The sequence below is a fragment of the Prionailurus viverrinus genome, chromosome B3 (assembly GCF_022837055.1).
Source record: "Prionailurus viverrinus isolate Anna chromosome B3, UM_Priviv_1.0, whole genome shotgun sequence".
In the NCBI taxonomy this organism is placed as follows: domain Eukaryota; kingdom Metazoa; phylum Chordata; class Mammalia; order Carnivora; family Felidae; genus Prionailurus; species Prionailurus viverrinus.
This window is the reverse complement of record NC_062566.1, coordinates 139,390,932-139,639,602: the sequence shown is the minus strand read 5'-3', so window position 1 is coordinate 139,639,602 and position 248,671 is coordinate 139,390,932. Positions and strand designations below refer to the sequence as shown.

Sequence of the window (248,671 nt, the reverse complement as noted above, 5' to 3'; positions counted from 1 at the left end):
AGCCTGAGACGCTCCATAAATATTGAGTAAATGGTGTTAATGACGAGAGCTAACTTTTTTTTTTTGAGCAGTTAGCCGGTGATCGACATTGCTCTAAGCATTTAGCCTATGTCCTCGCGTTGAACGGATGAATGACTACAATGTGTTAAATGCTAAAATACTGTCATGACATATGTGGTGTTAGATCTGCACGGAGAGAGGGAGAACGTTTTCAGAGGGGCACGAGACGAGGGGCGTGCTACATTGCTAGGCTGGAAAGGGGCGGTTGGGAAGGGGATATTCCCCGCAGAGGAACTAGCCTCTACAAAGACAGAGGAGCCTGAATGAAGGTTGCGGCTGGAGCCCTGGCTGCAGAGGCAATGTAAGGTAAAGCCAGGAGATGACATCTGAACGATGGGATAAAGCCAAGCTGGTATGGGTCCTGGCTGCTAATAACAAAATAATTCCCCCCGGGATGCTGTGATGACCTATGTGACAGCATCTATGTAGAACAGAGCTGCTCTGCTAGCAGCGGGGCGGCACTGTCATTCCATGGGCCTCAGCATCTGGGTCCTCATAAGACAGGGGCTGAGATGCCTGCCGGCTAAAGCTCCCCTCCAACTCGCATCCACCTGGATCTCCTCCCTTACACGGAGATGACAAGGGCCAGAGTCCAGGCTGCCCACTCTCTTGGTTTAGAGATGACAGTTTCTTTTAAGGAGCATTAATTGGCCTTTGAAAGTTCAAACTCGTAACTTGCTTCTTAAATTGGGTGGAGGAAGGGAAGCCAAAGGTGTTATTTTTATATCCGAGTGCACAGTCACAGAGCTGAATCCTGATTGGTAGGATGATGATAGGATGATTTGATTCCCCCAAATCATCTTTGGAAAACTGGGAAACATACAATATGCTTATCCTTGCTCAATTACCCAATGCCAAGCCCCAGAGGCTGCTGGAACATGGAAACTAATCAGATGATTCTTGTCTCTAAGGAGCTCATGGAAGAGGGGACAGAGCAGTACCCCATCCTCCTGCCCTCCATCAGTCTACCCTTGTGTGATATGCCCACACAGATATAGATAACTTTCCAAGAAAAATACAAAACAACTGCAACGAGTTTGTTCTGTGATCATAATGGTAACGAATAATAATAATGTCACCAACAGCTAACACTGAATGCGAGCACCCGCACCCCCACCCCTATGTCCTTTGGGGTAGGAACAGGAATGAAGAGGGAAATCTGTTAGGTGCAGGTTAGCGAACTCTGAATTGACCACACACCACCTGAGACCCAGAAATCCAGCAGCGACCTGGCAGACGGAGCGAGGCTGCTTGCAGTGTGCATGGTGAGTCAGCACCATTGAAAAGACCCCAGGAGACGCAGCCACTTGGGCATCCGAGACACTCAAACATCTGCAACCTGGCCCCGATCCAGGGCAACGGAGCAGCGGGCTTCGGATTTGCAGATAGGTTCAAAATTAAAAGTGTTTGTTATTTCCAAGAGGATGGAAATTGAAAGACTCTGAGCAAAGATTCATACATTGACCCAAAGTGCTGGCATTTCTGTTTTATAAAGATGTTTGCTGTGTTTAATATGTAATAAGAATGGTCAGTGTTGATTGAGTGCTTACTGTACCCAGGGGGCTAAGCACTCTAAATTCCTTAACCCCTGGGCCGCCCCCAGGGCTGCAAGGGGAGGAGATTTCTTGTAACCATGCCCTTTTGGCCTGCTGGCACAGACTCTGCCCCACCCCCACCGCCCCCACCAAATTCCAAGCTGCCCTTGGATTGGCGGCGGGGGTCCTCCCCCCAAGCCTGGCTTCTCCCACCGCTTGCTCCGTTAGGCGGCTCAGTTTCCCCCTGTCCTACTGCAGCAGAAGCTGCTTTCAATGGGCAGTGGGCACAGAAGGGCGGGGGAGCTGTTGGAAAGAGAATTCGTTCCAAGTTGATGGGGGATGACTGTGGCTGCTAGGCGACTTGTATTTTCTCAGAAATCGGGGATGAACTGTCTACACGGAGGAGATCGCGTCCATTCCCCATCCCTCTCTTTAACGTACTGCACTGGGTGGCTCCTAGAGTCCCAGCTGGGGGCTCAGTACCATCCCTACCCTGCCTCTCTCCTCTCTCCTTCTCCCGACCCTGGGGTGGCACCGAGCCCCTCAGCGGAAGCCCCGCTGGCTCAGTACCTGCAGGCCCTGCGCCTGGGATCGCCCCTCCTCTCCCTAAATACCATATAGGGCTTGCCCATTCATTCATTCGTTCGTTCGTTCCATGTGCTCGGAATGCAGCAGGGCCCGGCCCAACGTGGGTGCTTGGTTAATGGCTGTGGGACCAACGCTTACCCCCGGGAACCGGGTGCTGGCGATGGCAGCAGCCGCCGGTCCACAGGGCACATTTTGGATTTTGACCTTCCAGCTGCTTTAACCCAGGCGGGCCCCGCCGTTCCGCGGCCAGCGCAGACTGCACCGCCCTTCGCTCACCGGGGAGGGGGAGGCTACAGGGCGCTTTTGGATGAGCTGGCCCCAGCACCCGCCCCCTTTCCGCCCGGGTTCGGTCCAGGGGGCCTCAAGGTGAAGCCGGGACCCTGCTGAGTCGCGGTCCCGGGACGTGGGGGGGGGGGGGGGGGGGTAGGTAGGCAGCGCCTAGACCCAGCAAACGGTCTCTTGGTGCCCCCTAGTGGCGCGGAGGCGGACACACGCGCGCGCGCAAGGAGGCCCCTCCCCAGTCCCCGCGCCCGGGTCCTGGGGGCGCCACCGGGTTCACATTCCCAAGGTCACCCGGGTCACTTGCCCTTTGCTACAGAATGAGTAATGGCAGTGACCAGAGGCGAATGCCAGCCTGTGGCCTGGCCTGCATCCCGCCGCCCACTGGGAAGGTTAGAGAACTTTGTGTCTAAGGGCAGATTAGGGGTCACTTCTGCCTAGAGGTCGTCTGAGACCCCTGATGCTCCCCTGGGTGCTCTTCTCCAGAGGTACCCCACCCCTTTCCTCACCTAAGACCTGTGTCCCCAGACCAAGGCCATGGCTCCCTGCGCGCCCTGGACCCCATCCCTTCTCACGGATATCACTTCTGAATTCTCTGGCTCCCAAACGCTCGCCCTCTCCCGCCTTGATCCTTCCCAGTGGTGCCCAACCTCCTCGAATGCATCCCTGCCTTAAAAAGAAAGACAATCCTGCCACGTTGCCTGCCCGCACCTCTCCATCTTTTGGCTCCAGCAAAATGCCTTGAAAATAAGCGTGGGTGGGGCTGCGGCTCACCCTGCCTTGACATAATGATCAAGAGCTCCCCGACATCCCTGGGCAAGTGCTGCTGTCCAAGTCACCAAAGGCCTCCGCGTGGCCAAATCCAGTGATCAGTCCTCGGTTCTCATCTTGCCGGACTGCTGGGCAGCTTTGATACAGCAGGGCCCTCTCCCCTCTAAATGTTTCCTTTACCTGGCCCTCCTCCAACACTAGGCTCCTTCTCAGTCTCCTTTGCTGGACCCCTCTCCTCTTCTGCATCCCTAAAGGTTGGAGTGGCCCAATGCTGTCTTCAGACTGCTTTTGTGTCCTAACAAAGCTCCCCAAGTGACCTCCCTTAACCCCATGACATTCAACACGTCTATACACTGATAACTCCCAACCTTAGAAGCTCCATTTTGCTCCTGTTGGCGTGTTCTAGGAAATACCAATTAGGCCAGGTTGGTTGAAAGTGTTGTTCGGGTCTTCTACATCTTTACTGATTTTTTCTTTTTAAAATTTTTATTTAAAAAATTTTTTTTACATTTATTTATTTTTGAGAAACAGAGGGAGACAAAGCATGAGTCAGGGAGGGGCAGAGAGAGAAGGAGACACAGAATCTGAAGCAGGCTCCAGGCTCTGAGCAAGTGGTCAGCACAGAGCCTGATGTGGGGCTTGAACCCACAAACTGTGACATCATGACCTGAGCTGAAGTCGGACGCTCAACCGACTGAGCCACCCAGGTGCCCCTCTTTTTAACATTTTTAAATGATTATTTATTTTTGATAGAGAGAGGGAGAGAGCGAGTGGGGAAGGGTAGAGAGAGGGGGAGACCCAGAATCCGAAGCAGGCTCCAGCTCCGAGCTGTCAGCACAGAGCCCGACGCGGGGCTTGAACCCACGGACCGTGAGATCACGACCTGAGCCAAAGTCGGGCGCTCAACCGACGGAGCCACCCAGGCGCTCCCTTACTGATTTTCTATGTAGTTGTTCTGCCCATTCCTAAGAGAGGTGCTGAAATGTCGGATTACAATTGTGCTTTTGTCTTTCTTCTTGCCGCTCAATCTGTTTTCTGCTTCATGAATTTGAAGCTCTGTTATTACGTGCATGAACATCTAGCATTGTTGGGTCCCTTTCATGAACTGACCCCTTTGTCATTTTGAAACGTCCCTCTAATCCTAGAAGTGTTACTTACCCTGTAATTTACTGACTTTAGCATAGCCACTTTGGCTTTCCTTTGGTCAGTGTTGACATCACCTGTTTTTTCCCATCCCTTACTTTTAACCGATTGGGGCCTTTGCATTTAAAGTGGGTTTCTTGGGGCACCTCGGTGGCTCAATCCGTTGAACGTCTGATTTGGGCTCAGGTCATGATCTCACAGTTTGCGGCTCCTCAGTGATCTCATGGTTCAAGCCACCATATCGGGCTCACTCTTCCACCAAAGAGCCCACTTCGGATTCTCTGTCCCCCTCTCTCTCTGCCCCTCTCCCACTCACGCTGTCTCTCTCTCTGTCTCTCAAAAATAAACATTAAAAATAAAGTGGGTTTCTCATAGGAAGCACATAGCTGTTTAATTTTTTATGTTTTTGTTTTACTTTTAAGAGAGACACAGTAAGACCAGGGGAGGGGCAGAGAGAGACAGAGACAGAATCTGAAGCAGGCTCCAGGTTCTGAGCTGTCAGCACAGAGCCCCATGCAGGGCTCAAACTCATAGACTGCAAGATCATGACCTGAGCCAAAGTCAGACACCCAACCGACTGAGCCACCCAGGCGCCCCTGGTTTTTGCTTTTTAAAAACCCTATTGGCTAATTTCTGTTCTTCCTTTGGGGTGATTATCGACATGGCTGGATTAAGTCACTATCTTGCTATGTGTTTCTATTTTCCTACCTGTTCTTTGTCCAGAACGGAATTCTTCCTTCCCCAAAGCCCCTTATCTCAGCAAACACCGCTCCCTCACCCCTCTGCCCAGAGTGTCCCTTGGTGCCTCTCATATTCCCGCATGTCTCCATCTGGCCCGACAGCCAACTCTGCCATTCTCCCCAAATTATCTCCCAAATCTGACCTCTTCCTTCCTGCTGCACTGTGGCGCTATGGGCTCTCGGTCAAACCCCTCTGGCCCTCCCCTGGGCGGCTGAAGAGCTGCCTGCAGGCCCTTGGGGAACATCTTTATAAACATAGGTCAGAGTGGCCGGTTCTCTGTGGCTTCACATCCCGCTTAGAGGGAGAACTGTCCTTGGCTTGCTCACTTAGGCTCTGAGTGATCTGGTCCTTGGCCTGCCCTTCAGACTCATCCCTCTGGCCGCCTTGGTGTGCTGACCTTCTGTTGTCCCTGACGACACCAGGCATGCCTCGGCCTGAGGGTCTTTCCCTTGTTCTAGAATGCTCTTCCTCCAGAGTCTTAAAGGGCTCATTCCTTCTCTTCATCAGCCTTCTGCTCAAGCATGACCCTTCAGAAGGGCCCTCTTTGACCACCTTCCCCACCACTCGCCCCTTTGTTTTCTTCAGGGCATGCTTCTCTGCACAGTACTATCTGTGCTCCTCACTCACGGTCTGTGCCCCTAATTAGAATGTGATTCCATGAGGTCAAGGGTTTTCTCTTGGTAATGGCAAATCTTAGTGCGTCTGTGCTTGGAACTGTGTCTTGCTTGCTGTGGGTGTGGAATAAACATCTGGGGCATAAGTAAGTAAACAGAGTACTTCTATTCACTCCAGATGAATTACCAGGTGATTCTAAAAGGGCAGAAATTAAAAAAAAAAGAAACAAAAAGTATCACTCAGCAACTAAGTTACATGCACATCAAAGCCTAATTGTAAAGAAACTGTCACAGCTGATTTCTGTGATATTACAAATGTACACTAAATGCCCACGTGTCACACCCACACGTCAATCCCCAGTCTAATTCAGGCCTTTGCAGTTTGTCTCATGATCGAAATGGAGCCGTGATGCATCCCTTCGTTTCCTCAAGACTTTGAGAAGAGGGGGCACAAATGCAAAGTTCTAGATGCATCCTCACGAAGAGTCACTTGATGGGCTATCTGGGGATTTGGGAGGCCACCTGTTGTGGGTTGAAGTGTTTCCCAAAAGACGTGTTGAAGTCCTAATGCCTGGTGCTTGTGAATGTGACCTTGCTTGGATATTGGGGTCTTTGCAAATGTCATCAAGTTGAGATGAGGTCATTCTGGATGAGAGTGGGCCCTAAATCCAGGGACTGGTGTCCTTACAAGAAGAGGGAAACGTGGACCCAGACACATGACCCACACAGGGAGAGCGCCATGTGAGGACGGAGGTGGAGATTGGAGTGATGGCTCTACAAGCAAGGACGCAAAAGGTTGCCAACAGCCACCAGGAGCCGGGAGGGAGGCATGGGGCAGTAAAGGTGATTCTGCAAGCGGAAATCCTGCAATCTTGACAATTGTAGGGTATTGTGAATCCACTAGGAACCACCGAATTTTGGTGAATTGATGTTATGTGAATTTTATCTCAATAAAAACTGCTTTTATTTTATTTCTTTAAAAGTTTATTTATTTATTTGGGGGGGGGGGGTGGTGCAGAGAGAGAGAGAGAGAGGATCCTAAGCAGGCTGTGTGCTGTCAGCACAGAGCCTGACCAGGGCTCAATCTCATGAACCGTGAGATCATGACCTGAGTGGAAATCAAGAGTCCGACACTGAACCAACTGAGCCACCTAGGCATCCCAATAACATTTTCAAAAAAATTTTTTTTAACGTTTATTCATTTTTGAGAGACAGAGAGAGAGTGTGAGCAGGAAAGGGGCAGAGAGACAGACAGACCTATCCGAAGCAGGCTCCAGGCTCTAGGCTGTCAGCACAGAGCCCGACGTGGGGCTCGAACTCACAAACCGTGAGACCATGACCTGAGCCGAAGTTGGGCACTTAACTGACCGAGCCCCTTAGGCGCCCCTCAATAACACTGTTTAAGTGGACATGGGGAGAGGAACAAAAATCAGTGGGAAAAGTGTGACTTCCATGATCTCCCAAACATGAGAAACTTTCCCATTGGTTAGAACTATGCAGGCAAATAGAAACGGTAAAGCTAATCTTTGCTGGGGACCCTCTAACTTTCAGAAGCATCGAGAATGAACGAGCTTCTTTCTTTGTTCGAAAGCAGCACAGATACTCAAATCAGAACGGCCTCGAGGAGATGAGCATCTCTGCGACGGTGTCCACACACAAGTTCGCGGAGCCGTCCCTGCTTGTACGGCACCTGATGCCACAGAACCATGCACTTGGAAGTGGTCAAGGTCGTAGATTTTAAACTATGTGTATTTGGGGCGCCTGGGTGGCTCTGACTTCGGCTCAGGTCATGACCCTGCGTTTGGGGCCTCGAGCCCCGCGTCGGGCTCTGCGCTGACAGCCGGGAGCCTGGAGCCTGCTTCGGATTCTGTGTCTCCTTCTCTCTCTGCCCCTCCCCTGCTCGCACTCTCATTCTGCCTCTCAAAAAATAAAATAAAACATTAAAAAAATAGAAAGTAAATAAATAAACTATGTGTATTTAGCCACGACTTAAAGGAGATACTTACCAGGAGCAGTATGAACAGCGCTCGCCTCTTCCGCTGTGACTTAGGACGTGCCGCGAGCATCCTTTCTGGACCTCTGTCGGTTGTCGCTGTCTGTTCCGCGTCGCGATCAGCTTCCAGCGCGGCCTTCGCACTCGCACTCGGGGCGACGCGAAACGTGTCGAGGGCTCCGTCGGCGTGGGGGCGTGGCCGGCGTCACTCCCGGGGGACATCGTCCTTCTCATCAAGTCGGCCTCACCAGGCCCCTCTGGCCGCAGCTCTTTCTTCCGGCCCCGTCGCTGCTGCACCTGGATTTGCCTCCAGTGTCCCCGCTTCCCGTCCTTGCCACTTTCTCACCTCTGTCGGTCGACTCCCGGCTTCGGTGACGCGTTTCCGCAGAGTAGCCAGTGTGTCCATCAGGGAAGGTGGCACGGCTCCCGACCTGGCTGGTGTCCGGGCGCTGAGTAACACGCGGTGACCGGTCACCCACGGGGCTTGGGAAGAAGCGCCAGATGGTCACTGATCAGGAGGCGCGGCTGTTGTTTATGTAGTGATTTGCAGGCTGGCGAGCTCAGGCAGTCTCCACCTGGTGCGGCGACTCAGTTAATACACAGGGTCACTGACACTTGAACTGTGTTGTTGAGGGACTGATGGTGTTTTCCTAGACTGTGGTAACTAAAGTTTCTGCATGTTGGAACCACGCGGAACAGGGGCTGCCTACAATGACATTTCCAACCCCCCTTCCCACCTTGCCGTTCCTTGTCTCCATTCAAGGAGGAGCTGACCCCGGACCTGTAGTCCCAGGATGGAAGCAGAAGGTGCCTGTGGGTCTTTTGGACTTTGTTTCCCCCTCACCCCCCAAAGCCCAAGCCCTTCGGACAACAAAGGGGGGTGGAGGAGGAAGGCAGAACTGATGTGTCCCTTCTGGGCCAGTGTCCTGGAGAAGCCGGGTTGATGAAGCATCTTGGACCACAGGGAGACCACCCTGGTCTGGGGTGAGCAGAGGCAGGTGAGGGGGTCCCGGGCCTGCTGCCTCCAGTCACCAGAGAGCAATGCAGGAGGGGTCTGGCACCCAAGTGACAGGATGCCAGGCAGGCTGGCCCAAGAGGGCCACATGCCCAGTGAGGCTGGGGACAGCGCCGAGGCGTGGGACCGGGGGGCTGCAATAGCCGTTATGGGCAGATAACCAGTGGCAGCAGGCTCCCCCACAGGGCCCTAACCCTGCAGGAGTCCTGACGTAGGAAGGGGGCAAGATCTGAAACTGATGGCCGTGATAGTGCCCATGGAATCGTGGAATGGGCGCTTGGGGCAGAAATCAGGCTGTCACGGAAAATGGAGGCAGTGGCACTGCCCACACACCTGAGTCCGTGGCTGGAGAGTCATGCCTGTGATGACTGGGGCTGTGCCACCACCATGACGAGCTGGCCTGTTCTAATGGCCACACTCACAGCACTGACGGGATAGGTTATTACTACTGGTCTGAAGATGTGAAGATAGCAGGCTGAGGCAGAGGTAACTTGCTTAAGATCTCATAGGTACCAAGATGTGAAGCAGGGGTTCAAACTCGGATACTGCTTGTGCCTAGAGACTTTTTTTTAAATTATTTATTTTGAGAGAGAGCCAGCATGGGGCCCGACTTGGGGCCCGAACTCACGAACCGAACCGTGAGATCATGACCTGAGCTGAAATCAAGAGTCAGATGCTGAACCGACTGAGCCACCCAGGTGCTCCTGTGCCTAGAGATTTATAACCACCATGAGTGCGTGGGCTGGGTCCTGTTCTGTCATTTCTCCTGTCCCCAGTGTAGCACCAAGCACGGGGGAGCTGTTGACCAGTGCCTGCTCTGAGCTTCAATTTTCCATCTATAAATGTTGATCTTGGTGCAAACGGCGATCTCAGAGGGTGCTCAGGGATCTCTGAGCATCCGCCCAGAAACGGGACACAGTCAGCCTGCCTGCCAGAGGGAGCACAAACCAGGGGCGTCCTGACACCTAGCGGCTGCTCAGCGTAATTGCAGGTCCCAGCCCCAGATGCTCCCAAAACTCGAGGGCTCCTGGTCCTGGTCCTCTCCATGTCCGGTTCAGCAGCTGCCTGCTGCCCTAGACAACTTTCCCTCCTTGCCAGGCAGGGCAGTGCTAAGCCAGAAACTGAAGAGGCTCAGGTGCCTATTTATTCAGTTTCATTTATTTCCATAAGATCTTTCATTCTAGGATTGCGGGATGGGCAGAGGCTGAATCTCCTTCCTTCCTGCTGAGAGAAGCCTATTGCTGGTCGAACACAACCACACACGTCCATCCAAAAACCTGCTCAGGTCAAGCATGTAAGTGTTCACTTTGTTTTTTTTTTTTTTTTATTTTGAGAGAGTGTGCACATGAGCAGGGCGAGGGGCAGAGTGAGAGAGACAGAGAATCCCAAGCAGGCTCCGTGCTGTCAGCACAGAGCCCGATGTGGGACTCGATCCCATCAGAGCAAGACCATGACCTGAGCTGAAATCAAGAGTCAGATGCTTAACTGACTGAGCCACGCAGGTGCCCCACTAGTGTTCACTTTTAAGAAAGAACCTCCTACGTTACTCCAAAGAATAAATGTAAACATTTTACAGAGACCACCCGAAATTTCCAGCAGAATGCGCTGGGTCTGGTGAGATGTAAAGCACAGGACACCTAGTGTCCTGTTAGGTTAGGACTTTGCTTAACTTCAGTGCAATGCTCACTTTCGCCATGGGTGGAGGGGAACACGTCAACATTTTTATGGACAAGACAAAACCCTTCTGCACCCTGAAAGTGACAGGACCTAAAATGGTTTATCAGAAAATGTTATTTTATCACAGTAGATGCTGGCATTTCCTGGCATTGCCAGTCAGGCTTTAAGTTTGACATCAATTGCTGTTTCTCTATATTGAACACTCTAGTATGTATGTATGTATGTATGTATGTATGTATGTATGTATGAAGGTTTTAAGTAATCTCTACACCCAGTGTGAGGCTCAAACTCACAACCCTGAGACCAAGAGTCACATGCTCTCCCAACTGAGCCAGCTAGGAGTCCCTAGTATTTATCTTCTTTTTTTTTTTTCTTAATGTTTATTTATGTTAGAGAGAGAGAGACAGAGTATGAGGGGGGGGGGGGGAGACACAGAATCTGAAACAGGCTCCAGGCTCTGAGCCGTCAGCACAGAGCCTGATGCGGGGCTTGAACTCAAGAACCGTGAGATCATGACCTGAGCCGAAGTCGGACGCTTAACTGACTGAGCCACCCAGGCACACCCCTAGTATTTATCTCTAAATTGAGTACGTAGAGGACCCTGCACTTCCGTTCCTCACCTAGAGTGAAGACAAAAGCAAGACCCTGTACTGAGAGGCACATCACCCATCAAGGCACAGGGAGCTGTCTGTGCATAGCGGCTTGGAGGCTGTCAATGTTTGTTTTTTAAGTAGGTGCCACACCCAATGTGGGGCTTGAACTCACCACCCTGAGACCAAGAGTTGCATGCTCTACGCTCTACAGACTGAGCCAGCCAGGCACCCCTGTCAATGGGTCTCATATCAAAATGGGTGGCGGGGGTCAACTAAGTTCAGGAATCGCTGGGCTTAGACAAAGCTTAACCTGTTTCTTCATGACAGGACTTTTCAGAGCCTCTAGGAAGTCCTTTGAATCTCTGGGGACAGGGGCAGGTGCAACATTTCCCAAGCTACTTGGCTATGGGATTCTTTTGGTGGAACATCAATACCCAGCCCCCATGGGGCTAGAGATCTACGGGGATACTTGGAGAGCACTATCTAGAACGGGAGCCACGTGTTTGATAAACATGGCCGTTATCGCAGGGTTTTTAAAAATGTTTGTTTATTTTTGAGAGAGCCAGCGCAATGGGGGAGGGGCAGAGAGAGGGAGTCACACAATCGAAGCAGGCTCCAGGCTCTGGGCCAAACCTTGAGATCACGACCTGAGCCGACGTCGGAAGCTCAATTGACTGAGCCACCCAGGCACCGCGTCGTTTGTTTTGCTTTTAGGGAAGGCGGCCAGTCCCTCTTGCCAGTCCTTGTTTTGACCAGAGGGGGTATTCGGCGGCCACACACCAGCCTCACTCCGTCCCCCTCCCCCATGCCCCCGGCCTGTCGAAGGACACGTCTGCTAGGAGGATGGCTTTGCAGTCTGGGCTGCCTCGCTGGCCCCGCAGTGGGTGGTGAGAAAGGCCCGGCTCGCGCAGCATCCTGGCACTGCTGCCACCAGCTGTGTGACCGCAGGTGGGTCCCTTAACCTCTGTGCTGACGTGGCCTTCCGTAAATGAGGCCCGTGAGCAGAACCGCCCCCGGGGCTGTGTGAGGTCAAGTGGCAAGGCTGCCGGCACAGGGAGTGATCAATCACAGGCTGTCCTACTGCCGCCATTAGCGGTTAACAGTAAAGGAGACGGTGCCCGAGCCCCATCCGCACCGATGTCAGGTCCCAGGTCTGCGGAGGAAGCCGACTTGGGGAACAGAAGGCCTTCAAGGGACAGCTTCATTCTGTGGTGAAACACACAGGCTTCCTTTACCGAAAAGCAAGGAGAAGTCTTGTTTAAATTGCATCTTCGTTTTTTCAGCTTTAAAACAAATCGTGGGGGCGCCTGGGTGGCTCGGTGGCTTAAGCGTCCGCCTCTTGATACTGGCTCAGGTCGTGATCTTGAGGTCGTGGGATCAAGCCCCACACTGGGCTCTTCACGGACAGCCCAGAACCTGCTTGGGATTCTCACTCTTCCTCTTTCTCTGCCCCTCCCCTGTGCATGCACACACGCTCTCTCAAATAAACGTTAAAAAGACATAAAACCAATTGTGGTGAAAATACATAAAACTTACCATGTGAACCATTTTTAAGTGTGCAATCAGGGGCACTAAGGAAATCTGTAATTTGTGCAGCCCTCACTCACCACCATCCATGTCCAGAATGTCTCCATCATCCCAAACAGAAATCTGCAACCCATTAAACCATAACTCCCCATCACCTCCAGCCCGAGGGGCAGTTCTGAGAGGGGACAGTCTGGGGTGTGGGGCTTCTCCTCAGTGCCCTTCCTTTTGCAAAGGACCCAAGAGCCCCACTCAGCTGACACCTGTCAGGCAGAACACCAAAACCCAAATGCAGCCCCAGCCCTAGCGTTTACTCAGACTTAAAGCCAAGGAAAAGGTCGGCAGTTTTGTGCTGCTTTAGCCTCCTCTCAATACTGCACCTTCAGAAGAAAGTGAGGTGCACAACTTCATGTGATGCGGTGCCCTTGATGGGATCCTGGCACCAAAAAAGGACACCAAGAAAAACTAAGAAAATCCGAATTATGGGCTTTAGTAAATAATAACGTATCGGGGCACCTGGCTGGCTAGGTCAGTACAGCATCCGACTCTTGATCTCAGGGTCATGAGCTCAAGCCCCATGTTGGGTGTGGAGCCTTACTTTAAAAAGTAAATAAATAAAATAAAAATGCTCCCACTGTGTTTCCCAGATACTCTTGTTAAAGCACCTGACTTGAAAATAAAAGAGACAGTCAGGCAAGAGATACTGTGATGACCGAATCCGCCAGTGAGCCCCTCCTCTTGGGGACCAGACATCCTGATGCTGCTGGTGGGTGGCTGTGGGAGTCGGGGAAAGGCTGCGAGAAGTGGCCACACAGTCTGCACAGCTGCAGGCCCTCCCTGTGCTGTGAACACTGTACCTCTGGGCCCATGGTTCCAGCGCCTTAATTATGCTCCCAGACCACAAGCTTTGTTTTCTTTTTTAAGGTTCGTTGACTTATTCTGAGAGGCAGAGGCAGCATGAGCAGGGGAAGGGGCAGAAAGAAAGAGAGGGAGAGAGAGAGAATTCCAAACACGGTCTGCACTGTCAGTGCAGAGCCTGATGCGGGACTTGAACTCATGAAACCATGAGATCATGACCTGAGCCGAAACCGAGAGTCGGGATGCTTCACTGACTGAGCCACCCAGGTGCTCCATCCCAGACCACAAGCTTTTTGAGACCTGGGAACGCCCAATTTTCTAGACACTGGGGCTAATGATGGAAATATAGTCCCACTTCAAGGCTGGGGACACAAGTGACAGGTGGGGTCCCGAGGACGAAAGCCGACCCCCTTCTGGAGGTGCTGCATAGGCCTCCCACATCATTGTTGACCCTCTGAGAGCCCAGCTCTGGGTGTTAGGACACACCGTGTGGCGCTTTCGCTCCCACCGGCTACCTTAGCGTGCGCACACCCTGTGTGGCAGCCTCGGAGCTCAGATACCTGGGCAATGAACGATGCAGAGGGAGACAGACTGGTCAGGGCCAGGTTTTCCCCATGAAGATTCCACAGCCTAGAGTGGGGGTCAGGGACAGGAGAATCAAGTGGAAGAACAGGGTTGCTGCCCGTCCTGGGCAAAGATGACAGAGATGCCAATGTGGTTTTGGGAACAGAAGGCATAATGCCTTCCTGCCTCTGGAGGGAAGCTGGCAAGAACAGCAAAGAAGCTCATGTGGGGAGCGCAGCCTGTCTTAAAACGCTTCCACGGCCTTATCTCAGTTAAAATTCCAAGCCCTTTTTGTGGCCACCTGTTACCTGCCTACTCCTCAAAGCCACACTCCGCTGCAGGTTCCCTCCCACCGTGGGTCCCTTGCACGCACTGCGCCGTCTGCCTGGATGCTCTTCCCTCACTTCCTTCCAAGTCACCTGCTCAGTAAGGCCTACCCTGCCCTTGTGTAAAGTTGTCCCCACCTCTTAGACCCTTTCTCAGTTCTGGTTTTTCCCAGTAGCCTGCATCACTTCGAACACGGTGTGAACGTTTACTCTGTTTATGGTCTCTCTCCTGCACTGGAAGGGAAGTTCGAGGAGGGCGAGGATGTCCACCTCTTCTGTTTAATGCTAGATCCTCAGCGCCTGGAGCGAGCGGGTGTTTGACGGATTCTTGTTGAACCGAATGGATCAAGCCGCGGGTGGTTCTCCTGGGGTCCTGGCACATTTCTCCGGCCTTCCTTCCAGTTCCAGGCCCCTCCCTCCCACTGCTTCTCTTCTTCCCGGCTCTGCCTGAGGCCCTCCTGTCCCTCGTGTAACAGGCTCGAGTCGCCAGCCAGTTCTGCCCCAGTCAGGAGGGGAGACTGGGAAGCACCCGGCCCCGCCCTCCAGGGTCACCAGTATCTTGAGAGAACAGCAGTGACAAAAGGGAGCGTCCTCAAGGTTTGGGTGACTCCCAAGGGCATGGAGAGAGGGTGGTCCCGTTGGCTCATTTCTCAGGGTGCAAAAGCCACCTGGTTGAGGGTCTGCAGGTTGGTCGGGCTGATGTCTAGGTTCAGCCTTGGCTCCTCCACTTCCAGGCCGTGAGGCCTCAGCAGTCTGTCCCCGACTACAGGCCTCAAGTACACTACGGACACTGCTGTTGTAAAGTTTCAGCAACGTTAAAAAAGGAACAAAAGGCCCCAAATGGGAGTCACTTGTGCTAAACCTTTGTCAGCGATCCAAGGCTTCATACCTAACCTAACTGCGGTTTCAGCCCCTCCCGGGAACGGGACCTAATTTAACTAGTCATCTAGAACTACCTGGTTAGCACTAGTGAGGTTATCTGGCTGACAGACGCCTGTCTCTCGCTAGAGGAAGGTGACCTCGCTTGGAAAGAAGCCACCCTTTGCTAGAAACTTCCTTTTTCTGGCCCACTTCGGTCTACGAGAGCCTCCCGTTTTCTACAGCGCCTCAGAGCTCCTTGCCACTGGCGGGATGGGACGCTGTCCCGCTCGGGAATTGCCGAATAAGGCCAATCAGATCTGCAAACTCACCCGGCCGTATCTTGCTCAATCGTCTGCAACGAAAGCCAACGGGCCCGTCACACAACCCTTGGCGGAAGTCAGCCGAGGTCAGGGGCTCTGCTCTGCTCAACAACCTCACCCACGGTCAGCTTTTCGGGACTCCCGGTTGGTTCTTCAGGCCATCGCCCTGCTTTACACGGCCGTGCACGTCCCCGCTGCCGCCCATAGGCCTCCGGCAACGCTGTTCCCTGGACAACCCTGGGACCATCTCACAGGCGAGGGCACCGAGGCCGCCCAGCTCACTCCCAAGGCCCAGCAGGCAGATGGCCAGCCCGTCTGCACAGGACGAGGGCGGAGGCCGGCACCGGCGGGAAGCCTCGGAGCTCCGCCGTCCCCAATTCCGGTCCCCGGTCTAGGTCCCCAGCTCTCTCCCGCCACAGACGAACCAAGAAGGCCGCCGCGGCGGTCACGTGTCCGAGAGGCCGCTGGGTCACGTGCCCCCAGCCCGCTCTGTCACGTGAGCCTCAGGACCAATCCCTGAGGCCAGAACAGGGAGGCCTTGGGATTGGCCCATCCCGGCCAGGGGGCGGGACTTTGCTCGAGGACGGAAGCCTTGGCCGCCCCTCCCCGCCCAATCTCTGTGATCCGCGTGAATCTCGCCCTCCCGCGAGACCTGGCGTCGGGCTGCGGCCCCTGACGCCCACAGTGCGCCGGGCCGGAGTGGCGCTGTAGCGTTTCACGGTGGCCTCGCGTGGCGCTTGCGTCATTTTCCCGAGCCGGCCGTGAGATTAGGGCGCTCCTCGCCCTGAAACCTTTGCTCGCCTCCGCACCTCTGTCCCGTTTCGGGAGCCTGGGACAGATTTCTTAACGTGGCCCCAGGGGCCAACCACCGTTGTCACTTCCCTGCCTCTGACACCTTGTCCCTCCGGCTTCCGTTCCTTCCTCAGGGTCGTCATGGCCTGACTTGTGCTCCCGGCACTCGTTTGATTTTTGTCGTTCCAGCCAGACTAGGGATACGTCAGCCGTGGTCCTTGGCTGGGCTCCTGGGGGCCGTGACCCCTTCGAATTATATGCACATTAGGCGGTGTCGGTGCTCGTGTTGTCGGGGGTGGCGGTGAGGACGTCCATCAGACTCAGATGTGGAGAAACCCCAGAGTGGCGGTTCCGCACAGGACCATCAGGGCCCAGCAGCGCCCGCCTGTGTGCTCTGTGGGCACAGGGCCTGCCATGGCGTTCAGGGGTGCTTATTACACGGAAGAGAATCTCCTAACCTCATTTTCCCCAAGTATCCTCTGCTCGCACCTCAGTCTAGTCCCACGGGCCTGCTTCCTATACCTGCCTGCAACTTTTTTAAAAAATATAATTTATAGTCAAGTTGGCTAACATACGGTGTATACGGCGTGCTCTTGACTTTAGGAGTAGATGCCCATCGTTCATCACTTGCAACACCCAGTGCTCATCCCAATAAGTGCCCTCCTCAATGTCCATCACCCATTTTCCCCTCGCTCCTGACCCCCCCCCATCAACCCTGTTTGTTCTCTGTATTTTTTTTTTAATTTTTTTTTAACGTTTATTTATTTTTGAGACAGAGAGAGACAGAGCATGAACGGGGGAGGGGCAGAGAGAGAGGGAGACACAGAATCTGAAACAGGCTCCAGGCTCTGAGCCATCAGCCCAGAGCCTGACGCGGGGCTCGAACCCACGGACCGCGAGATCATGACCTGAGCTGAAGTCGGCCGCACAACTGACTGAGCCACCCAGGCGCCCCTGTTCTCTGTATTTAAGAGTCGCTTATGGTTTGCCTCCCTCCCTCTCTCTGTTTCCCTCCTCCACCCCATGGTCTTCTGTTAAGTTTCTCAAGATCCACATATGAGTGAAAACATATGACATCTGTCTTCTCTGCCTGACTTATTTCACTCAGCATAATACCCTCCAGTTCCATCCGTGTTGCTGCAAATGGGCAGATTTCATTCTTTCTCATTGCCAAGTAGTACTCCATGGTATATATAAACCACATCTTTATTCATCAGTGGATGGACATTTAGGCTCTCAGTGATTTGGCTATTGTTGAGAGCACTGCTATAAACATTGGGGTACATGACCTGCACACAACTTCTGACGGCACTTCTCCCTGCTGGGATCATCTCCTTTCTTCTGCTGGGACACTTTTTTTTTCACCTTGCCGTTAAACTTCGGGCCGTGAACTGGCTCGGGGGGGCGTGCAGCACAGCGCCAGAGACTGGAGGCACAGTGGTGAACAGGACAGGTCCAGGCTCGTGGTCTACTCAGGCAGACAGTGAAGTTGGAGACGAGGGAGACTCTGTGAGTGCCTCAGGATTGGGCCCCAGGGAGATCTGAGATTGAAGGATAAATAGCTAATAATCAAGCCAGGGAGAGAGCAGGGAGTGGCAAGTTGGAAGGCTCATCGTGGGTAAGATTTAGCTTGTCATAGGAGGAGAGTAGAGAAGGTAGCAAGGCCAGCGTTTTGATCCTTGGAGGGTTGTTAGGTAGAGTGTAGACTGATCAAGTGAGTGATTTGGGAAGCCCCCTCTGGCTGCAGGCAAGAGCCAGATGGCTGTTCATGGGAGGTGGGCAAGGGCAGGAGGGAGGTGGGCAGGCAGGAAAGGAAACAGCTGAGCAAAGGCTGGAGTTGAAATCTGAACACGTGGGGGAGACTTTCTGGGTTTCAGTTTGTCCATCTGTAAAGTGTGGGGGTTGTATTCCCATCTTTAAGGTCCTCCCACCTCTGTCTCAAATTCAGCAACATTTCAGGTGGATGAGAATTTGTAAGTGGTTATAGTGAGGACAGAGAAAGATGAAGGGAAGGAAGGGAGGCAGGAGAGAGAGAGAGAGAGAGAGAGAGAGAGAGAGAGAGAGAGAGAGAGAGAGACAAGGGGACACGGAGGACGGAGGAGCAGGGTTTCAAGGGGATAGCAGGACCCAGAGGCCTGCCCAGGCCGGAGAGCCGTCCCTAGATTCAGGCCCTCGATGGTACTGCTGTGTGACCTTGGCCGGCTCACCCAGTTCCCTAGGTCTCAGGTTCTGCCTCTCTGATGGAGATACCAGGCATAGATTGATGCTAGGTGACACTGCACTGGTCATGGCTGGGCACATACCAGACTTGAAGGCTGAGGGAGCATTAACTAGGGCATGTTCTGGACACCTGCTCACCTGCACACCGGAGTTCTGAGGGTCCGCCACCAATGCCCAGGGGTTTTAGTTGCTTCATCCATAAATCTGGGGACAAGTGAGGGTGTCATAGAGGGCAAAGCAAGATCTTAGGACCCCACTGACCTGCATTTGGATTCTGACTCTACCTTTGACTAGCTAGTGAGTTCGCGTAAATCACATAATCTCTCAGAACCTCAGTGTTCTCATCTGAAAAATGGGGACTCGCAACACCAACCTGTGAGAGTTCGATCAGACGCTGTGTGCCAAGGGGCAGTCCAGCTTGTCGTAGGCGCTCAGTACGTGTCGTTTCTGTTGCTTCCCCTCTTCCAGCTTTGAGGAGCCCGTGGCTGTCAGGCTGGAGAAATGTAACCGACTACATAATGTTTGTTCCTCTCATCCCACAGAGTTTAATTTCATTAAAAGTCCTTTAGAATGCGTGACGCTGGGAGGGCAAGTCGAGGAGCACAGAGTGTTCAGTTTACAGGGCAGTCAGACAGGGGGTAACATAAAAAGAGCTGAGCAGGCCGAGGCTCAAAGCAGACATTCCGGATGGTGGTGAGGTGGCCTGGCTCCCGTGCTCTGGTGGTGAGAAGGGAGATTGTAAGCCAGCTCACAGGCTGCAGGCAAGCTGGACCTGGCTGATTTCCGATGCTGCACTCAGGCGTTAGACACAATTTTTAAAAAAGGGAATGTATGGCGCGCCTGGGTGGCTCGGTCGGTTAAGCCTCCGACTTCGGCTCAGGTCATGACCTTGCTGTTTGTGAGGTCGAGCCCCGCATCGGGCTCTGCTGACAGCACGGAGCCTGGAGCCTGCTTCCGATCCTGTGTCTCCCTCTCTCTCTGCCCCTCCCCTGCTCACGCTCTGTCTGTCTGTCTGTCTCTCTCTCTCTCTCAAAAATAAATAAACATTAAAAAAATACAAAAGGAAATGTAAAGGATTTGTAAACTCAGTGCAAATGTTTCAGAATTCTCCAGACATACCTAAGTCCTTGGGATACTTATCTAGTTTTCTCACATACTAACATTATATATAGTATATGATATGTAGTATATATTAGATTTTAGGATACTATATATATGTTTATGTGTGGATTGCACATAATAGGAATTCTGTGCAGACTGTTTTGGAACTCCCTTGTTTCACCCAAATATGTATCTTGGATAGTTGTTACGTGACAGCATTTCATGCTCAAATTATTCTAGATTTGAATCGTGAGGGTTCCTGCAAATTGGCTCCTGTGTACTTTTAACATTCTTTTTTAACATCCGTTCTTTGAGCACATCCTAGTTTCTGGTAGGGTGTTTGCAGGAGAGTTGTATCGTGCGGTGGAATTATGACCTTGTTTTTGTTCCTCGTTTGGAGATTAAGTATGGGTTAAGGAGAAGCATGTGGGTGCCAAGTTGACACGGGGTGGACTTGTGATGGTTAATTTTCTGTGTCAACTTGTCTGGGCCATGGTGCCCAGATATATGGTCAAGACTTATTCGGGATGTTTCAGTAAGGGTGTTTTGGGATGAGAGTAACATTTAAATTGGTAGACTTTGAGTAAAAGCAGATTGCCCTCCCGAATATGGGTGGGCCTTATCCAATCAGTCGAAGGCCAGAATAGGTCAAAAGTCTGACCTCCCCCAAACAAGAGGGAATTCTGTCAGCAGATGGCCTTCAGACTTGGACTGCAACACGAGCTATTCTCTGGATCTGTAGCATGCCAGCCTACCCTGTAGATTTTGGCTTTGCCAGCCTCTGTAATCACATGAGCCAATTCCTTAATATCTATCTATCTATCTATCTACCTACCTACCTACCATCTATCTATTTATCTATCTATCCATCTAATCTATCATCTATCTATCTATCTATCCTCTATCTACTTATCTATCCTCTATCTCTATCTATCTATCTATCTATCTATCCTCTATCTATCCCCTAGCTATGTATGTATGTATGTATGTATCTATCTATCTATCTATCTATCTATCATTTATCTACCTATCTATCCTCTATCTATCTATCTATCTATCCATCCATTCATCCTATTGGTTCTGTATTTCTGGAAAACCCTGATTAACACAGCATGGTTCTCTTATTAAGGAAAGGTTCTTCAAAAACTTTTTTTCACTAACTCCTGATTTAGAGTTTCTATCTTGTCTGGAGTCAGTTTGGGTTATATTTTCCTAGAAAATTATCCATTTCAAATTTATTTTCCTATTGTTATGCAAATTAGTCCCATGGTTTTAAAAAATGTCTTCTGAATTGATGGTTACTTTTCTTCTCTCATTATTTCTTTTGGATGTTTAGGGGTTCACCCATGCCATTAAAAAACCCCAAGTTGAGGGTTACATCTCTTAGAATTTGTCTAGCAGGTTTTTCAGTGCTTACCGGAAGACCCCTGCTCCCTGCCCATCCCCCCAGAATAAAAAAAAAAAAAACAACAAAAAACAAATTGGCTAGTGACTTATTTACCTTTTGATGTTTTAAAAAGGTAATTTATTGGGGGCACCTGGGCGACACAGTTGGCTAAGCACCCGACTCTTGATCTCAGCTCAGGGCATGATCTCACAGTTCGTGGGTTCAAGCCCCACCTCAGCTCTGTGCTTGGTGATTGGGATTCTTGCCTGCTTGGGATTCTGTCTCTCCTTCTCTCTGCCCCTCCCCCACTTGTGCCCCTCCCCCTCAAAATAAATAAATAAACGTAAAAAAGAAAGTAATTTATCAATTTTTCGTTTTTCTGGTTTCAAACTTAATTCACTAAATTCCTACTTTTTTTCTTTCTTAATTGCTACTTTTGAAAAAATTCTATTCAAAAATTTTTCTTAATGAATTATTGCTTTTGGAATGATTGGAATTTTGTTGTTGTTGTTACACTCTGCTTTCTTTTCAGACCAACCCTTGGTGTACCATCGGGTCCTTGGACCTAATATTAGTTTTTTATTATTAAAAAAAATTTTTTTTTTGCTGATTTATTTAAGGCAGGCTTATTGGGATATAGTTTAAATATGGCAAGATCCTATTCTTTAAAATATACTGTTCTAGGAGTTATGACAAATGCATACAGTTGTGTAGTGACCACTTCAATTCAGATACTGAGTTTCCCTGTCACCCCCAAAAAGCTGCCTTGTGCCCTTCTGTGGTGGCGCTTTCTCTTACCCCAGCTCCTGGCAACCGCAGATTTCTAGAGCTCCCCTGCCCCGAAACATCACGTAAAACGGAATCAAACATCATGTAGCCTTTTGTATCGGTATCTTTTCACTTAGAATAACATTTTTGAGCTTCATCCACATCGAATGTATCAGTGGTTCATTCATTTCTTTTTTTTAATTGCTGAGGAGTATTCCATTGTATGGATGTATCCAACTGGTTCATCCATTCACAGTTGACGGATATTTTGTTTCAATTTTTGACCACTGCAAAGCTGCTATAAACATTCTGAGGTAAGGCTTCATGAGACCTCCTGTTGTTCCACACTTGATATTGTCAGGATTTTAATTATAGTCATTCACTGTGCATGCTATTGCTATATAGCAACAGATTATAGTGGTTTTAACTGATACTTCCCTGATAACTGATGATGTTGGACATCCTTTTACTTTCTGCTTTTAAAAATACTACCTTGGGGGCGCCTGGGTGGCGCAGTCGGTTAAGCGTCCGACTTCAGCCAGGTCACGATCTCGCGGTCCGTGAGTTCGAGCCCCGCGTCGGGCTCTGGGCTGATGGCTCAGAGCCTGGAGCCTGTTTCCGATTCTGTGTCTCCCTCTCTCTCTGCCCCTCCCCCGTTCATGCTCTGGCTCTCTCTGTCCCAAAAATAAATAAACGTTGAAAAAAAAAAATTTAATAAAAAAAAAAACAAACCTTTGGGTGTTTGTTTTTTGTCTTTTTTTTTTTTTTTTTTTTTAGTGTAGTGGGTATTATTTGATACGTTCTTTTATTTTTTTTTAATTTTTTTTTCAACGTTTTTTAATTTATTTTTGGAACAGAGAGAGACAGAGCATGAACGGGGGAGGGGCAGAGAGAGAGGGAGACGCAGAATCGGAAACAGGCTCCAGGCTCCGAGCGGTCAGCCCAGAGCCTGACGCGGGGCTCGAACTCACGGACCGTGAGATCGTGACCTGGCTGAAGTCGGACGCTTAACCGACTGCGCCACCCAGGCGCCCCAGAAATTTCAGATTTTTGTGGCTCAGTATGTGATCAGTTTTCTTTTCTTTTTTTGCGGTCAGTTTTCAAAAATGTTGCAGGTGAAGTTGAAAAGATGTGTTCTCTGATTTAAAGACTAGAATTTAATGTCCATCTGTGGGATCCACCTTTTCATTTTATTTAGATCTACTTTATTTCTAACTTTATTTTATTTTTTAACTTTTTATTTGATGTTTGAATCTGACAGAGAGATTGAAGTCTCCTGTTACCAGTGTGCACCTATGAGTTTCTGCTTTCACTTCCGTATGAAACGTTGGGGCACAGATATTGATCAGTGCTCTTTCTTCATCGTGAATATTATAAAATGTCCTCTTGTGTCTTGTATAATATTTTAGACCTGAAGTATACCTTAATATCAAAATCGCGACCTTTGTTTTCTTTTTTTTTTATTTTCACATTTAAAAATTTTTTAATTTAATTTTTTTAAAATTTACATCCCAATTAGTTAGCATCTAGTGCAACAATGATTTCAGGAGTAGATTCCTTAGTGCCCCTGACCCATTTAGCCCATCCCACCTCCCACAACCCCTCCAGCAACCCTCAGTTTGTTCTCCATATTTATGAGTCTCTGATGTTTTGTCCCCCTCCCTGTTTTTATATTATTTTTGTTTCCCTTCCTTTATGTTCTTCTGTTTTGTCTCTTAAAGTCCTCATATGAGTGAAGTCATATGATTTTTGTCTTTCTCTGACTAATTTCACTTAGCATAATACCTTCCAGTTCCATCCACGTAGTTGCAAATCGCAAGATTTCATTCTTTTTCATCGCCGAGTAATACTCCCTTGTATATATATACCACGTCTTCCTTATCCATTCATCCATCGATGGACATTTGGGCCCTTTCCAGACTTTGGCTCTTGTCGATAGTGCTGCTATAAACGTGGGGGTGCCTGTATCCCTTCGAAACGGCACACCTGGATCCCTCGGATAAATGCCTAGTAGTGCCATTGCTGGGTCTTAGGGTAGTTCTATTTTTAGTTTTTTGAGGAACCTCCATGCTGTTTTCCAGAGTGGCTTCACCGGCTTGCATTCCCAGCGACCTTTGTTTTCCTTTAATTTGTCTTACTTGACATATCTTTGCCCACCCTTCCATTGGATCACGTCGTTTTAGGGGTGGTGCTGTGCCCAGAATAGAATTCGATTATCAAACAAGCCTCAGATAAACACAAAACGTAGACTATAGCACAGAATGGCCTTTTTTTTTTTTTTTAGCCAATCTGAACAATACATATTTTTCCGTTTCAACAGAGGAGTTAACCTTAGACTTTTTCGCTAGCAGTGACACGTTTTCAGGTGTCATGATGCTTTATGTTCTATTTGCTGTTTCGTGTGTGAGAGACGTCTTCCCCTCTGTGAACTGCTTCCATGCATCGTTTGGTATTTAGGAAGGCTTGTGTCCTTGTTTCGGTGGTCTTTATAGCAATATATTCACGCGATAACCCTGTCCCCTCCTTCCTTAGGCGCTGGCTGTGGATTCTCGGAAACTAGCCAGTAGCCACTTTCCCCTCCCCCTCATTGTCACCAACCTAACCATTTATCCCAGCTGACACCCGCAAGGGAGCCGCTGAGCTCACACTCCCGTCCACTCACTCTCCCTTTGTTCCATTTTCTGCCAGGTGCAGGATGCCAGAGTGCGACGCTGACTTAGTGTTCGGTCCCCCAGAGCTCTGTCCTTGGTCTGAGTTCCACACCTGAGTACATCCGAGGCCCCCCCCTCACCGACCAAAGCGGAAAGTCCTCTGACGATTTTGTGGTTTTCTGAAGCTTGTTCTGCACGACACTCGTCAGGAAGGGCTCATGGGAAGGAGCTGTTGCGTACCCATAATTAAATTAATTTTTTCTGTGCCCTTTGGAGCCGATGAGCAGTTTCACTGGCTAAAGACAAAAACAGAAACAGAAAGCGAACAACCATTCTTGCCTCACGTTTTCTTGGGAATCTTGAACGTGTCTCTCCGTCGTGTGTAACACGAGACGTCCGCTGAAGTCAGCTGGGCCCGTTTCCGTGGTCTTCGGCCTTGACCCCGTGGCCAGCAGGGCGGGCTACTGTCAAGGTCTGTGACCGCTCAGCGAACACATGAGAAAGCGTCCCACCCCTTCCCAGGACTCTCTTTGGGCAGCCAGGCACGGGGTCTGGTTGTCTCCACTGTTACCGAAACGCCCTGGACTTACATCTGTCTCCACCGCCGGGACGCCCTCCACCCCTGCCCCCAGGCTCTCGAGATCCGTGCTGTTCCGGTCCCCCCTTAGACACCCCACCCCCAGGGAGGCCGCCCGACCCCCATCAGAGGAGGGTGGCCCCGCTCTGGGACTGTACGACTCTTCTGCTCTCCGATAGTCTCTTCTCGTCTGCCTTTCCCCGCCAGGAAATACGTTCCAGGAGCACATAGCAGGTGCACAGTAAACAGTCTGCTGTAGATGGCTGGGCCTCGGCCGTGCTTCCGGCCAGGTGACCACAGGGTGACGGCCCTGCTCTCGCTCCCCGCCCCTTGGCTCTGCCCTGCCCGGAACTTCACACCCGGCACGCGTGGTGGACGGGCCCCTGGGCACAGATGCCGTGCCAGCCCAGGGGGTCCCGTGCCCCCTTTCCTCTGCCCCCCCACTTTCCAGCCGCGAAGGGGCCTCTCCCCTGGCCCTGGTGCTACTTGTTGGATCGGGTCAGGAGATGCATCCCTCTGGGAACATCTGGCTCCAGGTGGGCTGGCTGGGTGCCTCCCACCCCCACATGTGCTCGGTACCGCATTCGGTGAGCTCTTCAATCCCGGTCTCTTCTGCGAGGTGGCAGGGCGCGGAGGATGGCCTACCTTGCTCGAGAAAAGAAACGTCTGTCGAGTGACTGAGCCCGATGCATTATGTTGAAGGGACCACCGGCTTCTAGCTGCCTGCCGCCCACGTTAGAAATTGCTTCTCTTTCCTGGATTCTTACCCGCGTCCCAGGAAGAACCAGGTCGCGGGCGGTGGGCGACAGGCGACAGCCGTGTTCGGACTCCTACAGCTCGGGGTTAGGCTTCCGTAGCTTTGCCACTCGCTGACGACAGGTGCACGCACGAGCCCGGAGAGCCACCTGTGCCTCCGAGTTTCCAGCCGCCGGCTGCCTCCCAGCCTCGGTGGAAGATCCACGGAGGCGATAACACGCGTCAGTGCCGCGCACGGTGCCCGGCAGGCCACGTCTTCAGGACCAGGAACCCTCGGTGTTCTTGCCTGGCCACCGCGTCTCTCCCGTTGCTGCTGCGGCCCAGCCCCCTAGCCCCTCGGCGCGTACGGCGCTCGGGGCCTCGCCGGGTCTTGGCAACGCTCCGCGCGCGTGTCCAGACGCCCGGGTCCCGGAGGCGGTGGGGGGTTCCGCGCCTCGGAGCCGCTGGTCGTTCCGCGCGTGACCCCCCGCCCCCAGCTCACATCCCACCTGGGGGACTCAAGTGTCACATGCCACCTCTGATCTTATCAACCCCCTGAAGTGAATTCTTTTCTTCTTTTTAGTGTTTATTTATTATTGACAGAGAGAGAGCGAGAGAGAGCGAGCAGGGGAGGGGTGGAGAGAGAGGGAGACACAGAATCCCAAGCAGACTCCAGGCTCTGAGCCGTGGGCCCAGAGCCCGACGCGGGGCTCGAACTCACAGACCGCGAGATCATGACCTGAGCCGAAGTCGGCCGCTTAACCGGCTGAGCCACGCAGGCGCCCCAAAACAGGAAAAATTTTCTAATCAGGAAGTACCTAAACTTTTGCTTCACAAAGTAAAAACGATTCCCAAAGAGGCTCACCACCTATCTCAAACAAGTCTTTTGAATATACGTTTCCTAGAGACATTGGAAAAAAAATCCACAGGCTGGAAACGATGCAGTGATAGGCAGCATAACGGACTGCATAAACACACAACTCAGAAACCCTTAACTACGTCCCGCCCGCTGCGTTCCAGCACTCTCCAGTCAAAGGCTTTCCTTTCTCCGAGTCCACTTTATTTCCTGTGAAACAAGGGCTTTGACGTAGACCAGGATTCCTAGAATTCTGGATTTCATAGGTCAGGAGGCCGATCATCAGTATTGTCATATTACTAAAACTACCTGGGGGGGGGGGGGGCACAGTATTGCCAACTGTTTTCGAGTGCGGAATTATAAAAGGAACCGCTATCCCCATTTGCCATTTCACGAAGCTGTATTTTAGTGCCAAAAGCGGAGGGAGGGCATGTCGGATGAAGGACAGGGCGTGAATGCAATCCATTTCCCAAGGAACCGGCTCCCTTGGCCGTTTCTCATACCTCGGTGAGGATGCAGAAGCGCCTTCTCACACCCGGGACTAGTGTGCAGGCCGGTGGTGGGGACCCGTGCCTGTCAACAGAGATGACACTGGGCCCAGGGTCACTTAGGCGGAGATTTAGGGTCTCACCCTGGTACCACGTGGGCACGAGCCCGGGGCCGGGAGTTGGGCGATGTGGGCCCTGGACAGACTCTGCTCTACGCTCGCCCGAGTGTCTGACGTCCTGGGTCTCCCCATGGATGACGCTCTGGCTCTGAGACGGAGCCATGCCGATCTCCAGGCTGGAGAAAACGCTGGTGAGAGCGGACATGAGTTACCGTTTTGACGACTTTTTAGTTTGGACAGGGGGCCTACAGCGTTCATTATGCAGTGAATGAATTAATGAATGAGTGAATGAGGTTTCTCTTGCCTGAGATTCCTGCACTCTGGGGACTTTGCCGGGGCCCTCACGTCGCTAGGTACAGTGGAGAGATGCGTGTGTGTTGGGAGGTATGTTTCCCACGTTTACTTAACGTTGACACTGAAATCAGGCCACCTCTTAGCCATTCCACGGTATTGAGCGCCGCCCTCCCAGAGTCGTTGGGAGCGGCCCAGACGTTTTGGGGTCTGTTTCCTTCTGTGGTCAGGCTGGCGGTCTGCTCGCTGGAGTCCTCTGCCTTCTCAAACGGGTTAACTGGACGGCAGGTCTCCTGACGGAGCCAGCGGGGCCCTTCCCCGTCTGCACGCAGCTGTGCCGTGGGAAGGGCTGAGTCAGGGGCCCTGCAGGTCGGGCTCCCGCCGGTGCCCTTGTGAGCCGTGGCCTCGGCCGGCGAGTGAACCCGCCTGCCCTCGTCTGCAAGGACCTCCGTGCGGTGAGGGGCTCACGGTGCCCAAGGAGAGGTTTGGCCTCTGCTCCCTAAGCCCCGCCTGAGGAGTGTCTGTCGCCCTGGGGGCCTTGGGCCATGCTGGCTGGTCCACGCTAACAGTGCGATGGGGGCGTGGCTTGCGGGCTGCACCTCTGGGGGCGCTGGGCACAAAGGTCAGCCACGTCAATGTGAGTCACCCCCATGCAACAGCGGGGCGCCTAGGTGAGCTCAGGTCACGATCTCACGGTTCGTGGGTTCAAGCCCCGCGTCGGGCTCTGGGCCGAAGGCTCGGAGCCCGGAGCCTGCTTCGGATTCTGTGCCTCCCTCTCTCTCTGCCCCTCCCCCACTCATGGTCTCTCTCTTCTCTCTAAACGCGTAGACCTAAGGAAAAAAAAAAAACCCAACAGTCTGGATATCGAGGCTCCTTGGTTCGCACCACGTAGGCAGTGCCGCTGCGGGGAGCGACCTCGGGGGAAGGACGCCCGAGCTCTGAGCCTGGCCTCTCCCACTACGGCCCCGCCCTACGCAGCTTTGCCTGTTGCTGATTTTAACCTGTGTCCCCCACTGTCCCCAGTGTGACCGCGGCCCTTCCCCCCAAAGTTCCTCAGCCCGCCGGGCAGGTCGACACCCACCCGCTCCCATGCTCTTCTCGTGGCGTCAGGCCACGTGGCGGGCTTCTGGCCCTGGTCTTCTTGAAACTCACGAGGATACAGCCCCGGAAGCAGCAGCCTCCGGCGTTCCTGGAGGAAACTGCCACCACACGGTCCTCTGCATTCTGGCAACATCGAACGAAAGAAAACGACTCAGCGAGCAGTAAGGCTTATTATCCACATCGCTCCCTTTTCAGCTCAAGAGCAGCCAGCGAACGTGGCCTTGGGGGTCGGCCTGGATCGTGAGGGCTCAGCGCTGCCCCACACTCTGGTTTTTCAGGAGATGGCCCCGCTCTGGTCTCCAGCCTCAGGCAGTGCGCTCACTCTGGGCTGCCTTACCCATCAGGGAACCCATTTTCAGCAAGGTCGCAACACGGCCTCATTACGTGGGTGCTGAACAGCTTCCTCAATGCTCTGCTCATCTACCTGGTGTTAGGAGTGGAACCTGGGGCTCCAGGAGGAAACCCCAAGGAAAGGGGCAGGGGACTAACCCCTTGCCGTCACCGGTTACAAGGGGCCCTGAAATTTACAACGAGTTTGAGGCAGATTTCTAGAAGATGCGTTTTGGAGGCAGAGACGAAGAGTCTGCCAAGGTGACGGCACCTGCCGGAGACGGACAGGTAACCTTAGGCTGACCTCTCAGTGTTACCGTGTATTCCCAACGCCCGCTCGAATTCATATCCTGATTCTGCACAGAGCTGGCGGGAGCACGCTGGGGTGTGCGTGTGCGTGAGACAGGCAGAGCCCGAGTGCCTCTACTAGACGCCGCTGGGACACAGACCCACTGGGGAAAAGCGATTCCCTGTACGTGTCTGATTCCGGGGCCGGTGGGGGGCTTCCCGCAGCTGAGACGCCCACTACCCCGCGGCTGTTCCTCCTCCCGCACCGCTGAGTGTTCACAAAGTGTTTCTTACTGGCTGTTCTTAGTTCAGGAATCCAGATTTTCTTTGGGGTAACTAAACGAGGAGGCCGGCATTCACGAGAAACTTCATTTCGCAGCACCGTATGTAAGTCAGGTCGTTGGTGCACCTGGAACTGACACTGGGCTGCATGTCAATTACATGTCAATAAAACTGGAGAAAGACAGATGGGTCAGAAACCTGCTGTGATCGATTAGTCATCAGTTATATACGTCGTCCTATAAAATAAACCACAAAGCTGAGTTCGGCTCCAGCTTGTATTTATGGAACTGTCTCTAAAAGCCCCACAGGGGTAAACTAAGACACGTGTACCCCGAACTGGGGGTGATCAGAAGACGGGCGCCTGGGTGGCTCAGTTGGTTAAGCGTCCGACCCCTGATTTCGGCTCAGATCATGATCTCACTCACGGTCATGAGATCAAGCCCAGCGTTGGGCTCCATGCTGAGCGTAGGACTCTTTCTCTTCCTCTCTCTGCCCCTCCCCTGCTTACACACACTCTCAAAAAAAAAAAAAAAAATTCTTTCCTCCACTACCGAAAAGTGCTGTGGAATTTACAGAAAACTTCTGTAAAAAGCAGAAAGACGCAAGAGTGAGCCAGAGTGGGGAAACGCTCAGCTATGAACAGTCTGGAGAGCAACTCTCCCCCTTCGATTTCCTTCCCTAAAAGAGTTAATCTTAGTGGATTTCAAACTTTTTGATGGTGGAATCCATTCTCCACCGCTCCCCCCCCCAATGAAATCTTACGTAAAACCACAAATATTAAAGAGCTGATGTTTTGATAGATTTACGGGTTCATATAGTAACATCATACAGTTGATGAGGACAGAAGCTAATGAGTTGGGGGGAGGGACCCCGAAGGGCTGACAGTTGGTATGACACGTTTGAGTTTTAAGTAGTTCAAATATTGCAAACTTTAGATCTATGTAAAAACAGTGGCCTCTGGAGTGTGTATGTGAAGGGGCCACCGGGCTGGATGGTTTCCGGGTCCCTCCAGTTCCAGAAGGTGAAGTCACAGTCAGGCAGTGGCCCTCTTGTGTTCACCTGTAGGACTCAGGCGTTCCTCAGGGGAGGCGATGGACCCTGGGGCCACACTGCGTGGGCTGGAACCTAGCTCCACTGAGTACTCATGTGACCTTGGGCAGGTGACCTGACCTCTGCGAGCCCGTGTCCTCACCAGTCAGCGAGGATGAACACGGGCAGATACTTTGCCGGGTCATGAGAAGTAAGTAAAGGAACACAGCGTCGGGCAGCCCCCGAGAGCACGAAGGTTCCGGTTCTCAGGGAAGGAGACACAGCCGGGGCCCCTGCTGGCGTGCGAGAAGGGCGGCACGAAGCTGGACTCAGACCAGGGCAAGCATCCATTTACCGGGTTCTCCCAGGGGCTCCTGCGCCCCGGGGTGCTACCCTTGGCTTCCCCCGGTCCACCACCTGGTCCCAGGGCCCAGCGAGCTCCTTGCTGCGCCACGTTTAAGGTGTCCTCTGACCAGCGGTACGTACCTGCCCGGGGTGAAGTGGGGTACGCGCGGTTCCCCAAACTTCCCCATGGAGTTACCATGTGCAAGGACCATGCGCCGCGGGGGGCTGGGCCCCTCCAATACACCCCCGGGCCCAGGGCGACACCTCCTGTGCTTTTACTGGTGAGGGTGTCACAAGACTTGGGACAGAGAGAGGGAACTAGTGAGCCCCACCCGCCGGCTGGAATGTCACCAAGCACAGCCAAGGGCATGGGTGGTTCGTGGCAACGACTTGAGGAAGTGACTCGACTCTGCGTCTTTGGTTGACTTTTCATCAACAGCATTGGTGGGATCGGTGAAGATCCCCGTGAAGAAGGGGGGGGGGACCCCAAATTCAGATTCTCAGCGATTCTGTTTGCAAGACATTAATTTCTTTTTTCCAGAATCCTTTTAAACATCACGATTCGGGCTCAAATGATTCCATTTCTAGAAACCGTGTTCTGACTCACACGTGCCTACTCAGGAGAGGAGAGGAGAGCTGGTGGAGAAAGGCACCGTTGCTTTCTCCCCTAGGGAAGTGAAGGATGAGCCCACGGGACGAGCCCAGGAGGGCCCAGCACACGCCCGGCTGGAGTGAGGGACTCTGTCCACACTGCCCATCCCCCGGCCGGTGTCCCAGGCACGGCTGCCTAGGCCGGAGGGAAACTCGATAGTGACCAGGACCGGCTGGCCCGACACCGTGGCTAAATTTAGTTTCATGATGAGCAGTAAAATTCACATGTTCTTTATTTAGTCCATATAATACACCATTTTTAGAGTTTTTTAAAATTAGATAAAAGAGCATATTAAATGGCGAGTGTATGAAGTTTCCTCTTCATAAACAATGTCGAAACAAAAAGTTCTGAATTACAAAATGTTAAAAAATATGTAGGTACTTAACATTTCACTAAAGCGTAAAGTTACAGATATCTTCTAAAGAAAAATAATTGTGCCACTTACCTATTTTTGCTGTTTCTATGAACTTTTTTTTATTCTGTACATAGGACATTTTGTACAAAATATGAAGTCTACATTTTTATTACTTATTACCATAAAACAAAGATACAATGTATGTACAATATTAAAAGGAAGCCATACTAAAGCCACACTAAAAAGACACTCGGAATAGTGACATTTCTGATGTACAGATACAGTCTGGAAACAGTGAAGATGCCGAATGCAGGACTTTATGAAGAAAAACAGTCACCGGTTTGTTCTCAATGTCGTACTTTTGAAATCAGTTTGGTGCAGGAGAAACGGTGTATCTATATAATATAATAAATGGTGTATCTTATATAAGTCGAACAATTAGCACAGGGAATCTGAGTACTAACTAGGAAAACTTTAATAGGCCAAAATATGAAATAATACTCTCGTCAAAGAAAATTAGTTTCTCTCAAAACTTTTTTTCCCCCCCTTTTTGGTGAATGTTTGTCTTCAATAAAGAGCAGAGATAGAAGCTCGACAGAAAAGGTGTTTTTACAGGCTGAGCTCTATACAGTCACCCAGACAAGGATATTTCGCTTTTTACCGAGGGCAGAGGGGGGGGGGGGCCTTCCCAGGACCCTCTCTCTCGACACATACCGAACATCCAAAATCAAGGGTATCTGAGGATCTATCAGCTAAAGACGGAAGTTCAAACAATGGTATATCAAAATACATAAGACGCTGCTTTATACAATAAAAAGCACCCTTTTTCCCTCAAAAGGAGAAGGCATCTAAACTTTTTGTTTTTAAAGGATACATTTCATAATGGTACAATTGATAGGTACTTGTCAAGTTTCTCAGGAAGCATTTCTTCTCCCAAGGTGGCCCTTCCTGCTTCCAGCTGGGGCAGTTTTTTTCAGTGAGCCCTTGCTCCGAACACGGGGCCCACCCCGCCACCCCCCTCTGCAACCTTCCTCCGGGACACGGGGACACAGACGTTGCGGACGGAGGGACGGAGGCGACCCCGGGAGCAGCAGGCGTCACAGCTGCCCGGGGCCCAGGTCCGCTTCCCACAACGTGTCAGCGGACACCCACGACCTCGAGTCAGAACGGACAGCCTGAGAGAAACCACGTCTTATCTTCTGTGCATCAGCGACATTTAACACGGACTTGTATCATCTTATGCCACAGACCAAGGAAACTGAATCACTTGCTCGGGATAGCAGTACACATCTCAAATAGCTTTCAAGCAGGATAAGGAAGTCAAAACACTGGCCACCCTGAGAGAAATACGGAGCAGACGCACCCCGGGTGAAGGGTTTTTCTCCTCGTGCGGTTCCATTCAAACAGAAAGCTCAGAACATGCAGGGAAATCTGTGGCTCTATAGCAGCATTTGAAGACCCATGGAAACTCAGACAGTGTCTTTTCCTGATGAGGTGTTTATACCGCGTGCTCTGGTCGGCCGGGAGGGACTCACCGCAGCCCTGGCGGCTGCCCGTCCGAGCCCTCGGGCCTGCGTCCGGCACCCAGCGGATGTCAGGGCAGCGCCCGGCACGGACGGTGGCGTTTGGTGGCATTTTTGTTACTTTATGCCCAGAGGCGGGGGCCGGACTGGCCGAGCTCGAGAGGGTCTCGCTCTAACTTTCTACAAAATGTATCAAATCAATTCTTAGAGATGAGAATTTTATTCATTCGAGAGCCTCGTTAAAGGGCAACCGTGTGTCAGTAGAGACAAAAAAATGCGAAGAAAAAAAAAAAGGGGGGACACATCGTTTTAAAATTCCAATTCCGGTCAAGGTGGACGGAGAAAGGCGCTTTCTAAAAACACGTTTCTCCCACGAGCTCGCTCGTGGAGTCCCTGGTGCTGGGCCGCGGGCTTGGAAGTATGGCTTTAGCTGTGCACGAGAGTAACACGGCACACGGGTCATCAGGCAAAGTAAAGAAACACCTCAGGAAAACACAGTGGCCGAGGATTGTCATGTCACTTTTCCCAGTAAGCTGTGTTAGAATGATGACAGCAAAGGACCACGTCAACGGGATGAAAAGGGAAAAAAAAGAGCGAGCGAGCAAGGAGAGAAAACGACTGACTACTGGCGCAACAGTCACGTGGAAACAATCGAGGAGGTTGTAGAGTCTTCAAGAATACGCGATGCGTTTCTGTTTCAAGGGTTCCTCTGATCTGAAGCACATCCACACGATCACAGAACCACTTATGGTAAACGATCGCGGATTCCGTCTGGGCCGAACGTGAAGATGTCTAGGGTGCTCTCCTTAGCTCTGATTTGGGGAAGCCGTCTCACGGGGGCCGTGCGGGGGCCGAGACGACGCGCCGGGGACGCGGCCGGTGGCCCTCGGGCTCCACGGACACATCGGGGAAGCCACCATTGTTTGAACTCCTAATCTCGAGCTGAGGCAGAGTGTGTCGCTGCCTACAGAACGGGGTGGAAGAAAAGCTCAGACTCTGAGTGTAACCGACTTGTATGGCACACAAGGGATGTATTTTCTACAGACTCCAGGAGAGAGCAGGTGTCCCCAGCCCGACGCGGTCCTCCGGGGGACTAGCGCCCGTCCTGGGAGACCAGCTGGTCAGCTCTGCAGTGAGCCTCCAAGGCGTTCTTGGTGTGGAGGTCCTGAGGCAGCTCAGACTTGCGGCGCACGAGGGGCCGGTCCTTCTTCAGATCTTTCTGGGCCTGGAATCAAAAATGCAGGGACGTTGGCGACCAACGAGGCCACGCAGGGGTCAGAGGGCAGCCGTGGGCCGGGAGCCCAGCACGCACGCTCCAGGGCTGCCCTGAGAACTCTGCGGCGCGGGCCTCACCCCCCACGGCCAGGGCCGTTGGAGACGACCTAACCACCAGGGTGATGGGCTGGCAATCCGGTCTAAAAAGTGTGGCTCTGCACCCAGCACTCCACACCCCTCTGTCTTGCAAATCCACTGGTTTCAGCAAATCTCATCGCTATCAAAACCCTCCTACTTCATCAAAGAGGACGAAAGGCATTTTTATGCCGATGCCCGCTACCGAAGCCGTTCAGAAAGTGGAAACTTCCTTTGGAGGTGGATAAAACGAATGGAAGGGAAACACATTAACGCTGGATTTGGAGTCGAGCAAAGGTCTCAAACTGCTGTCAAATTTGGAAAAAGGTCTTCAAGGGAAGAGGTGCTAAATGGGTCGCTTGTGGGGACAAGCCCTCTAGGACTTAGAAAAACAGTATTTTAATCATTCACGTGAAATTTCCCAATATTAAGAACCAGAAATAAAAGACCCCCTTCTCCACCTCGTCCTCTTCCTCAAGTTCAGTTTTTAGGTTTTACTTAATCGTATTTATTTATTTCTCTTAACGCTTATTTATTTTTGAGAGAGAGACAGAGCATGAGTGGGGAAGGGGCAGAGAGAGAGGGAGACACAGAATCCGAAGCAGGCTCCCGGCTCCGAGCCGTCAGCCCAGAGCCCTAAGCGGGGCTCGAACCCATGCACCACGAGATTATGACCTGAGCCAAAGTCGGAGGCTTAACTGACTGAGCCCCCCAGGCGCCCCTTCACTTAAACATTTTTAAAAAAAGGTTCCTGTTTTTCCACGAGGCTTTAGAGCATCGTGAATCTGCAAAGAAAGCGGGGTGGGGGGCCTGATCTGGGCAGTTTGCACCAAAAGCGCCCACATTTCCATGGATAGCAATTGCACAAATCACTCAGTTTTGAGGCAGAGCTACCGCATTAATGCCAGTACTTCTGAAACGAAACGAGCCATCGAAGTCATCTCAACGCCATATATCCACCGGAAGACTGCCAATTAGTTGCACACTTTAACCAGAACCAAGCCTTTCTGCTTCGCGTCTCCATCAAAAAGAAGACAGAGTTTAAAGAGAACACATTCTTTTTGCGGTAGAGAACTAATGCCTTATCGGAGAAAATTCGAGGGAAGTCAGTCGTCTGACAGGAAGGACATAACCACAGCCTCTCACAGTTCCTGGATGTCTACCCTCAGCAGACAGAAAGTAGACTTTTCCTGGCTTTAGGAACAATTCCAGAGCGTGCGGAAAAGTCATACGTGAAAAGTTCCCATCTTTTGCAGAGCTAACATTTCCTGGGGAGATTTTCTGCAAATTTACCTACGGAAACGGCAACGTCAGGGTTCGGAAGGAACGTTGTGCGACATGTTAGGAATATTTCTAGAAATGTTACTTGGAAATTAACACTCGGTGATGGTAAAGGTGGGGATTTTGAGTTCTCCCCCTGAAAGCTAGCCAGAGATGGTTTCTGGAGAGCCGCCCGCGTCAGGAGGCCGTGAGGGCACGCGCCCCGAGGACTGTCAGCCACGGTGCCGACGCACGTTTGCTTTTGGCCCACAAGACACTCAAGAGGGAAAATTCTACCCTGGATTTTGTGTCCCTTCCACGTGCAGCTGTAAAATAAAGCCTAAGCGAGGCCAAACGAAACCAACACTTTGACGTCCTGGAAATATTTGATCACTGCCGACACAGGCCTTCATTCCAGAGAAGCAACTTTTCGACAGAAAAAGCCAACAGTGAAAACCTCGGAACTGGAACCAGTGCAGGCAAGCGGAGAGAACAAACATGAGCCCCGAGCACCCGAAGGGTTGGCAAGGGCGCCGGGCCCGTCTGGGCCTTTCTGCGTGGGCATCTTAGCCTGGCGGGTAGGGCAGAGCGTGATTTTCACGAACCACGAGAGGGAAAAGACCAGAAGCACGGCAGGCAGGGAAGGAGGAGGGAGCACGAGCAGAGGGGATGGCGGGGTGGGGGTGGGGGGAGAGCAAGGAAGGGCTGGAGGCCGGGCCTCTGTCGGCTGCGCGTCCCCAGGTCTGAAAGGCCAAGTTCACACAGGTAAGTGGTAACAGAAGAGGACGCCTCGCGGACAATGGCGGTGCGCGTTTTTACTACGCCACTGAGGACACAACCAGTCAGGGCTTCTCGAGGGACCCCCTCGGTCCTTCCCACCACAAGCTGGAACGACAGGGGGAAGCGGGAAAATACTTCATGTCCAACGTTAGTTTGTCAGGGCTTCGCCCGAGGACACGAGCCTTAAACACACTCTACGCGTTAAGTGGTACCTTCGCTTCCCACCTTTCGTCTGTCTACACCTTCTTTATTTGCATGGTTGACACTGCTTTTCTCCCAACTGACTGTTAACAATGAGAATTGTAAACATTTTAAACATCTCTGGTAGAAATGTCATAAACACGCGATTTACTATTTTTCTTCGGATGTTCTATGTAGGGTTATACAAGTTTCTCAAAAATGAAACAAATCATGGTTCTCACAGGTCAACATATAATTTGAATTTCTCTAGAAAATTCCAACCAACCACCGCCCCCCCTCCCGGAGGACTTCCTCCCCTCCCCTGGTACAGTTCTGCCATCCACCTCCTATGCCTCCCGTTCTGGCTGACGTTCAAATCGTTTTAAATAAGGGTGGACTTATTTTGCAAAAAATAAAATTAGCCAAAAACAAAATGAGAAGCGCACTGAAAATATTCAAATTTTAATTTTTAGCTGTTATTCGCTCTCCAAATTGTGCACATAACTTTCCTGCATCTAGGTATCTTCTCCTTGCTTTAACAGCAGAGTTTTTGAGAGTTTCAGGAACATGACTCCAACATTTTTCAAATTCGTAAGAGTCTATCGTATCAAATATTATACCTAAGAGCCTGCACTATAAACATATTCATCTAGATAGTTTGAGATTGGGGGAGGGGTGGATTCCACTGAACTGTTGAAATCGATAAGAAGTCTTCAAATTGGGTGGTATTAATCTTCCAGTTTTATTCTTTTTCAAAGTTGTTTTGGCTATTCTGGGTCCTCTGTGTTTCCATATGAATTTTGGAATCCGCATGTCATTAAAAAAAACAAAAAGTGTGCTGGGAGTCTGACTGAGATAACGTTAATTTGGGGAGAAGTGGCATTTCAATGGCATCCGGTCTTCTGACCCAGGAACGTGATCATAGAAATCTAAGAGGCAGGAGCGGGCAAATAATTTTTGTAGGACTGTCGAATACATAGAAAAACTTATTTCATCTCATTTCAAGAGTCATGATACAAGAGTTCTCTAGGAAACTCAGCACTAAGTGGGTAGGTGATTTGACAGCGATCCCTTCACGTTACGTGGAAGGTGCTCCCCTGGGAAGGAGCTGTGCCCTGTGCTAAGGAAACGGGGGTGCGTCCACCATGTGGAAGGTGTTCTCGGGACTGGCGGGCCCACAAATACTAGGGTCAACTCTAAGAGGCAGTTTTTCACTCAACATTAGAATGCTCTTTTGGTTTGCGTTCTTGAACAAATACTTGATCCCTTAGAGTCACCTTAAATCATAAATAGGACCATAACGTACACCTCCATTACATTCTGGACACAGGTCATTCTCTCCCTGGACCAAAGGGTGTACCAAAAAACAAAACAAAAAAAACACCTCCAAAACAGAAAACTGAACAAACCCCAAAGCCTCCAAAGCCAAACTATTTAATGCACAGTTTCCTTTCGGCCAATTTCCTTTCCAACTCCGCATGGTCTATGCGACTTAAAAACGAATGTGGTCACAAATTCTTGGGCAACGTCCTGGTAGGAGGGACACTGATCTGATTTTCTCTGAGTCTGCAAGTGATGGGCAAGCTCTCACGGCTTTAGCATACTGTGAGCCGTAAAACCAAAACGGTAGTTTAAAAAATGACCCTGTCCCGGTTAAAAAAAAAAAAAAAAAAAAAAGAAGCAGGAAAATTAACACCCCCAGAGCCAGTACAGAGAAAAATATAATTTTTTTCTTCACTTTGCTCATTGCTAAGAATATTAATGGTAAGGAAATTATGGAATCTATCTGGATTACATTTACTAGGAGTGTTCTGCGTTTCTCCTCTGTATTTTCAAGGTTTGCTGGCTGGGCAGGAAGCGGCATGGACTTGGTCAGTGGGGTCGCCCTCTTTGGGCAGCTCTATGAAAAAAGGAGTGTGGACCAGTGCTGCCCAATGGAAAAATAACGTGTTCCAAGTATGGAACTCCAAGTTTTCTAGTAGCCACATTAAAAAAGTAAAGGGCAATAGATGAAATTAATTTTAAAAGTATTTTTTATTCGGCCCGATATACCCCAAATGCTAGTATCATCGCGACAACGGAAAATTACGAATGAGCGGTTTTTGCATTCTTTTCTTCATACCGAGCCTGGGAGCTCCCGTGCTGTCGGCTGACAGCACAACAGCTCGGCGCAGGTGGCCACGCTTCGAGGGCTCGGCAGCCCCGTGCAGCCTGGTCGGCGGAGGTCCCGTGCTCTTGCTAACGCCTGACCCCATCCGAGCAGGTGGGGAGTGGAGTCTTACTAGCGCCCTCTCTGCTTCAGTGGGTTCCAAGCACTGACGCCGCCGCATCCACCTCTATCTGGTGCACAACACGGTCTGGCCCGCGTGACCTTTCAGGCTTCGGCATCGTAGTGCTGGGTGTCACCAGGACTTGTGGAGCTGGCCCCCCGGGGATTCAAGTTGCAGAGTCAGCGAGGCCCCCGCGCCCCCCGCGCCCCGATCCAGGCAGGACTGTGCTGGGTCCCAGGAAGTGAAGACAGGTAGGCACGTTCAGAGAAACTCAGCAGGCGACAGGCTCCTCACGCAGGCAGGGACTTGGCACATGACCCTCTGCGGAGCCCACACGGTACATCTTCCCGGTTTAGTAAGAAACGTCTGTCTCTGGATCGGTGGTGATCTGAACACGTATTTCTGCCACCGTGGAAACAAACCAGCTGAGCACAGGCGTGGCGTGAGGTGGTCCCTGCAGGCGTCCCTGGCTCCTGAGCGGCCCCGGGAGGCAGTGCGAAGGGGAGGAGAATGAGGCTCTCTGCCCAGTGTCCTGGGGCCGGGGGGGGGGGGGGGCGGCAAGGCAGGGGACGCCCCGGCGGCGCCACAGCACGTGGGACGGTGCAGAGGGAAGAGCGTGGAGAGGCACCACTGCCAAAGGTCTGATTTTCGCCCAGGTTGACATCTGAAGGACAGTTAAGGGCTGAGATCATTGCTGTTAACATAAACGAGGCAAATAATCAAAACTCTCAAAGATTCCGCCCAGTACTTTGGTCGTTAGGACGTATGGAGCAGCGACTGTCTCTGAGCTTCCCGACACGGAGTCTCTCGCTGGGCTCACACTGAAGGCGCTGGCCTGGATCCCGTCACCTCCTACAAGTGTTTCTTAAACAAACTAGCGCGGGCGCGCCCCAGCTCAGCTCTGCGCGCTGTTACCTGGCGGGCCTGTCCGCTCACTGTCTCTCTCAGGGTCTGCACATCTTCAGACAGAGGCCTGTCCCTCCCCATTGCCACCGGGAGGCTCACGGTGTTCGCTCCACCACACACCCACCGCATGCTGCAACGCAAAGCTGGGAGCCCCTCTCTGTTCGCGCTCAGGCTCCGGACGCCAAGGGCCTCATCCTGGCGGGGGGCACGTCTCCCCGCTGGCCCCCCTCCGGCCCGCACCCGCGGGGCCTCACAAACCAGAGCCCTTTCATTCTCCTCGGCCCGCGGGGCGCCGGGCAAGGAGCGCGATGCAGGCTGCAGCCTCCCTTCCAGAGCCTTCCCCGGTCCCCGGGCCGGAGTCCACGTGCCCGCTCCATGCCGACAGCTCCGCTCACCACCCCGGCCGCACGCACCTGCCGGCCTCACCCCTTCACCCCACGCTCTAACTCACTGGAACCGCCTTATCAGCCCCACCCCTGTGTCCACACCCTCGGCATCTCCGCTCTCTAGCCGAAACTCCGCGAGCCGGCTGGGAGGCTGGGACGGCTGGGTTGCACGCTGCGACCCTGGGGCCCGGGCACGGAGGGAAGGGCTGGTGTGCCTTCGGGTCCCGGCGGCCCTGGGACCCACCGTCCTTGGGCTCTGGGAGCCGCAGACGCGTTTCTGGCCTCGGGCGTCTCTGTCTCTGAGTAGAACGCGGGGTAAGGTCACGGCAGAGGGCTACAGTGATGGTGACAGTGAGCTACGTGTCCCCTTTGTCTGTGAGGGGGAGGGCAGGGGAGGAAGACACGGGGGTGGGGGAGCCGCGAGCAGGTGCCTCGCGGGAGCCCCTCACGCTTGGCAACAAACAAGTCACTGGGCTGATGGGAGGGACTGAGGGAGCTGCCCGCGCCCCCACTCCCTCCCCACGGCCCCTCCAATGGTACCACAGACGCTGGGGTGGGGGAACTCTTGGCTGCTAAGCCAGTCATCGGGTTTTACCCTCCCGGCCTCTCCGGACACGATGGGCCCAACGGATGGAACACAACCGCCCCGAGACTGCTCCGGTTCCCCTCCTGCCTCCCTGCCCCTCCCGATGGCTCCCCGCTCCCCGGGGGTCTCCCTGCCTGGCCTCTGTTCACAGCGCTGTTGGGCCCTCAGACACGGCCCTCCACCCCACCATTCCTGTCAACCCAGCCGCGGCCACATACTTCTAGAGAGCCCCCAGGGCGGGCACCTCCCAGTACACCAGCCTCCTGGCTGCCACAAAGAACTTTCTGGAATGCAAGTCTGACGACACCACTTCACTCCTTAAGACACTAACACCTGCATCCATTTTGGGGATACAATTGACATTTGTTCCGTCTCCAGCTTCGTCCCTCGTCCAGACCAACCCAGCCCCTCCTCCATAGCCAACAGTCCACCTGTGCCGAACAACTCGGATTCCTGACTCTGCTCTCTCTGCCTCGAGGACCTTCCCCCAAATTCAGACTGGGGAGGTCCCCTTTGAGACTTCCCCTCCAAGGAGCTCAGCCCTCCTGCTGGGGACACCTCGGCCTGGCCGTGCCACCGCCACAGGGTGTCTTTACGCGTCCCCGTCAGAGGCAGGAAGCAGACCTCCTGGCTTCCTCTCCAGCATCTCATGGGTTATAATCTGACCATCTGAAATGAATTCTCTTTGCTTCCATCTGGCTCCCCTCACAGATCCTAAGCTCCTTGAAGCTGTGTCCTGTTCTCGTCTTGGTATCTGGGGAATGTCCCGTGACTCAGGACACCCGGCTGGTGCCCATCTGCCAAGTGCAGTGGCTGCCTGGGCACAGCACCTCAGGGGCTCAGAGCAGCACGAGGAACCACGACTCTCACGAGGAGGCACAGGGGTTGCTTTTTAACCAGCATTTCAGCTTCTGGCTGCCCTGAGGGAAAAGTGGGGCGCACTCCATGCGGGAGTGGGAGAGCCGTGTGGGGCCCCTAGTCCTCTCTGGAGCTCAGGGCAAAGAGAGGTGGGAACAAGAATGCTACAGACTGGTCTCAGCAACAGAAGTGCCACACAGCGGCCACCGCAGGAGAGGCTTCTTACGAGGAGTAAAAACCTCTGCTGAGGCCGGGGTCACGGCAGGGTGAAGGAACACACACGTCGCCCCGAGGGGCCCGTCTCTCAGAGGGAAGCAGGTGGCACCCGATTTCACACGAGTGCCTGTCTTCCTTGCACACGAATCCCGCCAAAGTCAGGCAGAAATAAGCAGTCACCTGTGACTTGGCCTCTTTGGCGGAGTCGGAAAACACATTTACGTTAGAAATCCTCAGTATTTTGTGACTTAAAAAAAACCTAAATGATGCGGGACATTAAGACCCCCCCCCCCCCCTCCAAGGAGCCGCCGTAGACCCCCCCAGCCCAGGACAGACGGGGAGACCTCCAGATACAGGTCAGTGAGCAGACAGTGCCCTGCTGGGGATGCGCCCTAAAAATAAGCTATTAAATCGGTTCCTCAAAAAGGCAGATTTGAGATGCAGAGCCAAAGCCTGAAAGACCCGACTGCTTTCATGGCGGAAACGGGAAGCAGGATGTTTCGTCCACTGGGTTATTACCTTTTGTCGTTGCTGTTGCAGACAGCGAGCAGAGACTAGGATTTAGACAAGACGCCCTCTCTCTCAAGTGACAATCAAGTCCCGAGGCCCCGCTTTTCAGCTCTGAGACATTAGCTCGTGAGGCATTTTCCTTCTGGAGACGCTGCATCATCGGGGACTGCTGCATGCAGACAGGACTCACGGGGCTCGGGTCACACATGGTTTCAACGGGGAGATGGTCCACACAGCGCCCAGAACGCCACCTTCCCCGCAGGTGCAGCCCAGGGCGCTTACAGTGCCGCCTGCCTGGGACACAGCAGAGCGCGGCCCAGAGGAGGAAACGTGTCACGTAAGAAAACTCAGGAGCAGCTCAGGAAAAGGGAAGCGAGAGCAATTTCTGTTTCGGAAGGCACACCTGTGACAGCGCAGCAGCGAAACGAGGCCGCGTTTGTCGTACAGCCAACCCGCTCTTTTTCGTTTGTAACGTGAAAGCTTGATGCGGTTTCCCACGAGGTTACTTCTATGTTCCAGGCGACACAGCTAAAAATCAGCCTTTCTGACTGGTTTCAGGTGTGGGTTTTGGGTGCGTGTGTGGTGGGGTGTCTGGCGATCCTGACCGGGACGCCCGGCTGGCTGCCCTTTGCACGGGGCCGTCAGGCAGGGCCCCTCCACCTCCACCTCCACCTGCCCCGGATCCGGGCTTTCACGGGGTTGTGGAACAAACGTCAGTATTCCAGCCTCACGTTCAACGTCCCTTCTGTTCCAGCAGGTGGACAGAGCAGTTCTGTGGCAGAGCACAGAATCGGTCGTGTTAGGGAAGGGCCGTGGGGGTAGTTCCAGGGCGGAAGGAAGGCCTCGCTTAACATCATTCCGCTTTCCTGAGGTGTAAGTCTCTCGAATGCGGTTTTATCAAAGAGAACACGATCGATACATCACATCAACACACGCTTTTAGCTTCGTGATCACGTGCTGTTTTTTATGAGATGTCACAGAGCCACGAACCCCGCACAACCGACTTAGTAAACGATTTACGCCCGCCTCTGGCCCAAGGAAACAGATGGCTTGGAACCTAGCTTCACCTCAACGAGCCTTTTGGGATTTTGAGGGTACCGAGGGGTTCTTGTCAGGTACAAGCTTTTCTGGGAGCCTGAGGACCGCCAGCGGGCTGTTACTGTGGTGGAGAGGCGCACAGACGGTCTTCAGGAAAGCGGCCCCGTGGTGACCAGGAGGCCCGCCCGTGAGGCAGTGCTCCAGTCACCCAGACCAGCGTGCGTAACACCAAAGACCACACAACCCAGAACCCCCAGCCGCCCTCAGAGCCCCAGGGCGGGCGCCGTGCGGGCCACCGCATCGCCTGCTCCGGGAGACACGCCGCGTGCGCGCACCTGCCAGAGCGCGCTGGAACCTTCTAGCGAGGACGGGAGAGAGGGTTAGTTGCTAACACGCAGACGTCAGGCAATTTTTAACGATTAAAAGGCTCAGCGTACAGGAACCTAGTTTTAGGAAAAGAGAACACGGACATCGTACTTCATCGATTTCAAATCTGTGTTCCTTTCTTTTGGACTGACTTCGATATTAAAAAGAAAGGGACGTATTGTTTGAGCTACAGCATCTATGACGTTGGTGAGGAAAAAGCAAATCCTAATCTTGGCCCAAAATAGACGCTGTATCCTGGTTTTCTTTTTACCACAGTACATTGGTTAAGATTTAGATCTTATTGAGAAAGCAGAGGAAAAAAAGGTCAATTCTGTGGTAAAAACTTGGTGGGGCAAAATAAGTTACTTGTACGAAAGTTGAGAAGTATTTTTATTGCAGACATTTCCACATACAAGGTTAGTGAAGCCGACCCCCTCCCTGCCCGTGATGCAGCCACATTCCTAGCTCATAAAAACATTCAAGAGATACCCTAGACGTTTTCACGTTACTCTTTTTAGTACCTGGGGGTTTGCTTTGGCTAGATTTTCTATTTTAACCCACGCTTCTTCTCGTTCTTTCATTTTTAGCTTCTCTCTGAAAAATAGTAAAACGTCATTGGCGTTAGAGAGAGGGATCACATTCAAGAGAGGAAACAATGACAAGGCCAGCAACACAATCACCTGCTTCCCTCTGTCACTTTCTGGTTTCTACTCCACATTCTTCACGGTGGTGATCACCATATAGGTTAACACGGAAAACGAAATGCAGAACACAAGCCAGACTTAGGGGAGAAGATTTAACAACTAGATGTGCTAGAATTTTAACACGTTGAGGCATGTGGGTTCTTAGGAAGACTTATACGAGTACATCTCAGGTCTCTGTCCTTCCTGGTTTTGCTGCTTCTCCAGAAGACCTATGTAATTTTGAAGAAAAGCTCACAGAGCCATGAAAGGTGAGACCATTCCATAGCGTAAAGGCACCAAGGTTAAGAGCCGATGTCCCAACAAGGGGGGCTTTAAAAAGGGACGGTCTTCAGACCTGGTTCCTGTCAGAGTCCCCCACCAGTGAGCCACATGACCTTTGGTGAATCACTTAACCACCTGGACCCACCTTTTTTTTTTTTTTAAATCTGGAAAATGGGCTGCAAGATCCTTTTCAGAAAGCTAAGATACTTGCCCTCTGAAGAGCCGGTGGCGCGTCTGAACACGGCGCTCAGCCGGGGCGGGGGGGGGGGGGGGGGTTGGGGGGGGGGCCCGGAAGATGGCCTGTGCACGTGTGCCCGTGCGCCTTCCCTGCTCTGCGGACCCTCACCTCACACCCTGCACACACCGTCCTCCTGTGTGTTTTGCTGTCTTCCCTCTCCACACTACCCACGAGGGCACGGATTTTTGTTTCATGCCCTGTTGTGTTGCCAGAGCCTAAAACAGGGCCTGGCGTGCAGGTAACCATGTACATACTGTCTACAGAATGAATGCGACGGCTGTTCATAAATGTCCTGTAATTTGAACTACACTCGTTCAACGTTTCTCTGTCTTAGCCAGCTTCTAGTGGCAGAGAAGCAAAGAATAAAATCTGCCCAGAGCCCACGCTGGACTCTGACACCCTTCAAGCGTGAGAGTGGGGCCCTGGCTCTGTGAAGGACACAGGCCAGGCTCCAGAAGGGGCCCAATAAAGCTCTGTTGACATAGGCACTTGCTCTCTCGCAGAAATCTGATGGGACAGAATCCAAATTCCTGCCTTGTGAACCTAAAAAAATCACTATACCTCACAGCCTTTACGTGTTCCCCGAGAAAAGCAAAAATTCTGAAAGTTAGGTCCGCACACACATTTTGCAGAGACAACTGAACTGGCAGCATGGGGCGGGGGTGGGTGGGGGGGAGGGGAACGGGGGACAGAGAAGTTCTCTGCAGATGAGCTAACACGACACGTTTTCATTTGTTTTCCAAGTATGAGAGACTTGACTTTGCTTTAGAGACTTGATGAGCTTTTTCTGGACAAACAACGGAAGAGGTCTATTCAGGACTGAGGAAAAAGTCCTCGAGGGAGCAGCTTTGGAAGGGGGCAACTTACTTCAGCTTCTCTGCTTTGAACTGCTGGGTACAGTCGTCAAACAGTTTCTGGTTCATCTCCATGAAGAGCTTCAGTGCGTTGTAGATCAGGCCGTGTATCGTCCTGTAAGCAGAACTTCCTGTTCAGGCTTCGAACATGCCACCTGTCCCTCCACCCCTCCCCGCCTCGCCCTGCGCGGCCACAGCCCTCCTCCTCCCCGCTCGGCCCGACGCCTCCCAGGCCTCCCAGCCCGTGCGGCGGCCACTCGGCCCCTCACGGAGCAGCCGGCCCCGAGGCCTCTCGGTGCGGTGTCCTGGCTGACGGCGGCCAAAAACCACCTTCCTTGGAAACAGAATAAAAAAATGTTGAAACTTGAAAAAATACAGTTCAGGAGCGTCTAGGTGGCTCCGTCGGTTAAGCGTCCGGCTCTTCATCTCGGCTCAGGTCCTGATCTCACCGTGTATGAGTTTGAGCCCCGTGTCGGGCTCTGTGCTGGCAGCAGGGGCCTGCTTGGATTTTCTCTCTCTGTCCCTCCCCCACTCACGCCCTTTCTCTCTTAGAAACAAACATTTGAGAATGCATACGTAATTAAAACCCACTGGGATGTGTCGGGGACAATAACGGAAACCCTTTATTTCCCATAAACGTCAGTTTCCTTTTAATCTTATTAATTAAGAACAGAAAAGTTTTTAATCATGCCAAAACAGAGCTCTGGAAGACAGAATATAAAATTACCATAGGATAGCTTAATGGCACTTAACTTCCCGGCTCTGACACCCATGAGAGGGGGGAGGCCCCGCTGCTCTGAGACCCAGTGGGGTCCGGAGAGGATGCCAGTCCCCCTCGCCATCAGACGACAGCCACAAGGGGACCGCGGTGAGGTCAGCAGAACTGCCCTGGGGCACCTGGGTGGCTGTTAGTTAAGCGTCCGACTTCCTTCGGCTCAGGTCATGATCTCACAGTTTGTGGGTTCGAGCCCCACATCGGGCCCTGTGCTGGCAGCTCAGAGCCTGGAGCCTGTTTCAGAGTCTGTGTCTCCCTCTCTCTCTGGCCCTCCCCTGCTTGTGCTTTCTCTCTCTCTCAAAAATAATTAAAAAAAAGAAAAATTAAGACCAAAAAACCTCCCCAAACCAAGAACTGCCCAGCAGAGCCTGGTCAACCCACAGCGTCGTGAGCAACGGCAGAAAAACTGAAGCCTCGAACCGTGACTGCTGCTGCTGCTGCTTTTGTGGTTGTGGCAGGATTCACAGCTACTTCTTAACTCACTTCATGATACCCAACTCGCATTTGGAAACACCTGAAATAACCCTTCTTTCTTTGCAACCGGCAGGGCTTTGCAGCCGGTCAGCGGTCACTGCTGACTCTCTTGTCACACTAAATGACACACAGGGACGAGGGCTACGCTCCGTCACATGCTGAGCGCAACGAGAAATGCACGTTACATAGAAAAGGTTGCTGAAAGTCGATATACTGAGGCGGGGTCTGCTGGGCCGTACACACCCAGGACCCGGCGGCTGGGGCTGCGACCCCTACAGCCGCGTGCCCGCGGCGAACGTTCGCCGGATACCTGTTAGGTGCCTGGGACCCTACATCTATCAGCCTCACCTCCATGAACTTCACAAGGAGGTGACGGTGGCTGCAAGTGCTTTCTGCACGTGAGCACCGATTTTCTTGATGAATCAACACAAACCACCGAGGTGGATGCCAACATTCTCTGTTTCTCAGATGAGGAAACTGTGGCCGAGCGAGAGGGGGCGAGGACGTGAGCCGGGACGGTGGGAGGGTGTGCGCGAGACCCTGCGAGCCGGACCGCCAGCTCGCGAGTGTGACCCGGCCGCCACCGGCCACCGCCCCGAGTCCCGCTCTCCTCACCTGTAAACAAGGGGGCGGCACTGGGTATGGAGGCTCTGCCCCCTGCTTTCGGATCTGACTGAACGACTATCGTATAGAAAAAGGGCCGAAAGGAAAGAAGGAGGCGACAGCAAAGCCCTGGGGCCCGTAGTCACGTAAATGGTAAGTGACGTGAGCACCAGTCGGGAACCTGCACTGACTGTTCCCTTCAAGGTGTCAGAAGACCGCTGCCCAGTGTCTCTATCCTTGCTAAAGGGGCAGGACGAGGGAGAGAGAAGCAAATCCGAGACTCCCGAGGTTGTGTTTCTAGTCCCTGCTCGGCCCTTGCACAGGCGGGTGGCTCGTGCTCTCTTGGAGGGGTCCCCAGAGAGTGTGGCCGGGGCTCGGGGTGGCCCCCGTGCTCCCGCGGGGACTGCGCCCCGTGAGGCTTCGCGGCCGCCTTCAGCTCCTTGGGAGGGGTCCCTACGGCGAGGCCAGGAAGGCGCTGCCCCAACAAACCTGCCTCCGTGTTGGCGCGAAACGGGGGCGAGGAGGCGAAGACAAGGCCACAGATACAGTCCCGCTCCTACTTCACTGTGAGCCCGGCAGACAGACAAACAAACAAATCTACGTTTTGGTTTTTAACTGCTATCTCAGACTTAATTGGGCTGAGGCATCAGCAAGATTTGCAAAGTTTTCCAGGGCCCCGCGGGCGGCAGCCGGCTCGCTCACTTGTTCCAGTGGGTCTTGGAGTTGCGGTACAAGGACGGAAACATGATGGGGAGGATCTTGGCCGCGTTGTCGCTGATTAGACTCATGATGTACTCATTGTTCCAGTAATACAGCGCCCGCTCCGCCACCTGGAAGACGGAGGGCACAGCTGTTGTGACCATGGCGACAAACATCCAGCAATGCCCTCCCCACGACCCTGTGAACAGGCAACGGATTACACTGGGTTAGAGAATCATCTCCACAAACCCCAAACGCTCCAGACCGTAACCCTGAAGAGCCCTCAACCAAAGGGAGAGGACTTCTTGTACAGCAGGAAGACGGTCACTCTTTCCTCCACTCACTCAACACACACTTACGCCGGACCCTGGGCTACCGCTGAGGACACGGGTCAACCGCCTTCCTTCCTCACGCCTTCCACCCACCCCTACCCAGCGCGGGGCTCTGAGGTGCCAGCAGTGAGCAGGGGGAGTGGAGCTTCCGTTCCGGGGGGGAAGACCAATGAGGGGAGGACGAATTTACCAGAAGGGGTACGTCGGGGGGCACGCAGCAGCTAGGAAGGGGACACGTGTGGGGCAGAATGCATCCCCAGGAGGGCCCTGATGGAGGAAGGGCAGGCGTCAGGTGGTGCGGGGAGGGGCGTGCGGTGGCTGGAGGAGGGCCAGGAGGAGCCCAGTGGGGACAGCCGGTGAGCAAGGGCACGCGAACGGGGGCGGGCATGCGGGTGGGGCCGCCTTGCTCACGGTGAGCTGGTGATACAGGCCAGTATGTCCAATGGAGGCAGACAGGCTAAGCACGGGCCCCGAGGACGACCTCAGAATGAGGCCCGGAAGGCTGCACAAGGGGCCGAGGAAAGCAGGATGTGACTGGGGTGCCCCTCAAACAGGACTGGGTGGGGGACAAAAGTCAGAACGTGTGTGTGTTGGAAACAAAGTGCTTGTGGGGGCCGAGTTTTATGTCACCTACAAGTGCCCACCCCTCAGCTGTGGACGGCAAAGTTTTACGCATTTGGGGCACACTGAACATAAAGACAGGTTCACAGAGGGGCCAGGACTAATCACTCTTGGCGAGAAACATGTTTTCAGGGAGGGGGTCGAGATGCTGGGGTGCGTTTGACAGAATTAAGGTCCTAGCATCTTATTCTGAAGTACAGCTAGGCTGGGAGTTTACCTCCCAATTACACGAGAAGCCAAGTATGACCTGCGATACCCTGAAGCCTGTCACCTCCGACGTGGACGCGGGCATGAGGCCCTTCCCCCCGCCCTGCGTACCTGGAAGTGTGGGCTGGACACACACTTGGCCAGCTGCCGGAAGAGAGGTTCCATGACCTTCACAAATTCCGATGGTTCGATTACGTCTAAGATCTCTTCTAACTCATTTAAGAACATGACTTCTTTCGGACTGTGCGTCTTTGGCCAGTATTTGAGAAGGGCCATCACCACCTACCGAAGAGACAACACACGGCGTGACGTCCGTGATGCCCGGCATCTGTGAGTTAAGAGTTCTGTTTTTCATGAGGGTGTCCCCCCCCCCCCGCAAGCAGAGCATCACAAGAAGGTGCTGCTCTGTTCCTTACAGAAGGAACAGCAATTCAGTAAAGTAGCACTTTTTTTTTTTTTATATAATTAGAGAAACAGGTCAAACTTATGTGCTTAAGAAACGCAACTTTAATTTCTGTGACCCCCTCTCTTTGACTGCCACGGGAGTAGGTCCTTTTAGGAATAAATAGGTTAAAAAACAAGCAGTTAGGAGGGGTGAGAGAGAAAGAACGATGGAGAAACAGGGAGCACATGAGCTCGTGTATTCGTTCGGTGCACAAGCGGCCAGTTCTGAGAGTGTTGGCGACACACGTGCGTATGCACAATCTGTTTATCTCCAATCGATCTTTTACGCGTATTTATACGTAAACGTATGTACTACGTGTGTACACGTGGTGTTTCGACTGTGCTAACTAAACTGTGCTAAAATGTATCAAAGGAGAGAGACATGGAGTAAGCTGACGCTGTTACCAGCTCACGCCACGCAGGGCTGCGGAGGGACCCGGGTAGGGCCCTGCTGTCCCCTGTGTGCGTGACCAGTGACCTCGGGCCGGTGACTGCCGCCAGGGGCCGCGAGGACCTTGCATCTGAGCGCTGGCCCGCGGACGGCATGGCAGCGCAGCCTCAGATGGGACCCCGCCAGGGAGCATCTGTGCGGCCCGCCCTCTCGAGGCACGTTGAGCCGGATGGTGGCAGCTTCCTCGTTTGTGGGGACTGGACCTTGTGTTCCTTGCCCAAGTCAGACGGGTAGAAGGAGTTTCTGTGGGGCAACCTTTCTTCACCTCCCTCCTTTAGTTTCCAAATTTCCTCCTGCAACCACACCAGTAAAGATCGTCCACCCAAAATATCAGATTTGGCTTGGTGAGGATTAAGAATACGTATTTCTAGAGGCGAGCCACCTTAATTCTAAAATAGTACAAGGACCCACAACATTTGCACACAAGTACACGTGCACGCTTGCCCATGTACGACAGCAACCAGTCCCTCTCAAGCAGCCCTTTGCCGGTCACGGCCGTTTCGGGAACCGCTGGCCCAGCCCCTAGCATCAGGACGGCCGTGACAATCACTGCGAACATCAGCCCGTCCGGGGAGGCTGGTGGCTTCCACCAGCTATGCAGACACCCCTGCAGAGCTCGGCAGGCCAGCTGCTCGCTACCGTGGCTAAAAACACGGCGGGCCTTCGAACAACGTCCGGCTAGGACAGCTCTGTTAATGCTTTTGGCATTCAGGGTCCTGGGTAATCTTTTATGGTATTACATTTTATAAAACCCCAAAATTTATAAGAAAATCCTCCTAGTTCTGAAGTCTGATCTAAACATTTATAGCATGATGATCTCTAAAATTAATTTCTTAAAAAAAAAATCGATGATTTAATGATTTTTTTCTCCTACTTGTTGCTCAAAATCACTCAGTGAACATTTACTGAGCACCTGCTATCTACCAGCAGTCAGGGAGCCACTGTTAAGAACACAGCAGGTGTCACTCACTTCGCAAAGCCACTCTTCCTTGACGTTTGTCAAATGGAGCTTTATTAGGAAAAATACAGTGATACGCGGGACACAGAACACACCTGGTTTAGCTACTCAACGTCTCTGGAAAAGGTGCTGTTTCTGGTATCAGAGCCCCACGCTGGACCTACTTTTCACACTACTGGGAACAACCTATGGCTGGTACCCACGGCTTTGGAGCCTGGCAGCGCTTTGGCGAAGAGGGGCCTGCCTGGGAAGCTGATCTAGGCAAAAGCGGCTCTCTGCACGTCACGCGCCGAACTTTCCTTCAGAACCTCAACAGGCTGCCGCTCTCCGGACAGGGCTGGGGAGGGCAGGCGAGCCCGGGCGTGCATGCTAGTGGCTCTGGCCTGGTGCCTGGGGAGCCCCCTCCCCTGAATACCAGGGAAAAAGAGTTCCCGCCAGACCCTGTAGTAAAGTCGAGTAGCCTAAAGCAACAGGTGCGTGAAAACATGATTTTACTTCTGTCCACGATCTGCCGAGCTCCCGTTCTTACAACAGTGTATGTGTTCAACGTGCCCAGAAAGCTTTTCAGCACCATACACAGTTTACAAGTAGAAAGATTAATTACAGACCTTAAACGGGAGCAACACAGGTCTTTTAAACGTATCATACTTTAAACATTCCTGACCTTGGCCGCACTAGCTTCAGGAGCGCCTTGGGTCCAGGACCCTGAGACCCATGTGTGTGCCGTGTCCTCCTTAGTGCTGCTGAGTGGACACGCTCCTTCACAAGAGTTTACCTGTTCTTTTTATTACCAACAAACTTTCAGTGCTGAAGTAAGACAGATCAGCCTTTGTATTTTCATAATATGTGAATTTCAAAGGAAGGCGCTCACTAAGGTGAGGGTCTGAATGTTTTCAACGTGAAGAAAACTAAACCTGCTTTCTGTGGCCGAGAGGCAGCATTATGTTGTCTGCGCTGTAGGGAATCCAGGAACGAAGTGATGCTGGGTGGCAATCCTGGGGCATGTGGGGGCCTGAAGCTCCTCTGTGCCCGAGATGTCAGGGCCCAATCGCAGCCAGCCCGCCGCCCATCAGCTGCAGTCGAGGGCTCTCACTCCTGCGAGGTTCTACCAGCTCGACCAGTGGGAACTAAACACGAGCCCTGTCAGCCTTCACACTGCTCTCGGGCGCAGGAGAACGGAGGCCTGCTGAAGCAGGACTGGGACCTGGGCTGCGACGGACCCGGCCGGGGTCCGGGGTGCCACACCAAAGGCCTGGTGTGGGGTAAACGCAGCCAACACCGGGTGGATTCTTTAGCCTCCAAAGAGTACGAGAAACATACACAGTGAAGAGTCAGAAAAGGAAAAGGCAGGTGTTAGAATCTGTTCCCATATTACTTTTTCCAGCAACGGTTCTCATCCTTCATTTTTTTTAATGTTTATTCTTTTTTGACAGAGAAAGAGAGGGAGCACAAACAGGGGAAGGGGCAGAGAAAGAAGGAGACACCGAATCTGAAGCAGGCTCCATGTTGTCAGCACAGAGCCCGACACGGGGCCTGAACTCACCAACTGTGAGACCATGATCTGAGCTGAAGTCGGACGCTCAACTGACTAAGCCACCCAGGCACCCCTGGTTCTCACCCTTTAGTTTGGAGATGTCCTTCAAACTCAGAGGAACTGAGCACAGGGCACCACTGGAGAAGAGGCTTTATCCCTGGTGCTTCCCAAGTTTTCTCTCAAGGCGGATACCCTAGTCTAAGTGGGGGAAACACTCCTGGTTTGACACTGAAGTCTGGTAAGTTTGGTGCCTTTCCTTGGGGGCTTCCAGAATCTCAGAGCTGGGGCGGAGGCGTGCGGAAGCCCCGGGAAGGGGAGCTGGGCAGGCGTTGGGGGGTGATGTCAAGGGCTTTTCCTGAGTTGGTGGGTGACACACGGTGTCCACGTTTGGAGTTTAGAAGCTCAGAAAAAGCAGAGATCAGGAGCCCGTGTAACTTGCAAACAGAGCATTACGGATTCCTCATGCATTTCCACTATAAAACACAGCCTCATGGGACCACTGTGAAAGACGGCCAAGGGGACAGAGAAGATGCCGGAATGATGACATTTGCCTTTCTTATTCCACCAGTAACTTTGAAAAGAATATTCAAACACTGAAACTGGCACTCAGTACTTCTTACTTTTGTTACTCAACGATAAAAAACAGCCAGTTAATAAAAAATGGGCGGTGGATCTAAAGACGTTTGTCCGAGACCCACGGGTGGCCAGCAGGCGCAGGAAGAGATGCCCAACGTCTCCAGTCAAGAGGGGAATGCAAGTCAAAAAGCCACCGAGAGACACCACCATGCACTCACTAGGTGCTAGAATAAAAGAAGGGACAACAGGTGACGACGGAGAAAGTGGGACCCTGAAACCCCACGTGGTCGCTGCGGAGGACAGTCTGGTGGCCCCTCACAAGGCTAAACACGGGATTCCCGCCTGATCCGGCAATTCCACTCTGAATTGCACGCCCAGCGGGACTGAGAGCAGGGACTTGCACAGACACCTGCACAGCCACGTTCACAGCCACACGGCTCGCATTATCACAAGGGATGGAAGCAAGCCCAGCGTCCACGGACAGAGGAGCAGATGAACACCACACAAGGGAGAAAGGGAGAGTGCACGGCCTTAGAGTTCCGGGGATGGAGTTCCGACACAGGCACGGCCTGCACGAGCCCTGAGGACGTCCTACGCGATGCCACCCATCTGAGGTGCCCCGAGGAGGCAAACTTGTAGAGACAGAGGCAGGTGAGAGGTCACCAGGGGGCGGGCAGGGGGGAAGCGGGAGTCGGTGTGGGGGGGGGGAGGGGGAGGGACAGAGTTTCTGTCTGGGGCAATGTGATGACAAAGTTCTGGGAACAGTGGTGACAGCTATGTGGCCCTGGGATGTAACTCATGCCCCTCGTGCACTGAAAATGGCAAATTTCATGTTGTATATGCTTCACCACGATTACAATAATCCATAGCGTAATATACCAAAAAGCCCCTGAATGGTACACTTTAAGTGGGTGAATTGTATGGCATGTGAATTATATCTCGATAAAACTATTAAAAAAAGCACATTCAAATGCTTAGCCTGGCACCCAACACACTCAACTTTGTTAATCTGGGCCACAACCGCTTTTCATTTCTAAGAAAGATCACACGCCAAGAAATTGGGAGATCTGAACGCTCAGTGGCAGCAACCTGTCACGGTCGACTCAGCGAACACGGAGTCGCTACCCTCGAAGGCAGAAGGAACTTCTCAGGCCGTAAGGCTCTTTGGCACAAGCGTTTCGAGAACTCACTGCGGGTGGTCTGACCGAAGCCGGTTACGAGCGTGGTTAAACCAAGAGCTCACACAGTCCGGCACGCGACCCAGCGACCACGACCGCTCAAGTGTGTCACGTTCCAAGGAGTCAAGCCCCGCACAGAGAGGATGGCAATCCGATCGCGTACAATAATCGCCGCAGTAACGGAACTTGTAAGTAAAATCACGACAGTCTGAAAGCACACAGCACGTGCAGGAAATCGGTGCGTCTGTCGGCAGTGTGACTTGCGCTGAGAAGCGGTCTGGACGGCTCGGTGGCCCGCGGACCTACCTCTCGGTACCTACACTCAGGGAAGCCCGCACGTGACGCCACCGCCCACACGTGACGTCACCGCCCGGCCGGGGAAGGTACTCACCGGTTCGGTGAGGGTGCTGTCCTTCTCTAAGAACTGCACGACACAGTACGCCAGCTGGAAAGGAGGAGAGGAAGCGTCAACCCCGTGCTGTGACCCGGCAACGCCGCGTCTCCCGCTGCCACGTGCTGCCCCCGTCCCTCCAGGTGGCGCCCGCCGGGCGGGCTCTGCCGGGGCTCTGCCGGGGACTGTCGGGGACCAGGTGCAGCAGAAAGCTAAAAAAATCAGGAGATAGGGGCGCCTGGGTGGCGCAGTAAGTTAAGCGTCCGACTTCAGCCAGGTCACGATCTCGCGGTCCGTGAGTTCGAGCCCCGCGTCGGGCTCTGGGCTGATGGCTCAGAGCCTGGAGCCTGTTTCCGATTCTGTGTCTCCCTCTCTCTCTGCCCCTCCCCCGTTCACGCTCTGTCTCTCTCTGTCCCAAAAATAAATAAACGTTGAAAAAAAAATTTTTTTTTTAATTAAAAAAAAAATCAGGAGACAGCCTTCTGGACTAACACCAACAGGTAAGCCCGGGGTTGATGGGGATTTTTCTTGTGGTCTTTTTGGAGTCTGTAATGAACAAGTGACCTAAGAGCGGGGAAAAACCAAATTAAAATCTGCTTCCATCTTCAACCTCTGAACTATTAATCCCTCTTCTATAGAACAGTTAACAGGGGGCGCCCGGGAGGCTCAGTGGGCTGTCTGATTCTTGGTTTAGGCTCCCGTCATGATCTCACGGTTCATGAGTTCGAGCCCCGTGTCCGGCTCTGCACTGACAGTGTGGGGCCTGCTGGGGATTCTCTCTCTCTCTTTCTCTCTGCCCCTCCTTCACTGTCCCTTGCTCTCTCTCAAAAATAAGTAAACTTAATTAAAAAAACAATCAACAGGACCACGATCTGGTTGGATATAAAGATACTATCACCAGTTAACAGCAAAGAGAAGAAAAAAAAAAGCCTCAAAGTAAAATACTTCCCAGGAAGCCGACGTCATTAGAATCAAGTCAAGAATAGGCTTTCTGTGATTCATCCCAAGCCGCTCCCAGCGTGAGGGACAGAGGTGCCCACTGGCTGCCAGAGCCACTCAGAGCTGCTGGTGAACGGGCACGTGGCCTGTCCCCGACCCTCGGTACTTGTCTATGCAGGATTCACAGGGGCAAAAGTGAAGGAAAAACCTCCTCTTCTGGCAAAGTGCAGCCAGCTAACTGGGTATCAACCACTTACCGAATTTTCAATGAAACTGTAAGCAGATTTCTGCAAACTGTAAAAAGCCCACAGCTTAGTTAAAAAACTCACAATTTAGGCCATTTCACTGGCTGCAGAGAGATTTTTCCTTGAAGGAGCCAAATTTGATTGATTTATTTTTTAATGTTTATTTTTGAGACAGAGAGAGAGACAGAGCATGAGCTGGGGACGGACAGAGAGACTGAGACACAGAACCCGAAGCAGGCTCCAGGCTCCGAGCTGTTGGCACAGAGCCCGATGTGGGACTCGAACGCATGAACTGTGAGATCGTGACCTGAGCTGAAGTCGGATGCCCAACCGACTGAGCCACCCAGGCGCCCCCCTGTATCCTTTCAATTATCACCAGAAACGACATCTGCAAGGCGACGTGAGCGCACCCCCAGGGAACGGCTGGGGTTCTGTGTCCGAGCTCACTGCCGCTCACATGGAGACACCCAGCTAGTGCACGCCCCCACCGACATAATGCTGCGGAGCACCCCTTACCTGTGGATGGTAGACGCTCAGAGATTTCACTTTGTGCAAAGGTAGCAACACCTTCAATAAGAAAATCTTGTGCTCTTCTTTTAGTGGTAAGGCAAATCCATTAATTATGCTGCGAAAACAGAATGTATTCCAAGTCTGAATACTCACAAATTCCAGGTTAAAAAAAAAGCCTTGACTTTCAGCACAACTATCAGTAAGCGTAATGTAGGTTTCACAAAAGAGGCGGACATTAGCAGAAATTAGAAAGAAAATGAAATACCTTCCAAGAAGCATAGTCATTTTTGTCTTTGTTAGTAACTAGAAGATAATTCTAAAATTCTGGTTTGTGGGGCGTTACCCACAACAGGAGTCCCTGGGGGCGACACTGGCTTCTTTTGACAGGCCTGGAGGCCGGGCAGCTCAGGTGGGACTCCAGCTCCACAGCTGGCACCTTCCCTTGGCCTTCACCCACTTTTAGGAAGTCACGCTTCCCCCGAGAAATTCGGGTTCATTACCCTAACGCTGGCAGAAGTGAGTCTGTGTGCGCAGAACGGGAGCTGGTTAAGAATCAGCCAGAAAGCTGCTCCCTCCTGCAGAGAAAGGGGGTCTTGATCCTAGTCTTTAAACTGAAGTTTTGGGGGCGCCTGGGTGGCTCAGTAGGTTAAGCGTCCGACTTCAGCTCAGGTCACGATCTCACGGTCCATGAGTTCGAGCCCCGCGTCGGGCTCTGGGCTGATGGCTCAGAGCCTGGAGCCTGCTTCCGATTCTGTGTCTCCCTCTCTTTCTGACCCTCCCCCGTTCGTGCTCTGTCTCTCTCTGTCTCAAAAATAAATAAACTTAAAAAAAGAAATAAAAAAAAAATAAACTGAAGTTTTGGTCTCTGATGTCAAGTAGCTTATCTACTGGTGCCCAGTTGGGCAAGCAGGCTTCGTTATTTACTATTTATCTGGTTTTATTAGGGAAGCACAGACACGTGGTAGGGCCACAGAGCAGTCGAGCGAGTTCTAGACTGTTCCGTGCCATCCAGGAGGCAGGGTCTGTCTGAAGAGGGCATTAGTGACTACCTGCTCCTTCACATGGGGGAGGCCCACAAGACCAAACAGCTCTTCCAGGGGGATAAAACCAGCGATCCCAGCTGCTGGGAGCGTGGAGGCCTGTGCGCACGCCGTGCCCGGCCGCACTGGACATCTCACACAGCGCGCCGTCCTCGCGACAGCCCTGTGAGGGGATCATCCCCCACCTTGCTAAGGAAACGGCAGCCGAGAGTGGTTAAGGGAGGTCGTACAACTAGGAAGGGCCCCTGGACCGCTCGCTACGCTCTCCTGAGCGAGAGAAACCCTCCCAGTGTGCTGACGCAGGTCAAAGCAGAATTCTCCACAAGGACTGGCGTTTTTTCAAGTTAGATCTAAAATAGCGAGCACCGTCTTCTCAGTGCGACTGGAGCACAGATCGACTGGAAGCCGACAGTGTTCCCCGAGACAGGTTTCTTGTGTTCCGAAGGCTTTGGGGATCATCAGATTAAACACCAGCGCAGAGGACCCCTCCCCACAGGACCTTCAGCTGCTAATGCAGCTGAGTCCCCAGGGAAGGTGCCGGGAGAGCACTTCCAAGTTTATTTGGCTGTGGAACCCCAAGGCACTCTCTTTGGGAAACAGCGGGTTGGAGGTCTGATATAAAATCTATAGGTCACTGATGAAAAAAAAAAAGGTAGCAAGCGAGAACTCTACTTGGGTGAAGACGGTGAAATTTCTGAAACGTTAATGTTACAAGTATACATATGAAAAATTTATAAAATGAAAGCAATTAGAAATGTTAGCATTTACTCAATACCCCCAAGGTATAATAAATGATCCGTTCTAAATGTCAAAACATAAACCCTCTTAGCCATCTTCAAGGAGGTATGTGGAACAGAATCTGTGCATGGAGCCGTGTACACAAGAAGGCTTCTTGTCTGGGGGGCTCTAACCCAAGACCTCACCCACCCCTTCCATCAAGTGAGGTCTTGGTTCCTTTGGAAATGGTTTCAATTGCCTCGCTCTGGAGACGGCTGCTCGACTCCGTGAACTGGATCATTCTGGAATAAATTCCACGTCACTGCCAGGAGCACAGCACTCACCTCCCCAGGATTTCCAGTAATTCTGCTATGCCGTTGTGATGCTCTGTTTCATAAATAAACCTAGAAAAAGCAGTTTGCCATTTAGAATGAGACACTGAGGTAATAGCTGGAAAGACCACAATCCTCTGGACGAGGAAATGATGCACTTGGGGGGAGTGTCACACAGATGCCTGGTGGCAGGCACGCCTCCTGGAAAACTGTCCTGGGGGCGGCTCACCCTTCCCGACGCGACTGTGCAATTTCCGCCCCCAACATTTTATTTTGGGAGTTTTCAATCACAGAGAAAGGTCGAAAGGTCTGTGCTGTGAGCACTCGCCTTCCAGCCACCCCTGTGTGACAATGAGCCACTGCTGTCCTCCTGACCATGCGTACATCCCTCTCCGTCCCTTAGCCTGATTTCTTTGCTTCGTGCCAGTCTGACTTGACACCTTGCTCAATTTTAAAGCCTCTGAGAGTTAGGCCAGTCTGTGCAAGGGCAGAAGCTCCTTCCTTCCCACTGGGCCCTCTCACCTATGTCCTCACAGACACCCTGCTCGGCCCCCACGCTGCTCCAAGCGCCACCTTCTGGAACCCCGATGTGGGCAGCTGATCTGCGTCCTCTGAGAAGCCTCTCCTGCTGTGCCCACGTCAGCCTGAGGACAGGCGAGGACTTTCTGTCACCATGTCCCCGGTGCTAGAGCATCTGTCCCATGCCTGAACACGTGCGGTAAAAGGCTGGGGACACCAAGGAGGGCAACGTGTCCCCACCACCAGAGGGTTTCCCCAGAAGGCAGGAGCTCACTCCTGCCCACGCCTCGCCGTGCGCCTGTGTGGTAGCAGTGGTGTCTGAGAAAGGTTTCTGCCTCTCGCTCGACAATGAAGTTTAGAGGCGGCTCCAAGCCTAAAATAAGAGTTTGTGATGATTACAGAAACCTGACTCTGAAATCTCGTCCTTGTTGGAAACAAGCGGAACGGGGCTGTCAAGGTAAAGAACAGGTCAGATGCCCACAAGATGGGAGAGATTTCCAGGGGGTGGGCCTGAAGATTTCTACGTTTTCAAGCGACCAGGATTCTTCAAGGCTGTGGGGCCTGACCGGGGCCCTGCGGGAGGTTAAACGGCGTGGAAGGGAAGGCAGGGCGAGCGCGGGGGTCTGGGAACTGGAGCGGGGTGGGCCGCAGGTGGGCAAGGGGTTCACGTGGCGGTGGGGGTGAGCGCCTCACGCAGGCTGGCGGCGGCGCCTGAGCAGAGAACCATGGTGCCACGGACACGAGTGTGGCCACAGCACCGAGGTGAGGTGGGGATTCACCCAGACGGCCCGGGGCGACCTGGGCGGCAGGAAACGGGCACTGCGGTCATATTGCAGGTGACGCGTTCGAGCCGCTGCTGGACACGTCTCTCATGTCCCCTCCCTCCCCCCACCTGCCTAGAGACTGGAGGATGTCCCCAGGGAGTCCTGCCCTCCGTGGTGCATGCCCACGGACAAGCACTTTAATTTACAGAACTTGACCGGACGCTCCCTTGTGTTTTGCTTGTTTTCTGGGTTTACGGGTGCCACGTCGTAGCTTTGCAGGAAGTGCAGCCATGTCATCTGAGCGCCCTCGTTGGCGAGCTGGGGGCTGGGGGAGCAGTGGGCTGCACGAGGTGCCCAGAGATCCCGGAGCTGGGCTCTGGGCCTTGGAAAGAGGGGCGGGACCCTCAGAGTCGCGCGGGATCCAGCCACACTGGCCGACACGCAGGAACAAGGACGGCCTTCAGCTACAATCCGTTTTGTTCTCCTGAGTCAACATTACTATATTCTTACTGATAAAGCCTTCGTTGCTAATTATTTTAACCTGAACTGAAGGAGGTATAAAAACGAGAAAATCAGTACGATTCTCCTTCTTATTCTTCCAGACAGGAAAGAGAGGAAGTTGCAGATGGGAAGAGAGCCATAAAGACGCATGCGGAACAGGCCAGCGTTTCTCACTTGTCCAACTAAAAAGGAATCAGGACTCTCTAGAAGCTGAGCCAGAACCTGCTTATCAGAGACCGTCTCTGAAACGGACCTTCCCCCCTGCAGGACGTGCTCTGAGCCGCACATGAACAGGTGGCACCTGTCTCCCTCTCTGTGCATCTGTTGTCCTGTGAGTTGGTCAGATCGACACAGAAGGCAGGGTGAATGTGCTTCACTTCCTGGCCGAGCCTCGCAGAGGCTTCTTCCCTCCTGGAGGCCGGCTGCAGCCCTGCCCCGAGCCACCCGGACTGGCCAGCCCACTGCAGGCCATGTGCAGCACCAGACCTGCCCACGGGGCCCAGTTCCGATTACAGAACTGTGAGAAGTAATAAATAAATTAAAAAAAAAAAATGATAGTTACAGAGAAGACAGCTGAAACACAAAAGTGCCACACTCTAGCACAGAGCACTCAGAATTGAATTATGTGCAATAACTTTGGAATAGTAATCTATTTAAATATTTTATTTATTATATTGAGGTTCTTTAAGGTATGAGACCTTTTTAAAAAATTTTTTTTTTTTTACATTTATTTATTTTTGACAGAGAGAGAGAGAGAGAGAGAGAGAGAGACAGAGCACAAGTGGGGGAGGGGCAGAGGGAGAAGGAGATGCAGAATCTGAAGCACACTCCAGGCTCCGAGCTGTCAGCACAGACCTCGACGTAGGGCCTGAACCCACAAACAGTGAGATTGTGACCTGAGCCGAAGTCGGATGCCCAACCGATCGAGCCACCCAGGTGCCCCGTGGTATGAGACCTTTTAACACAAGTGTTGATTTGTGATTCTGCTATCTGAACAAAACCTATGTTTTAAAGAAAAAACCTCACTTTAGGTGGACCTTTAATTTTAGGCCTAAAAGATCAGAATTTAAACTGTCCCTGTTCTTCGTTGTTTAAACGATGTACATAACATCTTGATAGATAAGTATATCAGCCACATAACGATCCTGTTCAAGAGGAAGCATGATGCCAAGAAACGTGAGCTGGGAACGTGACATTTAGGAATCGCGATGGCATTCTCTGACCGCAGTCGGTGCCGGTCCTGGGATGTAGGGACCTTGGAAGGAGCTCAAAGGAAGACCACACACACCGGGAGCTCTGACACCGGACTGTTGTATCAAGTGTGAAGAGACAGCCGCAGACCCCGGTGACCACTGGAGGGTGGGGTGGGGGCACACCAGGGCCGGGCTGGGCACGGGACAGGGACGGGCCCTGGAATCCCCAGAGGCTGCTGGTCTCCACGGTGGGATCTCACTTCCCACATCCAGTGTCTCCATGTGTCTCAGGGCCCCTCTCCTTCTCCCTTGCTGGGTCATGGTGTCTAAAAAGGGACCCGCCGTCCTCTGTGGCGCTCCGGGCAAGGGTCTGTACGTCACCTTCACTCTGGCACTGTGGCCAGACTGTGTGAAACCTGCCTGCTTTCTTACCTCACAGAGGAGCCTGCCCACGGAGCCTGTCACCGCTAGGATTTGTCACCACTGGGACCCGTCCTGGAGTCAGGGACGCCCAAAGTCTTAGAATACACCACTCATTCGGTAAGCTTTCCAGGGATGGGTAAGAAACCACATTAACTCTCTCATCCATCAACATTCATCTGATGCCACCACGGGCTGGGCGTGAAGCTGGCCCTGAAAGCGTGCGGTGTTTGGCCCACACACCCCCTGCCTATGGGGAGGCCTGTCGGCCAAGCCAGGGGCTGCGGTGCGTCCTGGTGGGGGGCTGTGTCCGGAGGCCTTGGGAGGCTGTGGAGAAGGGCAGGTGGAAAGAATGTTCCAGGAGGGTCAACAAAGGCCGCCGAGGCGCTAGTGTGGAAGGAGCCGGAGGTGAGCAGAGACACAAATGAGGAGGATGGAAGGGCGGCCTGGACGCGCACATGGGCCTCGCCCGGGGCTCATGCCCAATCACCAGTGGCCCGTGTGACTCAGGCAGCAGCAGAAACACGGGGATGTCGGCAGGCAGGTGGAGGGATGTTCAGACGGTAAGAACCAACGAGAGGCGGGGGCCAGGGTGGGGGTGGGACTTGCAATGTCATGGAACATTCTTTCAAGAGCCGCAGGGCTGTGCCCTCCCCCAGGTAAACCCAGGCAGGGCAGCCTCTGTGGTCGTGCAGGCCTAGGGACGGCCGGGCCCACCTGCACCTGCCGTGGCCAGCAGGGCCTCTCCTGTCCCGGGTACACGCGGGTCCCCAGGCCTCTGGTACAATTCTCCATCTTATGAGTTTCTAAGGATCCCTGCTTTACTCCTCACTCCTGCCTCTCCGAGATGCACGGGGAGGGTGGAGTAACACACAGGCAGAAGGACGGACCGTTGGCTCTGGACAGGTTCCGGACGGACCCGCACCCAGGTAAGTGGAAACAGAAACACAGGAAGGCCGAGTGGGGAGGTGCTGGGGGTGGGTGAGGGAGGGGAGCAGGCAGAGAAGGAGGGGTGGGGGAGCAAGGGAGGCCACCCCCACTCCCCAGTCACCTGCCAAACGGAAGGATGGGGTGAGGGGAGCATTAGGTGTGGATGCGAGCATCATCATGCAAAAAGAGAGCTGTTACCCACACGTCGACTTACCTATAAAATATATTATTTATCTGTTTTCTGATGTAAGCTCTTAAGCCTAAGAATTTTCCATAGATTCTGTGAAGGGTAGTTTTAAGAAAATCTCTCTCTCGAGGATCTTCACTGTCAAAGAGCTCTAAAAGCTTCAAGAAGAAAAAAGACACTTAGTGGCTCAGGATTCCCGCTCGGTAGATTACGGCTTTTGTAGTTTCAGCTAATTTGTACCTACCTGCAATACAAATTTCTGATCAATATATTTCTTCGCTATATTAGGTTGGAAATCTGGAGACTCTAAAAATCTTAAGAAAAATTCATAAACAAGCTAGAAGGAAAAAAACAACAACAATGAATCAAATAACATGGTATTTTATGAGATGGAGATCAAAGACACCCATGAGTTGAATATCTGCCTGAAAATATTAGCCTTAAAAAATAAAGCCACGTTATTTACAGAATTAATGCCAAATTACATGGCTTAATCAAGTTATAACTGACGACAGTAATTATTTTATTTAGCTAAGAACCACAGACTATACCCTTAAGTGGCATTTAAGCAAAATGGTACCCTTGGCCGATGTCACCAATGCTTAACTGACGCTGGTCAGAGACCACAGCGCGTAGGGATCTACATCCTGCCACCCACACGTGTCCTGGGCAGAGCCGGACGGACTGGAAGCTGGGATGTCTTGGCGAGCGGGTCCCAGACGCAGTCACCCACGGCTGGGAGGTCCCTCCCCTCCATCAGAGGGTTGCCTGCTGTTGTGGTTACACAGCAATCCCACCTGCCTTGGCGGGATGTTCTGCCACCGAGACAGCCCCCCTTTGTGATCTGTTCCCCATCTAGCTCGTTCCCAGCTTCCACCTTTCCGTCTCCCTCCCTGCGGGCGACCCAGACCCTGACCTGGCACACGGCCTGCACACACTCTGCTCGTGCTGGGCTCCGTGCCTTCTCAGGCGTCCAGCCTCATCAACGACCAACTTTTTGCTTTACAAATGTGTTAGAAAAAGGTGTCAGTCAGCGGGTGAGCTCTGGGGTGCGCTGAATCTAGGTACCGTAAACAGGAAGTGTCTGCAAAGGGCTTCAATTCCATGGCTATTAACCAAGCAGTCATTTCCACTGCAGACATACAGACAACTCTGTATCTTTGTAGTTGGGGTAAAGTGTTCAAACAAACAAAAACGCCATTTGATGTTCTCACTTCTGCTGAAATGCCTTCCTTGTATGCACAGGTTTACAAATCAGAGGTGCACCTGCCACCAGCTGGGGCTTGAGGCCTTAGGGCCAGTGCACTTGCTTTAGAGGAAAACCTCACAGACACACACATTCAACTCCTGCCTCGGTTTCGGGGGCGCTCCCAGAGTTCAGTACCTGTAGATGAGGCCAGGCCGCCTCTAACGTTGGCTCGTCTTCCTCGGGGTCAAATTCTGCTCCCGTAGGATTGGAGGAAGGTGGTAACGTTCGAAACATGTTAACTGCAAACTGAAATCCACATATTCTAGAATTATAACCAGGGCATTAAAAATATTTACAGATAACAGTTGAAAGAACATTTACAGAAAACATTAAAAAAACATTTACAGAAAAATATTTAATTCTAACAATTGCTGCTTCCGGTGGTGGTTGGGCTCGTCCTTATTCTCAAGATCGAGAAGCAGTGTGGATCCCCAAGGAGATTTTGGGTCAAAACTGCGGCAGGAAACGCGGCCGTGGACAGGTGGCCACCCCGAGACTCCTGCCTCACTCTGAGCCGCCAAACTCACGGGCGGCTACCACCAACCGGTGCCGGTGGGCAGTGGGGAGGTCAAGGTCTCCACCGTGGGTGCAAAGCGAGGAAGCAGGCATCGTGCTGGGAAGGAAGGGTGAGATTATGAAGGGAACAGTGGAGACTGAACGGCCGGGACTGAACGACCGGCAATGGAGCGCCAGCCCCTCGTGTGAGCCTGCCCCAGGGGGCCCCTGCGAGCCACAGAGGACAGCCAGCAGAGGGCCCAGGGCTACACGGTCATGATCTTACTCTGCGTGGACTCACCAAGAAATGACTTGAGAAGAGATTTCTCTGGACTTTGAATGAACCCCTCATGCAACTCGCTGCCTGGTTTTCTTTATATTGTCCTTTACCACGGACTCCCACCCCCGCTCCGTTTATTTCCAGCTTCATAAAAGTCAGTGTTTTACGACAGACGTTTCTACATGAAGTCTAGAATTCTCTGGAGCGCAGGTACACTTTAGTGCCCACATGGTTAATCTCTAAATTAAGCACAACATACACGGACAAATCGGTGATATAAAACGTTTGGTTCTTCTGTATCATCGATTTATAACCCACTCTTTCTTTATAGTAATTTAGATACGATTAGTTACCTTACGGAATCTCTGAACCCGCCATATGCTGGTTACAGAACTGGGCTCTGGTGACTGGCTCTCACAGACGAGCAGAGCAAGACCTCTGCCCCTCCCCACCCCTCAAAGCACAAAATCCAAACACCTGCCACACAAGGTTAAGACCCAGCTCCATGACGGCGTGCAGGACGTCCTTGTGGACAGTCCAGGGCAAGCTTGCCGTCCAGGCATCCAGTCTCAGAGAGACGGAGCTAAAACCCCAGGTCATCCGCTGTGCTTCCTCCCGTCTTTACTGTACTGACCCTGAACTCTGAGCCTTAACATCATGTTTCGTGAAGGAAAACACCCCCTCTTCAAGCCATCAGCTACAAAAGCCCCGAGCATGAAACGTTTGTTGTCTCTGTTGTCTGAGACGAGGAGTAGGTGCAAAGAATCAGAGCAATGGGGCTGAGACGGTGCAGGAGTGGAAGGAACAAAAAAATGGTTGGAAATCCAGGAACAAGTAAAAAAAAAAAAAACCCTTAGTAAAAAAAGAGAAAATACTCCTAAAATGTAAGTAGAAAGTAAACCTGGGAACCTGGGGACAGGGTCCTGAAGAGACCTCCCAAACAACAGGGGACTAAGGAACAGAGGCCGTGACAGGTGCCGCCAGGTGGACGGGGCATGTCCCCCATCACCGGCCCCCAGGGGACGGGGCAGTGAGGGACTCTTCCAGCATGCTGACCCCGAAGCCCACAGAAGCGAGCAGGCAGACTCGAGGGACTCCCACACCAAGGGAAGGCCACACCCTGGTGGGTCCCGCTCCCCTGGGGCTTGCAGAGGGCAGCAGACCGGCCCTGGGACCCCCAGCCTTTTGCCCCTTCCTTCCAGGGCTAGGGAAGCATGGAGAGTAGAGTCAGTTGGGATCTGGGGCCCGTAAGGGAGTGTGGCATTCATGAGCTGGGTTTTCTACGCTCTCCCTCAAAGCCAAATGGCTGGGGGCTCCCACAGTCACCCAGAGTCTGGGGATGCTTGAAGAGAGTGAGGTGGGGGAGAGCCGCAGGCTGAGCACAGGAGGGCAGAGGCCACGTGGTGTCCCCGGGCGGCCAAGAAGTCGGGGGACACGCGATGTGCCTGCCTCCCTTGGAGACTCGCCGGAGAAGCCTGAGTCCCACACGGGACGGGACTGCCATGCGGGTACAGGGGAGCCGCTCGGGCCCAGCCAGGCCCCCCTCACGTTCCTCAGCGGCCAGCCCCCAGAGAGACTAACCAGGGCCAGGAGAGCAGGGCCTGACGGACCACAGCTAGTGTGGGAGCCCCCCCCCACTCCCTCCATCATCGAACACTAATCTGGGCGTCAACGGGAAGGTAACTGTGGCCAACATCTACAGTCTCAGACTGAGCACAGATCACCCTCGAGGACACGGGGGGCCTCATCCACTCGGCCGGCAAGCCTGAGGAGCAGAGCTTTGGGTTTTCCTGGGGAAGAAGAAACCCCCTGGGGGACAGCATCAGCTCCTGCCCGAGGGAGGTCCTGGAAATCCGTCTCTCAGGTTCTCTATCCTACTGGTAGTTTCTCTGATCGACCTCCGACGGACACACCTGGCTAGTTAGATTCTTAGTCAACTGGCTCTATTCTACCGGAAGTGAAGCTAAGGACTGCGTTCCCGGGTGAAGCCAGGCGCACCGTGTCACCAAATCCCAGACGTGGAGTCAGGAGTCTGCGGGGCTGCTGGACCAACTTGCTTGTAACGCAGAAGTCCTCATTTCAGTATCCCTGAAGCACAACCATCCCCAATCCGGGAAGTTTTATTAGTGGCCAACTCTAATTGGCGTAAGCTCTTTCTTTCACAAGACAAAAAACAATCTCACGCCGTAACTTCCACTCACCTTTCCTACCACATGACGCTCCATTAATTCAACGCTCGTCTCTAGAAAAGGCTAAATGTACTAAAACAGACATCTGGAAAAGAGCAGAAGGCAAGCGGCAGGCCACCTCACATTATTCTTGGGTTTCAAAACTTCTTTGCACAACAGCTGCAGGGTCAAGGGAGCGGAGCGCCGTGTGCTGACGTCTGCGTGTCTGGACGGGGTTCGGTCTGAGCACCACGCGAGGCGGTCTTCATCGTCCTCGTGCCACAAAAACCCACGGGGAGATGTGGACCAGACGCATTCTCACGCACCGAGTGAGTGTGCGCCCCGAGGTGCGGACCCAGCCAGGATCAGACTACGCAGACAGGCTGGCAAGGCTGCCTTCTGACTCAGAAGCAGGCCCTGCACAGGGAAAAACCTGCCCACGCCTCGGTTTTCTCACGTGTTGAAAGTGAGTGAATCTTCTCTCGGCACCGGGCCCGTGTGAAATGGGACAGCAACGCGCACGCGCGGTTTCCGCGCACGTGGGCGCACACCACGCGGGGTGGGACTGACCCTGTAATACGAGGAAGCACCTGCTCTCTCGACACTCCCGCTTTCGGTGTTTAAAATCGCCCCTGTGGGTGCTCCCCTCCAGAGGGCTGCATTTATGGAATTAGATGCAAACCGAACTGGCGTGGGAAGTAACCGTATGGGAAACGGCTGAGATTCCACAGCATCCTGACGCCTTTCTGGATCTGTAGTACTCACGACCAATGGGTGAACTAATAGAATGTTCATGCCCTGACGTAACTGAGGTGCAGCAGAACATACTAAGGCTGACAACAGGCAGGGACACTCCTACGAACAGCACCGAGAGTCTGATTTCAGAGACAATGAGGAAAGAAAGGTTGATTATTCAGTCCTTCCTTCTCGACCACAAAGGCCGTTCCACTATGTTGTTTATTGTTCTATTCACGTGCACAGGATTTATAAAGGTTGAGTCCACCCAAGGCCAAATCTCCGTTTGTCTAGATGCTCTTCCTCCCACAACAGAAACAGATGCATTCTGGGGCTGGCGGGGTGAGGGGAAAAGCGGGAAGTTTTTTCCCCAACGTTTATTTTATTTCCTGAGAGAGAGAGAGAGAGAGAGAGAGAAAGACAGAGAGAGAGATAGGGAGGAAGGGAGGGAGGGAGGGTGGGAGAACAAACAGGGGAAGGGCAGAGAGGGAGACACAGAATCTGAAGAGGCTCCAGGCTCCGAGCTGTCAGCATGGAGCCCGACGTGGGGCTCGAACCCATAAACCGTGAGATCATGACCTGAGCCAAACTTGGATGTTCAACTGACTGAGCCACCCAGGCAGCTGTCAGCATTTTTTTTTTTTTTAACATTTATTCATTTTTGAAAGACAGAGACAGAGCGCAAATGGGGGAAGGGGCAGAGAGAGAGGAGTCACAGAATTTGAAGCAGGCTCCAGGCTCCAAGCTGTCAGCACGGAGCCCGATGCGGGGCTCGAACTCACAAACCAAGAGATCATGACCTGAGCTGCAGTCAGCCGCCCAACCGACTGAGCCACCCAGGCGCCCCAGCATTTTTAAAAAATGGAACATTGTGTTTGGAAATGTTACATCAAATCTGAAAAAGCCAACAGGCAACAGAATAGACCACTGCAGCTGGGTATGATACAAAAACCAAAAATACAAATGGGAAACTAACGTGAACACCTTCTCCACTAACAGTGACATAATTAGGGAATGTAATTAACAGGAGGAGTCCAGGAACACAGTCCCAGAAGTGACCCCTTGGTCACTAGGAACTCACTGCCCAGTCACAAGGCCCCAATGGAGAGAGCATAAACCCTAATAAAGGGCACAGAAGAATATTCAAACAAATGAAGGAATCTTCCCTTCCCTGGTGTGGGGTGACGTCCTATTACAAAGATAACCTCTCCACAAGGCAACCTGCACACTGAATGCAATCTTAAACATAATTCTAACTGGATTTTTGGTGAGCCCAAATAAGGTTAGGTGAATGATAAAAATCCTAGTGGCAATCTTAAGAGAAAACCTGTGCATTTCCTAATTAGGGAGGTTAGCTCAAGCCTGCTCTCATGGTAGGGTCCAGGTGTTACCCCAGGAATGTGCACATTCCGCAGGAGACTGAAACCCAACAACATCAATACTCACACTGAAAGCAAGTCGCTTGCATACCCTCATCAATCAAAAGGCGCAGACCTCTGACTGAATAAAGTAACCCTCAGCTCCTTACTGTCAGCAACAAGCCTGCTTTGAATATAAAGACACAAATTGGTCACAAGTAAAAGTAAGGAAAAAGACATTCCAGGTTCACATGAGTCAAGAGAGAGAGCAGAAGTGGCTATATTAACATCAAAGTGGTTTTCGGAGCAATTAAGATGACCAGGGATAAAGAGGATCACTCCATAACGATAAAGGAGTCAACCAATAAGTAATACTAATATCTATGCGCTGAATGACACGGTATAAAACTTGACAGAACTGTAAGAAAAAGACAATAAGCAATTAGAAAATGAACAGCCCTGATTACAACAGCACCAAAAGATGAAATATTTATGAGCCTAAAAAAACACATGTAGGATCTGTATGCTGAAAGCCACAAAACGATGCCAAGATGGAGACATACCGTGTTCACGGACTATGGGTAAGGTATCTGCTCTCCCCGAATCTGCAGAGTAGTGCGATTCCAATCGAAACCCCTGAAGGATAGTCTGTAGATAAAACCAAACTGATTCTAAAATTTATATGGCAAAGTAAAATAACTAGATAGGCAAACAGCTTTGAGAAAGAAAAACAGGATCGAAGCATTCACACTACCTGATGTCAAAATTTACTATGAAGTGACATGACAATAATGAAGACAGTGTGGTATCGGCGAGAAGATCCCTAATCAATGCAACAGAACAGGGTCCAGAAACAGACTCACAAATATGGTCAACTGACTTACGACAAGGGTGCAAAAGAAATTAACCATTTCAAAGAATGGTTAGTCCTTTCAGTAAGTGGAATAGTTGGACAGCCATATGCTACAAAATGAACCTCAGCCAAAATGAATCACAGACCTAAATATAAAATATACAGCTATAAAACCACAGGGGTGCCTGGGTGACTCGGTCGGTTAAGCATCCGACTCTTGATTTCGGCTCAGGTCACGATCTCACACGCTGACAGCACGGAGCCTGCTTGGGTTTCTCTCTCTCCCTCTCTCTACCCCTCCCCTCCCCAAGTAAACAAACATTAAAAAAACCCTATAAAACCATAAACATTTTAAGAGAAATATCTTTGTGAGCTTGGGTTAGGCAAAGACTTCTCAGATATGATACTGAAAGAAACAAATCATAAGTCAGACTTCATCGAAATTAAAACTCTGTAAAAGACACTGGGTTAAAATAAAAACATAAGCCATAGACTGAAAGAAGGTAGACTGGCAAAGGTTTGGATGTAGAATACGTAAAGAAGCCTCCAGCTCAATAATAAGAAAACAAACAACCCAATTAAAACACGGGCAAATGATCTGAATAGACACTTCAGCAAGGAAGATCTACAAATGATGAAAAAGCACAGGAAAAAATGTTCAGCATCATCAGTCACTAGGTAAATGCAAATCAAAGCCAAAATGAGAGGGGCACCTGGCTGGCTCAGTCAGTAAAACAGGTGACTCTTGATCTCAGCATCGTGGGTTCAAGCCCCACGTCGGGTGGAGAGATTACTTGAAAATTAAAAAAAAAAAAAAGCCAAAATGAGGTTAAAGGACTGAGGACCCCGGTGTTGACAAGGACTCAGAGCAACCTCAATCCTTACACCCTGCTGGCACGGAAAGTGATTTAGGAAGTTAAACATAGGACATGACCCAGGAGTCCTGCCTGTTTACCCGAGTTAAGTGAAAACCTATGTCCAAAACTTGCACGTGAATACTTACAGCAGTTCTATTGCCCCACATGCCCCTCAACTGGGGAATGGATAAACCATGGTACGTCTATGTAGTGAGATACCACTGAGCAGCTAACGGGAACAAACCGCTGGGGTGGACCTCGAACACATTATGCAGAATGAAGGAAGCTGGATTCAAAAGGCTACAGACCGTATGAGCCCACCTCCGTGACATTCTGGAAAAGACGATATGGGAGAGCTGCGGACTGATCAGTGGTGGCTAGGGACAACAGGGGAGAAGTCTTGACTATACAAAGGAGTGGCAAAATAATTTTTTGGGAGGGTAATGAAACTGCTCTCGATTTTGATCGTGGTGGTGATTACATGGTTATATGTATGTGTCTGTTCACTAAAAAGACTGAACTTTGCTGTATGTAAATTAAGAATTAATTTTAAAACATGCTATGAAAGGATACTTCTTGCCCATAAGTTCCCAAACCTCGGTTCACAACGTCCTTAGCATCTCAGGAGTTTCTCCACTGTGCCCCTAGATCAAAAGAAATACTCTTCCACTTAGGAGCTTTAAAAACGCCCAGCTTTACTGGGGTATAATTGAGATACAATTAACGGTATGTGTTTAAAGTGTACAATCTGATATTTAAAAAAATGTTTTTATTTTTGGGGGTGGGGTGGGGGGGAGCAGAGAATCCGAAGCAAGCTCTGCGCTGACAGCCAAGAGCCTGATGCGGGGCTTGAACCCACGAACTGTGAGATCAAGACCTGAGGTGAAGTTGGACGCTTAACTGACTGAACCACCCAGGTGCCCCTCTAATCTGACATGTTCATCATATGCATACATCTGGGAAACCATCATACAATCAGGATAATAAACACATTTGTCATCCCCCAGGGTTCTCAGAAGCCTTCTGAAGAAATGATAAACATACACCGGTTGGCTAGAAATGGGTATGGGTAGAACTGGGGAGGTGTGGAGTAAGAAGAAATATTAACTGGTGCGTATTTCGATTAGAAAACAAACGTGCATTTCTTTGATGGTTTGAAAACATTAAGCCAAGGAGGACTCTCCAAAAATAGTAAGAACAAATCTCAAAGCAGATATTGATATTACTGACACTGAAAGTAGAGAAGTCCCTCTCTGGATTTCAGAAAGCACCACACGTTTTAATATGTTGAAAGTTCCCTGCTGATGTTTGCTTCTCTAACCCATGCTCCTGTGACTGGCTAAACAAAAACAACGAAGCCGAAAGGGGAATGCATGATTTAAATCCTCACTTGAAAGAAATCTGTAGACTATTTGAAGCTTTCCTGCTTAATATACTATCTTCTTTAACCAAAACGTGCATTCCTCTCCCATTTCCAAAGCATCTTCACCCTCACAACACGTAGTACTTTCCAGAACACACTGTAAGCATCAGATGTGAAAATAGAGAAGAACGTCAACTCTCATGTGAGTACAGGACAATCACCCTGGGTCTCTGGGCAGTAAACCCCTCATAGGGACCCAAGAAGAATTGCTTTGCTCTTAATGGAAAATGCTGACTTGAACCCTAAGCATCAAAGAAATGACTTGTAAAGCACTATCTGGCCATTTACAAGCAGTAGAGAGGACAATGACATGATGGGCTCATTTTCCCTGGAAACCTAGCCAATGTCTTGGTAAGAAGAGCATCACCATCACACCACGTATACAAAGTTTCTTACTGTTGTTTTATTTATTTTGGGATGCCTGGGTGGCTCCGTCAGTTAAGCGTCTGACTTCGGCTCAGGTCACGATTTCATGGTTTGTGAGTTCAAGCCCTGCATTGGGCTCTGTGCTGATGGCTCAGAGCCCGGAGCCTGCTTCAGATTCTGGGTCTCCTCTCTCTGCCCATCCCTCTCTTGTGATCTGCTCTGTCTCTAAATAAATAAATTAATTAATTAAAAAAAAAAAAAGGAGGGGCGCCTGGGTGGCGCAGTCGGTTAAGCGTCCGACTTCAGCCAGGTCACGATCTCGCGGTCCGTGAGTTCGAGCCCCGCGTCAGGCTATGGGCTGATGGCTCGGAGCCTGGAGCCTGTTTCCGATTCTGTGTCTCCCTCTCTCTCTGCCCCTCCCCCGTTCATGCTCTGTCTCTCTCTGTCCCAAAAATAAATAAATGTTGAAAAAAAAAATTAAAAAAAAAAAAAAAAGGATCTTGGGCGCCTGGGTGGCTCCATCAGTTAAGCGTCTGACTTCGGCTCAGGTCACGATCTTACAGTCTGAGTTCGAGCCCTGTGTTGGGCTCTGTGCTGACAGCTCAGAGCCTGGAGCCTGCTTTGGATTCTATGTCTCCCTCTCTCTCTGTCGCTCCCCTGCTTGTGCTCTGTCTCTCAAAAAATGAACGTCAAAATTTTTTTTTAAAAATTTGAGAGAGACAGAGAACAAGTGGGGGAGGGGTGGGGGGGGGAGAGAGAGAGAGAGACAGGATTTGAAGTGGTCTCTGTAATGACAGCACAGAGCCCCACGTGGGCCTCAAACTCATGAACCATGAGATCATGACCTGAGCCGAAGTCAGAGCCACTCAGGTGGCCCAGAAGCGACATCTCTAACAAGCACCCAGGTGGTGCTGCTGCTGCTGCCTTGGAGCAGTGTGCTTCTGGAAGAGTGGTTCTCACCCTCTGGTTTTCAGACCCCCTTAAATTCCTAAACGTTACCAAGGACCCCAAAGAGCTTTGGCTTATGAGTCATTTCTGATGTCAACTGCGTTAGAAATTAAACCAGAAAAATTAAAAAAAACATGAATCCATTAAAAAATACTAAGCCCAGGGGTGTGTGGATGGCTCACTCGGTTAAAGCGTCTGCCTCTCGGTTTCGGCTCAGGTCATGATCTCATGGTTCGTGGGTTCAAACCCTTCATCGGGCTCCATGCTGACAGTATGGAACCTGCGTGGGATTCTCTATCTCCCTCCCTCTTTGCCCCTCCCTCACTCAAGCTGTCTCTGTTTCTCTCAAAATAAAGAAACTTAAAAGAAGGAAAAAAAATCAGGCCACCGTGTCAATACAAATGCTATTTGAATATTTAAATAATTTTCCGTAACAGTGTTAGTTATTTCATTAAATCTCATGTTACAGAAAATACAGGTGACCCTTGAACAACGCAGGGGCTACAGGGACCAATCCACCGCGCAGTCGAAAATCTGCGTATAACTTCCGACTCCCCCCAGAACTTAACTACTCATTGCTTACTGTTGACTGGAAGCCCTACTGATGACATAAACACCAATTAACACACATTTCGTGTTTTATATGTAGCATATATATTCTTACAATACAGTGAGCTAGAGAAAAGAAAATGCTAAAAAAAAGCATAAGGAAGAGAAAATACACTTATGGTACTGTACTGTATTTATATTAAAAAAAAAAATCCGGGTATAACTGGACCTTCCCAGTTCAAACCTGTGTTGTTCGGGGTCAAACTGTATTTTGCAAAACAAACACAAATGTAGCGAGAAGAGTGGTGTTTTTTTACATTTTTGCTACTCTCTTTACTGTCCGGCTTAATAGAAAACGGATGGGTTCTCATGTCTGCTTCTACGCTCTGAATGTTGGTTTGGCTGAAATACAGGAAGTAAATGTCTCTTACGTGGTGCAGCTTGGAAAAGGGAGCAATAATTAATAGGTCCTTTTCAGAGAACCGTGGACTTCTTTGAAGCTACACCCAACTGACAAATGGTAGTTTCTCTTAGCGGTGAGGTGGTCTCTACGTTAAAACCCAATGGTGCCTCTTGCACCTTGAATGGCTCTCTGGCCCACCCACGATTACGGAACATCGTTTATCGGTCATGGGGAAAATACCGGTTCAGCGGGTCATGTAGATCTTCCAGTGGGGACTCATTTCGCCACATGTACTAAAAATCCCATCTGTTCACAGCGTCGCTGATCTAAGCAGGAGAGCCCGGGGCCCCGGGTGGCTGATGCTTGCACTGAGTGGATACAAATTTTTCAAAATGCAAACTTTTGCCCCAAAGCTCAAACTTTGCATTGACAACAAACGCTCTCACTTATTTTCCTTTAAGCGACATTCTCATTCTGTTTATTTTTTGAGAAATGCTTGCTAATGTTCATTTGAATCACCAGTTTGTCTCTGAGTCACTTAAGTAAAAACGGGTGTCTGTGAAAACGGTGGTTTTTCTATCAGTGTACTGACTATAAGAACAAAATGCCAATGCCTGAAAAACAGATTAACTAGAGAATTTAATGGAAAGAACAAACAAACAGATGGTTGCTTAGATTTCAAATAAGACTGAAATGAAGAGACAATGAGCTTTAGGCCTGAGACTCTAGACGCCAGGAGCCCCCCTGTGGGCCCGGTTCCCTTTCACCCTCATTCTCAGGAGTTTTTTCAATCTGAAAACAAACGGGCTGGATGACCCGTAACACTCTGTTTCACGCTAGGACTGAAGTCCACGATGTATAAAAGCAGACAGCACACATGAAAAGATGCTCACTGGGGAAATGCAAATCAAAGCCACAGCGAGGTCTCACCACACCCCCACCCCGATGGCTAGCATCCAACAGACAGACAGTAGCAAGTGTGGACAACACGGGGGGGCCGGAGCCCTCGCGCCCTGCTGGTGGGGGTGCATCCGGGGGCAGACGCTTTGGAAGACAGTCTGGCGGGTCTTCCAAATGTTAAACACCCAGTTAACACGGGACCCAGCAGCTCCGCTCCCACGTAAATACTCCAGGGAAACGAGCACACACACGCACACCGCAGCTCACACGGGAGTGTTCACGGCAGCGTCGCTCGTCACTGCCAAGTAGCAGAAACAACCCAAATGCCCATCCACGGATGAATGGATAAATAAAAATGTGGTACGTGTCCACAGCATGAAATATTATTTGGCAACACAAATAATAAGTGATACAGGCTACAACACGGATGAACCTCGAAGCCATTATGCCAGTGAAGGAAGGCCACGCATCACATAATCCCCGTTGGCAGGAAATGTCCAGGGTAGGCAACTCTCGAGAGACAGAAAGGCAATAAAGGGCTGCCGGAGGTTGGGGGTGATAGGTCAGGGAGGACTGGCAGTGACTGTTAATGGGCTTGGGGTTTATTTTTAGAGGGATGAAAATGTTATAAACAATTAGATGTGACGAAGGCTGCACAGTACTGTGAATATATTAAAAACCATGGATTGTATATTTTATTATGTATGTATGTATTTATATTTTCTTTTATATTTGAGAGAGAGAGCAGGGGAGGGGCAGAGTGACAGGGACAGAATCTGAAGCAGGCTCCATCCAGGCTCCGAGCTGTCAAGCACAAAGCCCGATGCAGGGCTCAAACTCAGGAGCAGTGAGATCATGACCTGAGCTAAAGTTGGGTGCTTAACGGACTGAGCCACCCTGGTGCCCCAGGATTGTATATTTTAATTTTTTTTTTAACGTTTATTTTTTTTTATTTTTGAGACAGAGAGAGACAGAGCATGAACGGGGGAGGGTCAGAGAGAGAGGGAGACACAGAATCTGAAGCAGGCTCCAGGCTCTGAGCTGTCAGCACAGAGCCCGACGTGGGGCTCTAACTCACGGACCGCGAGATCATGACCTGAGCCGAAGTCGGCCGCTCAACCGAGTGAGCCACCCAGGCGCCCCTTAAATGAGTGAACTGCATGTATATGAATGACTTCTCAATGCATTTGTCCAGAAACTATATAGCAGTCCAATCTAACAGGCAAATACATATTTTTAAAGTTTATTCATCTATTTTGAGAGAGAGAAAGAGTGCGTGCATGTGAATGGGGGAGGGGCAGAGAGAGAGGGGGGGGGGGGAGAGAATCTAAAGCAGGCTCCACACTGTCTTCGAGGAGCCCAAAGTGGGGCTTGAACTCTCACTGTGAGATCATGACCTGAGTTGAAGTTGGACGCCCAAACGACTGAGCCCCCCGGGCGTCCCCAACAGGCACCACATTTAAAAGAAGTAGCATAAGGGGCCGCCTGCGTGGCTCAGTTGGTCGAGCACCCGACTCTTCGTATCAGCTCAGGTCAGGGGTTCAAGGTCGTGGCATTAAGCCCTACGCTGGGCTCCGTGCTGAACATGCAGTCTGCTTGAGATTCTGTCTCTCCCTCTCCTTCTCCCTCTGCCCCTCCCCTGCTCAAGTGTGCTCTCTCAAAATAAATAAATGAGCGTTAAAAAAAAAGCAGTAGCATAAGGAGTATAGCATCTACAGAGCTTCGGATTCTTCAAAGTAAGTGGAAATTCACATCTTTAAAGGTACTGTGACCACACACACACCAGGCGATACTCAAGGGGGCTGGCTAAGTGCTGCTTCAGGGGTCAGCAAAGCACGTGGCATCCGGTGGAACCAGGAAGGGACCCACATTTCTCCCACCTGCTCTGCTGGGTCTAGGCACTGCTGGGGGTGGAGGCCTTCTATTGACCGCGTGAGTCTGGCACTCAGTCTCCACTTCTGAGAGGGCAAGAAACCACCATCAACTACCATCCTGGCTACGTGCTTTCTTCCTTCTGCCGGTCCCACGAAGAGGGAGGCTTTGAGAAGGCAGAAATACTGTCCACCAGGCTATTTCCTCACCTAAAAAAGTTCCTGGCCCATAATGGATGCTCAGTAAGTATCTGTAAAGTACTTTAGGGGGTCAACTGTCCAACACTCCAAAGACCGACCTGACTTTTGGGGTGGGGGACAAAGTGAAGAGAGCGGGAAGAGAACCCAGTTAGGACCCAATTATCAACAGGGAGAGAAGTAACGATAATTTAATCTAAACAAGAGTTCCGGGGCTTTAAGCATCCTGAGCAGTTGTGGTAATGTGCACTTCTTTTTATTTTTTAATGTTTACTCATTTATTTGGAGAAAGAGAGGGAGAAAGAGAGAGCGAGCGTAAGCAGGAATAGGGAAGGGGCAGAAGGAAAGGGAGAGAGAATCCCAAGCAGGCTCTGCACTAACGGCGTGGAGCCCAACGAGGGACTCGATCCCACCATGAACCATGGGATCATAACCTGAGCTTAGCCAACGGGGCCCCCCAGGCGTCCAGGTAACGTGCACTGTAAACACAAGGGGGCCTGATTTGAACAGGGGAGGGGACCCGGTTCAGAGCCAGGCATCTGACCCAAACCAGGCTGACCTAAGCCTCATGTTCTGCATTCTTCCTCCTCCCTCCTTAAAAATGGAAAAACCTGGGGTGCCTGGGGGGGGGGGCTCAGTAATTTGTGTCTGACTCTTGATCTCAGCTCAGGTTCTTGAGAATGGTTCTTGAGAATGAGCCCCGGGTCGGGCTCTGTGCTGACAGTGTGGGGCCTGCTTGGGATCTCTCTCCTTCTCTCTCTGTCCCTCCCATGCTCCCACTCTCTCTCAAAATAAACAAACGTTAAAAAAAAAAAAAAAGGAAAAACCTTCCAACCATGTGATTTAATATGTAACAAATTGATGTGCTTAGATATTTAATATGTATTAACAAATGGATTTAATTTATTATTTTTAAAAATAATTTAGAAATGTTTATTCATTATTGAGTGAGTGAGCGAGAGAGAGCATGTGCGTGCGTACAAGCAGGGGAGGGGCGGAGACAGAGGACCCGAAGCAGGCTCTGCACTGACGGCAGAGAACCCGATGTGGGGCTCGAAGTCATGAACCGCGAGATCATGACCTGAGCCAAGGTCAGGTGCTTAACTGAATGAGCCACCCAGGCACCCAAATTTAATTTAAAGATAAAATAAATTTGATATGCAATAAAGAAGCATTTAAAATCAATGGAGAAAGGGGAATATTCAACACATGATGTACAGGCAAATGATTTTTCTATCATTTTGTAAGAAAATAAAGTTATATCCCTCTCCTGCACTATAAAAAAACAAGGTTCCAGGAGGATTATAAAGTGAATGACAAAATTACGAAGGTGTTAGGGAAAATGTTAGGTTGTTTCTTTGAGATTTTGGCATTTTGGGAGGCCTTCCAAAGTAAACGAGGCTTGAAAGTAAGGAGAGAAAAAACGAGACTCCCATTTTCTTTAGTCTGAACAGGAAAAGGTCGGGGCCCTCATCATGAGTGATGGGGAAGGAACCTCACAGCCTCGGGCTGACCACACATTGGTAAATTCTTAACTTTAAAAGAGTTAACAACAACAAGTTAAAATAAGTCGATAGCGACTTCTGACACAACAGGTTATGAAAAGCACAAAAATGAACATCGCTTTCGAATATCTTTTCCAAAGCAAACACACTAAAGTGAGAAATAAACATAGTTTAGGTCATAAGATTAGTCACTTCTGAAACATGTAGCTTTGGGGGAAAAAATCAGTAACTTAAGGAGGAGTTCAGTGAAAATCAGGATATAACATTTTATATTAAGCAACAAGGACTCCCTTAGAACCAGGGAGTACTGATTTCAGAGGTGGATGAGACACCAACAATTCAAAAAAACACTCAACAGAAAACAAGTTCAGTGTCAAACAACACAAGTTTGAAACGGGATCCTGCAAAGGGCCTAGAAACAGGCTGTGAAGCAGGTGACCACAGAACGGAGATTTGGGCCTGAATGAAACCAACAATGAACTAACCGCAGGACCACAGAGGCCACCTCGGCCACTCAGGGCAGACTGTCCCGACACCAGCTCGGTCCCATCACTATTTTTTTTTTTTTTTTTTTTTTTTTAGTGTTTATTTATTCTTGAGAGAGAGGGAGACAGAGCACGAGTGGGGGAGGGGCAGAGCGAGAGAGGGACACAGAATCCGAAGCAGGCTCCAGGCTCCGAGCGGTCAGCACAGAGCCCAACATGGGGCTCAAACCCACGAACCGTGAGATCATGATCTGAGCCGAAGCTGGACGCTCAAACGACTGAGCCGCCCAGGCGCCCGGTCTCATCACTGTTTTAACTCTGCCCCATCATTAAAGTTTTCCTGCACAAGTATGGACAACATGTTTACTTCTAAATTATAGTGAGCACTATTACATCAAAGAGGGTAAGATAGTACGCTCAAATGAGGGCTCTAGTGTATGTGGCCCATAGGGTACTCGTGGGAGTTAACACACGGGACACTTCGACTGGCCCTGGAAGGTACCCAGTTCCCTCAACTGTTATCGTTACAACACAGGACACATTACCAAGACTTCCATTCTTCAAGTGCGAATTTTGCAACAAGAGGACTTCTTTGTGGGGAGTGTGTTAGGCTCAAACGTTTCGGCTTGTGCTCAGGACGCCAGAGCCCTGTGTGTCACTCAGGGTCGGGACGCACTGGTCAGACTGTAACCACTTACCATATGGACTACTTCCGGGTAAATAGGCTCTGTGATCACATTCCGGTTGTGGGTGATATATTCTACCATTTCACTTAAAGCAGCTCGTTTTACTTCCTTCCACTTTAGGTCACTCAGTGGATCGGAAACAAAGTCAAAGAGGACACAACACTGACGCAACTTCTGGATAAAAAGCTTCTCTTGATCAGCAGGAGGAACATCTGAAAAGCAGAAAGCAAAGTATATTGATCGCAAAGATGCTTAACCCACAATCACTGTGAAACGCTTCTAAGCCTTCTACTATTTTTATTTTGAATTAATAGAGACTCGAGGGAAGGGAGGGGGTGGGGGTGAAGAGAGGTCAGACATTCCCCAAACAGAAAAATGACAGCCCATCAACGGCTCAGCTCATGCGCTTATGAGAACGTTTCTATACCGTTTACTCTCCGAAACCACATCGAGGTTACTGTGCAGAATACGCCCTCTGGATGCGTTCCCTCATTCGGCAACGACCGCCTGACTGCTGGCTGTCACCACCCGCTGGCACCATGCCGGGCCCCGGAACGAGAGCCAGACCGCAGGCCCCGGTCCGGGGCGAGGGGCACGGACGCCCACGCCAGCGACGCCCGCGGACACAGGTAGGGCGAGGTGAAGAGGGTGACGGGGGGAGGGCACACAGGTGTCCCCTGGCTTCCTGCAAACACGGAGCAAGTGCCATCAGTTTGAGGCTTGTCAGAACGAGCGGCTGCAAACACACGGAGTCACCGCTCTGGCGCTCCACAAGACACCTTTTGTCCCTTACTCTAGGCTCCGGTCAACTCACACCAGACACGACGCCTGGTGATCTTAGTGGTGACGGCAGCACAGAAACAGTGCAAAGTCCTAAGTCGTAGCACTCGCCTTTACACAGTGGGTGCCTGCCTGGGCAGAGACCATCCTACAAGCTTTCTCGGTACGGACACGTGTTTTTTCAGGTTATCTGTACAGTGACACAACAGAGGGAAGAGACCAGTCTGGAGGGCCACCTTAGGGCTGGGAAGTGGCAGAGCTCGGGACGATTTTCCAGGATTCTGGAACGTCTGGAAAGCTATCTGCCAGCGTGAGCTTGACGGCTTCCCTGGGGTGAAGATGAGCTTTGGGGGTGACGCTAATGAGTGAGGTTTCTCGATACACATACTGAAACGTGTCCGACATTTGCAAAGTGTCTCAGAAGGTCTGCAAAACTCAGTGAACCAGTATCTTCAAAGTGATCAATAAATGGCATTACAAGGTCCTTCCAGGGCACTCAAAGTGCAAGTCCTTCCGCTGGATTTTAATGGAATAAAATGTATGCTCGGCTCATTATATGGTTTCAGATTCCCCATCACAGATTCCTTCAAGAAACTGCCTGTTTAGGTTTTGGTGTAATATCAAAGAAAATTCTGGAACTACGTGCAAAGGATATTAAGGAACTCGTCCCCAGCTTCCCCAAACATGTGTCTTCATACATTTCAACTAAGACACACGGCGACACACTGAATGCAGAAGCAGACAGGAGAATCCGGCGATCTCCTAGTAAGCCAGGCAGGAGGGAGATGTGCACAAAGAGAAAACAATGCCACTCTCTCACTTAATTTGTTTTTCTTTCATAAAATATGGCTTTGCTCATAAAGACGTTATTTCTGTTAACATGCGCTAGGCTTACTGTATTATTATTTTTTTAATGTTTACTTATTTTTGAGAGATAGACACAGAGCACGAGCAGAGGAGGGGCAGGCAGAGAGGGAGACACAAAATCGGAATCAGGCTCCAGGCTCTGGGCTGTCAGCACAGAGCCCGACGCCGGGTCGAACTCAAGGATCTCGAGATCGTGACCTGAGCCAAACTTAGACGCTTCAGCGACTGAGCCACTCTGGCGCCCCGAGGTTTATTATTTTCAATTTTAGGATACGTGCTGCCAAAGCGAGCACACGGTTTTGTTATTTTTATATGAATTAATAAATATACACTTTATCTTTTCTGCTTTCATTTGGAACATGGTCAATATCGGTAGCTAAACCCACATACGCAAAAGCTCGTCGGGGGTCCTACATAACGTTTAGGAGTGTGAAGGGGTCCCGGGCCCAGAGCTGAGACCCCACACCCACCTGCGCCCAGGGCGCACCTCCGGGCCCTCGGGCTTTCCTGCCTCAGTGCTCGCGCCCTCACCCTCTTCGCCCCGAGTGTCCTCCCGGCTCCTCCTCGTTCCTGCCACCAGCTGCCCGCTTCCTGCTCAGGGCTCTGCCAACCTAGTCAGCCGCGGGCCGCGCTCCGAGCCGGGCGCTGCGCACTAGCTATTGCTTCCCGCATCTCAGCTGTCCTGCCTAGTATCTCATGCTTCCCCCCACAGGCTCCCTGAACGCACGGGCCAGGTGACTACGTTTTCTAGTTCTCCGTGCACCCCTAACGCCCAGCAACGAGGCTTGCAGAACCAGAATTTGATTCATAAACATTCTGATAGTAGGTGTCTGTCTGTTGAATCATTTTCAACGAGTGACGACCGCTACGGTGTTTGGGCCCAACCTCTCCCAGTGAAAAGGTTTCCTTCTCTGAATTACCTCCTTGCTTGACTTCAATCCTCACTCAATTAACTCTACAGCTTGGTTCATCCTCCGGTCTGCTAGGATCACCTCAATGAGTTCATTTTGTAGTCACGGCTTGTATATTTGGAACCTATCTGGGATTCTCAGGCTCTTGACGCTGGAGAAAACGAAGAAGGCTGTGTTTACCCCAAGAGACACATGAGGACCCAGACACGGAGAGCTTCAACAGCCTCGGGCCACCACGCCATTAAGTGGCAGATCCAGATATGGCAGCATAATGTGCTCGAAAGCAAGGGCACGCCTGGGGTCCTCCAGGGTGGTGTCATTAGGTCTCACCTACCTCAAAAGCATCTGAAAGCATCATTCAGTCCTTTAACACAGTGATAAGAACTGACATTCAGAATAAAGACAAGGTTATCACCAAAACCACTAAAACAAATTTATTCTGATTAAGGAGGAAGAGCAGAGTAAAACAGATTTAAAGTTTTCTATCTAACATTCTTCTAAAAGACAGTAAGATCTCAGCCTTCCGGCATTTATGTCAATTCTTCCAGGGTTCCAGACAGTTAAGTTGTTACTGTACTATTTTCATTTATAGTTTATAAAAGAGTCTGTCATGATGATAATCTCATGAACTCTTGGGGCGTCCGGGTGGCTCCGTCGGTTGAGCGTCCGACTTCGGCTCAGGTCATGAGTTCACCGTTCTTGAGTTCGAGCCCCGCGTTGGGCTATGTGCTGAGAGCTCAGAGCCTGGAGCCTGCTTCGGATTCTGTGTCTCCCTCTCTCTCTGCCCCTCCCCCACTCATGCTCTGTCTCAATCTCAAAAATAAATAAATATTAAAAACAATTTAATCTCATGAACTCTATTTCCTAAAACCTCATTTGGCTTTTAGAATCTCATGGTTTAAAAAGTAAAAAAAAAAAAATCCCCCCAAACCAAACTTCTAAATTAGCATTGCTAATCTTGAAAGAAGGAAAAGAGGTGTGACAGACTTGAACCTGTACTTGACTCTACTCTTCTGATCATCCCTGTGATGTGAACCGAATGTTACCAAACTAACCAGGCCTGGCACTGTGGGTACCTTACACTTCTGTATTCAGTATTCAAGGCCGCCCGACTCTTAAGTAATAAACCACGATGCTGGACTTGACCCAAACCTTACGTTACCTCCATGAAGCAGAATAAAAAAAAAAAAAATGGACTTTGAATTTTGCCCATGAGGGACAGTGGCTCACTTTAATTTTAAATTGCATACAGACCAATAACACCGACATAAGTGTTTCAGAATGTGTCGATGAAGTGTTGATTTTGATGGCTTCCTGTCTTGCTTTTAGGTCTTTCATCCATTTCGAGTTTACTTTTGTGTCTGGTGTAAGAAAGTGGTCCAGGTTCATTTTTCTGCATGTCGCTGTCCAGCTTTCCCAGCACCACTTGCTGAGGAGACTGTCTTTATTCCATTGGATATTCCTGCTTTGTGAAAGTTTAGTTGGCCATACGTCTGTGGGTCCATTTCTGGGTTCTCTATTCTGTTCCATTGATCTGAGTGTCTGTTCTTGTGCCAGTACCATACTGTCTTGATGATGACAGCTTTGTAATACATCTTGGAGTAGGACTGTGATGCCTCCAGTTTTGGTTTTCGTTTTCAAGATTGCCTTGGCTATTCGGGGTCTTTCTGTTCCACACAAATGTTAGGATTGTTTGTTCTAGCTCTGTGAAGAATGCTGGTGTTATTTTGATAGGGATTGCATTGAATATGTAGATTGCTTTGGGTAGTATTGACATTTTAACAATGTTTGTTCTTCCTATCCAGGAGCATGGAATATTTTTCCATTTTTTTGTGTCTTTTTCAATTTCTTTCATAAACTTTCTATAGTTCTCAGCGTATAGATTTTTCACCTCTTTGCTTATATTTATTCCTAGGTACTTTATGGTTTTTGGTTTATTATTTCTTAAGTTAGGAGCTATTACATTCTTCTACACAGATAAAACCACACACAAGGTACCCTGGGTCTGTATAAACCTTTCAGCAGCCTCCCCGCTCCCCCCCCCCCCCCCCGCCAGGGTCCTCATGAGTCTATTATTGTAAACTTGGGGCCCTTCCCAATTATTTCAAGGTAAATCCTGAATGATACCTAGAAGCAAAATGTAGGGACACACTAGGAGCTGGGAAGACACTAATCCGTGGCGTGGGAAACAGCGCAAACAAGGCGGAGGTATGACTGTGTCGTTCTTTTAAAAACAGACTTACTGAAAGGAAGCCTGTAATTTATAACTGACAGGGATGCTCGAGGAAGGTTATACCATCAGAGTAGGGTGAGGGCACCCCATTAATGCTCTCGGTCCCCACCAGGACGGAGGGCAGCGTTCCTGTATCCACGACACCAGAGGCGCCATAGGGAATGGGCTCGTTGCCCCGATCCTGATCTTCAAAGTGGGGCCGAGCCCCAGGAGTGCCCAAGGTGGTATCCACAGAACTTCTAGGTATTCACACTTCCTTCTTCTGCAGAGAATAACCTGTAAGCCGAGCCAACACATAACCTGCACAGGGACACACGGTGGGGGCGTGTGCCTGAGACTGCTTGGCCGCCGGCACGTGTGGTCAGGTCTGCAGACCACCGCCAGGCAGCAAGGAGCCACAGCAGGCTTTAAAAAGTCATTCCTAAGCCACTAATTGTATCACAGCCAACTTCACAGGTGCTGCAAGCTTCTGTGTGCCTCAGTCTGCACCCCTCAGAAGGGGCAGCGTGGGGACATGACACGCTTGAACCACGAGTCGTGGGATATGGTGAGGCTGCGTCACTGAGTTGTAGCTATATGCGAGGAGGCATCATGCGAGCTGTTGGCGGACAGAAAAATGATTACACAGCCAAGCCCACTTCTACGTGACCAGTGTTGGCGGTGAAAAGAAAACACTTCAAGATACAATAAAGAACCAACTTGCAGCACGACAGGTGCAAAAAGACAGGAGCACCAGGCCCTCTGGTACATAGGAAATGGCTTTTCCCAAATAACCATGACTCGAACGAAATAAAGAGAAAATAAAGAGACTGCTAAAACTATGAGCCTGGAGAATGTCACCTCGAGAGATTCCCTCCCCGCAAAGGTTCATGCTCACGGGCGGTCAACTACTTTGTGGTCACTCACGGAATGTTTGCTAAGCAGCTGAAGCGGCTTGATTTCCAAGGAGAGAGACCACAGTGTAACCACAGCACCTCCGTGAGCTCCTACGGCGCCTTCTCAAAGGCATGGTGCACAGGTCCCAAGAGGGTCTAAGAAAATACGAAGTTGTGAGCCCACAGAAAAGAGATGGCTCATTCACAATGGGAACAAACACGCAATCTCGCTAAAAGGAGACAGCCAAACCTTGAGCTATGATGTCATCTTGTCCTTCCGACGTATCTATTCTTAGTACAAGGTGAGTGGGAATAAAGTTGGATTCAGTTACTAACACTACGGAGTAAACATGCACTTCTTCATTAATGTGGGCTAAATTCCACTGAGCTCTATTTCTTATATGACAAAGTGAGGCAGATGGCAGGGTCCCCCCACTAGAAAACCAAAGTTCAGCATTACTCTTTTGTTTTTGAAAAAGGAAGTTTATGTGCCATTTCTGAAATGACCCATCCTTCCCACTGCTGCCTGCGTCCCCTCTGTCCTCGATCCCGGCTGCAGGCCCGGAATGCTGCACTGACGCCTCTCCCAGCACCAACACCCAAGTCCTAGCTCCTACAGCCTTAAAATAAGGCTCGGTATCTGTTAAACTAAGTTCTTTCACCTTGCTCTGTTCCATGCTGATTATTCATAGCCCTTTATGTTTTTGTAAGTATTTTTGAGAGAGAGAGAGAGATGGAAAAAGAGAGAGAGAGCGAGAACAGATAGGGAAGGGGCAGAGAGAGAGGGAGACACAGAATCTGAAGCAGGCTCCAAGCTCTGAGCTGTCGGCACAGTCGGACGCAGGGCTTGAACTCATGAACCGCGAGGCCACGACCTGAGCTGAAGTCGGATGTTCAAACGACTGAGCCCTCCAGATGCCCTATTAATGACCCTTTAAATTCCCTTTATCAATTTGGGAAAAATGGAAGCCTGTGCGATAATGAGACTTCCAATCCACGGACATGGAATATTTCTCCGCTCACTCAAGTTTTCCCTAAATGTCTTTCAATAAAGTTTTATAATTTTCTCTTACAACGTGCCGCACATTTTTTAGACTTACTCTTTGGTATTTGTTAGGTTCTGATGCCCCTGTAAATGGTATCTTTAAAAAGATTTAATTTTTCTAACTGCTGCTGTGACACACAAAAAACGTTTTGGGGGATTACTTCTGTATCTAGCTACTTTGCTTAACTCTTCTAATTAACTCCATTAATTCTAATAAAGTTATCTGTAAATCCCTTTGGTTTTCTGTGTATGCCATCCTTTCATCTGCAAAGACCGATGGTGTTCTTTTTCTTGCCTGAGCCACCTGCCAGGATGTGTCTGTACATAACATTCCCCAGATGAAGAAGCTGACTTAGAGATTCGGCGCTGCCCCGATCCACATCCCATCAGGGACTCGTGTAACTGGGCAAGTGGATCCTAAAATGCATAGGAAACGTAAGGGGTCAACACAAACCAAGACCCTCTTGGAGAAGGTCTTTAACAGGGTGGGGTAACTCACTGTTCTGGAAATGTAGACTTACTGTGAAGCTTCATTAAGGAAAATGGCCAAGCCACAGAGAACAGAGCCCACGGACAGGCATGGGCATATACGGATTCTAGATTTATGACAGAACTGTACTGCAGAATAGTGAAGAAAAGTCAGTCTTTAAAATTTAAATACATGGCACTGGGACAACTAGGTACCCAGGGAGAGGAAATAGGGGAGGGAGGAAGGAAGGAAGAAGGAAAGAAGAAACTGGGTCACGTTACATATATATAATATATATATTATATATATATAAAAGCTCCTAGTGGGTTATGAATTAAATTTGAAACACAAAACCCTAATGCTTTTAGAAAATAATATGCCAAGAAAGAAGTGGAAAAGGACTTTTTTTAAAAATTTGAGTTCGGTTGACACACGTGACGTTAGCTTCAGGTGCACGATCCAGTGGTTCAACAACTCTATACCTGATGCTGTGCTCACCACGAGTGTAGCCACCGTCCGTCACCAGCCAGCACAGCATATACCACTGACGATATTCCCTGGGCCGTATCTTTGATTCCCGTGGCATATTCATTCCACAACTGGGAGCCTGTACGTCCATCTCCCCTCCACCCGTTTTGTCCACACCCTCCACCTCTTCCCCTCTAGCAACCATAAGTTCATCCAGCTGTTTGTTCATTTGGTTTTCGAGAGTCCAAATATAAGGGAAAACATATAGTATTTGTCTTTTTCTGTCCGACTTATTTCACTTAGCGTTATACTCTCTAGCTCCATCCATGTTGTCGCAGAGGGCAAGATCTCATCCCTTTTTATGGTTGAGTAATATTCCACTGTCTGTACGTGTGCATGTATATATAATATACGTGTGTGTGTGTGTGTGTGTGTGTGTGTGTATATATATATATATATATATATATACACATACATACAGGTATATATATACACACACCTTCCTTACCCATTCATCTATCAGTGCATACTTGGGTTGCTTCCAAATCTTGGTCATTGTAAATAATGTTGCAATAAATGCAGAGGTGCACATATCGTTTTGAATTAGCGTTTTCATTTTCTTTGGGTAAATACTTACTATTGGGATAACAGATCATACTTTTTTTTTTTTTAGGGATCTCTATATTGATTTCCACAGTGGCTATGCCAATTTATATTCCCACCAGCAGTACACAAGAGTTCCTTTCTCTCCACATCCTTGCCAATGCTTGTTATTTCTTTTTGACTCTAGCCATTCTGACAGGTGTGAGGTGGTATCTCATTGTGCTTTGGATTTGCATTTCCCTGATGAGTGATGCTGAGCATCTTTTCATGTGCCTGTTGGCCATCTGTACGTCTTTGGAAAAATGTCTATTCGGGACCTCTGCCCATTTTGTAATTGATGATGATGATGATGATTGTTATTTGATGTTGAGTTGTATAATCTCTTTATATACTTTGTATATTAACCCCTTACAGGATATATAATTTGCAAATATCTTCGCCCATTCAGTAGGTTGCCTTTTTGTTTTGCTGTTTCCTTTGCTGTGTGAAAGCTTTTTATTTTGGTGCGGTCCCAACAGTTTATTTTTTGCTTTTGTTTCCCTTTCCTTAGGAGACATATCTAGAAAAATGTTGCTGTGACCAATAAAGAAATTACTATCTGTGTTCTCTTCTAGCAGTTTTATGATTTCAGGTCTCACATTTAGGCCTCTAATCCATTTGAGTTTTGTGTTTTTGCACATAGCTGTCCAGTTTTACCCACACCATTTATTGAAGAGATTGTCTTTTCCCCATTATATATTCCTGCCTCATCATAGATTGACCAGAAAAGCATGGGTGTATTTCTGGGATCTCTATTGTGTTCCGTTGATCTATGTATCTATTTTTGTGCCAGTACCATACTGTTTTGATTACTACAGTTTTGTAGTGTAACTCGAAATCTGGAATTGTGATACCTCCAGCTTTGTTATTCTTTCTCAAGATTGCTTTGGCTCTTCAGGGTCTTTTGTGGTTCCATACAAATTTTAGGATTATTTATTCTAGTTCTGTGAAAGATGCTATTGGTACTCAGGGATTGCACCGAATCCGTAGATTGCTTTGGGTAGTATAAACATTTTAACAATATTAATTTTTCCAATCCATAAGCATGGTATATCTTTCCATTTGGTCATCTTCAATTTCTTTCATCAGTGTTTTACAGTTTTCAGAGTATAGGTCTTTCACTTCCTTGGTTAAGTTTAAATTTATTCTAGGTATTTTATTCTTTTTGGTGTTTTCTTTCTTTTCTTTTCTTTTTTTTTTAAGAGCAGGAGTGTGCAGAAGCAGGAGAGGGAGAGAGCAGAGAGGCAGAGGGCAAAGGGGGAGGGAAGGGAGGGTGAGAGAGAGAGAGAACGAATGAATGAATGAGTCTCAGGCAGGCTCCACACCCAGCATGGAGCCCGATACAGGGCTCGATCCCATGACCCCAGGATCATGACCCAAGCTGAAAACAAGAGTCAGATGCTCAACTGACTAAGCCACCCAGGCACCCCTCTTTTTGGTGTATTTTTGAATGGAATTTTTCTTTTATTTATTTATTTATTTATTTATTTATTTATTTATTTATTTATTATTAAAAAAAATTTTTTTTTCAACGTTTATTTATTTTTGGGACAGAGAGAGACAGAGCATGAACGGGGGAGGGGCAGAGAGAGAGGGAGACACAGAATCGGAAACAGGCTCCAGGCTCTGAGCCATCAGCCCAGAGCCCGATGCGGGGCTCGAACTCCCGGACCGCGAGATCGTGACCTGGCTGAAGTCGGACGCTTAACCGACTGCGCCACCCAGGCGCCCCGAATGGAATTTTTCTTAATTTCTCTTCCTGTTGCGTCACTATTAGTGTATAGAAATGTAACCAACTTCTGGGTATTAGTTTTGAATGCTGGGACTTCACTGAATTCAGTGATCACTTGTAATAGTTTTTTTGGTGGGGTCTTTAAGGTTTTCTAGGTATAGTAACATGTCATCTGCAAACTGTGACAGTTAACACGCTCCTTCCAGCATTAAGCCTCTTGTTTCTTTTTCTCGTCTGATTGCTATGGCTAAGACTTTCAGTGCTATGTTGAATAAAAGTGGCAAGGGTGGACATCCTGTCTTTTGGAGGAAAAGCTCTCAGTTTTTCATCGAGTATGATGTTACAATGGGGTTTATTTTTGTGTTTTTTTTTTTATTATGTTGAGGTATGTTGCCTCTAAACCCACTTTGTTGAGAGTTTTTATCATGAATAGATGTTGAATTTTGTCAAAGGTTTTTTCTGCATCTATTGAGATAATCATAGAATTTTTCTTTTAATTTTTTTTTTATGTTTATTTTAGAGAGAGACAGAATGTGAGTGGGTTAGGGGCAGAGAGGAAGGGAGACACAGAATCCGAAGCAGGCTCCAGGCTCCGAGCTGTCAGCACAGAGCCCGATGCGGGCTCAAACTCACAAGCTGTGAGATCATGACTTGAGCCCAGGTCGGATGCTCAACTGACTGAGCCACCCAGGCGCCCCGAGATAATCATAGGATTTTTATCCTTTGTTTTGTTGATGTGGTGTATCACATCGACTTGCAAATGTTGAACCATGCCTGTATCCCTGGAATAAATCCCACTTGATCACAGTAATGATCCTTTTAAGGCGGTGTTGTACGTGGTTTACTAATACTTTGCCAAAGACTTTTGCATCTATGTTCATCAGGGATATTGGCCTGTGGTTTTCTTCTTTACTGGTGTCTTTGTCTAGTTTTGGTACCAGGATAATGCTGGCCTAGTAGAATGTATGAGAAGCTTTCTTACTCTATCTTTTGGAATAATTTGGGGGAAAAAGCCATTAACTTTTTTACTTTTTGGAAGAATTCATCCATGAATTCATCTGGTCCTGGACTTTTATTTTTTGCCAGTATTTTTGGGGGCGGGTAATTTTTGTTTGTTTATCACTTTCATTACTAACAATTACTAATATATTCAGATTTTCTATTTATTCTATATTCAGCTCTGGAAGACTGCATGTTTTTAGTAATGTACTCATTTCTTCTAGGTTGTCTAATTTATCGGCATACAATTTTTTGTAGTAGTCTCTATCTTATAATCTTTTGTATTTCTGTGGTGTTGGTTGTTACTTCTCTTTCATTTCTGATTTTACTTACTTGGGTCCAAGAAAACTTAAGACATGAAAAATAACGATCACTAAAAGATTGATAAACTGAACATATAAAATTCAAAATTTTTCCACCAAGAATAAAAAAAGGCAGGCCACAGAGTAGGGAACTATTTGAATACATATAGCCAGTGGACTCTTGCCCCGGGAGCTGGGACCTGCACTGTTGGCCACTTACCCTACGAACCTCATGCAGGTGCGGCACAACAGGGTAAGAGAATGCTCCCATCAGCACCAACAGCCCAAACGGGAAACAGCCTGAATGTTCACCGGCAGCGGATATTCTACAATATTCTGAAACCACAGAGACGAATGAGCCCTATACGATCTGAATACATCTTACAAAACGCTGTTGGGTGAATGAGCTGAGATAAAAAGGACTTATTCGGTATGATTTCATGTTTATAGGGTATAGAAACAGGCATCCCTCAACCCATTCAGGACGTATAGGAGGCCGTGGGCGCCTGGTCTGGGTGGTGGTTATTTGCTTTTATATACTTCTTCATCGCACTTGGTTTTATGTGCTTCTTTTTATTTAAAAAAGAATTTTTTTTAACGTTTATTTATTTTTGAGACAGAGAGAGACAGAGCATGAATGGGGGAGGGTCAGAGAGAGAGGGAGACACAGAATCTGAAACAGGCTCCAGGCTCTGAGCTGTCAGCACATATGTGCTTCTTTAAAAAAAAAAATTTTTTTTTTTACATTTTTATTTACTTTTGAGAGACAGAGCATGAACAGGGGAAGGTCAGAGAGAGAGAGGGAGACACAGAATCTGAAACAGGCTCCAGGCTCCGAGCCGTCAGCACAGAGCCCGACGCGGGGCTCGAACTCACGGACCGCAAGATCATGGCCTGAGTTGAAGTTGGTCACTTAACTGACTGAGCCACCCAGGCGCTCCTTGTTTTGTGTGCTTCTGTATAGGAATTGTATTTCAAACTAAAAAGGCTACCGACTAAGTGCACATAGCAGAAACAACCCTCAAAAACACCTAAGAACACAGGGAGATGAGTCTCCTTCCTTCATAACCATCCTCTGCCTCCATCCTTCCTCCCAAAGGCAGCCACTGTCACCAGGGTGGGCCCCACAGAGCTGCCCCGCACAAGTACTCCTGGGGTACAGACACATCACGGTCTCTTCCACGACGGCTTTAGATGAACCAACGCTGACAACCTCTAAATTAATGTTGATCTTCCTGGGACTGGGACACACACACACACACACACACACACACACACACACCCCAACACATTCTCTAACGTACCCAGTATTTATGTTGAAGAACTTAAGCTCTGAATAGATTTCTTTTTAGTTGAAAACACTTCCCAATCAAAATGAAGTTCTAAGTGACCTCTCTATTTTTTTCTATTTATATCGTTTCTTCCTTTCCTTCTCCCAATGATCAGCAATTATGATCCCAAATGTGTAACAGAAAAATGGTAGCACGACTTGTTTATCAGATCTGAAACATTTGATATGAGGCAATCAGGACATAGAAACTAAGGTCTCAGAGTAGGCCCCAACCTTGACTATGGGGCCTGTATCATTACATCATACATGCCAGGCACTGAACTAGGCTTTGATGACACAAATGTAAGTTAAGACCTGATATGTGATCTAAAAGAAAAATGAGGAAAACACATGAGAGGTGCCTCTGGACCTGAGGCTACTGTGGAGGGACTGAGGCCACTCTCAGTGGGGAGGAGTGGCTCTCTGTGTGCCCACTTCTCTGATCAGAGGGCCTTGAAAGACAGGACAAATTAAACAGGGTGCACTTGCCTGGAAAATCCATTTTCCCTGAAAAGAATCTTTAAAAAAAATTTTTTTTAATGTTTATATTTACTTTTGAGAGAGAGAGAGAGAGAGAGACAGACAGACAGACAGACAGTGCATGAACAGGGGAGGGGCAGAGAGAGAGAGGGAGACACAGAATCTGAAGCAGGCTCCGGGCTCCAAGCTGTCAGCACAGAGCCTGAAGTGAGGCTGGAACCTGCGAACCGTGGGACATGACCTGAGCCGAGGTCGGACGTTCAACCAACTGAGCCACCCAGGTGCCCTCCCCAAAAGAATCTTAAGTGAGCAGAACGCTTACGTTTTATAAACCCTGAATTAATCACACTGGATCCTTAATCACAAGTTTCACAGAGGAAGGCCTCTGTCTTGTTCAGCACGTTCTCCTCAGTATGTAAAACTGGACAAGCACATGGGGGACCTCAAATGTTCAGCGAATGGACAAGCAATTGAGGGAAACACACTCAGGTCATTTAACTGAGAGGTGCCTTGATTTAAGACATATTCATGTCAAAATAATGCCACATGTATCCGAGTAGAATGCAAAGTCTACATAAATTTTTAAGACAAAACCAAGGTCTTCGGAGAAACTGCCGAGAACAGGCATTTCAGCACTTTGGATTCTCAGAGGTACCTTGGCGGAAACCCTTGAAATGACTGTAAGCAGACAGATTCCAATCACAGAGGGTTGTCGCAGGTGAGCGACAGAGTCCGATCTGGGAATGAGAACAGTCTCTTCACGAGTGACAGAGGGACCAAAACGAAAATGCCAGAAGCGGGAAGACCCACGTCACAAGACAAGGGCTGAGTCCAGTCTAGAACCTGTGCGTCTCTTGTGACGCGATCCTGACGCCGCGCTCTGGCTCCTCAGGGCCGTTTCCGCTAACGGGGCATCTCTTACTCTAGAAGTCCCCACTCTCACAGCTCGCAAGGGTGACAGACAGATGCAGCTGGATGACACGTTCACTTCCGCGGAGGGGGCCTCTGAACCCTGCCCCTTAGCACCTGCCCCATTTCAAAACTGAGTTAATCCTCTCAATGCACTCCTACCTTGATTATTTTCAAAGTTATGATAAATCTTTCCCGATGTCAAAGTGCCAGCATCATGGTCTATCTATTCTAGTGTATACGTTTTCCGTACCGACGTCCCCAGATCAAGCTGTGGCTTTCACTTGATGGTTTTTCCTTTCCTTCTTGGGAATCCTTACAACACGCTTGATCTATAATCAGCAGTGTCTTAGTGTGGATGAGACATGGCGGCTTAGTTTCACCCTACGCACCGAGCCCGTGGCCAGGCTTCTCAATGGGTGTTACTTCGTTCAAATACAGCCAATGTGCACGCCACCCCCCGTCCACACCACCTCCCACAAAGGAGTGGAAGTCACCACCGGTAACTGGAAGCAGACAGGGCTTTGAAGAACCACGTCTCTACGCTAAGAGTGTCCATTTGTTCGACAACGCTGGGTGCTGCCTGCCCGCCCGCCCCTGTCTTGTGCTGGGTGGTTCTTCCACGAAAATCGACCGAGAGGCACTGAGCGTTCCTTCCTGTTCTGAGTATGCCGAGACCACCCTTTTCCCAGTCTCTCTGGGCAGGATTCTGGGACTCAGACAAGATGAAAACACCGCCTGTGAAACCAATTTGGATGAATCTGGGGACACAAGACTGGCCAGCAGCTTCTACGGTCATACTTTTGCTTTAAACAAGTTTTGCTAAGAGACCATCTGTAGCTCGAAACCCATCATGAATGTTCCCTTTCAAAACCCAGTTCTGCAGTTTATTCAGCTTTGTTACACACATTCACCAGGTTTATGCCCCTCCCTCCCGAAGGAGCAGATGTGCTGACCTCGGGGTCAAGTCTGGGGTGAAAGTCCACTCAGGACCGCAGGTCTGGTTAAAGCCCATCGCCAGGTCCCCCCACTAACCCGACGAGCTCCTCCTCAGACATCCGAAATCCTCTCTCCCCCTTTGCACACAGAGAAGGGGTTCCACCAGCGACCCCCAATCCACCACCCCTTTTCACGAAATCGGAGCATAACTCAACGAGGCAGAGCTCTCCTTTCGAAAGCAGTGGCTGGAGCCAGGGTGTGGTCCATTCATGCTCTTAGCCTCCCAGAGCTGGCAGCCTCCACGGAGCAGTGGGGAAGGCGGTGAGGTAAGGACGGCCCAAAGCAGCAGGCCCGGCTGAGAGAAGACAGAGGCCAGGAGAGACCTGTTTCCTCAGGAACGCTCCTAATTAAGGCAAGTCCATTTTTCAGTGAAGGAAGTCACACGGGAGACAAAGTGACTTCTCGTGTAGACTTTACCATGGTAAGAACGAGGCGAAGTCATGACGTCATTCCAAGCCTTGTGTTCCCGAAGCTTCTAAAGCCACCTGTGGACACACATGTGTATTCAGGAATGTGTCCCCACCTCCTGGTAATACATACAAGGAATTTAAGCGACACGAGCTGAATTGGAAGCCTGTTTGCTTTTTTTTTCTTTCTTTCTTTTTTTTGGCCAAGATGAAGCCAAGTCAAACTCCTAGGGATATGGAGATCAATCCAAAGCTGCGTTTTATTGACACAAGGCCATATTCCCTGCTTAAGAATTTAGTTCTGAAGTCCTCTGTTGGGGAATGAAGTTTGGCAGTTACCATTAGTACAGATTAGTAAATGTTCAGCACCTCTGGTTATGTCCTTTCGTCTTCCACGCAGACCAGCACTCCTGACGAAATACTGAATCATATCACCGCATCCAGGGACCAAGAGCTCCGGCAACACAGTAGCGCGTTTATCGAAAGCACACGGGCAGGCATCGTTTCAGGAAGAGTCACTGCTGTTCTTACATTTGACACACAGACCGCCAAAGGAAGATTCTAGAACTTCTAACGTGTTTACCGGCAGACAGAGCAGGGTAGAGCCGTGAGAAGGACATAGTGAAAATAGGTACAGATTCGTTTTCAGTTTTGATTTTATGTTCTCTCCTTCCTTTCTCTGTGTCTCAAATAGATAAGAATGGTTCTTTCTGACCACGAGCACCCCCTCCTGATGAATTCTGGGCTCTGCGCACATGATGTCTGGCCCAGAGCTGCTGCAGGAAAGGGCAACGGAGGACACAACAGATAAGCCTGGAGGGCCGTGTGCCGGGACGTGCCGAGAGCAAGCCCTGGGACTCACATACGGGAAACCATGAAATCGGGGACACGTGCGTGTGTGCGCGTGTGTGTGCGCACGCGTGTCCACCCCCAGGGGGTGATGCATAGAAAGAGGTGCCGGACCCCTCAAGTGCCACCGCCAGGAGCTGCCGTCCTCATCTCTGAGCATGCCCATGACTCCTCCCCTCTAGGAGCAGCACGTGCTAATTAGCGCTCGTCCTTCCCTGTTCTGGGTTCCGGTCCTCACCTCGCCGGGCCATCAGCCGACATGTGCCAGAAGGCCGGCAGCATTAAGGCTACCAGCCAACAAAGGTGGGTGGCAGCTCTTCCTGTCCCCAAGGGCCAGTGGCACCCCAGTGGGGGGGGAGCGGCTGACGCCCTCCTGGGGACCGGACGGGCCTTCCCTGGGGGCTTTCTGATGGGCTCTGGCACAGACGCGGCCTCGTCACTGCAATCGGGCGGCTGTCCGGGGAGGAACGCGGGGGCTGAGAGGGCACAGCCACCCCCGCCTCTGCCGCACCCCCGGTAACAGGCGCCCCACGAATGGGCCGCACGAGCGAAGGACACTGACAGGACCAAACTCCACACGTTGTTAACCTGGGACTTGCACGCTTCTGTGCAGGGCGACCCTCGGCCCGGGCTGGCCGGGCTACCCAGCGTGGGGGGCGAGAGAGCGGTCGGAGGCGTAAACTAGATGGAAACCTCTACACCGCTGACGCCTGTCGTGTTACCGTCTCAAATAATCCACTGTGAACTGTGAAGAGAAGGATTTTGAACTCGGAGCCTGGAGACAGTGAGACAGAGAAGCTGGAAGGCTGCTAAGGAGGGAAGGCAGGCCCATGCCAGGTCTGTCCACCTGTGCCCGCCAGGCGTGACCAGCTGTGGGACCGGTCCCAGGTCCGCCCACGCCCACGCCTCCTCAGACGTGGGCCCCGAGATAGCGAGGTGGCAGGGGTAATTAGCGGTGACACACGGCTCCACGGCACACCCCTCCCCCACGCCCCGGGCACAAGCGATGCCGAAGCTGGGCCAGCGCGAGTCTAGATGGGTCCTGGGACAAAGCACACAGCCGGGGGCCGAGAGCCAGCTTCTCCCGTTTCTCCAGGAAACGCTCCAGTGGCGGCTCAGCAGCCACACAAAGCCAACCGCGAAGCGAGGCGACCGACTTGCAGTGCTCCACACCCTCGCTCTCCTTTGTTTTTTTTTTAATGCTTACTTATTTTATTTTTTTTTAGTAATCTCTATAGCTGACATGGGCTTGAGTTCACGACCCCGGAATCAAGAGTCGCACGCTCCTCTGCCTGACCCAGTCGGGTGACCCCGTTCTCCTTTTTAAGGCGAGGCAAGTGGCCGACGCGCACCGCCTGCTGCTTTATGAAAGGGCCCGATCGCATCACGCTCCCCGAACCGCACACACTCTAAATACACGGAGTGCGTCGTCCAAAGAGTCGACCACAAGGCTCATTTGTCCCTTGGAGAAGGACGTGCCGCCCGAATATTTGATGTTTCTATTGCCAGTTCAAACAGGAAACACTCGAGTGTTTGCTACGGATTGAAGACATCTAGCCGCTCCTCTTCCACAGCTTTGATCCCACGTTGCATGGGAAACGGAGACGATGTTTCGAATCACGTGCACGTACTTCCGTCCAGGGGGCAAAATGTGCTGGGTAAGATCTGCTTGGCTGTGCCGGGACCTGGGAAGAAGAGCCTTCCAACCAGGATCCAAGAACCTTCTGTGCCGAGAAGCACACACAAGTTCAGCAGGGGAGCTGCAAGCTCACGGTCTTTGAGGCAGGCCGGGCGGAGCGTGACGGGACAGCACAGGTGGAAGGCGCTCCTCCGCGACTGACCTGGGTGGGCTGCGGGGACAGCAGCACGCCAGCAACACCTGCAGGGCGTGGGGTGATGTCCCCAGCCGGCCCCCAAGGGTCCCTGCTTGGCAGGAACTTCCCCCTCCTGTCTCCCAGCGACCTTTACCCTCAACCGCTCAGTTTCCAATTACAAGATTCCATTACAAAGCCAACACCATGTTGATGGAGCCGCCCTCGGAAATGCTGGTCTCCCAGAGCTTGTGCTCCCAGAGCTTGTGCAGGACGCAGGTGGGATTCGACCCCCAGCGAGCCGGAGCCGTGGAGGGACTTGGTGATCCGAGCGGGAGCCATGCGGGCAAACCTCCTGACCCGGTCCTCGAAAGCCGGCGTTTCCGAACAAAGTACTTCCAAAGACGACTTCTTCATGTTCCCTGTTTCACAGTTAGATCGAAACAACTTATGCTCGTGGCACTCTGAGGTCGTCACCTTGCTTCGAACTTGGAGCCCTTCGCTTGGCAGAAAGCGAGCGGGCGATGCCTGGGTTGGAATCTCAGCTCCACCTGTTACTACCTCAGTGACTTCAGGGCCTCACTTTCCTCAACTGGAAAATGGGGATAACTGCCCCCAACAATGCACTGGATTGTTGTGAACACACGTCACGTGCTCAGAGCAAGGCCTGAAATAGAGTCTGTCCTTAATCCGTGTCACTGGTTTTTGTTTTTGCTAATGAGGTGCAGTTAGCTTCTGTCACTCAATCTTGTTTATGCTCCTATCCTTAAAAAATGTCTGTTACGGAAGCAACGTTTTTCATCCTCTCCAGGCATTTCCAAGCAGACCACTAATGCACTGCACTCAGCAACTAAATTTGTACCTGACAAAAGGCGGAATCCGAATCTGATGGCGTCTGGCTGTGCAGAATTCAATTACACGGTGTCCTGGCAAACTGGGCACAGCGATTGTGCTCTGCCGTTCTGGCTCTTAGAACAGCGCAGCCCCAGAGCAGCTACTTAAATGCTGCCTGCGAGGGGCTGAGTGAGCCTCAAATCCGATTATGACACATGTGCGGCTAGGTCACAGAGGAGCCACGCTCTCAGACGAGCTCAGGGACATCTCAGTACTATCAATTTGTGGCACAATTAGATTTGAATGGGAAAATATCCCTTGAGCGATAGATTTATAAAGGACCATGGTGGACCCGGTTTTTGGGTGGTAGGTGCTGTAGGCTCACGTGGGCGAGAAGAGGAAAAAACGGGAGGCAGCAAGACCCGGGCGGTGGGCTAACTGCTGTGAGACAGTTGTGGCACCCGCCTGAGATTTTGGGGGCTCAGTTTCTACATCTGGGAAGCAGGGTTCCTCCTGGCTCTACGAGGTCGTGAAAGGACTCTCCTCTCCAAGACCAGAGTGTCAGCAGCAGTTCCTAGAGGGAGGAAAAGGGGAAATACCACAGGGTCTCTAGACAGAAACGGGGTCTACACAGAACAGTGTGATTTTTTTTTTTTTTAAATCCAGGAGAGCAACTTACAAGTGAGTCCTGTAAGGAGGAGCCTATAGAAAGCCAAGGATCCAAGGTATCCGGGTGGCTCAGTCGTTTGGGCGTCCAGCTTGTGATTTTGGACCAGGTCATGGTCTCGTGGTTCGTGGGATCGAGCCCCATGTCAGGCTCTGTGCTGACAGTGCGGAACCGGCCTGGGATTCTCTCCCTCTCGCTCTCTGCCCCTCTCGCCCACTCTTTCTCTCTCTCTCAAAATAAACAAACATTAAAAAAAAAAAAGCAAGCCAAGGGCTTGAACCTATATGTGAGGTCTTTCTCTCTGCATACAATTGACCACTGGTCTTTAAATGAAATTTGAGCTCAGTATTCAATTGCTAGCATATGATGTGTTACGTATTTCTAAAGGATTCTGTTTTCAGAAAAACGATAGATGTTAACCATAAAAGTCCAAACCTAAGAAAGGAAAATTCAGATACGTGCTTCTGGCATCCTGAGGCACGTCCACCTGGGGGCCTCCTCGTGCACATATTCTGTAGAACGCACGACCGAGAACCATGCTTCACACGCTGCCGTTTCTACCTCGCTCGACCCTGTGTTGAGTGTGTGCTGTAGATCAGTAACTGGACCAAGACCACTTCTGTTTGCACTTCTACTCACGTGTGCTAGAATTTCATAAACTGAGCCAGTCTGCTCATGGTTTTCCTTTAAGACAATATTACAAATAATGCTCTAATTTATGATGATTATAGATGGACGATGGAACGCACCGATCTAGTTTTATTCCTCCTAAAACCTCACCAAAGAGATGGCGAATTCTTTGCAAGCCTTACACCTTCAAGACAACAGGACCGCTAAGCTGGAGAGAAGCTTGCCAGACGCCTGGGAGCAGAGGGACGGCAGGCCAGCAGCGTGGCCACGGGACGGTGGAGAAGCGACCTGGCAGGTGCCGGCGAACCCCCGAGGCCTGGGCAAGGATGGTCACAGGCACCACGAAGCAGGGACGTGAGGGGCCCCGAACAGGGAGGCTGGTGGGAAGGTACTTAGCCTGTGACCACAAGCCCGTCGGTCTCCCTACAGGTCTCTCCTCTGGAGAGCCCAGGGCTGGCTCCTGTCCCAGCGGGGACTTTGCTTCTGGGAACCGCAGAGCGCGTTAACGGCCGACCTCCCACTGAAGCAAGGAAAGCTGGAGAAAAAAAAATGTAAAACAAATCTGTTTAACGGGCGACAGCGAGCTAGAAAAATAGTGAGAGGTTATAGGACCAGGAAGAAAAGATGACAGCAACCCAAAGGGATGGGCCCTGCCTCTGGGGTCTCCCTTCCCTTAGAGAAGGCGGGACCAACATTGGGGGGAAAGAGGCAGAAAGGAGCCCCGGGCCCTGAACATAAGCATACAAGTGCCAGACAGGACAGAGCGGATGTGCTGATCGCTGAGAAGGGAAATGCTTTACGCTGGCCTTCAGCTTGCTGTACATTCGGGATTATTTTGACAGCTTTCATTGAGCAAACGGCCAAGGAAAGCTGAATTTTATCGGGGGCGGCCCTGGGATGCACTGAGGTGCGGCTGCGAACGTCCCTCGGAGCCACTCCTGCGGGGACCCTGCCTCTTCTCTCGTTCACCAGGCTCTCCCCTGCCTTCTTCTCCTCCAGCACCTGCCCTGGGTGTCCTCCTTGTTTCCAGCGTCTGGTTCGTTCATTCCTGCTTTCGTCTTTATGGACCACAGCAGTTGCCGAATTCACTTTGGTCCTTTCCTGGCTTTTCGGCGTGTCCATCGTCTCTCCTCGTTCTTGGGTAACAACCACAGCTGCACGCGGACTCGACACCCACAGGAGGCCGGGTGCTTCCGTCCACGAGGGCTCAGGCCCCCGCCAGGCGGCCTCCACGGACCCTCAGCTCGGCCTTCCGCCAGCTCCGGGGCGGTCTGCAGAGCCCACGTTTGCTGGCCGGCTGGCATGTTGGGGACGACGATGACGACGGTCCCTCCCTCCGGGGTGACGGCGTGGACTGAGTGAGGCAGCAGATGGAAGGTCGCAGGGCAGCTGCCTCAGCTCGGTCACCACGACCACCAGGCGGCATTTGCGGGATGGCACCGCTCTAAGTCCCAGAGTGGACAGTGACCCGGCCACCGAGCGGATGCTTTCCACGGGACGGGTAAGGTCCCTGCTCTCGTGGCACCGTCCCCCAAGTGGGGGAGACGAGCAAGCAAACCCCAACTCAAAAAAGCCAACAGACAAAACAATTTTAGGAAAGAACCACCCCCAGTGATGGGCTGGATGGGGAGGCCCGTCCACGGGCGGCGGAAGAGCCGACGGCACCAACACGGAAGCGCCAGGTGGAGCCGGGCCAGGAGCAACGCGCCCTCTGCCCCGCGGGCCTCCGAGGGTGGCCTGGTTTCTACCTCTGCATTTATTCCCGTTTTTATTGCATCGTGATGACAGTCTATGGTTTCTACTTACTTCAACTTTCTGGAAGCAGCAGAGGCTTTCTGGGTGACCTAGGGTACTGCTAAACTCAGCTTCGTGACCACTTGTCTCCAAAGCCTCTCCTGGCTCGTCGTCACTATGCGGTCACCCCTGGTCCTCCAGGGTGGGGGGGTCTGGGCGGGTCTCCCCACCACTCGCCTCCTCCATTCTGTCTTACAGTCCCTCTGGCTCTGGAGGCTACGTCATCTGGGCCACCGACACCCACATCGCTCCTGCCATCTGCAGACCCCGTGTTCCGGCCTGGTGAAGCAATCCCGTCTCAAGGACTCTTTTCTGCCTTGAACTCGGCTTCACCCGCTATCAGCGACACGCTCCCTGCTTTCGCGTCTGCCTAACATATCCCTTTCTCTCTACTTCTTTTTAATACCTTATTATATTTTATCCATCTCATTTTAGGATTTAAAGCCAAAGTTAGAAGACCCATGTTTGTTTCATTGATTACATCTAGTAATATATATATAGTAATGTAGTATATAATATACATCTATGATATATGTATATATATATGCACACTATATGTGCATATATGTAAGTACATATTATATATATGCATGTATATAAATGCATATAATATACATGCATATAATATATATAATAGTGCCTATAATGTACATATAAACGTAACTTTTAAAATTATGAAAATAAAAAAATTAAAGATAAAAATCTTTGGGGCACCTGGGTGGCTCAGTCGGTTAAGCATCTGACTTTGGCTCAGGTCATGCCTCAGCAGTTTGTGGGTTCAAGCCCTGCGTCGGGCTCTGTGCTGACAGCTCAGAGCCTGGGGCCTGCTTTGGATTCTGTGTCTCCCTTTGTCTCTCAAAAAATAAATAAATGTTAAAAAAAAAAATAAAAAAAAAAGATAAAAATCTTTAAATTTTGTTGGCCTAGAAAGATGTATGCAATATCCCAGCCGGATGTTCAGCACTGAGATATTATGTTTAAGGCAGTTTGTTCAGTTTAAATAGCATTTTGAAAAAGAAGTGTCTTCAGGTACTTGAGATATAAACTTCCAAAGTAACGAAAGGACCCACGGGCACTGATGACCGAGCGGCGTCCCTGACACCACCAGCCTTAAGTGTGTGTGCCGTCCTAGGTGCTGGGGCTCAGCCTGGACGTCGGCAGGCCTGGAGCGGGAAGGGCGAGTGCGGCAGGGAAGCCTCTGCCCGCGCCTGTGGTCGCGCCCGGGGGCCCGCTCTCTCTGCCACAGCTGGGGGGCACAGCTCCCCACCCGCAGCTCAGCTTTGTGGCCTTGCAGGCACACGGCATTTTAGTTGCTTTTTGCCGGAAGCCTCAGCTTCTTGTTCTGGCTTGGGGATTGAAGAATTTCCTCAAACAATTTTGAAAATCGAATTCCCCCACTGTATTTTATCTCACTAACTTTCTACGCTGTGTTCACTTTTAAGGGACACAGAAGAGCTCACCACTACTGAGTTCTCGCCATGTACCAATGTATATCGTTAGAACTCTCCCAAGCCTCGGGACCCTCGCAGCACCACACCGAGGGCCTAGTATTCTTCCCATGACACAAACAACAAGCGAGAGTGTCCGCACAGAGGTCAAAGGGACAGGGCTGGTGTCTGAGCCAGGGCGGTGTGGTTTCAGAGCCCCTCGGTGGCCTCTGGGACACAAGCAGCACCCTGGTGAGGGGACAGCTCCGGCCTCCACGCTGGGCCCGTCCAGCTGGCCAGCGGCCCTTCCAACCCTCCCATTCCGGAAGAAGCAGGGTCTCAAGGCTCCTGCTCCAGATAAAGACTGCGTCTGTGCCCCCGGAGATGTCAGAACCCTAACGAAAATATCCTAAGGACTTACGCTCCTCAATCAAAACCAAACGAAACCAAACCAAAAACCCTGTGGATTAAAATCACCGGTGCTTAGTACACATAACTTTGACAGAGAGGGCCAAGTTCCCCAGTGGTCCGTGGCACAGACGAGAGGGTAGGACACACAAAGGAACCTTCTACATAAACTTAAACGTCTGGGGGTTTGCCTTAACTCCAGATCTGACTTAGTAATATTATTACCCACCAAATATCCAAGTTATCACATTTTTCCCTCTACTCAATTCTCTTGGATACTCGCAGACTGTACAATGTGCCCCAAGTTGTAAGCCACTGAGGAGTTCAGACGGTGTCAGTTCCTTGGTGTGATGCACCTCCAAGCTCTTGGCCAGTGCCCAGACCTCAGGCTGTCCCTGCAGGCCCCCGCCCCCCACCTCCTTGGCTACGGAACACGGTCATCTGCCACGACTTCCAGACACTCTTCCTTACAAGACTCGGGCCAAGGCGTCACACTCTCTGCACTGTAAGGTGCAGTTTCCAAGGCCACCAGCCAGGCTGGAGTCAAAAGACGGGGCTGCATTTTTTCCTTACTGTGCATGTGCTTTGAACGCACGCCTAAAAGTAAAATGCTTCTCCAGGAGTCTGGCGAGAAAGGAAAGCAGAACGACAGATCCCGCCAGACCCACCGTTCTCGGAGGTTTTCTTTGTCATGTGCTCACAGGCGAGCTGAAGTTAAGGAAGTGAATCTCCAAGATTTGAGGACTTTTTCTCGCAGCTTTTTGGCAGTCCTCTCAGGAGAGGAAAGGGTCGTAATAATGGTCAATTAGAGGGCTCGTTTCTGGTTTTCCCAGCGTGTAATACAGAGTCACTCTAACGCCATCCAGATTCCCCATGAGAACAAACTGCCATCTGAACGCATACATTCTCTGTGCAAACGCCCCCGAGCACCTGGACGGCCCTTGAGCTTAGTCAAGCCTGCACTACAGGACCTTGCACGCCAGGACGGGGCCTCTGAAGTTGCACGTGCAGGACACTGAGTCTGGGAAGAGAGTCCTCTTCCCGGAACAGCTGCCTGAGCTGGACAGGAAGACTCAATGACGGGTGGCCCTAAGCTGGGGACCGTATACTGTCACGACCTCCCTTCCTCTCCTGTTTTGGGGAAGACTGCTTCTCGTCTAGATGGACACTGGGCTCAGTGTCGCTGCTTGTCACTGCTTCCGCCCTCACTTGCAAGCCCCATGCATGGAGCACGCACACGGGAGCCCTGGGCCAGCAAGGGCCCTCGTTCCACAGACAGGCCCTGGGGGCAGGTGGGCAGGCACCCGCCGCTGCTCAGACCCTCAAGGTGACCCTCCTGTGTGCTGTAACTGCCTGGACTGGACCGTGTTTGGCCAATCAGAGGAAGAGCCCCCCCCCACCCCCCTTTTTTAAAGCAGGCTCCAGGTCCAACGAGGATCCCAATGCTGGGCTTGAACTCATGACCCTGAGCCGAGATCAAGAGTCGGACGCGAGGAAGAGGCCGTTTTTAAACTTTGGATTCAATGAAGACAGGAGGTCAAAACCAAAGCACTTCCGGCCACGTGAGGGAGAAACTTAAAACAGAACCATATTTATAGTACTTTGATGTTTCAGACCGCATATTTACAAACATTATGATGCCTGATTCTTAGAACAACCCCATGAGAAAATTCCATCTTGGAACGGTTAACAGACTTGCCAATTGGTCGGGGGAGACAGAACCCAAACCCAGGCCCTCTTACTTCATCCCACCGTGGGCTTTCCAGAAGAATCTGAATGGAACACGAGGGAGGGCTCTTCGGGGCTCTTCCGGGCTCAGTGATCAGAGCCAGGAATGGGTGCAAAATGAAGGACAGTGGGCTAGCCAGGGAGTAGTTCCTGCAGAATTATCAAGCCACGTAATTCAATGACTCCTTTCAGGTAACTCCGTCATCCCTACACAGTCTAGAAATCTCCCGGCTGACCTGCCGTGACCCCATCTCCTCAAAACACACCTGCTCCCGTCAGACAGAGCTGGCCAAGACTCCTCACCACCACGAGGGCTGAGTCTTCTTAGACGGGAGCTCGTGTCCTTGCTCGTGCAAATGAACACCCCACCTCTGGCCAGTATCCGCGGTGCCTGCTGGCCCCCCCACCCGGCCACAGAGGCCACCTAGGCTGAAGGTTCTTGTGGTACCTGGGCCAGGAGTAAACACTTCCGACCCAGGGATGAGGCTTTGGCCAGGATGAAGCCACCATCCATCGGTTTTCCCCAAGTGGAATCTGGATTGGCAAACATGAGGAAGAGTGGGGCAGATCTAATCACCATCACTCGGACACAACCGATGTCACTTTGCCCCAGACTCGGTGCCAAATGCGCTCACTCCTGCCGTCACCGAATGCCCGTGGCGCTTCTGCAAGGGAGATTTATTATTCCCACTTTGCAAGTGAAGAAACAGTTACTCATCAGGTTACGTAACTCGCTGGAGCTTTACCACCGAGCGGGAGTTGGGATACACAGGGCAATTATCCATGAGTGTGGGCCCCAGGGGGCTGTGACAGCAGGGCCTGGGGCGTGGGGGCACACAACAAGGCCTGGGCCAGGATGAAGGCCACCCTGCGGCCTCCAAGGTCCAGTCCACCAGGGTTACTGTGCTCGAAACCAAACGGGAGAGACCGGAGGGCTCCATGTTACAGTTTTGTGGTGAGCTTGGAGGGGGCCCGCTGCACGCCTCCCCGGGCTTGGGCCTCACGGCCACCTTCTCGATTTGGCCACATCCATGCAGAGTTGTGATCCCACTTGGTGTTTTTCTTTAAGTGGACATACTTTTGACTAGGCTGTGTCCTGAGCGATAAGCACCCACGAAATCACGGATTTGACACGCTACCTGCCTAGTGGGCAATGCTGCACCACTTGAAATCATCTCTTGTGCCACCGGCGACGTGGACCCGCCACACTTGGAGGGACTGGGGCCGCCCCACAGCATAAAGGGCAAAACATAAAGGACAAAATTTCATTTCACCTTATTTATGGATTTCCGAGTTGACTATCACTGCTCTGCACAGTGCAGGCTTTGAGGCCTCCACCTGCTGTCCTGAACGAGGGGCAAGGAGGTCATTCTGTCCTCGCTGTTGCTGCTGTCACTGGGAGACCAGCCGGCGGGACGATGCCTCCTGGTCTGCACGGACCTCCTGCCGGGCTCTGGTTCTACAACCGGAAACTGCTGAGGACCCGGGTGAGGGCCTCCCCGTGGGCCCCAGCTACCAAGTAGTTAGTTCTTTTGAGGTCTGCCTTCAAAGTCCCATCCTGATACCGCTGTGACAATGAGACTGTCCTTGCACAAATTAAACTCCACTTCAACCCGTGTACACAGCCGGCTACTTCTCCGTATCAGGAGGCGCGTCCTGTCTTACACACGGGACAGGAGGGTGAGCACCTCCCCTGTGCGCCTTGCGAGGGTTTTGGCAGCACGAACCAGAAGGAAGCTTAAAAAGAGTCATAGAAAATTCTTCCGAAACTGCTGAACAGCTCCACTCAAAGGGGACTAGCCTTCCACGGTGGCTTCTAGTCCCTTTTTCCCGTAACAGACTGCTGCATATTTTCTAATACTTTAGGCCACATCACCTTCTTTTTTTGGAAGCAGCCAGAACATAAATAGCACCCTAAGAAATCTGCAAGCGCATCTTCTCCGTTAAGACATCACAGATACCAGCAAGAAGGTCCCTATTTCGTCTGTGGCAAGACGAACAGAACCACGGCCGCCGCACATCTCTTGCCCAACGCGGAGCGCGGTGTTCTTCCTGCACAAGCGCGGAGCACAGTTATCTGCACATGGACTGCCGGCCTTCACGTACTTCCCTGGTGTGCAATGGGCACGGGCACAGAAGTGCTCAGAAGTGTGTGCTGGGTGAATACGTCAAGAGCAGGACGGCCATACGCCCACCTGCCACGCCCCGCCCTCCCTTCACCCTCCACGCGGGCTGCTCCGCCAGGCCCCCCGCACCCCCGACCCCCATCCCTGTCACTTGGTCAGCGGCTCGCTCCCCTCTCCCCAAGGCTCCCGTGGCTCTAGTGACGCTTTCATTTGACCTGGCAGCCCAGAGGTTCACGTTCTCTTCTCATCTTCCTTCTGCAGCAAACCCGAGGGCAGGCTTTCTTATCCGCATGTACCTGCTTTACGGACTTGAATTTTCCAATTACACCTCTGAACACAGCATCTGATACGACAGCTATAACCTGACCCAACTCAGAAGAAATCGGGTTTGTTTTAACAGAATAACATGATTAGGTTACGTTTCGACGACACACCTTTGCCGGGTATCTGCCAGGACGTGTGCTCGGGGCACAGAGCCCACTGCCCGCCTCCCTCTCGGACCCCGGCCCTGACCCAGGACGCGGGTGGATTTTCTGCAGCTCTGGGTTACTCGGATCTGGGCCAACCCGCGGCTCTCGTCGGCCTCAAAGCAGGACCGAATCAGGTCAGAACTTTCAAAGCCACACTGAGGATCTGTTTACAGTTCTGGGCTCCATCGTCCCTTGTCAGTGCCATCCCCGGCCTCACGCTGAGAGAGCGGCCTGTGGCTCTCGAGTCCCACGTGCTTGTGCTTCCGCCAGTGACAATGGGAGGTTTCGTGGAGAGAAGCGTTACAGGTGGTTGTAAAATGCGAATGAATGGATTTGGAAGCCCTCTGTCCTGCGGACGGCGGGGACGGAGCCCCGAAGTAGTGGGAGAGGACACGTGGCACGCAGAGGGGTTACACTCTGAGGCAGAGAGCTGAGTGACCGGACCTTCTGCATCAACGACAGGCCTAAGGCGGGTGCTCACGGCCTTTGCGGCTCTGACACAGCCAAGTAGGGTCCGGCATCCGAGGCAGGAGCGCCCCTCGAGGGCAGACCACAAACAGCCCCCGACATCTCTCCGCTTCTGTCACCGTGGACGTCAAGCCAGCGCTGGGCTTCTGGGAGCACCGCAGCGAGGACACGACGCCCGCAACAATGCCGTCCGCAGGTCCCTGCAAGGGTGCCGCGGGGGAGGAGCTGTCGCCATGCGGAGCCACCCCCACCCCCACCCCCCCCTCGCAGAACTTAGGTGCCCGGGATCGTCCCTCTGTCATCAGGCTCCATGAACGGAAAACCACTGACATGCCAACAAAGCACAGACGTTCACAAAGTCAAAGTTCAGTGGAAAAATCATCTTCCCTGAAAAAAAATCCCACTTTCTGGCACATTAGATGAGATCAGCTGTTCTGTTCCAAGTAAAGCACAGTCAGTATTTTAACAGAGGTTCAGGCGACAGGCTTTCTTTCGGGAAAGAAGACACCGGAACAGCAGTGAGTGTTGGGGTCGCCCCAGATCCCCCAGGGCAGGGGGGCCCTAGCCCAGCAGTTCCTGGCTGTGCGTTTCCTTCTGGAAGCAGCAAGCAGAGAAAGTCTTAAAACAGTACTATGCTTAGATTCATAACAAGGATTCTTCCTCACTTGCAAATAATGTAGGGCTTTCCTTCTCCCCTCCTTTCTTTTTTTGGAGGGGAGGCCAAGTCTCACGCTCCCCTTTCAAGCTTTATGGGACACAAGTCAACTGCCTGCTGTCAGCATGGTGGCCGGCGTCCCAGTCACCACTGAGAGCACAGCAACTAAACAGCGACACGAGACACTTAACTGGATTCTCCCGAAGGGGATTTCAAAACTTCAGCTTTTGCAGGCTGTTTCTGAGGTGACAATAAAGATGACCTTGGAGTCTCAGGGCAGTGTTAGAACCAACCTTTCTGCCGTCCCAAAGCAGGAGGTTTGTCTACCTCGTCAGCTTCTGATGATTATGCTCGGAGACACAAATAAACCGTGTGTACACGCACTAATGCGCGGATCCCGTGCTCAGCTGGAATCACAGAACCTGGAGAGACACCCCTCCCACCCTCTGGCCTTCCATGTATCGACACCAATGAGGACGGGCTTTTATTTTTTTCAGGTATCAGATCTTTATTTTTTTAATGAATACAGTTTATTGTCAACTTGGCTTCCATACAACACCCAGTGCTCGTCCCAACAGGTGCCCTCCTCAATGCCCATCACCCATTTCCCCCTCTCCCCTGCCCCCCACCAACGCTGTTTGTTCTCAGTATTCAAGAGTCTCTTGTGCTTTGTCTCCCTCCCTCTGTAACTATTTTTTTCCCCTTCCCTCCCCCCATGGTCTTCTGTTAAGTTTCTCAAGATCCACATATGAATGAAAACATATGGTATCTGCCTTCCCTGAATGACTTATTTCACTCAGCAGAATACCTTCCAGTTCCGTCCACGTTGCTGCAAATGTCCAGATTTCATTCTTTCTCATTGCCAAGCAGTATTCCATTGTATATATAAACCACATCTTCTTTATCCATTCCTCAGTTGGTGGACATTTAGGCTCTTTCCATAATTAGGCTATCGTTGATAGTGCTGCTATAAACACTGGGGTACCAGTGCCCCTGTGCATCAGCACTCCTGCACCCTTTGAATAAATTCCTAGCAGTGCGATTGCTGGGTCATACGTAGTTCTATTTTTAATTTTTTGAGGAACCTCCACACTGTTTTCCAGAGCGGCTGCACCAGTTTCCATCCCCACCAACGGTGCATGAGGGTTCCCATTTCGAGGAGGATGGGCTTTTAAAGGCTGGGGGTGAAATCACAGGGCATCGAATTAACCATTTTATTTTTTTGCTTATTGATTGATTGTTTGATTTTTTTAATTTAAATACAAGTTAGCGAACATACAGTGTAATAATGGTTTCAGGAGTAGAATTTAGTGATTCATCACGTGAGCCCTGGGTGTTCTGTGTAAGCGACGGACCGATTAACCATTTTAAAGCACACAACTCAACCCGGCCTGTAGAGTTCTCAGTGTTGGGCAGTCACCCCACTTTCCACACGTTTTCACTCCGGTAATCCTGCCTCATTCCCCTCCCCCCGGCCCCGGCAACCTCTAACCTGCTTTCCGCCCCTGTGGATTTGCCCAGTCTGGACATTTCATATAAAAGAAATATAAAAAACGAGCATTTAAGTTGCACAAATTGCTTAATATTATGTGGCAATTCCAAATGTAAACAGGGTACAAATCTGAGATTTGTGGCTTCAAATGATGTTCTGGAGTTAGGGTTTCACGGACCAGTAAAATTTCACTACGAATCTTGCCAGTGGACAACACTGGCTTACCACCCTGACAAATGAGAACATTACAAAAAGAATCACAGAAAAGACGTTTTCAGAGCACAAAGGACAATCTTGGGATGAAGGACAGTCCTGTAAACTTAATAAATCCAGCTTTATAAAAAACCCACTCGACATCACTTCGAGTTTTGCCTCGGACAGGTAGACGCCTTGCTTGGCACAGGGCGGCAAAGGTCTTTGGAAATGACTGATCCTGGACCACTATCCTCGGTACATCTGAACGTAGGTAAACTAAGGACGTGAACCCTCTGGCCAAAGGGAGTCCCCCCCCCCCCAAAAGGGAAATGGATTTCCTCCTCTTAAGAATGAAATCTTTTCGGGGCGCCTGGGTGGCTCAGTCGGTTAAGCATCCGACTTCGGTTCAGGTCATGATCTCACGGTTTGTGAGTTCTAGCCCCGCACTGGGCTCTGTGCTGCCAGCTCAGAGCCTGGAGCCTACTTCAGATTCTGTGCCTTTCTCTCTCTCTCTCTCTCTCTGCCCCTCCCCCACTCACACTGTCTCTCCTTCAAAAATAAATACACATTAAAAAAAAAAAAAAGAATGAAATCTTTTCGATGGCTAAGACTGACAAGATCTAAATCCAGCTCGAGAATCAACGGAAAAGAATGGCGGCTTCGCAGGAGACACCAACGTACGCAAATCAGGGAGGGAGTGCCGCGGCACTCAGCGCGGACGGAGGCCGGCCTTCGGTCCAGAGAGGTTACACAGCACGCAGCCAAACCGACGTTTACAAATAAAAGGAGAGCTCTGACGGGCAGGCTCTCCCCAGCTTGGCCTTCTAAACTGGGGTGTGCGTTCTGGGGGGTGGAGAAAGCCACAGGATAAACACGGCACATGTCCTGGAGTATCAGTTTCACAACACAGTTAACTCACGCTAACCGCTTTTACGTCAACTATAATAAGTATGAAATAGAATACAAAATTCAAGTAGCTTTTCAGAACAAAACCGGAGCCTTCGGAAACTTAAACACCTTGGGGGCTCTCGGCGGACCGAGTCATGAGTCGGGCCCAGGCCCCAGACTCCCGACAGGAGTGGGCTCTCCCCGCTCAGGCTCAGAGGAACTGCCAGGGAGAATCTGGGCTGCACTAGCCTGATCTAACCGACTCTAGCCCAGACAGGGCTGAGGAGAGGGCAGGAGTGGGAACAAACTGGTTCTGAGATTTACATGGAAACACAGGCGACCCTGAATACAAAACAGTTCTGAAAAAGAACAGAACTGGAGGACTCACGCTTCCTGACTTAAAATTTTTTTTTAACACTTATTTTTGAGAGACAGAGAGAGACGGAGTATGAGCAGGGGAGGGGCAGAGAGAGAGGGAGACACAGAATCGGAAGCAGGCTCCAGGCTGTCAGCACCGAGCCCGACGTGGGGCTCGAACTCGCAAACCGTGAGATCATGACCCGAGCCGAAGTCGGACACTTAACTGACCGAGTCCCCCAGGTGCCCCTCACGCTTCCTGCTTTTAAACCTCCCCCAAAAGCTACAGCAATCGAGGCTGCGCTGCAGACATGTAGAGCAGGGGAATGGAAGAGAGCCCAGAAATAAACCCTCACGTTATGGCCCAGTGAGTTTTCACGAGCGTGCCAAGTCCATTCAGTGGGGGAAAGGACAGCCTTTTCAGAAAACAAACGATGCCGGGAAAATCGGACGTCTACTTGAAAAAGAATGAAGTTGGACCCTCACCTGACACCATCTGCAAAAACTAACTCAAAATGGATCAAAGACCAACCAAGATGACAAAACTCTTAGAAGAAAACACAGGAGATCTTTGGATTCGGCGGTGGCTTCTCAGATCTTAGCACCAAAACCACAAGTGGCACAAGACAAATCAGATAAACTGGACTTCGTCCAAATGAGAGATTCCTGTGCTCCCGACGATGCCCTCGCGGAAGCGGACGGACAACAGACAGGCCGGGAGGAAGTACTTGTGAGTGCATCTGGGACAAGGGACCACCGTCCAGATACACAAAGGCTCTGCGGCGACCAAGTCGTGGCCGCCACCCTTCACCGTGCCCTTCGGGTCCCTCTCCGCGCCTTGCACCTCCCACCTCGCTGCTTCCGCCTTGACGTTTTGCAGAGGCCTCCCCCTCCTGTCTTGTGCCACCAGGAAAGCGGGAGCCGCCAGGCCCTACCTTCCCCAGCTTCCTTCTCAAACTCCCCCCGCCCCCACCCCGGTGTGCGAAAGATGACAGCGGGCATCTGGTCTGAAGTACCGCTGGCTTTGACAGTCCTACCGCGTCACGCCGAAGAAAGGAGCAGGGCCGGCGACACAGGGACAAGGTCCGAAATACGGCAAAACTGGTTCACTCACCCAACGAAACACAGTAAGGGACAGTCAGGTCAACCACCACGACACAATGTGAGTGAGGCCCCGGCCGGGAAGCCCAGGGGTGACTGACCTGCCTGCGCTGCCCGCATCCTCGCGCTCTGCCGTCCTCGCCAGTGAGGGTGCGCACGCCGACGGGCTGGGCGAGGGCGGGGCGCGTGCGCAACGGGACAGGGGCCAGCAGAGTTACAGTCTGGCCGACTCTCGACACAAATGCATGATCTTGGCCTTGAGGCAGTGAACTGACTAGAAGCACAACAGCAACTTCAAAGACACAGAAAAATAGCAGCCCTGATTTGGAGCATGAAGGTCAGTCATCAGCACACGGCCCCCACGTCTAACGTGACGCCTCTTCTTGACTTTTTGAACTTAGGACGTTCACATGGTACACGTATGTACAGACACACACACACACACACACACACACACACACACACCCCACCCAAGGTATCACTTTTGGTCGGTCTACCTTTCGAGTTTCGCTACGGGACCACAGCAACGCGTCTTGAGCCTGCCCTCCCTCATGTAATGACAAGGGTGGCGGCCACACCACTGTGACCGTCCTGCCTTTTTACTCCATCGCTCTGCCACTCTCCACCTTACGGTCCAGCAAGTGATCCTACTTGATGTAAACCCCCTTCTCAGATTTCTCTCCCCACATACATGGCCACACCCCAGCCCAACACGTTCTCTGCTGTGCCGCTCAATCTCTCGGCCCCCGACACTGTGTGGGGACCACCGGTGGGCTTACAGGTGTCACTTCTCCCGGGAGGCCCGGCCCTGCCCACAGGGCCTCTTGACTCTCCGTGTGCCTGGCCCAAGCAGGTGCAGACATGCCCCTTCAGTACCGCCAGGCGAGGGCGTGATCTCTAAATATTTGCCCAAGGAATGAAACAAAGCTTTGGGTGGCCGCGAGGCAGAAGGTCAAAACTCAGTTTTATTCTTCTTTCTGGGTTTGGTATCTTCCAAAAAGCTCTCCTTCCCTCTGAAATGAGCTCGTTTAACCAAACATTTCTAGTCTTAACTTTAACCTTATTCGGCACAACAAAGGGCGGGCTTGCCAGACCGCCAATGTTTCCGCCAACGAGAGCACACACATGGGGTAGTTGAAAGCCAAGAATGAGGAAGGAAACGTTTGCGGGGCTTTATGAAAATGAGGAACAGGAGCCCCACAGACTGTTTTTCTCCTCCAACGTAAACATCCCCTCAATTGTATACATCACCAAGAAGTCGCTGTCTTTCCTACTGTTTCCCCTCGGGCAGACGCCTATAGTAAGCTTTCAGCTAAAACCGGCCTCTCCCCATCTAGACCTTCAGGCCGAACTACTGTCGCTAGAACACTAATTTCGCACTCGCTTGTAAGCATTACTCGGGAGGAATGCACACCAGTAGTAAGTCTACGTTTAGCACCGGCCTACTCTTGTCGGCTTTGTTGAAAATGCCACGTCACCCGGAGGTCTCTCGGGAGGGGCGGGGTCCCGAAACCAAAGGGAAACCAGGTGGCGTTTCTCCCACAGGCGTTTCGGGCCATGTGCGCGGGGGGACAAGCAGGCAAGGGGAGGAGGGCGCGATCTGAGGCCCCCCCCCCCCGGTCAGATTTCATTCAGAACCGCACACTTCCGAGGCACAGCCTCACTTTCAGGAGCCAGAGTCTGCACCTCTTTTCTCGAAGACGCCGAAAGCCCAGCTCGCCTGGCCTGCGGCGGCCCCGCACCCCGCGCCACTGCGAGAAACCGAGAGCAGAAAGTACCGCGTAGATGGATCTCGGTGATAAAGGGACCTGCGAGAGCAGCCCCGGTGCACACTCCGAGGGGTGTGAGCCCAGAGCGGTGAGTCAAAAAACCCAGGCGCTCATCCGGTCTGTCACCAGCCCCGACCAGCTCCTCGTGGGACCGCAGGCAAGTCGGGGAGCCTGGCTCGCCCGAGCCACGGCCCGGAAGGTGGGGCCGACACCACCTGATTGCTGCCTCCCAGGAAAGAGGATGGCTAATGAATGCTTGTGAGGACCTTTGAAGATCAGGAAGTCTCCTGGGTGCTAATGACAAACAAGAACAGGTACGCCTTCCCCTCTGGGCGCCTGCTGGCTGCAGAGGGGGTACCGAGCTGCTCCCGGCAGACCGGGCTCCCAAAAAAATTCGGTCTTGCGGCTACGCAAGTCTGAAAAATCTCTGGAACAGTGGGTGACGGTATCGCCGGGACACCAGACGACAGGCGAGAAAGGACACGCAGACCGCGGCCACGTGGCCTGCACCAGCTCCTGGGCGGCCCCGCTGCGCGTCCGCAAGCCCCCGACTGGTGTAAATATTGACGTGGGCGGCGTGTTTCGGTTTCTACGGGCGCCAGGGTTAAGGCTGTGAACTGGCTGAGAAGGCCCTGTTTTCTGCCAGAGAGTGTGTTCCTGAACATGCCTCTTAAGCTTCCCTTTGTCATTGTTATTATTTTTTTAATACTTCAAAAAGAGAACTACAGTGTAGAAAGTTATCTGCGGGGGGGGGGGGGGGAGGGGGGAGGGCCTCCAAGTTTAGCTTATATTTCACGCAAGAGGAGGCTCTCCGCCCTGCTCAAATAGGCAAATGACTGAGCCCGGACACTAGCTGACCATAACAAGACCATAGACTGAACTGGTTTTTAGAAGAGGATATTTGGCTTTAAACAAGCATGCGTGCACGCACACACGCGCTCAAACACACACACACACCCGGCACCAGGTGTTTTTCCAACCTATGCAGGCAGGGCAGTCTTGGTTCGAACACAGGTCATTAGAACTCGTATCAAAATTAAATGCAAAAATTTTCCAGATTAAGATTCTGATACACGTTTGCACTTCACTGATGCACAAAACTCAGAAGTAAAAAGTGCAGGATTCATAGCTATTGATGTTGTATCATCTGAATTAGACACGTCAACCCGAAGGAAGCTTGCCTTACAGAGGTCAGGGTCAACCTGTGAAGGCCTCATCTGGAAAACAAAGTACACGATCCACGAAGGAGTGCTTTGGGGAGGAAGGGGTGTGGGGGTGGGGGTGGGGAAGGAAAGAGGAGGTAAGACATTTCAGTTTGGCTTGAAATACCAATTTCAGTTAACCTTTAAGATTAATACCTTTTCACTATAATATTTGTGACTTAACTGCAAAGAGAAAAAGTTTCTGGATTTATTAGAGTTTGAAAGAACCCTTACTCATTGGGCAGTCACTCAAGTTTCCTACTGCGAAGCATTTCTCTTAGGGACAAAATTAAAGGGGGAACTTGCTCATTCGCATCGTGTGCTTTTGTCCTCAGGGACACCAGATGAACATGAATCTAAGCACCTTCCTTTTAATTCCCTCGAAAACACATAATTTAATCAAAAGCATCCGTATTTACCTACCTACCTACCTACCTACCTACCTACCTACCTACCTACCTACCTACGTAGGTATCTATTTATGCATTTTTAAGTAATCTCTATATTCAACATGGGGCTTGAACTCAGGACCCCGAGATCAAGAGCCCCACGCGCTTCCGACTGAGCCAGCCAGGTGCCCCTCTAGTGCATCTTTAAACTAAGGCATTCGCAGGTTCAGGAAGGTACGGAGACTTAGTCAAGGACCCCAGGACGTGACCGTCAGGCCCTTACCCTGGATCACAGAGCTCGGGGCTCTGGGAGGACTGGGTCTGACTTCCAGAAGAAGTGTATGGGGAGGACGGAGCAGTCAGTGAATTAACAAGACCTCAGTGTTTCCAACATCTAGCGAAACATTTTCAGAGCAGGCACAGAGGGGTCAGCGATGCTCTCTGAATTTTTATTTATTTATTTTGAGAGACACAGAGACAGCACAAGTGGGGTAGGGGCAGAGAAGGAGGGAGGGAGGGAGAGAGGGAGGGGGGGAGAGAGAGGGAGAGAGAGGGAGAGAGAGGGAGAGAGAGGGAGAGAGAGGGAGAGAGAGGGAGAGAGAGGGAGAGAGAGAGAGAGAGAGAGAGAGAGAGAGAATCCCACGCAGGCTCTGTGCTGTCAGCGCAGAGCCCGACTTGGGGCTCGATCCCACCAAATGCGAAATCACAACCCAGGCTGAAACCAAGAGTTGGACGCTTAACTGACTGAGCCAGCCAGGAGCCCCAGCGACGCTTTCGGAAGTAAAATGTGGGCGTTAAGTGTCTGCGAAGGCCCCCAGGCCGCTCCCAGCATGCGGCTGGTGCTCCTTGGGTGCTCCTCCCAGAGGCCCACCTGGTCCAAGAGTTGGAGCCCAATTAGCAGAAAGATGCAGGGGAGCACATCTGGGTTCACACAACATAAGCAAATACAGCATGATACGGGACACAAGATAACGTTACCTCAGGGCATCGGGTCAGTTTAGAGAGTAACCAGACGGTAAAAACCTGTAAAAGGGTTACGTTTCTAAAACTGCTCTCATGTCAGTCTTTTTCTTAAGAGATAAAGAAATGAGGGGCGCCTGGGTGGTGCAGTCGGGTAAGTGTCCGACTTCAGCCAGGTCACGATCTCGCGGTCTGTGGGTTCGAGCCCCGCGTCGGGCTCTGGGCTGATGGCTCGGAGCCTGGAGCCTGTTTCCAATTCTGTGTCTCCCTCTCTCTCTGCCCCTCCCCTGTTCATGCTCTGTCTCTCTCTGTCCCAAAAATAAATAAACGTTGAAAAAAAAAAAAAAGAAAAAAAAAAAGAAATAAAGAAACGAGAGGTGCCTGGATGGCTCAGTCGGGTAAGCGTCCGACTTCAGCTCAGGTCATGATCTCCCGGTTCATGGGTTCGAGCCCCGCATCGGGCTCTGTGCTGACAGCTGGGAGCCTGGAGCCTGCTTCCGATTCTGTGTCTCTCTCTGCCCCTCCCCTGCTCATGCTCTCTTTCTCAAAAATAAACATTTAAAAAAAATTTTTTTAAATACTATATACTTTCTGTGAATAAATAAGTACATATATTATGTGAAAACACACACACGAGCGTGCGCACGTGCACACACACACACACACACACACACACACACACACACATACACAGTCTGGGATGATACACAGTAAACCCAAGCAATTCACTCAGAAATGACAGGAAAGATAAGAGACTGATTCAGGGGGATAAGGCCAGCGAGAATTTCAGATTTGTAAGGAAAAAAAAAAATTAAGTGGCTATATTCACATATGGATTTCTTAAAAAGATTAATAAAAGACAGAAGGAAGGGGACTAAGGCGGAAAGGGAGGTTCTGGGTCCTAGGGTGACCTTACCACCAGCAGTGCAGCGGCTGGGCACAGGTATCACCTGTCACTGTGGCCTGAGAGACCTGGTCACATTATTGGCCGACGGGAATTTGGGATTTTCGTTTATTTTTTGAGGGGGAGGGGAAGAAAAAATAATACAGAGGCGTGGTAAAAATAGGGTCAGGGTCACGTCCAGCCCAAGCTAGAGAGGCTCCCTAGGACAGTGGCCTCCAATTTTTGTGGTCAGGACTCATGGACACTCTAAAGGTCTGCAAGGCCCCGGAGAGCTTGCATTGCATGGGTTACACCTACTGATACCCAGCAGGTAAGAGAAGGTTTCACATATTCATTCATTCGTTTAAAACAATTAAAGGTTCATTTTTGTGTGAACTTAAATATTATGAAAATAACTTTACCACCGCCTACCCCGCTCAAAATCAGCCAAAATGTAACTGTTTTACATTTCCACAGATCTCTTTAATGTCTGACTTAGCAAAGGATAGGAAGATTCACGTTTCTGCTTCTGTACTCAATTTGTTCGATATGTTGTTTTGGTTGAAGTACATGAAAAAAAAAAAAAAAGGCCAAGCCTCACACAGGCATGTTTATTTCAAGAAAGGAGGCAATTCAATGGCTTTTTCAAAAATGTTTCAAAACATTCTTCTTTGATTCTACACTAACTTTCAACAAGAGGTAGTTTCTTAAAAATTAGTTGCAATACAGATCGAAACTGTGCTGATAAACATTTTACATCAAAACCCCGCGGTATTTCCTGCACTTTGACGGTCCCTTCTGCCCACACGTGCTGGCAGCATCTTTCTCGCTCGCTTGGAACGTGCCGGTGTGCGGGGCTCCGAAGACCTTCCACAGACGCGTCCACGAAGCTCTGCTAGTTAACAGCACCAGGCTCTTCAGCACCGGGAGTTGTCAAGCTCACACTGCCAGATGCAAGTTTCCCAAAATTCAAATTTTTGCCCGCAACTCTGATTTTTATCATGAACAAAGAGCGTCACTGTTGTTTCCCTTGAATCGACGGGCTCGCTTCGTCACTTTTCAAGGCAGTTTGTCTGCCTTCTGTTCCTTCGAGTAAAAACGCTGATCCTGAAAAAAGTGGCTAGTTCAGCTTGCAACTCACACAACCGTTCAGTGTTTGAGGCGAGCCTGCCAGAGGGCTTTCTGAGAGCTCCACACTCCAATGCCCAAAACATTAAGAGGCGGGGGGCAAGGTTGAAAGGTAGTAAAACTGACCATGTCAGGCTTCCTCAAGGACATTTCTAGGTCAGGCTGGCGTGCACGTGCCGGAACGCACACCGTGGCCTGCTGCGTGGAAGGGGCGGTCTTACCCACCACTGCCGCTGCACCATTAGGGTAGACCGCCACACCATGATGGAGACACACGGGTCCTTGGTGCTCTTGGGAAGACTGTTCTGGCCTTGCAGATCCCTCGAAAGCATCACTGGGACTCCAGGAGCCCCCGGACCACGTCTGTGAACGCCAGCTGCCCTGCGCAGGGACGACACCTTCACGGTTTCAGAGTTCAGAAAACGTGGTCCCCAATGCTAACCCTGGATCAGGTGGGTCTACTACTTAAAGGTGAATAGACCAACTCCTAGCTGTGTATGTACCCAAATCGTCTGCAAATGCAAACACACAAGCACACACACACCCTCCCCACCTCGTTGTCCCTGATGCCCACCGAGGATAAGGGACCCGCAGTGAGGAAGGATTGGGCTTATTCCCTACAGTGAAACATTACTGTTCTTACAACTTCGTGAGTCAAAATGCTGAAATCAGAACACACTGCTCGTGAACGACACAAGCAGCAGACAAAAATCCTAAAGGAGCACGGAAGTTCACATGCATCTGAGACAAGGGAGCGTCCACAGAACCCTCTGGGCCGGTGTTAAACGGTTCAAGCTCTATGGCAAACACCTCAGCATCAACACTTAAAGCAAAAAGATCTAAGGAGATCGTGGAGATCCCACTGAGTTCCCATGCTGTCGCAATGAAAAACTCCCAGCACAAACAGGAACGCAGTGGAATTTAACGTAATGGGATTTGACAACAAGGCAATTTCTGGAGTGTCACAAGCCGCACCTGCACTGGAACACAACTGCAGGGGAACGAGAAGCCGGGTCACCCTACTTGGGACCGATCACAGATAACGTATCTCTAACTCTGAAAAGAGCATTCTTCCTGAACATAATTGGGAAGACCTTCCAAAGCCTTAAGAACAGCGAGGAGAGAGGGGAGGGGAGGAAGCAAACTCTGATCTCCCGTTTCACCGAGCAGTCTGGACCCAAGAGAGCTGCAGGGCTGAGCACAGGGACCAGAGAGCCACCGAGATGGTGCCTGTGATCGTCTCACTAGGCACTTTATGACACGCGGTCTGTATAAGCAGGACACAGTACACACTCCAGGATTACCCATGACGCTAGCTACTTTCTTCGGGGCGGTGAAACGGCCTGCAAACTGCAAGAGGAGAAAGGGCTTGGTAAGTGGGGGAGGGAGACAGACAGATGTGCTTCCAGATGAACCGACAGAGGTTACCGTGGAAGCAAAGAAAAAAACCAAGCCGTGGTTAAGAGGCTGGGCTCCGAAGCGCCCTGTGGGCAAGGCGGACCACGTGGGGGGCCTTCCGATGCGCAGGCACCGCGTTCAGCACCTACGCGCACTGGCTCCTTCTACCCTCGTGAAACGCAGGCTGGCGGGGCATCTTGCTCCCGTTTCCGGGCCCGGGGTGAGTCAGCTTGCCCGAGACGGCTCTGCCCAGCCAGCGCTGGGGTGGGGGTGGGACGCAGGGATCCCCCACCCTGGAGCACCGAGCTCCCCACCTCTCTCACTCAGAGGAACCTTGGTTTCATCTCAGAGTGTGCCTTAAAGGCTGTTACGACACTTTAAGAGACCAATAAAGATGCCCATAAACGTCAAAAAAGGGTGTAAACCCCAAAAACACCATTTGGGAAGGCGGCGTTACCGTCTGTGCCCGCTGGCACCGGGCGCTGGCCGCAGCGCCTCAATGCTGCCCTGCCCGGGACGGCCCGGCCCTCGCCTGATGACTTCGCCAGAGACACCGGTCCGCCCGCAGCGGCACAAAGGGGAACGGCCGACCTGAACGTAAAAGACCGAAGCTCGCCATTTTGGAAACAGTTTCTGAATAATTACATTTCCTTGGTGCATTTTTTTCTAAAGCAGGACATCTTTTTTTTTTTTTTTTTTTAATGTTTATTTATTCTCGAGAGACGGAGAGACAGAGTGCCGGGGAGGGGCAGAGAGAGAGAGGGAGGGAGACACAGAACCCGAAGCCGGCTCCAGGCTCCGAGCTGTCTGCACAGAGCCCGACGCGGGGCTTGAACCCACGGACCGTGGGATCATGACCTGAGCCCCCTAGGCGCCCCACGCCCCCTGTTTTGGAGTTCTCCATATCTCCATATCCTTAGGGGTGCTATTCCCATCTGATGGGGAAGAGATTCAGTCTGAAGCCGGGCCCAGCAGAGTGGCTCCCTGTGTCCACCCTTTTAGGCAGTTACCTCGTACGGCTTCTCATGAGCCTGACAGGTACTATCTGACCGATGGAGCACCAAATACGTATCATCTGAACGGTCCTTCAGAGAGACAACTTTTTATTTCCAATCCACCTACACTGGCTGAGTGCTCACACTCTAGGGATGACGCCGGACGTCATGAGAAATACCCGATTGACCATGACCTTCCTCAGGGTGCTGAGGTTTCGCGGAGGAGGTAAGAAAACGAAGCCCCCGATCAACAGCTGGCAGACGAGGTGGTGAAATGGGACGGCAGGTCAGGGGACGAACGCACAAATATATCACACTACAGAAAACAGGGACAATCAGAAGGTACACGTGATGTGCAAGCTTTACATTCGTCTCTTGACACCCTGACGTGGGGTGACTTGAGCTCAGACTCTGGCTCCTTCATTCTCCGTGGCCTGGGGCGAGAGGGTCCCCTCTTCTAGAACGCACGATGCTGGGCGGATTCTGTGAGGATGTGGCCCTGACCCCACACGCTCCATAAACACTGCCGCTCCTGGGACAGCCACCGGCGACAGCTTGGGGACTGTGCAGCTGGTGCCAGGGACAGGGGCCTTGGACTCGGCCTTACCGGCTGGTGACCTTGGGGAGGGGAGACACCAGCCCGTGTCCGGCTCACCTCCCAGGCGGGAACCGGTCAGTCGGGTGTTCACGAAAGTGCCGGGGAGGTGCTGCACGGTCAGAAGACGGCCACTGGGCAGCCAGATCTGAAGTCAGGCGAGAAGGACGAGGTACCCAGACCACTCTGCCCGAGAGGAGTCTGTCCCTTTCCGAGGTTTAAAAACACGCACACTCTTCCTGACTGTCCACCTCCTGTCTTTATGTTTCGTTGTTTTCTCACCGTCGACATATTTTAGGGAAAAGCCTTCTGGGAGTTTAGCTTCTGCTGCAAGGCAGGAGTCATGACCAGAAAGCTCTTGCCACACCCGAGTTCAAGGGAAGACTCATTAACAAAAGGTGTGCAGCCTTGATGCAAATCCCCCTCCCTCCCCCACCACCCCAAGAGAGCTATCTCTGTGCGTACCTTCCACACGGTCTCACAAATACGAAACAACCCCACACTCAGGTCACTGCAGGCAAGCTCTAAAAAGCCACTTCAGAGAGAACGACAGGCACAGGGCACACGATGTCTGTGAAGCAAAAACCCCGAGCTGGCCAGATACACCATCCAGAGACAGGTGCACGGTCTGATCTTTTGAGGGGTCTTTCATTTTTGGTCACCACCGAAGCGTTTTCCTGCCTCACCGTGGGGAATGTGGATACTGCCGGGTATCGTCACATGACACAGGAGTGCTGGACGCCTGGCCAGCCACCTGCATCGGCCGCGGGTGTCTCTGGCCGTGCTAAGTCACCGGACAGAGCGGGGCAGGAAAGGAGACTTCCATGCTGCCCCTGCACATTCTACTCGTGAGAATACAAACTTTTCCGCAGGCAGACCTCAACTTGCCAGGAACAATGGGTTTACGTGAAGGAATAATTTGCTCCTGAGCTCCCCACAGGCCGCGGCTACTTCTCAGTCCTTCAAAGACGGACTCTCTGGCCACGAACATCTTCTCGGTTTGGCTATTCCTGCCTCGAACCTGGCTCTGGGAGTGACACATATTTTACCACACTAACAGGCCATTGAGACGCTCAAGGGATGGTCTGCAGCAGGGGTTGGCAAACTAGGTTCCGTGGGCCAGACGTGGCTCGCCACCGTTTTTGCGAATAAAGCTTTACTGGAGCACAGGCACGCCTATTCACTTACTTACTGCCTGTGGCTGCTTTCGCAGCCAGAAATATTTACAGGCACGCCTCGTTTTACTGCGCCTCACAGATCCTGTGTTTTTTACAAATTGAGGGTTTGTGGCAACCCCGTGTTAGGCAGGTCTCTGGGTGCCATTTCAGCACGCGGCTGACTCTGTCGCTGGGGATATGTGCAGTCCGTCAAACTTCTTATCACTATAATTGTTCTGGTGGTTGTGCTCAGTGATTATCATCTGCAGAAACCTCAGGTGATGGTCAGAGCTTTTCAGAAATAAAGGTTTTTTTTTTTTTTTTTTTTTTTTGGTTTGGTAGCTCCATCCTTAATTTTGCCATTTTCCAGTATTCGTATTACTGTTCTTTTGGAAGGAAAGAAAATGAGCCTTTGGAGGAAATGTGCCCAAAGACACTCTAGGGCTATAGATTCCCCATTCCAAGCAAAGATCCCAAAAAGGATTTGGACTTGGGGTGGATCCCTGGATGCAGTGTTTTGTGTAAGCACCAAACTATTTTCAAACGAACACACGAGCACGCACTGTTGTTTTTTCTGACAGTAACAGAACATAAAAGCAACGTAACTTTATTTTTTTTAAATGTTTATTTTTGAGACAGAGAGAGACAGAGCATGAACGGGGGAGGGTCAGAGAGAGGGAGACACAGAATCTGAAACAGGCTCCAGGCTCCGGGCTGTCAGCCCAGAGCCGGACGCGGGGCTCAAACTCACGGACCGCGAGATCATGACCTGAGCCGAAGTCGGACGCTTAACCGACTGAGCCACCCAGGCGCCCCGAAAGCAACGTAACTTTTACGTGCACTGGAAAACCAAACAATTCATCTGACTTGACAGAACGCCACAAGAGCTTTACGGCAGCAGCGGTCTGGGAGGGAACCGCAGTGACGCTGAGGTGCACCTGTGCTGTCCGGCCCTTCGCTGAGAAAGTGCTGATCCCAGGCTACAGCTGAGCTTTCAATACGCTGGACACAAGAGTCTATTTAAATCTGAGGGAACGATAATGAAATGACATTAAAAATCCAGTTTCTGAGTTGCACGAGCCACATCCGGAGTGCCCCACGGCCAACACATGGCAGGGGCCACGGCAGCGGCCACCATGGAGGGCACCGCTTGCGGGCAGTCCTCTTGGACGGCGCTGGAAGCACAGGATTTAAGTCATCGAGCTAAATTTACAGCCATCAAGTTCAGGTGACGCTCTCTCCTTCTACAGACAGACAAGTTTATATAAGTTCCAGTAACATGTTCCTCGCCCACTTGAACTTTTTAGGGTATGCGAATTCACCGTATTAATTGCAAACTCCAGGTTACTTAACAGAAGGTAACCATCACACCCACTGGGACTACTAATCAGTTTGGGATCCTGTTGATTTATTTGTTTACTTGACTGCCCCACCCCGCAGGGGACTGTAAACTCGGAAAGCTGGAACAGTGCTGGCTTCAGGTTCTGAGTTAGGGACCTGCTTGGCATGTGGTGGTGGGGAACTGATAAATATTCGTAAGATAAATGAAGAAATGAACCCTGGGCACAAAGCTGCCATATACAAGAGGCCACAGGGACAGATGAATGTCGATAAGGCACTGGGAAAAAGCACACGCGTAATCCTGTGGCAAAAGGTTCGCAAACTGCCAAGATTTGTATTTAAAGAAATTTTTTTTAACGTTTATTTTTTAATTTTGAGAGAGAGACAGAGCGTCAGAGGGGGAGGAGCAGAGAGAGAGGGAGACACAGAACCCGACGCAGGCTCCAGGCTCTGAGCTGTGAGCACAGAGCCCGAAGCGGGGCTTGAACCCACAAACTGTGAGATCATGACCTGAGCCAAAGTCGGACGCTTCACCGACTGAGCCACCCAGGCGCCCCCAAAATTTCTATTTTAAAATAAGCTTGTTTTTTAAAAAACGATGACAAACAAAACAAAACAGCTGCCTGCATTTGGATTCTGGCCCGACCACATGTGGGTCTTGTGACCTTGGAAGGTCATTTTCCCTTCTGTGTGGAAGACCCCTCTTCCCTAAATGGGAATGGGGGGGAGGGGGAGAGGGGCACCCAGAGAGGGGAAGCAGCCCTCGGCACCACCCCCTCCTGGTGGCTACCTCTCCCCAGCATCCTCCTGCCAGCCCCTGGCCCAGCATCCGTCCTGCACCAGGGCCCCTGCGTGGGTCTCCCACAAAACTGGTGGCTCTGGGGTGGGGCCGTGCGTTTCTGTCTCGTTTCCTGACCCTCAGCACGGGTTACACACAAGAGACCGGCTGATCGGATGTTTAAGGGGTGGAGAATCTGAAAACCAGCAGAAGTAAAACCAATCTTGCTAAGCAGCACACGAACATGCTTGCCCTAAAAACTAGGAGTCAACAAAGTGTTCTTCAAGTTTGGAAATTAGAAATCATTCCACTGTTTGAATTAAAAGTTAGTTTTAGGTCCCTAAAGGTTATCCCTTCTTAAAAACTCAGGTCTCTTAATACACTTCACTACCTTTTCCTCCCACAATCAGAAAATAACCAACCAGCTATTTGACCAACAGCAAAAAATCCAACCTGACTATAATAAAGTCTAGGAATAATAATAATAATAATAATAATAATAATAATAATAAAAAGAAATCAGTGTGGTATAATACGTAAAATCAAATGATTCCACTTCAGAGTTACCTCAGTACAGAAAATGACTAGGATATTAAGTATTAAGTATCTAATAAAATCAGGAAAAGCTCACAAACCAAAAAAAATCTGTTATTTGTATCTTAAAACTATAAAAAACGTCTTTTAGATGCAATAAAATTATCTTACTGCTAATGAGTCAGTATTTAAAGGACTAACTAACTTAAATCTAAACACAACTACATTTTGTTTTTACCCGTTTGGTTCCTGTATTAAAGTGTCTAAATGCTGTCTGTGGTCAACACTGGCTCTTTTCTGGGCACACGCTGTAAAACAATGAACGTGTAGCCCAACCTACAGGTTGGGCGCTGTGAGTATGAATTTTCACCGGCTTTATTAAAGAGGGTTTGGAGAGAAAAGCAACACCCATTTTATTCCAACCGATTGAGTGTTCGTGCGGTTTATCTGCCCTGGATACACCCTAGGATCTGAAAAATCTTGTCCGGCATTTTAGTCATACGGACTATTAGTCACCTAGAAATATTGCCCCCACCCTTTCTTGACATGGGTCCCTGGAGGAGACTGTGACAGTTACAACTGTTTTGTTAGGGCGTAGCTGTGACAATATACATTTTAATTTAAAGTGTTCTGGTAAAGCTTAACATCCATTTTCTGTTCTCTCAATTATGAACAAAAAAACTTATATATAACAAATGTTTTAAAATGCCAACTAAGAGTAAGTATACTGCTACCCTGATGCTTCTATTTTAATGAAATTATTATTAATTACCATGGTAATGGTGTTTTTTCAGCCAAATTCGGCCCCCCAGTTTTGTGTAAACCACAAGCAGCACACTGTAATTATTAAAAGTGAGATCTCAGTACACACGGAAAACTTGTTGCCATTTTAAATCTTAAAGCCAAATGTCAACACAGAGCCTGTTGAAATGCAAAATATTTCCTACTGTCCCACGGACCCGCTAACATCTCAGGAATTATGACCCCACAATAGATCTCGGCATCTCAAAGCACGACCGAGCGGGTTTCTCGCTGAGGCTTGCACTGCACCGCAAGAACGAACACAGCCCTTTCAAAGGAAGTTCTTTCTGCGATCGCTGCTGCCTATTTGCAGCTCGTGTTGATTTTAGCCGAGCCCCCCCCCCCGCACCCCCCTCCCCCCCCGCCGAACCCCGAGAACCCCTCGCAGCGCCCGGCAACACCGAGGCAGCGGCAACTCCGCGGCCGGGCAAGTTGGCCCCGCGCTGCCGCCCGCCTCTCCTTCCCACCTCCACCCAATACCTTCCCCGGGCAGTGACTTCACATCCTTTGACATCAGCACGGCTCGGGGAGGGGGAGGGGAGGGCCAGCAGACGGCAGAAAAACCAGCTTCGAACTCTGCGTGCCAGGCCTCGGTCGAGACTCGGATTCCGGGAGTAGTTGGTCCGACGCCGAACGGAGCCGCGGTGACACAGCCGAGCCCCCCTACCCCCACCCCGCCCCCCCGCGGGGTCGGCGGCCGGACGCGGCGGCTCGGCCGGCGGGGACTTCCTGCTCCTCTGATCCGAGGCACAATAGCCATTTATTAACTAGCCCCGGAAGGTTCCGATTCGGCGAGACACACAATAACTTACCCCGAATGTGGAGCAGGGCCACGGGCTGGAAGGGCCCGTTGGAGTTCGCCGCGTCCACCACCATCCTGCTGCCCGCTTTATTACATGTCCACATCTAGACTCCAGCGGGAGAGGCAGTGTACTCCTTAAGGCAAGAAAGCAGCCTCCATTTTAGTTTAAAAAAAAAGACAAACTGAAGCTCTGCAGCTGGAGGGAACTGGCCGCCCCGTGATGTCAGCGGGCTCGGCGCGCGCTGATTGGCCGGAAGCTGCAACTTAAAATGACACTAAAAAAACTGCAATTGGAGAGAGCGCCCTGCTCGGCTGTCAGTGTGTGCGGACCCGGCGCGGCTCCGGGCTCCCGCGGCCTCGCTCCGCGCGGACCTTCGGCCCCCGGGGCCGGGCTCCGAGGCCGCCAGCCCCACCGGCCCGGGGGCCGACGTTCTGCGAGCGGGGAGGGCGAGCGGGCGGGCGGGGCGGGGCGGGGGAGGGGGGCGCGGGAGCCCCGGTGCCCGCCGCCCCCGGGGGTCAGAGGTGCGCGGCCGCCTCTGCTCCCGGCTCCCGGCGCTCCGGTGCTCCCGGCTCCGGCCCACGGTTCCCGCGCCGGCACCCGGCTCCGTGATGTTCCAGCCAGGGGCTGGGCCAACATTATGCAACCCCCCCCCCCCCCCCCCCCCCCCCCCCGTCGCCAGTGTGGGCTGGCGCTCAGCCTGTCCTACCAAGTTCCGAGCCGAGCTGATCCCCGAACGCCCGCTTCTCTCCAGATCGAGCTCTCTTACTGGGAAAATTCAGTGAAAAAAATCGTATGGACAAGGAAAGCCTCCTTAAATTGAACAGCTAGGAAGTGCTACAAATTAAGGGGGTTAAAAAGAGAAAAGAGAAAGCCAGAAAATGAAATGCACTCTCCATTTATGTATGCTGAAGAGGTCAACACAGTAGGTACTTTTAAGTTTTTATTTAATTTTTTAAAGTTAATTTATTATTTTGAGAGAGAGAGAGCATGCAGGAGGATAAGTGGGAGAGAGAGAGAGAGAGAGAGAGAGAGAGAGAGAGAGACACTCCTGAGCAGCCTCCACACGTGGGTCTTGAACTCACAAACCTGGAAATCATGACCTAAGCCAAAGTGGGATGCTCAACCGACTGAGCCACCCAGGCACCCCTTATATTTTTAGAGATTTAAGTTTAAAAATTTTAAACTAAAAAGGATATTTCACTTTTTTTTATGGGACTAATTTCAGAGGCTATTATTTAGATCTTAGTTTCTTGGCTTCAAAAAGAGTTAATGTAAAAAGCTGTTCCAAGGAGCAAGACATCGTCTCTGGAGTATGAGGCGATTGAAGACATGACTCCCTAACAACAAGAAATATTACTACCAGCTCCAAGTAAAAACAAACTATAAGAGAAACATCTGGCAGGGGTGCCTCGGTGGCTCAACCAAGAGTGTCCGGCTCTTGATTTCAACTCAGGTCATGATCTCACGGTTCGTCAATTTGACCCGTGTCGGGTTCTGCGCTGGTGGCACGGAGCCTGCTTGGGGTTCTCTCTCTCTCTCTCTCTCTCTCTCTCTCTCTCTCTGCCTCCCTCCCCTGCTCATACTCTCTCTCTCTCAAAATAAATAAAAATAAACTTAAAAAAAAATCTCTGGCAGGTACGACTGAAAAAAAACCTCCTCACTTCTTCACACACAACCAAGTCTGTCCAAACCACACCCATGTCCTCTCGCACAACTCCCTCCGCCCACCTGCCCAACTTGTGAACAAGAACGCAAAAATCCTTCGGTTCCTAAACATAATTCACAATAGTAAGAAACCCCCGAGACACAGGTGGGGTTAGCAGTTACATCTGTGGGCTGGCCCTCGATCCATTTCAACGAGTGAGTGAACAGCTACCATCCTCCAGGAGTGTTTAGTAAGGCCCCCTCACCAGCAAGAATGCAGTCTTTACAATGTGCGTCGATACCGATCACAAAACTAAGTGAGTAAAGGCAAATCAGATCCCACCCCTGCCTCCCTCTTCCCCGGAGCTGAAGGATGCTGCTAGCCTCCAGAGCTGGCCATGCGATTATTTGTAACAAGCGACGGGTCCAGGCCTCCACCCCCTGTGCAGACAGCCGCACACCCGCCTGGTTCCTCTGCTGCTGAACAGCAGACACGCTTTAGCAAAAGCTGCCTGTGCTTTGAGTCAGGTTAATGTGGAATTTAAATTCTGACTGCAGACCCTCTGGGTTGTCAGATCACCGGAGGGATGGCTCTCCCAGGATCACCACCACCTTCTCACCCAGGGAGCGATGCCGGATGAACTCAGACATGTGTGCAATTAGGAACGAGGTGTGCTTGGTAAAGGGGTCCAGAAGCAGATGCTTCCTGCGGATCTGCACTTTAAAACCAGACAGGGGCGCCTGGGGGGCTCGGTCAGTTAAGCGTCCGAATCAATCTTGGCTCAGGTCGTGATCTCATGGTTCGTGGGTCTGAGCCCTGCGTGGGGTTCTGCGCTGACGGCACGGAATCTGCTTGGGATTCTCTCTCCCTGCCCCTCCCCTGCACACGCACAGACCCTCAAAATAAATTTAAAAAATTAAAAAAAGAGAGCTAAATAATCTCTTTAATATGAGACGAGAAGGGGAAATGTGCCCGTCCCAAGACTGTGCTGATGAGCCTAAAGTGAAGAAATAAGGGGGAAAGACTCCTAGAATCTTTACATAAAGTATACAGATGAGACGTCAATGAAAAAGGGAAGACATTTCCTTGATGTAGTTTTCCTAATGATCTCAGATCAAAGCATCTCCGCTCTATTAGTGATTTCCCCCCATGCTCTTTTGAAGCCTGGTACACATGAAGTAATTCCTTAAAGAACGCCAGGACTGTGATCTGGAAATCACCAAGGAAACACACCCTAAATACAAACAAGCAAACATATAAGTAATACGGGGAGAGGAAAAAACACCTGAGTAAGTATCCAGAGGGCATGTCCTGGGCCGGAAGCCTAAATACTATACACATGCTGGTGTTAATTTTTCCCCAGGCTGATTTATAGGTTTAAAGCAATTCCAGTCAGCATTTGGTTGGGTCTCTATTTTTCTGACACATTTTTTTCTTGACAAAGCGATTCTACAGTTGAAACATAAAAAGAGGATGAGATTACTTCTGAGGACGGCTAGTCCTTTACCCACTGTAAAGCTTGGGAATTAATGCTGGTGTGATGGGGGCCTAAGAGGTCAGCGAGGCGGAGGCAACAGCCCCCAAGGCAGTGAGCACAGACACCCCAGTGTATCCTGTGACAAAGATGAATCTCGAGTCAGCGGGAAGGGGAAGATTAGCTGCATGACGGGTTGGCTATGTGGGGATCAGTCCGTTTAAGTCTTCCCATAAATAAAATAAAATCTGAGGTCAGTTCAATAAGAAACAAACCCAAATCCTTCCCTCTCCGCAACCCCCACAGCTTTCAGAAAGGAAGTGAATATGAAAAGAAAGGACATTTAGGGGCACCTGGGTGGCTCAGTTGGTTGAGCATCTGACTCTTGATTTCAGCTTAGGTCATGATCCCAGGGTCGTGGGATCGAGTCCCATGTCAGGCTCCATGCTGAATGTGGAGCCTGCTTAAGATTCTCTCTCTGCCCCTCCCCCGCACACACCCACTCTCTTGCTCAAAATAAAGAAAATACATTTTTAAAAGGACATTTAAAAACAATGGGCAAACCCTGAATGGATACTGTTCACATTAAAAAATTTACAAATTTCTGTATGTTCCCCTCAAAAAACCAGAGGAAATATAAATGCCATAAACACGGGGAGTTAATAATCAACTACAGTTAATTATAAAAAAAACAACAACAAAAAACCAGGGCCTCGATGCTGTAAAGAACCACAACTGATCAATAATTGTATGAAAAAGTATTTCCTTGCCTATTAAATCAGGAATCATTTAAAAAAAATGATAACTACTCAATACTGGTAGAGGCATGTTGTGACCCTGCCAACAAATCTATAAACTGTTTTGATCCTTTTGGAAAATAACCTGGCAATATGGATCAAGAGTCTTCAGGTAATTTTGCCCCTGGGAATCTATTCTAGAGATGTGTCTGTTCCAGACATGTCGTAGCGGGGTGCGCATCACATGTTAAAATTTAAAAAAAACCGCTAAAACGCACATGATGTGAAATTTACCGTCTTAACCATTTTCACTCCCGGCGTTCAGCTCGTGTGGTTTTAAGCACATTTACACCGTTTTGCAGCCGTCGCCACCGTCCATCCACAGAGCTTCATCCTGCAAAACTGGTACTGTCTGCAGTAAACGCTAACTCCCACCCCCACCCCCGGCACCCCCCCGTCCTAGTCTCTGTGACTCTGACGACCCCAGGCACCTCCTCCAAGCGGGATCATGCACGTGTGTCCTTCTGTGACGGGCGTACTTCGCTCTGTAACGTCCTCGAGGTCCATCCACGTGGCGGCGGGCGTCGGCGCCTCCCCCCTTTGTACGGCCGGATGATATTCCGCCGCGTGACCGGACCGCGTGTCGTCCCGACCATCCACGGGTGGACACGCTGGGCTGCCTCTGCCTCCGGGCTAGTGTGAATAAAGCCGCTGTAACGCGGGTGTGCAAGGATCTATCTTAAGTCCCTGCTTTCAGTTCCTGGGGGTGCACACCCAGAAGTGGGATTGCTGGAACTTACGGTGTTTCTGCGTTTAACTTTCTGAGGAACCTCCATGCTTTTTCTCACAGCAGCGGCACCAAGCCTGTTACACTCCCACCAAAAGTGCACGAGGGCTCCAGTTTCTCCACATCCTCACCAGCACTTGTTACTTTCTGTTGTTTTTTTTGTTCCTTTGACAGCAGCCACACTAAGAGATGTGGAGTAGTATCTCACTGTGATTCTGATTAGCATTTTCCTAACGATTAGTGATGCTGATCATGTTTTCACGTGTTTACTGACCATTTGTGTATCTTTTTCGGAGATCTGTCTATTCGAGTCCTTTTTCCGTTTTTAAATCAGGTTTTCTTGTTGTTGAGTTGGAGGAATTCTTTGGAAATTCTGGATATTAATCTGTTATCAGATGAACGATTTCCAATTTTTTTCCCATCCTGTGGGTTGCCTTTTCACTTTGTTGGCTGTTTTTTGAGGCACAGAAATTTTATTTTTTGCTTCATCAAACAATTTTAATCAAGTTAATGGTAAGCTGTAAAAGTGCAATTGCATGAAAAGCCCATATTCTACATGTTTAAATTATTTTCCATGGTCTTTACTTGTCAGGTGTTGAACGTGGGACCCACTCTCGAATCTTCTTTCTAGTGGCAGAATAAGGTACATTGTCTGGAGCGCCGCTCATATTGAACTTATGGTTTGTCCAAATGAATTTACGAGCAGTAGGTGGTTCTGTTGTTGGAGGATCATCGGTCACAGAGCGAGGCCAACAAGGCCATTCAGGAGACACCCGTCCACATCCCGAAATGTGTTCTGGCCGTTCATTTCAGTAGTATACGTAACCCACTGGTAACGGCCAAAAAACGGATTGTTGTCCTCACAGTATTTGTTTCCATATTTGTCTCCCCCCACTAATGTACCAACCCTCACATCGTTTGCCCTGAAGAAAATTCTAGATAGCCGTGGAGGCTGCCGTGGCCGCTGACCTGCTGCAGCCTGTGTTTCAGGACCCACGAGAACTCCATCGTGTCCTTTGGGCCCAGCCTCCCGGGTGCGACGCTCAAAATGCACTTGGCAGCGTGGAACCGACCACAAAAGATTCCCCACTAAATTTTGATGTAGTCCAACTTAACTTTTATTTTTGTTGCCTGTGCTTCTGGCGTCATTTAGAAGAAATCAGTAGCAAGTTCGAGGGCATGAAGCTTTTCCTCTATGTTTTCCTCTAATGGTTTATAGTCTTAGCTCTTCTATTTAGGTCTCTGATCCACTTTGAGTTACCTTTTGTGCATGGTGTGAGGTAAGGGTCTAACTTCATTCTTTGCATTTGGAGATCCAGTTTATCAGGGCCATTTGTTGGAAAGACTGTCCTTTCCCCACTCAATAGGGAAACCATCCAACCATCTATGGGAGGGTTGGTTTCCAGGCTCTCTAGTCTCCTCGATATTGGTGAATATACCTGTCTTTATGCTGGCACCACACTGTTCTGGTTACTTTGCAGAAAGTTTTGAAATCAGGAAATTTAAGACCTCCAAGTGTGTTCTTCTTTCTCAACACTGCTTTGGCCATTGGGGGGGTCCCTGCAGATTCCATGCAAATTTTAGAATGGATTTTTTCTGGAGAAAAATACGATTAGGATTTTGATAAGGATTGCACTGAATCTGTAGGTCTCCTTGGTCAGTACTGACGTCCTAACGATGCTGCCTTCCAACCTATGAACACAGGGGTCTTTCCATCTACTTGTGTTGTCATCAGTGCCTTTTGGCAACGTTTTGTTGTTTTCAGTGTACTAGTTTTTTATCTCCTTGGTTAATTCCTAATAACTTTTTTTGAGAGCGTCACATTTTTGTGATTCTAAAATACTAGAAACTACCTTAATGTCAAAGGGATTTTACCACACAATGAAACATTAGACATCCATCAAAAATAGTTATAAATATGTAAAATGAAAATAATTGAATAGAGGAGTGTATAACTTTTCAGAAATATTATGATCATAAAATGAAACACTCCCAGAATATGAACCAACACTGTTGAGTGTTACGACAGTGGGTGGCTTTTCTTTCTCAAGTGTCTGTATCTCTCTCAGCATTGATAAAATAAGCACATACTACTATGATAAGAGTTAAACATGATGGTTTTTAAAAAGACGCATAGGTTAAGTTAGCGCAGGGGGAACCCTTAATGAATGCCGCTCGCTGGCTTGTAGGCTAAGAACAGAGAATGGGCTGTGATGAGCACCCAGGAAATACGATCCCGAAGGTTTCTTCCTCGTGCTATGTAAAGGAGCTCCTGTACGTAAAACACACAAACAAAAATTGGCCTAAATCAGGCAAGACAAACTGAACCGACAAACTAGAGGCTGTGGACTCCCTCCTGGTCTCAAAGAATGAGTCACGGACTAGTTAATTTTACCACCATCTCTGCCACTTCTGCACCGAATCTATACGCTCACTACAACTACCAGGGTTCAACCTGTCTCTGGAGCACCGTCTTCGCTGCGGAGACCAGCCCAGGAGAGGCTCCGAATGCAGCCACGCCCCTGGCACCTCGACCAAGTTGTCGCCACCCTGACTACCCCAGGATGGTTCTCATCTCACCCGGAAAAAGGGGTGTACGTGATCCTCTACCTCCTCGGGTGTCAGGAGGTGCCAATGTCACAGACGGAGTAGACTACATGCTGGGCTCAGGAGGGACTGGCTCCAGCCATTCTGCCTGAAAGCCGTGCACACCGCAGCACTCCAAGATCATGGCCTTTACCAACAATGCTTCGGAAAGATCCCCGGGCTGCAGGGCCGATAGGGGATCTCTGCGACACTGCCCACCCCCGCTCCAGAAGCCTTCCTACCCCCTCCCTGGGCCACAGGCTCCCTCCCCCCGCCAGCCCCTGGACGGTGCCTGGCAAACGGCAGGTGCATCAGCGAACACCCCAAATGACGGACGACTCAAGCAGTGACACCAATTCTGTTCTGATCCTATAAACCCCTTTCCTGCTCTTTGAACCTCTTCCCTGTAGTACATAACTAGGAGGGGCATGCCAGCTAGTCGCCCGATGGTAACACTTCCCATCCCCCGGGTGCACAATCCGGGTCTCCCGCTGCCCCCTCCTGCAGCACCTGTGAGCGGTCGACCTGCCCTCCATGCCCCCCACGACGGCCTCCCTACTGGTCTCTAACTCTCCCTCGACCACCCAGCCCCGCCCTCCCTGCTGCTACAGCCCCGGGGAGGGGGGGTGGGGAAGGCGGGGGGCGGGGGAGGGAAGGGCCTGAGCTAATGCCCACGGAGGAAGGGCACCTTTCTGGGTGCACACAGCCCTCCTGCGTGCGCCCTCCCATCAGAGATGCCAGTGCAAACATCTTTGTGCGGTACAGAAATGAAGGTTAAAAAAAACAACAACAACCCGAATTACTCTTTTTATTCTCTGGTCCCTCTGTCGCTTTGTTTTGGTCTTTATTGAAAAACAAACTGCCTGTAAACACATCCCACTGATTTTATTTCTGCTTTAGCAATTCTGAATAAAACTTTCCAGTTTTCATTTCTAAATTTAGCTTAAGGTTTTATTTTTCATCTCCCAGGCAATTTTGCAGGCAAATTAAATATGCTCATATTTTAGTCAAGAAGTTTTACAGTTTTCTTTCATTGAAAAGCAAGTTGTTTTTGAACCTCGAGAACGGCGGTGTCGCACGGCGTGGCCGTTGTGCTGGCCGGCACTATCTTTTTTTTTTTTTTTTAAACTGGAAGCTGTAGGAGCGCGGATGATGTACGTTTCGTTGGGCAAGAGAGCTAACCTAAAACAGTTGGCTTCACTTAGAGTTTAAAATAGACTTTTTCCTTAGGCAGATCAAAGATACCTAGCATTCAGCTGTGTTCAAAGGTTGCCAGGGAACTTCTGCTTGCCAACAGCAAGGACAAAGGGGCAGGCGCTGGTCGCCCAGTCCATGGGAGCGAGTGCTGTGAGTGGACAGCGTGGACGGGCTGGTCCCCGGGCATGGCCAGCAGGGGGACGTGGAGGAGCCCAGGGAAAGCTCACCCCGAGCACTTGCTGTCACTGTCCCCACAGCTGGGCCGGGAACCTTCAGAGCCAGAACAGGTGCTCACAGAAGACAGGGCACCCACCCCGGGTGCCTCCAGCATGCACGATAGATTAAGGTGCTCTCACGTCAGCTCTTAAGAGCAAACCTCTTTGTACACGGAAGAGCCGGTGGGGCGTTGGGGGTGTGTGTGTGAGCCTGGACTGGTCTCCTCATGAGAGGGGACGTCACCGCAGCTCTCTGGAAACTGAAGAAGCGAGGAAGGAGCGGGCAGAGGGCTCGAAGGCCCTTCCGTTCCTTCCGTAAAGTGTGTCTCCTGCATCCTTGGCAGATGCTGGCCTGGGCAGCAGCACAGCTCTGCCCTTGGTGACACGCTGCACGAGAGGAACACGGGTGGACAGTGAAGTTAACACGTGCAGCGTGTTCTGCAACCCAAGTGTCCACCAGCGGACAGACGGACGCACGAACTGTGGTCTAGCCGTTCGATGGAGCATATTCGGCCTTGAAAAGGAAGACTGAGTCTGGGTGGCTCGGTCGGGTAAGGGTCCGATGATTTCAGCTCAGGTCACGATCTCACAACGCATGAGATCGAGCCCCGCGTCGGGCTCTGTGCTGACGGCATGGAGCCTGCTTGGGATTCTCTCTCTCTCCCTCAAAATAAATAAACTTTAGAAAAAAACCCCAAGAGGGGCACCTGGGTGGCTCAGTCGGTTAAGCGTCCGACTTTGGCTCAGGTCACGATCTCGCGGTCCGTGAGTTCGAGCCCCGCGTCGGGCTCTGGGCTGATGGCTCAGAGCCTGGAGCCTGCTTCCGATTCTGTGTCTCCCTCTCTCTCTGCCCCTCCCCTGTTCATGCTCTGTCTCTGTCTGTCTCAAAAATAAATAAACGTTAAAAAAAAAATTAAAAAAAAAAAAAACTAAAAAAAAACCAAAAACAAACCCAAGAAACAGAAGGAGAAACCCTGTCACAGGCTACAACGTGGATGACCCCTGAGGACACTAGGCTGAGAGAGAGAAGCCAGACCCAGCAGGACCAATTCTGTATGATTCACTTCCCGGAGGGGATGAAATCCTAGGGCCAGAAGTAGAAGGCAGTTGCGGGGCTGGGGGAGGGCGGTGGGAGGCACGGGTGAGCAGGGGCAGGTCCAGACGGGGATGAGGAGAGGGAGGTGTGGGCGCACAGCACCACGGGCATATTTAATGCCACTGGAAGGGTCACTGGTGAGTGGTTAAAATGACAAATACCATGCTATGACTATTTTGCCACAATTAATAAAAAAAGGGAGAAGGCAGAGGCCTGGGCCAGGGTGGTTCAGGACACAACGGATCAGGAAGACACGGCGGGCGCGGTGGCTGCCTCTGGGGAAGGCAGAGACGGAGGAGAGCCAGCGTCTAGGGCCGCGAGGGACCGGACGGAAGATGGGAACACCCAGGGAATGGCGTGTGCGCACGTGTGTGTGTGTGTGCGCGTTGGTCGTGAGTTGAGTGTGAGGTGCTGTGGGAAACCCGGGCGGGGAAGGCCTGAGCCAGACTAAGTGGGAGGTGACAGCTGGAAAAAGACTCCCAGGCTCTTCTCCGAGGGGGTGGCCAGACCACAGGGGGCAGAGGCCAGACTGACCCCGGCAGCGACAGCCAGGCCCGTGGCCCGAGGAGGGCGGACAGCGGGGTGTCTGAGAAGGGCCGGGCCGGCTGACGTGGCACCAGCTCTCGGTCACGCGCGAGGGTGGCGGTGGTGGTGTGTCTGCGGCCCAGCCGCTGACCGAATGTGGCCACACGGGGCCTGAATGCAAAAAGCGTGGTGGATTGTGGGTCGGCTGGCTCCCTGAGGGCCAGGGCCGCCTTTGGTCACTGTCAGTTCCCTGACCACCTCCCCGTGCTCCGGACAACCTAGACGGTCAGGAAATATTTGCTGTGAACTGGCATCTGCCTCGCCGCGCCTGGGCCATCTCCTCTGTTACTGTGGGCCACCAGGAGCAGACGCAGAAATCCAAGCACGTGGCAGGAGACGGGACTGATGGGGGCAGTTTCTCAACCCACCAGAATTAGGGCAGGCACTCTGGCACCTTCTCACTCTCCATGGTTGTGTTCTTCGACTAATGGCCACGAGGCAAGCTCCCTCTAAATACATGCACGGTTCATCTCTAGGCAGTAAAAGTGACCCGCCTGTACGGCAAAGTTTTCAATTGTATCAGAAACTGAACTGCTTTGAATATGGCTGAAGTATTGAATTTTCACACAAGGAAGGCAAGAAATAGAAGCTTTTCACTGCAGTTCAAAAGCCAAGTTTTAAGAATTAACGTAAATTCTCCCAACAATAGCGTAACAACTTCTTTCACAAAAGGCCAAGCGCTTAGCAACTCAAAATTTCTGCCCCAAGGTCCCAATTGCGGCCAAGTCCCAGTTGCTTCTCTAGGACTTGACTACTTCTCCCAGGCTCTTACAAGCTGCTTGATCGATTTACTCCTCCCACACGGCAGTCAAAACATCTCCCTTCACTTGGCATCTGAACACTTTTACCTTCCAGACCAAAAATGGTCAAGGAAGGGACTAACTCAGGGAAATCTCTGAATGGAAAGGCCCGAAGTCTACATTCAGCCTCACTGTTAAATGAATAAAAACAGGAAATACTATTCTCCACGTAACAAACGACTCAAGATTTTAAACGACCCCAGTATTAAAAAGGTGCAACGGGACAAGACATCTCATCCGCTCTGGGTAGAGCGTGTCTGGGGCCACAGCATCTGGGCGGTATCACATAGGCTTCGGTCCAATACCTCCTTTCTCTGCGTCCAGCTTCAGAAAAGTTTCAAAGACGCGGACAATGAAAAATTTATATTACAGCGCAAAACCTGTAATGGCTGAAAACCTAGGATCACCACAGAGTAATAAACGGTTTTTAAAAAATCCCGCTTCCTTGGCATGCCTGGGCGCCTCGGTTGGCTGAGCGTCGGACTCTTGATTTCAGCTCAGGTCATGATCTCACAGTTCGTGTGATTGAGCCCCATGTCGGGCTCTTTGCTGACAGTGTGAGCCTGCTTAGGATTCTCTCTCTCTTTCTCTCTGCCCTCCCCTGTGTGCGTCCTCTCTCTCTAAATAAAGAAACATTGAAAAAAAACCCTGCTTCTATTTCCATTAAAGTCAGGAACAAGACAAACGTGCCCACTTGCACCACCACAGGTAACGTCTTATGGGAATTTTCAGCCAACTCAAGAGGAAGACACTAGAGGTATAAGAATTAGGAACAAAAAGGTGAGGTTATCTTTTTTTTTTTCCTTTTAGTAGGCTCTATGCCCAATGTAGGGCTTGAACTCACGACCCTGAGATCAAGAGCTGCATGCTGACTGAGCCAGCCAGGTGCCCCGCCCCAGAGGTGAGGTTATTTTCACGTGCAGATCTAACCAGGTACCTGGAACATCCAAAAGAATCAGCTGAAAAACTACTGCAAACAGTAAGACAATTCAGCAAGAAAGCAGGATGTGAAAGCGAGACACAGAAATCAACAGCCTTCACGTAAATAATTAACAACTATTTAGAAGACACTCACAATAGCAACAATAACAGAGTATCTAGGTACAAACCTAATAAGAAAGGGGAACTTTAAAAAACCTAAAAGGAAATGAAAGTGGCCTTCACAGAGCACACTCTTACGTAAGAGGATGCAAACTTCCTAAAGATGCCATCCTTCCCGGACGTTTAAAAAAGGTGATGAGATCCCAATAAAAACACAACTGCTTTTTCTGCAATGAAATGAGCCAATTCAAAGTGCCTACTGTTTGTAATAATATCAGTATTGTTGTTGTGAATGATTTTTTTAATTTTTTTTTCAACGTTTATTTATTTTTGGGACAGAGAGAGACAGAGCATGAACGGGGGAGGGGCAGAGAGAGAGAGGGAGACACAGAATCGGAAACAGGCTCCAGGCTCCGAGCCATCAGCCCAGAGCCCGACGTGGGGCTCGAACTCACGGACCGCGAGATCGTGACCTGGCTGAAGTCGGACGCTTAACCGACTGCACCACCCAGGCGCCCCTGTTGTGAATGATTTTAATAAGATATAGCAATAATTATGTCAATGATGTTAGAAACCAAGATTTTCAGTGTAAAAGAGATAAAACTGAAAATTCAAGAAACGTGTGAAAATACCATACTATTAGAGTTGAACTGAAAATGTCATAAGAAAGCACGACTAAAATATACATGTATTTATATACCAACTCCCTTCGCTGACAGCACTTAAAAGCAACATCAGTCCAATAGCAACAATCACCCCCGGCAGCCAGATTTTGGTCTCTAAAACCAATCCCCACTGAAAGAAATCAGGACTCTCTGAAAATGGCCGATTCCAGGTCTGGGACAAGGAAGGTACAAAATGAGGCTGGGGGACATCTTACTGTCTCAGAAGTCAAGGAATCAAAAATAAATGCATCCATGTCAAAAAACACACACGGGAGTTAGCCTGAAGGATACCCAATGCTTAAACTTATGTATCTGCGCATCAGAGAGGATAACAATTTTAGTAGGGTTGAAGCACACTGAAATCAATGGGATCTCTAAGTTCATAACGATATTCAAAAAAGAGAAAACCAGAAAAAAATCTTTAGGTTTTCACCGTTTGAGGGCAATCGGTAACTAAAAGGCAGAACATCAAGCCCGTCCTGACTTCCAGTAGGAACTATACGTCAAGGTAACCAAGTATCTCCAGTTGGTAGGAGACGGCTCTGCTTGAGGAAGAATGCCAGATTACGTGTTAAGTCTCTAGAGCCACTGCTGTCCTAAGGAAGCACGGTCGCATGGTGTATACAGCATTAGCATACGGTTGGTGGCAAACAGACGCTGGCAGGATGCCAAAACATACCTTGCGAATCACCATCAGTACTTCTGGACAGTGCAGATGCAGAGGGAAGTGTCATCGTCTGACAGAGAGGTCAACCTGTCAGCACCCTAACACACTGTAAAATGTGGCATCACTTGGGACAGTCACCAGATCGAATGCGTATCTGGCACTAACTCCAGTATCTCCCGCGTTACGTGGCATTCCATCCAATAAAAGTCTCTATGTACAAGAACGACAGGGAGTAAGTGGAATATTTTACCGGACAACCAGCCTGACGGATTTAACAAGTCATAAAAAATGAGTGCTGTGATTTACAACACTCCCACACCGGTGGTGACCCAGGTGTGAGGCAAAAGCAGCAAAGACCAGACAAACCAAATCCCTATGGAAGAAGGCACTTTTGTCTTAGGTTTTCATTCATCTTAAATACTTGAGTACAATGACCAGCACACAGTGGAAAATAGTCAGGTACTCAAGAAAGTAAGGCATCACGAACAACATGTGACAAGGACTTCAGATGACGTCATTACCTGACACGGGCCACAAAGGAGCTATGCTTACCGCACCCACGGAAACGACGAGGGTGACCCGAGATAGAACGGAAAGTATGAAAAAGTCATGCTGCAGGTTAGAAACATAACTCCCATAAACGAAGAAGTATATCTCAGGTTAAAAGCTGAACAAAGCGAGTTCAGCACATACTGGACAGACCTGAAGATTCTGAGCAACAGAAATGAGGCATGGTGTTTAAAGATTCTGGTAGCACTTTAGCGAGGCAACTTTAGGTCCACTGGCTATAATAACAAAAAAGGCTGCATTTGATATTTCGCTTTTATAGTTATTTACTTTTACTGTGTTTTATGAAAGCATTAGTCCACGATGGGTTGAGAATTAAGAAAAAGAAAACCGGTCCTTCACCGTAGATAACGTGAGACTCTCTCATTGTGAATAGGGCATGGTAAGTCACAAAACGTTTGAAAAATACAGATGAAGATCAAAAGAAAGACAGTAAATGAAAAAGTCTAATACGTCCTGATTAAAGCCACAGAAAAAAGAGAGATAAATGTAGAAGAAACAACGGCTGAGAACTTTCCACCACTGAGGAAGTCCAATAACATAGGGGTGCAAGATGAATCCCCAAAAGGACTGATGAAAAAAGAAACCCACGTTTGGACACCCGGCAGTGGAACTATTGAAAACTCAAATGTTAAGGACAAAAATCAGAAAAGTGGCCAAGAATCACAATTCCTTTTTGGTTTCTCAATCTTAATGGAAGTCAAAGGCAGTGAAATGCTGATCTTCATTGTACTGAAGGAAAATAACCTGAAATTCAATACTCAGTGAACACCTTTCAAGAATGAGGGCAGAATAAAGATATTTTCTACATAAATAAAGACTTTGCCACCAGTAGATTCTCATGAAAGAAAATTCTACACGACATATTCAAATAGAAGGAAGATGATCCCAGGAGATGATCCCAGGAGAGAAGTCGGAGATACAAACAAGAATGAAGAATAAAGCGATAAATTAGTGGATAAATCCAAATGATCGCCAACCGAAGAAGACAGTAACACTGTCGTGAAGGATTTTAAAGGGCTGGCTTAAAAGTTCAAAGATCCAACAGCCGCGGGGTTCTCAGAAGATGGCAACAGCAGCACTTTTTTCTTTTTTTTTTTTTTTTTAATTACTAGACTTTGAGACTTACAGAAACATTGAATGCAGAGGTTTCACACTACCCCCCACCTGTTTCCCCTATTATGAACATTGTGCATTAGTGTGGGCGCGTTGGTTACAACTGATGAGCCAATACTGATACAGTATTACTCACTAAATACCACGGTTCACGTCAGGGCTCCCTCCTTGGGCTGTGTATTCTGTGGGTTTGGACAAATGCAAAATGCCATGTATCATACAGAGTAGTCCCACTGTCCTGAAAATCTCCTGTGCCCTGTGGATTCATCCCTCCCAAAAATGACTTAGCACGCGTACTAAGATGAAGCTAGACGTCATCTAAGCCAGATTCGCGCTCTGCAGGCTGCAGTGAGCGGACAGCCCGGATTCCTAGCAGGCGAGGGGCAGGAGAGGCATCGATGAATCCTTACATTCTTCCCTCCCTCCATCCCTGCCCCTGCCCGATGTATCTGGCGCATGTGCAGTGAGCCCTTGCCATCCGCCCCGCAGCGTGGAAGGCACTAGAATATGCCTGTAAGGGTGCTCTGGGTTCATACGTCTTGTAAAAAGACCATTGTTGTGAATGTATGGCATGAAAAATGTCTGATGGTTTACTACACCGGTCTTCTATTTTAGTAAATATAAAGGTGTTCAGAGGTTTGCACTTGACTTCTGGGGTCCTTACCCTATTTTCCTTGGTTTTCTTTACTTCGACCTCAACATCTCCTAGAGGAGCACTTTTAGGGGCCAAACACCTTCAGGTGGAAAGGGGAGACTATGCCATCTTGGGGGAAATTCAGAGCAAAGGGCACCATCGCCTGGCAGAACCCCCTGGGCAGAGTAGTCCCCAAACGATTCATACGAAGACAGCCCACAAAGGATTATGGCTAAATTCTCGCTTCTCTGAGACCAGGAAAACAAGGAGGCCCCACTGCAGTTTTTACGAGTGCTCTCTTTGCAGCACCTCCTTTCTGAATCGCTAGAGTTCAAAGGCGACAAATGCAGGAGAGAAGTCCTCGCAGGGAACGCCAGCCGGCCTGCTTACGACTCACACGAAGACATTTAGCGTCTTGCACCTGGACTACGCATGAGACGTTCACCTTCAACAGCTCTGGGGTTTGAAGTACCACTTGGGTAGATCAGTTAGTGGCATTAAATGGAAACAAAACAAAACAAAACGTAACAGAACAGAGAAGACGACCCTAGTGGACTATCAACGCAGCAGAGGAAGCAGCAGCTGGCCAACCGCGAGAACGTTACTCCTCCCCTGAATGGGCACGCTCGAACTTTTAAAAGGCAAATGATAAAAATTACCTTTCAAAGACGGTAGTTTCTGAAGCTCTCTGTTGTTGCTGGCGCTGAACCTGGAAGAGTTTTGCCGCTTGTCCCTCCTCACTATGGGCTGAGCGGCGGGCACTTTTATTTTGCTGGATACGGTAGACGGGGTAGCAGGAAGGTTGTTTTTCCTGCCGGAAATCTGTTTCCAAAACAAAAACAGACAGACGCATATGTCAAACGGTTGTATCTTGTAGCACAATTAGAATCTGGAAAATATACACAAGTTTTTACTCCGGGACAGTTTTTACTCCACTCTGCCCTAAACGTCCTTCCTTACGGTGGCTGGAGTCCGTGCCCTATCCCGCCCCTAGTAATGCTGGGTTTCTAGAGATTCTCCTGGTTCAAACTTTTCTCTTATGCATTTGCCATCCAGGCTGATGGATACATACAGGCTGATGACAATGACCTTCCAAAGATGTTCACGTTCCGATCCCTGGAACCCGGGAGGTCTCCCTACTTGGCAAAAGGGACTTTGGAGATGCGATGAGGTAAGGGTCCTGGATTATCAGGGTGGGGGCCCAAGTCATCACAGGGCTTTACCAGACAAGACAAGGCAAAACAGAAGCAGATGACAAAGCAGAGGTGAGAGCGTCAGAGGCACTGGAAGAAGTCAGAGGAAGGCGCCACGAGCCAAGTAGCGCCCGAGGCCTCTAGAAGCTGGAAAAGGCCAGGGGGCAGATTCTCCTCTCGGCTTCCCGGAAGCACCCGCCACGCCGACATCTTCACGTGGGCCCCACTGTAGACTTCTGACCTCCAGAAGTGTAAGATAAGGAGTCTGTGGTCATGGGCACAGCAGCCACAGGAAACTCACAGAGCAGGCACCTCGCCCCTCTGCCTGTGCACCACTCCGCCCTCGGCGATGTGCGAGAGCCACGTGAAAGCACCTGTCCCTGGAGCCTCAGGAAGTGCTCCTCCCTCTCGCCACCCCCTCCGTGCAGCTCCACACTGCACTGCGGCAACCTGGGATGTCCCAAGACGTGAGCAACGACAGGAGAGGCTGTGCAAACACCCGAGGGGAGGCGGGAGGGTGACGGGGGCACGTGCGGCACAGCCGGGGGTCCCTACGCCTGCACAGGCCCACGGTGGCGGGGGGGGGGGGGGGGAGCTCAAAGGTACACGCACGTGCATGGCCCCCCGCAGCGATGCCGGGGCGCACCGGGCGTCGACCGTCAGGATTCTCTGTGCAGCCTGCTCACCCCTCCCGAGCCTCCGGTCTGCCCGAAGGGACGGAGCTCGGAGGTGCCCGTGTGCGGCTGTAAAAAGCCGACCCAACTCGCCCTGGAAGCAGGAGCCCACTAAGGGTCTTCCAATCACACTGGGCTGGGAGAGCTCACGCCAACTTAGGCGCCCAACGATCGGCTCTCGCTCTTGAATGGAATTGTTACTAAGAAGCTAAGAGCAGGGGCGCCTGGGTGGCGCAGTCGGTTAAGCGTCTGACTTCAGCCAGGTCACGATCTCTCGGTCCGTGAGTTCGAGCCCCGCGTCAGGCTCTGGGCTGATGGCTCAGAGCCTGGAGCCTGTTTCCGATTCTGTGTCTCCCTCTCTCTCTGCCCCTCCCCCGTTCATGCTCTGTCTCTCTCTGTCCCAAAAATAAATAAAAAACGTTGAAAAAAAAATTAAAAAAAAAAAAAAGAAGTTAAGAGCAGCTTTATTTTTATTTATTTTTCATTAAAAAATTTTTTTAACGTTTCTTTTTAGAGAGAGAGAGACAGAGCACGAGCGGGGGAGGGGCAGAGAGAGAGAGGGAGACACAGAATCTAAAGCAGGCTCCAGGCCCTGAGCTGTCAGCACAGAGCCCAAAGTGGGGCTCAACTCAAGAACGGGGAGATCATGACCCAGGCCGACGTTGGACGCTTAACCGACTGAGCCACGCGGGCACCCCAAGATGCTGTATTTTTTTTATTCTATTTTTTTCTTAATTTTATTTATTTTTTATTTTTAAAAATTTACATCCAAATTAGCATATAGTGAAACAACGATTTCAGGGGTAGATTCCTTAATGCCCCTGACCCATTTAGCCCATCCCCCCTCCCACAACCCCATGAGAAGCTGTATTTTTAGACAAGGCGCGGAAGAATCCTTGGGGAGAGTTTTCCGGGATGCAGGATGCCCGTGCACATAGGACTCAGACCGGGGGGGGGGCGAGGGCCTGGGCGCCCCGCCCTCCCAGTCAGCAGCTTCTTCCTCACAGTGGGCTTTCCTGGACACTGTCCTCGACGTGTCACTCTTTCCACCTGATCACGAAAGCCGGGTCTTCCTTAAACCCCGTCCAGACCCCTCTTCCTCCCCGGGATTCCCCAGGTTAAAATGGTTCGGCTCGGCTTCCGCAGCTGCCCCCACCTCCCCACCCCCCCCAACCCCCCCACCGTCACCAACAGCTCCTCCTCAGCCACGTACTTGTTTTAAACGTTAAGTTATACACACGTCCAGTAGGTTAAAGGGGACAACTCCTGTTTACCAGGCCGAATCCTGTGCTGCACGCACGGGGACCCTGGGAACAACTGGGCACGTGGCTGCCCCCGCCGGGCCAGGAGTGGGCTGGCACCTCCTGCAACGAGCCGGGCACACAGGCGCCGGGTGAACTCATAAAACGGAACGAACTCCATGCCCGCCGACATTGTGTGCAGGACACACGCCCTGTGAGGCTTCTCACGACTGAGACAGCAGGAAGGGCCCCCTCGGACCTGCTGACTCCGCGCCACGGCTCCTGGCTGTGGGCCCTGCCGGTCTCCCTGCCCCGGAGCACTGTCCTCGGGGCAGGCAGAGTGAGCTTCTCGAAGGAGGCCCTGGTTCCGCCACCCAGGCCAACCTGCCGCAGCCACTTCCCAAGACTCTCAGCCCGTGGGCTTAACGTGGCCTAAGAGCCCCATGCTCGGGTCACCAGCTCCCGCTCCGGCCGGCCCCGCACCTCCCACCGCCCCACCCTGAGTCGGCTCCCTGAGGCCTTCGTGCGGTGCAGTCGGCAACGTGGGCTGCTGCCCGCCTGGCCGGGCTCCATTACAAGGTGGCCGTCTCGTCTTCTCCCCCACGGGATGTCTGCTCCAGGAGGGCATGGACACTGCAGTGTCCTGTACCGACCAGGTAGGGAGGCCCCCTGAGGCCGTGTCATGAGGGGACCGCCTTCGGGCAGGGCTCGGGGTGGACAGCTGGGGGCCGCGGGCGCCCACAGAGCCGACCAGCCCAGAGTCTGACCTTCACCTGACGGGGCACCCCGAAGCCATGCAGGGGATGGGGGAGGGCCGACAGCGCGAACCCATCTTCCTGTTGGAAAGACTCCGCAGGCTGCAGTGTGGACCGGGCAGGAGGGGAGAAGGCAGACTAGGCTAGTCATCCGGGCCGTGCACGGGGGTGTCAGCCACCCCAGCACGGTGACCAGCAGCTGGGGGCACCGGTCACTGGGATGAGAAGGAGAAAGGGGCGGAGAAGCCCGGTCGTGAGCATGCTGGGTCTGAAAGGACACGGTGACACCTGTCCTCACGCCCCCAAGATGCTCTCTTTCTGCCGAGGACAACGGCTGAGTCCTGTCCTCGGTGTCCTGGCCGCCACCTGCCCGCCCTTGGCTGCCCTCTCTGCCCGGCGGTGCAGCTGCGCGGCCGGCCCTCGGACACCTCACGTGAGCTGGGATGTGAACTTGGAAGCCACCATCTGCGTGGTCACTGAAGTCACTGAATGAGCCCGAATGCCCAGCAGAGGAGCACGGAGTGGGAAGAGGGGGAAGAAAGCCTCTCAGGAAGGAGGAGGTCAACCCGTCCGACGCGGCGGCCTCAGCACCTCGGGGCTGGTGGAGGCTGTTGAGGGCGGTGAGGGCAGGTGGGGAGGCCCGGAGTGTCCGTGACAGCCTTGGAGAGGTGGCCGGGAGGAAAAGCGCCACAGGAGAGACATCGGGCTGCCGGGGGTGGGGGGCTTGACCGTGCTCCGTGCCCGCGGGGGGCAGAGCACCGAGGGGAGGCCGGGCTGAGGGACAGCTGAGCCAAGAGCAGGATCTGGGCCCTGACGTGCAGTGACAACAGAACAGAGGATGCACAGGACAGGACGGCTGGAAGGGAGAGATCTGATGGCCTCCCCCCGTGCACAGACGTACGAGGTCCCCTGTGAGAAGCATTCTGAAGGGAGGCGAGGCCTGAGGAGGTGAGGGTGGCCTGAAGGGATCCCTGAGCCACAGAGAAAGGCAGGGCCTGGAGAAACAGAGATGCTCTGAGCACATTGTTCTCCTCAGCTCCAAACGTCAGCAGCCAGAGGGACACGTAATGGTCAGCGCCTGGGGGGGAGGGCACCGCCCTCCACAGAATTCTCCTGGCGTCCCCGACAGCGTGTGGAACCCCCTCCCCAAGCTAATCACAGCCAGATACGGTCCTGGGCCGGAACCAGGGCCCTTCCCCTGGTGCAGGGTGCAGGGCGACCTCCTGGGATCGGGCAGGGAGCAGCGGGAGCAGACTTGCACCTTGCTCGCTCCCTGGACTTCAGACGTCACCTCCCTTGTGTCCCACAGCCAAGCAATTCCACTCTCCAGCATCTTCCCAAATTCCCCCCTTCTGCAATGTTATGACAAACTACCCCCACTATGTGTCAGACACCATGTGATACACAGCCTAAGAAACCCATATTTGCATGCCTTTTAAGATCTTTTAAAAGAATATTCATCTATGGGGCACCTGGGTGGCTCAGTCGGTTGAGCGTCCGACTTCGGCTCAGGTCATGATCTCGCGGTTCTTGAGTTCGAGCCCCGCATCGGGCTCTCTGCTGACAGCTCAGAGCCTGGAGCCTGCTTTGGATTCTCTGTCTCCCTCACTCTCTCTCTCTGCCCCTCTGCTGCTTGTACTCTTTCTCTCTCAAAAATTAAAAAAAAAAAAAAAAAAAAAAAGAATATTCATCTAAAGGGCATGGTACTAGCATAAGGACAGTCACTTAGATCAGTGGGACATAACTGGGAGCCAAGGCCTCTCAACAGGAGAACAGTCTCTTCAACAGGTGGTCCTCGGACAACCCTGCTGTTTGTGACAGTCAGCCTCTAGCTTTTATGGCGGCAAGAAAGGTGGTCTCCAGAGAAACCAGACTGTGTAGAAAAAACTCAGGCTGCTAGTGTAGGAGCCGGCCGCTCAGAGCAAAGCTCGCTACGTTCCGGCCTTTCGGGGCTGGAAGCCACAAGAGCACGCTCTCAGCTTGGGCCTGTCCAGTGAGCGGTCAGCTCACAAGCCCACCCGAGTCCAGCGCCCATGGCCAGCTGTGCTGGGGCCTCACCTCTGCCTGTGTGTAAACCGGGCATCTGATGGGCGTGTTTCCAGGAGTCCCTGGTTCCAATTCTTGCCTTTCTGTTTCCTACCCAGCAATGGCAGAGCAACAGCAGGGAGCTTTTTAAATACTTAAGTCAGGGGCGCCCGGGTGGCTCAGTCAGTTAAGCATCTGACCCTTGATTTCAGCTCAACTCATGACCTCATGGTTCGTGAGTTCAACCCTGGTGTCGGGCTCTGTGCTGACAGTGAGGAGCCTGCCGGGGATTCTCCCGTCCCTCTCTCTCTGCCCCTGCCCGGCGTGCGTGCGCTCTCTCTCAAAACAAATAAACTTAAAAAAAAAAAAAACACAAAAAAACACCAAACTTAATTTAGATCATCCCCCTTCCCTGGTTCAAACCACCTCAATGGCTTCCCATCAAATCCTGCCACGGGCTGCCGACAAGATCTTTGCCTTTGCCTATCTCTTTGACTTTATCCCTCCTGCTCAAGTCACCCTCATTTCTCTTCAGCCTTCCGAAGAGACACTGGCCTTCTTTCCAGTGGACACACAAGCTCGCTGCTGCCTCAGGGCCTTTGCACTAGCTACTTCCTCTGGCTGGAACGCCCCTTCTTGGATCTCTGTACTATTGGCTCCTTCTTCACATTCAGGTGTCACCTTTAACAATATCTCCTTGGTGAGACCATTGCTGACCACGTGAAGCAGCCTCTGGAAACACATAAGTGCAGTTTTGATAGCGCAGTGACCAGAGGGCGCTACTGATGGTGAGAGCCCCAGGACCACCACTCTGCAAAGTGTGAGATGCACTCGAACCAAACGCCGCCAGTGCCCTTACAAACACCAGCGCACCTGGCACTCACTGAAAGCAAACTGCCCGAGCGCATGTGTCCTGCTGTGTCTCATGCTGCCCCCGCCCCCAGCACCCAGGATGGCGCTCAGCACTCAGGAGCGTCTCAGGCTGCGCCTGCCAGGTGACTGTGGATGAATGAGCCACCCGGAGGGAGGTCTACGAGGTGGAGGAGCATGGCCTGAAGGGAGGAAAACAACTTGGGGAGAGAGAAAGGTCACCCCCGTCACGGCCAGGGCGCCCTCCTCCAGAGCCCGCCCTCTGCCATGCAATACTTGTTCCTGTAAGATCTGGACCGTGGGGCTAATCAGCAGAGCGGGGAGAGAGCTCTGCTCCTGCAAGTGGATCAGATGGAATGAGAGGGTAGTTTCTGTATTATTTTATTTGCTAACCGTGTGTGCTTGGACCTCCAAAACAAATAAAGACAGACGATCTGAAAAGGAAGATGAGAAGGACGTTGTTTCTCCTAGGGCCAGCCTATGGGGGAGCGCGCGGCCTCGTGGGGGTGTCAGGCGCAGGTCTAGAACACAGGCAGCCGCGGACCAGTGGTGGCAAGGCCTCCTCTGCTCGTCCCTCAATCCCCTTCTCTTCCGCCATCCTCTTTTCCCTACCTTCATCCACTTCCTTCTCATGTGACATTTTACATCAAGAGTAGTAGCTGACATGGGGCCCCTGGGGGGCTCAGTCGGTTAAGCGTCCAACTTCAGCTCAGGTCATGATCTCGCGGCTCGCGGGTTCCAGCCCTGCGTCAGGCTCTGTGCTGACGGCAGGAAGCCTGGAGCCTGCTTCGGGTTCTGTGTCTCCCTCTCTCTCTGTCCCTCCCTCCCCCGCAGCACTCTCTCAAAAATGAATAAAAATGTAAAACAAAAAAAGGATAATAGCTGACAAATGTCAAGTAAGATACACACACTCAAATGGAATTATTTTGGAAAACACTGGCAGGGTCTAAGGCTACTCTATCCATCAGAACTTGCCGTGAAGCAGGAAATGTCCTTTATCTGCCGTCCAGTGGAGTAGCTACCAGCCACACGCGGGCCCCGCACACTCGAAGTGCAGCTAGGGTGATGGAGGAACTGAATTTTTAAATTAATTTGATTTTCAGCAATTTAGAGAGCCACATGTGGCTAACGCCTAGCACCCTCCGGGTACTGTGACGTCGCCACTGGGCAGAAACAGCATGAGGTCACAGCTCCCATCCCTTTAGAGCCAGGCTAAGTCTCACCTTAATAAAATATTTAAGACGAAGGAAAATCCAAGGTTTTCAAACTAATTACTCCCCCCCCCCCCCATTTCTGGGCTCATCCTTCGCTCCCCCACGTGGAGAACACGGGGATGACAGCGCCCCGCCTGGGCGTGGGCAGCAGCACTTCCCCGCAGGGGCCCTTCTGAAACCCGACCTGGATCAGGGCCCAGGGAGATCTTGGCTGCCCACGATGTACGGATGGTGCCGGGCCAGGTGCCATCGAGCCCCGACCCCCCTCAGCGGGCACCCGATGTTTTAGGGAGACGCGGGAGACTTTTTACAGCTGAAATCTTTCACGTGAAGTTTTCCCTGTGACTTGGGGACGTATCACGTGATTCCCGCCGGTGGCAGACGGGCTCACGCAGCAGATGCAGGTGGAAGGCTCTCCGCCCTTACACGCGGGGCTACGGGCCTGCACTCACCCGCAGCTGCTTTAACACGGACACCCTGCTTCTGCCGTGACCCGGCAAACTTCATCAATCGCTTCGTGTAATTCAGCCCAACTCTTACTTATCGTGTAATGGAGTTTCTGCTGGAGAGGGAGAGGGGTGCTGACCACTCCTACCTGCTGCTTCACCTGCCTCTCTCTCTCTCAAAAATAAACAAACATTAAAAAAAAAAAAAAAGAACCTAGAACATAATAACTGTAACATACCAAATGTGTGTTGTTTGACTGCGTATGTGATCAGCAAGGCTTCCAGTCAACAGTAGGCTATGAGTAGTTAAATTCTGGGGGAGTCAATGGTTATGCAACAGATTTTTCACTGTGTGTGTGTGTGTCTTGGGGGGGAGGGTATCGGCACCCCTAATCCCCATGTTGTTTAAGGGTCAACCACACAGGTGTGTTCTACTGAGAAAAATTACCAAAATAAACTCAAAATAAAACATACAAAGCACCGAAGATCATACTGGAAAGCTTACTTAAAAGGAAATCCTACCCTGAACTGTTTTAATTAAAATAAGGTCTCATGAGACTATACATCTTACCCCTGGCCTCTGGTGCTATATAAAAGAAAACTAAAACCCAAAACAAAAAACTCTTCTTAAAACTTTCATAAGACATTAGAAAAAGACCTAAGTACCATAATCTTCTGCTTTAGGACGCTGCTATTTATTTAAAACACATGATGCCGCGAGAAAATTTCTCTGCGTTGAAATTTCCTTAGAGGAACAAAAGATGATAAAGAAACAAGCCCCTTGGGGCGCCTGGGTGGCGCAGTCGGTTAAGCGTCCGACTTCAGCCAGGTCACGATCTCGCGGTCTGTGAGTTCGAGCCCCGCGTCAGGCTCTGGGCTGATGGCTCGGAGCCTGGAGCCTGTTTCCGATTCTGTGTCTCCCTCTCTCTCTGCCCCTCCCCCGTTCATGCTCTGTCTCTCTCTGTCCCAAAAATAAATAAATGTTGAAAAAAAAAATTAAAAAAAAAAAAGAAACAAGCCCCTTGAGAAGCAATTTTTTCCCTCTAATTTATCGAACTGGAAAACCCAGCGAGCTGATTGATCTGAAGCTCCCCTTCTTCCTGAGCACTTTTAAAATCCACAAACATTTCTTGCCTCCAGGTTCTCACATATGTGGCAAGTACAAGGGAGAATCAAGTTAAATTGCTGTCCTCGAGTACTTAGTTAGGGAGGCAAACCAGGGTACATAAAAGTCGTACAAGTCAGTGTCAATGATAAACAACTGGTGGAGCCGATAATTGCTACTCGAATGTCAAAGATGGGAAAAACGCGGGCCAAGAGGGTGAGGACAGCTTCCCTTCAAGTTCAGAATCAATGAGCCTGACTGGGAACTTACAAGGCCAAGAGACTCAGATGGACGGTGAGGGGCATAGGAAGGGCACCACGCAAAGCGAGGCCTGGGGACCCCTGAAGGTCCCATAGACACTTCCCGGGGTCTGTGCTTTTATGAGAATACGAAGCCACAATTTGCCTTTGTAACTACCATTATGTCACTTTTTCACAGGCCACAAGACACGTGACATCAAAACAGACGGAATGCAGGAACAGACTCCAGGAGCCAGCGAGCTTGTTAAGCCAGACACTAAAGAAATTTGTAAAAGCAGGATGCGATGCCATTTTTCTCAGTGACTTTTTGTGGATAGTTATTTCCCATAAAAACCTGCTACTTACGTTAACACGTATCGGGTGTGTTACTATTAGATGAATTAATGAATACTTTAAACATTTCACTTTTAATTTCTCATAAAAGTATCGGCCAGAACTGACCTAAATAAAAGTTCTTGGGGATTGTAATTTTTAGGACTGTAAAGGGGTGCTGATGCTCCTTTGGTTTGAGCATTGCTATTCTAAAGGAAGCCTATGTGTCTGGCATGATTTACGAGCAAACATACATACTTCACCCTTTGGGGAGGGTCTTTCTAGAGCAGTGGTCTCACCGGGGGCCATTCTGCCCTCCAGGAGACATCTGGCCACGTCTGGAGGAACTTTTGGTTGTCAAAAGTGGAGGGGATGCGGGGCTAGCAGCACCTGGTGGGGAAAGCCAGGGGTGCTGGGGGACATCCCACGGTGCACAGGGCAGCCCCGCGGGGAAGCATCTGGTCCACCCGTCAACACTGGTGAGCGTGGGGTGGAGGCACCCAGGGTCTGCCGAGCGTCCAGCTTGTCACTTGGTCCCAGAGAAGAGGTGGGCACTGCGATGGGAAGCTCATGGCACCTCCCCCTAACTCACATGCCCTCCAGCCCACGGCTGATCACCCGCTTTGCAGATCCTCTGTCTTTCCTGAACACCAGGCTCTAAGCAAACGGGCTGCAGAGTGGCTGGGGAAGTGGGCCGAGGGGCGGCGATTAAAAGTAGGGAACCCCACTCTGAACTAATAGTTGCATGTGCATTTCCAAAAAAAAAATAAAAATAAAAATAAAGTACCAGTCTTTTGGGTCCTGAGTGTCACTGGAGTCCCATTTAGGGTTGTGTGGAAAAAAAGTGGGAAGAGAACAATGGGGAATGTGGCACGGAGGCTCCCAGCTGCAGCCCAAGCTCAGAATTCGGCCCCCAGACAGTGGCTCTGATGTTCCGGGGGAGGAGCTGGGGACCCTCCTCGCAAGGGTGATGATCACAGCCGCCTTTCCCGGAAAGCACACCTACCAACAAACTACTTTCACTGTCCTCCAGCACTCGGGTTAAAACACAGCCGAGGGACTAGAAAGTCAAATTTTCTTGAAAAGGTACTTTTCATAAAAATGTGAATTTACGTTACCGTGTAATGGGTATTGTTACTATTAGATCAATCGATATTTTTGAAATTTCAGTTTTAATTTCTAAGACGTGACTCCCCCAGCAACACCTACGGGACCCCAGCATATCTGGCTCCCTGTCTCTGCAACACCAAGGGGGGCGGGAGAGGATGTAAAGGGACAGATGAGAGAGAGAGAAGAGTTGTTACTAAAGGCAGAAGGTGTCAGAATAAGCTAACAGGTTGGAGAGAGGACTGTTGCGCTTTCTTTTCAGCAACACAGATTATGTAAGCGATGCTGTAGAGACTTTCAAACAAAACTGAGCCGAAGTAGGACATGCGAAATACACGGCCAGAGAACAACACGGAAACAACCTTTAATGTGCTTAAAACAAGTCACTTTACAAAGAGCACAGACACTTTCGAAAACAGAACTTTGGACGCAGTGTACAAATTAAGGCAACTACTATCAACAACTACTACCACGGCATGGTCTCAGTCTTCTAAAATGGACTTTAAGAATCTCTGAGCGATTTATTAAGACTCTGGATATTCATCAAGTGTGCCTCGTGAGGTTTCCACAGCTCTGAAGGTCACACTGGGAACGGCTGCTCCAAGCTGAGTTCCCTCGGCCCATCTCCTGAGTCCTCCAACTTCCAGTTCCCCGGGAGCCCATCTGCGGCCTCACTCCTTCAAAGTGTGCCATGAAATAAACCCGTAAGGACTGGGCAGAAGCTCTGGTTCCCAGGACACATGTGGAGAAGTCAAACTTAAACATCGTATTTGAAAGCGAGTAAAACAAAAGTACCAACACACACCATTCAAGGAGTAGTTTCTAGAAAAAGCAAAATGTGCACAGCATCAGTTAGAACCTTTAACGGTATCTTGTTACATTGGAAGATATATTCTGCCATACATTTCGCAGGGAAAAGTTCTTTCGAGAAGTTGTGGGTCATGCCTAATCTGTCCCACAGAGTTAAAAATGGCCACGCTGGAAACTCACCAAGTGTTTTCAGGGGTGAGGAAACAGGCCACAGAAGTCAGGTGACATCATTTATGGCAACCAGGAGTCAGCAGTTTTACTATCTAATAACCCCCAGGCTAAAATACTTTCCCCTACACCGCTCTATCCCTTACAATCCGTTAAGGCAGGACTTCATCTTCCTTCCTAAAGACCCCACGCCATCAAATGTTCCTTTGTTTAACCCAAAAGTGTTCTGCAGTGTATGTCACTTGCTTCTCTGTCTTCTATGAGGCTGGGTTACAGGCAGCCAGGATTTTAGTATGAGGACCCTTTCCAGTCTCGCAGTGGTGTGTTAAGTCAATCAACAGTAGGCCAAGTTCTTTTAGGTTTTCTCTGCTGGGATTACTTCCCAAGCCTGGCTACCCTGCTCTGGACGGGCGGCCTGTTCTGCCCGCCTCTCAGGCTGTGAAGCCTTGACTGTGGTAGCTGCCCTAACACAGGTGAGTTCACAGGCTGGCCTGGCCGTGAAGGCGACGTGACACTGAACAGGTCTGAAAAGCGGCACGGCACGGCAGTCCTATCTGAATCGTTCAGGTTAAAACATTCAAGTTCGGAGCAGCGTTGACAGGAGAGGAAAAGAATGAGGGTTTAATGCGCCTGAGTCAATCCTGTTTGGTAAGTGGGCGGAACCAGAGGTGAAGGCGCAACACGAAGACGAAGACGGAGGAGGGAAAGCAACGATTAAAAAAAAAAAAAAAAGTCAGGCTCAACGCAAAGTTCAGGTGCACTGCAGTGCCCCACTCTGCATTCCTGCAAAATAACGGACACAGGGGTCTCCCAAGTGTCGTGATTAGTGTGCCATGCTGCCTCTGGTGTCCTTATGAGGAGTGAAGGGCCCACCATTTCAGTATTTGTCAGTGGTAATTCAAGCTCTGTGGCTCCAGCTCTTAGCAGCACTAGAAAAAATACAAAAAGACAAGTGGGGCATCACACTCGGGCACTGCAGGCCACACCTCAAGAGTCTTAAGCAACTGACAGTCTAGGAACTCAGTCCACCTTAAAAACACGCATTTGACTTACTAGTGGTTCTGGTTGTCTTTGAGCTGCTGACGGATGGTTCAGGTTCAAACTTAACATTATCCGCCCTCCTAGCCAGGTTCTTTCTGCTCGAACAGGAATAAACGAGTGATACACACCGATGTCCTCTGACACACTAACAGTGAGAGAGACAGGTATGGGAGCAAGAAAGGTTTGGGGAGCACCGGAAGCCTTTGCAGCTGCAATAAAAGCTCCGTAAATGATAGAAAAAGCATCCACCTTGCAGAGTGATTGCACTGCACTTAAATCAATTTAGTCCAAAGAGTGACACGGAAATAGGCAGGTCAAAAGCAAGAATGCCACAGTAAAACTTGATTGTCGGCTATAAACAAAGGGCAGGGAAAGGCTGGCATAAATAATCCCTAACTATATAAGAAACTTTTTGGGATTTCTCCTTTTTGCTTTGGGGAAGGCGACAGATTTGCTGGAATAAACCACCTGCTGAAGAGGAGGGAGGCTTAGGATGCACCAAATCGTAAGGAAAAGATAACGCTGGGACTTAAAAAAAAAAAAAAAAAGCCCACTGCTGATAATTGCCAGTTAACTGTTTTCCAGACAGAACTGAACTCATTCTAACTTGGCTTACAGGAAGGGGGCTGACACTTACAAACTAATGTCATCTGTGATAAGACCAGGGACCTTGATGACCCAGCTCTAGAGGCTGTGACACTGAATCAAGCAGTTTCTCGGCCACCAATGATCCACAAGGGCCAGTTAGCTCTGCCTGGGTGGAGTCAGCTCCTGGGTCCTTAGCCCGGGGTGCTCCAGTCCAAGCACTCGTCACAGGCAAGACAAGACCAGGCAGAGTGCTGGCTCTGCACACGCTCTCAATGGTGTCAAAGGAATGACCCCAACCCCGCCAGGTAGACACAGGCCTCCGTGAGCATTTGGGTTGCTCCTCCATGAGCCCGCAGGTGAGAAGCAGAAGCCGTCACAACTGGCCCACGCAGACAGAGAACACAAGTAGAAGAGAGAAGGTTGTAAAAATGCCCCAACTAGATAAACTGAATGGTACTGACGCTCTGGGAGAAAGAGGCTAAAGGAATCAGACATCAACAGGAGAGGTCGTGTGGGACATGGGCGGCACAGGCCTGGCCAGAGAAAGGAAAGGTGATGGAAGGAAGAGGAGGAGACGCTGAGAGGGACCAGGCTGCTGGGGAAGGACGGGAGGGGAGAATCTGAGAGCTAAATGGAGCCCGAACAACAGTGAGAGCTGCTAGATTTGGGGTGGGGGTTATGAACTTAAAACTACCAGCTGCAGATACAGCTTCCAGAAACACATCCACATTTTCCCAGACGGAAACAGTAAAACCCACAGAACCAAAATTTCAGGTTACGAAGGAGACTACGAGAAAAATCTCATGCAGGAAAACACTCTAGAAGACCCTGGTGTTTTCTCGCCCACACTGTTTTTCTGCCCTTAGTTAAAAGGTGTTCACGACAAAACAGAAAGGAAATATTTGAGAGCAGTTACCTCTGATTCTATTATGTCTTGTCCTTCTTTGGAACTTTTTCCACTTTTCCCTGCTTTTGGTGATTCCTGGGAAATATCAAGCAGAGTCAATTAGACTTCTCAATTTTTAGACTGCCAAACATCAGACAACCCCAAATGCAGTTTAAAACCCGATTTATACCATTTAACCAGAACTTCCGCTAATTTTAATCAATACCACCAAGAAATTCTGCCTCACGTCACTTAGTTACCATAGAATATTGCGACGCGACACCCCCACCCCCCAGTTCAGACTCTCCTCGTTTTCCTGATGTGTATTTGGCGTTGAAAACTTCAGGCAGAAATAGATAAACCCACACGTAAGGTGCTCTCTGCGTTTCGACAGAGCCACACTGCATCCCTTTCTTGCCTCCCACCTGAGCGGGGATTTCTGGGGTGACTCTGAGACGCTACCAAGCTCCACCTGGAGCAGAAGCGTACCCCCCCCCCCCCACCCCCGACTCCCAAATGCAACGCAGCACACTCACGGCCATCCCCGCCGCCACCCAGGATAATAATAGTATTTCAGAGCCCCAGAGCGTCCCTCTTCACCAACAGCCAGCCAGGGCCATTCGCTCCCCTTCCCCGGTCCGGGGGTCCCTCCCGCGCGTCTGCGAGGCTGGGTCAACCACCTCCGCGGCCGCACCTGCCCCCTCACGCCCACCGCGCGCGCCGCCTGGGGCCCGACGCCCACGCCGCCCTCACGGCGGTCGCGCCCCCGCAAGCCCGCCCGCCCGCCCTGGCTCGTCGGGACCCCCGCCCGTCCTGGGCCCCGCGGCCCCGGCGCCCCCGCCCCCACCCCGGAGCGGCGCTTCTGCGCCCGCCGGAGCCCGGAGCCCGCCGCACCCCGCTCCCGGCCAGTTCCCTCCCGCCTTCCGCGCTGCCCCTTGCCCTCCCCGCCCCGGCCGGTCCGGCGGCCCGAGCCCGGACTCACTTTCTCCTTCTTGTTTTTATTCGGCATGGCTGGTGCGGGCCGCCGCCGCCTGCCCCCCGCAGCAGCAGCAGCAGCAGCAGCAGCAGCAGCAGCAGCGTCCCCGCCCCGGCCGTCGCGACCCCCGCCGCCGCCGCCGCCGCCGCCGCCGCCGCCGCTCGGGGACTGAGTCGCTCGCTCGTTCGCACTTCCCCTTTTCCAGACTCCCACAGGCTGCGGCAGCCGCGGCGGCGGCGGCGGCGGCGGCGGCAGCGGCGGCGGCGGCGGCGTCTCTCCGCCCCTCCCCCGGCCCGCCCCGCCCCACCCCTCCCCCAGTCACCCCCTCAGCCCCCCCGCCCCCCCACCGCCGGCCTGGCCCGGCCCGGCCCGCCGCTCCCGCCCCGCCCCCGCGACGTCCCCGCCCCACGGCCCCCAGGCGTCCTGCCATTGGCCGAGGCGCCCTCACGTGCCCTCTAACGCTCTTCCCCGCAGCCCCACCCCTGCACGCGGCACCGGTCCCACCCCCTCTTCCCCTGAAGCGCTCCGGCTCCCGGGGATCTCCTCGGCGGCGGCGGCGGCGGCGGCGGCGAAGGGCCGGTCGGGTGAGCCGAGCCCAGTCTGGGAGGGGGCGTGGGGCTGCATCGGCGGCGACTGGCCGGCACACGCGGCGCAGGTGCAGGACGGAGAGCAGGGGACAAGTCCGGCGTGGAAAAGCCACGTTTGAAACGGATGGCAACAACTTCTGCAGCCGGCGGGACGTGGCCTGGCGTGAACGGCAACCTCTCGGCCTCGCCTCCTCGCCGCCCCCGCGGCGCTCCCCAGGCTCTAAGGCGCCAGCGCGCGGGAGCGCAGGGCCGGCCGAGGAGGCCCGGGGCCGCGCGAGCGGCAGTTTCGCTGGGCCCCACTGGGCCCCGCCCCAGGTCCCAGGCCCCGCCCCCGAGGCCCTCCCTCCTCCTCCCGTGTCGGCCCCGCCCCACTGGTCCGGCTTCAGCTGCGCCAATGGGCTTTTATTTTATTCTTCAATTTGGCCCGATCTTAAACCACGTGAGGAAACCTCTGCATTGTGACCAGGCGGTCACGTGATTTGTCTCAGCTCGCTAACAGCTCTGGGGAGATGAGTTTTGCGAAGGAAGAAGGTTAGCTTGTTAACATACTACTTCCGCAGCCTGTCTGGTGGCAAGAACCAATGGAGAGCACAAATGACAGGCACGGAGCCTGCAGAAAAGCGTTAGGTAATAAGCCTCCGGGAGTGAACGGATCCACGCGTGAGAAGCGTTGCCTCACTCGTCATGATGGAGGGGCTGGATCTTAACCCGGCGCTTAGACACATTGCGTTTTCTTACGCCCCGGTTTTCGCTCTTGAAAGTTGCTAGGCAAAGCGTTTTCGGTTATTCTGTTCTGCTCTGCGATGAGAAAGCTAAAAGAAGAGGAAAAAAAAAAAAAAAAGATCTAAAGTGAGGAGTGTCGTGGGAGGTCCTGAAAGTTAAGTTCTGCCTGCAGGTGTCTGAATGTACGCCTTCGCCTTCAGACGAATATAGCTGCAGGTAAACGGCACAGCCTCCAACGGCTGGTGGTGCAGAAGAAACGGTTCTGAGTGGGTCAGTAGTTTTTCCAAACAAATAGTTAAAGAACATGGGGGAGGGGGTAGAACAATGCCCCTCGTTAATTTAATAACGTTTCATTAAAAAAATTTTATGTTTATTTTATTTTTGAAAGAGACGGAGCATGAGCGGGGGAAGGGCAGAGAGAGAGGGAGACACAGAATCCGCAGCAGGCTCCAGGCTCTAAGCTGTCAGCACAGGGCCGGATGTGGGGCTGGAACCCACAAACAGTGAGTTCATGACCTGAGCCCAAGTCGGGCGCTTAACCAACTGAGCCATCCAGGCGCCCCAACGTTTCATTTTTAAAAATAAACATGCTATCAATTTAACAAACCCAGTACATACCCATGTCTAACAGGAGTAGTTCTAAAACTATTAGTTTATGACCATGGAGCTCTAAGGGAGCTGAGGCACTTTTCCAAGACAAGTCTGTGCCGCTGATATCCTTGTATCATAGCCCCTGGTGCAGTGTTGCCCATCATTCATTCACTCAAGGGATGTTTGACGCCCACTGTGTGCAAAGCACAGGGCAAGGGATTGCGCTGTGAACAAGGCACTACCCTTGTCCCCCACTCCACGTCCTTGAGGCAGAAATGGAAGAAAGCCAGCAGTCAGAAGGATGTGGCGCTCAGCAAGTCTACGGGGACTGGGGCGCGAGAGTCTGGCTCAGAAGCACCCAAGAGCCCTTCACCAGAGTATTTTGTTATGGCGAGAGATGAGAATGAAGGAAAGAGTCTCCTGATTCAGACTCTGGTAAGCCTTGCCAAGGAGCTGGACTTCTCTTTGAATGGGATTTGGGGTCCCCGGAGGATGTTAAACTGGGGAGTGACAGACTCAACATGTGCACCCAGAAGACCTCTCTGGCAGGAATGTTGGGCGTAAAGGGTAAAGGTAGGAGGTCAGAGAGCAACTGGGATCTGGGGTCCAGGGTGTGTGCTGGTGAGGCGTCTCCATGGCAAGAACGGGAGGAAGGATCGCAAATACCCCGGAGGTAGACTTGCGCAGGCAGGAGAGAGCCACAGTAAGGCTCACGCCCACGTTTGTAGCTTGGACGACACGGTGGCAAGAAAGGGACACAAGCAGAGAAGCGGTTTTCCAGGGAACACGATTGCAGTCGTGGGGCCCACTGAGTTTGAGCTGTGTCTGCAACACGCTGATAGAGGTGTCTTCGCTGGCATGGAAATCCAGACCTGACATTCAGGATAGAGTGTCAACGTATTTCAGGTTAGGTATTCATCAGGTCAATTTGAGTTTGAGGGACACCCGGGAAGCTGCCTAGTGACCTTGAAATCACAGTCACCAGAGTCACTGGGATCAGCACCGTTGCCTGACCCACGTGTTCCTCCCTGGCCATTGAACTGGGTTTCCTTTGCCCCCACTAGGGGGCCATCCCACAACCAATGTCAGCCAGCAGTTAGTTTATGGGACAGTCACAGGGGACGCTAGATATGGCACAGTGTCCTGGCTGCTGTGGCATTTACAGGAACACTAGAGATAGATGTAGCCCCTCTCAAAAAAAAAAAAAAAGGGATTCAAAAGCCGCTATCAATGAGATACAGAGATTGTGTACACCTTCATCCTCGTGTGCGTGTGCGCGTGTGTGTGTGCACGTGTGCCTGGGGTTACCTCTTCTGAGTGCCCCCATCTTCTATGTTCATCAGGGCGCTGCCCATATCACAGAAAAACCTCTCTTCTTCAGACCCTGACCCTTCTGGGACACGTTTCTGCGATGGCCTTTAGTAACCTAGAAATGCTTTTCCCACGTCTGCCTTCCCCGGAGGATGGATTGCTTCAGTTAGGCCCTTGAGGTCTCTCTGGAGGAGCAGAGAGGGCCCCAGAGGATCTAGTTTTCTGGCTGCCCTGCCGCCACCAGCCATCGACCCACAGAGAGGCCTGCTGCTTCACTCTGGAGAGCAGAAGGGGTGCGTAAAAGCAGGGCAGAGAGAAGGCCCTTGGTTCAGAATCAGAGCTGCCCCTTCATACCTCCACTTTTTTTTTTTTTTTTTTTGGGGACAGAGAGAGACAGAGCATGAACGGGGGAGGGGCAGAGAGAGAGGGAGACACAGAATCGGAAACAGGCTCCTGGCTCTGAGCCATCAGCCCAGAGCCCGATGCGGGGCTCGAACTCACGGACCGCGAGATTGTGACCTGGCTGAAGTCGGACGCTTAACCGACTGCGCCACCCAGGCGCCCCATCCACTTTTAGAAGCTCTTATCTTCAAGGATGCCTACGACACAGTGGCCCTGCCCTCACGTCCTCCTCTGAGGCCGGTCCCAACCCGGCCGTGTCTGCCACGCTGCAGTTTTGATCTCCTCGACCCAGAAAGCCCCTTCTCTTGGCTCGCTGGACACCAGCCCCGGCGGCTTCGGTCCTGCCCCGCTGGGCTGTCTGAGCACCGAGGTGGTCTCGTACGTTTGAATTTTCGGCTGAGCCTCCCGAGGCAGCAATCACGTCCTAGGCACCCTGTGTTTCCCAGGGCCTACTGTTTGTTCACAGATCCCACTGCTGCTGTGGTCTAGCCCCGCCCTCAGACTGTTCTCTTTCCTCCTGCTGCTCTCATTGGCCGTCCTCCCCCAGAGCTTGGGACGTGCTGGCAACCCCCTCCAATGTGTCCATGTCACCAGCCCTCCCCCCGCCCCCTTCTGCTGGCGGGGTAGTCGGGAGAGGTGCCTAGACCCTGGGCTGGATAGTAACTTCTTCAGGGCTGCCCCTGACACTTCCCCACTGTAGAAGTTCAACTCATTTACTCACCCCCCCACCCCTTTTCCTGACTTGATTTCCACTGACACATCATTAAAGAACTCATTTCTTATTGAAGTTGGACCTATTTATTCACTCACTACACATTTGCCTGCAGATTTGGCGTGGAGCCATAGGGAGTAAATAGAAGTTGGCTTGCATTGAAATGAAATACCCACGTATGTGCCCATGTGGAGTGCCGACCACGGTGCCGGGTGCATGGGGGGCACTTGGTAAGTGTAGGTGCCACCGAATGGGCAACGGTTTGATGCGAAGCGCTATTCAGTTTCAAGGACCCAACGACACCCCCCAAAACACCACCTCTAGGCTCAAGGGCACCCAGAGAGCTCTGTTAAATGAAGTAAAGCCTTTTGCTTGGCTCTTGAAGAGCTTTGAAAAGTGCCACGAGCCAGTCTGTCCCCCTAGCTGGTCCCACTAGCCACCCAATCCTGCAGCCCATGTCTGGGGTCCTCCCCCCCGGGACACGAAAAGGTGAACCATCTAGGAAAGTTTGGAAACCATCAAGTTTCACGGCTGGTTCTAAAACCATCTATGAAAGTTCTAAAAAAAGTGTTCTAAATATTTTAATGAATTTCACATCCAAGGTATTAAAAAGGGAAACAACACAAAATATAATTTCATTTTCATGTGACTAGGGTGAAATATAGTCCCTTTCTTTTTCCCTCTTAAATCCCCAAGTCCGGCAAAAGAGATAAGGCAGGATGGAAATAACCCGAGATGAAGACAAGGATACCATAAGAGCATTAGAGACCCCGGGTTAGGAGGTTTGGGAGAGAGGAGGGAACGTTCAGCGGCTGCCAGGGAGCAGAGAGCTTGCTGGAAGGCAAGGTGTTGATAAGTAGCTGCAGGCCGCTCAAGTGTTGAGTTTGAGTTCTTGTCCTAAGCTGTGGGTTATTGGTTTTAACAGGCAGGAAACATGGCCCCGTCACGAAGTTCTAGCCGGAAATAAACTAATGAAAGATGTGTGTAGAGAGGCATGCGGTGGTCAAGCAAGCGAGAGGGAGCGAACAAAGCACGCTGGGGCTGATATTCTGGGAGCTGTCCCTATTCCCCCACCTCACTCAAGCCCTCTAAACAGATGGTTCTTAAAACAGGGGTGATTTTGTTCCCCAGGGGACACCTGGCAATGTCTAGACAGTTTTGTTTGTCACAGCTGGGTGGAGGGTGCGACTAGCACCTAGTGATTAGAGGCCAGGGAGGCTCTTGAACACCCTCCAGCGCACAGGGCAGCTTCCACAAGAAAGCACGCTCCCATCCCAAATGTCAACAGCGCCGAGGTGGAGAAACCCCGGGAGAAACCCCGGTCTAAACCCACGTAAAACGGATATGACACAACCCACCCTTTCCCCTTCGTGGTTACTGTGAGCGCCGCAGAAGGTGATGGGTACGAAAGCCAGAACTTCATTTAAGAAGAAATTGTCCATCTGGGTGGAACTCTACAGTTTGCTGAATGCACCACACGCACACGCGCGCACACACACGCACACACACACACACACCACACATGTCATCCTCTTTCTGCCACAGAAAACCCAGAGAGAGAACAGCTCCACCGTGCCTTAGAAAGATGAGAACACCATGCTGATGTAGTGAACAGAATTCCCTTCCAGGCAGCGACCCCATCCTGGGAGACCGGCGCAAACCACTGTCCGCGTTAGAGCTGAAGGGTGATGTCACCACCTTTCCAGAAACAATTCGGAGTTGTTACAAAGTACACAGAACTTGAAATTTGCTACGTTAACCATTGAAATGTACAGTTTAGTGCTGTTAAGTATATTCACACATGCACATCCAGACTTTGTTCATCTTGCAAAACGGAAACCACTCCCCATTCCCCTCTTCGGCCGGCCCTGGAACCCAGCACTCTACCTTCTGTCTCTGTGGCTCTGACGACTCTAAGAACCTAAATGTTAAGTGGAATCACACAGAACTTGTCCTTCTGGGTCTGGCTTGTTTCACTCAGCATAAAGTCCTCAAGGTTCATCCGTGCCACAGCCTGTGACAAGGTTTCTTCCTTTTTAAAGCTGAATAACATTCCATTGTATGGATAGACCACGTTTTGTTTATCCCCCATGGTTTGATGAACACTGGGGTGGCTTCTACTTCTTGGCTATTGTGAACGGTGTTGCTATGAACTTGGGTGTGTAAATATCTCTTTGAGACCCTGCTTTCAGTTCATTGGTGTGTATCCAGAAGTGGAGTTGCTGGGTCAGATGGCAATTTTGTTTTTAATTATTTGAATAAACATACTGGTTACCAGAGAGGCTACACCATTTTGCATTCCCACCAACAGCACACAAGGGTTCCAGTTTCTCCAAATCCTCATCAACACTTGTTTTTTTTTTCCTGTTCTTTCTTTCCTTTTTAAAAGTTTATTTATTTATTTTGAGAGAGTGTGAGAGAGCGCTTGTGTACCCGTGAGCGGGGAAGGGGCAGAGAGAGAGAAAGGAAGAGAGAGAGAATCCCAAGCAGGCTCTATGCTGTCAGTGTGGGGCTTGATTCCATGAACCACAAGATCACGACCTGAGTTGAAATCAAGAGTCGGATGCTTAACCGACTGAGCCGCCCAGGCGCCCCTGTTTTTTTCTTTTTTGATGGTAGCCAACTTAACTAGTAGGAGGTGATATCTCAGTGTGGTTTTGATTTGCATTTCCCTAATTCTCAGTGATATTGAGCATCTTTTCATATGCTTGTTGGCTATTTTTATTTTTACTTATTGATTTTTCTGGACTAGCACTTTATTTATTTATTTAAATTTTATTTTTAAAAATTTACATCCAAATTAGTTAGCATATGGTGCAACAGTGATTTCAGGAGTAGATTCCTTAGTGCCCCTTACCCATTCAGCCCATCCCCCCTCCCACAACCCCTCCAACAACCCTCTGTTCTCCATATTTATGAGTCTCTGATGTTTTGTCCCCCTCCCTGTTTTTATATTATTTTTTCCCCTTCCCTCATGTTCATCAGTTTTGTCTCTTAAAGTCCTCGTATGAGTGAAGTCATATGATATTTGTCTTTCTCTGACTAATTTCGCTTAGCATAATACCCTCCAGTTCCATCCACGTAGTTGCAAATGGCCAGATTTCATTCTTTTTGATTGCCGAGTAATACTCCATTGAATACATATACCACATCTTCTTTATCCATTCATCCATCGATGGACATTTGGGCTCTTTCCGTACTTTGGCTATTGTTGATAGTGCTGCTATAAACATGGGGGTGCATGTGTCCCTTCGAAACAGCGCACCTCTATCCCTTGGATAAATGCCTAGTAGTGGAATTGCTGACCATAGGGTGGTTCTATTTTTAGCGTTTTGAGGACCCTGTGTGCTGTTTTCCAGAACGGCTGCCCCAGCCTGCCTTCCCATGCTGCACAGAAGTTTTAAATTTTGATGTCCCCCATCTTTTCTTTTGTTTCCTGTGTCCTTGCTGCCGTGTCCAAGGAATCATTGACAATTCCAATGTCAAGAGGCTTTTCTTCTGTATTTTTTTCTGAGAGTTTTATGGTTTTAACTCTTCTGTTTAGATCTTTGATCCATTTTGAGTTAGTTTTTCTATGCGATGTGAGATGAGGGTCCAGCTTCATTTTGCACATGGATGTCCAGTTTTCCCAAAACCATTTCTTGAAGAGACTGTCCTTTCCCCATGAATGTTCTTGGCACCTTTGTTGAAAGCCATTTAACCATTCCAGGGTTTATTTTGGGGCTCCTTGTTCCTTTCATCATCCTTTAAGCCTGTCTTGAAGACAGTAGCATCCTGTTTTGATTACTGCAGCTTTGCATAATGTTTTGAAACAAGAAGGAAGCGTGAGGCCTCAACTTTGTTCTTCTTTTTCAAGGTCACTTTGACTATTCAAGATCCCTTGAGATTCCACATGAATTTTAAGATAAATTTTTCTATTTCTTCAAAAAATTCCATTGGGATTCTGATGAGGGTTGCATTAAATCTATAGATTGCTTTGGGTAGTTTTGGTATCTTAATAACATTAAGCCTCCCAACCCACAAACACAGGATATTTCCCAATTGATTTGTGTTGCCTTTAATTTCTTTCAGCAATGTTTTGCAGTCTCTAGTGTACAAATCTTTTATGTCTTTGGTTAAGTTTATTTTAAGTATTTTATTTTTCTTGATGCCATTGTAAATGGAATTGTTTTCTTAACTTCCTGTTTGGAACGTTCAGTTTTAGTCCATATAAACAACTTATTTTTTATGTGTTGATTTGCATATTCTGGAACTCGAGTGATTCACAGATTTTTTTTTAATTAAATTTTTTTTTCTTATTTTGGAGAGAGAGAGCACAAGCAGGGGAGAGGGGCAGCTCGATCATGACCTAAGCTGAAATCAAAACTTGGACACTCAACTGACTGAGCCACCCAGACCCCCTGGAAGGAGTGCTGTGTTGAACAGAAGTGGTAAAAGCAGTCATACGGGTCTTGTTCCTGATCTTAAAGGAAAATCTTTCAGTTGTTCACCATTGAGTATAAAGTGAACCGTTGGCTTGGTATAAACAGCCATTTTAGAAAATGTTTATTTATTTTGAGACACAGAGAGAGAGAACATGAGTGGGGTTGGGGCAGAGAGAGGGGGAGAGAAAGAATCTGACAGTACAGAGCCCAATGCGGGGCTCGATCTCATGTATTGTGAGATCATGACCTGAGCCAAAATCAAGAGGCAGACACTTAACTGACTGAGCTACCTAGGCGTGCGCGCGTGCGCACACACACACACACACACACACACATCCATTATTATAGTAAAGCAGTTTCCTTCTATTCTTAGTTTGTTGTTTTTATCAAGAAGGAGTGTTAAACTTTGTCAAATGCTTTTTCTGCATCAATTGAGATGACCATGTGTTTTTTTCTTTACATTCTGTTAAGTGATGTATTATGTTGATTGATTTTCATACATTGAACTATCTTTGCATTCCAGAAATAAATTCCAATTGGTCATGGTGTATAATCTTTGTAATGTGCTGTTGAAATCTTTTTGCTAGTATTTTGTGGAGGATTGTTGCATTGATATTTGTCAGGGATATTGGCCTATAATCTTCTTTTATTATAGAGTGTCTGGCTTTGGTATCATGCTCATTTCATAGAATGAGTTTGAAAGTGTTCTTTCCTCTGCAATTTTTTGGAAGAGTTTGGAAGAATTAACCGGTGTTAATTCTTCAAATGTTTGGTAGAATTCACCAGTGAAAACATCTGGTCCTGGGCTTTTCTTTGTTGAGAGGTTTTGGATTACTGATTCAATGAGACTGTCTTTTTAGAATGAATGTTTTGACTTTTACATCTAAATGAATTCCCGCCTCCCTGCCCCCAGAGGACTAGTCCTTCATGTCCAAAGATTATGCACCTTTTATAACCATGCACTTTCCTCAGAAGAGTGTTAGAACATGTTTTTGGAAGAATAAGCTCTGAAGCCATTACTTTATTACCATATATGTTTTCTTCTTATGTAGGAACAACAAGCAAATCTAGACAACATTCTCACCTTTACTCAGCTTGGCATACAAGGACTTTTGGCTTTTCCAGATACCAAACCTACACTCAGAAGGTAGAGAAGAGTTGCCACCAGGGGGTGCCTGGGTGGTTCAGTCGGTTGAGTCCAACTTCGGCTCAGGTCATGATCTCATGGTCTGTGAGTTCGAGCCCCGCATCGGGCTCTGTGCTGACAGCTCGCAGCTCGGAGCCTGGAGCTGCTTCACATTCTGTTTTCACCTCTCTGCCCCTCCCCAGCTTGTGCTCTATTTCTCTCACATATAAACATTAAAAAGAAATTTAAAAAGTTGCCACCGTATAAAGTGTGTAATAGGATATAGAAGGTGCTGGAGGCTTATAACACCATGAGTTCTGACTCACAGTAGACTGGTTTGGGACTAATGACAGAGGGATCTTTCATATGGTAAGCTCCTAGGTAAGGAAGTCTACAGGCCCTGGCAGCTGTGACTTCATGGGAGACCGAGAGAATTGGTACGGAGGGTCCCAAGTGCTGCCACTTGGTGTTGTCACATCTTGTGCAAGTTTGCAGGGCTGAGTTTCTGTGGTTTCTCAGAGCTGTGATAACCTGCATGTAAAGCCAGGTCAGAAAAACAGTCAGACCCAGGATTCTGCTAACTCAGCCCAGCTGGCTTCTAGAATCCTCGGGGTGTTCTTCAGTGAACTTATAGTGTACCGAAACCACACTGGCCTTGAAGTCAGAGCCATTCGCCACTAACCACTTTCATTCATTCATTCACCCATCCATTCATGTATTTAGCCACTCATTCTTTACTGAGCCCTCCTAGCTATGTCTTGTTTACCTACACACCTCGGGGCTCAGCTTCCTCATCAACTCAGTGGAGAGTAAAAATGCCCCTTTGAAGGGGGGGGGATGGGCTAAATAGGTGACAGGGATGAAGGAGGTCACTTGTCCTTATGAGCCCCCGGTGATGTACAGAAGTGTTGAATCACTATATCGTACCCCTGAAACTAATATAACACTGTATGTTAACTAACTGGAATTAAAATGAAAACAAAAAAATGCCCCCTTGAAGATCTTTGTAAGATGAGAAATAGGTTATATAAAGTTCCCAACACAGGGTGTGGTCTGTGACCTGTGTGGCCACCCTGGGCCACGCTCCGAAGGCCCCATGCTTTAATTGTCAGACATTATCATCTTGAAATTATTAATATATTTTTTAATGTTTATTTAAAAAATTTTTTAAACGTTTATTTTTGAGAAGAGAGAGACAGAGCATGAGCAGGGGAGGAGCACAGAGAGAGGGAGACACAGAATCCAAAGCAGGCTCCAGGCTCTGAGCTGTCAGCACAGAGCCCGATGTGGGGCTTGAACTCACAAGCCATGAGATCATGACCTGGGCCGAAGTCGGACACTCAACCAACTGAGCCACTCAGGCCCCGATATTGGCATTCTTAAAGAGTGTAGTTCCTCCTCCCATTTTAAAATTGAACATTCCTAATTTTTGTTGTCTGATGTTTCCTTTGATTTGCTTGAGGTGATTGTGTCTTTCTCGAGGTAACGCTTCTGGAGCCAGCAATGACCTCGGCTTTTAAATGATGACTCCACATGCTGGCCTGAGTCAAAATTTTCAAGCAAGAGTAAGTTTTCTTTAGGCGACCCTGATGTCTCTTTGTGCCTCTCTTTCCTGCCTATGTAGCCCTAATGCAAACCTGATCTATGAGAAGGGTATGTAACTCATTCATATAACTCATTCATATTAGGATAGAAATATGACTGTTTAGACTGTCTTTCCATGCTTTATGTCTTCCCGTCTGCACGAGCTCTGTCCCAGGCAGGCACACGATAGTGCTCAGGTTTCCTCAGTGCAGGAACAGGGACCTCTCTAAGCTAACTTAAATACAAACTGGCCATTTGTGGGCATGGTCCCGAGGTAAGAGGGAAGATACGGAGATTAGGGGGCAAGAAAGCCAGATGGAACAGGTACTGGAAACCTCCATACACGTTGGAAACAGTCATGGCTGTGTGAGAAATGAGCCCACAGACCCAATCAAAGGAGGGATGCGGAGACTGGGAGCACTGGGAACAGTGGATTGAGGCTTTAATCAACGTTCTCACAAGAGCCAGTGTCTGGTAGACAGGCTCACTGGGGCAGTTACAGCAGACAATTTATCTCCTAGAGTGAAGCCCTCCCCTGGTTCCTCACTGGCTGAGCACTACAGAGGTAAGTCCCTCCCCTGGTTCCTCACTGGCTGAGCACTATAGAGGTAAGTCCTCCCCCTGGTTCCTCATTGGCTGAGCACTACAGAGGTCACAGCCCTACCCGGAAGTCGCCTATGCCCACGTAAAGCAGGAAGTAGTCTGATTGGAACAAACGTACATTCCCTGAGGTGTCGCAGAGACTTTCTGTCCCTCCTCCATTTGTTCTTTGGCATATGCTCATTGCAAAGCCCATGAAAATAAGCTCCCAACAATAAGCCCACGAAACAGAGCGGGGGTGGGGTCGGGGGTGGGGGGTTGAGGGGGGCAGGGGTGGGGAGAAGAACCAGGAAGTGAAGTGTCTAAGGGTTTGGGACTCCATTGTGGGGGGCGGGGTTCGTACGTATTTCCAACAGGTTGTAAGCCTACTGTTAACTAGCAGGGGTAGTTAACTAGCACGGCTTTTATTTGATATTTCTGAAAATGAGTCATCCTTCTTACTTATGGCAGCTGCAGAGGCCCCAGAGCTGGTGTAGAGTGGCACCTGTCCCCTAGCGCCTGGTTCCCTGAGGCCAGGCCTGCCACAGCCTCTGTCCTTGGCTTTCCCTGTGAGTCCCTCCTCTGTGGATCTTCACGGTGTCCCCTCGTTCCTTGCACTCGTCTGACTGTCTGTCCTTGCAACCGCAGTGCCTAACGGTAGTGCTGTGGGCAGGAGGTGTATGGCCCCTCCCAAATGCATATGTTCAGACTCTAATCCCCAACATAATGGCATCTGGAGGTGGAGGCTTTGAGAGGTGATTAGGCCATGAGGGTGATGGGGCCCTCGTGATGGCCTTAGTGCCTTTATCAGAGACCCTGGAAAGCTTGCTTCCTCTCTGTCTCTGTCTCTGTCTCTGTTGTTTTCTCTTCCCTTCCCTGCCTGTGAGGACACAGAAAACCATGAAGAGGACTCTGGCCAGACACCAGACCTGCCGGTGCCTTGATCTTGGGTTTCCCAGCTTTCCAGATCCATGAAAGTACATGTTTGTTGTTTAAGCTTCTCAGTCAATGGTATTCTCTTATAGCAGCCCAGACCGCTAGAATAGTAATACAGGTAGATTGCTTTAATGGCCCCAGTTCTTTACTCCTCCCGTACACATACCCTTCTCCCACTGTGGGCAGAGCATGCTTCCTTGCCTCATGACTTTGGGTCTCCCGCGGATCTGCATTGGCCAATAGGATGAGGCAGGAGTGAAGGCTCCTTTGCTCCCCGTGCATCCGCCATTGTCATGGGAAAGAAGTTACTCAGGCCAGCCGCTGGTCCTTGGAGGAAGATGGCTCTTGGAGCAGCGCCATCCCAGCTGTACATACGTGAGCCACCCCTAGGCAGCTGTAGATGTGGGAGCATGCTCCAAGCCCGGTCTGGACCCGCTGACCATTCCATAACCCACGGATCTGCAAGATGAAAGGATGTTTATTTAGGTCGTTGAATTTTGGGATGTTTTTGTTACACAGCACATTTGGCAATAGTTGTTTGGTACAAGATCGAGCCAAACCATCAGAATAAAGGCAATAACTTAGAAAGCTTATGTTTTCTCATCATTTACTGCACTGCTGTGCATATCTGGAGTTGGATTACAGTGGTGCAGAAGACAGACAAGCCCTTTCCTGTCTAGAACTGACATTCTGGTGGGGGAAAGCAGGCAATGCATTTGTAAGCAAACACATGAGTGAGATCAATTTGGATGTTGACAACTACAAAAAAGGCAAAAACAAAACAAGATGGGTAACGAGCTGGCCTGTGCTGCCCGATACAGGGGCCACTCCCCTGCGACATGGACATTTACATTTAAGTTAATGAAAATGAAATAAAATTTAAGTCGATTATTCGGTCACCCTAGCCATATTTCAAGAAGTCAGTAGCCAGTTTCCAGTGGCTTCTGCATTGGGCAGTGTTAGATACAGAACATTCCCATGATCACAGAGAGTTCTATGGATAGTCCAAGGTTAGACTCTACAGGGTTCCTGGTGGGGGATGGTGGCCACTTGGCCTGCAATGAGCAGGGGAGGATTCTCTGAGAAGGTAGAGTTTGAATCGGGATCTAACGAGGGAGTCAGCCATGTCAGTTATCAGGAAAGAGCATTGCAGCCTAAAGACCAACTGGTGCAAAGGCCCTGACGCATAAATTGACATGGGCAGTGCAGTCTGACTTAGACCATAAAAGGGTCACTCTGGCTGAAGAATAAGGGTGGATGGGTACAAGCGTGGGTGGAAGAATCTGGAATGCTAATTGGCAGCTTTCACAGAGAATGTGGCTGGATGTAAAGTTGACGTGGGCCATTTTTTCCATCACAAATTGCTGCTGGCATTGAAAGGATAATTTCATGTCCTCATTATTTTGGGGCTCACTCGCGGCTGAGGTGACACTGACCAGCATGGTAATACAGTGAGGGTTTCACAGACTGCTGCTCAGATGGGCTTTGACGTGGTGGGGAAGGCCTGGTTACAGCGGTGTGCCTTTTTCCTCAAAATCCAACTCACTCTGAAAGAAAAATATTAAATGCACAGACTTTGGCAAGCTCAGGTAAACAAGAGAAACAAAAGTTCAAAAAATTTGCAAACCCATCTTCTGAGGACCGCTGTCCATGTTTTGTGTACGTTTCCAGTTTTTTCTTGTGTGTATACATGTTTTTTTTTTTTCACTAACACAAATGGGATCACACTAAACCTGCAGTTCTGGGGCGCCTGGGTGGCTCAGGAGGTGAAGTGTCTGACTCTTGATCTGGGCTCATGTCATGATCTCGAGGTCGTGGGATCGAGCCCCGCATTGGGCTCTACTGAGCATGAAGCCTGCTTGGGATTCTCTCTCTCTCTCTCTCTCTCTCTCTCTCTCTCTCTCTCCCTCTCCCTGTGCCCCTACCCTCCTCATGCTGTCTCTGTCTCTCTTGAAATAAATCTATCTCACAGCATGCCCCCACCCCGCAGGGTCTGCCCCTGCCTCCATCTGCCCTGTGCTTCTACGGCCTCCTCACCTGTTGAAATCCTCCCTGGTTTTCAAACTCAGCCCAAAGTCCACCCCACCCCTGCCTCCTCCCCCGGGCTCCTCTGGAAGTTCACTCCCTTCTCTGGGTTTCAAGGGCACCCTCTCAGCGCCTCTGGGGAAGCATTTTCTAAGCCCTCTCCTGCATTCTCCTGGGCTGTTTACCTGTCTACCCCTCATCTCTTACCTGGGACCTCTCGGCTCTCCTAGGCTGGGGTCACCACTCCAGCCTGGTGTGCAGAGCCACACTCCATCCCTCTATTTCCTAGCCCCCACCTCAGGGAAGCAGCTGAACCTCTATGCCACAGTTGCCACATCTGTAAAATGGACATAATAATTGTGCCTCCTTCAGAGACCAAAGAGAATCCTTTAGAGAATGAAAAAGAAAAATGTGACTCTTCAACGGATCTCTCTCCCTCATGAATCTATATAACTCCCGTGGGGGCAGGAATCATGGCAGATTTGTCTTGGCCTCCCCACCCCCCACCCCCCACCCCCCAATTGAGGACTGTGCTTGGTATGCAGAAGTCACTCAATAAACGGGTGTGGAACTGGGCTGTCAGGCAAGGTTGTGCGCTCCTTGCATGAAGGACCCTTCCAGTATTCCCACGGGACCTGGTGTATTTTAGCCACTCAGTAAATGTGTTTTGTTGGGTTTTTTAAAATTTTTTTAACGTTTATTTATTTTTGAGACAGAGAGAGACAGAGCATGAACGGGGGAGGGTCAGAAAGAGGGAGACACAGAATCTGAAACAGGCTCCAGGCTCCGAGCTGTCAGCACAGAGCCCGACGCGGGGCTCGAACTCATGGACCGTGAGATCGTGACCTGAGCCGAAGTTGGCCGCTTAACCGACTGAGCCACCCAGGCGCCCCAGTAAATGTGTTTTGGATTGAATATGGGAGTGCCTTCCCCTGGTGCTTGAAAACACGTCCTCGTTTATTCCTTATGGGTCAGCATGCTGTGGCCAACTGCTGATTCACACTGGTTTCCTGGCACCCTGGATGAGCCAAGAAAAGTGGCATGAAGGGAAAGAGGGGCCATGTGCCCAGCAGATCTTCCCCGCGACACTTGGCATCTATAATTATTCACTGTTTGCAGAAAAAGATGGCATTCTAATTTATGCACTTGGCATTCTCGTTCCTGTCGTGCCCAAAGCCCTTCTGCCCAGCGTCACCCAACGTGCACACAAACGCAGGACTGTTTTGTCCCCAAATGTGTTGCCCTTTCTTTCCTCTCCTCTCCTCTCCTCTCCTCTCCTCTCCTCTCCTCTCCTCTCCCTTCCCTTCCCTTCCCTTCCCTTCCTCTCCCCTCCCTTCCCTTCCCCTCCCTTCCCCTCCCTTCCCTTCCCCTCCCTTCCCCTCCCTTCCCCTCCCCTCTCCCCTCCCCTCCCCTCCCCTCCCCTCCCCTCCCCTCCCCTCCCTTCCCCTCCCCCCTCCCCCCCCTCCTTTCCTTTCCTTTCCTTTCCTTTCCTTTCCTTTCCTTTCCTTTCTTCTTGTTGAAGAATAAAGCAGAGCTCTCAATAGGCCAGTTTAAAATGACTTCCAAAGATTCTGCATGAAGCATCGCATGAAATGCCTTTGGTCTGCAGTTGGCTACACCAAGAAAACATAAGCGCGCTTCAGAACACTCTCCGAAGCCATGGTCTGCACCCTTGCAAGGTGGGGTGAGGCCGTGAGAGCAAACGAGATACTGTCACTTGGGGCTCAGTATCCTACGCCCCACAAAACAAGGTGGGCCTTTTGCGGTGTGAAGTAAATGAAGCTATTTTGGACCTAAACTATGATTCATCTTTCTGGCAGTTGTTGAAGACCATCCATACTCAGCACAGCTGCACACAGGCTTGCGTGTTCAATAACCGGCAGCGCTTACAAATCCATGCTAAGTCAATTCCGTCGGCGTTTATTAAGTACCCACTCTGTGCTTAATGGAGAACCGGGAGCTGTGAGGACTGAGATGGACCCCACAGGTGGCTGGGGGAGGGAGTCATGTGGTGGAAGCAACGCGCAGACATCAGAGTTGGTCCTGCAGACCCAGGCACCCAGACTCCATCCCCGGCACACAGTAGGCGCTCCATGGTGGCTCAGGACATGAATGAATTGGCAGGACTCGCTCTTTACACAGCACCTGTGCATGGTTATCTATTCTGGGAGGTCATCGGGGCAGGGGTATTAGTGTTCTGATGCTGCCATAACAAAGTACCACAAAGTGGGGGTCCCACACAACAGGAATGTATCGGCTCACAGTTCCAGAGCCTGGGGTCTGAAATCAAGATATCAGCAGGACTGCCTCCTTCTTCTTTATTTTTTTTTAAAATTTATTTATTTGAGAGAGAGAGAGAAAGAGAGAGAGAGAGCAGGGAAGGGGCAGAGAGAGAGGGAGAAAGAGAATCCCAAGCAGGTTCTGCACTGTCAACGTGAGGCTCAAACTCATGAACTCTGAGATTATGACCTGAGCTGAAGTCAAGAGTCGGATGTTTAAGAGAGTGAGCCACCCAGGAGCCCCCCCCCCCTTTTAAAGTGTATTTATTTATTTATTTTGAAAGAGAAAGAGAGCAAGTGAGCAGGGGAGGGGCAGAAAGAGAGAGGACTACCTCCGTGGGAGGGCTAGGAGGGAAGGGTGGTCCCAGGCCTCTCTCCTTGGTTTATGGGCGGCCGTCTCCTCCCTGTGTCTTCCTGCTGCCCGCTGTCCATGGTACCTGGGTCCCAGCTTCTCCTTCTTATGAGGACACCAGTCCTATCGGATTAGGACCCACCCTAATGACCTCATTTTAACTTGATCATCTCTGTCAGTAAATACCCTATCGCCAAATAAGGTCACGTTCTGAGGTACTGGATGTTAAGACTCCAGCATGTCTCTTTTGGGGAGGGGGACACAATTCGATGGTAACAGCAGGAGAGGTGACCTGGTGGCTGTGGTGTCAGAGAGAGTTAACAGATTGTCCAGGCCACATGACTGGGATGAGCTCACATCAGTCTGTTGCTTCAGGATCCCACACTTTCCCACCGTCCGTGAGGCGGAGGGACAGTAAGTGTTGTAGAAATGCAGAGCAGAGAGAAGACTGTGCCCCGAGGGCACATGAGCCCTTGTGGAGAGGAAGCTCCAGCAGTGGGGTCCACATGACACCCCCAGGATTTCTTCAAGGTGAGCTCTTGTTGAAACTGAGGCTGTGGGAATGGTTTCTTTCAGGTACCAACTCTTGTGCAATCAGGTTCTAAATGCTGGGGTGGGGGGTGGGGGAGGAAACCCAGGCAGTGACGGTAAGTGGGGGAAAGGTAGGGAGGGATTGACTTGGCGTCCAAAGGTGGAGGTGAGGGTTAGTTTATGAGAAGATCACGCCCTGAATCCCAAGCAGGGCAAGTCTAGGAAGAGTTCAAAGTCACAAATAGGGCTGAGAGGGGTTTTTCTGGAGGTGATGAATAAGGGACAGGAGGACTTCTGTGTGATGAGCTCTGGGGAGGAAGGAATCAGGAGCTATCCCTCCAGGAAGGGCATTCTAAGCTCAGAGAGAGCCGGATGTGCCCAACGGCGTCCAGAGTAGCATCCAGACAGGAGAGGCCTCCTGTCCTCCACTGCCCCAGGTGGGAGCCCAAGTGGCCCTACCTCCCTGTCTCCACCCATCAGCAGGCAGGGACCGCAAACAGAAGGGGATGATGGATCGCATCTTCTCTGCAAAGTGCTTGTGACCCATTAGGAAAGCCGATGGGGTTTAGAGGCAGGCAGTGTTCTGGGCACCAATTGGTGAATCCCTAGCGTGGCTGGTTCACCCGTCTCTGGGCTCACTGCACCCGCCTCCCAGCTGGTGTCCCAGCCAGGCCACCGCAACATTAGGCACAGGGCCTGAGTATTTCGGGGGCCTCTACAGCAGTCTGGGACCAGGCAATACCTATAGGCTCTGTTGGTATGATGTCAGTTTCATAAGTTGATTACGTTGCATGGTAACACAAAGCTGTCTTGAAAATGGTTGCTGGGTTAGATTTTCCTACTTTACAAGGATTCTCTGGGAAACATTACTACCCTGAAACCTGAGGGCATTGGGGGCATTTGGAGGCCCACACCCAGGGCCCTGTGCTTTTGAGGGCTCCACACTGGCCCAGCACCTCCAGCAGACCTACCTGGCTGGGAGGGCCAGGGACACAAGCCCGCCTGGAGCCCATACACTGCATTCTTCTAGACCACACTTTGGGTATCTGGGAGCCTACGATTCCTTGCCCTCAAGCCCAAAGTCTCCTTCCAGGTCCCCCTCCCCCAAAGGCTATCACACTACTGGGTACACAAGCCTCGGTCAGAGAGTCAAGGGAGAGCCGTTTAAGGGGCAGGCTGGTGGAGGGGGTGTGAGCATGAGGGCCTGACAGACATGAATCTGTCTCCACCCACGCTCTTGCCCCAACCTCACAGACACGAGGCACAGGAATCCGTCAGCAAGTTACAGCCAAGACTCCATGAAGTGTGTTACCCGCAAAGAATCTCAAAAGCAAATAATAAAATAAACGACCTTTCAGATCCGTTTTATGGCACGGCGGAATTACATTTCAGGTGGAGCTTGTGGGCGTGTTCCAACACGTTGGATCCGAGGGTCCCAAACCAGGACCCCTGCGGCTTCCGGGTACCCACCGTGCCCTCCCCCAAACCGGCCACTTTCTCCTGCAGTCCCACCGCACCTGCAGCCAGAACCACCCGTCAAAAGCTCAAATCTGCTCGTGTCAGTGCTCGACCGAGACCCCTTCAGTAACTGCCTCTGCCTTCAGGACGAAGCTAACCCCCTGGCTGGGCTTCTGAGGCCCCTGGGCAGCTGGCTCCCTCTGGCTTTTTCAGTCTCCTCTCTTACCCCCACCCCGCTCCACACCCCTGTCCAGCCCCTTAAGGAGACCACGGGCAGTTTCCCCCCGGAGCTCCCCGAGTTCCTGCCTTCCCCACGAGGAGCACCCCCAGCTGAGACCTCAGCCCATTTGCAGCAGCTGCAGCGAGACCAGCTGTGCGAGGGAGGGAGGCTCCCGGTGGCTCTAACCCAGGCCCCAGAGCCCAGCCTCGCTGAGAAGCCCGAGCGAGAACCGCCTAGCTGATCCCAGTCTCCCTCCCTGTCCCCTGCCCCGCGCCGGGGAGATGGCCCAATACCATTGTGAGGTGCTTACTGCTGTCTTCAGCTGCTCAGTTTTGGGGTGATTCGTGAGGCTGCCATAAGTCACTGGAATAGGTGGAAACGGGGCCAGTGGGATGCAGGCCGACCACCTGAACGTGCCGATTTTGTCCAGTTGTTTACACAGGACGCGCCTTAGCGCTCACGCGTGATGTCACATATTAGATGCATAATTGCACCTGCCCCGAGGCATTAGCAGCAGCGCTCTGCGATGGGTGGCTGTGGGGTGGCACGGACACGAGGGGTATCGTGGAGCCCAGGCCCCGGAGACAATGTGGATGTGGTGTTCGTTAGCTAAGCAGGTATTCTCAGGCATGTCTACCTGAGAGGAACAATCTGTGAAATGACAGATCTGCTGATTTCTCTTCTTCTCCCTTCGCAAACCGAATGCTTGTTGTTTGGATCCTGGCACCAATCGGAGAACCACGGCATCCAAATATTGAAACGCTTTGCCTCCCAAAGCTGCTAAGAGGTGCTGGCACAGGTCCCCGTGCAAGGTGACGTGCTCTCCAGAGCCCCGGTTCCCCAGAGAAACCCAGAGGACGCAGGTCCCTGTGGTCACGGCGATGCCACTGGGCACCAGCGCTCGGGGCCCTTCTGGTTTCTCCCTAGAACAGTCCTCCAAGGTGGCAAGCTGGTAATTACTATCCCCATGCTGTAGACCCAGGCGCCTCTTAGGAGTGGATCCGGTTTTGTGAGTCCTAGAGCTTTTAAGTTGGGGAAGGTCCTCGAAGGGAGGGCATGCCTATTACAAGGTGAGGTCCAGGGCCCGGGGAAGGGCGGCGTAGGGCAGGGGCCCCACAAGTGAACCTGTGTAACTTCTCAGTGAATGCACCTTGTGCCTGTAAATGATGACACTGGAATTTGAGGCCGAGACTGTCGGAGGCGGAGTCCAAGGTCCTTCTGCGACACCACCGCCTTCCCGTGTGATGGGTGGCAGCAGGCGGCCGAGTCCACGTGGCCGACGCATGACCTTCCGGGGAGGCCGGTCTGCGGGCCGGGCGGTGGGGGCGTCCTGCGCTGTCAGGGAGCCCGCTGCAGGGTGGCTGGGGCACGGGCCCCGCGGTGAGAACCCACTGGTGGGTCGCTGCCGCCCGGGGACTGCTCCATTCGCTGCCTTCTTGTCTCTGCCAGGCTGCTCGCCTTTCGTGTCACAGGTGGGCAAAGGGTGTGCTCCAGCCCGTAGCTCCCTCCTGCATGTGTCAAAAACATGTAAACAAGGAAGGCGGGGAGAACGGTGGTTCTGCTATCGCCAGGTGGCCTTGTCTCCCATCTGAAAGGTAAAAACTGGCCGTCCGGTCCCTGCTGTGCGCTGAGGCGCTTCCGGGAAGCCCGTCTTCCTCCCGCACCCTCCACACCCCTGGTCCGTGGCTCATGCCCGAGATGCTTCCATTGAAGCAGTTCCTCCTTTTATTGTTGGACAGGGGCCTCCTCTGGCTCCCCCTCTAGGTCTCCAGTCGGGGAAAAATTCTGGGAAACGGAGTCTGTTTCCACATTGTACTCAGGGACCGAGCTGTGACCACCGCTTTGGTCACCTGGGTCCCAAGCGAGGCATGTGCAAACAGAATCTCTTGGGGGGACCTTATGAAAACACAGATTTCTGAGCCTAGTGCAGAGCTTTTATTCAACAGGCCCCCTGCCTCTGATGCCAATGGGCACCAAGTTTTGACAGGCCCTGGGCCCGTCAGCAGAACATCAAAAACCAGGCGTGGGCTCCTTGTGTTTTTAAGTTTATTTATTTATTTTGAAGGAGAGAGAGAGCACAGGAGCAGGGAAGGGGCAGAGAGAGACGGAGACAGAGAATCCCAGGCAGGCTCCGCACTCTCAGCACAGAGCCCGACGTAGGGTTTGAACCCGCAGACCGTGAGATCATGACCTGAGCCGAAGTCAAGAGCCGGATGCTTAACCTACTGAGCCACCCAGGCACCCCAGGTGTGGAGGTCTTTTGGAGTGACACCAAAATCAGTGTCCTGGGAGGAGGTGCAAAGCCACCAGGAGTTCCCGAAGAAAAATGCACAAAGTATAAGGAGAAAAGAGTTTGGCCCCAGCTGTGGGCGGTGTCAGCCTCAGGGCCTCTTAGAAATAAGTGACTTTAGGGGCGCCTGGGTGGCGCAGTCGGTTAAGCGTCCGACTTCAGCTAGGTCACGATCTCGCGGTCCGTGAGTTCGAGCCCCGCGTCAGGCTCTGGGCTGATGGCTCGGAGCCTGGAGCCTGTTTCCGATTCTGTGTCTCCCTCTCTCTCTGCCCCTCCCCCGTTCATGCTCTGTCTCTCTCTGTCCCCCCCCCCAAAAAAAGAAATAAGTGACTTTGGCTTTTTCAACCAAATTGTAGCTGGGCCCCAAGTGCCTCCTGCCCCATCCCCAGAGCCCTGGGAACTCTGGTGGAGGGCAGGCATCCTTGGGGGGGTCTTAGCGTCAGCCTGCTGAGTGATTCAACGTTCAAGAGCAGGTAGTTGGGAAGGCAGGTTTTGGACAAGAGAAAACGTTCCTTTGTGGGTTTCTTCATCTTATGCTTACAAACAGCTTTACTGCGATTTCATCCACAAAACAACTCCACATGTTTAAAGTGTACAATTCACAGGGGGGCCTGGGTGGCTCAGTCGGTTAAGCGTCTGGCTTTGGCCCAGGTCATGATCTCACGGTTTGTGAGTTCGAGCCCCGCGTCGGGCTCTGTGCTGATAGCACAGAGCTTGCTTAAGATTCTCTGTCCCCCCACCCTGCCCCGCTCTCTGCTCCTCCCCTGCTCACGCTCTTTCTCTCTCTCTCTCAAAATAAATAAATTAACATTAAAAATATAAAGTGTACAATTCACTAAGTAATCCCTACACCCAGCCTGGGGCTTCAGCTCACGGCCCCAAGATCCAAAGTGGCGTGCTCTCCCAGCTGAGCCAGCCAGGTGCTCCCAGTTCACTAAGTTTTGACATCAACATGCACCCGTGAAGCCTTTACCATTGTCAAGATAAACAGATCGGGCTACCCAGAGCTTCCTCATGTTTGGAGTCCTCCCTCGTCCTTCCGTTCCTCCTACCCCAGGCAACCAGCGATGTGCTTCCTGTTTTATATTTTACATAGAATTTCCTAGAATTTCACATAAATGGAAGCCTACAGTGTATACTCATTGTCTGCTTCCTTCCCCTTGGCATCGTGATAGTGAGGTTCATCTTGTATTCTGGGATGAGCCGCACTTAGCCAGGACCTACCCTCCTCTTCAGCAGGAGGTTGAATTCCATTTGTTACAGTTGACAAACACTTTTTTAAAAGACTTATTTATTTTTGAGAGACAGACAGAGCGTGAGCGGGGGAGGGGCAGAGAGAGAGAAGGAGACACAGAATCGGAAGCAGGCTCCAGGCTCCGAGCTGTCAGCACAGAGCCCGACGTGGGGCTTGAACTCATGGGCCGTGAGATCATGACCTTCTGGAAGAATTTTTGTAGAATGAGTATTATCTCCTCCTTGGTGGAATTCACTGGTTTTCTCTGAGGGAAGGTTTTTGTTTTTGTTTTTGTTTTTTTACTATCAATGCTAGGTGAAGAGTGGAGAATAGATAGCTAAATAGATAATAAATGAATCTATTCAGGTTATCGATTTCTTTTTTGGACAACTTTAGTGGTCTGTGTCAAGCAAGGCATTTGTGTATTTAATCCGAATTGTCTATTTTGTGGACATAAACTTGTTCGTAATATTCTTTTACTATTTTTTAAAATATTTTCAGAGTCTTTGGTGATATCGCCTCTCTTGTTCTGAGTTTGGTAATTTGTGTCTTTTTTTTCCCCCTTCTCATCAGTCCTGTAAGAGGTTTATTCATTTCGCTGATCTTCTCAAATAATCAGCTTTTGGTTTCATTGATTTTAATCTATTGTTTTTCTCTGTTTTCTATTTCGATGATTTCCACTTTAATCATCATTATTTCCTTTCTTCTGGGTTACATTTGTACCTAGGTACATTTGTACGTTTGTAATTTGTATATATTGTGCATATTTGTAATATGTGTACATATGTACATTTGTAATATGTGCACGGTTTTGATAGTATATTTGTCAGCTCACTGTCATAACAAGATACCACAGATCGGGTGGATTAAAAACAGAAATTAATTTTCTCACAGTCCTGAGGCTAGACAACCCAGATCGAGGTGACTTCAGCGTTGGTTTCTGAGGAGATCTCTGTTACTGGCTTGTAGGCAACGAGCTACATGCTGGGTTCTCACGTGGCCTTTTCTCTGTATGCGTCGAGGGAGGGAGAGAGAGATCTGTGATGTTTCTCCCTCTTCTTATAAGGACACCAGCCCTATCAGGTTAGGGCTCCACACTGACCTTGTTTATCCTTAATCACCTCCCTAAAGGCCCTATGTCCAAATAGGTCACTTTGGGGGGTCAGGGCTTCGGCCTATGAATTTTGGAGAAACACAATCAGTCGTAATGAATGACATCTCCCCCAAATTCTCATACGTTCTGTCTTCATTTTCCTTCAGTTCAGAAAACATTCTAATTTCCCCCTTGACTTCTTCTTTGATCCATGGTTATTTAGAAGTATATGTAGTTTCCAAATAACTGGAGATTTTCCAGATATCTTTCTGTTATTGACTTGTCATTTAATTCCGTTGTAGCCAGAGCGCATACTCTGAATTATATGAATCCTTTTAAAACTTATCGAGACTTGTTTTCTGGCCAAGAATATGAGTTATCCTGATAAATGTTCTGTGCACTCTTGCAAAGAATGTGTGCTTTTCCGGCTGTTGGGTGAAATGCTCAATGAATGTCAGTTAGGTCGAGTTGGTTGATAATGTTGCTCAAGGCTGATGTATTCTTGCTGATTTTCTGTTCACTTATTCTATCAATTATTGGAAAAGAATTGGAATCTCCAGTTATAATTGTGTATTTGTCTATTTCTCCTTGCCATTCTAACAGTTTTTCTTCCTGTATTTTGAACCTCTGCTATTAAGTGCATCAATGTCCTTTTGATGAGCTCGCACCTTTATCATTAGAACATGAGCTCTTTTATCACTGGAAATACTTTTTCTCTGAAATTTGCTTCGATATTAAGAGAGCAACTTCTGTTTTCTTTTGACCAGTGTTAGCATGGTGTCTGTATTTTCTTCCTTTTATCTTTAGCCTATTAATTTCTTTGTTTTTTTTTAATGTTTATTTATTTTTGAGACAGAGAGAGACAGAGCATGAACGGGGGAGGGTCAGAGAGAGAGGGAGACACAGAATCGGAAGCAGGCTCCAGGCTCTGAGCTGTCAGCACAGAGCCCGATGCGGGGCTCGAACTCATGGACCGTGAGATCATGACCTGAGCCGAAGTCGGATGCTTAACCCACTGAGCCACCCAGGCGTCCCATAATTTCTTTGTATTTAAGCTGCATTTCTTACAGGCAACAAATAGTTGGGTGTTGCTTTTTAATTCAATCCATCCATCTCTGCCTTTAAATTAGGGTGTCTAGACCATTTACATATAGTGTGATTATTGGTGTTGTTCGGTTTACGTCTACAATCTTGCTATTTTTTTCTGTTTTTCCACCTATTCTTTGTTTGTTTCTCCTCTTTCTCTGCCTTCTATTAACTGAGTAATTTTTTAAAATGCTTATTTATTTGTTTTTGAGAAAGAGAGAGAGAGAGCGAGAGAGAGAGAGCATGTGCGTGAGCAGGGGAGGGGCAGAGAGAAAGGGAGAGAGAGAATTCCAAGCAGTCTCTGCACCGCCAGTGCAGAGCCCAATGCAGGGCTTGACCCCATGAACCATGAGTTCATGACCTGAGCTGAAATCAAGAGTCAGACACTTAACTGACTGAGCCACCCAGGTGTCCCTTAACTGAGTAGTTTTTATGTTTCTATTGTAATTCTTTGTTGGTTTTTTAGCTATGAGCCTTTGTTTTGTTATTTTAGTGGCTGCTTTAGGGCTTACAGTATACATATTTAATTTATCACAGTTTATCTCCATGTGATACTATGTCACGTATATTCACTTAAGGTATAAGAACTGTATAATAATATACTTCCATAGCCCTCCTCATGGCCTTGATGTTGTTGTTGTCATACATTCTATTTATATATATGCTATAAATCCCACAACCCTCATTTTTGTTTTGGTTAGACAATAAATTATATTTTAAAGAATCGTAAATAGGGGCGTCTGGGTGGCTCAGTCAGTCGAGCAGCCGACTTCGGCTCAGGTCATGGTCTCGTGGTGACAAGTTCAAGCCCTGCATTGGGCTCTGTGCTGACAGCGTCTCCCTCTCTCTCTGCCCCTCCCCCTCCCCTGCTCATGCTCTGTCTCTGTCTATCTCAGGAATAAATAAACAAAAAAAAATAAATAAAGACTCGTAAATAATCAGAAAAGCATTTAGCTATTAATTCATGCAGTGAACATTTCCAGTGCTCTCATTGCTTTGTGGAGATCCTTATTTTCCTTTATGTAAATAACATCCTTTAACATTCCCCATGGTGCACATCTATTAGTAAATTCTTTAAGCTTGTGTATGTATGAGATTATCTTTATTTTGCTTTCATGAACAAATTATTTTTTCTGGGTATCGACTAGGTTGGCAGTTTTTTTCTTGCAGTATTTGAAAGATGTTGCTCTGTTGCCTTCAGTGCGTGCATTTGTTCTGTTTCCTTCTTCTCTCTGTCCCTCTGTACGTGATGTGTTGGTTTTCCTCTGCTTCCTTTTCAGATTTCTCTCTTTATTACTGGTTTTGAGCAATTTGATTATGATGTGCCTCGATGGAGTTTTTATCCTGTTCTTTGGATTTTGGATTTGTTGAGACCCCTGGATCTGTAGGTGTGTAGTTACCAACCAGTTGGCAGACTTGGGCCATTATTTCTTTGAATTTTTCTGAACCGTTCTCTCCTCTTACTTGGGGATTCTAATTATATGCAAGTTAGATCACCTGAAGTTGTCTCACAGCTTTCTGACGTTCTTCTCATTAATTTTGTTGTTGCTGTTGGTGTTGTTTTTCTCTTTGTGTCTTATTTGGGAGTTTCTAGTGCTGTCTTTGAATTAACTAATCTTTTTTCTTCAATGTCAATTTGCCATTAATTTCATCCAGTGTTCTTTTCATTTCACACAACATAGTGCTTTTTCTTTAATTTTTTATGTTTATTTATTTTTGAGACAGAGGGACACAAAGCATGAGTGGGGGAAAGGCAGAGAGAGGGAGACACAGAATCCAAAGCAGGCTCCAGGCTCCGAGCTGTCAGCACAGAGCCTGATGTGGGGCTCAAACCCATGAATCGTGAGATCATGACCCGAGCCAAAGTCGGACACCCAGCTGACTGAGTCACCCAGGTACCCCTTATGTGTGGAAATTTTTGATTGGATGTCAGGCATTGTCCATTTTATCTTGTTGGGTGTTGGACATTTTGTATCGCTCTAGATATTCTTGAACTCGGTTTTAGAATACAATTAAGTTGCTTAGACACAGTTTGATCCTCTCTGGGCTTGCTTTATGATATGTTAGGTGGGCACATAATAGCTTTTATCCTAGGACTATTTCCCACTACGGAGGCAAGGCCTTTCTGAGTACTTTACCCAATGCCTTATGAATTATGAGTTTTCCAGTCTGGTTAGTTGGAACACATACTATCCTCAACCCTATGTGAATACCAGGCACTGTCACCTCTAATCCTTTCAGATGGTTTTCGCCATCACCCCTCCATTTTCTCAGGGGCATGGGCTGATCAGTTCTCTGCAGAATATTTTAGGAGAGCTCTGCAGATCTCTAGGTTCTGTCTCTGTGCAGCTCTCCTTCCTCTGATCGTCTACCCTAAGAGTTCTAGCTGTCTTGTTCTCCCTGGACTCTCCACTCTCTCTCCTCAACTCAAGAAGTCTGCCAAACTCCACCTGGGTACCCCTTTCTGTGCTGTGCTCGGAAATCTTCTCAAGGATGTAATATTAGGTAATTGTGGGGTTCATGTCATTTATTTCCCCATTCTCAAAGATTATTATGTTTTGTTGCTTGATACCCAATGAGTTGAGAACTTTTATTTCATATATGGTCCAACTTATTTTGGTTGCATCAGGAAGGAGGGTGAATCTAGTCTATTTGGTTTGGGAGTGAAAGCTTCAATTTTCTTAAAATTTTTTTTTAATGTTATTTATTTATTTAAAAAAATTTTTTAACGTTTATTTATTTTTGAGACAGAGAGATAGAGCATGAATGGGGGAGGGTCAGAGAGAGAGGGAGACACAGAATCGGAAGCAGGCTCCAGGCTCTGAGCCATCAGCCCAGAGCCCGATGCGGGGCTCGAACTCATGGACGGCGAGATCGTGACCTGAGCTGAAGTCGGATGCTTAACTGACTGAGCCACTCAGGTGCCCCTAATGTTATTTATTTTTGAGAGAGAGAGAGAGAGAGCAGGGGAGGGGCAGAGAGAGAGAGAGAGAGAGAGAGGCATGGGATCTGAAGCAGGCTCTGTGCTGACAGTAGAGAGTCTGATGTCGGGCTCAAACTCATGAACTATAAGACATACAGGTGTTTCTCCATCTTCTTTTAAAATGGAAAATACTCTTCCAATTGTAAAATTGGCTTATGCTCGCTGTAAAAAAAAAATCATAAAATAACAGGGGCACCTGGTTGGCTCAGTCGGTTAAGCATCTGACTTCGGCTCAGGTCACGATCTCACGGTTTGTGAGTTCGAGCCCTGCATCAGGCTCTGTGCTGACAGCTTGGAGCCTGGAGCCTGCTTCGGATTCTGTGTCTCCTCTTCTCTGCCCCTCCCATGCTCACACTCTGTCTCTCAATAATAAATAAATGTTAAAAAAATCATAAGATAACAAAAACATAAAGAAGAAAATAAAAACTACTCGTTTATAACCACTGTTAACACTTTGGTCTGTATTTTGTCATCTTTATTTTCTGTGCATGTGTGTGCATGTAGCAGGGTCACAAAGTCACTCAAAATACATCAGATGTGCAAAGAAAACAGAGCCTCTTTATTTTCCTACTTAATCTGATATTTCTTGAGAGGTGCCATCTGCTGGGTGATAAGAAGGGCAGAAAAAGAGTGCAGTGTCATAGCCTTAATGTAATACAAGAATCCCAACAGTTCTTTGACAAACTCATGGTTCTTAGGCTGAAATGCATGGTCAGTCAGATTTGTTACAGGCCCTGTTCTCTACCCTCTGCTGGAGATTGTGGGAGTGTAGGGGGTGGGCTGTAGGATTTCTGGATCCTTTTTGGTAGCCAGCAAGAAGGGGTCATCTGGTCCACACATATTCTGATGGTGCCCTCTGAATTTGGCTGTAAATAGTTGGCCTGGCTGTTGCCATAGCATGGCGGCTGCTAGTGGATGATGGTGACAGGGGACCAGATCATGCAGGGATCATATAGGGCTTGGGGGCATCGTAAGGACTTTAACTTTTGTCCCCAGTGAAACAGAGGAGCCATTGAAGAGTTTCATTGCGCTGGTGAGAGACAGAAGCCTGCCTGAAGTGGGTTCAAGGGAAAATAGGAAGAGAGGAATTGCAGAGAGCAAGGATTGACACTTTCAGACTCCTGAAAAGAGCAGGGAAATGGAAGGAGAAATCAAGAGTTTTTTAGATGGGAAATAATGGGCATTATCCAATAGAGAGGGGGAATGGGGGTGGGTGGGTGAAAGTTGCTCAAGTGGGGAGAGCTGGCTGGTAAGTGGGGGGTCAGCGTTGGGGCACAGCCAGGGTATGACGGGGCGGGTGGCTGGGCGGAGGTGGTGGGAGCCTGCCCTCGTTCTCCTTGGCACACTTCCCCATCTTGGTGAAAGAGGAAATAAGTCATCAGCTGAGCGCCATGTCTTGAAACAGGGAAAGAGATGCCGGGCTCTGGGGGAGAAAGGAGTGGAAAGGTAGTAGGGTGGCCCGTCTGCACTGAGGGAGCAATCGATTTCTGCATGTGAGATCTAAAACGAGACCAGTCACCATGTTTGCCAGTTTTCCTTCAGCCTCGTTCAGCCGGACAGGTGCGGGCATGGCATTATCACTAACCAGGTCGGAGGTTTTCCCGAGTGCGCACCGTGTAGTGAGAGAGAGAGGAGTACCCCGAAGATGCGCATGAGACAGGGCTGCAATGGAGGACCGTGGAACTCCAGCTGGGGAAGAAGTGGAGCGAGGACAGAAGGTGGAAGGGGAAGGAACGATTGGAGAGGCTAGCTGGTGACTTGTAGATCTCGGTGGGCTTGAAAGTTGTTGGCGTGAGGGCACCAGTTGGCGTGAGTTGGGAAGAGGAGAGGTGGCGGTCCGGGGGTGGCATGCTTGAAACCGAGGTTATGGGAGGAACACAGGGTGGGTAGAAGGCAAGGTCTAGGGCAGTGTGGCCTGACAGAGATCCCGTGGGAGGTGCACATGGGAGCCACGCAGGCAGCTGAACATTCTCTAGAAGCCACGTTAAACAAGTAAAAAGAGGGGTGCCTGGGGGGCTCGGTCGGTTGAGCGGCTGACTTCGGCTCAGGTCATGATCTCACCGCTCTTGAGTTCTAGCCCCGCGTCAGGCTCTGTGCTGACAGCTCGGAGCCTGGAGCCTGCTTCGGATTCTGTGTCTCCCTCTCTCTCTGGCCCTAACCCACTCACATTCTGTCTCTGTCTCTCTCAAAAGTAAATAAACATTTAAAAAAAGTAAAAAGAAGAGGGCAAAAATAATTTAAACAATATATTTTACTTGAGTTGATGCATCCCAGAGATAATAATTCCCACATGCAATTAAATTTTATGAATTATTAACGAAGAAGACATAGCGGGGAAGCTTCTTGACATTGGTTTGGGCAATACTTTTTTTGACCCCCAAAAGCACAGACAACAAAAGCAAAAATAGATAAATGAGGGTTGCATCGAGCTGAAATCTCCTGCCCAGACAAGGAAACCATCAACAGAGTGAAGGGACAATCGACAGCACAGGAGGAAATATTTGCAAGCCATGCATCTGATGAGGGTTCCGATCCAAAATGGGTAAGGAACTCAAGCAATCCAATATAACAAACAAACCAAATAACCTGTTGGAAGAACGGGCAAGGGACATGAACAGACATTTCCCAGAAGAAGACACACAAATGGCGGACAGGTATATGATGGTCAACAACACTAATCATCAGGGGAATGCAAATTAAAGCCATAATGAGATACCACCTGACACTAGTTAGAATTGCCAAAAAGACAAAAGATTACAAGGGTTGGTGAGGATGTGGAGGAAAGGGAACCCCGTACACCGTTGGCGGGAATGTAAACTGGTGCAGCCCCTGTGGGAAACAGTATGGAGGTTCCTCAAAAAACTAAAAAATAGAACCACTTTAAGATCCACCAATCGCCCTCTGGGTGTATGTCCAAAGTTAATGAGCTCCGTATCTCAGAGAGACATCCGCGCCCCCGTGTTCGCTGCAACATAAAGTGCCCATCAAAGGATTAATGGATAGAGAAAATAGGATATAAATATAATGGAATATTACTCAACCATATAAAAGAAAGAAATTCTCTCATTCGCGACAACATGGATGAACCTGGAGGACGTTATGCCGAGTGAAATAAGCCAGGCACCCAAAGGCCTTACTGCGTGACCTCACCTACCTGTGGCATCTGAGAAAGTGGAAGTCATAGAAGCAGAGAGTAGACTGGTAGGTACCAGGGGCTGGAGGGTGGGGGAAATAGGGATGTTTGTCAAAGGGTACAAAGTTTCAGTTCTGCAGGATGAATAAGTCCTAGAGTTCTGATGTACAGCATGGTGACTTGATTATGGTTAATAATACTGCACCGTGTACTTGAAATTTGCTAAGAGTAGATCTTAAACGTTCTCATTCATCACACACACACACACACACACACACGCAGAGCTATGTGAGGTGATGGATATGTTAATTAGCTTGATTGTAGTAATTATTTCACAATGTACTCATACGTGAAAACATCACATAGTATACTGTGAATATATATAATTCTTATTTGTCGATTAGACCTCCATAAAGCTGGAAAAAAGTTAAAAAGAATCTTAAGACTAATTGAAACCCCCCTCCCAAATTATTAATGAGATAGTTAAAATAGTTTTTCTATGCTAAGTCTTTGAAATCTCTATTTCGCCTGACAGCACATCTCATTTTGGGCCAGGAGCATTTCAAGGGGCTTGTGGCCACTGTCTGGACAGTGCACAACTAGACAATGATCATGGAGAGGGGTGGCTGAGGAAATGTGAAAGACAAGGTCATTGGGGGAGTGGAGGTCAAAGAATAGAAAGGTCGTCTCTGTGGATATTCAAATCACCAAGAATTAGGACAGGAGTGGTTTAAGGGGAGTGACAGTGAGCCAGGAGTGGAAATCTAGGAACAAGCAAGAGGGACTAGGGATTAGTAGACAGCCGCAACTGGGAGCTGGAGGGTTTGGGGCAGGTGGGAGGAATAGTAATCTGGAAGTAAACATAAGGAGAAAGAGGGAGCCACAGAGATCTGGGTTGCAGACAGAGCAAGACCGTGGAGGGAACTGGCAGGAGAGAGGTGCTCTCGCTCATGGTGCTTAAGTTCCAAGGGCACAGAGAAGGCCTTTGGGAGTGGAGAAGGGCTGGAAGATGGGGCAGAACCTCCTGGGGATTAAGGTCCCGAGGGATGGCCTGGGAGCCTGGGCATCCTTGATGGATGAAGAGAACAAGGATGCACAGTTAATGGCGCACTTTTGGCCTGACTTGTAGCATTTGCCCATTTCCATGGTATAAATCCTCCCATGATGGCTCATTTCAAGCTACTAGTGGTCTTACAACCAGCTTACAGAATGCCTGGAAATTGAACAATCGGCTCTCACAACAGTACAAGCTGTTCCCAAGGGCAGAGCAATGGGTACAGGGCATCTTGGGAGAGGCCCTGATGGTCTCCAAGGCAGACCTGGTGGGATGTGAGAGCAGGGGCGGAGGTGGGGGCGAGGGTTAGGCATGCAGCTCTTCCTAGAATGAGAACTCTAACCCCCCTTTGACTTCTGTCATGGAGCAAAGAGAAACGGGTTGCATATTTAAATGGTCTTAATATGTATTTTTCTGTATCTCTGTGATGAGTTGCCCATATTCCTCTTCCAGGCAAGACCTGTCACCCCCGCTGCCGGGAGTGCCTTCAGCTGTGAGCCCCTGCAGGGCCCCCTCGCCCAAAGTCATGGCCAGTTTCCCTTCTCCGGGCCAGGCTCCTCCAGTGACATATCGATGTGGCGGCGTAAAAGTCATCCAACTCTGCCCAACTCAGGACAGCACCCCAGCTCCAGGTCTCCCCGTGGGACCTATTGCTGGGTCTGTTTCAAACTTTCCTTCTCCTTCCTTCCACAGGTATTGACTCTAAGGCCAGTCCCTGATAAACACCCCATCGCTCACTAACTCCATTTCAGACTCTGCTTCTAGAAGAACCCAACTTTTGCAAGGCTTACTGCCGGTGGAGGTGAATTCTTTAGGAGCTGAGCCAGTTGGATAGAGCAGAAAGGTGCCTTGTTTCAATTTGCCTCGCTTTGATAACTGGTGGGGTTGATTTTTTTTTTTTTTAACAGGCATTGACTGAATTACTTCCTGTGTGGATTACCTTTTTTTTATTACTTCCTTTGCCTGTTTTTCTATTGAGGTGTTTGTCTTTTTCTCGTTGGTAAGAGTGCATATGTGTATTACCGTCATAAAGATATTAATCTTTGCTTTTTGTATCTGGTTCAAGAAATGTTCTCAGGTTTTCCGGTGTAGGCCTCTGTTGTGGTTAAGAGCACATGCGCGGTCACAATGCCCTATCACTTCCTAGCTGTGTGACTTTGGGTACGTTCCTTCACCTACCAGAGTCTTGGTTTTTTCATCTATAGCTAGGATTAGTATTAACACTTTGTAGGCTCGTTATGGGGACTGAATGATTTAATAAAAGGTTTACAACAATAGTTGTTTACAACAACTCTATTCAATAGAGTGAATATGAGATAATTATTTGCTTTTTTTAAATTAGCATCTGTATTATTTTTTCTTATCAGCCATACAGAGATTACATCTCATGTACTCAAAGCTATCTTTTTGGGGCTTCTGGGTGGCTCCGTCGGTTGAGCGTTTGACTCGGTCTCGGCTCAGGTCCTGATCTCAGCGCCGTGAGTTCAAGCCCCATGTTGGGCTCCACGCTGGGTGTGATGGGGCTCCACGCTGGATGTGAAGCCTACTTAAAAAAAAAAAAAAGCTATCTGTCATGGGTTTTGCCTTTGGAGTTATATTCAGGAAAAACTTCTTGATTTCAAGATTATATAAACATTCACCACCATTTTTCATTTAGTACTTTTATGGTTTCATTTAATATACATATATATTTGAATCCCCCACCTATCCAGAATCCAGAATTTATTTCGGTGTGCAGTTTAGGCTTGTTTAGTAGGGACACGTTTCTCGAATGCCCAACATTACTTCAAGGAGCTGAATCACCCAGCGTTCTCCAGCAACATGGAAGCAAGAGGATACTTATGGATATAAAGGGAGATTTATTATGAAGAATTGGTTGACACAGTTTTGGAGGCTGAGAAATCCCACGGTTTGCTGTCTGCACGCTGGAGATCCCGAAAAGCTGGTGGTGTGGTTCAGAGTCTGAAGGCCTGAAAACCTGGCGAGCCAGTGGTATAAATCCCAGTCTGAGGGCAAGAGGAGGTGAGGGGAGATGTCTCGGCTCAAAGAAGCAGGAGAAAAGGGAGAAATTCCTCCCTTTCCCACCTTTTGTTCTATTCAGGCCATCAATGGATCGGGTGGTGGGCACCCACATTATGGAGGGCAATTTACTGAGTCCACCGATTCAGATGCTAATCTCACCCCAAAACACCCTCTTAGGACACTCAGAAATAATGTTTCATCTGGGCACCCCATGGTCAGGCAAGCTGACACATAAAACTAACCTTCACAAGTCTATCCTTTGTCGAATTGGCACCTATCTCCTAAACCATACTTATCTCCAAATAAACATGAACAAGGTCGTGATTCTGCCCACGCGATACAGCTATTCTGCGTACAACAGAAAACACTCCCACTCCCTCCCCAGAAGACGAGGTAAAGTCCTTGAGTGATGTTTACACTTCTCCTTGATCTTCTGTGACATAAATACCATGATGTAAAATTAACAATACTTAAATACTATGATATAAAGTCAACATGTCTTATGTTACACGACAAGGAAATAAGAGAGGAAAGAACACACGTACGCACACATACACATTCATAGAAAAATAAGGAGGAAATACTCATGGCAATCACAGTCCTTGTCTCTGTAACTGGTCATGTGGTCATGGCTGGTATTTATAACAACTTCCTTCTACTGCCCGTTCTTATTCCCTTTGCCTTAGCAAGCACCTTAGCTGGTCATGGTCTGTCATATGGTGGGGTGACCCAAACCTTCATTCCTGAAGGGTCTGGGCCACTCGTAGTCTTGCCTGGATTGGGTGGTGGCGGTCTCGTGAACACTCACCACGGGGCATGTGATGCTAGGAGACGCCATTAGGGATCTCCTGTTTTCCAAACATACTCTTCCCTCCCTCCGCTGTGGAGGAGTGGCCTCATTTCCCCTTGAGGTCAGGATCAGTCACCCCAGCCAACACCATATCTCCCTTCCTTGCCTGCTGTTTCAGAGGCATGAGGAGCCCAAAGTGCCTGGATAGCAGACTTCACTTCCGGTTCAACGGGATCATTGTTGTGTCTGCCGGTGGGAGGATTCTTTCCTCTGGAAGTAAGACCTCTAGGCCAGCAGAACATCAAGTTGAGGCAACAGGAAGTAAAACTTCTGTTTGTGGGTCACTAGGGGTAATAGCGAGTGGTGCCATTCCCACTTCTACACCGTGATTCCCGGATCTGCGGATCCTGACTCTGGGAGAACTGGCACCATATAGTGGGTGCTCTTCAGAGGACAGACAACCTTCTGGAGAGCCTTGTTCCAACCCTGTGAGGTACGACCACCTAGTTGCCTCGTAACTAAGTCTTCCCAGGGCCTTTCTACCCCACTCTCAAGCCGGCTGCCTCAGGATAGTGGGGAACATGGAAAGACCAATGGATTCCATGAACATGGGCCCATTGCAGCACGTCTTTTGCTATGAAGGGAATTCCTTGACCAGAAGCAATGATGCGTGGAGTACCATGACAGTGGAGAAGGCATTTTGTAAGTCCACAGATGGTGGCTTTGGCTAAAGCAATGTGTGCCAAGAAGGAAAATCCATACCCAGAGTAAACGTCTTTTCCAGTAAGAATGAAACTCTGCCTCTTCCACAGTGAAAGCGGTCCAATTAATGAACCTGCCACCAGGTAGCAGCTGGCTGAAATCCCAGGAATTGGTGCCATACCAGGGGCTCAGCGTTGGTCTCTGTTGCTGGCAGATTGGGCACCCTGCCAGACTGTAGCCAGATCAGCTTTGGTGAGTGGAAGTCCATGCTGCTCAGACCATGCATCATCTCCGTCCCTGCCACCACGGCCGCTCTGTTCACAAGCCCATTGGTGATGACAGAGGTGGCTGGGGAAAACGACCACCCCTTCATTATCAAAAGCTAGGTACTTGCTTATTAAAATTCTCCAGTGCTGAGGTCACTTTTGGTGAGCATTCACAGGAGACACAAGTAACTTCGCGTTTTTGGCCACGTTTTGGCCCATGTTTTAGCCCATTAACCGTCCAAACCGTGATGGCCCTTGCTAACATCTCAAGCTGCAACATTCAGTACAGAACTTCTGCTTCGTGAGCACCTGTCAAAATATTTGGTTAATCCCCTCAGATGCGGGTGGGAAGTCCGATACCTCTATAGGTGGAGAGGCCAATACCGCTGACGGGTGGGGAGACCCCTTCTACTGGTACGAAAGACTCATCAGAATGTAGGGGCTCGATGTGTCCAGCTTCATCAGTGCCCATCCACACTGGGGGCAGGTAGCAATCTGCTGAACTGAGTCCACTGAGTCAAGTGCTGATCTCATCCCGAAACACCCTCACAGATGCCCTACGAAATAATGTTTAACGTGGCCAGTCAAGTTGACATGGAATTAACCATTCATTACAGGACCTGGTTCCAATTTTATTCAGGATTAATGTTTACTTATTTATTTTATTTTGAGAAAGAGGGAGACAGAGATAGAATCTTAAGCAGGCTCCACGCTCAGTGTGGAGCCCAACGCATGAGATCATGAGACCATGACCTGAGCTGAAGTCAGGAGTTGGACGTTTAACTGACTCAACCACCCAGGCGCCCTCCAATTTTATTTAGTTTTCAATAAACCTTTTATTTGAGGACACTTTTACAGCTACTCAATTATTATGAAGATAGTACAGACAGTTCCTATATACTCCACGCGGTGTCCCTTGCTATTAATGATATGGTACATTTGTCACATTTATCGAGCCTGTGTTGATATATTATTATGGACCAAATTCCGTACTTCATTCAGATTCTGTTAGTTTTTCCCTATTGTCCTTTTCCTGTTCCAGGACACCTTCCAGGACCCACATTACATTCAGTCATCTTGTCTCTTTAGGCTTCTCTTGGTGGTGACAGTTTCTTAGACTTTCCTTGTTGTTCTGACTGTGACGTTTTGACGACGACTGGTTGAATGTTGTGTAAGACGTTCCCCAACTGTGTTTTTCCTGGGTGTCTTTCTCACGTGTCTTTCTCGCGATTATGCTGGGGTTACGGGATCTGGGGAGGAGAGCACAGAAGTCAAGTTTTATTTCCATCACATCTTTCAAGGGACGTCCTATCAACGTGATGCATCACTGTGGACGCTGACCTTGAGCACTTGGCTGAGATAACGTGTGTCAGGTTTCTCCTGACCAAAAAAAAAACAAAACCAAAAACAAAACCGCATTACCTCTTACCTCGCTGCATCCACACTGTCACCTCCAGAAGGGAGTCACTTGAAGCCTATACTTGTGTGGGGAGTCGTCCCCTTCAATGTGGAACATCTGCAGCCAGTATCTGGAACTCTTCTGCACGGGACATCTGTCTCTTTTCCCACATTCGTTTATTTATTCCATCATCTATGTCGATGTGAACCTGTGAATCTTTTTTTTTTCACTTTGGGTTATAATCCAATATGAGGCTATTTACTTTGTTGTTCGGATTGATCCACTGCTGGCATTGGGAGCTCTTTCTGTCACTCCGGGGTCCCTTTGTCATCATTGTTGCAATCTTTTGTTTTTTGAGCTCTGCACTTCACCGTCAGTCCCTGTGTTCTAGGGGGACAACCCTGCCCTCCCCCAGGGTATTGCCGTGAAGCCTGAGTCTCTCGGTGCCTCGGGCCTGACCTCCTATGGAAGGCGCCGGTGAGGAGACTTATCCCGGGACAGAACCACCAGGAAGGGAGAGGAGCCAGGAGGGGCACACGCAGAAGAGAGAGAGAAAGAGCCAGAGGAAATCCTGGGTCTTGTGTTACCGGATCTCGGACTGTTCAATTTTTCTTTTTGCTTAAGGGGATTTAAGCTGAGATTCTGTCGCTGGAAACAGACGATTTAATAGACAAGCCTCCATGATGGTTTCTGTTTTAACCTGCTCGGGAGGCAGAGCAGAAGGCCACAGACTGGGCGACATCAACAACAGAGCGATTTTCTCAGAGCCCTGGAGGCCAGAAGTCCGAGAGGAAGATGCTGTCAGAGAGAACTCTCTTCCTGGCTCGCAGACACCGCCCTCTTGCTGTGACCTCACCTCCTCCGTGTGTGCGTGGAAAAAGAGATCTCTGGTGTCTCTTTTATTTTTTTAGTAGGACATGGGCCCTATAGGATCAGGGCCTCACTCTCATGACCTCATTTATCCTTAAAGGCCTCCTTCAAGGCCCTAACTCCGAATATAGCCACCTTGGGGGTCGGGGATCCAACATATGAACTTGGGGAGGCACAAGTCAGTCCATAACGGGCTGAGTGTGTCCCCCCCCCAAAATTATGTGCTAAAGTCCTAACCCCCAGCACCCCAGCATGTGATTTTTTAATTTTTTTTTTCAACGTTTATTTATTTATTTAGGACAGAGACAGAGCATGAACGGGGGAGGGGCAGAGAGAGAGGGAGACACAGAATCGGAAATAGGCTCCAGGCTCTGAGCCATCAGCCCAGAGCCCGACGTGGGGCTCGAACTCACGGACCGCGAGATTGTGACCTGGCTGAAGTCGGACGCTTAACTGACTGCGCCACCCAGGCGTCCCCCCCCCTTTTTTTTTTTTTTTAATTTAAGATTTTTTATTTTAAAGAGAGAGAGAGGGCGAGCACGAGCTGGAGAGAGGGCAGAGGGAGAGAGAGAGAGAGAGGGAGAGAGAGAATCTTGAGCAGGCCCCACGCTCAGTGCAGAGCCCGACTGGAGGCTTGATCCCTTGACCTTGGGATCATGACCTGAGCCGGAATCAAGAGACCAGCACTCACCCGGCTGAGCCGCCCAGGGGCCCTTCTGATTCACTTCTTTCTACGCGGCCGCTTGTCCCAGCTCTGCACAGTCCCAGCAATATTGCCCTGGTCGTGTCTTCTATCAGGGGCTCCGGGGGGCTGTGCAGCCTGTCTCCACATGGCAGTCACCCCCTCGGCTCCTCCCAGCTTCTCTCTGCACCCGGCCACCCGGCAGCATCTCCCAGGCTGGCCCGCTCGGGGGTGTGGGACTGCGCGGGCCCGTTCCTGTCCACCAGCCCCGGGGCCCTGGCTGCTTCTGTGATGAAAGGAGCATTGCCGAGTCCCCGCGGGGCCGGCGGTGAGTAGGGCAGACCCGTCTCTGCGGTGGCAGACGCCACGGTCTGACAGGGAAGTCAGACCGCGGACAGTGTCGTGCGCCCTGCACTGGTGGCTTGACACCCAGCCCCGCTCTCTCCGCGTCCGAGCCGGGCAACCCTCCACGAGCCTCCCCCTACTTGGCACGGTGCCTCCTGGGGGCCAGCTGAGGAGGGGGTGGGGCGGGCACTCCGGAGGCTCCCCAGCAGCGGCCACTGGGCGGCAGATGGGGAGGACCAAAATCTCACACGACACTTGCGTGGAGAGGACAAATCGTGGCCAGCGTGTGTGGGAAGGTGCGTCTGCAGGGCTGGCTTGGCAGGAGGGCACCTGCTCTGACCCCGGGAAGGGCTTGATTAGCTTCCTGCTAGGGAGGCCCTCTGCCCCTGCTCTCTCCCTGGACCCTGTCCCCAGCCAGTCCTGTTTCGCCGACATCCCCCCACGCACCCAGGTACCTGGCCCCGACCCCTGAATCTCCGCACTGCGCTTTTCCCCAGGGAAAGACCACTCTCGTGTTACGGTGACCTGGGGACCTGCATCCGTCAAGCTGGGCCACCAGCCTCCTCTGGGATGAATGAACCTTGGGGCTGAGAGGCCATGACCTCCAGCCCCTGTTAGGCTGGCACTGGCCAGGCTGTGGGTAGACAGGGCCCTGCTCTAGAACTTACGGAAGGAAGTGACTTTCTTGGGAAACTTCTCTGGAAGGTTAAACCATATGACCCCCCATGAGAAGAACTGAGGGCCACGACCTGCCCAGAAGTGGATGCTTCTCTCTGCTCTAGCCCTTCCTGGTATTCCCAGCCCCTCCCCTTGCTTTCCAGAGAGCTCTGGAAGACCCGGAAGAGAGGAAAGCAGGTAGCCTCTCCCCTATCCTGTGCAAGCAAGAACCTCCAGAAGCTTCCTTCACAGCCCTGCCTCACCCAGGCTGCCTGGCCCTTCCCACCTTAATATCACCTTTCCTCACTCATCAGACAACTAGCCAACGAGATCAGGTTTCTCCTCACTCTGGGGGGGGGGGGTTGGGGGGGTTGGGGGGGTGGGTGGGGGGTAACGTAGCTCATACAGCTCTCACATCAGAAGGCCTTGGAAGTCTCCAGCCCAGCACCATGCGGCAGAAACAGAATGAGAGCCACATAGGTAATTGAAAATGTTCTCACAGTCACACTGAAAAAGAGAAACAGGTGACGTTAATTGTAAAATATCTTTGATTTAACCCCAAAAGCCCAGACACCATTTCACACGCGATCCATGGGACGCGTACTCTGATTCCTGCTAAGTTTTCACGTTCCCTTCCCCCACTCCTGTGCGTTTACAAGGCAGCTCAGCTCAAAGGGTGTCACAAACACCACCCAGGAGGCGGTGGGCGGCCGACCTGAGACCAGAACCGAGCTCCTCAGCCCCAGAAGTGGTGCCCGGGGATCTGAGGCATCTTCTCACAGACTTGTTCAAAGAGGCGGGAAGGAAACGTGGTGGCTTGTGAGACTACCTGTGGGGCCACCTGGCTGAGCCGGCCTGCTCCCTCTGCCCCTCCCCCTCGCTGCGCCCCTGGGGGCCAGGGCGGGAGGGGCCATCCCAGACACAATGGAAGCTTCTGGTCCCAGCTTCTGCTCCCCTGTGAGAGGTCCTGGCTGCCACAGCTCCCCAAACAGAGGAGTTTCTCCCACCTGTGGCCCCGGACACCTCGCTCAGATTAGCTTTCGTTCTCCTCGGTTCCTTCATCCATTTGCCCCCCCTTCTCTCTTCCTCCCCTCCCTCTTTCTTCTGGAAATATTAAGTGAGGGCCCAATGATGGGGGGGGGACACAGTAGTGCAGAAAATGCCCAAAAGGGCTCAAAAGGGCCTGGAGGGGGACGGAGGCAATGAGAGAGGAGACGTGTGGTTTCCTGGGGCTGAGGACAGTAAGGGGCAGCGGGTGGAGGCCTGGGAGGGGGAGGACGGGTGTGCTCAAGGGCACGGCCAGGTGAGTTTCACGGGTAGGAGACTGTGCCAGCGAAGATCCTTCCCTTGCTCCTGATCACAGATGACCAGACGGGGCTCTGAGGGCAGGCGGGGGCCAGGACATTTCCTCCTCTGAGGGGTGCGTTGAGGGCCAGGGAGGGGTGTGCATCCCCAGAGGGACATGGTCTTCGGGATTCCAGGCCCGTCACTCTGGAGGAAGGATGCTGGGGAGGTTAGGGCCTCTGGATCCCCCTCTGAGGCAACTAATGAAGATCCTAACAAGAGCTAGTGTACATGTCCTGGGGCGCTGGGGTCTGCTCTCCCTCCCTTTGTTCATGGAAGTCCCGAGAACCAGGCCGAGGGGCTCCCCGCAGCTTCCCTGCAGGGTGAGAGCCCCCCTTCCCGTGAGTTGCTGGCATCATTTTGATTGGGTACCTACACTTGTTATCTGTTGTATTTTATACCCAATGTGGGGCTCAGGGACAGGTCCCGATGGCAGAAATCCAACGACTGGTGAGCCATTAAGAGGCAAGTAGAGCGGACCCCCTGGGGCTCCTATCCCAGGCCCACCCTGGTGTCCCCAGGCTGGGCAGTAACTTCAGGTAGGCACAGGAAGCGGCTGCAAGCTCTTGGTGCTAAAAATAACACAACACAATAGAAACAGCAAAAATAAAATAAAACAACGAATAATTAGACGAAACCAAGCGTGAGCTTCCCAGAAGACCGCCTGTGCCGGGGGCGGGGCACCCAGAAAAGCCGAGGAAAGACCAAGCCCGGCCTCGGAGACGGCCACGCCTGCTACTCAAGGGCCCTGCGACAGTCGACCTCTCTGAGCCTTGGTCTCCTCCTCTCTGTGCAGTGATAGCACCACCTCACAGCGTGGGTTCAAGGGCTGAGCAGGCTCGATGTTCCCAGAGAGGCGCGAGGGCCCGGCCCCCCCCCCCCCCCCCCCCCCCCCCACCGGCTTGCGTGCGCGGGGCCGCCTGGCCTGCGCTGTTCTTGGGGAAATGGGTCTGGACGCCCGTTCCTCCCAAGCCCTGGGGGGGGGCCAACGCTGATTGGACAGGAGGCAGGGAGTGGGCGTGGCCGGTGGGCGTGGCCAGGAAAGTCCGCCTCTCGGCTGCCACCTGCAGGAGGCCGGCGCCGCAGGTCCCGGGAGGAGGGACAGGTCCCGGGCTGCCGGGCTGGCCTCCCCTCCCCCCCCCCCCCCCCCCCCCCGTGTCGGTGACCCCAGGTGGCCGGGCCGGTTGAGCGCTCCGCACTGGGCGGGTCGTCCTCCCCCTGTCACCCCTTCGCGGCGGCCTCGCTGCTGGGCAAGGGCAGCGGGGACGGTGGGACGTGGCGGCTGGGAGCGGTCGGTCGGCCCAGGTCAGACTGGGGGGGCAGGGAGACCTCAATTCAATAAGGGCGGAGCTCAGGTATGTGAACTTGACTGTCACAGAGGCTTGTCTTTTTATCCCCACACCCCGTCCCACCCGGGGCTGCGGTCTATGGCCCCCACGAACACGCAGGACGTGCCTCCCATTTAAGTCCCCCCTTCTCCTCGTGCACGTCCCCAGCCGGGGATGGAGCCGTTCTGAGGAGGGTCCTCGGCTCCCACCAATGGCCCCCCCCCCCCCGCTCTCAGCTCCTCCTCGTCCTCAATCCTTGGTCCCTGACTTTACTTATCTACACTCACCCCTTGGAGGCCTGTCTATAGGCAGCCACGCCCACATTTGCAGCTCGCGTCCACTTCCAGCTGTGGCTGATGGTGTTCCAAACTTCACACCCCAGACTCAGCCCTGTCTTCTGCCCCCCCCCCCTCCATTTCTCCTGCAGCCTGCCTCTTTGACAATGAAGGACAATGGAGAGCGACTCCACCCCTCCAGTGCTCAGGCCCCAACCCCCACCATCCTTGCCTCCTCTCCCTCCTCAAATCCCTTGTGAAAGCCACCAGGAAATCCCCGGATCCTCTTTCAAACTCGACCCAAATCTGACCACGTCTCACCGTGTCCTCGGCCGCCGCGAGGTCCTGCCTCTGTGGTCTCTGCTCTGGATCCCTCCCGCATTGGCCTCTCTGTACTCATTTCTTGTCCGTTGGGGTGGTTCTGTTAAATCGCAAGTCAGATCACATACTTTTGTACTCAATACCCTTCAATGGCTCCCCTTTTCACTCCAAGTAAAAGCCAAAATCCTCAAAAAAAATTTTTTTTAATGTTTATTTTTGAGAGAGAGAGGGAGACAAAGAGAGAGAATGGGAGCCGAGGAGGGGCAGAGAGAGGGAGACACAGAACTCAAAGCGGGCTCCAGGCCCTGAGCTGTCAGCATAGAGCCCAACATGGGGCTTGAACTCACAAACCATGAGATTATAACCTGAGTTGGAATTGAATGCTTAACCGACTAACCCACCCAGGCACCTCCCTAAATCCTTTAACCCCCCTGAAGATCTCTGTCCCCCTGGGCTCCAGCCACGCTGGCCTCCAGCCCCTCGCCCCATAGTCCGAGGGCTCCCAAGGCAGGGTCTTCTGTTCCTGCAAATACCACCTCCTGAAAATCGTGCCCCCACCTCAGCTGTCCAACCAGACCTGCTGCTGGCCCGTGTCCCCTCTTGAGTCCTGCCTCCCTCCTTTTTGTCACGGCACCTAACACATCGGATAGGTATTGGGTTAATAATGGTTACTGTCTATTGTCTATGGTTCCATGCAGGTGGGGGTTTCTTATCTGCCTTGTTCACAGATGCAGTTCTGGTGCCCACCACGGCGCCTTGCACACAGTAGGCCCTCAATAAATATGTGTTGACTGAAGAGTCACTAGTCTCGGGTAAGTTTCAGGGATGCGGGCTGTGGGCGCAGCCCTAGTGGGGTGGTCGGTGTTTGACTAGTGACCAGGTAAAGGGAAAGGACAGCATTGACCCTTCGTCCGCTTGTTGGGGTGAGGCAGAGGAACACGTCAGGGAACGTTAGCGAACCCAAGGCAGAGGGAGGGAATTAAAAAGGCTTAAAGCTGGAGCCGTCAGCTTCAGATCAGGTGCACCAAGAGAGGCCAGGGGAAGACGGCCAAGCGAAAGTGGGAAAGCGGATCACGCACAAACTGTCATCCGGCCACGGGGTGCAGGACACCAGTGTCTCCGGGGGCACTTGGTCTGAGTTAAAGGCAGCAATGGGTCCTGCGGGCAAAACGCAGATGGGGAACAGAGGGGCAAGGCTGTTCCCTCCAACCTGTCATCCACGTGGCAGGCACAGGAGCAGAAGGAGACACCCTGAGCGGCGGGTGAAGGGAAACTGTAGGGAAGCCCAGGTCTGCAGGAAGAGGACGGGGACGGACACTTCTGTTGCCCCCAGAAATTCAAGGGAAATTCAGGAGCTCAGAATGAGCCAGATTGCAGGAGCAGCCAATACACAGAGGGTCACTTTCCAACAAGGATGAGTTTGGGCTGCAAGAGAACTCTGCCTCGGGGCTGCCTCATCTATGAAGGAATATTCTAGAAGAGGAGGGGGCAGCAATGCCAGGCACAGGGCAGAACAGGGGCATAGCAGGCCTTTGGCTCAGGGACCATGAGGTCTAGAACTTTCCTTGGAGACTTTCTTGTCGTGGGTATGTATGTATGTGGGGCACTGTGTGGGGGTGGGGTTTTGAAGGGGAAATAAAAAGAGTTTAAACACCGAGGACTCTAAGAGGAGAAAGGCTTCTTTAGTTATTTGAGCCACAGAAAATCTGACTCGGCCTTGCTTAAGCGAAAAGGGAATCTATTTGTTCACAAAAGCTGGAAAAGTCTAGATCCGGCTTCAGGTGCAGCTTGACTGGGGCTCCAGGGAGGTTAGCAGGGATCTCAGCTAGGCTTCCTTAGGCCACTTGAGTGTGGCTCTATGGTTTCAGGCTCCTGTAAATTGAAGTCCAGGGTCCTGTGTCCCTTCCTGACCTGATGCAATGTTCTAGATTGTGTGTGGGTTATCACCTCCTTTTTAGTCCAGTGGCTTCACCACAGGCATGGCTGCGAGACAGCGGGATTCTTTAGGGGACAGTGGGGTCTAGTTGCTGTGAGGACAGACGCCAGGGCATCAAAGCAGCAGACACCCCCCACCTCAGAGGACTTGAGGTGAAATCGGTCATGAGGTACCCCCCACAAGGACAAAATCCCCAACTTTGAAGGAAGAAGGGATGTTTTGGATCCTGTTTTCTGGAAGGAGCAGCCACATGAAGGAGGGTCCTCTGTGAGAATGCACCAAGTAGAGAGGTGTCCACAGTTTGCTTCCTGGTAGGAGATCCCCCCCCCCCCCCACGTTTTAAGCTGGCAAAGTGTGAACTAAGAACAACTAGCATTTTGGCGCCAAAGAGCCAGGGGTTCCCTTCTCCTGACTTCCTGTTTCCACGCAGGTGACTTCCTGTTTCCACCCAGGTGGCTTCCTGTTTCCACGCAGGTGACTTCCTGTTTCCACCCAGGTGGCTTCCTGTTTCCACCCAGGTGGCTCTCGGTTCCTCCCCTGCTCTGTGAAGGGCAGAGGGGAGACCCTGCCTTCCCTTGGGCTGAATCTGGGGTGTGGGGGGAAGCCCATCCTTATTGTCTTGACCACGTTGGGGCACTCAGGTTGGATTAATTCCTCCTGTAGAATTGCTCCTGAAATGACCTGGTTAGCGAACGATGACTCAGCCCCAGCCCCCACGGGGCTTCAGTGAACCACATGTGGATCCTGACAGATTTGTCTCTGTGCCAGATTGTGGGGGAGGCCTTCATTCCACGGGAACTTAATTTCTGTGGGGAATTTTTGAATTTTAACTTCTTTATGGTAACTGACTAGTGGGACGGGCTTCACAGGGCTTTGTCTTGCATGGTTTTGGCATTGGGACAATTTTGGCTGGGCTGTCCCCTGCCTGCTCTGTGAGCTTGCCTGGCTCCAACACTGGGCATCATTGAGATGAGAAGTGAGAAAAGCAGGAGAGAAGATTGGGGTTGTTTGGTTTTGGTGTGGTTTGGAGTTAAGATAAGGGGTGTCCTATTTTGATCCATTTCAGAGGCTTTCTGGGGACATCAGAATTGGACCTTTCGGTGGTTCCAGAAGAATACCAAGGTAAATATGGGGCAGGGGGTGTGGATAAGATGGTGGGAATGGATTCTTTCAAGAGAGGATCTTTCAGAGAGGCCACACCTCTAGTTGACTCCATGACAAAGAGCAGTCAGGATGCCTTGGAAGTGGGTGAATAGTCCCGGTTTCTGGCCCAGCATATAAGGAGCTTGAAGTTGCCACTCTGTCCTAACAACTAAACAGTTGAATAAACTGCAAAGCAGCCGCTCTTAGATCTGTGAGAGAAGTGAGGTCATGGGACAGACTGCTGACCCTGGTGTCGGGGAGGCTGACAGCTGATACAGAGAACCACCCCTTACTGGACAGGAACCCACCAGCAGAAACCTCTGGGGGAGCCAGTGCTGAGGTAGGAAACCTGGAGCTTGGGCATTGCTGGAGGCTCAGTGTGGATGGGTCTGAGTCAAAACTCCAGGGGGACCCGTCCCAGAGGGCCCTCACACTTTTGTGGGTTTTCACCTGTAGGTTCTTACAGGGAATAGCACAGAAAAATCCCCTCCCATTTCTGGAAGCATCGTGAAGTACCCCAGATGACTCTGTTCTTCTCAACAATGTCTGCCCTCAGGGGAACCAGTTCCCCAGAGCCTAAACCCCTGGGGTTTTAGCAGAGCCTGACTGACCTGGGGGCAGGGAAATACCCAGCTCCAGCCCACTCTGGCCAGCCCGGCCCACCTAAGAGGGCTCCCAGTCCAGAGGCACAGGCTCGCTAAAAACCCAGGACCTACTCGCGGGACTACAGAACTCTTCTCTCTTGCCCACACCGCACCACATCGCTAGAGTCTGTGTACAGAGGTTCCTTTTACCCAGTGCATTATGTCCTGCCAGCAAGAAAAAGTGGCAAGACATACTAAAAGGCCAAAGAAAACAAAGCCAAACAAAACCACACACACAGTTCGAAGAGATAGAGCAAAGATCAGAACCAGACTCGGGTATGGCAGGGATGTTGGAATTCTCAGGCAGGAAATTTAAAACAATGATGAATATGCTACAGGCTTTCATGGATAAAGCAGACAGTGTGAAGATACAGGTGTGCCGTGAAGCAGAGATGGAAACCCTGAGAAAGAACCAAAAAGAAATGCGAGAGATCAAACACACTGCAAGAGAAATGAAGGATGCCTTTGATGGGCTCATTTGTAGACTGGACACGACTGAGGAAAGAATCTCGGAGCTTCAGGACATCTCAGTAGAGACCTGCAAACCTGAAGAGCAAAGAGAACAAGGACCGAAAAACATAGAACAGAATATCCCAGGACTGTGGGACAACTACAAAGGTGTGACATAGCATAATGGGCAGGCCAGAAGGAGAGGAGAAAGACAGGCGGGAACAGAAGGAACATTTGAAACAATAGTGACTGAGAATTTCCCCCCAGTCAATGTCAGACCCCAAATCACAGATCGAGGAAGCTGAGAGAGTACTAAACAGGGTAATTGCCCACAAAACTGCACTTAGGCATTTTATTTTCAAAATACAGAAAATCAAAGATAAAGAAAATAATCCTGAAAGAAGCCAAAGAAAAAAACACATTATGTATAGAGGAACAAAGATGAGATTTACATCCTCAAGTTGAATAAAGCATGGGGTTTTAATGTACAGCATAGGGAATACAGTCAATAATTTTGTAACAACCCTGTATGGTGAAAGATGGTAACTAGACTTATTGTGGTGAATCATTTTGTATATGTATATTGAATCACTATGTTGTATACCTGAAACTAATACAATATTGTATGTCAGTTATTCTTTAATTAAAAAATATATCCAGCTTCTCTTCAGAAATCATGCAAGTGAGAACAGAGAGGAGTGAAATATTTAGAGTTTGAGAAAAAAAACTACTAATAAAATTGATCACTAACTACTACTCAGACTAACCAAGAAAAAAAGAGAGAAGACAAGTTACTAATATCAGAAATGAAAAAGGGGACATCACTACAGATCCCATTGACATTAAAAGAATGACAAAGGAATGGTATTAGCTCTGTGCTCACAACTTTGATAACCTTTATAAACATGGACCTATTTCTCAAAAGACACAATCTGCCAAAACTCACACAAGAAGAAATAGACAATCTGAATTAGCCTATATCTATTAAAGTGATTGAATCAATAATTAATAGCCTTCAAAAACCCAAGTCCAGATAAATTCACTGATGAATTCCACCAGACATTTAAGGAAAAAAATATACCAATTCTCCACATTATCTTTCAGAATATGGAAACAGAAGGACTATTTCCTAACTCATTCTATGAGACTAGAATGATGTGAAGGCCAAAACCAGACAAAGATGTTATAAGGACACTACAGACCAATATCTCACATGAACATAGATATAAAAATCCTCCAAAAAATATTAGCGAATCAAATCCAACAATGTATAAAAAGAATTACAGACCCAAACTAAGTGGGATTTGTCATAGGTATGCAAGCCTGTTTCAACATTTGAAAATCAACTAATGCAATCCATCACACCAACAGGCTAAAGAAGAAAAATCACATGGTCATTTCAAAGTTTGCAGAAATATTATTGGATAAAATCCAACACTCATTCTTTATAAAACCTCTCAGTAAACAAGGAATAGAGAAAGAACTTCCGCAACTTGATAAAGAATGTCTACAAAAAACCTAGAGCCAACATCATATTTAAAGGTGAAAAGCTAGGAGCTTTCCCACTAAGATCAGAAACAAGGCAAGGATGCCTCTTCTCACCACTCCTTTTCAATATAGTACTGGAAGTCCTGGATGATGCAATAAGACAAGAAAAGGAGATAAAAGGTATATAGATTGGGAAGGAAGAAATAAAGCTGTCTTTGTTCACTGATGACATGGTTGTCTATACAGAATATATAAAAAAATTGACAAAAACTGGAACTAATAAACAATTATAGCAATATTGTAGGATGTAAGATTAATATACAAAAGTCAATTGCTTTCCTATATACCAGCAGTGAATAAGTGGCATTTGAAGATAAAAGCACAATGCTATTTACATTAGCACCTCCCCCAAAATGAAATACTTAAGTTTATAAGTAACAAAATATGTACAAGACCTATATGAGGAAAACTACAGAACTCTGATGAAAGAAATTTTTTTCAAAAAAGAACTAAATAAATGGAGAGATAGTCCATGTTCATAGATAGGAAGATTCAATATTTTTAAGATGTCAATTCTTCCTAACATGATATATAGATTCAATGCAGGTTATTGTGTGGGTATTGAAAAACTGATTCTAAAGTTTCTATGGAGAGGCAAAAGACTCAGAATAGTCAAGACAATATCAAAAGAGAACAGAGTTGGAGGACTGACACCATCTGACTTCAAGACTTTCTGTAAAGCTACAGTAATCAAGACAATGTGGTATTGGCAAAAGAATGGACAAATAGGTCAGTAGAACAGAAGAGAGAGCCCAGAAATAGACCCTCACGAATATAGTCTACTGATCTTTGACAAAGCAGAAAAGTAGATACAACGGAGCAAAGACAGTGTCTTCACCAAATGGTGCTCGACCAATTGACATACACATGAATCTAAACACAGACCTTACACTCTTCGCAAAATGTAACTCAAAATGGATCATGAACCAAAATGTAAAATGCAAAACTATAAAACTATAAGATAGCATAGGAGAAAATCTAGATGATCTCGGGTTTGATGGCACTTTGGATATAACCTCAAAGGCTTGATCCATGAAAGAAATCACTGACGAGCTGGATTCATTAAAACTAAAAATTTCTGCTCTGTGAAAGACACTGTCAAGAGAATGAAAAGACAAGCCACAATCTGGGGGAATATGTTTGCAAAAGACACATCTGATAAAGGATTATCCGAAATATAAAAGAACTCTTAAAACTCAACAATAAAAAAACAAACGATCCAGTTTAAAAATTGGCCCAAGGATCTTAACAGACACCCTATCAGAGAAGATATACAGACGGCAAATAAACGTACGAGAAGCTGCTCCATATCCAATGTCAGCACGGAAATGCAGATTACAAAAACAGGGAGATACCACCGCACGCCCATTAGAATGGCTGAAATCCGGAACGCTGACAACACTGAGTGCTGGTGAGGCCATGGCGCTGCGGGGACTCCCATCCATCACTGGTGGGAATGAGGAACCATGCAGTCACTCTGGAAGGCACTTGGGTGGCTTCTTACAAAACTAAACATACTCTCACGTATGATACAGCCATTGCACTCCTGGGCGTTTACCCAAATTATGGGATGGTGGGGGAGGAAAGGGGTGAATTGGCAGGGGACAGGGGATTTTTAAGGCGGTGCCACTACTCTGTATGAGACTATACTGGTGGATACATGTCATTGTACGTGCGTCCAAACCCCAGACTGGACGAAAGCAAGAGCAAACTGTGGGCTCTGGGTGATGTCAGTGTAGATTCATTAACGGCAACAAACGTCCCACTCTGGTGGGGATGCTGATAATAGGGGAGGCTGTGCACGTGGGGAGACCGGGGCCATCTGGAAAATTTCTGTAACTTTTGCTCAATTTTGCTGTGAATCTAAAACTGCTGTAAAAAACAGCCTAAAAATTGGGGTGCCTGGGTGGCTCAGTCGGTTAAGCGTCTGACTCTTGATTTCCGCTTGCTCACGATCCCAGGGTCGTGGCTCAAGCCCCGCGTGTTGGGTTCTGTGCTGAGTGTGGAACCTGCCTGGGATCCTCTCTCTCCCACTCTCTCTCTGCCCCTCCCACCTGCCCCGGCTCACGCTCTCTCGCTCTTAAAAAAAAAAAAAAAAAAAGTCCAAAAATCAACCTGACAGAAGTCGGGAAGATGCCATCCCCTCCCCCATCTCGGCTCTCTCTTGAAGGGGTCACGTCTGGCCTCCATGAGGCAGGTGGACAAGGGAACCCAGCGAATGCCCCTGAGTGTCCTTGTTCCCTCAGTTCCACGCGGTGGCCGCCCCCCAGACCCTAGGCCAGCACGTGCTTGGCCTGAGCAGCGCCCTTCTGCTCAGCCTCCCCGGAAGGCCCTGCAGACACTGGCCACCAGGGACCGGTAGCTCTCCGTGTCCTGTTTGCCCTTGGCCCAAGGACATCCTCCCGGGAAGGCCCAGCATGGTCGAGGGGGCAGGACCCAGGCACTGTGGGGTCCCCCGGCCACATAGCATCAAACGCCACCCCATGTGTCTCGAACTCCTGATAACATTGTCCGGCCCAAACAAACAAACAAACAAACAAACAAAAAAACCCCAAAACACAAAAATTAGCAAATACAAATGTAAAAACCACACTCTTCCCATTTTATAGGAGGAACCTGAGGCTGAGAGAGGAGTCACAGCGGGGTCAAGAGTGTGGCCCCTGACTGGTATCCTGGGGTGGGGGGCGGAGACCTAGCCTCCCACACTGAGCTGCCCACCAGCATCTGGGTCACAAGAGGAAGCGTTCGCTGACCTCTCCGTGACTTTGCCCCCAAATGTGGCTGCTGGCGCCCGGGGTGGGGGGACGGCGGCCCAGGGCCCCCTTCCCAGGCTGCCGGCCGGGGTGCTGAAGCAGCAGACACCAGAGCAGACGGGGGCCCGTGCGTGGTGTGTGACAGCGGAGCAGCTGTCAGCCTGCCTTGGTGGCGGGAGAGGACCCGATCGGAGGTGGCTGAGGCCCCAGGTGTGCGGCTTCCCGCAGAGCCTGCCCCCCGGTGCCCTGGCTAAGCCCACCCAGCCTGCTTGGCTGTCTCCTCCTGACCCCTCTGGTCTCAAGACCTTTTCGAAGGGCACATCTCACCGCCTGAGCCTCCAGGCAGCGTGTGCTAACGGGAAAATCATGAGCTCCAGATAAAAAGCCCGACCTGCCGCGTCCCACTGTCTCCCTGTCGTAAATCTGCCAGTGTGGCCAGTTTCAGGGGACGGGCCTGAGGTCCCTGAGGGTGGGGCGGGGAAGGCACACGGCAGGACACCGTTGCTTAGTATTTCCGCCCTACAGATGAGCAGAGACCGTAGGGAGTGGCGGTGAAATATGAAGGAAGTGATAAATGTTGAGTATTTATTAGCTCTCTTTTTAATATAGTTTAACTGTAAGTTTGCATAACTGTTAAGGTTTCATAATGGCTGTGTTACCAACTAGCCTGTGAAATTCCTGGAAACGTAAGAGCTCTTGGGACGGGGGCAGCACACGACCGCAGGGCACTCCCGGACTCCTCCTCCTTCCCGGGGGGCTCACCCTCCTGGGCACTGACCATGTCCCACGCCAGCTCCCCAGAACCATGCACAGGTCGCCAAAATGACCTTTGCTGCTGCTGCCCGGTGTCTGAGACGGCCTGCCCCCCCCCCCCCCCCTTCCCAGTCCAGGAGCCCATAAGCACCAGCCAGGAGGAGGGAGGAGGGTGGAGGGAGGAGGGTGGAGGGAGGAGGGTGGAGGGAGGAGGGTGGAGGGAGGAGGCAAGAGGCCGGAGGGGAGAGGGAGTCAGGGGAGCACAGTGGTCCTACCTTTGGTGCACGAAGCTCACCCCCTAGCATTTCAAGCCACAGCTTGGCATCCTAGGGACAGAATTTGCTAGAGCATGAACTTGAACCCTCGAGAAATCATAGAGGGCAAATGGGAAGCAGCAGCGGGTGCAGAGTGCAGACTGGGGACGCAAGGCCTGGGTTTGGTCCCGCTCCCATGAGTCCCTGCCCGGTGACCTCAGGCAGCTTTCTCAGGCTCTCTCAGTCTTGGATGCTTCATCTGTAAAATGGCCACAACTAACACCTCGTAGGGTGTTTGCGAGGCCTGAGTCAATAAAGACACACTCGCACTAGTGTCCGGCACATGCGGAAAGACAGTGTAAGTCTGTGCGTCCTCTCCCGCGCAGCAGCGTAGGTAACGCACGTTGTTCCGCGAGCGAAAAGCAAAAATGGTCGTGGCCCGCCATCTGGTGGTGAAGGTCTGGAATTACACCCGAGATTGCGCGCAGGTGGGTAATTTTGCGCCCGCGGCCTTGGCGCCTCTGCCGCCCACGTGCCCCTCTTGCCCTATTTCAGCCCCTTGACCCCTGGAAGCGGCAGCCTCCTCATGGAAGAAGAGGGTTTGGCTGGAACGGCGTCTTCTCTCCCACCGAGTCCTGGACTGTTCAGAACCAGCTCCTGCACCTGATGCCTTGGGATCCTCACGGGGCTGATGAACAAAGCTGGTCTTTGCAGCAGCTGGGCTGGGACAGCAGGTGGGTAAAGGGCCTGCTGCGAGGGTCCTGCACGCGTCCCCGTATGTGTGTGTGTGTGTGTGGGGGGGCAAGCCCAGCCCTCATGCCTCTGGGTGACTGACGGGCTCTGACTCTCTCTGCGGTTCCCTACACAGTGTCCCTGTCCTGGGCACCAGTCCTCCTGAGAGCCAGGCGGTGCTCTGGGTGCCGGGAAGAGAGCAGGGGCTTAGGTTCTGGTCGGGGGAGACGGGCGGTGCCGTGGGCACCTGCCGAGCGCTGACCTAGGCCGTCCGGCTGCACAGGGACATCTCTGGGTCTCTGCTGAGCGCTGGGCCTTCTGGGGGGGCCCCAGGTGGGGACGTGCGGAGGTCCCGAGCCCTTCTGCGGCGTTTCCGCGCCCACCAGACCTGTGATGAGGCCTGTGCTATCCTCGCCACATTCCGGGCAGCCGCGTGCGTCTGTGGAGCAATGGCCTGCAGGTGTCTCCTTCACAACTTACTGTCCGAGGCAAGTAGCCTCCATCCTGCAGAGGAGGAGGCAGCCAGAGAGGTCAAGTGCACGGGCCGGGGGTCGGGGTCTGACCGCGGGGCCAGCAGTCTGCGCTGGGGAGGCCGCAGCCGCCTCCTGTGCTGTGAAGCTCTGAGGACCGCGTTAGGGCACCGCCTGTCCCCGAGGGGCAGTTTCTGCCGTGACAGCACGGAGATCTGTCAAGTGGAAGGTAACTGAGGACAGAGAGAACCAAACCCTGCCTCTTGCTTCTAACCTGACGCTTTCGTACCCCCGGGGCAGGTGGCAGGAGGAGTGTCTTATCAGGGCTACTTGCAGTGTGGTCACTTTTGTTACCGTGCGAGGCTCTCTCGAGACCCCACGCCCTGCGCCGCTAGCCGGGGGAGGGGCCGGACTGTTCTCGAAGCCGCCATCCCTCTGGGGCTGGAGGCTGAGCGCGGTTCCCTCTTGCGCCATCGCTCGCCTCCGCCTGCACGCCATGTTGTCCCCAAAGCGTCGGCAGGGGGCTGTCTGCAGCATCACAGAGGAAGCGTTGGCCTGGCGTGTGGTAGGCATCCACCCGATGGAGCATCGCAGCCGCCCCTCGTGGGGCTTTGCAGGTGCTGTGGCTTTTGCCGCTCGAAGGGTCGTGATGACCCCACACCGAGCAAGTCAATCGGCACCGTTTTCCCAACCCCATTGGCTCGCTTCGTGTCTCTGTGTCGCGTTTGGCCGATTCCCCCAAGATTTCAAACGTTCTCACGATTGTTTTATCTGTCACGGTGACCTGTGGCCGGCGCTCTTCGAGGTTACCGTTGTGATTGGTTCGGGCCCCCGCGAACCCCACCCGGGTGAGACGGTGGCCTTGATAAACGTCGTGTGCACTCCGACGGCTCCTCGCACTGGCCGTTCTTTCGAAGGAACACGAAGCCCGGACGGCAGCGCGTCTGTTCACAACACGGTTTACTGAATATCTGAAGTCCGCTGTGGAGACCTGCTGCTCAGAAAAAGAAAGATTTCTTCCAACACGTGACTGCCCGTGGACAAAGCACCCGGGCGCCCGAGAGCTCTGATGGAGACGGACAAAGAGAGCAACGTTGGGTCCATCGCTGATAGCACAGCATCCGTCCCGCAGCCCGTGGATCGAGGAGGCGCTTTGACTTTCAGGTCTTCTTACTTAAGAAATGCATGTCCGGGCCTGGGTGGCTCGGTCCGTTAAGTGTCCGACTTCGGCTCAGGTCATGATCTCGCAGTCCATGGGTTCGAGCCCCGCGTCGGGCTCTGTGCCGACAGCTCAGAGCCTGGAGCCTGCCTCGGATTCTGTGTCTCCCTCTCTTTGTGCCCCTCCCCCACTCATGCTCTCTCCCTCTCTCTCTCTCTCAAAAATAAACATTCAAAAATTTTCTTTAAGAAAGGGTCTGAAAATGTAAACAAAGGACTGTGTCAGGGGAGAAATTGCAGACTCCATCGCTGTGTTTGTGCTCGTGTGTGTGTGTGTGTGTGTGGGGGGGGGGTGTCCTTGTGGGGCTGAGTTCTCCTGCACGAGCTGCAGCCACCCAGGTCACTCGTGGATGGTCCCCCTTAAACCTTGGGCGGCCGGGGGCACCTGGCAGAGGCCACACTGTGAGCTTGTGGCCCTCAGAGGGCCCCAGAGTCTCTGCGCTGCCCAGGAAGCTGTGAGCTCACCACCGCCCCAAGGGTCCATGCTGGTTCCCCAGAGGGACCGGACAGGAGGTGGGATGGACTGTGGCCCAGGGCAGGGCTCTGGGCTGCAGATTGCAGGCTGACAAGCCGGTGCCCCTATCCCGGGGGCGGTGGGAGCCACTGAAGGTTTCAGAGCAGGGGACGGGGGGGTCAGGAGGGCGCTTCCTCCAGCAGCCCGGAGCAGAACAGCCGGGAATGGGAAGAGGGCAGGGGCCAGGGACCCACCAGGAGGCAGGACTCTTGGGGCCCGAATTGGGCAGGGGCAGCTGAGGGGAGAAAGGCGCGAGCAGGGCCGGGCCAGGCACAGTCCTCCACCCCAGTGGTCCCCAGCCCCCGCGTCCCCAGGCAGGTCGGGACGGGCCTCCGGCTGTCTCAGCCTGAAGTGTTGGGGCCCCCTCAGCTCAGCGCAGTAGGTCAGGGACGGGAGCTGCCCGACCTGGGCCAGTGGCGGAGCCCCGGGCCGGATGAGTGTGGCGCCCGACACCCCAGCAGAGGCCGAGGAGCTGAGCGGGGGCGGGAGGGAGGCTCGGCTGCTCCCCCAGCTGCCCGTTCGGGCAAAGAACGCCGTTCGTGGTAAAATCGTGGCGGAACGTCTCGGACCGCTCAGGCAGATGTCCCGAGGCATCGCCCTCAAATGCGGATCCCGACTTGAGCTCCACTGTGGCGAAGTGTCTGGAAGGCCCCGTTATCAGGCCGGTGCCCGGGAACTGGGGGGTGTGTCTGGGGGGCTGGAGATGGGCCAGGTCTTGGGGTACATCAGGGCTGCCTGGCGGCCCCAGGCACGCCTGGCAGCTCGTGGCTCGGGCTGCCTCCCCCACGACGTGTCCCTCAGCTGTCCGTCACCTGTTCCTGGCCGCGGGCCTCTCTCACCTCCGCCTCCTCTATGCACCTCCCACGTAGGTGCCGGGGTTACGGGGCAACCAGAACTGACAACGTCCCGCCTTTTGGAGTTTGTGTTTCAGTGCGGTTTGCGACTGTTCCTGCCATGACAAAACCCAACTTAAACGGACTTAAACCACCAAAGGATTCTGCTGGCTCAGGCATCCACTGCAGGTGTGGCTCGATCCACCCCTGGGGTGTGGACCCCGCTTTCTTCCTCTCCCGCCGGCTCTCTCTCGGGCGGCGGCTTCTGCGGCTCCTTCACAGACGCCAGGAGCTCTTTCCCCATGCGCTGTGGGGTCCACCCTCTGGAGGAGCCGAGGCTTCATTTCCCAGGCCACAGGGGAGACTCGTTAGCAAGAGAGCGAGGTCCACGAGATTTCAAGCCTGGAGCCAACTCTGGAGGCTGATGTGGATGTACACGGTGGGTCTGCATGGGGGAAGGAGGGCTGGGGGGAGAGGCCGTTCCCAGGGGAGCAGGGCTGGAGCTGTGCCGGGGGAGCGGCAAAGGTGGACGGGGCGACCCTAGGTGGGGCTCCTGGGGCCCCCATGTCCCTGGTCACAGCCCCCAGATCTTCCCTGTGATTGCCCTCTCTGCCTCCGTGTGTGGGCTCCATCCATCCTTCCTGGCTTCTGGGTCCCTGGCTCATCAACAGCGGGGTGGGAAGAGCTCTATTTTTAAAAATAAAAGAAACATGAGTTAACATGAGTTCTATCTACCCTTGCCACAAATTTACTTTTTAAGTTTTTAATTTATTTTAAAAAAATATTTTCTGTATGTTTATTTTTCAGAGAGAGCAAGAGAGAGAGAGAGCAAACTGGGGACGGGCAGAGAGAGAGGGAGACAGAGGGTCTGAAGCAGGCTCCATGCTGTCCGTGCAGAGCCTGAGTCGGGGCTCGAACTCATGAACCGGGAGCTCATGACCCGAGCCAGAGTCAGGCACTTAACCGACTGAGCCACCCAAGTGTCCCTATTTATTTTTTATTTGAGGAGAGCGGGGAGGGAGGGAATCTTAAGCACATTCCACGGTCAGCGCTCAGTGAGGAGCCCAACTCAAACCTGGAATCATGACCTGAGTTGAAATTAAAAGTTGGATGCTCAACTGAGTCACCTAGGTGCCCCTTACAACAAAATTGTAAACGCACAGTACAATATTGTCAGCTGCAGGAACAACGTGGGACGGCAGATCTCTAGGACTTCTCCTTCTTGTATAACTAAAACTTTACCTGTTGAACAGCACCTCCCTATTTCTGTCTCCCTCCCCCCAGTCCCTGGTAACCACCGTTCTAAGCTGTTTCCTTGAGTTCGACTACTTTAGATCCTCATCTAAGTGGAGTCATGAGTATTTGTACTGTGTCTGGCTTATTTCACCGAGCCTAATGTCTTCCAGGCTCACCCATGTTGTCACATATGAGAAGGTCTTCTTTTTTAAGGCTACATAATATTCCAAAGTAGGTGTATCACACGTTTTCTTTATCCATTCATTTGTCCATGAACATTTCAGGTTTTGCCATTTCTTGGCTGTTGTGGATAATATTGCGATGAACGTGGGAGTGTAGATACCTCCGATTTCAATTCTTCTAGATAGATGCCCGGAAATGGGATTGCCGGATCATATGGTAGTTCGATTTTCAATTTTTTGAGGCCACGCTCTGCCATTTCCCATAGTAGCTACACCATTTTACATTCTCAACAGTGTACAAGGGTTCCAGTTTTTCCGCATCCTTGCCAACACTTTTCCTTCTTCCCCTTCCCCTCCTCCTCCTCCTCCTCCCTCCTCCTCCTCCTCCTCCTCCATAATAACCATCCTAAAAGGTGTGAAGTGATATTGTAGTTTTGACTTGTGTTTCCCTGATGATTATTGATGTGGAGCATCTTCTCATGTACCTGTTGGCCATCTGTATATTTTCTTTGGAAAAATATTCAAATCCTTTGCCCACTTTTTAATCAGGTTGTTTGATTTTTTTGCTACTGAGTTGTAGGAGTTCTCCATACATTTTGAATATTAGCTCCTTATCAGAGATACAGTTTGCAAATATCTTCCATGGGTTATCTTTTCACTCTGTTGATCGTTCCCTTGTCTGGTCACAAGCTTTTTAGTCTGACGCAGTCCCACTTGTTGATTTTTGCTTTTGTTGTCTGTGTTCTTGGTGTCATATCCGAGAAACCACTGCCAAGACCCATGTCATTAAGCTTTTCCTTATATTTTCTTCCAGGAGGTTTACAGTTTCAGGTCTTAAATTTAAATCTTTAATCCATTTTGAGTTGATTTTCGTGCGTGGTGCCAGATGAGGCCCAATTTCATTCTTTTGCATGCGGATATCACTTTTCCCAGCACCATTCGTGGAAGAGACCGTCCTCTCCCCATTGTCTTGACACTTTGCTGAAGGTCAGTTGACCAGCACACATGTGGGGTTACTTCTGGCCTCTCTGTTCTGATCCTTTGGCCTGTACGTCTGTTTTCATGCCGGTACTGTGTTCGTTACTGTCTGGTGGTCGCATCTTTTGAAATCAGGAAATGTGACGCCTTCACCTTTGGTCTCTCTGGAGGTCACTTTGGCCATTCAGGGTTCTTTGTGGTTTCAGATGAATTTTAGGATTTTTTTTTTTTTATTTCAGGAGAAATGGCCTTTGGGATTTTGATAAAGGCTGCATCGAATCTGCTTTGGGTAATACGAACATTCTAGCCATAGCAATTCGTCCAATCCATGAACATTATTTCTGCTTCCTTTAATTTCTTTTGTCAGTATCTTATAGTTTTCTATAAGGTTTCTTGTAAGTTTCCTATAGTCCCTCACCTCCTTGACTAAATCTTTTCCTAAATCCTTTATTCTTTTTGATGTTATTTTAAATGGGATTATTTCCTTAATTTACTTTTTGGATGGTTCATTGTTAGTCTATAGAAACACATCTGATTTTTGTGTGTGAATTTTTGTATTCTTCAACTTTACTGAATTTGTAGATTAGTTCTCCCAACACTCTGTGCGTGTGTGTGTGGTGGGTCATTAGTGTTTTTTGCACATAACATCATGTCACCTGCAAACAGATAATCTGACTTTTTCCTTTCTGATTTGCATGCTTTTATGTCTTTTCCTTGCCCGGTTGCTCTGGCGAGGACTTCCAGTACTGTGTTGGATAGGACTGGTGAGATCTTAGAACCTCTTCTGTTTGTTTTTTCCCTCCACTCTTTTCTTTCCTTGTGCTTTATTCTGTTTTTTTTTAACGTTTTTTTAAAAATTTATTTATTTTTGAGACAGAGAGAGACAGAGCATGAACAGGGTGGGGCAGAGAGAGAGAGGGAGACACAGAATCGGAAACAGGCTCCAGGCTCTGAGCCGTCAGCCCAGAGCCCGACGCGGGGCTCGAACTCACGGACCTCGAGATCATGACCTGAGCTGAAGTTGGACGCTTAACCGATCAAGCCACCCAGGCGCCCCTCTGTTTTTTTTTTTTTTTAAGAATGTTTATTTATTTATTTTGAGAGAGGGAGCTCAAGCAGGGGAGAGGCAGAGAGAGGGGGGAGAGAGAGGATCCCAAGAAGGCTCCCTGCTGTCAGCTCAGATCCAGACGTGGGGCTTGATCTCATGAGCCGTGACATCATCACCTGAGCTGAAGTCAAGAGTCGCATGCTTAACCGACTGAGCCACCCAAGTGCCCCCTTTGTGCTTTATTCTGGATGTTCTCTTCCAGATGACAAAATTTGCTAGTGCACCCACCAAATATGTTTACAATTTTGGTTATTTTATTATTATTTAGTTAATGAAATTTTTATTTATTTATTTGGGTCATAGCCGGGGTTCCCTGTTGATATGAATTGAATCATGTCTCCCCAAGTAACCTCCCGGTACCTCAGAATGAGACCCTATTTCGAAACAGGGTCTTTACAGGTGTAATGAAGTTAAAATGAGGTCATAATGGTGAGTTCTAATCCAGTATGACCGGGCCCTTATCAAAAGGGAATTTGGACCCAGAGACTGACAGCTACAGGGACACAACGAGAGGAGGCCCAGGAGATACCACCATGTGGGGAGGGGTCAGAGGTCGGAGGATGGCTGTCACAAGCCTGGAATGCCTGGGGTCACCAGAAGCTGGGAGAAGCAAGGAAAGTTTCTCCCCTGGAGCCTTTGAAGACAGCACAGCCCGGCTGACTCCTTGATTTTGGACTCCCGGCTCCAGAAGCCTGAGACAAGACGTCGCTGTCATTTTCAGTCCCCCAGTTTGTAGTACGTTGTTATGGCAGCCACGGGACACTCACGCACCTGGGAAGGAAGAGGTGAGGCAAAGGTTCTGGGCTACCATCGTCTTAGAGAGAGAGAGAGAGAGAGAGAGATCAGGCAGTCAGGAGTGACACAGGGCATGGTGGGTGCAGGCTCGGAGAAGAGTCGGCTGCTTATTCTATCTCAGCCTCATCTTGCAAGAGGCTGAGTATCAGCACGTTCCGTCCAGGAGGAGGAGTGGGGAATAGTTTACTTACAAGCCAGTGCCCAAGCCCCGTTCATGCCACGGAGTATTAACTCCCCTACTTTCGCACAGACGTGAGTGCTGGGCGAGTCCTGGAGCTTTTCATGCTGCCGTGGAAACCAGGACAACCTGCGTTGGACCCCAGTGGCACCCAGGGCGGGCCTGACGTGCAAGGCTGCTGAGGTGCACCTGCCTGGAGTCGGGGTGGTGGGGGGGCCCACCTAGAACCAGTTACCACGGTGACGGCTGATGCAGAACAAACGGCCAAGTGCTCTGGGACAGGTGCGGCCGAGAGAGCCTGCACAGACCTTAAGAGGCACGTGATATGAGTCTACCTCTTTCTTCCTTTTTACACTTTTCGAATCTCTGCCAAAATTCTCAGCCTTGCCTTTTATCTGCTTAAACAATCAACACGTACTTATTTTGAGATGTGTCTGACAGTCGATGAGAATGTCAATATCTGGATGCCCGTGGGCTTGTTACTGTTTTCCCTTGTACTTCTCCACCTTGTCTTGTCCCCTTGTAGGGTCGCTGTGGGACGGAACGTGTGTTTGTCACATTAGAGAAACACTTCGAGACGCTGGAGGGTCTTCCTGCCTGTGGTTGAGGCACCAGGGGGCACCAAAACCCTACGGTTGCCTTCATCCAGTTTTAGAGCTGAGAGATGATTCAAGGGTGAATCCTACTTCCCCACCCCCCAAAGGCTGGAATGCTTCTGCCCACCCCTCACCTCCCACCAAGCTGGTGGTCTCCATCCAAAGCAAAGGGGGTGGTCTCATCTCTTTCCCTTAGGCTGACAGCTGATTTTCAACTTATTTTTTTTATTTTTGAGAGGGAGAGTGAGACAGAGCATGAGCGGGGAGGGCCAGAGAGAGGGAGACAGAATCGGAAGCAGGCTCCAGGCTCCGAGCCGTCAGCACAAGGCCCGACGCCGGGCTCGAACTCACAAGCCGTGAGATCGTGAGCTGAGTCGAAGCTGGATGTGCAACCCACTGAGCCACCCAGGCCCCCCGAGAATCTGATTTTCAAAATAAATAAAGGAACCCGGGGCATCCGAATGGTATCTTTAAAGGGCCACAAGCCAGATAGCTGTTGAAGTAAGATTTTGTATGCAAAGAAAATACCCTTCAAGACCGAAGGGTAAATAAAGACATTTTCAGACAGAAAAGCAGAGAGACTTTGGCGTAAGAAGAACAACACGAAAGAAAATACTAAGAGGCGTTCTTCAGGCAAAAGGATGGTCTCGGGAAGAAGAGAGATGCAGGAAGGCATAAAGAACAGCCAAACAGTAGATATATCAGTGCATCTTAGCGGATGCTGATAGTGGGTGGCAGCAATAACATCATGTTGGGTTAAACGCACGATAGGATGGAAATGTGCGGTGGCGTCCGTCTGTAATTTGGGGGGTGGGTAGAGTTGAAACGTTCTGAGATTTTTGCATTCTTCATAAAGGCATCATTTGATGTTAGACGTTGATGAGTTCAGGAAGCGTGTTGTAATCTCTGGAGTAACTACTAAAAGAATGATAAAAGCCTGTATAACTTCTCAGCTCATAGAGAAAAAAACGGAATAATAAAAAGTAATTCATTCAAAAGCCGATTGTCAAGAGAGCGAAAGGAATACAGATCGAATGGGAGAGCGTAAGGCACTTATTATTTTTAATAAACATGCCAGTAATTACTAGTATATCTGAGCCTAAATATGTTGATAGTTATATTACATATGAATGGTCACCATTCTGCTGGTCACCAACATGGAATAACAGGGATCAGATATGTCCTACCGCCTGCATCAGTGAAAGAATGAATAAAATATACGAAGCAGTGGCTTTCAAGGCCCAGGGCACCAGGCGACAAAAAGTGGTGATTCCTGAGAGACGAGAAGTCTGTGGGGCACGCCCTGTCATTGCCCCAGCGTCCTGCCTTGACAGCTTCCGGGATGGAGCTGGGTGGGCTCCTGAGGTTAAGAGGACGGAGCTAAGAGCCTGAGGAGGACAGGGCACATGACAGGACAGAGGGTCTGACAGGAGGGAGCTGCACAGGGACAGAACCCTGGAGATCTACGTGGGTAGTAGCCCCCATCCCCAGCCCGGGGGATCCAGCCTAGTAGTGATCAGTGCATGCCTGTGAAGCAGTGACTTGAGCTGGGGGAAGGACGACCCAAAGGTTAGAGACAATAGTCCTCAGGGCTCACACAAGACTGTGAATAGAGCCTCCTCCAACCACCCATACTGGAAAACTCCATTGATGCATGGGACATTAGGTAGACTGCACAGAAGGGTTTGCCCTCAGTAGTGGGAAAAAATTATTCCTAGACCAAGCACTGCTCTGGTCAACCTAACACATCTCCACAGGAAGATTCCAAAGGATCACACTATTTCCGAGGACATTAACAGCACCTCAGAACAAAACTCAAGAATATTCACAGGAAGACAAAATTAGCCAACGCCCAATAAGGTAAAATTTACAACATCTTTCACCAGAGCAAAAGTTACCGGGCATGCAGAAAGCCCGACAAATGTAGCCCATGATGGTGGGAGCAGTCAATCCATTGAAACCAGCCCAGATCTGACACCAATTTGGGGATTGGCAGACAGGGACATTAAAGCAATTATTACAGCTGTTATTTCATATGTTCAAAAAGTCAAGTAGAGTCGTGGAAGATGTCGATGGCCCAAGTCAAACTTCCATAGATGAAACAGCAGTCTGCGAGATGAACAGAGTCAGCAGACTTCCGGACACTGTGGAAGAAAATATTAGGAGACCTGAAGATGCAACAAATGAAAACTAAAACGGGACACAGAAAAGAGAATTAAACAATGAAAAGAGAATCAGTGAGCTATGGGTAGGTACTTGGGAGTCCTGGAAGGAGAGGAGAACGAGGGGGGGACATAAAGAATGTTTGAAGAAATAATAGCTAAAGGTGCTTCAAATTTGATGAAAAGTATAAACGCACATCCTCAAGAACTCAGTGAATTCCAAACACAAGAAACCTGAGTAAAACCACCTTAAACACATCATAATCAAATTGCTCTAAAGTAGGGATTGAGAGAACATCTTAAAAGCAGCCAGAGAAAAGAAGACTTGTTATGTACTGAGGAACAAAGCTAAAGGTGACAGCAGATTTCTCATCAAAAACCATCAAAGCAAGGAGACAGCGAGGCAACATCTTCAAAATGCTGAAAGAAAAAAAAAAAACCTACCCTCTTGTATCTAGTAAAATATCTTTCAACAATGAGGGTGAAATAAAGAACTTTTCAGAAATACAGAAGCTGAGAAAGGTGGTGAGCCACACACCAGCACTGCAGGAAACGTTACTGGACGCGCCAAGCAGAGGGAACATGGCGCCCTACAGGAATGCATTTCCAACAAAGGAACAGAGAACAACTGGGACCACGGCCACATCAGCAAACGTGTAAGGTTTAAACAGTGGTTGAAGTCTTTTGTGAAGAACCATAATAACAGCACATTGCTGGCTTCGTACATTTGTAGAAGACAAAATGTATGACAAGAGTAGCAGTAAGGTCATGAGTAGAGAAATGGAAGTTTACTAGTGTAAGTTTCTTCTACGAAACGTGAAATGGCGTATTAAGTGTAGACTGTGATGAGATACAGATGTATACTACAATCTAGAAAACGCCCACAGAAGCAGTAAAGAGGACTAAGAAGCCAAGAGAGATCAGATGGAATCATGAAAAACAAGTAATCCAAAAGAAGCCAGAAAAGGGGGATAAAGAGCACAGAGATGGATGAAACAGATAGAAAACAAATAGCACGATAAGCTTAAACCTGATCAAAACTACAATGGAATGTAAATGATGGAAACACCGAAGTGAATATCATAGATTGACAGACTGGATACAAATGTAAGAGTCGACTGTCTTCTGTCCATAGGAAATTGACTTCACATATACAGATAGATGAATAGATTAAAAGTGAAAGGAGGGAGCGTAGCATGCCACGCTAGTACTAATGCAAAGAAAGCTGGAGTCACCAAATAACCATTAAACAAAGTGGATTTAAGAGTGAAGAATAGGGGCGCCTGGGTGGCGCAGTCGGTTAAGCGTCCGACTTCAGCCAGGTCACGATCTCGCGGTCCGTGAGTTCGAGCCCATCGTCGGGCTCTGGGCTGATGGCTCAGAGCCTGGAGCCTGTTTCCGATTCTGTGTCTCCCTCTCTCTCTGCCCCTCCCCCGTTCATGCTCTGTCTCTCTCTGTCCCAAAAATAAGTAAACATTGAAAAAAAAATTAAAAAAAAAAAAGAGTGAAGAATATTACCAAGAATGAGGAAGCTCATTTTGTAATGAGAAATGTTTCATCGAGAAGACAAAACAGTCCCAAACCTGTACACAGCTAATAACTGATCTGAAACACGCAGGAACAGACTTGGCGAGGAGACAGAGACCCAATCACATGCAGAGATTTCATATCCCTCTTTTCAACCATCTATGAGAGCGATTAGACAGAAAATCAGCATGGACGTGGAAAACTTGAACAACACTATCAGCTACCTTGACCCAATGGACCTTTACAGGACACTCTACCCAAAATTGGCAGGAATACACAGATTTTGGCATGTGTATGCATGCAGAATATTTACCAAGACTGATGATACTGGGAGCCATACAATCAGTCTTGATACATTTAAAAGGATCCAAATCCTAGCAAATATGCCCTTTGACAACAATGGAATTGAATTAGAAATCGGCAACAGAAAAGTCTCCAGAAAATCCCCATATAATTGGAAACGAAATAACACACTTGTAAAATAATCCATGGATCAAAGAAGAAATCAAAGCAGAAATTAGAACGTTTTAGGAACTGGATGCAAATGAAAACACAACAATATTTGATTTGTGGGCCTTGGTAGCAGTAAACATATACATTAGAAAAGAAGAAAGGTCTCCGGTCAACAATCTCGGCTTCTACCTTAAACGAGAAAGACAGGTGCGTTTTAAACACAGGTTTACGTATATTGGTGAAAATGTTATTTATAGTAGCTCTAAACTGGCAACAAAAACTGGGCAGAAAGAGAAAGTGGACGGAGGTGCTAGAGTGAGCAGACATGGACTTTATATGTTTTATTAAGTTTTTTATTTTAATTCCGGTTGGTTAACCTACAGTGTTACATTAATTCCAGGTGTATACTATAGTGATTCAACAATTCCGTACATTAGTGCTCGTCAGGATAAGTGTGCTCTTTAATCCCCATCACCTATGTCACCCATCCCCCCACCCACCTCCCCTCTAACCATCTATTTGTTCTCTACAGTTAAAAGTCTGATTCTTGGCTTGTCTTTCTCTCTTTCTCTTTCTTCCCTTGGCTCATTTGTTCGTTTCTTACATTCCATTTGTGAGTGAGATCGTATGGTATTTGTCTTTCTCCGATGGACCTATTTCACTTAGCGTGATGCTCTCTAGCTCCATCCATGCTGCTGCAAATGGCAAGATTTCGTTCTTTTTTATGGCTGAATAATATTCCATATATATCTTTGTCCATTCATCAATCAGTGGACACTTAGGTCGCTTCCAAATCTTGGCTATTATAAATAATGCTGCTATAAACATAGGGGTTGCATGTATCCCTTTGATTTAGTGGTTTTATATATTTTTTTGAATAAATACCCAGTAGTGTGATTACTGGGTCATACAGTAGTTCTATTTTTAACTTTCTGAGGAGCCTCCATACTGTTTTCCACAGTGGCTGCACCAGTTTGCATTCCCACCAACAGAAAAAGAGTGTTCCCCTTTCTCCACATCCTTGTTAACACCTGTTGTTTCTTGTGCTGTTGACTTTAGCCATTCTGACGGGTGTGAACTGATATCATGATTTGCATTTCCCTGATAACAAGTCATTTTGAACATCTTTCCATGTGTCTGTCGGCCATCTGTATGTCTTCTTTGGAGAAATGTCTGTGTCTTCTGCCCATTTTAAATGGGATTATTTGTTTTTTGGATGTTGAGTTGTATCAATTCTTTGTATATTTTGGATACTAACCCTTCACTGAATATGTCATTTCCAATATCTCCTCCCATTCCATAGGTTTTTCAGTTTTGTTCATTGTTTCCTTCACTGTGCAGAAGCCTTTTATTCTGATGAAGTCCCAGTAGTTTAATTTTGCTTTTATTTTCCTTGCCTCAGGAGACATATCTAGAAAAATGTTGCTATGGCTGATGTCAGAGGAATTACTGTTCATGGTTTCTTCTAGTATTGTTATGGTTTCGGGTCTCACAGGTTTTTAGTGCATTTTGAATTTATTTTTGTGTATGGCATAAGAAAGTGGTCTAGTTTCATTTCTTTCGCATGTGGCTGTCCAGTTTTCCCAATGCCATTTGCTGAAGAAAGTCTTTTTCCCATTGGATATTCTTTCCTGCTTTGTTGAGGATTAATCAACCATATAATTGTGGGCTTATTTCTGGGTTTTCTATTCTATTCTGTTCTATTGATCTATATGTCTATTTTCCTGCCAGTGCTATACTGTTTTGATGACTACAGCTTTGTAGTATAACTTGAAATCTGGAATTGTGATGCCTCCAGCTATGTTTTTCTTTTTCAAGGTTGCCTTGGCTATTTGAGGTCTTTTGTGGTTCCATATACATTTTAGGGTTGTTTGTTCCAGTACTGTGAAAAATGCTGTTGGTATTTTGGTAGAGATTGCATTTAATCTGTACATTGCTTTGGGTAGTATAGACATTTTTACAGTATTTGTTCTTCCAATCCATGAGCATGGGATGCCTTTCTGTTTCTTTGTGTCATCTTCAATTTCTTTCCTCAATGTTTTATAGTTTTCAGAGTACAGGTCTTTTACCTCTTTGGTTAAGTTTATTCCTAGGGGCTCTACTAGTGCTTTATTATTTTTGGTGCAATTGTAAACGGGATTGTTTTCCTAATTTCTCTTCATCAGACATGGACTTTAAAGTAACCATCATCAACGTGCTTAAGGCAACAGGAAAAAGATCAAGAAAATGCATAAAAAGGTGGAGAATTTCAAAAGAGAACTGGAGTCCATTAAAAATAATCCAACAGGAATTCTGAGCCGAAAAAGACAGTATCTGAAATAAATGGACTCACTAGAAAGATTTAACAAAAGATTAGACAAAGTGGAAGACAGATTTATTGGGTGATGATGGCATCTACTTCCAGCCTCTCACTTTCAACCTTTCTGTGCCCTTCAGCCATTCCTCTGTGTGGAGTGTCCACCTGGTCAACAGCACACCGTGGGTCTTGATTTTTACCAAGCCTGACATTTTTGTCTTTTAATTGGAGTGTTTATTCCATTACATTTGATAAAAGGAACTTATGGTTAGCTTTAAGTCTGCCATCCTCCCATGTTTTCTATATGTTCCATTCTGTTTCTTTTTCCTTAACCAACCTTTCCTACTTTATTTGAGAATAATCAAGTATTAGTACATTTGACCTGTTAGATCTTTAGGTAGGCATTTTTGTATCACTTTAGTGGTTTTATAGGCTAGAGATTTCAATAAGCATTTCTGATTTGCTACAGTCTCCCTTAAATTCACACTTTTATCACTTCCCAGACAGTGCAAGAATGTTAGAAAGGCTTTGCTACAATTTTCCCTTTCTGCCCTGTCTGCTGACGTTTTCACTTATTTTTACTTCTCTTTTATAAGTTTTAAACGGTTAACATATATTCATAAAAATAATGTAAATATATATTTAACCACTTACTCCTCATATTCCTCATTCTTTCCCATAATTCTGTGCCTCCCTCTGGGACTATTTCCATTTGTTCTAAAAAAACTTGCTTAGTATTTCTTGTATACTAAGCTAGTAAGCTGGTGACAAAATCACTTCGCTTTTGTTTGTCTGAAAATTTTGTTCATTTCACCTTCATCTTTTTCTTTCTTTTTTTTTAAAGAACTTTTTATTTATTTTTAATCATTTATTTTTTTCTTGTAGTCATTTCCAGGGATCTTAATGACTTCAGTGTCTTTAAGGCTCGTAACATGGCATTACTTTTGCCAGCGTTTTTTAAATTTCTGCAGAAACACATTCAGGTAAAAAGATTCATTGGCCGGCTTAAGAATTGTATATATTGAAACAACTATAGATTTATTGGAGGTTGCGAAGATAGCACACAGAAGTCTCATATGCTCTTCCTTCAATGTTTCCAGTAGTTGCATCTTGTATAATTATGGTGCCTATCGCAAGCAGAGAACGGACATCGGTATGATGTGTATGCGCAGTTGTATACCATCTTGTTACACGTGTAGATTCACACAATCGTCTCTGAAGTTGAGGCACAGAACCATTCCATCACCACAAAGATCTGTTGGTGTCCACATTTTGCCACCTTGAGTGAAATATAGAAAACTTCCTTCCTTTCGGTCCCTTTGCCTCCCCTGTTTCTAATAGAATTATCTTAAGGATTTCCTCTACACACATTGAAATCTATACCTGGCAGTGTTACACCTTTTGGTTTGGCCATCAAACATAATTTAGAAAACTCAAGAGAGAAGAAAACTCTATTGCATTTACTCACTATTTGCTCCTGATGCCGTTCCTTTTTCCTTTCTGATCTTCCAAGATTCCTTTTTTTTTTATCATTTCCCTTCTGTTTCAAGAACTTCCTTTGGCCAGTCTTTTAAGATCTGCTGGTATAAAATTCTCTTAGCTTTCCTTCACCTTAGAGTATTTTACTTCCCATTCCTTCTGGAAGGAATTTTGCCTGATACAGAATTCAGAGCTAACAGTTCTTTGCTTTTAGCGCTTGAAAAAACGGGTCACTTCCTTCCAGCCTCCCTGGTTTCTGAAGAGAAATCCACTGTCACTCAAGCTGGCTTCCTCCCATAGGTTACATGTAATTTCTCACTGCTTCAAGATTTTTCCTTGGTCTTTAGTTTTCTGAAGTTTGATCAGGATGTGTTGTGGTGTGGGTTTCTTTGGGTTTATCAGGGTGGGTGTTGGCTCAACTTCTTGAATGGGTAGGTTTATGTCTTTTGCCAAATTTGGGATGCCTTCAGCCATATTTCTTTGAATGGCTTTCTGGCTCTGTACTCTTTGCTCTTTCTTCAGGGACTCCAATGACATGAATGTTAGACCTTTTGTTATCATCCCACAGGTCCCCGAGGGTCTTTCATTCTTTGGCGTTCTATTTTTTCTCTGTTCAGATTTGTTGCTTTCAGTTTTTCTACCTCCACGTTCACTGATTCTTTCCTCTGTCCTATCCATTTTTCTGTTGACTCCATACAATGAGATTTTAATTTGGGTTAATATATCTTTTAGTCCCCAAATTGCCATTTGGATCTTCTTTCTATTTTCTGTTTCTTTGCTGAAACTTTCTATACTTTTATTTGTTTCAAGTGTGTTTGTAATTGCTCATTATGATGAGCTGCTTTAAAATCCCTTCTGGATAATTCCAACACTAGTATCATCATCTCCTTCTTAGCGTCTATTAATTGTTTTCTCACTCACTTGATGTGCTCCTGGTTCTAGGATAATTCTGGCTTTTCTATTAGATCCTGAATATCTTGGAAATTATGTCTGAAACTCTGGATATTGTCTCACACATCCCATTGCTGTATTCTCATTTTTTTTTTCTCTTCCAGTTTTTTGGGCTTCATTTTGGTCAATTCCTATGGACTTGTCTTGAAGTCCACTAATCCTTTTTTTTTTACACTGTGTCAGATAATGAACTTTTAAATTCTTGATTGCCATCTCATTCTTTTCTAGAGACTCCATTTATCTGTTGAAATTCCCCATCTTTTAATACATGTTGGCTATCTTCTGCTCTAATCTGATTTTTAAATATTTATAATAGTTATCTTAAAGCTTTTGACTGCTAAATTCAGCATCAGGGTCATCTATTGGTCTGTTTCCTGTGACAGTTTTTTTCCCCCTGATTTGGGAGTCACATTTTCCTGCTTCTTTGCATGTCTTGTAAATAGTGACGGTATGCTGAGCATTTTCTTAAAAAAAAAAGGCTGAAATAAATATTAATTTTCCCCCAGAGACAGTGTGCCCTTTTCCCCTTTACACAGGTAGAATTAGGAGTTTGGTCAGGTCTGGGTTACTGGTCTAGTTAGTTTGAGTTCACCTCCGGTTCTGAATATTTTGAGGGTATGGTCTGTTCTGTTTGCATAAGAGATTTCTTCCTCCAGCAGGACATTGGTACGTAAACACCACAAGATTATTTTTTATCTCTGTGATTCACTCTGGATTTTCTCTGACTTTCTCTTTTGCTCTTAATACCACCTATTGAATTTTTAATTTTAATATTTTTCATTTTTAGAACTTCCATTAGACTCTTTTAAAAGTATAAATCCCAGGTCCTCAGTGAATTTCCCTCTTTCCTTGCACATATGAATCAGAGTTATTTTAAAATTCTTTCATTGCTAGCCTCAAATGTCTGAATCATCTGTGATTCAAAACTTCACAAAAATCATTTATGATTCAAAACCTATTGTTATTATTATTATAGTTTTGGTCTCTTTTGTCATTTGGTGTCTTCACCAAAATGAAACTTTTGGTTTTCAGTCATTTGGTCCTTTATTTTAAAAATAAATTTTTAAAAAATGTTTATTTTTGAGAGTGAGAGAGAGAGAGAGTGCGAGTGAGGGAGGGGCAGAGAGAGAGGGAGACACAGAATCAGAAGCGGGCTCCAGGCTCTGAGCTGTCAGCACAGAGCCTGATGCGGGGCTCAGACTCTAGAACCACGAGATCATGACCTGAGCTGAAGTCATATGCTTAACTGACTGAACCACCCAGGCATCTCGATCCTTTTTTTTTTTTTTTTTTAAATGCGTTACAATTTTTGTTTGGATGCCAGATGTTGTAGATATAAAGGTGAAGAGACTCTACATTATGTTATTTTCCTCCAAAGAGGCTTTTTCTTCCTGCATGCAGTCTACCAGATCTCCTTGACCTTGCTGAGCATTGGTCTTGAGTTCTATTAGGGTTGGCTTATTCTAATTTCCCCTCACTCCTAGGATAATCTGTACTCCTTGATGTGATCCTTAGTCCCAGAGCATTTCCCTAGCTTCTAAGATGTGGCCCTTTTGCAGTCTCATCTGAAAGCCCAGGGCTCTCCCAAAGACCCTCAGTCCTGCGGGGCATGAACTCCAACATCTGCCTCTATCGTTCTTCACTGGCTGGTGTGTCCCCCCCTTAGCTCCTTAGTCTACCAATTTGTTTGCATGGAGTCTTAGGGTCTCACCCTGAGCAATCCCAACTCGAGACGGTGACTTGAGAGGCATTCGTGCAGAGAATTTCACCATCTCACGATTCTACCCCTCAAGTCCCAGCTGATTTGGCAGCTCTGAATCCACTCTGTCTCCCCAATCCCCTAGGTCTTCGGCTTTCTGGCTGGATTTGGTGTCCTTGCATTGGGAAGTGGAAAATGCCCCTATGGAAAAAGTGGGGATGATTGTGCAATTCCTACCACGCACTTCTCTCCTCTCGCAGGGCGTATCCTTTCAAGTTCTGTCCGCCTTGGCTGTTCTCCAGTGCCTTCCCAAGGTTTTTTCATCTATTTTTCTGTTGTCAGCAAGGGGCTTAGCTCTCCAAGGCATTTCCTATGGCCGGAGCTGGAATCCTCCTTTTAAAATTTCATTTTTTTTAATTCAATGCTTTATGCTCATTGATGATAAAATTCCACCCAAGTTGTCTGATGGGAGCTTCCTCAGGCCAATTCTTATAAAATTTCGACATGTCTCCATGAGTTTTGAATGCTTCCTTACTTTCTGGCACCAATAATTTTGACTTTTCTTGCCCCAGGCCTGTTACCAACTTCTAGGTCAATTCAGCAGAGAGAGCTAACAAGTAAATATTTAAGAATTAGCTCATATTGATAGTTCTAATTTCATTCCAACATCTTGGGGTTCTTCCAGTCCTCCCCACCTCATTTGTGCACCCTCCTTCCTGTACAAAGAACCTTGGTTTTTAATAACATCCATGTTTACTTTTTTGCTCAACCCTACGCAGAAAATAGTTTAAGAATTGCAATGTCCAAATCCACTGGCAACAATGGACTTCTCACTAAAAGTTCAGACTTTCTTTTTCAAAGCTCAGAATTTTTCTTTTTAATTTTTAATTTTTTAAAATTTACATCCCAATTAGTTAGCATATAGTGCAACAATGATTTCAGGAGTAGATTCCTTAGTGCCCCTTACCCATTTAGCCCATCCCCCTCCCATAACCCCTCCCGAAACCCTCAGTTTGTTCTCCATATTTATGAGTCTCTTCTGTTTTGTCCCCCTCCCTGTTTTTATATTATTTTTATTTCCCTTCCCTTATGTTCATCTGTTTTGTCTCTTAAAGTCCTCATATGAGTGAAGTCATATAATTTTTGTCTTTCTTCGACTAATTTCACTTAGCATAATACCCTCCAGTTCCATCCGTGTAGTTGCAAATGGCAAGATGTCATTCTTTTTGATGGCCGAGTGATACTCCGTTGTATATATAAACCACATTTTCTTTATCCATTCATCCATAGATGGACATTTGGGCTCTTTCCATACTTTGGCTATTGTCGATAGAGCTGCTATAAACATGGGGGTGCATATGTCCCTTCGAATCAGCACACCTGTATCCCTTGGATAAATGCCTAGTAGTGCAATTGCTGGGTTGTAGGGTAGTTGTATTTTTAGTTTTTTGAGGAACCTCCATACTGTTTTCCAGAGTGGCTACACCAGCTGGCATTCCCACCAGCGGTGCAAAAGAGACCCTCTTTCTCTGCATCCTCACCAACATCTGTTGTTGCCTGAGTTGTTCATGTGAGCCATTCTGACAGGTGTGAGGTGGTGTCTCATTGTGGTTTTGACTTGTATTTCTCTGATGATGAGTGATGTTGAGCATTTTTTCATGTGTCGGTTGGCCATCTGGATGTCTTCTTTGGAGAAGTGTCTATTTATGTCTTCTGCCCATTTCTTCACTGGATTATTTGTTTTTTGGGTGTTGAGTTTGATAAGTTCTTTATAGATTTTGGATACTAACCCTTTATCTTATATGTTATTTGCAAATCTCTTCTCCCATTTGTCAGTTGCCTTTTAGTTTTGCTGATTGTTCCCTTTGCTGTGCAGAAGCTTTTTATTTTGATGAGGTCCCAGTAGTTCATTTTTGCTTTTGTTTCCCTTGCCTCTGGAGACGTGTTGAGTAAGAAGTTGCGGCAGCCAAGATCAAAGAGGTTTTTGCCTGCTTTCTCCTTGAGGATTTTGATGGCTTCCTGTCTTGTGTTTAGGTCTTTCATCCATTTTGAGTTTATTTTTGTGTCTGGTGTAAGAAAGTGGTCAGGTTTATTCTTCTGCATGTCGCTGTCCAGTTTTCCCAGCACCACTTGCTGAGGAGACTGTCTTTATTCCATTGGATATTCCTGCTTTGTCAAAGTTTAGTTGGCTATATGTTTGTGGGTCCATTTCTGGGTTCTCTATTCTGTTCCATTGATCTGAGTGTCTGTTCTTGTGCCAGTACCATACTGTCTTGATGATGACAGCTTTGTAGTATAGCTTGAAGTCTGGGATTGTCATGCCTCCTGCTTTGGTTTTCTTTTTCAAGATTGCTTTGGCTATTCGGGGTCTTTTCTTGTTCCATACAAATTTTAGGATTATTTGTTCTAGCTCTGTGAAGAATGCTCGTCTTATTTTGATAGGGATTGCATTGAATATGTAGAGTGCTTTGGGTAGTATCGACATGTTAACAATACTTGTTCTTCCTATACAGGAGCATGAAATATTTTTCCATTTTTTTGTGTCTTCTTCAATATCTTTTGGGGCGCCTGGGTGGCGCAGTCGGTTAAGCGTCCGACTTCAGCCAGGTCACGATCTCACAGTCCGTGAGTTCGAGCCCCGCGTCGGGCTCTGGGCTGATGGCTCAGAGCCTGGAGCCTGTTTCCGATTCTGTGTCTCCCTCTCTCTCTGCCCCTCCGCCGTTCATGCTCTGTCTCTCTCTGTCCCAAAAATAAATAAATGTTGAAAAAAAAATTAAAAACAAACAAACAAACAATATCTTTTATAAGCTTCCTATAGTTTTCAGCATATAGATTTTTCACCTCTTTGGTGAGATTTATTCCTAGGTATTTTATGGTTTTTGGTGCAACTGTAAATGGGATTGATTCCATGATTTCTCTTTCTGCTGCTTCATTGTTGGTATATAGGAATGCAACCAATTTCTGTGTATTGATTTTATATCCTGCAACTTTGCTGAATTCATGAATCAATTCTAGCAGGTTTTTGGTGGAATCTTTTGGGTTTTCCATAGAGAGTATCATTTCATCTGTGAAGAGTGAAAGTTTGACCTGCTCCTGGCTGATTTGGATGCCTTTTATTTCTTTGTGTTGTCTGAATGCAGAGGTTAAGACTTCCAATACTATGTTGAATAATAGTGGTGAGAGTGGACATCCCTGTCTTCTTCCTGACCTTAGGGGGAAAGCTGTCAGTTTTTCCCCATTGAGGATGATATTAGCATTGGGTCATTCATATATGGCTTTTATGATCTCGAGGTATGCTCCTATCCCTACTTTCTTGAGGGTTTTTATCAAGAAAGGATGCTGTATTTTGTCAAATGCTTTCTCTGCATCTGTGGAGAGGATCATATGGTTCTTGTCCTTTCTTTTATTGATGTGATGAATCACGTTAATTGTTTTGTGGATATTGAACCAGCTCTGCATCCCAGGCATAAACCCCACTTGGTTGTGGTGAATAATTTTTTAAATGTATTGTTGGAGCCGGTTGGCTAATATCTTGTTGAGTATTTTTGCATCCATGTTCATCAGGGAAATTGGTCTATAGTTCTCCTTTTTAGTGGGGTCTCTGTCTGGTTTTGGAATCAAGGTAATGCTGGCTTCATAGAAAGAGTTTGGAAGTTTTCCTTCCATTTCTATTTTTTGGAACAGCTTCAAGAGAATAGGTGTTAACTCTTCTTTAAACGTTTGGTAGAATTCCCCTGGAAAGCCATCTGGCCATGAACTCTTGTTTTTTGGGAGATTTTTGATTACTAATTCGATTTTCTTACTGGTCATGGGTCTGTTCAAATTTTCTATTTCTTCCTGTTTCAGTTTTGGTACTGTATATGTTTCTAGGAATTTTTCCATTTCTTCCCAATTGCCCATTTTATTGGCATATAATTGCTCATAATATTCTCTTATTATTGTTTTTATTTCTGCTGTGTTGGTTGTGATCTCTCCTCTTTCATTCTTGATTTTATTTATTTGGGTCCTTTCCTTTTTCTTTTTGATCAAACTGGTTAGTGGTTTATCAATTTTGTTAATTCTTTCAAAGAACCAGCTTCTGGTTTCATTGATCTGTTCTACTGGGTTTTTTTTTGTTTGTTTGTTTCGATAGCATTGATTTCTGCTCCAATCTTTATTATTTCCTGTCTTCTGCTGGTTTTGGCTTTTATTTGCTGTTTGTTTTTTTTTTCCATCTCCTTAAGGCGTAAGGTTAGGTTGTGTATCTGAGATCTTTCTTCCTTCTTTAGGAAGGCCTGGATTGCTATATACTTTCCTCTTATGACCGCCTTTGTTGCGTCCCAGAGGTTTTGGGCTGTAGTGTGATTTTCACTGACTTCCATATACTTTTTAATTTCCTCTTTAACTTCTTGGTTAGCCCATTCATTCTTTAGTAGGATGTTCTTTAGTCTCCAAGTATTTTTTACCTTTCCAAATTTTTTCTTGTGGTTGATTTCGAGTTTCATAGCATTGTGGTCTGAAAATATGCACGGTATGATCTCGATCATTTTGTACTTACTTAGCGCTGATTTGTGTCCCAGTACATGGTCTATTCTGGAGAACGTTCCATGTGCACTGGAGAAGAATGTATATTCTGCTGCTTTAGGATGAAATGTTCTGAATATATCTGTTAAGTCCATCTGGTCCAGTGTGTCATTCAAAGCCATTGTTTCCTTGTTGATTTTTTGATTAGATGATCTGTCCATTGCCTTGAGTGGGGTGTTGAAGTCTCCCACTATTATGGTATTACTATCGATGAGTTTCTTTATGTTTGCGATTAAATGATTTATATATTTGGGTGCTCACACATTTGGCGCATAAATGTTTACAACTGCTAGGTCTTCTTGGTGGATAGACCCCTTGATTATGATATAATGCCCTTCTGCATCTCTTGATACAGTCTTTATTTTAAAGTCTAGATTGTCTGATATAAGTATGGCTACTCTGGCTTTCTTTTGTTGACCATTAGCATGATAGATGGTTTTCCATCCCCTTATTTTCAATCTGTAGGTGTCTTTAAGTCTAAAGTGGGTCTCTTGTAAACAGCATATAGATGGGTCTTGTTTTCTTATCCATTCTGTTATCCTATGTCTTTTGGTTGGAGCATTGAGTCCATTGACATTTAGAGTGAGTACTGAAAGATATGAATTTATTGCCATTATGATGCTTGTAGAGTTGGAGTTTCTGGTGGTGTTCTATGGTCCTTTCTAATCTTTGTTGCTTTTGGCATATATATATATATATATATATATATATACATACATATATATATATATATATGTATGTATATATATATATATTTTTTTTTTTCATCTTTTCTCCCCTCTAAGAGTCCCCCTTAAAATTTCTTGCAGGGCTGGTTTAGTGGTCACAAACTCCTTTAATTTTTGTTTGTCTGGGAAACTTTTTATCTCTCCTATTTTGAATGAAAGCCTTGTTGGATAAAGAATTCTTGGCTGCATATTTTTATGATTCAGCACATTGAATATATCCTGCCACTCCTTTCTGGCCTGCCAAGTTTCTGTGGATAGGTCTGCTGCGAACCTGATCTGTCTCCCCTTGTAGGGTAGGTTAGGGACTTTTTTTCCCTTGCTGCTTTATGATTCTCTCCTTGCCTGAGTATTTTGTGAATTTGACTATGATATGCCTTGTTGATGGTCGGTTTTTGCTGAATCTAATGGGGGTCCTCTGTGCTTCCTGGATTTTGATGTCTGTGTCTTTCCCCAGGTTAGGAAAGTTTTTTGCTATGATTTACTCACATAACCTTTCTACCCCTGTTTCTCTCTCTTCCTCTTCTGGGACTCCTATGATTGTGATGTTGTTCCTTTTTAATGAGTCACTGGTTTCTCTAATTCTTAAATCGTGGTCTTTTGCCTTAATCTCCCTCTTTTTTTCTGCTTTGTTATTCTCTATAAGTTTGTCCTCTAGATCGCCGATTCTCTGTTCTGCCTCGTCCATCCTTGCCATTGCTGCATCCATCTATGATTGCAGCTCAGTTATACATTTTTAATTTCATTCTGGCTATTTTTTACTTCTTTTATCTCTGAAAAAAGGGATTCTAATCTATTTTTGACTCCAGCTAGTATTCTTATTATCGTGATTCTAAATTCTGATTCAGACATCTAGCTTGTATCCGTGTTGGTTAAATCCCTGGCTGCCATTTCTTCATGCTCTTTCTTTTGGGGTGAATTCCTTCTTTTTGTCATTCTGAAGTGAGAAAAGGAATTAATGAGGTAGAAAAATTGACATAAAAAAATTAAAATTAAAAAAATATTAAAATTGAAAAATTAGGGGCGCCTGGGTGGCTCAGTCGGTTGAGCGTCCGACTTCAACTCAGGTCACGATCTCACGGTCCGTGAGTTCGAGCCCCGCGTCGGGCTCTGGGCTGATGGCCCAGAGCCTGGAGCCTGTTTCAGATTCTGTGTCTCCCTCTCTCTCTGCCCCTCCCCCGTTCATGCTCTGTCTCTCTCTGTCTCAAAAATAAATAAACTTTAAAAAAAATAAAAAAAATAAAATTGAAAAATTAAACACACACACACACACACACACACACACACACACACAAATCGAATAAATGATGCCAGATCCTAGGTGTTTTGGTCTGGGTGTTGAAAATGGTTTGACAGATTAGAGAAAAAAAAAGGGAGGGAGGGAAAAAAAAAGGAAATCGTTTGAGAATTTGAAACAATGAATACACCGAAGTAGACTAAAATGAGATGATGGGAGTAAAATAGAATTTGAAAAAATATACACAAAAGTAAAGACTATAGTAGAAAAAATTAAAGACAGGGGCGCCTGGGTGGCGCAGTCGGTTAAGTGTCCGACTTCAGCCAGGTCACGATCTCGTGGTCCATGAGTTCGAGCCCCGCGTCAGGCTCTGGGCTGATGGCTCGGAGCCTGGAGCCTGTTTCCGATTCTGTGTCTCCCTCTCTCTCTGCCCCTCCCCCGTTCATGCTCTGTCTCTCTCTGTCCCAAAAATAAATAAACGTTGAAAAAAAAATTAAAAAAAAAAAGAAAAAATTAAAGACAAATATTTTTAATAAAAATTAAAAATAAATATGAATTTTTTTCTTTTTCTCTATTCAAGAAAAAGAAAAGAAATGAAAAAGAGAAAAAAGATTAAAAAAAGAAATCGTTTGAAAATTTGAAAAAGTGAGTACACTGTAGTAGACTCAAAAGATGGAAGTAAAATAGAATTTGAAAAAATTTACATACAGGCAAAAAATATCGTGAAACATTTAAAATGTTTTTAATAGAAATTGAAAGTAAAAATGAAGTTTTTCTCTTTCTGCATTCAAGAAAAAGAAATGAAGAAGAGAAAAAAGAAAAAGAAAGGAAATTGTTTGAAAACTTGAAACGGTGAATACACTGAAGTAGACTAAAATAAAATGATGGAAGTAAATTACAATTTGAAAAAGTTTACACAAAAGTAAAAAATATAGCCATAAAAATTAAAAAAATATTTTTAATAAAAATTGAAAATAAAAATGAATTTTTTCTCTTTCTGTATTCGAGAAAAAGCAAACAAGCGTAAAAGAGAAAAAGAGAAGAAAATGGAACAGATGAATCTTCTAACAGATTGAAGTAGGACTGAAATTACTTCGTTTTCCCCCAGAAGTCAGACTATGAAGTGCTCGACAGTCCATAAACCAAGCCCGCGGTGACACTCGTGTTCTTCAAGAGCAAAGCTGTCGGAGTTGGGCGGGGCTCGGTGTAACAGCTCCGCCCTCCACTAGATGGCGCTGCTAGTCTACTGGGGTGGGTTGTTGCGGCGCTCGTGGGTGCGTATGCGCCTGCGCGGCAGCGGTGAATATGGCGCCACCCAGCTACCCGCTCTGTTCTCCCGGATCAGCAATCGAGCACCCGTCCTCTGTCTTCAGCTTTCGTCCACTCCCCGCCTTTTCACTCTCCGTGACCAGGCCCCGGGCAGTACCTCTCTCCCGAGCTTTGTCTCAGATGCGGCTGTTTTCCCCAGCCCCTTACTTCCGGCTTTGACCCGTTCCGCCCCTCTGCGGGAGGGTCTCACCGAGCGACGGCCCCTCAAGCGACAGCCAAATGTCGGCCGCGCCCAGGAACGCCTGCTGGACCCTGCTGCTGCCGGTGCCCCGAGACTGCGGCCAGGTGCCACCTGCCCCAGAAAACGTTCGCGAGATAGTGTAGCAGCAGCGTTTCAGGGATGGTGGAAAATCACAACACACGTCTGGCACCGGGCTTCACCCTTAACGACCTTGCTCCAGCACCAGCGAATGTGGCCGTTTTCCGGGGTCCGCCGGGACCAGGCGGCTTCAACAGTCTCCACCAGATGTCCTTCGAGCAGTGGAACCGCTTTTCCCGTGTGGCCCGAGAACCGCCCGGACGCCGCTCTGCTCCTGGGGATTCGCCCTTCCCACCCGAGCAGCGCCAGGTAGGGAGCTGCGGGGTTGCAGCCTTTGCGCCCCCCTTGTTTACAGTCTTAATGGAATTGAAACTCTCTCCTTCCTCCTTTCTCCCTTTTTAGTTTAGTCCCTGCGGCCATTTCCAATTTTCCACTTTCTCTCCAGCTGCTTTTGGGGAGGGGTGCTTTTCCCGTATTCTCCCCCCCCCCCCCCCCAGTCTCCCTCCTCTCTCCGCTCACAAAAGCGGTTCCCCACCCTCCGGGGCTCCTCGCTCCCCAAATTCACCTCTCCGCATCACGTACCTGCTGAATTCTGTGGTTCGGTGGTGCAGATGTTGTGTTAATCCTCCAATCAGCTTTCTAGGTGTGTAGGATGGTTTAGCGTGGGTCTGGCTGGATTTCATGGACGCCAGAGCCACAAAAAGCTTCCGTGCTGTTCCGCCTTGTTGGCTCCTCATTATCTATTGCCTTTCATTCCTTCTGCATTTCTGCCTCAGGCGCCTTCTGGCCATTCTTCTGGCCACTTTTTGTTGTCCCTCTGCCTCTAAGCCCAAGGAAAATCGCAGGGCAGTGGGGAGCGGCGACCGGATCATAGGGCTGACAGAGCTCCCTCAGGAGATGCAGCAGGATGGCTGCTAGAGCGGGGGAGAGGGGGGCCTCAAAGCTCAGAATTTCTTTTCGTTCTTCTCATCCTGACACAAACAGATCCATGTGTTTAAAAAGTACTTGACGTGGCTACGTATGAAACTGATACACAGTTACGTTCATTTGTTTCTGTTTGTATTCAATTTGAGGGTTCCCCGCCCCCGCCAAATCTTGTTGATTTAATTTTATGAATGTGTAATATAGTAACATGGTCCAAAAGTCAAAATCATTTAAAAAGGTCTATTTGGAGAAGTCTCATTTTCCTTCACTTCCCGTTAGTATGACTGGATCTTAGCATTTAAAAATACATCGAGGGGTGCCTGGACAGCTCAGTCTGTTAAGCAGTTAAGTGTCTGACTTCTGCTCAGGCCGTGATCTTCCAGTTCCTGGGTTCGAGCCCCGTGTCGGGCTCTGTGCTGATGGCTCAGAGCCTGGAGCCTGCTTCGGATTCTGTGTCTCCCTTTCTCTCTGCCCCTCCCCTGCTGGTGCTCTGTCTCTTTCCCTCTCTCAAAAATAAATAAACATTAAAAAATTTATATATATATATAATATATATCATATTATATTATAATATATTATATATTATTAAATAATATATAATATATTATATATAATATATATTATATTATGCTGTATTATCTATAATATATATTACAGATAATGTAATATATATTATGTTATATTATATATTGAAGGTTACTACTCTTAGAGCTCCCCAACTTCATTGTTTTTTTTTGTTTGTTTTGTTTTTTTCTTTCTGTCTCTTCTTGAAGACCTTTGTAATGTTCTCCATTTCTTTTGTGGAATAAATCTATGCCTTCTTGTCCTTGCTGATCAATTTTGGTAAATTTTATTTTCTCAGAAAACAATCCATTTCATCTAGGTTTTCACATTTATTTTTATAAAGTCGTGTAATGTGGTCCACAGACGATCCTTGAACAACATGGGGGTGAGAGTGCCAACCATTGGAAATCCACGGATCCCTTAACTACCAGTAGTCAACTGTTGACCAGAAGCCTCCTGAGAACGTGAACAGTTGATTAACACACATTTTGTATGTTATATATATTCTATACTGTATTCTTACAATAAAGTAAGCTAGAGAAAAGGAAACATTAATAAGAAAATCATAAGAAAAATACACTTACAGGACTGGATGGTATTTATATAAAAAAAATCATGTATAAGTGGACCCAGACAGTTCAAACCTATATTATTAAAGGATCAACTGTATTATGATTTTTTAAAAGTTTATTTTTATTTTTATTTTGAGAGAGAGAGAGAGAGAGAGAGAGAGAGAGGGAGAGGGAGAGAATATAAGTGGGGGAGGGGCAGAGAGAAAGACAAAAATCCCAAGCAAACGCCTCACTGCCAGTCCAGAGCCCAATGTGGGGCTCGAACTCATGAACTGTAGGATCATGACCTGAGCTCTGAGATCACAAGTCCAATGCTCAACCAACTGAGCCACCCAGGCGCCCTGTATTTTTTAAACCCCTCTTTTGTAATGTGGATTACCTTATCATTTCTTATTTTGTATCTATGTGCTTTATCCCTTTTTTTTTTCTTGACAATGAAAGGCTTCCCCACTTTGTTAATTTTTTCAGAGGATCAGGATTTTGACTTACTAATTAGTTCTATGGCTTTTCTCTTTTCTACCTCATTAATTTCTTTTTTTCTTTCTTCTTTTTCAAAGCTGAGGTGGAATTTACATAACACGCAATTAACCAACGTTAAAGCGAACACTTTGGTGGTATTTAGCATATTCACGATGTTGTGCAACCATTGGCTCTCTCTGGTTACAACATTTTTCATTGTACCGTAAAAACACCGCGTACTCATTAAGTAATTATTTTCCACTGTCCCCTCCCCCAGTCCCTTGGCAGTCTACTCCCTGTACGGGTTTGCCTGTATCAGATCATGTAAAAGAAGTCCTACAGTGTGTGACCTTCGGTGTCGGCCTCGTTCCGCACTGCATCGTGTTTTTGAGACTCATCCCGGTTGTGGCATGCTTGAGTACTTTGTTCCTTTTTATGGCTGAATGATATTCCATTGTGTGGGTGGACCATGTTTTGTTTATCCAGGCATCGGTGCATGGACATTTGGGATGTGTCCATTTTTCGGCCATTACGAATGATGCTGCTATGAGCATTTGTGTTCAAGTTTCTATGTGGACGTGTGTTTTCATTTCTCTTGGGCAGATACCTAGCGCTGGAATTTCTCTGTCACATGGTTACTCTGCATTTATCTTTTTGAGGAACCACCAGACTTTTCCCAGGGCGGCTGCTCCATTTATAGTCCCACCACCTCATTAATTTCTGCTACTCCGTTATTTCCTTGTTGTGCATTTTTTTGGGGCTTACTATGTTGTTCACCTTCTAGTTCTCGTTGAGCTAAAGCTCACTTGTTTTCATTATTCTGTTTTGCCGATAAAAGTATTTGAAGTCATGATTTTTTTTTTCCTCTGACAATCGTCTTAGAAGTATCCCAAAGATACCAATATGTAGTGTTGTCATTATTTTTCAAGAAACCTGGCAATTTCACTTTGCATTTTGCTTTTCACCTGAGAGTTGTTTAAGCAAGATTTCAAATTTCCAGCGAGAAATTTTTTTTTTTGAAATTTGTGTTTAAGGCACACTTTAAAAAAATTTTTTTTAATGTTTATTGAGAGACAGAGAGAGACAGAGCATGAGCAGGGGAGGGGCGGAGAGAGAGGGAGACACAGAATCCGAAGCAGGCTCCAGGCTCTGAGCTGTCAGCACAGAGCTGACACAGGGCTCGAACTCACAAACTGTGAGATCGTGACCTGAGCTGAAGTTGGACGCTTAACTGACTGAGCCACCCAGGTACCCCTAAGGCACACTTTTAGTGCATTTTATTTTATTTATTTATTTATTTTTTCAACGTTTTTAATTTATTTTTGGGACAGAGAGAGACAGAGCATGAACGGGGGAGGGGCAGAGAGAGAGGGAGACACAGAATCGGAAACAGGCTCCAGGCTCCAAGCCATCAGCCCAGAGCCGGAGGCGGGGCTCGAACTCACGGACCGCGAGATCGTGACCTGGCTGAAGCCGGACGCTTAACCGACTGCGCCACCCAGGCGCCCCTAGTGCATTTTAATCAACGAAGTTCATATCGTCATTATGAAAAGCATGGTGACGTAATGCACGGGTGTGTGCATAAACTTCCATTTTGGTGAATGTTTCAAGTATGTTTGGGAAGAGATAGTCTTTTTTATTATGCCATAAATTTCACATAAAACCATAAAACTTCCTTATTTATTATATTGTTTAGTTTTTAAAATACCTTTTCTGTTTTGTTTGCTGTTGTTGTCATTTGCTTGACCAAGAGAGTTTTGTTTTAAATGTTTATTTATTTTTGAGACAGAAAGAGACAGAGCATGAATGGGGGAGGTCAGAGAGAGAGGGAGACACAGAATCGGAAACAGGCTCCAGGCTCTGAGCTGTCAGCACAGAGCCCGACACGAGGCTCGAACTCACGGACCGCGAGATCATGACCTGAGCCAAAGTCGGATGCTTAACTGACTGAGCCACCCAGGTGCTCCCAAGAGAGTTTTTTAAATACCTTTTCTGTTTTGTTTGCTGTGTTGTCATTTACTTGACCAAGAGCGTGTGATCAGAGGGAGCAGTGCGTTGATGTGTTTCTGTCCATTTCTTCTTACATCTCCTGTGGCATGTGTTTTGGGAGGGTGGTTGCCTGTTCTTTGTTGCACAGGAATTCGTAACTGTTAAATCTCCTTTGGCCTAATAACATCACATCTTTGTCACATTTATTGCTACCCTGTCTTGTGGGTTCCATTGGCCCAATATACCTTTGCCTGGTCCATGAATTTTAGTCTTCCTAAATCACTGACTTAGTGGCGTTGCTTGCTGTATAAGCTGATTTGAAAACCTTTTTCTTGTAAGAGGTGACCAAGCCTGTTGATGTTCACTGTGACTGATGGGCTGGTCTCCACTCTGCTATGTTATATTTCTGTGTATCTGACACTTTATTCTATTTCTTTCTCTGCATGTTGTTTTCTTTCTTCTTTTTAAAAAATTGTTTTTTAACATTTTTATTTTATTTTTGAGAGAGAGAGAGAGAGACAGAGTGTGAGTGGGGGAGGGGCAGACACACACACACACACACACACACACACACACACACACACACACACACAGAATCCGAAGCAGGCTCCAGGTTCTGAGCTGTCAGCGCACAGCCTGATGCGCGGCTCGAACTCACTGACCATGAGATCATGACCTGAGCTGAAGTTGGACGCTTAACTGACTGAGCCACCCAGGTGCCCCTCTTTCTTCCTTTTTAAAGCATAATGTCTTTTCTTCTTACTGTTTTCTCACTTTTTGGGGGGGGGGGTAAATATCTTCATTGAGATCTATTTCACATACGATATAACTCACCTGTTTAAAGTGTACGATTCGGGAGCACGAAGTATGTTTACAGTGTCGCACATCTGTCACTTCCATCCATTGCCAGAGCCCTTTCCTCACCCCAGATGGAAACTCTGTGCTCATTAAGCAACAAGTCCCCCTCCGTGACCCCTTCCCCAGCCCCTGGTGACCTCCAGTCCACTTCCTGTCCACGAGTCTGACTACTCTAGGTACCACTTCTAAGTGGAATCACGCAGGATCTGCCCTTCTGGGTCTGCCTTACTTCCCTACGCATGATGTTTTCAAGGTATATCTGTATTGCGGCATGGTTTTGTTTTGCAATTCTTTTTTTTTTAATTTTTTTTTTCAACGTTTATTTTTGGGACAGAGAGAGACAGAGCATGAATGGGGGAGGGTCAGAGAGAGAGAGGGAGACACAGAATCTGAAGCAGGCTCCAGGCCCCGAGCTGTCAGCACAGAGCCTGACGCAGGGCTCGAACTCACGGACCGCGAGATCGTGACCTGGCTGAAGTCGGACGCTTAACCGACTGCGCCACCCAGGCGCCCCTGTTTTGCAATTCTTTTGCGAGTTAGGGAAGCCTGCGTTTTTGTTTGGCTGGCTGTCTTCATTCTGGTATTTTTATTATGTTTAATTAGCTTGAGCCGTATAGAACTGGCATTTTCGTAGGTCAAAAGTGGTCGGATCCTGGCAATTTCAGACGCTGCACACTAATATTTGGTTTGTCAGCGTTGGAGACGTCCTGTGCCTCCCACCTGTCACTTTCGCGGCAGCCGGTGGATTTATTCCATTCCCCTCTCTCCCTCCCTCCTCCGCCCCCTTGAAGTTGCGTTCTATTTTGTCAGAACTTGTAACAGTTATGTTATGCCTCCAGACCCACAATTAAACACATCTAGTGCTCGCCACCAGCCTTCCAGCTGATTCCTTGGGAAGGGCTCGTGCGAATGCTATTGCCTGCACGTTTGAGACTGCTTCTCACAGCCTGCGTAGCTGAAGGACAGCTCAGCCTGATGATCCTTGCAATTCCAGTTAAGTTCTTGCAGGTACCCCAAGAGGCCAGGTGAAGTACACCATTTGTCAAAGTCAAGGGAGAGTTGCTAAGTGAGTCATTGCCAGTGTCCCACCGTGCATTTCTTCTCTTAGCTCCTAAGCTCTTGACCTAGTCCCCTTCTTTGGACAGTCACGCTGGTGTGGAATGGCCAAGCCCAGTATTAAGATGCCGTTTCCTTTTCCCCAGGTAATGTCCAAACACACAGTACCATCATCACATTAGAGTCACCCATTTGATATGTCACTTAGCGGGAAGTGAGATCTTCATGCAAACTTTTCACACAAGAGGCTGTGAGTAATGCCATGCATTACTTGGACCTCAGGGCTTTCTAGAACAAACTCCTGTTGTGAGCTGCAATGCTTTCCAGCGTTATAGCACATCTGTCCACGACGCAGTGGGGCTTTCGAGACGGTCTGCGTCTCCAAGTATTAATTTACCGGTTTGAGCGTTTCATCCCCACTAATTTGTTTCGGGACCAGTTTAAAGAGCGAGCAGCGTCTCCCCAGGTTCTCTCCTTTAGAGATTCTAATTGGTGCTATTAACCGAGCCCAATTAGTGACATGTTAATATACAGATTCATCAATCTGCAACGGAAACTTTTTTGGACTTAATAAGCCCCTGGATCGGAGTTGTCTTTGTCATCTGACGTATTGTCAATGCATTTACTAATAAGATTATTTGAAGATGTCACCTGTTTTCATTCCCTTTGCTTCATTAGACTCAGACACGGTGTTGACAATTTCCAATCAGGCTGTTAAAATGAGCAACTCTGCAATTACGTGAGTCACTTCGGCTCTAGCTCTTAATTGCTCGACCTTGTAACCAGCTCTTTGGGCGCCACCGGATCCCAGGGCAATCGATCTCAGCAAAGAACTTTGTTTCTTAATTCCTGCTTGTGGATGCTGATAAAAGGTCACGGCTTTTTCTTCTGCATGACACTCGCCGTGCACGGCAAGGCACTGGCGAGGTCCGCCTGGCTCCCTTCTTCTCTGGGTAATTCTCCCAGCCTACACGTAAGACATTTAG

The 248,671-nt window shown here is 49.7% G+C and overlaps 1 protein-coding gene, 1 long non-coding RNA gene, 2 other non-coding genes and 1 pseudogene across 7 annotated transcripts; 1 reads left to right on the top strand and 4 right to left on the bottom strand.

Moving 5' to 3' along the window:
* The first annotated feature begins 20,944 nt into the window (after positions 1 to 20,944).
* Positions 20,945 to 21,004, top strand: LOC125169198 (U7 small nuclear RNA). The gene has a single exon (XR_007153518.1). It is a non-coding gene; the product is annotated as a U7 small nuclear RNA (small nuclear RNA).
* Positions 21,005 to 31,681: 10,677 nt separating this feature from the next.
* On the bottom strand, positions 31,682 to 160,745 carry PPP2R5C (protein phosphatase 2 regulatory subunit B'gamma). Of its 4 annotated transcripts, none has more exons than XM_047863689.1 (15): positions 160,555 to 160,745; positions 159,603 to 159,668; positions 145,537 to 145,699; positions 80,997 to 81,196; positions 65,040 to 65,150; positions 63,900 to 63,992; positions 63,683 to 63,813; positions 59,154 to 59,213; positions 57,059 to 57,167; positions 55,359 to 55,412; positions 49,938 to 50,108; positions 48,670 to 48,797; positions 46,129 to 46,230; positions 44,580 to 44,652; positions 31,682 to 34,577 (listed from the first exon to the last, which is right to left on the bottom strand). In XM_047863689.1, the coding sequence occupies exons 1-15, from the start codon at positions 160,579 to 160,581 to the stop codon at positions 34,446 to 34,448; spliced, it is 1,620 nt and encodes a 539-aa protein (XP_047719645.1). In that variant the 5' UTR covers positions 160,582 to 160,745; the 3' UTR covers positions 31,682 to 34,445. The 4 variants fall into 4 exon arrangements, with proteins under 4 accessions (XP_047719645.1, XP_047719646.1, XP_047719648.1 ...); XM_047863690.1 differs by lacking the exon at positions 160,555 to 160,745 and adding an exon at positions 160,109 to 160,211; XM_047863692.1 differs by lacking the exons at positions 145,537 to 145,699; positions 159,603 to 159,668; positions 160,555 to 160,745 and adding exons at positions 40,108 to 40,228; positions 129,075 to 129,315 and having other exon boundaries at positions 44,563 to 44,652.
* LOC125168561 (NADH dehydrogenase [ubiquinone] 1 alpha subcomplex subunit 12-like) lies at positions 134,203 to 136,489 on the bottom strand (annotated as a pseudogene).
* A 40,642-nt stretch (positions 160,746 to 201,387) lies between the features above and the next one.
* LOC125168285 (uncharacterized) lies at positions 201,388 to 204,014 on the bottom strand. The gene is made up of 3 exons (XR_007153062.1): positions 203,954 to 204,014; positions 202,715 to 202,910; positions 201,388 to 201,501 (listed from the first exon to the last, which is right to left on the bottom strand). It is a non-coding gene; the product is annotated as an uncharacterized LOC125168285 (long non-coding RNA).
* A 25,884-nt stretch (positions 204,015 to 229,898) lies between these two features.
* LOC125169340 (small nucleolar RNA SNORA33) lies at positions 229,899 to 230,028 on the bottom strand. The gene has a single exon (XR_007153648.1). It is a non-coding gene; the product is annotated as a small nucleolar RNA SNORA33 (small nucleolar RNA).
* Between the last annotated feature and the right edge of the window lie 18,643 nt (positions 230,029 to 248,671).

Bases quoted from the DNA above. Each gene is read 5' to 3' on its own strand.
- PPP2R5C (XM_047863689.1), bottom strand. From the start codon at position 160,581: ATGCCGAATAAAAACAAGAAGGAGAAA. The intron at 159,669-160,554 runs GTGAGTCCGGGC...GATATTTCCCAG, and splicing joins ATAAAAACAAGAAGGAGAAA to GAATCACCAAAAGCAGGGAA. The intron at 50,109-55,358 runs GTGAGTACCTTC...TCTCTTCGGTAG, and splicing joins ACAGCACCCTCACCGAACCG to GTGGTGATGGCCCTTCTCAA.